The following is a 288,358-nucleotide window of genomic DNA, read 5'->3' on the forward strand; positions in this document are numbered from 1 at the left end:
CCCCAGGTGCTCGGGCGGGGCGTCTGCTCGCTGCCCTTCCCCCCCTTTTTGGCCTCCCTGCAGCATTTGATTTACCCCGACCTCCCTGTCTTGCTGCTCCAAACTCACCCCGCCTCCGCATTTCCTTAGCGCTCTCTTTCCACCTCCTTGTGTTGGAATTCAGCGAGGTGCTAGCTAACCTGTCCCACCTTCGCCTCCCTTCTGTCTGTCTGTCTTCCTCCTTCTGCCTCCCCCAGACTCTCTGCTTCAGCATATTTGTCATCCTCGCTCCCCTCCGCCTTCCCTTTCCCGCAGGCCAGAAGTCGAGAAGTGCTCTGATTTTGCCTCGTCTCTCCACCTCCCCCCTCTCTATTCTCCACCTGTCTCTTTTCTACATCCATGCTGCCCTCGGGGGCAACAGTCGTTTTGTGACACTAAGCGGCGTTGGTACAAGTATCGGGTCCAAATTTGCGAGACCGGACTCCTGTGTGTATCCTTTGTGTGTTCAGTCTTGGGCTATTGGCGAATTCAGAAACGGAGTTGCAGTGTGGTGAGCTGCCCTGGCCCACATTTAGAGAAATTGGAGACATCTCGTCTGAAGAAATAAGGCTTTGGAAGAGGGAGGAGGTGTGAATCATGCTATCTTTACAAATCTGAGAAACCAACCAGTGGAAAAGGGGATTTAACATGTTCTTCTAGGTCCCAGGGCCTGAACAAGACCCAGCGTGTGAAAACTATCTCAGCTTAACCCAAGTGGAAATTTCTAACGTGGACTTGTCTAACAATGCTACTTTATGAGTTTCTGAAGCAGCAGGGGTAGCAATTTATCAGGAACATTTTAAAGGGATGCCTGCAGTGGCTGTTTCTCCTGACACAAAGGGCTTTGCTTCTAAGAAAGTCAAGAGACTTTGGAAAGGAAGATGATGAGTTTTTATCTTCCAACGTTTTAGCTTTTAGTTGATCAATACCCAAGGAAGATAACAATAATTCAAAACCTTTAGTTGGGTCACAGATAGTGTGTGACTATGATGGAAGCTATAAATCTTTTCCCAAGGAAAATGCACATACACATCTACAACATTTTTAGGGCATTCACAGAGCTCTGAAGCCCATTCTCAGAACCCGTGAAGCTCAGGGTGAGAACTCTAACCTTGATAGATGGCTTCTGACGTGGAATTGACACTTAGTAGTTTAATAATTTCTTTATAAACTGGCAACTTGAGGGGTACCTGGGTGGCTTAGTCGGTTAAGCATCTGCCTTCGGCTCAGGTCATGATCGCGGGGTCCTGGGATTGAGTCCCACATCAGGCTCCCTGCTCAGCAGGGAGTCTGCTTCTCCCTTTCCTCTGACCATCCACCCTGCTCATGCTGTCTCTTTCTCTCTCTCTCAAATGAATAAATAAAAAAATCTTAAAAAAAATAAAAATAGGGGCTCCTGGGTGGCTCAGTTTCTTGGGCGTCTGCCTTCGGCTCAGGTTATGATCTCAGGGTCCTGGGATGGAGCCCCGTGTCCAGCTTTCTGTTCAGTGGGGAGCCTGTTTCTCTCTCTCCCTCTTCCTCTGTGCTCGCTCTCTCTCTCAAATAAATAAAACCTTAAAAAAATAAAAAATAAAAATAAACTGGCACATGAAATTTCCCTTCTTTCTGAACAGACTGAACAACTAAAAAATATATTTTGAAAGTCGAGAGATATCTATCTCAGTCTAGGAAGTAATGGAAATATATCATCTCTTTCCATTCATTTATTCACTCACTCATTCAGTAAATATTTATCAGATGCCTCCCGTGCCCAACACTGTTCCAACAGCTGGTGATACAACAGTGAACTGAACAGATAAGGTTCCTGCCCTCAGAGGATTTATGTTTTGTGAAAGAGTTGGCCAATAAATAGATACACAAATAATAGTAAGTATGTTGGATAATGGTAAGTGTTGTGGAGAAAATTAAATCAAGGTGTGAGGGGATGGACAGTGTTAGGGGATGGAGTGTAGTTTAATAGGATGATCAGGGAAGAGCTAACTGATAAAATGACTCAGAACCCAGAACTTCTGAGTGAAGGAGCAAAGCTTGTGGGTATCTGGAGAATCTTTCCAGACACAGGAAATAACAAATGCCCAAGTCCTGAGACAACGAGTGAAAATAAGAGAAGAGGTATGAGGAGTGAGTCCTGGGACACATCAACATGTTAGGGTCAAGGACATAAGGAGGATCCATCAATGGAGAAAGAGATCAAGGGGCACTGAGATAGGAGGAAAACAAAGACAGACTGATGTTCTGGAGCCCAACTACAAAATGTTCAAAAAAAGAGAAGGAGGCAGTAACCAACTGGATCAAAAGCTAGTGATCAAAGGTATGATGAGGACTGAGAATTGACCATTGGTTTCAGCACCAGGGGAATCACTGGTGACCTTAGCAAGAGTAGCAGAGAATGGAGAAAGCCTGAATGGAACACTTCAATAGAGAAAAATTGGAGCAACAAATAGAGACAAGTCATTCAAGAAGTTTTGCTATAAAGGGAAATAGCAAAACGAGACAAATTAGGAGGTATTACAGCGTGATTATATGCTGAGTGGAATGATCCAGCAGGGAGGACAAACTTGAAAGGCATGGGAGGGAAGAGACAACTGCGGAACAGTATCTTTGAGCAGAGGAGAGGTTGATCCTCGAGTAACAAAACTCCAGGGTACTCCAATCTAGGCCACGTGGGGCACCCACAGAAAACATTCTTCATGGAAGAGAAGCTGAAAGTCAAAAATTATAAGCTGCACCAGAAACAATCCATCAAAAGGGGCAGTTGCCAGTTATTTCTTTAAATGAGAGAAATTGTGCCCCACAAATAAGAGATAATAGAACAATTTGAGAATTTTTTAAAGATGTTTTATTATTTGTTAAAGATTTTATTTATTTATTTGAGTAGAGAGCACAAGACGGGGAGCAGCAGAGGGAGAGGGAGAAGCAAGCTCCCCACTGAGCAGGGAGCCTGATGAGGGGTCAATCCCAGGACCCTGAGATCATGACCTGAGCTGAAGGCAGGCACTTAACCGACTGAGCCACCCAGGCAGCCAAAGATTATTTTTTATTAGTTTTAAGTAATCTCTACACCCAATGTGCGGCTCGAACTTACAACCCCGAGATCAAGAGTCTCATGCTGCACCAACTGAGCCAGCCAGGTGCCCCAATCTGAAAGAGATTTTTTTTAAAAAAGATTTTTATTTATTTATGTATTTATTTGAGAGAGCGACAATGAGAAATGGAAAGAGAGCACATGAGAGGAGGGAGGGTCAGAGGGAGAAGCAGACTCACTGCCGAGCAGGGAGCCCGATGCGGGACTCGATCCCGGGACTCCAGGATCATGACCTGAGCCGAAGGCAGTCGCTTAACCAACTGAGCCACCCAGGCGCCCCTGAAAGAGATTTTTAAGAAAGTATTCTGGATTGTTCAAAGAGAAAAAGAAGTTGAAACCATAAAAAAAAAAAAAATGAAGAGCATTATGGAAAGAAAAGAGAGAAGGAAGAATACAACAAAATGAAACCACAGAGCCAATTATGTTTTTTACAAACTAAAAAATATTCACTTTGAAATTAAAAAGTCCAGTCCTCGGGCGCCTGGGTGGCTCAGTCGGTTGAGCGACTGCCTTCGGCTCAGGTCATGATCCTGGAGTCCCGGGATCGAGTCCCGCATCGGGCTCCCTGCTCAGCGGGGAGTCTGCTTCTCCCTCTGACCCTCTCCCCTCTCGTGCTCTCTATCTCTATCTCATTCTCTCTCTCAAATAAATAAATAAAATCTTTAAAAAAAATAAAAAGTCCAGTCCTCATGACAGCAGACACAGCAAATATCCTTGCTCCTGAAACCACTGTAGAAACGTAAAGATGGGACGCCTAGGTGGTTCGGGGGTTAAGCATCTGCCTTCAGCTCAGGTCATGATCCCAGAGTCCTGGGATCGAGTCCCGAGTCGGGGTCCTTGCTCAGCGGAGAACCTGCTTCTCCCTCTGCTTGCCGCTCCCCCTGCTTGTGCTGACTCTCACTTTCTCTCTCTCTGACAAATAAATTTAAAAAAAATCTTAAAAAAAAAAAAACCTAAAGATGGATGGAAATTAAGATGAACACACTAGGGCTTCAGCAAGGCTTAACTTCAAACTGAACACGTTTCTCTTCCTCATTCTTGAAGCACCCTCCACACACTTGTTTTTCTGTAGACTCCTTTGTTCCAGGAACTCGGTATCGATATTGACATCTCGCTGACCTCAATGTATACTTAGTAACGAGATTCTGATGGCAGGTGGCAGCGCTGGTCATGAGACCACCTTGAAGACATGACACTTGGCTAGCAGCACGTTCCAGATTCCCATGGACACCGCCCAGATCCTGTACTTTCTTATAAAACCCCTCAGCCTTTTACCCCAGGCATTAGCCTGCTGCAGCCCTCCTGTGCCTGGCAAAGTAATAAATTTTCTTCCTTCTTTCCATCCAAACTGTCTTCATGTTACATATTTTGGCTCCCGAGAACAGAGGCTGGTTTTCAACAACACTCCCACTGTAGAAATAAGGAAACTGAGATCTGTAGGGATCCCTGCCTAACTCAAAGCCACAAAGACATTCAGTTGCTGACCCTAAATTTAAACTTTTTTCTGACTCCAAATTTCATGGTTTTGCCCCTCTTTGCTGCACGGTGCCCCAGGATAGAGCGGGGCAGCCAAGACACATTGCTCAGAGAGATCATGTAAGCTTTGGAAGTATTATGGAAGATTTCTTAGGAGAAAAATCGATGATGAATTTAAGAATGAAGTTAAATTGCGTGAGATTACAGTGGGTCGGATCAGTTATCTCATTAACAAATCACTGAAACCTAGGAACAAAGATTTGAAAAGGGATGTTGACTTCAGCGGGGTGGAGGAGATTCAGATTGACTCGAGTTTAAGGAAGTAGAGGGTACCAGCAGAGGCTGTGTGGAAATGCTGACCACATGGACTGAGCAAGAAGGGCAGGCTGGAACAGAAACCAGTCTCAATACTCTTCCTGTGACAGCAAGATGTGGTTTGTAACCTGCTGACTTCATTGGAGCAAACCATGATTTTAATTCACGGCAAATGGAAGCTGCATTGTCTTCGATGGGCTATTTAGAGAGTATTTAACAAAATGCTGTTGTAGTTTTTTTTTTTTTCTGGTGAGAAGTCCTAACATATCACTTGTGTTATGCGGGGGGGTGGGAGGAGGGGGTGTCCTGAAGGAGGTCTTTAAGATGCTCAAGAAGGTTCAGGTGGGGCTGAGAGAGGATTTCTTATGTGCTTACAGGTGACACAAGGGACCACAGACCTGACTGGAGAAATTGGAGTCCTTCTAAAAAAAAAAAAATCTGTGGATAAATCCTGATGCTTCTCTAACCAAACCAAATTCCTGAGGACATAAAATGTCTTTAGACAAGGGGTTCTCAGTCTGAGGCTTCAGGATTTCAATGACCAAGCCCCCCCCTCTAGTGCAGGTGTTTGTAGGTATAGGAATTTTTCTGGAGACTTCCTCGAATGGATCTATGATTTTTTTTAAGTATAAAAAGTCATTGCATGCTTAAGCAGATGCCTTGAAAGATCTAAACCCATGGAGCCAGAGAGATGAGAAATAAAGCTCCATGATTATTGAATAAAATGGACTGAACTGTCCCCTCATTTGTCATATGCTGAGCAGACTTGGGTCACAGTATGGGAGATACCCTGAGGGAAGAGAAGGTCCATGCCATGAGGCACCACCCAGGTTCCCTAGAAACATACATTTATATCCGCTATCATTGATGATGAATGTCACCTTAACTATATATGTATGTATATTTGTATATAATGTATATATTTATATATACAAAAATATGTTACTTATATGTGCTGTATGAAAGTATATATACGCATGTGTATATATGTACAATTACACTGGTAAATATAAGTATATATTCTATGTAAATATGTATGTATATGTGACAGTGTATATATACAGATTATTAAATATATATAAATTATAATATAGAGATTATGTAATATAGATTATATATATAGAGAGAAAGAGATTATATACATACAGATTATATATATAATATATCCAGAAAAAAAATATATCCAGAACATGAAGATAATTTTTCAGCAATGTTTAAGGTCATACAATATCCTATCAAGTACTAAGTCTAATGAAAAATGTTTGGGGGCACCAGGGTGGCTCAGTCAGTTGAGCATCTGCCTTTGGCTCAGGTCATGGTCCCAGGGTTCTGGGATCGAGCCCCATGTCGGGCTCCCTGCTCAGTGGGAAGCCTGGTTCTCCCTCTCCTCCACTTGTGTTCTCTCTCTCTCTCAAATAAATAAATAAAATCTTTAAAGAAAAGAAAAATGTTTGGTATCCTCTTATCAGGTCCTAATGAATGAAAATCAATACACAAAAATGTCCCATATAAAAAGTTTTAGTGCTATTCATTTTAAGCCTGCAGGTTGACATTATTAAGATGCAGAGGGAGCGCCTGGGTGGCTCAGTTGGTTAAGTGCCTGCCTTTGGCTCAGGTCATGATCCCAGGGTCCTGGGATCAAGACCCACATCGGCTCCCAGCTCATCGGGGAGCCTGCTTCTCCCTCTCCCTTGGCCACTCCCTCTGCTTGTGCTCTCCCACTCTCTTTCTCAAATATATGAATAAAATCTTTTAAAAAATTGCAAGGTATTGGGGCACGTGGGTGACTCAGTTGGTTAAGCGTACATGAGCTTTGCTTAAGCTATCACAAGCGATAGCTTAAGGTTGGGAAATTAAGCCCTGCAGCAGTCTCCATGATCAGCTTGGGGTCTGCCTGAGATTTTCTCTCTCCCTCTCCCTCTACCCTCTTCCCACTCACCCTCACTCTACATAAATAAATAAAATCTTTTTTAAAAATGCAATGTATCTTCCAATTAGTTTGCAAGAGGTGCTGACTTACATCAGGGACTGTGGAAATTATTAGCCCCATTTCATCAAAAACTTTTGCTTAATTAGCAGATGGTACTGAATAATGAATATGTCCTGCCAACAATGTACTTTTTCCATTTGGAGGTTTTGTGTGTTTTTCACTTATGGCAACCATTAAAACTAATGTCAAAAATAAACTTAGAACCAGACCTGAAAAATCTCTGTATAACAGAGTGTAAACCAAGATTTGATCAGAGAATGTGGCGTATTTATTTCATTGTTCATCATATTTTTATGAGAACATTACTCAATGAGAAAAATAAATATTTTTCAAATATTCTTTATTCTCACCTCAGCCTTCCTTGACTTTTATTTTGTAGGTTTTATAATATAGAATATAAAGGCAAAATAATACATGTATATTATATATGAATAATACACCTACAAATAGTTGCTACCTAACCCCCAATTTTTTTTACTGGTAGAGATTGTTTAATTAGAAAAGACTAGAACCCACAAGCCCATGAGCCCACTGCTTTAAATCAGGCTTCTCAAATCCAGCTGCATATCAGACTCACACAGAAAGCGTGTTAAGCCCGGATTTCTTGCGTTCATTCCTAATCCAATTCTCTGAGAGGTGGGACCTGGATATATGATTTTTAAACAAATTTCCAAAGGGATGCTTTGGCATTGATCTGAGGAGAAGCATTACAGTGCCCAGTAGGTGATTGTCTATTAACTCAAACTTCAAGAGACAAACAGATCTAGTGAGTTTCCAGAACTTACTTGGGCAGGAATAATGATAACACAGCACAGGGAGTAACACAGTCGACTGGTCATCAGGAAGCTAAAACAGAACAAGTTTTAGTGCCGACTTATCAGTGAAACCTCTTAGCATGGAAACCTCTTTAGGGTCATAGCGTGGCCACATTTCTGTGCCTCAGCCCTCTCATGGGTAAAACGAGAGATGCAATGCCACCTACTTCTTAGGATTGTTAAGAGAATTAACTGAAATGATGTGTGTAAAATGCCCACAATGGCACCTGGCACGTAGTAAAATCTCGCTGTTACTGGTATCCTAATATTTATGTACCATCCTTTTTAGAATGGATTCGTGAAAAGAATGGTAATAAAAAATTATTATATCTGAGCATAAGCGCTTTGCCACAGTGTTTCAACATAATGTCCAAATATCCGAAAAGAAAAAAAACACTTTGGAATGACTAGAGATGTGGAAAGTCTCAACTAAATGAATTTAGTTGTGTAAAACATGACAGTCTGCTAGTGTAATAAATATCACCTATTTCTTCAAGTTACAAGTAATCCCCAAAGGAAACTGTGGATGTTGTCTCACAGAGATACCCATCTATCTACCACTAATGCTGTTTTCTGTGACAGGCCCAATCTTGATTTTATTTTATTTCTTTGTTTAGGGTCTGCCTCAGCTTCTGAGCTTCATCTCTGTCCTTGCAGATATCAAGATTTCAGCTACCTCCATTAAGAAGAGGGTTAGTTCTAAAATTCACTGAAATGCTGGGCTCAAACCTAGTCAAGACTCTTTCTACGTGTTGATTCCCCTTTTGAATTTCAGTTCATGCCAGAAAAAGAGCTCCCGCTTTTTTTTTTCCTGGAAAAATGCAAATCTGCAAAGCATCTGACTCTGCAGGTGATTCTTCATCTCATGATGAAGACCAGGGCGCCTTGAAAACCTTGGGGAGTTCCAAAGACACAAATGTAGGGATCCAAAGGGGTACATGCACCCCAATGTTTATAGCAGCAATGTCCACAATAGCCAAACTGTGGAAAGAGCCAAGATGTCCATCGACAGATGAACGGATGAAGAAGATGTGGTATATATATATATATATATATATATATGTGTGTATATATATATATATATATATATATATATAATGGAATATTATGCAGCCATCAAAAGGAATGAGATCTTGCCATTTGCAATGACGTGGATGGAACTGGAGGGTGTTATGCTGAGTGAAATAAGTCAATCAGAGAAAGACATGTATCCTATGACCTCACTGATATGAGGAGTTCTTAATCTCAGGAAACAAACTAAGTGTTGCTGGAGTGGTGGGGGGTGGGAGGGATGGGGTGTCTGGGTGATAGAGGGTATGTGCTATGGTGAGCGCTGTGAATTGTGCGACTGTTGAATCACAGATCTGTACTTCTGAAACAAATAACGCAACATATTTTAAGAAAAAAGAAAAAGAAGAAGATAACAGGAGAGGAAGAAAAGGGGAGTATGTCAGAGGGGGAGACGAACCATGAGAGATGATGGACTCTGAAAAACAAACTGAGGGTTCTAGAGGGGAGGGGGGTAGGGGGATGGGTTAGCCTGGTGATGGGTATTGAGGAGGGCACGTTCTGCATGGAGCACTGGGTGTTATGAACAAACAATGAATCATGGAACACTGCACCAAAAACTAATGATGTAATATATGGTGATTAACATAACAATAAAAAATTAAAAATAAAAAAAATAAAAAAATAAAAAATAAAAGAACAGTTAGGCTACCTAAAAAAAAAAAAAAAGAAGAAGAAGAAGAAGAAAAAGAAGAAGAAGATAGCAGGAGGGGAAGAATGAAGGGGGAAATCGGAGGGGGAGACGAACCATGAGAGACGATGGACTCTGAAAAACAAACTGAGGGTTCTAGAGGGGAGGGGGTGGGGGGATGGGTTAGCCTGGTGATGGGTATTAAAGAGGGCACGTTCTGCATGGAGCACTGGGTGTTATACGCAAACAGTGAATCATGGAACACTACATCAAAAACTAATGATGTAATGTACGGTGATTAACATAACAATAAAATTTTTTTTAAAAGTAATGATGTAGGGGCACCTGGGTGGCTCAGTTGGTTAAGCGGCTGCCTTCGGCTCAGGTCATGATCCCAGGGTCCTGGGATCGAGCCCCGCATCGGGCTCCCTGCTTGGCGGGGAGCCTGCTTCTCCCTCTCCCTCTGCCTGCCTCTCTGCCTACTTGTGCTCTCTCTGTGTCTCTCTGCCAAATAAATAAATAAATAAAATCTTTAAAAAAAAAAAAGTAATGATGTAATGTATGGTGATTAACATAACATAATAAAAAAGAAAAGAAAAGAAAAAAAAGAAAACCTTGGGCAGTTCTATTCAGGCAACAACCAACAAGAGGACTCAGGCCCCCTTCCACCTTCCACCACCCAGAATTCTCCTTCTCTAGTCCACATAAGTGCCTCATCTTGACCCCTTGCTAACTGACTTCTGTTTTTTGTATGGTCACTTGTTGGCACCTACGTACCTCCTTTGCTTTAGGCTGCATAACCCTTTGCTAAGCTGATGAGCCTGCCAACATTGGACGATCAGCCCTCGCCCTTAATAAGTCTGTGACATTTACCTCTACTTGATGGCCTGGACTCCCAAAAATCCCATCAGCATTGAACAGTGGGAAGCCCCATCTGTCCCTACTGTCTGATGCTAGGGATGGCTGGACATCTGCCCATGTCTAGCTTCTATCTGCACTGGGTTTTTCACATTGACCTTTCCTCTCTCTGACAGAAGCTTTCAGAGCATGTGGTGACTCCTGAAGGTCTCCTAGATCAGTAAGAGAAGCAAGATTTTTCTTCCCTTGGGGAGATCACCAGACAGGTGACTCATCTGTCACTCCTAATTAGCAGAAAGGGTCTGAATGTTGGAGAATACACAGAGAAAAAAGGATTGGCATTAACCAGACACCAGGGTTCATTAAAAAAACAAAAACATAAAAAACCCTGTTTTTCCAGAATGTAGCCTATTCATGATGTAGTGTTAGGAGAACAGAGAAAAAATGAAGTTAATCAGCAGTGGTAGCCTATCTTAGAAAGTCTTGAAGAGGGGCCACCATAGAGAGATTCGGGTTGCCCATGGAGACCTCCAGAAGAAACAGCATGTAGCCAAAGGCACCAAAAAAAAAAAAAAAAAAAAGCCCATCTTGGAAGGAGCTGATTACCAAGAACTAGGCATGGAATGTATTCTCTTTTTTAATTTTATTTATTTATTTGAGACAGACAGAGAGCGAGAGCTCCGAAGCAGGGGGGAGGGGCAGAGGGAGAGGGAGATGCAGATTCCGCGCTGAGCAGAGAGCCTGATACGGGGCTCTCGATCCCAGGACCCTGAGATCATGACCTGAGCCGAAGGCGGACACTTCACTGACTGAGCCACCCAGGCGCTCCTGGAATGTATTCTTTATAGCTTACAGAACTCTATCCAAGATCCCTTCTCTCTGATGCCACTGTAGACCCTCCAAACCAGAAGCTGCAAAGGGGCAGCCAGTATTTTGTGTGGCAAGCAAAATTTTAACAATTCTTTCTTTGAATGGGAATGCTTTTTATGGTGCAGGTTTCCTGCTCACCCTGTCTGACCATCCCTTTAAATCAGATCTTTTTACATATTCACAGGACTTTACTACCTGGCCTCTGAAGGCATTTGCACAGGATTGCTCAAGAATATTATCTAGAACACAGGAGATGAGAGGTTAATAATGCCCACCTTGGATTCTGGGTTTTAGAGCCTTGGGGGATGCCTGAGAGCTTCCTGGCCAGAGGGTCTGGGAGGACTCAGGGGGGAAGGCAAGCCTGAGTACTTGTAGACTGGGCAGGGTACTGCCCTTGTCAGAGCCTTATTCCTGGTCAGTACATTTATAGCTTGCTCATCTATCTGAGGTACTAGGCATCTAGGAACTTTTCTTGTCCAATTTTCATATTTTTCTGGGGAGGAACTCCCAAGAGAGAAATACTAAGAAATTGATTAAGGTCAACAGACTAGAATTTAGCCAAGGTATACTGTAACTATATTTCCAGAACCAGAATTCAGATCTCATGGTTCAAGATTGGGAACATAGTATTTGAAATTGTGAGTGCCCTGGAAAAATCATGACATAGGAACACCAGAGTAATATAGATCCCAGCCAGTGTGCACTGGGGGCAAAAGAAGGGAAGGAAGGAGTTAGAATTGCAAGTCCCATCTGGGAGAGAGAAACAAGTATTCAGGGTTGTGCTCGACTATAAAGTGGGATCTGGACTTCTTTCTCAGAGTCCACTGAACCATCTTAAATTTCCTCCATGTACCTGAAAACATACACAGTTGACGCTTGAACAACATGGGTTTGAACTGCGCAGGTCTACTTATACCTGAATTTTTTTTTCAGTACAGTATTGTAAATGTATTTTCTTTTCCTTGTGATTTTGTTTTTTTCCCCAAAGATTTATTTATTTATTTTAGAGGGAGAGAGAGTGGGGGTGAGGAGGGGCAGAGGGAGAGGGAAAGAGAGAGTCCCATGTAGACTCTGCACTGAGCAAAGAGCCTGACCCAGGGCTCCATTCCACAACCCTGAGATCACAACCTGAGCCAAAACCAAGAGTTAGATGCTTACTTAACCTACTGTGCCACCCAGGTGCCCCTTGTGATTTTCTTTTCTTTCTTTCTTTTTTAAAAAGATTTTATTTATTTATGAGAGAGAGAGAGGACAAGCAGGGAAAGGGGCAGAAGGAGAGGGAGAAGCAGGCTCCCCACTGAGCAGGGAGCCTCATGTGGGGCTCGATCCCAGGACCCTGGCACCATGACCTGAGCTGAAGGCAGATGCTTAACCGACTGAGCTACCCAGGAGCCCTGCACCTTGTGACATTCTTAATAACTTTTTCTTTTCTCTAGCTTACTTTATTGTAAGTACACAGTATATAACACATATACAAATAGGTGGTTAATCAACTATGTTATTGGTAAGGCTTCTAGTCAACAGTAGGCTATTAGTAGTTAGGATTTTAGGGAGCCAAAAGTTGTACGTGGATTTTCCACCGAGGGTGTGGGTGGGTCAGCACCTCCAACTCACATTATTCGAGGGTATATTTAAAGAGATATGGACTGGTGTAGACAACCTTCTTTGTGAGTCTGTGTGTCCCTACAGGGCCACTCCTAGAACCATCCACACACCCAAGTTTGAAAATTAAGAGACCCAGTGAAGACTTCTAAGTGAAAAAGTACTATTAATGAATTTTGCTATATTAATCTAGTAATAAATATCCACTGAATGAATTCTTGCAGGATTTACCATCTATATATCTTATAATTATTTGGTATTCAAGTAGAATTGGAACAGAGAATAAAAACAGTACATTTCTTTTTTTTTATAAAGATTTTATGTAATTTATTTGACAGAGAGAGACACAGCGAGAGAGGGAACACAAGCAGGGGGAGTGGGAGAGGGAGAAGCAGGCTTCCCTTGGAGCAGGGAGCCCAATGCGGGGCTCGATCCCAGGACCCTGGGACCATGACCTGAGCCAAAGGCAGACACTTAACGACTGAGCCACGCATGTGCCCCAAAACAGTACATTTCTGATTTACTAAAAAGAAAAACAGAAACATTTTCTGTAAGTGAAATAGTACATATGTATAAGGAAAAGACATACCTTTTTATAAAACAGCTCAAAAATAATTTGTGTTTTTGAGTCATTTTAAAATGTAACTGTTTAAAAGAATATAAATATGTAGTGATAAATATTCTGTAACTGTTTTATAAGAATGCTCATTACAACAGCGAAAGAAAGGACAGCCATCATTCCTGGTTTAGCTACATATTAATTAACTAATTTTCTCTTGGTATTACCTTTGCAATATTCACAAATTATAAGCTACCAAAGAGTATATAATGACAAGATTTTCTCCCAATCCAGTTTCTCTCCCTTGGCACAATCAATATTTTTGTCTTTTGGGTATCCTTCCATATATATTTTAAGCAAGTATGCATATATTAAATATACACATTCCCTCTTTTCACACAAATAGTAATATACTAACCATGGTGTTCCTCATTTAGCTTTTTTCACTTAACATTATATATAGTTAATCATTCCATAACACTCCATAAAGAGCTTTCTTATTTTTACACCTGCAAAGTATTCCCTCTGCATTTATTTAACTGTTCACCTACTAAAGGACATTTAGTGTGATTCTAATATTTTGCTGTAAAAATGCTATACTCAATAACCTTATATGAGGTTTTGCGAACATGAGAGTATCTGCAGGAATAAGCTTCTAGAAGTATAATCTATGAGATAAAGGGAAATGCATTTGTAATTTTGATAGAAATTGCTGCATTGTCCTCCAATGAGTTGTGCAAATGTGTATTCCCACCAACAGCGTATAGAATGCCAGTTTTCCACACTCTCATCAACATATTGTGTTATTAAACTTTGCTTGTTAGATAATTGAAAGAGTGATATCTCGGTGTGGTTTTTAATTTGCTTTTGTTTGCTTTGAATGAGGTTAAATATCTTTGCATTTTTAACAGACATTTACATTCCTTTTTGGAGATCTGTCTACTTGATAGCCTTGGCCTATTTTTCTATTAGGTTATAGGTCTTTTTCTTGTTGATTTATAGGAACTCTATTAGTGAAATTAACCCTTTATCTGTGTTATAAGTTGAAACACAACTTTCCCAGTTAGTTGCGTATTTTGACTGTGCTTATTGTGGTTTTTGCCAAGAAGACTTAAAGATTTTTTCCTCTTTTTTTTTTAATAAAGATTTTATCTATTTACTTGTTAGAGAGAGAGAGCACAAAATTAGGGGGAGATGCTGGCAGAGGGAGAAGCAGGCTCCCTGCTGAGCAAGGAGCCCCACGCAGGACCCGGTCCTGGAATTATGACCTGAGTGGAAGGCAACGCTTAACCAACTGAGCCATCCAGGCATCCTGAAGATTTTTCTCTTTAATTGACTGTGTCATGCTTAGGAAGGATGGGTTCATCTTATGCGTTAATGGTTTCTTTTTTTCCCTTTTACACTAATATATTTTATTCATTTGGAACTTATTCTGCATTAAAGTTCGAGGTATGGATTGAAATTTACTTCTTTCCAGATTTCTACCTTCGAATGAGATCCTACTTTTAATTATACTATAGTCTTATAAGTATTTGAGTTTATTTCTTGTGTTCCTAATTAGTTCCATCTGTCTGTCTATTCACGTGCCAGTTCCATAAAGTTTTAATCATTGTAGATTTAAAATATTTTAATATCTTTGCAGAGCTAAATCCCCTTATTTTTCTTCTTTTTCAGACTTTTTGGGGGGACTATTTCAGTTTATTTTTCCATATGAACTTTATAATGGGCTTGTCCAGTTTCATTCAGATGATGAGTAGGAAATCTTTTTCTTTTTCTATGAAGTGACCAACCCATATGAAAACATTATTGTGGGTCATATCAAAAGCAAAAAGTAACTTTATTTAGGTTTTTACAATAATGACAAATGTTCATTTTCATCCTCCTGAATTAAAGAAGGGTATCGATAAAATTTCCCTTACTAAATATAATAAATTAAGGAAACGTACTTCAAATCCACATTAAGGAAAGCCTAGATCAGTACTTCTCAACCAGGTCCTATGGTATGTGAATTATAGCTTAAAGCTGTTACAAAAAATCACAATGAAACAAAACAATGTTTTAAAATTCAGACCAGATATTGTTACTTAATCTCAAAAACAAAAACCACAATGTCCTCCCCTAAGTAATTATTAAGTCCTAAGATCTTGATTTAGCTAGAGATGCCTGTGGGATTTCCTGTAAGTCCACAGCAATATATGTCCTTGTTCATGAGGACCCTGTATGGCTGTACCCTAGGTGAGTCCTTTCTTTTATTATTATTTTTTTTAAAAAAGATTTTATTTATTTATTTGACACAGCGAGAGAAAGCACAAGTAGGCAGAGTGGCAGGCAGAGAGAGAGGGAGAGGCAGGCTCTCCACTGAGCAGGGAGCTGGATGTGGGGCTCAATCCCAGGACCTGGGGATCACGACCTGAGCTGAAGGCAGACGCCCAACCGACTGAGCCACCCAGGCGCCCCTATTATTATTATTTTAAAAAGATTTTATTGTATGAGAGAGAGAGAGCATGAGCAAGGGGAGGAGCAGAGGAAGAGGGAGAAGCGGTGCGGAGCCAGGCATGGGGCTTGATCCCACGACCCTGAGATCATGACCTGAGCCAAATCAAGAGTCAGACACTTAACTGAGTGTGCCACCCAGGTGCCCGATTCCTCTCTTTTAGATAATAAGTTTCAATAATTTCTGATTTTTATAGGAAACCTACCCCATTCGATAAATTAGTTAGACAAATTTATACTTAGTCGTTAGAAGTTACATCACTTGGCTTGTGATTTTGCTCAAGGGGGCAATGTAATTTAGCAATATGTTTAATTTCTGTGCACTTTTTTTGTTTTATTGTTTTTCATTTTCCCCTAATATTTTATTATGAAAAATTTCATGCAATGGAAAAGATCATTGTTCACATCAGTCTACCCCCTGGATTTTATCATTAACATTGTATTACATTTACCATTAACGTTGTATCACATTTACCATTAACATTGTATTACACTTGTTTTAGCACATATATATCCATTTATCCATCCCGCTCTCCTTTCATTCAGCCATCTTGTTTTTGACACATTTCAAAGTAAATTGCAGATATATGTCCTCTTGAAGACTTTAGCATTCATACCACTTGATAGTTATTTCTAGTTTTTTCTTTCAATGTGTATTTACATACCTTGAAATGCACAAATCTAGATCATTTATTTGCAGCATTTCGATAAGCATATACACTTGTGTAACCCAATCCCTGTCAAGGTATAGAACATGACCATTACATGAGAAAGTTCCCTCCTGCCCCTTCCCAGTCAATCATGCTTCACTCCCTCCTTCCCCAAAAGATGCCCAGTTTTTTGTTTTAGTTTCATTTTATATGTGTGTGTGCTAATAGTGAGGATAGATGAACAGAAAGCAGAATATGAGGACAAGCTGTGGGTATAGTACCGGTACATGAGAATCACATTTTTCTAGTATATATTTGTATCTGGTCAAATGATGGCTAATACTATCAATATTACCTTTCACTTAGTTGTAGTGACTTACAGTGAGGTATTTCCATTTTTTTAATCTTACAAATAATGTTGTGACGAACATTTACCCATAAATCTTTATATGCATGCATGATTATTAATAGGCATAATTAGTTAACATCTTCTAGCTGAACTGGCAGAACTTGGTTCTTTTAATGAGAGTTAAAAGCTTCTCCATGCTGTTTATTTCCAATTAAATACAATGTTTAATCAATATCTAGAAACCCACACAGCTTGCAACCCTCTGCCTGGAGAGGCAAAATCAGTCATTGGATGACATGGTCTTAAGTCCTCAGCGATTGGAGGTGGACAGGAGATGGGTTTTGCTCAAAGCCAACTGCTGAGCCCTTATAGGGGATATCTAGTGATTGTTTCAGCCAAATAGTGGTGTTTGACCCTTACTTTCTCAGAGGCTGAAATTGGGGTCCTAAAGGGAAATCTAGATATACTTACTTTTACCTTATTTGAAATGTGAAGTGAAACGTCTTTATAATCTAACCATTGAGACATAGGTATCAAAAAGAACCAGCAAGCTAGATTTCTAAACAAAGGTGCTCTCAGTTGGAGATATGCACATTACTTTTTTCTGCACCCTCTTTTGGGACAGGGCACTCTGATATTGACATACATTGCTCATAGCAATGGTCTTAATCTGTTACTCCCATCCTCTTTAAAGACAAAGAAATGTAACTTTTCATGTACAATCTAAAATAATACTGGAAAACTGCAGGTTTTTAAAAAATATTCCTGGGGCGCCTGGGTGGCTCAGATGGTTAAGCATCTGCCTTTGGCTCAGGTCTTGATCTCCAGGTCCTGGAATCGAGCCCCGCATTGGGCTCTCTGTTCAGTGGGGAATCTGCTTTTCCCTCTCCCTCTGCCTCTCTCCCTGCTTGTGCTCTCTCTCTCTCTCTGTCAAATGAATAAATAAAATCTTAAAAATATACATTCCTAATAGTTGCCTAATCTCTAGTATTGCCTCTAGGATTTCTATCAAAGAAACAACAAGTTTTATTAAAGAAATATGTATAATTGGAAAGGAGGGCTTGTAGCACTTTACATAAGACTGTGAATAAATCAATTATCCACGTCAAAGAATAGGGGTGGGATTCTCATAGTATTTACGGGGATGGGGAGACCAAAAGTCCTCCAAGCTAATTTTTGGCACCACTCCAATCTCCAAAGAGCTGGAAATGAGAAATGAGATGACATACACATGCAACAGTGACATTTAGACAACAGGAACTGGTTGGGAACCCTACTGGCAGATACTGGAATAAAGTGTCAGAAAATTGCTTGAATAGAACTATTTCGTTATCTGGTCATGCTGCATCTGGAGCTGGATGACGACAAGATACTATATTTGGTTCATTTGTCAGCAAAACTATAGGGCTGTGGATGCCTTTTCTTAATCTGCCAAAGTGGCCAAGCCAATGGAAATACAAAACAATTGTTTGGGAAGGGCAGTGCCTTCTTTTTCTGCACCAATCTTTTCTAATTGTTGGTAAGTTATGTTCATATTTTGAAAGAAGAACTTCATTTGATTTTGGATACTAACCCCTCCAGGCACTAAAATATAAACCCCAAAGAAAAGAAGGCCATCTTCCAATCTGCACCTTCAAAGGAGAGAATGGTAGGGAGCCAAAGATCCTCCTTTTCTTTGTCATTTGTTCTCTTCTCATCAGCACCATGCAGAATACGTAGACAGGATATTTAGCCTGTACTCTGGACCGGACAGCCTGGATGGGAAACTTTTCTTCCCAGTTCTTATAAGATTTCCCCTCAAAGGACCCCACATTTAGGATTCCTCAGGACCGACAAGTGCAAGATGGGCTACTGATTCTTAGATGGGGATTCGGCAGTGTTTATAATTACTTAGACTTGGAGATATGGCTGGGTCAGCCAAACCCTCTGAAGGGAGTTGGGAGGCAGAGTGGAAAATGAAAGCTTCTCCACTTAAGTACATCTACCCATCTTCAATATGCCTTTATTACCTCCCCAATTTACTTTTCCTAAGCCCTATCTCCAGCCACTGTTAGCATCTGAGCAATCATGATGAGGCTGAAGTTGGGTTTACAGCAAGAAGGCAGGGCTCTTTTGACCGAGGACACATTTCCAACATGCTATGAAAAAGTTCCAGCACAGATAAGGTCAGTGCCGAAGGAGGTTCGAGAAGGAGGTCCTTGTGTACATTGTGCAATGCTTCCAAAGGGCAGGGATCGTCCAGCTCCATGGTCTAGATTACTTGCCATGTTGTATCCTTGCTCATTCTATTATAGGAAGAGATACCTCTACCCAGAGACCCAGGTCTCCACCTTCCCAATCACCTTTCCACTGGCCCAGAAACTCTTAGCTTCACAGAGGACTGTTTTGCTGCTTTTAGCTGCTGCCTTCCTAAAATCAAAGTCTCTGTGCAAAGCAATGGAAGAAACTTGATTCTTGGTGGGAGGTGGTCATTTTATGTAGTTCATGATAACGACCATGTTTGGTCTTACAAGTTGCAGGGAGGGGGTGGGGGGATGGGTTAGCCTGGTGATGGGTATTAAAGAGGGCACGGTCTGCGTGGAGCACTGGGTGTTATGCACAAACAATGAATCATGGAACACTACATCAAAAACTAATGATGTAATGTATGGTGATTAACATAACAATAAAAAATTATTAAAAAAAAAGTTGCAGAGGAGGTGGGCGAGGGAACCCAGAGTGTGTTGAAAGGAAGATGGTGACATAAATAGTATATTTGGGGAGGCCAGGGAATGTCGGGTGCTTAAAACACTGTTTTTCAAACTTAATGTCTATACAAATTACGTGGGGATATTATGAAAATGTATTTTCTGATTCATAGTTTCAGGATGAGACCGTACTTGGAGTGGCACTCCCTGGCAGCCCCCAGGCCAGTGTAGAGGGTTGGGGTGTTAGGCAGAACTTAACAGGAGCTTCAGATGGAACCACAGCTAGAGCCAACTCCCCTCTGGACGAGCCGCGCCCGATACTAGACAGAAAGCATGACCCCTGGGATCCTTTTTACCTTGATCGCTCTGATTTAGGGTTCTGAGGTTTCCAACAAGGAGGTTCTTTTTTTTTTTTTGTAGGCTCCATGCCCAGCATGGGGCTGGAACTCACGACCCCGAGATCAAGAGTCCCATGCGCCACCAACTGAGCCAGCCAGGTGTCCCCCGCCCAACGACGGGGTTCTTAAACTTTTGGGGTCACAGGCCTCTGTGGGAACGAGGAAAGCTCTGTGTCCCCCAACCTCCCCGGTGCACACACATTCCTAATGGTGCACACCGCATTAGGCCCCGCGGGCCGGCCCGCAGCCCCGGGGCAGCACTCCCGCCCGCCTTCCCTCCTAGTCGAGCACCGGCGCCCTGGGCGGTTCTGCAGCTCTGCAGCTGGCCGGGCTCCGCGTCAGGCGCGGGCGGGGGCGTGCCAGGGGGCGTGTCCGGGGCGGGGCGGGGGCGGGCTCAAGGCGGGCTCTGGCCGCGCCCCTCGGCCGTGCGAGAGGCCGAGCTTGCTGCATTGCAGCCGCCGCGGCGCCGCTCGGCTCCTCACTCCCAACAATGGCGGCTCCGAGCCCGAGCGGCGGCGGCGGCGGCTCCGGGGGCGGCAGCGGCAGCGGCACCCCGGGCCCCGTGGGGCCCCCGGCGCCGGGCCACCCGGCCGTCAGCAGCATGCAGGGTAAGGAACGCGCCAGCGCCGCGACCCCGGTCCCCCCGGCGCGGCCGTCGGCGTTGTCGCGGCCTGTCCCCGCGGCCGCGGACACCCCCGGACCCGGCGGAGGAAGCCACCGGAGCCGCCCGCGCCGGCTCCCCGCCCTCCCTCGCGCTTCCCGCCGCGCGCCCGGCCCTGCCCCGGCCCCGGCCCGGGCCCCGCGTGCAGGCCCGGGGCCGCGGCCTCCGCCTCCGCCCGCGCCCGGCGGCTCGGCGCCGCCGGCCCTGCGCGCGGGGCCCACCTGGCCCGGGACCGCCCCCGCAGCCGCCCCCGCCGCCGCCGCTCACCTGGCGCCGCGTTTCCGGGCCCGCGCCCGCCTGGTCCCGGGGCCCGGCCGCGCAGGTAGGCGGCGGCGGCGGGGCGGCGGTGGCGTCCCAGCCCCAGCCCGGCGCCCCCCGGCGCTCCGCCGCCGCCGCCGCAGTGGGGCCCCGCTCAGGGCCATCTTGGCTCCCCGCGGGGCGCAGCTGGAGCCGGCCCGCCCGCCGAGCTGACCTCCCCTCCCGGCGCTCCTGCGGGACCCCGCGCCTCCAAACTTTCGCGGGGGTTCTGTGCGCCGGGAGGGCGAGGGGGGTGGGGGAGGGGGTGCTCAGGCCTGTGCCACCTGTAAGGTGGCGGTGTAGACAGCCGCGGGCCCGGGAGAGGCGGTTTGTCCGGGGCCGGGGGTGCCCGTGTTGGCATGGCAGGCACAAAATACCAGTACAGAAGCGAGAAGAGCGGATTCGGTTTACATGGAGAGGTGCAGGAAATAGAAAGGCAGGGGCCAAAGTGGTACTGTGTCGTGTCTGGACATCCGAGGCAGCTTCCTAATTAATGGCTTTCCCCACTGGGAATGCGCGTTTAGATCCGTATAGCTCCTGACAAGGGGGGGTGTTGTGAAAATACCAGGCCCCAGCCCATCGGGGGCCATTTCCTTAAGTTTCCTGTGGAATTTCGAGTAGTAATGTTATTTTTAAAACAGGGAATCTCAGAAATCTCTTGGCGACTTCAGCTAACTGCTTATGTTACATTATTAGAGGAATCCGTCGGGGTACCCTTGGTGGTCAGTGTCGCCATGGTTACTCTTTGATGAAAATCTTCCTAAAAGGCGCTTTGGTCTATCTTAACCGTGTGTCTAGGCGCGTCTGAACCGTGTTAGGTTCAACTGTCTATTTCGTGTTTATGAGAGTGTCTGTGATTCAGGAAGCAGAGACAGGATTTTATTCATTTTTATATCTCGGTTGCCCTCCCTATGAGATAATTTTAATACGCGTAAAAGAATGGTGATATATAGACAGGATGATGTCAGAGCTCAGAGGACACTTTCTGTGCAGGCTCTCATAATTAATTCAAATTGAATTAGTTATTGGATGCTACTGTGTTGCACAACATACTATACAGACGAAGTAAAATATGGATATCCTGATCTTACAGCTTTCCAGTCTAGTTGTTGCTGGTGGGGAAATGAAATAGCAAAATGACAACTTAGGATTGTATTGCTTATGCAAAATGGGTGACTTACAAAGCTTATAAAAATAATGCAAGTTTTTTTGGCAGGGAGCTCATGGGGGAGGGTAGGAAGGCTGATAGTTTGAAAAAGATGTATATAAATGTATTCATTTTTGTTGTTCAAAAAAATTTATTGAGCATCTGCCCAGTGCTGGTCATAGGGTGTAGTGCCAGGTATACAGAAAAGAGTGAACGGGGCAGTCGCATCCCTGGTGGAGCTTACCCTCCAGGTGGGATGGGGGAGGGAAGACAATCTGCAGGTAGATAATGGAGAAAAGTGTTACAAAGGTAACAAGCTGGGTTTGTGATGGAAGGTAATGGGGAAGGGTAGACTGCTTTGATGAGATGGTTTAAGAAGACCTGTCTGATGACGCTAATGCTAAAGGCAGAAGAAAACAGTGTGTATGAAGGCTCTAAAGTGGGAAAGAGCTTGGAGTGTTCCAGGAACGCAAAGGCCTTGTGGCTGGGCACTATTCTGACATTCTCCATTCTTTTCCGCCACCCCTTGAGTTTCGGTGCCTAGTAAACTAAACTTTCTAACAAGCCGAACCTATTTTCAAAGGAAGAAGGAGGACGTAAGACTTCTCTTTGAATTATTGATGAATTTTCTTTTACCACTACTATGTCTAGCCTTGACTGATTCAGGAACCTGCTAGTTATGTCTTGTTCTTGAACCTGTTTCGCTTCCTCAGAATGAAGAGAAACATTTGAAAGTCTTAGGATGTTGTCTAGCACAGTCCAGGTTATAGACCATGAGCTTAACAGCAATTTAGGATCTTTTTTGGTTGTTTTGTATGGTTAGAGCCTAACCTTTCATGCTTCATCTACCCTAGAGATCTTCAGTTTTAAATCAGACTTCAGAGCCTTAGAACGTTTGGTATATAGTACCCCCTTCCTCCAGTTTACTACTTGTCACCCAAAAACACTGCCTTTCTGAGAGGTGTTAATAACCCCCCCTGCCCCGCCCCAAACAGCTAGTTGTAGGACATAGGGAATACATTTCATCTAACAGACATTAGAGGTCCTTCTGTGTGATAAGCCCTGTCCTGGGCACTGGATAACCCTGTACACTTTTTTCATGTCTTGAGGTTTGTGGCCCAGGAATGGCCCAAGTTGGGAAGCATTGTTTTCTTAATATCATGTTTCAGAGCCAGAGCTCTAGAATACCGGATTTGAATCCCCTCATCCGGATTTAAGATTTTTGTGAGCTAGGGCAAGATACTTAACTTCTCCAAGCCTCAGTTTCTCATTTGGAATGTAGGAATAATGCTTACGTCACAGCTTCTTTGAGAATGCACGTAGAGCATGGGCCTGACATATAGTAAGGATGTGATACATGCCAGCCATCACCATTGTTAATAGCAACAATGCTGTTATTTGTAAGGGTGCCATTAATGGTCTCTTTCATTATTAGTAGAACATGTCCCTAACCCCTCACGATCCACTACAGTTTCTTCAGCTTCATTATTACTGGGTCCTACCCTTCTCACTAATCTGTTGATTTCCACTTTTCATTATTGAGCCTTTCCTTTAAGAATATTCCTGATGAGTTTTTATTCTACCTGGATCCAGGTAACTGCTCAGTCATGTACAAGCTCTGTGACTTGGGGCTATTACTCACCTTCTCTGAACTCTGAGTTTCTCATCAATTAAAATAGGGATACAACCTACCTGACAGGGCTGTTGTGAGGGTCACATTATTAGATTAAAGCACACGGAAGTGCTTGGAAAATTATAAACTCTAAGTATGTAAGGATTTTTTTTCTTAAGATTTTATTTATTTATTTATTTGACAGAGAGACACAGCTGAAGAGGGAACACAAGCAAAGGGAGTGGGAGAGGGAGAAGCAGGCTTCCCACGGAACAGGGAGTCAGCCCAATGTGGGGCTCGATCCCAGGACCCTGGCTGGGATCATGACCCGAGCTGAAGGCAGATGCTTAACGACTGAGCGAGCCACCCAGGCACCCCGGATGTAAGGATTGTTAATAGACATGGCTATGTACCTGCTTGAGTTACCAATCGCTTAAAATGTATAAAGATCTCATAAATACAAGAAGTTTATTTTAGAAGACTTAAAGTAGGGAAAAAATAAAACTTATATAAACTCAGCTGAGAAGTGTCAGTTTTTAAAACAATTTTTTATTTTTATTTATTTATTTATTTTTTAAATATTAGAGAGAGAGAGAGCGAGCACATGAGAGGGGGGAGGGTCAGAGGGAGAAGCTGACTCCCCGCGGAGCAGGGAGCCCGATGCAGGACTTGATCCAGGGACTCCAGGATCATGACCTGAGCCGAAGGCAGTCGCTCAACCAGCTGAGCCACCCAGGCGCCCCTAAGACAGTATTTTAAATGTGGTTAGAATAGTTAGAATCTACAATTGATTCTGAAAAACCTGGAGGCATTTGGAAAGTACTTGTTACAGGAAATAGTTATAAAGTATACATTGTAGGTACCTCTGATTCTCTTAATGAACTGTTCTAGGCAGGCAGTTTTTCCTTTTTTCTTCTTGGGTCTCAGATGTAGATTCTAACAACACTTATGGACTAGTCTAGTCCTTGCTTACTCACCTTCACCTGAACAATATATAAATATCAATTTAAGTAAAAAGATGATTGCTTGGTTCTCCTTAAAAAACACACTCACACGGGGCGACTGGGTGGCTCAGTCGGTTAGGCATCCAACTCTTGATTTCAGCTCAGGTCTTGATCTCAGGGTGATGAGTTCAAGCCCCATGTTGGGGGCCACGATGAAGTGTAGCCTACTTAAAGACAAAAACAGGGCACCTGGGTGGCTCAGTTGGTTAAGCGACTGCCTTCAGCTCAGGTCATGATCCTGGAGTCCTGGGATCAAGTCCCACGTCGGGCTCCTTGCTCAGCAGGGAGTCTGCTTCTCCCTCTGACCCTCTTCCCTCTCGTGCTCTCTATTTCTCATTCTCTCTCTCTCAAATAAATAAATAAAATCTTAAAAAAAAAGACAAAAACAAAACCAGAAACACACACACAGTACTGTACAGCATGGCACCTATCGTTAATAATACTATATTGCATATTTGAAAGTTGCTAAGAGTAAATCTTAAAGTTCTCATCACAAGAGTACAAGTTCTTTGTGTATGGTGATGGATGTTAACCAGACTTATTATGGTGATCATTTTGTGATATGTACAAATATCGAATCATTAAGTTGTACACCTGAAACTAATGTAATGGTGTATGTCAATTATACCTCAGTAGTAAAAAAAATTAAAAGAAACACAACACTTTCAGGTGTAATGTTGCATGTCTGTTAAGAAAAAAGATTTAAAATCAGCATACTTTTTTCCTCTCAATAATATTTAAATATATAAAATATGTGTGAAACATTCTATTTGTGATTGTATTAGACAGTTTTACCATTTAGTCTGTGGTTTCCAAGAACCATAGGAAGATGCCTTTATCTGGATTTTAAAGAACTGAATTGTGCAGACAGTGGATATAGTTCCAAACCCTAGAATTGCTTGCCTTTCCTTCCCAGCATGTGAGTACTATTCCTTTAGCATTTATGTGACATAACCTGATACAAAGTCCAGCTCAGCAAATTGGTCCTCCCTCAAAGCACATTGTATTTCTCTGTGTTCTCTTAAAAATGAGAGCAACCCTAGTATTAAAAGAGAAAAAGTACAAAACAATGCTTTCAAGATACTTATTTTCTCACCTTTTCCTCTCATGTACCTTCAAGTGAATGTGTACTAAACTCATTTTAAGATGGGATGTTAGTTAATCCTGTATTTTGAGTCCTGTTTTCTTTTCTGATAAATTTCCCTATTTTCCTTCCGTTTCTTTTACCTAATGTGAGAAGCTGGATTGATTTGGGCTCATAGAGTTTTCCCTGCTTCCTAGGGGTCAGGAGATCATAATCAGCTCCATCATACATAACGCAGATAAATCTCTGAAGTCTCCATCTCTTGGACATAGAATTTCAGCCCAAGTTACACAACCTGGGAAACCCTAATTCAGATTTAAAGTTAAGAAGGGAAACTAATAGTCAACACAGCTGTTTTTCACTGTCTTTGCCTAATTTGATGCCCATAAGCACCCTTTAGGGTAGGTGGGCATAGTGCCCTTTCATAGATTAGGGAACTAACTTTCAATAAGGTTATATGCTCTGGTGGAGGTGGGTTTTGACCCACCCATGTGACTGGTAGCCTTTCTTCTTCTTATTGCTCAATGACACAGGTTCACACAGGTTTTTTGAGCTCGAAGCCATTTCAGCCATTCAGGTCCGGGAGAAGAATTTTTGCCAGAAGTGATGCAGATTCAGGAATAGAAAGGGGAAATTATTTTAGGTTTCAGTCGGGGGTGGAAGCTCTAAGCAGCCAGCCATGTTTGGGTTGATTTTGGAGCCTTGTTGCTTCCTGATGTTCCTTTATGTTATAGAGTTCTAAACTTGCTGTCGAGGTGACAGTGGCATTTTGAATTAGGAGGCATTTTGATTGGAAATCTACAAGTAAGTAGAAGATTTTAATTAGGCAACGGCGCAGGAGGCCAGTATAGATTCACAAGGTAATAGAACTCTTTCAACACTATACATAATATGTAAAAGGAACCCATTTAGCATAAGAGTTAATAATTTATGTTGCCATCCTGACTACATTTGTCATCTGGGGCAAGTGACCGTCCTGCCAGTGGGCATGGGTTCGCTTCTACCCTTGTCCCCCACCCCGGGAGTCCAGAAAGTCTTCATGTGTTGTCTCTTCACACTCTTGGCAAGGTAGAGAATTAATGTGTACTTACAGAAAGGCTTCAAGGGCCAGGAGTTAAAAGATTGGCCTACCTTGTGGCCACACAGTGAAAGGGACCATTGGTTAGTAGTTAACTCAAGATGGGCCTCTTGAAAGCAGATAACATTCATATCATACACAGCTTGATTCCTGACAAGCACACCGTTCCCCACTACATGGAAAGGTGATCAAAGTAGGCACCAAGCAGCTTTTTCAAGGCATATTATGTTTCAGCTTACCAAAGATCACTCAAATAAAATTTATAAAAGGGAGAAACAAGAGAAGTGTTACCAGATATATCTGATATGCATTCATTGTCTGACTTTATCCTAAAAAAGAAGTGACATTAATTGGCTCCCCGCTGTGTGCTGGTATCTCTGAAATCTGGTTTAGGTTCCTGCCAGGGAAAGTATCCGCCTTCTTGGACACCAGAACGCCAGGCTGTGTCTGGGAAGGACTGCAGCAGAATGTAAAGCCTGGGGTGGGGATCCCCATGCTGTCTGGAGTCCCTCCCTTTTACCTCTCTCAGGGTGCCAGGGAATGAAAGGAGAGGGGCTGGTTTTGCGTGGGTGGAGCTGGTCTGATGGGGAAGGTGCCACAATCATTGCTCACCCGAGGGAGAGACCAGGAATGATCACTATGATAATTACCTGCATTATTCCAGGCTCTGTGTTGGACATCTTAGATATATTGCTTAATCGTCACAAAGCACTTTTAGGTATTGCTGTTTATTTTACAGATGAGAATATCGAGGCTCATGGAGGTTAGATACCGGCCCACAGTCACATAGTTAATCAGTTGCCCTCCCTGGGTGCACTCAGGATTCACTGAACAGGCTGGAGATGATAATATAGCATTTAGTTACATGGCCAAAGAGTAAATGAGGTAGTCATTGGCCAGAGGCAGGAAAAAGAAATGACTTATGAGGACTGACATGATCCCAAATTAAAAACAACTATAGAAAGGATTTGATCAGTATGTCAAATCATGAATGGTTCTGGATGATGCAAACAAGCTGGGATTAACTGAGTTAAGGTGGCTCCCCCTTAAGTTTGAGAATGGTGAAGCAAGGAAAGCAAAAGGAAACAATGCAGCAGGAATCAGATCTTGTGGAAACCACTCTAAGGACAGTGCACATAACAAATTTCAGACAAGCCGAGATAAATCCTTAGATGTAAATCCTTAGATGTTAGAGCTGTAATGATGTACGCTCAGTAACTTTGCAGTTGAGGCCACAGGCCACAATTTTGAGGTTGAATTTGGAAGGCAGCAAACAACTAGACTCTTCATGCTTGTGTCAGAAGGAAGACTTGGTAGCTTGCTCTATGGACATGGCCCAGTAAGGCGGCTCCGATTTTTTTTACACTAGTGTGGCTTCATTCTGTAGTTTATAGTCCATTGTCAGCAGTACCCAAATCTGGGATGTCCAGGAAGCTGGAAGGAACCTCTGAGGAAGTGGGAAACCACTTACACCCCTGCCCTACACTCTCTCTGGGTTTATACCATCAACCCAGAGAAGGGGACCGGGGGGAATGCACAACCCCATAGGGGCCATTACATGGGCAAAGTAGGTGCACACACACTGTCTCCAAATTCTAAGGTAAGATTACCTTTTTTTTTTTTTTTTTAAAGTAGGCTCCACACTCATGGAGCCCAACGCCAGTCCTGAACTCATGACCCTGAGATCGAGACCTGAGCTGGGATTAGGAGTCTGACACTTAACCGACTGAACCACATAGGTGTCCCATCCTGATACTATTTTTAATTTTATAGTTAAAGAAGGAAACTGGGTCTCAAGTGAAATGACTTGACTTTCACACTTGGAACTAGGACCCCGGGCTGACATTTCTCCTTTCATTTTTTACTTTCACAAAGACTGTTTGCCCTTTGTTTTTCTATACACTTAACGCACATCGTAAACAGCCTTCTATGCTAACGTAGACAAGCTCGCATTATCTGGCCAATACGGTAATGGTGGGTTTTGAGTCATGGCCAGTGAAGGGCTGTCACGATTGAGGTAAGAGTGTGAGAATGAGGAGGAATGTGGGAAAGCAGGTGGCCCAGGGAGAAGGAGGAGAGGAGAAAGCCTCACAGAGCTCCGTTTCTCTCATCGGCTTCCTCACACTGCCAAATGTATACTTCTGGATCCTTAATCTTGGGGTCTAAGATTTAATGCAAGTAAACTCACCTGGGGCCAGATAAAAGGAAAAAGACTCAAATTCGAAGCAGAGGATCTTGTAGAATTTAGACCCAGCGTACAGACACCAGGATAAAAAAGAAGGAGGCACCTGAAATATTCAAGATTAACTGGTTACTAGCAACAGATTCAACTGATACCTAAAGTGTTTGGATGGGAAGGCAGAATTTAGACAGAATTTCTGAGATACAGGAGACCTCAAAAATGGAACATGTATGTGAATGAATATTAATGGACTAATTATGGAATACCCACGACTGGCTTTGTATATAGCTGAGGGTCTGGAAGTTTTCCTCACTGTTTCTTTCCCGTTGTCTTTCTGTTCTTGTATAGGATTGCTGGCGGTCCCCTCAGCCCCTCCCTGCCCTTTGAGTATAAGGAGCTAGGGGAGGTCTAGACAGATTTAGCTAATAGCCTTTTATCTGATCTAATGGACAAGACTAAATGGAATTCCAAGGTGAGCCATTATGTTTGAGTTTGTTTAGCCTTCATTGCCTGTGAACTCTGGGTCTGTTAGCATGTTTTTTCTGAGTGAGAAATGATGCAGAGGCCTCAGAATCCGTTCACCTGGTCACTTTGTCCGTACTTAGATAAAAAGAGCAAGTCTTGTAGTGACGCTGTGAGAATTTCAGCCTCCTCGCTTTTTAGCTACCTGCATTGATTCTGTGCTTAAAGTGGGTTGAATCCGCATGTGTTAGAGCAGTAATTGTTGACATTCTAACATTGTCAGTTACATCTACCTTTACACATTTTTTCTATTTCTTAAAATTATCCTGTAACTTATTTTTATATAATTGTGCAGACAGATCCAGCTCATTCTTTTTCCTATACCTTTCAAGTTTATTTATCTTGCTCCCTTTCCCTATTCATATTGCTCTTCTGTTTGCCTCTCCTCCCACCATTTATTTTTTGCTACTTAATAGCAACCAGTGAGCTAAGAAGAAAAGAATGACTGTTAACTTAAACTTGTTTCAACCTTCCCTTCACTTCCTCTCCAGTTGTTGCAGGTGAATTTTCCCTTCTCTCTCCCCAGGGTAGAGGGAGGGAGGGTAGTGGGAGACCGGCTTCTGACCCCCGACCCCCGGGGCTGAAGCTCCACTTTGCTCTATCTCTGTGTATGTCTGTCTGCTTCCAGAGAGCCAGTTTCTTCTCCTGAACCTGTGGTCGCCTCATTTTGCCCAGTAGGAGGCTGGCTGGCATTTAGTTGCTTAGGCTTCTAAGACCTGTGGATCTCCGACTTTTTTTCTCTTTCTGAAGTCTCTTCCTGCTGTACATCTGGTGGGGTAGTAACTTGAGCTTGAGGGGTAGCTGTGTCCAGTTTTGCCCCCAGGACTTCTGCCCGTGAGGTCTCTCCATTGCCACTCCCTCCTGCTTTGTCATTTGTGTGATTAGGTAGTAAGCAGTGGGTTACCTTTGCGCAAAGTAGCTGCCTTAAGATTTTTCAGGTTTTGTACATTATAAGTGAGATCTTTATCTTAGGATCTTAAGCATTTTAGTAATTGGATGGAAAAGACAACTTAAACACATCCTTCCTTTAGTCCTGGCTCTTTTCCTCTAAGTTTTGATTGTGTTTGCATAAATACAAGCTTGAGTGATCCTCATTCTGAATTTCCCCATGTTGTTCCCTAAAGCATTAATAAACGCAGGCATAGATAGACTACTAAGAAAACCAAACCCGCTTAAACCGAGGGGCTGAGAGCATATTTTGAGAAGGTTTTGTCATAAACAGCCTATTTTACTGAGTGCATTTTACAAAAAAATTACATCCGTATGAATGTAGGCATAAGGTATAACCAGGTCCAGCTGGATTTGAGAAACGAGTTCAAGTTCCCGAGGAGAATTCACAGGTTTTCTTCCTGTAACTTGTAAGGTTCTATTCTGCTGTATCATTCCTAGGGACACAGTCTTCTTGTCAGGCCTCCTTTAGAAGAATGTCAGCTCCTCCTCAGTAGTTCACTGTCTTACGCTCGAAGTTACCGAATTGACTAGAAAATGTTGCTTCACAATTTATGAACTACTTTTGAAGCTTTTGAATCAAAGGTAGCAATTAATCATGAATAGTTCTAAGTCAGTAATTTCAGTTAATAAAAATAACTGGTAATATGTTATGAATTTGTAGATTGAAAAAATTCACAAGATTATTTTAAAAGTTACTCTTGACATCCAGGAGCTGGTAGCTATTCTATTTATCGGATAGATGTGAAAAATTAAGGTAATGGCAGAATTTAGAATTTAAACTTGTCTTCAGCTCCGCTTAATAAAGTAAAGGACTTCTAAGCCTGTATGTCACAGTTATTGTGATGGTGGGGTTATGTGATTTGAACTGTGCTTGAATTGGTTTTTTTCAGATGTAACATAAAAATGCAATGTCATGTTCTAATTTTGGTTTGTTTGATTTACAGTCAATGAACTGGAACTTATCTCTTTTACTTTAGGCTTTCAGATAAACTTCTGTGAAAAGGCACAAAGTAAGCTACAAATTTTATGATACTATGCTACTTATTTTTTTTCATATCCATCTTGGTATTGGGAATGTGTCCACTATTGTTTCAACTAACCAACCATGGCAATTTGACATTAAAAGAGCTTCCATTTCTCATTCTTTTTCCAAATAAAAACAAAATTGTGTTGTTATATTCTTGATTGTAAATTGTTCTTGTTTTCACTTGAAATTGAAATAGAAAGATACAGGCATCCAAATGTTTGTAAGTATAGAAAGACGTATATAGATATGCAGCTGTATTAGAAATTGAGATGTAGACAGGTGCAGAAAGCAGACTAGAGTTAGAAAGGTGTGCACAGGTGTAGGAAGATTTATTTATGTGATATAGTTATAAAAAGATATACATAGGTATTTGGACTTAATCATAATTTAGACTACAAGTTGAGGAAACTTAATATCGTGGTGCAAAAAGTATGTAACTACTCAGAGGTTTCATGCTTTTAAAATTGATTTTTTTTGATCCATACATTTAGAGCATTTTAACTTTTTTCTTTGAAACAAAATTTGTTTCTTCCTCCTGCCTCCCCCATCCCAATATAGACTAGTGTTCTATATTAGGATGCCAGTCATTATAGAATACAGAATAAGTTTTCTATTAAGAAAGCAAATTTTTAAGCTAAAACAAATTCATTTTAAAGTTAAATATCACTTGTAGAAATGCAGTTTCAAAAAGTCCTCATTCAGGGAGGCTACTCTCCAGTTAAACATAAAAAATCCCAAAATATAATGTAACTGGTTTCATCTTCTGCTTATTTATTCACAGAATGAGGAAGAATGGGGACCACTTTTTGATATACATCATTCTTTCCCCCACCAGCTTTATTGAGATATAATTGACATATAACATTTATGTTAATTTTAAGGTGTACAGTGTGATGGTTTGATACACTTATATATTGCAAAATGATTATCACAGTAGGGTTAGTTAACACCTCCCTCACCTCACATAATTAGTATTTCTTTTTGTGCTGAGACCATTTAAGATTTACTCTTTTTTTTACTTAAAATTTTTTATTGTTATGTTAATCACCATACATTACATCATTAGTTTTTGCTGTAGTGTTCCATGATTCTAAGATTTATTCTTTTAGGGGCGCCTGGGTGGCTCAGTCGGTTAAATGCATGCCTTCTGCCTTGGCTCAGGTCATGATCCCAGGGTCATGAGACCCACTGCAACCTCCCCTCCCCCCCTCCCCCCCCACCGTGCTGTTCTCGCTCAGAACACAACAGCAGAGCAAAGGTGCCCAGTACACCTGTCTTCCTACACCACCCCACCCTGGGTTCAGCTGCTAGTCAATCTATAGCATCAGCAGCTGAACACTCCAAACCAACCCAGGATCAACTCAAGTCCACTACACTGCGAGTCCCCTAACGGCAAGGACCTAACTTGTTTCTGGACCAATCATTTCCCTCTCTTTATGCATCAAGGTGTCCAAAAGGCGTTTCGTGAATGAATGTATCAAACTGTGTTGAATCCCAAAAGCTGGAAAACAGCCCTAAGGGCCAGCTCGCTGTACCCCCCGCCCCCCACACTGTGCTGTTCTCACTCAGAACACAACAGCAGAGCAAAGGTACCCAGTACACTGATCTTGGAAAAAAGTTAATGTATGTAAGCAACTGAAAACTTACAGTTTAGTACAAAAATAGATGCTGTCAACTTAGAGCTGGCCATACCAGGGATGGAGCCGTAGGGCCGGCTCCCTGCTCAGCAGGGAGTCTACTCCCTCTCACACTCTTTCTCAAATAAACAAATAAAATCTTAAAAAAAGATTTACTCTTTTAGCAATTTTCAAGTATATCATAGTGTTGTTAACAGTAGTCACTGTGCTGTACATTTTAGATCCCCCAATATAGATCATTCATTTTTTTTAAAGATTTTATTTATTTATTCATGAGAGACAGAGAGAGAGAGAGAGAGAGAGAGAGGCAGAGGGAGAAGCAGACTCAGGGAGCCCGATGTGGGACTTGATCCCAGGACCCTGGGATCATGACCTGAGACTAAGGCAGACGCTTAACCATCTGAGCCACCCAGGCGACCCCAATATAGCTCATTCTTAAGTTAGTTAGTTCAAAGGAAACAATGTTTTACCTAGAGAAAACATTTCTGCTGTTTTAAAATTTTCTGATGGAATCAAAATGTTTATAATTTCCATTGGTTGAACAATGTGACTTCTTTTGAAATGTAGCTAGTAAAAATTTATCTCTGGAATGGTTCACTCGTGATAGAGAGTAGGGCAGCTAAGCCCTAGGATAAATTTTTTTTAATTGGTTCATTATCATCCTTCTCTTACCTTTAAAAATATTATGCGATTTCCTGCCCATAATGAACCTACCTGTGTGATATACATCTATATGTAATGAAGTTACAACTTCTGTTTTATGCTGTTTTTAATTTTAATACACTTCAACAATTTTTAGTTTAAAAATATTTCTGTTCAATGTTTAATATAATTTTTACTTATATAGTGATAAAATCTAAGAAAAATGCTGACATTTTTAAAATTTAAAGCTGCATTCACATTGTTGTCCTTTTTTCTAACTTAGCCCAATTGTGGACACAAAACAAGAGAAATGTATTCATTTTATTAAGTTTAAAATTGTGTGTGCAGTGCCCGTGAAAGGCTCTGTAGCTAGATGAAAAGTGCTTCCATACCGTCTAGATGGTTCTGTGCCTTTTCCGTTGTTACAGAAACAGTAGATTGGCAGTGCCACCCACATGGAAGTGGGGAACGAGGAAGCCCATATATCCCCACTTTGATACTCACTTTTGGTTGTTTTCACGACCCCTTCACCCAGCCTTCTCATGTCTCCTTTTTTACTCTCCCCACTCCCACGTGGGAGGTTGGCCTCTTTGTTTTCCAGCTTTTGGGATTCAACACAGTTTGATACATTCATTCACGAAACGCCTTTTGGACACCTTGGTGCATAAAGAGAGGGAAATGATTGGTCCAGAAACAAGTTAGGTCCTTGCCGTTAGGGGACTCGCAGTGTAGTGGACCTGAGTTGATCCTGGGTTGGTTCGGAGTGTTCAGCTTCTGATGCTATGGATTGACTAGCAGCTGAACCCAGGGTGGGGTGGTGTAGGAAGACAGGTGTACTGGGCACCTTTGCTCTGCTGTTGTGTTCTGAGCGAGAACAGCACGGTGAGGGTGGGGGGTGGGGGTGGAGGGGAAGTTGCAGTGGGTCTCATGAGAGCTGCTTTCCTGATTGGAGAAAGTGGCTCAGAGATCCAACAATGGGCCTGCCCTACTTTGGAGTTAAGCAGAGCTGTCTGTGGCTGGGACCTCAGTGGAAGACTCCAGGGGAGCGGGCACGCATATCAGGGAGGGTTGGAGGAGGGATGTTGGTAGGTATGGCCAGCTCTAAGTTGACAGCATTTATTTTTGTACTAAACTGTAAGTTTTCAGTTGCTTATATACATTAACTTTTTTCCAAGATCGGTCGTGCCTTAAAAAATTAAAGTACGGCTTTGTAATGTTTGCAGTCAGTCTTACATTTGAAATATAGACATTCACTCAATATTAAAAGTGGTCATTGTCTCTTTAAAAATAAAGGGCTTGAAATCACTAAGGTAGTCTTTTCTCATCTAATAAGGCATACTGTGGTGCCAGAATCTTCTGTTTATTCTAAGGATGTTTCAAAATTATCAGAAGACCTTATATTTAATTCATTAAGAATATTTATATGTCATACAATAGTTGTAGGAGGGGATGGGGCTCAGAGAGCACAAAATTAGATATTGTTAAAAGTCAGTGAATGAGTACAACCGCTTCAAACGTTCAGTTCTCCACCATAAATCAGAAGGACTTATTGTAAGATGATTCTCATGACTAATGGAAGCTCTGAAGGATTAATTTTTCCCATTGTTTGACTTTCACATAGTTTTTGTTTTTTTATATTGTTGCATCACTATTCCAATTAGTTTATTACAATTGCCTGTTATAAGTTAGTGGAGTTTTATTGGAAATGTGTGTGTGGGTATTTACACACACAGTATGAGATTGCATATTTAATTTTGGAACCAGATTTTCATAGAAATTCAATAAAAATCCACTTTGCACCTCATAGTCTTTTTTTTTTTATCAATTATAGTTTGCATTTATTTGCTTTTTGGTTTTCTAAATATATTTGTTTAAGATAATATGCATTTAAGATAAGTAAATAAATGTTATAATTAAGACAACAGTGTTATATTTCTTTCAACACTGTTGGATTGTCACATCTTTCTGAAGTCTGAATGTAAGACTACGTTAGGGAAAAATATTCTTTTTGATTTAGAGTGCCTACATTTAGAAGGTTGATTAATTCATCATTTATCATTTGGAGATAATGATTTTGTACTTGTAAAGGTGTTTATGTGACTTCTGACCAAGTTTGGATGATCCTATCTCGATGGCTTTAATCAGCTAACCTAAACACAGTTCTTTAGGCTATGATTTGCTTTGCTTTGTAAAATCTATTTTTTTTTTTCTTTTTGATGGGGGGGGATATGCCTAGAAACACTTTTTGAGAAGTGCTTTTATAGATGTCAAATTTACCCTAGTGTATTAGCATTCTGATTTTTTTGTTTGGATGAGAATTATGACTTTTTAAGGAGCCCATGCCATAGGGTTGTTGAGTGTTAAGACAAGTTTGGGTAGAGTCTTGCAGCTTTTCTGTAGCCTTTACTCTTTTGGTAGCTTTGAAGACATTTCTTAGTGGCTTTTAAAAATTGTTTTACTTGGGAAAGTTTACTTAAACAACAGGATCTTTATTTAAAAAATTTTGTGCTCCAGAGCTGACTTTTATTCTTGAAGTCACTAATAGAAATTGGATTATAGGTAGTGATTGCTTTTGGTAACATTGCACATCAGAGTATTTGGAGAAAAAAATGGAGGTATCCTAATGACAGATTCTCATTTAATTGTGAAACTACTCTTTAAAAAAAAAAGATTTTATTTATTTATTTGAGAGAGACAGAGAAAGCATGAGTGGAGAGAGGGGCAGAGGGAGAGGAAGAAGCATACTTCCCGCTGAGCAGGAAGCCTGACTCAGGGCTCGATCCCAGGACCCTAACTGACTGAGCCACCCAGGTGCCCCGAGAAACTACTCTTTACAATAAGTATCCCTAATTGTCTTTAAGTTGATAATAATAAAAAGGAAGCCATAAAGAGGAGGAAGGATGTTTTGTGAATCTTTCCAGAACTTTGAGGAAGTCATTAATAAGTTTACTGACCTGATAAGAAGTGCCTATAAAAGATGATGTTTTTTGCTCAAGAGAATATTTTACTGTATTGGAGGTAGAGTGTGTAGAAAATCAGGAAGGAAGAAGTGGAGGGAGAGAGTCAAGCCATCCTGCATTTAAGCTAAGAGCTTAGAAAATTCAACTGATTACATTTCTGATTTTCCATTTTATGTTGCAAAAATCTATGCCCAATGGCCAAAATTTCATCATTTGGAACTTATAAAACTCAGCTAAGTTTTTAGCAATCATAAGAAACAGAATGCTGCTATGGGAGGCTAACAAGTTTTATTTAAATTTATATAGTTTACATAGAATTTAATATTTGTATTTTAAATTTATATGCTGAAGTTAGTTTAAAAATGAGACTTTTGTAGGATTTGCCATAAGCCAGACTAGCATCCAGAATATTCATCACTATCTTTGTGGACCATAATAAACTGCCAATGGAAAATCCATCTGCTTGGAAACAGTTTTTATACAAATTAAGCCCAAGAATTGTTGTAGTGGTATAGTCAGAGTCAAGGTTCACACAATCCCTTTATACCGTATATCATTCCAAGGGGAATGTTGCCTAATTGTCTTTGATCTTCAAAGTGATGGGAACATTAATTCCTCCTGAAGAATGGTTTTTGTTGCTAGGAGAAGGAAGGTTTTGAGGAATAGCTATTGTACCTTAAAAATCTTTTGAAGAAGCTTAATGTGTGGTATTTTTGAGCGAGAAAAAAGTGAGTGATAATCCCACAGTGCAGAAAGTGTCCCTTCACCAGCCCATTGAACTTGACTACTAGCAGTGTGGGCTGTTGGACAGAACTTTGTAGTTGGGCAGCTACAGGGCAGAAATGATGTGGAAGGTTTCCAGAGTGTATTCCCAGCTAAATCTCCAGTTAATCAAAGTGGTTTTTAATTTAGCTTATAAATTTAGGGTGATGGTTTTCAAACAAGGTGTAGCAAGTACTTGAGATTCTCATGTGCTTTCAATTTCCAGTGCTTTTACAAGTGCTTCCAGTGATTTTACAAGTGCTTTCAAAATCCAGACACAAGTGTCTAGATGAAAAGGTGTACTAGAAGAAACTTTTACAAGAAATTTTACACAACCCAGGTTGGTGTGGATCTTCTCATTAGGTAGAATTTGGTGAACATTAATCAGAAATGAAAATCAAGTATATATAAGGATGTTCTCTGCCCTGTAGAGAACCTTGTATAAGGTTAGATAAACAGAGGCACAAATGTAACATTTAACAATACTGCTAATGATAAGAGGCACTGGGGTCTTTAAAGATGAATTCGATCTAGAGCCTACTCTGAGGGAGCTTATGTTCTTTGAGAGACTGAACATGTAGAGACAGACTGACAGAAATGATAATAATAATAGGTAACCCATTTACTGTGTGCCAAACCCTGTTCTGAGCACGTTCTGTTAACTCCTTTAATTCCTATAACCTCATGAGGTAGGTATAGTAACTATTATAGAGGAGTAAACGGAAGCACAAAAAGGCTAATAAGTAAATCTTCCAAAGTCAGCCAGCTAATCAGTGACAGAACTGTGTGACCTTGCTCTGGTCACAGTCGACATGCTGTAAACCATCCTGTTTTCCTAATTCTTGAAAGAAAGCAGGGGTGCTCCTAGGATTGATTTTCTTTTTTCTTTTTTTTTTAAATTTTTTATTGTTAATCACCATACATTACATCATTAGTTTTTGATGTAGTGTTCCATGATTCATTGTTTGTGCATAACACCCAGGGCTCCATGCAGAACGTGCCCTCTTTAATACCCATCACCAGGCTAACCCATCCCCCCACCCCCTTCCCTCTAGAACCCTCAGTTTGTTTTTCAGAGTCCATTGTCTCTCATGGTTCTTCTCCCCCTCCGATTTACTCCCCTTCATTCTTCCCCTCCTACTATCTTCTTTTTTTTTCTTAACATATGTTGCATTATTTGTTTCAGAAGTACAGATCTGTGATTCAACAGTCTTGCATACTTCACAGCGCTCACCATAGCACATACCCTCCCCAATGACTATCACCCAGCCACTCCATCCCTCCCACCCCACCTCCACTCCAGCAACCCTGTTTGTTTCCTGAGATTAAGAATTCCTCATATCAGTGAGGTCATGTGATACATGTCTTTCTCTGATTGACTTATTTCACTCAGCATAACACCCTCCAGTTCCATCCACGTCGTTGCAAATGGCAAGCTCTCATTCCTTTTGATGGCTGCATAATATTCCATTGTATATATGTACCACATCTTCTTTACTGTAGGATTGATTTTCTGAACCAGATGGCTTTCGGGCGGCCTTCACTTGTAAATGGTCATGAGATCTGGACTCATCATGTGTATCATTTCTGATTTTCTGGCCCTGGAGAGTTTCATAGTGTTCTCTAATTAGCCTGGCTGAACGTTAAGTGGAAAGAAAGATTTCTTCTTCTGTCTCTGAATTTGGGACATAGGGGATCTATCACTAGGAGAAAACTGTTTAATTAAAAAATATGTATTATCCTGGCCTAGACAGACACAGAATGAATTGCTTCAGGATTCTCAAATGACTTTGTATGTCCAGGGAGCAGTTGACCAAGATGAGACACGAGAGTCAGGGAACCAGGTGGCGTAGCTGTGCACTGCGTGGGGATGGATTTGTGTACAGACTCTTAACAACTCACTGATGCTCTTGGCAAAAGATTTATGTGCCTCTGACTTTCTGTCCATTAAGGATGGAAGAAAGAACATTGTTTAATTTTTAAAAACTTGAGATGAAAGACGTTTTTAAGCCTACCCAACAATGGAATAGTATTCACAACCCCCCACGTACCTATTACGTCACAGCCGCGGTTACCACCATGTGGCCCCTCTTATTTCATGAGTTTTCCTCCCTCCACCTGCGTCTACTGAAGTGTCGTCAAGCTGACTCTGATTTTCATGATGTCATCCTCATCTGTGTCAGTCACAGTCTTCTCAGTGATAAGGACTCAAACGCATAACCTCAGACCATTGTCACTCTGGTAATAAATAAAACAGTATTATCAGGTAGGCTCTCGGTGTTCAGATCTCCTTAGTGCCGTATGGATGCCTGTTTACCCTTGATTTGTTCAAGTTAAGATCTCAACAAGGTCCACACATACTGCATTTGGTTGATATGTCTTCTGTTTCTTTCAACCTGTAGCGGTTCCCACTTCTCTCTTTTTTTCTCTTGTCATTTATTCCTTGAAAAAATTGGGTCATGCATTTTGTAGCATTTTGCATATTTTGGATTTGGCTGATTATATCCTTTTAGTAATTAGTGATTGACAGGTTCCTCTTTGCCCTGTAGCTCCTGTTAATTGGCAGTTAGAGATAGAGGCTTGATCACATAGAGATTCGGGGTTTTGGCAGGAACGCTTTAATAGGTGGTGCTGTGTATTTCCTGTTGCATCACATCAGGAGGCATATGATTTCTTATTGTAGCTCTTGTTAAGATTAATCACTGGTTTTAGGTGCTGTCAGTGAGAAAGGTCCCCATCAGCTATTCACCTGATGGTTTTGGCCATCATCAATCATTTTTGTCTAAATTATTTCGTTAGGGACTGGTTAACTCATACTGCCAAACATTTGTGGGCTCTGCAAATATTAGCTATACTCAGCCAAAAAAACAGCATTTGTGTTTGGGCCTACCATGGAATGCAGATTAAATGAAGCGTTAATCATCTCTGACTTGACTGCACCAGTGTTGAAGAAAATGAACGTATGTGTCTCTGGGCACACACATACACACAGACATTTATTGTGCTTTGAATTGAGACTGGAAATCATTCTATATACCCTGGAACATAAGTCAACCTCTTCTTTAATTGGGGTTCTTTTTCATTTTTTAAAATCTCTGAAGCTCTGAAGATCATTAAAAAACATGTCAAATGCTTATTCTTGACATTTTTTGGTGAAGTTGAAGAATCAGTGGGTATGTGAGACCAGTTCTGCCAAATTAGGATCCAATTCCAAACTGGAGTCTGGCTTTGTTTATTAATTTCTATTCAGTTCTTAGAATGCTCAGGTCCTCTAGGGCATTGCCTTCCCATTACTTGGGAGCCAGCATTAGTCATCAAAAGGCAGGTTGGTGAGAATAGAAGGAAGTAAGGGCTCTCATCCAGGATATAAAAAAACCTGGGGAACTACTTGGCCTTCCAGTGAACAATTGTCTTTTCAGTGATGGTATGGTCTTGTCCAACAGGTGTCATTCGTCACCCTTCAGTAGCAGCAGTGTCTTCCCCAGCTCTCATTTTTCACTATCCTGTGTAGTTACCCATCTTGTAACTAAATTATCGAAGTCTCCCCTTTATGATGTTCTACAACTGATTTGATCACGTCCGATTTATAAATAACCATGTGGAGAAATTGCCTCCAAAGGAAGCAGAAGGGATACAGTGTATCCTCTTTGAGTGCCATTTATTCTAACCTTTCAAAAACCCTCAAATCATAGGATACATTCATAGGCAACAAATAGTATTTGTGTTTGCTAAGAAATGAAAGTGTTACCTCTTAGTGTTTTTTTTTTAATTGAGAGGAATTATTCAGTGGTCCAAAGAAGCTCTTCAAATGCTAATAATGAGAGGAGTATAATAGTGTTGTAGTTGTTGTTTGTACGTATATAGTATTAGCTTTGTGTGCAAGATGCTTACTCATTTTCCACCTTTGTTATTTGCTTTGGTAGTAACACAGTTGGATTTGAATTTCAATTTAGATCACAGATTATTACTTAAAAATTAAAAAGTATATATAGTGTAATGCAGCATTGAAATGGAAAAGTCATTTGAGTATACAAAAGATTGTCACATGTCATGCAACCCAAGGCTATTAAAAACACCAAGTATCTGTGGTGCCTGGCAGGCTCAGTCAGTAGAGTAGGTGACTCTTGATCTCAGGGTTGTGAGTTCAACCCCATGTTGGGTATAGAGATTACTTTAAAAAAATCTTAAAAAATAAAAATAACCCCTGCCCCCCAAAAAACACCAGATACCTTTTTTTCCTTTAAATTTTTTTATTATGTTAATCACCATACATTACATCATTAGTTTTTGATGTAGTGTTCCATGATTCAAACACCAGATACCTTTTTGAAAGCCAGAACATGGCTGACTAATTTATGTGCCATGAAATTCTGTCAGGAGCATTTCTCTAGCTAAAGCTTCTGGCTAACTTCTTCAGAGAACTTAGTTAATTTCTAGTTACACATATTTTGATTAAGGAGAAAAAAAAGCAAAACTCGAGCTTGGATTACTCATTTATTCAAGAAATATTTGCATTCTTGTGATACGCTGTTCTGAGAAGTACTGAATCACTGGAGTGCTAGATCTAATTACCAATGGTCAGAAATCATCCAGATGAATATATAGGTTCTGCACATGCTATATTCAAATGTTGGCTGTGTTCCTGAAGAGAGAGGCTGTTGTATCGATAAAGGATGACTAATTAAAAATGATATAGTGTGTTTTCTTTTTTCTTTTTTTTTTTTTTTTGCCCCTCCTCTGCAGTTACTAAATTATTGCTGAGCTACTGCTGGTGTGTTAGAATTGGGGAAACTAACTTCGAAATAAGGCTTTACTTCTGCGTTAGGTAGCTCAAGCTACCAGAAGAAGGCTTATATTCCACTGCTTTGCAGCAATAAGTAGTGAGTGAGTTTGGGTGCAGGTTGTCTTTTCATCAGTACCTATAGTCAGTAAAAGTTAACCTTCTTGTCATTTAGGAGTGCCATTTAGTGGTAAAAGATTACCTGAAGGCTCTCCATATTATCTTAATTGAATGAAAATATATGCTCATATATGTATGAACATATGTATATATGTATATGAACAAAATTGATTTCTGCCTTTACCTTTCTGGATTTCTAAGGACATATGGTGGGAAAAAGAAAAAAGGGTATTACAGGTGAAATTTGATATGCTGGTATGAACTTTTTGCTTTGGGATAAGTGAATTGGGCAATAGGTTAAGGGAGTCAGGTGTTTCCTGGAGACCAGGGAGAAGTCAGCTTGGAATAAAAAGTTAGCTGTGATCATTGTGGAGCTAGATAGAAAGGAAAAGAAGTAAATAAGACCCTCTATCTGATTTCCCTGAGCTAGCCTAATGTGTTCATGTATGTTCATTCTTTTTTCTAAGAAGACCTTTCTTAAATCAACTGAATAAGTTGATAATATGTTATGTCCATTCAGTTTATAAATTGACTATTGATACATATATCAATAGTCACATGTCATGCAACCCAAGGCCATTAAAAACCAAGTAGAGAAAATATATTCATAAGCCATATTTTCCTACTTTAATTGAATTGTAATATTTTAAACCCGTTTTTAGGCTTGATTATAGATTTGGATAGCATAAAAAATCAACCACAAGTATTAATGGAAATATGAAAATACTTATTTCTTCAAACTGACTTAATATTCATCACTTCTCAGTGTTTCAAATGTTGACACTGCAGTGTTTTCTGACACCAAGCAGTACTCCAATTTTTTTATGTCAGCTGGGTGTCCCAACAATTCAGTTCCATTCTGACAGTACCTAGCTGTAGTTAGCATCAGATCCCCCAAGTTAAAGGGGTCAGCCCCACAAAACTGCTCCCACTTCAGATCCAGCTGCAAATGGGGTGCCCAGTTCTGCTGGGCCAATCGTGAATTAGAGGCTCCCATGATTCCACCCCCAGATTCAATTATTTGCTAGAATGGCTCACAGAACTTAGGAAAACACTTATTTTTATCAGTTTCTTATAAAAGAAACAACTCAGGAATAGTAAAAAAAATGGAAGAGATGCGTAGGGCAAGGTGTGGAGAGAGGGCGTAGAGCTTCCATGCCTTCTCTGGGTACATCATCCTCCTAGTACTTAGATTGTTCACCAACCTGGAAGCTCCTGGAACTTGTTGTTTTGCGGGGGAAAGGGGGGTTATGGAAGTTGCATTGTAGGCACAATTGTGTTGTAGGCACATTGGCCATTGGATGATGCAACTCAATTTCTAGCCCTTCTCCCCTCCTTGGAGGTTAGGGGGTGGGGCTAAAAGTTGCTCTTATCACTAGGTTGGTTTTTCTGGAGACCAGCCCCCTATCCTGAAATTATGTAGGTGTAGTGCCTGTGGGGGAGTCCCCCTGCCCTGTCACCTCATTAGCATAATCTCTGGTTTGGTGGAAAGGGGCTTGTTGTGAATAGCAAAAGACTCTTCTATCACTGGAATATTCCAGTGTTTTTAGGAGCTCTGTGCCAGGTACCTGGGACAAGTACCAACTATATTTTTTATTATATTACAGACACTGTAGCAAAACTACCTTGCACACAACAGACCCATAGCTTTGAATCTGTAAGCTTTCCACGAGGGTCAGTCTACACTTACACCTAGAAAGAAGAATGGGTACGTATCATTGAGGCATTGGATGGTTGATTTTCTGTTGTGAAAAGAATCAGTATGCCCCATCCCCTAGGACCATAGGGGTACCTTCACTATGATGCTAAATTACAGTTTTCTTTATCCTAACTTACTTGTTAGTGAAGTTCATATAGGACCGAGTCTGGAAGAGTTATTTAGGACTGGTGAGAATCCTCATTGGTATTTCAGGCAAACAGAGGAAGAAATTAATGTTTGATAAAAACCTGACTTTGTTTTGTGACTACTATTTTTCTAAGTAAACTCTTCAAAAAGGAGAAGTCCAATCTGGTTGTTTTAGTGGCTCCTCAATTTGAGTGCAACTGTGAATATGTTACCTGTCAGCTGAAATGTAGCTTGCCTTGGCCTGTGGCCTGGAGCTATTCGCTGGAGCTCAGGTCAGTGGCCTTTAGCCAAGAACAGACTTGTGTTTCCTCCCCTGTGTTGTACAAGTGTTCTTTCCTTCACATCATGGCACATACAAAAAGGTTTGAAGCACTGATTGACACAATACTGATGGCGTAGTTAGGAAATACGGTTAACGTGCTTGTTTCATTTATGGGGGGCCGGAAGTTACAATGGTAGTGATAGGATGTTGTGGGGTTTACCAAGCAGGAGGAATAAATGTGGCCTGAGACCAGTGGGCACTTTGGTTCCTTGTTAGAGTTCAAGCTATCTGTTCTGAGAATCTCTGCCGTGTGATGTGTGCCTCCACTGGACCGGTGAGGTGGGCTGGAAGCTAATGGCGTGGGCTCTGGGGCATTGGTGACAGCCAGAACAAGCCTTGTGACTTTCCTTGCCCCAGTTTTTATAAGTGTACGTGTTATGTGCCTTGTCCCACTAGAAAGATGGCTACCAAGAAGTATGAGTCCATCATGTGGATGATTTTCCAGAAATCCTAATATCTTGCTACTGGTACATGGTCAGATAGTAACTTGAAACTTTGGGGAGCTGATGAAGAGCTTAAATAGAATGTTGAGGGGTCTGATTGGGAGGCAGAGGTCACCACACGGCCTGTGTATATCACTGAAGAAAGGATCACTGACCATCCTGCACAGCAAGTTTTGTTGGGTTTGATCAACACAGCATTTATGTCTCACTTGTCCCCGTGGGGCCCCCGTTGATATGTTCAGAGATTTAAGGCTTAGTGTAAATGCCTTGTGGGTTTGGCCGTTTTAGGCATGACATGGACTTAAGTGTTCTGAGCACCCGGACAGGGTGCTGAGTACCTTTACCAACTCACTGTGCTTTAAACATTCCCCCTTCCTGGCTAGGACCCTCAGCACCCTAGCAGCAGCTGTGTATCTGTGGGAATGGCATTTGTGCAGGTGTGTAGCAGGTCAGGCCTGTTTGTTTTTTTTTTAAGATTTTATTTATTTATCTGATAGAGAAGGAGAGCAGGGGAGAAGCAGAGCAAAAGGGAGAAGCAGACTCTGTGCTGAGCATGGAGCCTGACACAGGGCTCGAACTCGGGATCCTGTGATCATGACCTGAGCAGAAACCAAGAGTCCGATGTTCAAACCAGCTGTGCCACCCAGGCACCCCCAGGTCAGGTCTGTTGTATGAAGAAAGAGTTGTGAAGGGCGGTGGTAGAAAAGAGAACTCTATGCGAGCTGGAGACAAATGAAGAACTCAGAATTATTAGCACATTCTTTCTCTTCTCCCCTGAACTGGGGGTGGACCCGTGCTGGCAGTAATGGGTGACATCTTTTGGGTATCCGTTGGAACCTTCTCAAGGTGGGTTTTTAACTGGAATTCCCACTCTCAGATTCCCGTGGAGGCTGTGCTTCCAAAATCATTGGTGCATGAAATTTGGAGGGAAGGAATTGTGTTGGATAAGCTTTTCCTGTTTTGCTGGAGATTAAAATATTGTTAACTTTAGCTGATACACCTTAAAAAAAAATCTCAAAAGATATCATTTTTGAAATATTACCAGGTTTTAGGGGTATGGAGATGTCCCGAGTTGTATGAGCAGAAATATGAAAGTGCCTGTATTTGTATTTTTTTTTTTTAAGACTTTTTTTATTTGACAGAGAGAGACACAGCAAGAGAGGGAACACAAGCAGGGGGAGTGGGAGAGGGAGAAGCAGGCTTCCCGCTGAGCAGGGAGCCCGATGCGGGGGGATCCATCCCAGGCTCGATCCCTGGGATCATGACCTGAGCCAAAGGCAGTCGCTTAATGACTGAGCCACCCAGGTGCCCCGCCTGTATTTGTATTTTTAAGGCCATTTTACTTGTTCTCTAGGCCTCAGTAAGTTTGGGTTTAAACAGATTGGTCTCTTAGAAAAATCTGTTTTGAGTATCAAGGAGGTTATAATTGAAACAGAAACAGTAAATGCTTAGTGTATAAAAACGGAAACACAGAAAAGTAAAAAAAAAAAAGTCATCTATAATTCTAGCACCTTCAACTAATCACCAGTTGTACTTTTTGGAGAATGACCTGTGTATATATTATAAATGGTTATATGCACATATGCTTCACTAAAATAATTTATCAGACACATTATTTACTGCTTGATTGAAAAAAAAAGACCCTTACTATTACTAATATTTCCTCACGTCAGTAGTCTTTTATGGTGTTTTTTTGGGTGGTAGTGTAGTATTCCAGGTATGGATGATTTTTCATGTAATTTAACATAAATATCACTGCTTTCAATAACTTTCTTTGCATAATCCTTAACTTCCTAAAGGTTGACTTCTTAGGAAATGGAATCACTGCAGTAATCATCAAGGACATTTTGAAATGTTTGCAAGATATTGTCCTCCAGAAAGTGGGGCAGTTTATATTCACAGCAATAATTTGTTCATTTATTTGCCTCTGTTCATTTGTTTACTGAACGGACATTAAGGATTTACACGTCAGGTGTAATTCTAGGCATGGAGGCTACCTGTAGAAACTCATAATCGTGACATTGTGCATCATTGAGGCAAAATTACTGGTGACCATAGAGGGGCATGTAATCAATGTCAGAGTTGATGGGTTAGTGGAATCCGAGAATGAAGAACCAGTATGAGTTTCTAATGTTAGGTTCGGAAGAATGTTAGGGCATATTGTGTGCTTCATTTCATGAAACTTGGTAAACTCTCCATTTTACTATGATGGAAGATGAGTTAAAAATTTTTTTTTCCTTGTTGGACAATCCCCTTTGGGAGTGAGTTGGGGGCTTTTCAGTGTTCACACTCTCTCTGAGGATTTTTGTTAACCAAACAAGGTCTCCTAGTCAAATGCAGTCTCCAGCAAGTAAAATGCTTCTTTTGCCTTTGCGGGGAGTCCACAGACTCTGCTAGAAATTATTACATCTTTGTGTCAGAGCAGTGCCCCTTCAGGCACTGACAGAGGAAGGGCAGAGTCTTGGTATTCCAGGTTACAAAAATCTTTCTACCCGAGGAGAGCTGTATGAATCATCTGCCAGAGGTGGGCAAGGCTGAAAGTGAATTGTTTCGGTTCTTTCTTTAGCAGCAGAGCCTCTGAGGCCCAAGCTTGTCAGGTGAGGAAAATGTTTAATGTTTAGGAAGCACTGGTGTCAGTGACCCCCCGCCCTGGTTCAGGACTTTGCCACTGTAAACCCAGACACAACTGATAATACAAGGTGGGAACCAATGGGTGACAGCTGACTGTCGTCCGCAGTAACACCTTTGCTCCTGCCAGCCCTGCTCTGAGGAGGGGACCATTAGTCCCATGTGGCAGGAATGGGGACGGCGGCAGAGAGGTGAAGTCACTTGCCCAAGAGTACATAGCTAATCCGCGCTGGAGCTGGGCCTCAAGACTAGGTAGCCTGGCTTTACCACTCCACAGTGGTTTTCCTAAGCTTCTAGTTGGACACCATTGGGATGTTGGCTTTGGGTAAGAACAGGGATTTTTATTAGCACAGGAGTTAAAAGGAATCTTCAGAGCAAGCTGAATTTCTTTCTTTCTTTGTTGCTCATATATTTTGTTGGCTTAAAAGGTATCAGACACATTCCAGTTTTTTCCTTTTTAGAGAATTTAATAATTTAATGAACTTTTCAATTAGATTTTAATACAGTTAATATCAGAGTAGTTACCATTTTTTCATAGTTACTGTTTACCAGCCATTGCATTTTTAAGGTGTGTGAATGCCCAGCACAGCGTCACACAGCAGGTCCTAAGGGACTATTTTTTTCTCTTGGTTTTACAGATGTGTCAGGTACTTGACCCCAGAAACACCCCTGTTTTATCTTTCTCAGTATTTTAGTGATAGTCATTTAGCATCTAGCAGAGGTAATTTTCTCCCCTATTCCTGCCATTTAGCCTCCTCCTACCATGTTCCTTTTTAATTTTGCTAGGATACCAGGCAAACAGTCTTTGTGCACAGGTCAGCTGCCTTCTCTGGCTTTTTGTCTGCACTACCTGGCACGACAGCTGGTGTGTAAGTGTGATCTTTCTGCACCTGTGGCTGTGCCAGTTATCAACCCCCCACCCCCGAATCCATCTTGCACACAAACGTGTTGAACTGGGTGCTGAAAGGGCCTGTTGGCATATTTTTGTTTGTTTGTTTCTTAAACTCAGAACAATCCAGTTTCCAAACTGCTTAGCTGCATGGATGAATGACCGTGTTTTCTTGATGGGAGTTCAGAGTTCTAAGTGAGATTTTTATAAATTTTTGGAACTTGTTCACTCTTATGTATCTAAGGCTGGAGGAGGAGATGGACAATATAGTATTAGCTGACAGGGTCCCATCTAATATTTGGATTGCCTGAGCCTGCAGTCTGGGAAGGAACTGACAGTCATCCGTTTCTTCCCATTCCAAGTCTCTCATCCTTCCTGTCTTATTCTCTTGAGCTTATCAAATAAGTTAGGGCACTCACCACTGTAGGAATTGTGGTAGGAAAGGGAATGGGGGCAAGTTCTTGTCCACCACTTTATTTCCTCATTTCTGAGATTGTTTGAATATAAAGTTGCTTAGTTGAAATTGTGTGTTCCTCATTTTATAACCAGTGATTGCAGATAATTTAACAAGTGACTTTGGGTACTCTGTTTTGAAAATGAGGTACTAAGAGTTAGAGCCAAGAGAGAAATGAGAATTTCAGGCAGTCTTTTTTCCCTCCGCCCCTGGTGGGATTCTCTGGTTCCTGGTAGGTCAGTCACTCATGTTTTTGAAGGTATTCTACGAGCGACTTGTACATTGTAGTGCCAGTTCTCACTTTTTCCTATGCTAGGTTCTAGGAAATCCCTTGTGGGGGCAGTGGGGCTTCCTTAAGAGGGACTGATTCTTACTGCTTTTTGATGCTTCCTCCCTAGCTCCTTTGGCTTCTGGGTAGTGATTTTAAAGAGCAGCTGTTTAATTTTTATGATTCTGTTTGTTAGTTGGCTGGTGGTTATGCTGGTCTCGCCCGGGCTCTGTAACGTGTCTGTGTTTAGCTAGTAGGTCTGGTGGAGACTAAGCCCAGACAGGATGGCCGGGACCTCTGGACCTCTTGCTGCATGTGGATTTCCATCATCAAGGAAGCTAGACTGAGCCGCTTCATCTTTAGACTTGGTCACTTTGCAAGAGGGTGAACGTGGAAGGCTTAGCTCTGGAAGTCCTACGACATCCTTTCTGCTATATTCTTGGGATCACAGTGAGTCCAAAGCCCAGTCTGATTCAAGAAGTACAGAAATAGACTCCACCTCTTGATGGGAGGAGCAGTAAAGTCACATTGTAAAGAGGTGATTCTTTGGTGGCTCTTTTGGTAACAATCTAGCACATAAAGCACAGTGATCCATTAACATTATATCAAAAAGGCCACCTTCTAGATGCATCTATTGCCCATCTTTCAGTCATCTTTATCGCCAGCGACAATAAGAAATTTTACTGTTGCTTTTTCATTTGGTGAAATCACTGGTTTCTACATATTGAAGATATGTAGATTGACTACAATAGTTTGGAGATGGTCTCCATTCTTACAGGTTGGGTGGGAAGATTCTGGTTCTCTGATTCTTACTGTAAGGATAGCAGAATCTTGCTTTCCTATGATATAAAAGAAAATAAGCCCACTAGGTTGTATGAGAGGGTAGTGCAGTGTTGGTAAAAAAAAAAAAAAATCTAATAATTCTAATTCAGTAAATGTTTGTTGAACTGCCATTTTGTTGTAGCTACCCGTTACAGGTGATTTGTAGAATTCAAAGATAAATCAAGATAGTTAGACATTTAGAACAGAAAATTGCTCACAATTTGATGATGGAACAGGCTCGAGAAGGATGAGAGAGGTGACCAGGCGGACCCCGTGTAAACATAGCATCTCTCCTGAGGACAGGCTGGTTTTGATGTTTTGGAAACTAGAGATAGTGCTTAGGAAATGGTACTTTTTCCTCATTTGTGGAAGGATAATCTAGGTTATCCCTAGATTGCAGAGAGTGGGCATCATCCATAGCTGATGGGTTGGTAGACTCTCAGCTGCCCTTGGATGGAAATTTTGGCCAAGGTTGAACTCAACTACTGGGTCAGCTTAGCTGATTGTGCAAAGTGATGTTAAAGATTTGTATTGCTTGAGAAGTTAATGGAGGGAGAATATTCAGGGCTCTTTGTCCTCTTGCTTAAGGCTAAATAAAGTTGAAAGATGTCTTCCTTCCACCGTTAGTATTCTGTGAGTCTGTGAGTTGCTCTCTGATCAGAATAAGAGCAAACACATTCCCAGGCCTTAGTGAGTCTGGATATTCTTGGATAAATCCTTGTTCTTCAGAATCATGGTTTGGAATCTTCTTCAAGATCCCACACTTGATACTGCTTCTCTCATGAGAAGCCTGAAGAAGAAGTTGGATATGGATGATATAGGAAAGGTTGTTTAAAATCTATGGATGTTTTCTTAAGACAGAGCTTTGAAACCAGAACCTTAAGGGGGGTGCAGAGAGGTTGACCCCCAGTCTTTGGAGTGGCAGCGTGGGGCATGAGGCTGCTGAGCCACTTCGCTCAGCCACTGAACCGACTGTGATTTTGATCCTCCCAGTGTGTTGAACAGGTGTCCTCATATTCTGTATGAGCCACGGCATAATAAAGCTGGGCGGTATTACCCTCAGGGACATAGCAGTGCCTTGGACGTATGATGGGATGACGACAGGTGCTGTTGTCCTTAAGAATCAGGGTCCTGGAATACAAACAGCAGAAATAGTCTAGCTAATTTGCCCCACATCGGAGTTATCTGGGGCTATCCATGTGAAATTTATTGTTAGACTGATCTAATCCACATTTGAAAGCATTTTCTGTATCGGGTGCTGAACTTAGTTTTTAAGTATACAAAGACAGTCTTCTCTCACAGGAAGCTCCTTCCGTATGAATAATTTAAGATGTTTAATCATGCCTGGTTTCTGTCCTGCTCTAGATAAAGAGGAGGCTCTGTTTATCTCTGCTGATGGGTTAGGAAATGATTATTTGGTGACAGTCTCACCAAAGGGGGAATTATGATCACAAATGTATAATCTCTTTTGATCAACATTTGTTGTACTAATACTTTAATCTCTGTTAGCCTCTAAAAATCTCCCCAGGCCGTTTGTAGTATCACTTCCTCCCTTATGCCCTTTATCCCCGTGGAAGTTGTTGCAGGCTTTTGAAAAAAATCCATATTGCTCTAATGTCGTATTTGCTTGTAGTTTTGGCTTTAAAAATAAGTGCGTGCATAGGGATGGGTTGGTTGCCTTTCGGGTTTAGGTTTTGTGGGACCTTGAGAAAGAGAAGTAAAGATGAGAAGGACGAGTCCTAATAATATTTCCTACTTAGAGAAAGCAAATGGGAGAAGAAGAAGTGCTGGGGGGGAGGGGGGGAAGAAAAAAAAAGCTCATCAACAGCCAGAGGTAGCCTCACTGAAGTATTGTAAAAGCTGTCTCTTTCTGCCTCTCCCTGAACCTCCTTCTTGACTGACTGGGGTCTTCCTTCTCCTCCTCAAGACTGCCTTGTGAGTTAGTCTCAAAATGAGCATCCTTTGGAGAGTGGGGAGACCTGCTGGAAGAGCCCACGTAACTTGACCTTACCCTACACCCCCTGGCACCAGTTTCAAGCACTGAGTCAGCTCTGCTTATGCCGTGAACTTTTATAGAATTATTTAGCACGTTTTTGTTGGTAGACGATCAGAATATATGCTTGGACAGTTCTCAAGATAGTTGCAGATGTGTTTGAAGTGTGGAGTGTGTCCACATCTAACTTATGTAAGCCACATTGTGTTGCATTTGTGTGCTTGTCCATTTATGCAGGAAATGTCCTTTAAAGGCCCCGTTTATTTTTGTTTAAATGTGAATGCAGTGCTGAAAAGAATGTGTGTGTGTTTATATAAATATTTATTTTCAAGGAAACAGTTCGAGCGAGTTTTAATTGCTGTAATAGAATTTATCTGCCTGCAGAGGTTAGCTACTGTCCCCTCAAATGGAGCTTTTGAAGAAAGGGCCAATTTTGGTGTTTTTCTCTGGATGGTTTTCACGATGATTCTGTGTTCTGTTATTGTCCTGCCTTTGATCCTAGTGTGTTTTCAGTTTTTCACCATATAGAGATTGTCGTGGTTTCAGACATACTACGTGACAGGTGGTGTTCAGCTTTTGATTTGGGGAGTTTGTGGGCATTGAGCTCATTCAGATGTATGATTACAAAGGTCCTGGGATTGGGCCCCACATTACCTTATTTTTATCTCCAGAAACCTTGCCCTATAAAGTAACATTCATAGGTTCCAGGAATTGGTTAGGACCTGGTGTCTTTGAGGGCTACCATTTTCACTTACATCTCACTTACAGTACACGTCCGCCCCATGCACAAAGTACGTTCACACTGCTCCGGCATCCCCCGGAGTGTCAGCTCCTTACGGTGTCAGCACGAACCCACATCTGATCTAGACACCATCTGCTCCACAGGCTCCAGTCTCATCAGAATCATCCATATCAGGTGTGGGCGAGATGGAGCCTGATCCATTCTGACACAGAATTCCTCTCCCTCTGCAGACCTGGAAACAAGACAGGTCGCTTGCTTCCAAACCACAGGGGTGGGTCAGGCTTTGGAACCCGGTTCTAGAGAGACTGGTTTAAAACGGGAAACACTGGAGGAAGAAAGGAGGCAGCCGACCCAAGCAGTTTCCAAATCCAGCAGGCAGATTCCATTAGGTTGCAAGGCCTGGGGACAGTCCTCTGCCTTTAAATATTTCCTGAAGACACATTTCTAAGAAGTAAAAGAGCCAGTTTCATGAAAAGTTTTTTCTTGTATTTTGCTGAACCTTTCATGAGAAAAACTTCTATCAGTTTACTTTTTTTTTTTTTACCAGCAATGTATTATACTAGTGATTCTTTTACCTGTCACGTTGATTAGCACATTATCATTGAAAAAAAAATTGGTGTATGTATAAAATGAGACCTAAGCTTTGCCAATTTCACATGAACAAAACCTTTTTTTTTTTTTTTTTAAGATTTTATTTATTTGAGAGAGAGAGTGTGTGGAGGGTGGGGAGGGGGGTTGGGAAGGGGCAGAGGGAGAGAGAGAATCCCAAGCAGACCCTTCACTGAGCATGGAGCCTGATTTGGGGCCCAATCCCAGGACCCTGAGATCATGACCTGAGCTGAAATCAAGAGTCAGCCACTTACTAGACTTAACAGACCAGGCACTCCTTGCATAAATAAAACTTTTAACTGTTTTTGGTGTTAGTGAGTGCCTTTCATAATTTTTTCTGTTTTGCTTTACTGTTCACACCCTTGCCAATTTTTCTATTTTTCTTGACTTGTATGATGTCTTTTTATATTTAGAGTTTCTCATTTTGTATTGGAAGGATTTTCCCCAGCTTTCATTTAAATTTTTTTAAGTTTTGTTGTGTTTTTTTTTTCTTTTGGTAATGTACAGAGTTTGCTTTTCAGTACAGCCAAATTTGCTGTAAAAAGAGTACCTTTTGCATGTATAGGTTGACTGTCCTTCCTCTGCTCGCTGTCAAATAAAACTTAATTTAAAACTCTTGTGAGGATGTGTATTAAAATTGATACAAATCTAATCTGGGGAAAGTTGGCCTCTTACAAAATAGGTTCTTATTATCGGGAAATGTTATGTCCCTTCACGTACTAAAGATTTTTAAGTTACTCAGGAGAATATTATCATTTTCCTCATAAAGATGCTACATATTTCTGGCTACATTTATTCTTTGTTACTATTATAAATGGGATTTTTTTCTATTATTATTTTCAAACAAATTTGTCTTGGCATAAATTAAAGTTATTTCTCTTTAATAATTTGATAACCAGGAGCCTTTACAATTCTCTGTAGAGGGGGCGCCTGGGTGGCTCAGTTGGTCAAGCGTCTGCCTTCAGCTCAGGTCATGATCCCAGGGCCCTTGAGATCCAGCCCCGCATCGGGCTCCCTGCTCAGCAGAGAGCCTGCTTCTCCCTCTCCCACTCCCTCTGCCTGCCCCTCTGCCTACTTGTGCTCTCTCTCTGTCAAATAAATAAAAATCTTTAAAAAATAAAATATATGTTTCGTACCTGAATGGGCAAGTTACATAGGAAATTCAGGTTGTAGTATGCTTACTTCTGAAAATGTGTCTGGTCTTCTTGGGAATTCACGTTATCCTGCAGACAGGCCCATCCCTGAGAGCTGATCCAGGGGCCACGGCCAGGAGCTCTGTGCTCTTGTCTACAGTCCTGCCCAACTGGTATGGCACAGTGAAACTTGCAGATCTCACTGAAAGCACCAGGCCGAACAGAATGAGCCCCTTTATACATCTTCCAAATCCACTGAGGTGGGAAAGTGGATTGCAGAGGAGTTGTTTGAGAAGGTAGATAAAGGCATAATAAACTATGAAGAGTATATGCTGGAAAAAGTATCCTTAATAGATCGGTGTGAAACTAAGATGTGCTACAAATGCTTAAAAACCCAACTATGTTGCAGAGTCTCCATACAGTACAATCCCCAAGAAATGATTTTTAAGATCTACTGACATAGTCATGGTCAATGAGTAAAGCATGTTACAAAACGTATTGTGGTCTGATTTTAATTGTAGAGAAAAAAATGTGTATCTCCATAAGGACAGTAGTTTCTAAGAGACAATGATTATTTTGGGATAATCGAACTTAGAAATGTAGGTAATATACATATATTTAAAAAACCCATATATTCTGTAGGTGTATATATAATATTTTGTATATTTTTGTTTTCTTTATCTTTTCTGAATTTTCCGGCTTTTCTGTACCAGACATATTTTGTTTGTATAATATAAAACAATGTTACCTCCCTATCCCAAAGAAATTGCTCCAAATAAGTGATTATTTGATATACCTGTGTTACCAACTTGAAGCTGACAGTGCCATGATGGTTTTGTGTTTTGTTTTTTTTAGCTCGTTATGGTTGTAGACTGCTTCTCGGATTCTTCACTCAGTTGTTCATATTATGTTTGAGGGAAAATCATTTTATTAAATGAAGGCGTTGAAGTGTAACCCTGGAAAGGTGGTAATGTTTTAGTATTTTCAGTGTATCTGTTGAGGTATATGATTTTTATAGTGGTATTTTCATTTGCAAAAGTGTTAGCATCTCTGAACAATATGAACTTGAAGCATTGTTTTGTATTGGAGCATAACAGGTGATTTGTGGTTAATAACTTTAGTTCATTTCTGTTTACATTTTCTTAATTCTGAGAAATTCTTTGTTGCCTTTCAAAATATGATATTAACTATATGTTAAAGCAAATTTTTCTGCTTTTTGGTGTGAATTTCTTATGCCCTCAGAATAGTATCTGTTTTATAGTACTTGAAACTTTTACTTTTTATTTGTTATTTCTTAGGTAAACGCAAAGCACTGAAGTTGAATTTTGCAAATCCACCTTTCAAATCTACAGCAAGGTTTACTCTGAATCCCAACCCTACAGGAGTTCAAAACCCACACATGTGAGTATTCCTGGTAATCAACTAAAAGGCTCAACTCAAGCAGAGGTTTCAAAGTTAATTGTATTTTATGAATTTTTCCAAGTCGAGGTGTTGGTATTTCCATTATCTTATGGGCCATTTGAAATATTACTATTTGAACTTAAATAGAAAGCTGTTGATTCTGTAGTCTGAAGTAGGTGAACACAATTTTCCTTGTTAAAGTTTACTTGAAGGGGAAAAGAGCAGAAGATCTAGATATATTGATATCTTTTCAGTTTTTCTCTCAATGAACTCTGAGAATGTTGTTTAAACCTTTCCTTCTGGATCTCCAGTTAAATTGTAAGTGGTATTTAGGAAACGTACCTCTCTCCTGTACATCTGCACAAATCATCCCCACTTACTGGGTGATCAAGTAGAGTCCCATTCTGGTTAAATAACATTCCTGTAAGATTTTCATGTCACAGTAAATTGAAAGAATGTGTATGTGTCAGGGTATAGGTGTCAGTGATTACTTTTAAAATTTGTTCCCTAAATATATATATATATATTTTTCCCCTAAATATTTTTTATTAAAATACAAAAATGATGTTTTAGCATCTCAGTGAAGGTCATTTAAAGTATTAGAAACATCTGTTAATTTAAAATAATACCATCAGAGTAATATTTATAGACCTTTGAATTGAAGTGATGTATTAAATAATGATGCCTCCCTCCTCCCCCCATAAGACCTATCAGGAGCATGAAGGGTCAAAGCCAGTGGCTTTGCATTTATACTCATAAAAATAATTTTTACGTAGTTCTGTTATCGAGAACAATAAAGCAAATGATGGAAGGTATGGTTAAAAAAAGCGGTCAGAATATATTATCTTATAGTTTTTAATTCCTCAACAATTTTTATTCAAGCCTTATTAGACTACAAATATATTCATGCTTCCCCAAAAGGGCACATTTATTTCTGGTTCCTTTCCTTTTGATATCTGGCATACATTGTATTTGCAAACAGTAACAGATTGGTAGAAGGTAGAGTGTTCTGCAGTAGGAATGCTGAAAATATATTGTGATTTTTAAAACAGTCTGTGGAAGGGAGCAATGTGGATGTGTGTGTATATGCTTTTAGGCTTTCACCTGTAACTTTAAAACAAATGAAAACTGGAGTAACAGTTCACTTGCCTGGGAATAGTGTCTTTTCATTTTATTAAATCATAAAATCATAATGAGATTTCTTGTCGGAGCTCAGCTTAGAGTCCTAGCCTTTTTACCTCCTTTGAAACATCGAGTGGGGGCTATGTTGAGGAAGGAAACTCTTAGTACCTCTTAATTAGTCAGAGCTCTGGCAGCAAGGAAACATTCTTAAAAGAACCTCCTTCCTCATTTCCTAGAATTTCTAGTGAAAGCTAGTACAAAACTAATTCTTGAACCCGGTCTATTTCTATTACCTTGATAGCTAGCTGAACCACTATTCGGAGTCTGAGAAAGAAAAGATACGTGGTTACTGCCAGACTTAACAGCTCTTTCTTTGTTTCTTTGTTTCTTTTTTTTTTTTAATCCCTTTTGGACACAAAGAAAGACAACCTGACTTTCATTTAGAATTGCAAAAACATTTACGTACTTAATACTCTCTTCCTTTGAGAGTTTCATGTATTAGGGAATTCATGGACAAGATCTTCCCCCCCACCCCCAAATAGTAAACTGAGTGGAAAAAAGCTTTCTTCCAAAGCTTGAGTCAATCAAATTTTTTTTTTTTAACCTAACCACTTTATAATATTCCTATAACCACCTAGGGTTCTTATCTTTTGTCTCTTCCCAGCACATGTTAAAAGTTTGAGAGGACATGGTAATAAGCATTTTTACTTTATGATAGAATCTTTAGGGGCGCCTGGGTGGCTCAGTCATTAAGCATCTGCCTTCGGCTCAGGTCATGATCCCAGGGTCCTGGGATCGAGCCCCGCATGGGGCTCCCTGCTCTGCGGGAGGCCTGCTTCTCCCTCTCCCACTCCCCCTGCTTGTGTTCCCTCTCTCGCTGTGTCTCTCTCTGTCAAATAAATAAATAAAATCTTTTTTTTTTAAAGAATCTTTAGATTTTGATTCTGGTATGTAAAAATTTTAGATCCAGACCTTGTTTGAATTTTATTATTGCACTGGTCTGTTGTTATGTAGATCAGGAACAGGTAACTACTAGCATTGATATTCGTCAAAGACAGTTGTTTCACTACTTAGGGCAGCATATCTCCTTGACCTCCCTACCCCCTTCCATAAGGGATCCTTTTGTGTTATTCCTTTGAGTTGTACTATCAGGTAGTAAAAACCACTGTCGGCCACTGTTTGGGGTGGGTAGTTTGCAATTAGAAAATATAACTTGCAGTATGTGGGGGTTTGAAAAAGATACTTCTGTGTCACTTACCTGTGTTTCCTTCTTCTAAAATGTCCTTGAATTTTAGTTACAGATATAAATAGAAAACTTGCTCATGAATTTAGGAAAAGATAAGATGAAATGTAAGCAACTAAATGAAGTTAAGATATGCTCCAGGAACTACTTTCACATCCATCTGGCATTTGATGTCTTCTGGGTGCAGATTCTGTAGAAGATTTAAAATTTTAAGACCGTGTCCTTATTTTCTGAGAACCAAGAGTTTAAATAAAATTCTAAGAAATAAAGTTGGGTATAGCAATTCAAGAAGTGAGGCATAAGGTGATACAGATTGAATGTCAAATGGATGGTGCAGGAGGGGGTAAGATCACTTTAGGATAAACAGCTTGGTGAAACACTTCACAGAGGAACAAGATTTGAATTAGATTTTGAAAGAGAAGGGAGAATGGCATTCTGGTGAGTGGATGTAGAAGATAAGTTTTGGGGACTATGTATAGATCTGTTTGATTACAGCAGTGATGTTACTTATAGATTACCTATTTCTATCACTGGAAACTTTTAGCATTTTTTTCTTTATTCTTGGTGTTCTGCAGTTATATGAAGATACATCTAGGTCTGGATCATCTTTCTGTACACTAGAATTTAGTTTCAAGATTCACGTATCTGTTTCTGAGAAAATTTTTGCTTTTCTTTTGATTGATTCCTTCATGTTTTTCCTAGTCTCCTGTTGTTTGGACATTGGACTTTTCTGAATTTCCTGGATCTGTGACTTTTTTCCATACTTTTTATCTTTGTGTTTTCTTTTTCTATAGATCTTTCTTTCTTTCTTTCTTTCTTTCTTTCTTTCTTTCTTTCTTTCTTTCTTTCCTCCCTTCCTCCCTCCCTCCCTCCCTCTCTCTCTTTCTCTCTCTCTCTTTCTTTCTTTTCTTTTCTTTTCTTCCTTCCTTCCTTCCTTCCTTCCTTCCTTCTTCCTTCCTTCCTCCCTCCCTCCCTCCCTCCCTTCCCTTCCCTTCCTTCCTTTCTAGAAAGAGAGAGAGTGCACATGACCGGGGTGGGGAGGGGGGCAGGGGAGGGGCAGAATGAGGTGGAGAGAGATAATCTTAAGCAGGCTCCACCTGCAGTGCAGAGTCTTATGTCTGGCTCAGTGTCATGACCCTGAGATTGTGACCTAAGCCGAAGTCAAGAGTTGGATGCTTAACTGACAGCCACTCAGGCGCCCCCCTTTATTTTCTGATCCTTCTATGAAATACTCTATTTTGGCAATTGATTTTAACTTCCAGGAGTTGATTGTGGCTTCTTCTTAGTATCTTATTCTTAATTTATGGATGTAAAATCTGGAATTTTGAAGATCTTTCTCTATCCACTAGGCAGTCCATTTCTTCAAGGGTCAGTTTTTCTTTAATCTTTGTCTTTCTTCTTTGTGTTAGTTGTTTTCCATGTGTCTTGTAATTCTTGGTTGTCTACTGATAGTTGAGGATGAGGAAATTAGAAGGCTGGTTGGTAGCTCTGGTATAGGTGGTCAGCTGGTGCACTTGACTACTTTTCTGTGAATGGTTTGAGAGCTGGCTGTTAGGTCAGGAATGTTCAAATGCCTGAATGAGTGGGGCCAACATTCACCCTAGGAGGACTTGTTCTCTCCAGATAATATGTTTATTTTCCTTAAAGATATGCCCTCTTTCTATTTTAGGGGGAAAGTGGAGAGAAAAGGAGGAACTGACTAGACCTTTCTTAGAGAAAGAATTTTAATGAACTCTTCTGCTTCTAGGTGTTCATACCTTCAACTTTGCATCCTCTCTACAGTTCTGTTGGGATCATTGTTTATTTCTCATCTCTGCTGCATGTTCCCCTCCTACCATGTGTTATGGGTAGTACTTTTCTCTATTACTGTTTCATTCTTTTTTTTTTTAAGGGAATTCTCTCCTTTTTTTTTTTTTTTAAAGTGATGGGCAGGGTTCAAATTTTAATGAAGATGAATTTTTTTTTGAAGATTTTATTTTTAATCTCTGCACCCAACGTGGGGCTCCAGCTCACAACCCCAAGATCAAGAGTTGCACGCTTCACTGACTGAGCCAGCCAGGCCCCCCTATTACTGTTGTTTTTTTATTGTTTTTAACTGCTTATTATGGTAAGTTGCAAATATATCCAGAACTAGAGAGTGATAGATGGATCTGTATGTATTTATCAATCAGTTTTAGAAGCTTCAGTAGTTAATTGGTTTTATCTGTTCCTCCACCCTCCTTATTTTTAACCAAACCTCAGACATGATTCCACCTATAACTATTTCGACATATATTTCCAAAAGATAAGGACTCCTTTTTAAAAACATAATCACAATACCATTATGATATCTAGTAGAATAATTCTTTAATATCATAATATAAGTAGGTTACTTTATCAAAATTTTTTTTATAGTTTGAAGCAGGATCTAAAGAAGGTCCTCCACTGCAAATGGCTAATAAGTCTTTGAGACAATGAAGTCCCTTCTCTTGGAGTTGATTAGTTTTTGCTTTGTCTACACATTTTTGTCTGCTTTCAGGCATTCAGAAATTTGCCAAAATCTCTGTTTTTTCTTTTTTTTTTTTTCCCATTGTTCTTTTCCTGTGAGTCCTTAGAGAGTGAGGAGACAACCTGAACAGGAAATGTAGGTTCTTAATTATCACTGATTAAAATTATAAGTATTTCCCACACATTAAAATAGAAAAAAGTGTTGTAGTAGAGACTCTTGAAGCTACTACCTGGATGTAGCAGATGTTAACATTTTGTCCTTTGGCTCTTTAAATGAAAGATTAAGCTGTAAACATAAAGAGTATATAAGGAAAAGCTAAAGGAAAAATGTATGGCTACCTTTTAATTTCTGTCAGGATTGAATTATAGGAGGTGCTATAGGTCTCTGATACCACAGGGGTATTGTTATAAATAGGGCAGACTTGTGCTACGGTCTTGTTCTGTATATAAATTTGACATGAACAGAAGTTAGGTATTCTACTGTTAGGTCTGTGCTTTCATCACACCCAGTAACTGTGTGAGTGCTGTCAGTGCACTGAATCGTTGAGAATGCATCAAGTACAATTGTTACCCTGAAAGAACAGCCCTTTCATCTTCTCAACATATCAGAATTGTACAAGAAGAAACACTAGCTTCAATGCTGACATGAGAAATAAATAATGATGAGGACAGATACATTTTGGGGCTTGAGCTAAACATTTTGAAACCGTATGTTCTAAGTTTAAAGGAATCTCTTTGTTGAGACCAAGAAGATGTCTGGGAGCTCATTTATCTTCATTACATTTGAGCACAAAAAGGCTCACTTGTGCTATCGAACATCTAGGAAGTAGTTTTAAAGAAGTTTTAAAGTCCCCAGTAATAACTAGTGGTGTTCTTAATTTCATGATAACTCTACCCAGTAGAGCTTTATTGTAAAGCATAGAATAGCAATTACAAACTATCTAGCCACTATTCCCAATGAAATTATGGATACCTTATCTTTTAAACTTTATTATTTTGAATTAACCATTTTAGTTAATACTGAAGTCCTGGTTTCTGTCTCAGCATCATCAGCATCATCTCTGTGACCTTGAGTGTGTCACTTAGCGCTTTGATGTCAATTCAGGTATTGAATTAGAAGTGACTTTCGTTATTTTATTTAATTTATTTTTTTGAAAGAGGGAGTTGGGAATGGGAGGGGAAGTGGCAGAGGAAGAGAGAGAGGTTTTTTTTTTTTAAAAGATTTTATTTATTTATTTGGCAGAGAGAGACACAGCAAGAGAGGGAACACAAGCAGGGGGAGTGGGAGAGGGAGAAGCAGGCTTCCCGTGGAGCAGGGAGCTGGATTCGGGGCTTGATCCCAGGACCCCGGGATCATGACCTGAGTGGAAGGCAGACACTTAATGACTGAGCCACCCAGCCGCCCCAAGAGAGAGATTTTTAAGCAGGCTCCATGCCCAATGCAAAGCCCAACTTGGGCTCGATCTCAAGACCCCGCGATTGTGACCTGAGCTGAAATCAAGAGTTGGATGCTTAACTGACTGAGTCACCCAGGCACCCTGTGACTTTCGTTCTTTTGGATGGTGAATTAGGGGAGCGAGAGAAAGCCAGGTTTGTACTACTTTCTTCAAATAAAATGTTATGGACAAGCCTCGTAGGCTAAGTGTTTCTGAGGAGGGAGAGAGCTCTGTAGTCTTAACTGCCCTCATTCCCTAAAGTAGCCCCTTAGGACACCTCTGGTTAATTCCTAAGTGTGAAAACCATGAGTCTACATGAGCTTAAAAGTTTTTTTCCCCATCTCTGAGATTTTTTGATGCAGTCGTAGTAATTTGGAATCTCTACACTTCTGTGGTAGAGCACTTTCACAAAATGGCAGTCATCGTAGAAATATTTATAGGTACAAAGTAGTACTCCAAAATTGAAAATACCAAATGTATGAAATTAAGGGGTCTTTTAACTTTTGGCTGATTTAGATTTACTGCTGTAAACTTTTTCTTTCTGACTCTCTGTTCTAAATATACACAACACAACATTTACCATTTTAACCACCATCTTAACCATTTCCAAGTGTACAGCTCATTGGCATTAAGTATATTTACATTACTGTACAACCGCCATTACCATCCACCTCCAGGACGCTTTCATTTTCTCCAACTCAAAGTGTATTCGTTAAACACTAACTTCGCCTCCCTCTTCCTGCTGGCCTTGGTTCTTTTTTTTTTTTTTTTTGTTTCTAATTTTCTGCTATTTTTTTTTATTTTTAATTTTTTTATTGTTATGTTAATCACCATATATTACATAATTTGTTTTGGTGTACTGTTCCATGATTCATTGTTTGTTCATAACACCCAGTGCTCCATGCAGAATGTGCCCTCCTCAATACCCATCACCAGGCTAACCCATCCCCCCAGCCCCTCCCCTCTAGAACCCTCAGTTTGTTTTTCAGAGTCCATCATCTCTCCTGGTTCGTCTCCCCCTCTGACTTACTCCCCTTCATTCTTCCTCTCCTGCTATCTTCTTCTTTTTCTTTTTTCTTAAAATATGTTGCGTTATTTGTTTCAGAAGTACAGATCTGTGATTCAACAGTCTTACACAATTCACAGTGCTCACCGTAGCACATACCTTCCCCAATGTCCATCACCCAGCCACCCCATCCCTCCCACCGCCCCCACCACTCCAGCAACACTCAGTTTGTTCCTGAGATTAAGAATTCCTCATATCAGTGAGGTCATATGATACATGTCTTTCTCTGATTGACTTATTTCACTAAGCATAACATCCTCCAGTTCCATCCATGTCGTTGCAAATGGCAAGCTCTCATTCCTTTTGATGGCTGCATAATATTCCATTGTGTATACCACATCTTCTTTATCCATTCATCTGTCGATGGACATCTTGGCTCTTTCCACAGTTTGGCTATTGTGGACATTGCTGCTATAAACATCGGGGTGCACGTACCCCTTCGGGTCCCTACATTTGTATCTTTGGGGTAAATACCCAGTAGTGCAATTGCTGGATCGAATGGTAGCTCTAGTTTCAACTGTTTGAGGAACCTCCATACTGTTTTCCAGAGGGGTTGCACCAGCTTGCATTCCCACCAACAGTGTAGGAGGGTTCCCCTTTCTCCACATCCCCGCCAACATCTGTCGTTCCCTGACTTGTTCATTTTAGCCATTCTGACTGGTGTGAGGTGGTATCTCATTGAGGTTTTGATTTGGATTTCCCTGATGCCGAGCGATGTTGAGCACTTTTTCATGTGCCTGTTGGCCATTTGGATGTCTTCTTTGGAAAAATGTCTGTTCATGTCTACTGCCCATTTCTTGATTGGATTATTTGTTCTTTGGGTGTTGAGTTTGATAAGTTCTTTATAAATTTTGGATATTAGGCCTTTATCTGATATGTCATTTGCAAATATTTTCTCCCATTCTGTCGGTTGTCTTTTGGTTTTGTGGACTGTTTCTTTTGCTGTGCAAAAGCTTTTTATCTTGATGAAATCCCAATAGTTCATTTTTGCCCTGGCTTCCTGTGCCTTTGGTGATGTTTCTAGGAAGAAGTTGCTGCGGCTGAGGTCGAAGAGGTTGCTGCCTGTGTTCTCCTTTAGGATTTGGATGGACTCCTGTCTCACGTTTAGGTCTTTCAACCATTTGGAGTCTATTTTTGTGTGTGGTGTAAGGAAATGGTCCAGTTTCATTCTTCTGCATGTGGCTGTCCAATTTTCCCAACACCATTTGTTGAAGAGACTGTCTTTTTTCCACTGGACATTCTTTCCTGCTTTGTCAAAGATGAGTTGACCATAGAGTTGAGGGTCCATTTCTGGGCTCTCGATTCTGTTCCATTGATCTATGTGTCTGTTTTTGTGTTGCTGGCCTTGGTTCTACTTCGTTTCCGAATCTGGTCATTCTAGGCACCTCATATAAGCAGAATTATACAGTATTTGTTCTTTTGTGTCTGGCTTATTTCACTCAACATAACGTCTTCACACTCTATCCATGTGTAGTATGTGTCACAATTTCCTTTTTAAGGCTGAATAGTATTGAATTTATATATGGCATCTTGTTTATCTGTTCATACGTTGATGGACATTGGGGCATTTCTACCTTTTGACTCTAGGGAATAATCCTGCTGAGTGAGATCATCTTCCAGAGCTTGCATTATTGTACTTCTTAAAGTTCAGAGGTATTTAATCTTTTCCTCAGTCCCACATCCTACCTTGTGCACCTGATGGTTGTGGTACGTCTCCTTAAGTTAGAGATTCACGGGAGACGGGATTCTCAACAGAGCATAGCGGTAATAGCTGTGGTTGAACTGAATCTCTGTGTGGGCCCCCACCTCCCAACCCCACCCCTGGAGATTCACTAGTATAATTCTCCTCAAGCTGGATGTTTATAGCTGAGATATTGGGTGTTTGTTCTGGAATATTTCAAGAAATTAATAATAAATGCTGTTTAGTTGCTTGTCTACTAAAAATGAATTTCGTTTTGGTGTTCTAAAGTGTCTTTGTTCTTGAGCCAGACACTCAGGCTGACCTTGAAAGGTGTCCCTGATTCTTTAACCTATAGAGCCGCAAAGCTCTGTTCTTTAAAGAAATCTGATTTCTTTGTTTTTCATGAGCTTTTCAACTGTTTCTGATCTGGCAGTAAGACTTTGAGTTCCGATTTAGTTCAGAATGCTGTAGAAGTCCTTTGCTTTTGTATTGTAGGCATATTTCTGGAAACCTCTCTTTTAATAAGGAGTTATACTATTTGAAGGAGACATTGTATCTTTTCAGAGTGTTCTTTTTTATTATCGTTTACAACTGAGTCAGTAAGATTACATTACTGTTCTCGTTCAAATTTGTTTTCCTCAGAGTTAATAATTTCCCCATTTAATGGTTCACTGTGAATCTTCTCTCAACATGAAACAGTAGGTGATCATTCAGTTCTTCCTTTTTTAAGAGTTGTCTATCCAGCCATAATCTTGCTGTAATCTGGAGTGGTTGCATATTAGGCTAGCTTCAAAGGCTGTTGGCATTGGTTTGTGAATGTCTGTATTACTCTCCTGATTTTGATTCCCTGGCTTGGGATTTCGTGTATGTATATATGTATGTCTTTCTGTCTTTCTTTTTCATTGGTTTTTAGTTTCCCTCCATTTTGAGGGATTGTCTTCTAATAGCTTCCCGAGATAAGTTTTCTTTCCTAGTAAGTAGGGTTTTGGGGTCTTTGCAAGTCTGAAAATGCCTTTATCTAACCTTCTTGATAGATTAGTAACTTTATTGGCCTTAGAATTTCAGGGTAGAAATTGTTCTTCAGAGTTTTGAAGGCTTTGCTCTAATGTTTTCAACCTTCCAGGGTTACTATTAAAAACTTATATGCCATTGTGATTCCTGAGCTCTGGAATGTGACCTGTTTTTTCCTTTGTGAATGACTGTAGGGTTGGGCTTTTTCCCCCATGTCTGAAATCTCACTTTCCTGCTTTGGTTTTATTGTTCTTTCTTTTCCCTTCTTCCTTTCTTCTTTCCTTCCACTGAGCTCTTAGTGTGGTCTCTATCAAACCACTATCTTTCATTCTAGAGTACACGATTTATTCTTCTCTTATTCTTTTCATTTTCTCTTTTCCAGAAGCTCTTCTACTAGAACCCTACTTCAGGCTTTGGATCTCTTAGTTTGAGCCCCTAGTTTTCTGAAAGCCCCTAGGTCCTTTCAGAAAAGGACCTTTTCTGTCCTTCAGCTTTGTATTTTCACTTCTTTGTTCTTGTCTTTTTTGATCCTTGTTTGTCTCTCTCTCTCTCTCTCTCTCTCTCTCTCTCTCTCACACACACACACACACACACACACACACACACACGTAAACGCACACACAAAATGAGGCAACAAAAAGTTGATTAGAAACTTTGTGATTTTATTGGGAGAACTCATGGTGAGGTGAAGGAGAGAGATCTGATTATTTCCTTTGGAAGATTCCCAGATGTCAGATCTGAAGGTCTTCTTCTCTTTTCTTGTGGGCAAATCTCTTTTTTTTTTTTCCTAGGGGAGGAAAAAGCGAGGAGGGGATTAGCCTGGGTTGCTGAGAGAAGGTATATATGTCAGGCTGCTAAAATTCTGCAGGAGATCTAAGCAAAGGAGGCTACGTATATCTCTGTTGTATAGGCTTTTACTTGATCCACCTTACTACATTTTCTTCTGGTAGTTTCTCTAAAATATACAGCCTTGTTTACCAGCTGAGGGAAAGGAGAGATCATCACCTGGTTGGGGGAATCCAGGAGTCTAATTGCACAATATGTAGATTTTAATATTGCCTTTGGATTTAACCCCATCCCTCATCCCTAACTGATGCTTCTCATTTTTGAACTTTTCTGGGTTTCTATAGTACAAATCAACTTACTTTTTTTGGTATCCTCTGTTTGCAGGCAATTTTTAGTTTTACTTTTTTTCTGCCTTGTTAAACGTTCATTTACTTTTGATCTTCCAAAAATGTGTTGCAACTTCTCACGTAGTGTGGTCTCTTCTAGTCTCTTTTACATTGTGAGTTTGGGTATTTTAAAAATCCCTTTGTGTTGTTTCACTGGTGTTTCAGGAGGGAGGGGAGACTGATGACTGTTTATCTGAAAATCTCTTCATTAATAGGCTTTTAAAATTTAAAATTAACATAGTAGGAAGGGGAAAACGAAGGGAGGGAAATCGGAGGGGGAGACGAACCATGAGAGACGATGGACTCTGAAAAACAAAATGAGGGTTCTAGAGCGGAGGGGGGTGGGGGGATGGGTTAGCCTGGTGATGGGTATTAAAGAGGGCACGTTCTGCATGGAGCACTGGGTGTTATACATAAACAATGAATCATGGAACACTACATCAAAAACTAATGATGGAATGTATGGTGATTAACATAACAATAAAAAATTTTAAAGAAAACTAATGATGTAATGTATGGTGATTAACATAACAATAAAAAATTTTTAAAAAACAAAATAAAATTAAGCTTCTTGATGTAATAAGAATTATGTCAAGCATTATATGCTTCTTTTACAACTAATCATCTAAATATTTGTTTATTAATTTAGGGATAAAAGAAATGAGCATGAATTAAGCTCATTTGAGGGACTGATTACAGATTCTGAACAAATCAGAAAGAAACAGGAAGTGTGATGATATTGTTCCCAAATATTTATATGTCTAGGGAAAGCACAAACACAGAATCACTGGAAAGAGTAACAAAACCATCCAGGAGTTAGGAAAAGATGAGCAAATGAAACCCAAAATAAGTAGAAGAAAGGAAATAATAAAGATAAGAGTGGAGAGCAATGAAATAGAAAATGAACAAATTCAAAAGTTGTTTCTTGGAAAGGTCAATAAAAGTGATGAACACCCCAACAGGACTGATGAAATTGAAAAGAGGAAGCTCAGGTTATCACTGTCAGGAATGAAAGAAGGACTATCGCTACAATAAAAGAGTAATAAGGAAATATGATAAATAATTTTATGCCAAAAATTCAGTAACCTGAATGATGGAGACAGATTCCTTAAAAGGTAGAAGTATCAAACCTGACCCAAGAAGAAATAGAAAATCTTGAATATCCCTATATCTGTTTAAAAATTGAATTTGCAATTAAAATCTTTCACACGAAGGAAACGTGAGGCCCCAGATGGTTTTCCTGGTAAATCTTACCAAACATTAAAATAAAAAGATTAAGCTTCCACAAATTTTTCAGGAATAAAGGAGTAGGGAATATTTTCCACCTCATTGTATGAGCCCAGCATAACCCTGATACCAAATTAGAGAAAGATATTATTAAAAAAGAATACCACAGACTCCTATCCCTCATGAACATACACTTGAAAATCCCCAACAAAATATTCACAAATGGAATCCATCAATATATAGAAAGGACAATACATCACAACAAAATGGGATTCACTGTAATTTTACACTGGAAAATTATCAATATAATTCACCACATTAATAAAATAAAGGAGAACAATTATGTAATCATTTCAGTAGATGCAGAAAAAGCATTTGACAACATTCAATATCCATTTGTGATAGAAATTCTCATTAAAGTAGGAAAAGGGGAATTTTTCAGCCTTTTAAAGGATGTTATGAAAAATCTATAGCTAATATACTTAGTGATGAAAGACTTAAAGCGTTCTCTGTGAAAACCAGTGCTATTCAATACTAGACCGGAGGCCCTACCCGGTGCAATAAAGTAAGAATAGTAATTGAAAGACAGAAAGATGGGAAAGAGAAGCAAACAGTCTTTTTTTTTTTTAAGATGATATGATTGTAAATACAGAAAATCCTAATTAGAGAACATTACGAGCATTATTGAGTGACTTTAGCAAGGTTGAAGGATATGTGATCATTGTTCCAAAATCCATTAAAAAAATACACTTGGAAAAGTGAAATTAAAAAAAATGATTGTAGTACCATGAAAAAGTATAAAATACTTGCAGATAAATTTAACGTCAGTTGTGTAAGGCTTTTCTAATGAAAACTTTAAATCATTGCTGAGAGAAATTAAAGACCTATATTTGGATCAGGATGCCATGCTTGTGGCTTGGAAGGTACGGTATTACTAGGATATCTGTTCTTCCCACATGGATCTACTGATTCACTGAGATCCCAAAGAAATTCCAGCAAACTTAAAAAAAACATGTAATTTGACACAATGATTCTAAAATTTATGTGGACATGCAAAACACCTAGAATAGCCAAAAGCAATTTTGTAAAAGAAAAACTAAACTGGAGGACATATACCTGATTTCCAGATTTACTATAAAGCTACAGTAATGGCTTTGTAGGAGGACATTAGGATACATAGATAGATCAGTGGAACAGAATAGGAAGTCCGATAGGCACGCACACACATAGTCAGTTGTTTTTTGATCGGGATGCGATGCCTGTACAGTTCAGGGGGAGAAAGGATAGACTTTTCATGGTGGTGGAACAACTGGAAATCGGTGTGGAACAGAATAAATATTGATTCCTGTTTCATATCATGTGCAAAAATTCATTTGAGATGGGGCATAGTCCTAAAAGCAAAAATTCTGTAATGTTTCTCAAAAAAAAAAAAAAAAAATCTGGATATATTTGTGATCGGGCATAGGCAAGTACTTCTTTTTTCTAAAATTTTAAAAAGATTTTATTTACTTATTAGGGAGAGAGAGCGTGTGCCCATGAGCCAGGGGAGGGGCAGAGGGAGAGGCAGACTCCCCACTGAGCAAGGAGCCCAAAGCCACCCCAAATCCAGGACCCTGGGATCATGACCTGAGCTGAAGGCAGACGCTTCACGGACTGAGCCACCCAGGCGCCCTGGGCAAATATTTCTTTGACAGGACAAAGAAAGACACTACCACTACAAATCAATAAATCAGATTTTACCAGAATTAGAAATTTCTGCTCTTCAGAAATTTCCTAAGAAAATAAGTAGCCAAGTTATAAACTGGGAGAAAAATATTCCTAGTTTATATATCTACAAAAGCCTTTAATGTATGTAATGAACTACAACACAAAACAAAGAACCCATTTAAAAATACAGGTTAGAGATTTAATGCATTTCACAAAGGAGGTTTAGGAGTAGATAATAAGTACATGAAAAATGTGCTTCACAACATTAGTAATTAGGGAAATGCAAATTCAAACCACAAGGAGATACTGTTTGCAAATGAAAAAACTCAGATTTCCCACCAGTGTAAGGGAAGAACCCAGATCAGTGTGTTTCTTCCCCGTGAGTCTCCTTTGCTTCTCTCACAGAACACTTCACTCTGACATTTCTGGTCGCCAGATGTGTGTGGGGTTTTCCCACAGCAGCAACCAAGTCTCCAGCACTAGCTGGGTGTCCTACAGTTTGCCTCAGTCTGACACTGTGCAGGGGCAGAATCAGATCCCATAGGTACAGGCTCAGTCCTACAAGACTACCCCACTCCCTACTTCAGCTGCCAGCCAAAGCCTCTATTGCCACCTGTGCTGGCAACTTGACTATAGATCAGAGGTTCCAACAATCCCCTTGGGTTCGATAACTTGCTGGAGTGGCTCACAGAACTCAGGGTAGCACTTAGTTTTACCAGTTTATCTGAGGACATGATAAAGGATACAGATGAACAGCCAGATGAAGAGATACATAGGGTGAGGCACGGAAGTGTCCCGAGCACCAGAACCTCTGTGGAGTTGGGGTGCATCACTCTCCTGTTGTGGGTGTGTCCACCAAGCTGAAAGCTCTTTGAACTCCTTACTGTTGGGATTTTATGGAGACTTTGTCATGTGGGTGTGATGAATCATTAATTCCACTACCAGCCCCTCTCCTCTCTCTGGAGGATGGGGCAGGGGTGGGAATGAAAATTCCAAACTTCTAATCCTGGCTTGGTCTTTATGGTGACTGGTCCCATCCAGGAGCCTTCCAGGGTTGTCTCTTTAGGTCGAGAGATGCAGCTAGTGTTCTTATCACTCAGGAAATTGCAAGGGTTTTAGGAACTCTGTGCCAGGAGCTGGGGGCAGAGACCAAGATATGTATTTTCTATTATCTGACATTATTACACACCCCTCAGAATGGATAAAGTTTGAAAGACCACACAGTATATTAACAAGTATGTGGTATAGCCAGAATTCTCATATATTATTGGGGAAGCAGACAATGGTACAACCACTTTAGAAAGATCTTTGATAGTCACTTATTTAAATTAAACATACACCTGCCCGATAACTCAGCAGTTCTACTTCTTGATGTTTACCCAAGATAGAAATGTCCTCAGAAAGACTTGTTGTATATGAATGTTCACGAAAACTTAATTCATAATAACCCTCAAACTAGAAACAACCCAGGTGTCCAATGAGGGAAGAATGGTTAAACAACTTGTGGCATATTATTCAGTGAAATACTTTTCAGCAATATGGATGCCTGTAATTACATTGGCAAATCTCCAGAAATGCTGAGCTGAAGTCAGGCATAAGAGAAAACTGCTTCATTTTATCTGTATGAAATACTAGACAAAACTAACCCATGGCGATCGAAATCAGAGCAGTATTTGTCCGTGGAGGGGACTGATAAGAATGGCTTGAGAGAACGTGCCAGGGTGATGTTCTACCTCCTGTTAGGGTGTGAGATACAAGGGTGTGTGCATTTGGTGACTCAGCCAACTGTATACTTACGATTTGTGCATCTCAGTATTTGAAAATGACACTTCAATTAAAAACAGAAAACAAAAAACACCAGAAGGGCACCTGGGTGGCTCAGTCGGTTAAGCATGTGACTCTTGATTTTGGCTCAGGTCATGATCTCAGGGTCGTGAGACTGAGCCCCACGTTGTGCTCCACGTTCAGCTGGGAGTCTGCTTTGGATCCTTTCTTCTCCCTCTGCTCCTCCCCCAGCTTGTGTGTGTGCTCTCGAAAGAAAGAAAAGAAAGAAAGAAAGGAAGAAAGAAAGAGAGAAAGAGAGAGAGAGAAAGAAAGAAAGAAAATCTTTGAAAATAAAAAGGCAGAAGAATAACAATAAAAATTATGTGTAAATCATACCATTTACTTTCATTGAATGGTACCTGTGGTTTTCTGTTCTTGTTCTTAAAGCACCCACATATTTCAACAATCACTCGATAAGTATACGAACACTGTTTTTAATGAATTCAGCTCTTAGGCCCATAGAACAATACTGTGACAAATTTTATTTCTGCCCACTTGGTTTCCCTTGTCATGACGTTTGAAACAAGCCTAGAGTGAAATTCCTAAGAAGTTATCAAATGTCATCTGAGGATTAATGTGTAGCGTCTGTGGAGTCACATTAGGCCCCTGAGTAGTTGGAGCCCCTAGAAGAAGTGTGGGGACATGTGAGGGGCGCCTGGCTGGCTCAGTTGGTAGAGCGTGCAGCTCCTGATCTTGGGGTTGTGAGTTCCAGTCCCACGCCGGGTGAGAGATTACTTAAAAAAAAAAAAAAAAAAAAAAAATCTTTAAAGAAAATAAAAAGAACGTTTACTAGTGTTTCTTTTCTTTTTTTTTTTCCTTCTTCCTTTGAAGATTTTATTTATTTGAGAAAGAGAATGAGAGAGAGCACAAGCAGGGGGGAGGGACAGAGGAAGAGGGAGAAGCAGACCCCCCGCTGAGCAGGGGACCCAACGTGGGGCGCAATCCCGGGATGACCGGAGCTGAGGGCAGACGCTTAACCAACTGAGCCACCCTGGCGCCCTTTTTCTTGTCTTTTTTTAATACAGAAAAGTTTAAAGAAGAAAACCAGAATGCCCCATAATCTTACCATCCAGATAGTTCATGTTGCCCTTTTAAAAATGAGTAATATATGCTTCTGGTAAGAGAATTCAATTGGAACAGAAAGTTATAGAGTAAAGTAAAAGCCTCTTGCCCTTCCTATTTTTCTCTAAAGATAAAACCCTATTAAGGGTAATATGTCCTTAGAGAAAAACTTGTTCAGATACCAAAATATATAATAATTGATATAAATCCTTGAAAATATTTATACAAAAAGCAGTTTAGTACACTACTTTGTAGCTTGATTTTTTCACTTCGTAGATTTTGAAGAAATTTCTAAATTAGCACATACCTTATTCATTTTCAGAAGTCAGTTGTATATATCTTTTCTTTTTTTTTTAAGATTTTATTTACTTATTTGACAGAGAGAGACACAGCGAGAGAGGGAACACAAGCAGGGGGAGTGGGAGAGGGAGAAGCAGGCTTCCCGCGGAGCAGGGAGCCCGATGCGGGGCTCGATCCCAGGACCCTGGGATCATGACCTGAGCCGAAGGCAGACGCTTAACGACTGAGCCACCCAGGCGCCCCTGTATATATCTTTTCATTACATTTATGTAGGTGTATTATATATTTAATGAGTTCCTTACTGATAACTATTTATTTTTAAAGATTTATTTATTTGGGAGAGAGAGCAGGAGTGCGGGGTGGGGGGGCAGAGGGAGAGAAACTCAAGCAGACTCCACACTGAGCACAGAGCTAATGCAGGGCTCAGTCTCAGGACCCTGAGATCATGACCTGAGCCAAAACCAAGAGTTGGATGTTTAAATGTGCACCCCAGGCGCCCCCCCCCGCCCCAGATTTTATTTTTAAGCAATCTCTACACTCAACCTGGGGCTCAAACTTACAACCCTGAGGTCAAGAGTTGCACAGTCCACCAACTGAGCCAGCCAGGTGCCCCATGAGATGTTACATTTCTTTGATTATATAATGTCTGATCCTTCCTAGACTGACAGGTTTTGGCCCTGCTGTCTTAGGAAGCAGCTGTATCTTCTCAACCTTGGCACTATTGACATTTTAGGCTGGGTAATTCTGTTATAGGAGACTTGGCCTGTGCATTGTAGGATGCTTACTGGTATCTGTAGACTCTACCCACTGGATAGATGCCAGTAGCACTCTCCTCCCCCAGCAGTAACAACTGAAATTGTCTCCAGACATTGCCACATGACCCCTGGATGTGCAAAATTGCCTGTGGCTGAGGACCACTGATACAGAGAAACCTTGCAGGTTCATACAAGTGGCAGCTAGAGCCTCTCTCCCCACCTAGGAGCTGCTGAAGTCAGATGTCAGTGGTCTGTTCCTCCGTGTCTTGGGTTTTGATTGGATGCAAAAAGAGAGGGCGCTTAGGGGATGCTTATAGGGGTATCTCAGGGAGTCCAGGGAGTGCATCGAAGCTTTGTGAGCAACTGACTTGATAGTGTCAGAAACCAAAGCAGCCCAGTACATATTCTATTATACATTCAGCAAGTGTTTGTTGAATGCCTGCCATCTGCTAGATACTGTGGTGGGCACTGGGTATGTCATGTTGAAAAAAAGAGATGCTATTTGCCACTTCATGGAACTTAAGGTTTAAAGGTGACACATTCAGGAAATATGCTATTGAAGGAAAAGGACCAGCCATGAGAGTATATAAAAGGGGTCTGATTGAGAATGGAGATGGTAAAGAGGTAGTGTCCTTGAAGGCTCCTGAACCCCGAGTAGGCTTTTACTAGACTTGGGGAAGGGACTGAGGAGTGTTCCAAGTGCAGGGAGTAGTAGGTATTTAGGGTTGCAAGATACCAAGGTGGGAAAGATTCAGCTTTTCATGGAACTGAAAAGACACCAATGTGATCAGAGAAGGAGAAGGAAAAGTGGATTTAGGGGTAGAGAAGTATTCATGGGCCAGGTAACGTGGGGCCTCATAGGTAAGGAGTTGGGATGGCACTCAAAGTGGGCGGGAAGCTGTGCAAGGATTATAAGCGGACGAGTGACACCATCTGATAACCTCCCATTGTGATAATTTTGACCGTTGTGCGGAGTATGTGTTGGAGGGAGGCAAGAAAGGAATTCAGGAGTCCTCATAAGGCTATGTGGTAGTGTCATAAGGCTATGTGGTAGTGTCATACGGCTATGTGGTGGTGTCATAAGGCTATGTGGTAGTGTCATAAGGCTATGTGGTGGTGTCATAAGGCTATGTGGTAGTGTCATAAGGCTATGTGGTGGTGTCATAAGGCTATGTGGTAGTGTCATAAGGCTATGTGGTAGTGTCATAAGGCTATGTGGTAGTGTCACTGGGTGATAACCATATTAGGTTGGTGACAGTGGCGGTAGAGGGAAATGGACATATCACAAAGGAATTTTGAAAATAGCATTAACAAAAATCAGTAGCAATTTGAACGTGGATGGTAAAGAGGGGAAGATGTTCCTGGCGACTTCCAGAATTCTGGGTTGAATGATGGGTCCGGTTGCCATCGCTGAAATGAGGACCACGGGGTGTGGAACATCTGCGGGTGAGAACACAGAAGTGCAAGAGGTCAGCTTGACATATATTAAGTTTGAGATGCCCGTGAAATATCCTCTTAGGTCAAGGAGATAATAGAGCGCACACTCTGGTGTTGGAAATATGATTCTGCTACCCAGAGGAGAGGGGAAAGTGTGGAGATTAAAGGTTGAGAATTGTCAGCACGTAGATGCTAACGTTGTCTGGGAAGAGTGTATCTTGATGAGGGAATTGGATCCAGGGCTGAGCCCTGAGGAAATCTAACATGTCGAGGTTGAATAGAAGAGGAGCTGTAGGCAAAGAAAACAAAGATGCTGGAGAGGTAGGAAGCAGATCGTTAGGTGTGATGTCAGAGACCAAGCATTGTTTCCAAGGGCAGGTGGGAAGGGGCTGTAGTCAGCTGTGTTACTGTTCTGAGAGTACTAGTAAGGTGGCTTTCTTGGAGCCTCCTCCTGAGATCGACTTTTAAGGACTCCGATTTCTTATATACTAGCAGGGAAAGGGTTTTAGCCACCAGTGGAGATTGGGGCCCAGACAGGGAAAGGATCTAAGGAAAACTTGTAACCTGTTGGTTGAGGGCAGCTTTCTTAACTTTCTCTATAAGAAGCATAGCCCAGAAAAACTGTTCTAACAGTAAGCTCTCAGTATAGCTGACGCACGTTGAGCTCGGAGGGACTGTGCTGTCTGGAGCAGCAGGATGCAAACACGAACGCTTGCCTCACACATTCTACTATTACTCTTTTCTTTGGTGGTAAAACATTGCTGTCTGCTTCCTAAATCAGTACTGCTTCAGAGCGCTGCAGATTCGTGTAATTAGTATCTCCTGTTCACTGAATACGAATATCAGAATGTGAAAATTTATATTTGGAGTGTTTGAGCAATTCTTCTGGGCATCTCTCTTTTTTCCAATTCTTCCCTTTGCCTCATCTTAAATCTGAGCAAAGATACTCATTTTGTTAGCAGTGCCAGGAAGCAGGCAGTTTCCATGGCAACTGACAGACCGGGTTTACTGTGGAAATTTCCGGAATTAACAGAGCTGCATTGCAGAAGGATGCATAAAGCAGTATTCATCTAGGGATCCTAACAGTACGGACACAGAAGAACAGTTGCAGTGATGTGCAGGGTATGTGTTCTGTTTATTTTCCTGTAAGGAGGATTACGAGTTATATATATAGATATATGCTGAGGAGAGCGTACAGCGGCTTGAGGCATTTTAGTGTGTGCTGGCTTGATAAAAATCAAGGAGGCTTAGGGGAAAAGGAGGAATAAATAATTTGGAGAGAAAGACATGTCTGATAGCATTGGGAGGAAATCAAGATTAAGATAAATGAAGAAGAATGTGGTAATGAAAGAAGGGGCGAAAACACACGTCAAGCTAATTAGATAATAGAAGGTTCTGGGCACAAGGAGATATTTATTTATCAAAGGAAGATCTGTAGGCAGTGGCAGGGTTGGGGAATCAAGTTCCCATGTGCAGGAGGAGGAAATGGGGTAAGGTCATTAGCTGTTACTTGCTGAAGGATACGTAGATGGGAGGGGTGGCTAAGGCTTCGAGCTAGTTGATTTACCTGTGAGGTGAGAGAGCCACGGATGGGTTATCAGACCCCTGCCTCCACTGCCTGTTGATTTGTGTGTGTTTTTGGGGGGGGGGTGTTGGGGATTAAGAAAAAGCCAGAAATGTATCTCGAGATTAATTCTAGATATAAAACTGTAAGATTTGGGTACATGACTGGCGTTTCTTATCTCTTATCCAGATTTAAGACTGGAGCATAATTGTAAATTTGAAAGAGGAAGGGTACAAAAAACGAATAGGTACAATACAGATCATTTTAACGATAGGTGTCACTTAGATCACGGACACAAACTACAGCTCAGGGGCCAAATGTGGCCTGCAGCTAGTTTTTGTAAATAAAGTTTTATTGGAACATAGCCACACCTGTTTGGGTGTGTAGTTGCTACAGAGACTGGAGCCTAAAATACTTACTATCTGTTTCTTTACAGAAAAAGTTTGGTGACTCGTGGTTTAGATGGTGTATTGGATTCCTGCAGCTACTGTAACAAATTATCACAGATCTGGTGGCTTAAAACAACAGAAATGTATTCTCTTGCAGTTTCAGAAACCAGAAGTCCAAAGTCAGGGTGTTGGCAGGGTGATGCTTCTTCCAAAGGCTCCAAGGACGATCCTTCCTTCCCTCCTCCAGCTCTAGTGTTCCTTGGCTTGTGGTAGCATGCCTCTTACCACAACCCCTGTCGCTTCCTCTGTCCTTGCCTGGCATTCTTCCCTGTCTCCCTGTGTCTCCCTGTGTCTCCCTGTGTCTCTGTCTTCTTTTTTTGTCTCTTACCGGGATGCTTGCCATTATATTTAGGGTCTGCCCAAATCCAGGATGACCTTTTCTCAAGATCCTTATCTTAATGATACCTGTAAAGATAAGGTCACCTTCTGAGATTGCAAATGGACAAATCTGTTGTTGGGGGCGGATGGATCCCAGTTTGGCCCAGTGCACGTGGTATTGAAGGACTGGGTTTTGGCTTCTCGGACCATATTCTGTGTCAAGAGTAGCTAGCTAGCTCCTGGCAAGTGTCCTTTGGAAATCTGTGGAGCATATGCTCTGCAGTAGACTTGGCCTGCTGGAGAGGATGTCACACTTGCTCTTCAAGGACAGAGTGGGACAGGCACAGTTAAAATCAGAGCAGACAGCCTCTGGGATGCAAACCCGGGTAGCAGGGTAGAGGTAGTCCTAGAACAGCACAGGAGAAAAAGTACCAAAGTCTTCGCGGGAAACTGAGCAAGGCCAGGGTCTGATGCTTCATACCAGTCTCTCCTTGGCTCCCACCCCCCAAACCAACACAGTGGATTTGGCATTCCATTGAAAGACAGTTGGCATCAACAGAATCAGAGTTCTGAGGAGTTAGACTTTTGTCCCGATTACGACAGTGGGGAGTGTTGGTGTGGTGCAGAGTAAGTAGACTTCGTGAGCTGCGGAGGAGTGCCAGTGTAGGACGTACGCGGCGGTCCACAGGGCTGTGAGTCTGAGCCTTGACTCTGGGTGCGGGGGTCTGTGTCGTGGTGGGAGGGGGCAGGAGGCGTCCGTGGTGTTCTCCTCCCATGAGTGGAGCGTCTTCGGACGCTGTGGTGACAGGAGTAGACGTCTGTCCTTGCTTCCCTGGGCTGCTTCCTTTAGCACACCTGGGCGTATTTGGGAATGTTTAAGAAGTGATACACACCCGCGGTGAAGAATATAGTAGAAGACAAGGGGTTCCAGCATGGATGCCGGACCTGCAGGGAAAACCCTCTTTATTCCGTCGTCTGAGGGACCCTGGCCTATTGCCCTTATCCTCACCTGTGTCCCTTAAAAGGAAACCTCTGAGTTAGACTCTGTGGAGATAACTATCAGAAGAGTTAAGCAAAATGGTTAGAAGTGGATCCACATTAGGGTTCACCAAGAATACGCAGTACCAGACTAGCCTAGTATACATTAAAACAAACAAAACGTGTTGCTGGGACTGTAGATCAGGAATTTGCCATGGACTGGGTGTTTCTTCATTTCAGCATCTGTGGGTCCCTAGGAGGAACATTAGGCCCAATCCAGGGTTTTCAGGCAGAGTTTCCTGAAGGACAAGACTAGATGAAATCTTTATTTCCTTTCTGATCGCATTCTGTTAGTCTCTGACAGTGTGTATTTTGGACACCAAATTGAAAGGTCCAGAAGCTGTGAGGATGAAAGTTTTCTTCTTTTTCCCTTTCACAGACTATTTTGCTCATTAACTACCACACATTTTGAATTGCATGCTTTAGCTTAGATAGCTTCGCAGAAAAATTCAAATTCAACTGCAGTTAGATTTTAACTTTGTATTTTTCTCTTGTCATCTAGAGTACACATAAGGAAATAGAACGAGTTAAGGTTTAAAGCATAGACTGGTATTAAATTAAGCTGGTTTGATCATAGTTCATCCAAGCTAAAACTTAAGCACTGTAAGAGGTTCAAAAATACCCTCAGTTTCAAGTAGGTATATTACATAAAATAGCATGTGTTCCTAAATGTGTCTGTTAATAAAGTTTATTTCTATAAAATCTTTTTTTCTCACTGACTTGTTTGGATAAATGTCTCCCCCCTCAGCCCAGAATAATAAAAGTAAGCTTCAGAATGTTTCATAGTTAGGTGTTTAAAAGACAATTCATGTAGCTTCACGTTGGGATTGAAAAGTAGTTAAGACTCTTGCTTCTTATTTGCTTCAGGGACTAAAGTTCTGACTTTGTAAAAGCAATTTCAGATTTATAGTGCAAAATGATGTAGGAGTAGCAGCATCTTGCTAAAATATTTATTAAGAAACAAGGATGAATATATGAAACACAGAAAATTAAGACAATTTGATCCTAAACTCTATATATAGGATCTCTGTAGGAATAAAGAAAAATTTATAGAGGGTTTCTCTTAATAGCATTTCTTTCTTTTTTTTTAAGATTTTATTTATTTTTATTTATTTGACACAGAGAGAGAGAGAGAGAGTGAGAGAGCACAAGCAGGGGGAGCGGCAGGCAGAGGGAGCGGGAGAAGCAGGCTCTCCGCGGAGCAAGGAGCCCGATGCGGGGCTCGATTCCAGGACCCTGGGATCATGACCTGAGCCGGAGGCAGCTGCTTAACCAACTGAGCCACCCAGGCTCCTCTCTTAATAGCATTTCTGCAGACTGCGGGAGGAAAGGTGGCCTCTTCTGAACAGGGGCTTTCAAATGTTTCAAAGACAGAGCGCCTTTGCCCCTTCCCTGCCCTCCCCGCTCACTGGTAACTACCGGAAAATAGCCATGGGGAGGGGTGGGAGGAGGGAGGCGAGATGGATGCAGGAACATTGTATTTGGGCAGGGTGATCATTCTGAGTAGTGTCGTGGGTGGACAGAGAAGGGTCGTAGTGGCGCAGTAGACAGGATTGTATTATATTTGCTACTGTCAGTTGAAGAGTACAGTATTTGAGAACAAGGAGATCAGGAGAGGAGAATTTGCCTTTGGAGCAGGGTGTGCTCTGATTGGTAATAGGCTGAGCCCTGAGGGCCTAGAACTACGGACATGGTTTGAACTAGAGACACATGATAGACCAATAAATCCCTTTCACACAAAAGAGGGAGAAAGACAATCTCTTTCTTTTTTCTCTTTCCTATCAATTTTATTGAGGTATAATTAACATACAATAAACTGGATAGTTGAAGTGTACAGTTTGCTAAATTTTGATGTACACACACCTGTGAAACCATCACTACAGGCAAGATCGTGAACATACCCATCACCCCGAAGATTCCTCCTACCCTGCTGTAGCTTTTCTATCTAGATGTTTGACTTGGTTCTTTTTTGCATAGTCCATGTTTGTTTAACGTATTCTCTCTGTCCTTTAGTTTCTCGAACACTCAGAATACAGTAATCAACACAGTTTCAATGTCGTTGTCTACTAATTCTAGCATCCCTGTCGTTTCTGAATCAGAACTGAGTGATTTTTCTCTTCAGTTTGGGTCGTGTTATTTTGCTTCTCTGCATACTGGGTGAGTTTTAGATTGCAGGTCAGACGTCGGGTGCTGGATGTTTTTGCATTCTTTTTTTTTTTTTAAGATTTTTATTTATTTATTTTTTTTGAGAGAGAGAGAACATGGGCAGGGGGAGGGGCAGAGGGAGAGGGGGAAGCAGACTCCTCACTAAGCAGGGAGCCTGACGTGTGGCTCGATCCCAGGACCCTGAGATCGTGACCTGAGCCAAAGGCAGAAGCTTAACTGACTGAGCCACCCAGGTGCCCCCGTTTTTGCATTCTTATAAATATTTTAAAGCTTTGCTCTTCAGTTAAGTTACTTGGAAATAGTTGGATCCTTCGGGTCTTGCATTTGAGCTTTGGTGGGTGTTCTGAGCCTGGGTATTTTCCCCTCTAATCCTTTTGGATGGTTCTTCCCCCAGGCTTGTGTAGGTTCGTTGTAAGGGTGTGCTGACCAAGGGTATTTGTGGGGTTCTCTTTCTCTGCAGCTCCCTCTCATCCGTACTCTGCCTCTCGGACTCTAGCGACCTTGGTCTCCTCAGGTGCCCAGATCCATCTCCTCAACACAGGAGTACTGCCAGGGTCCCCTGACCGCCATCACAGTCTGTGAGCCCTTCCAGACAGGAAGCCGGGGGCAGTTAGAGGGCTCACCTTGTGTATTTCCTGTCTGTCGGTGTTCACTGCCCCTTTGTTGTCTGTTGTCCAGTGTCTCCAAGACCGTCTCATGTTTTGTCTGTTTTCTGTGGCTGTTTCAGGTGAGAGTAAGTCTGCGTGCTGATGCTCTGCAGTAGCCCCGGCACGAGTGCCACACGGGTCCTCCTTGTGAGATAGGAGTAGGAGTTAGGGAGCTTGGGAGCCACATCTGCATGACTTTGAGAAAGAGCATCTCTGAATATGATATTTTGCAGCTTTCCTAATAGAGTAGAAGACATCACGGTATTTATAAAGAAAGGATTGGCAAGTCTCGAGGAGAGAGCAAATGTGGATAAATGGGCAACAGGACTGCTGATAGGGTGATAGAAGAGAAAAGACGCCGTTGTGGGAAAGCTGAAAATGCTGTGGTGAAATGAAGCCCACACTGCACGCGGAAGTGAACGTAAATGGTACTGCGTGGCAGCAGAGGAAAAGAATGGAATGGAGTGATGGATTTGAAAGCATATACACATTTCTGAATTTTTTAAAGAAGATTTTATTTCGGAGAGAGAGCGCGCTGCATGTGTGCGTGCGGGGCGGGGGCGGGTAAGGGGCAGAGGGAGAGAGAGAATCTCAAGCAGACTCTGGGCGCACGCCCGATGCGGGGCTCGATCTCATGACCCTGAGATCATGACCTGAGCCAAAATCAAGAGTCTGACGCTCAACCAACTGAGCCGCCCAGGCGCTCCCTGAATTTTTTACATGTATAAATACATAAATAGAATGGGGAAGTAGACAGCGCCCTGGAGAAATATTTACAATGCAGGACCAAGAGTTGATCTGTAGGTTAATAAATGCCTCCTGTCAGAAGGAGCAACAGCAAAACAGACTCTGGGTAAGGGGCTCAGGGTCGTTCCCTCAGGCAGTTAACCAACGAAGGGAAAAGCTTGTTCACCAGATGGCAAAAAATATCCGACTCTAAGGGTAAGAAATCGTAATGCAGCTTAAAAGAGTGATGTCACCCTTCTCACCTTTCAGGCTGGCATGAGGGAAAGGGTGCTGTGGCCAGGGCTCCATGGGCACTCGCTGGTGGTGCCGCTGACTCGGGGCTGACTGGCCGAGCCTCACAGCAGTAACCACGTGGACCAGGTCATGGCTAAAAGGTCAAAAACATACAAAGTGAAGTCTATCAAGCAATAGGTGTGAGATCTCATTTTGTATCCTCACCACATAGTACAGAAAGATACAAAGGGTGTACGCTAAATTGTTGAGAGTGGTTTGCTCTGCATTGTGATTGAGTTTTCCGTTTTTCCTTTATCTTTTACCTGTGTGGCATTAGGAGGGATTTAGGATGACATGGTCGGGTGGGAAAAAGAGGTTTGCGTACTTGTCCTGCTGCTGGATTGGCACAGCAGAACACTGGATTTAGCAGAGGGTGGCGGGTGGAGGGTGTGGCTAGAGCTAGCCCAGGTAACCTGGGCTGTGCCGAGTGTGATTCTTCGGAACACAGGTCGACGTACCTATGCGCAAAGCCCCGGGCCGCTGCATTAGACACTTCAGATAGAAATAAAGCTTTTCTTGGTGCCCAGGCTGATGAGTGCTCTGAACATTATGTCACAACTTCTTGTTTTTGGGGGGAATTGTCGGATTTCAGAAATTAATAAATCAGTCTGGGTCAGTGAAAGGATGATAGCTAAAACAGTGGTGACGAGTCAGTGTTTGCTAAGTAGTAACTAGACAAGTCGGTCGTTTCTACCTGGAGGATTGGCCATCAAAGAAGGTACACAGAGGACTTCTGTGCAAACACGTGGGCTCAGAAATTACAGTTTTTGGGTTTTCATGTAACAAGATAATTCCCTGATTTCAAAAAGTAATTTCTGTATATCGAATTGTGTTTTAATAAGGTCTGTATTGCATAGATTCGAACATTCTACCCATCATTTTGCATGTTTTGTAAGAAACACACCTATTCCACTTATTTGCAACGCCCATAGCATCTGTGTCCATTGTTTCTGTGTGTGTGTGTGTGTGTGTGTGTGTGTGTGTGTTGTTTGCCCTAAGTATGGAACTGCTGGTCTCTGGGAACACAAAAGATTAGGTATGGGATTTAGGTGAGCTGTAAGAAATCAGAGACACCAAGGCTAAGGATTTTATTCAGGAAGTGTTTTTGTCCTGTTTGTAACTGGCCTGTGGGTCTGAAGCGAGTCAGCATCATTGGTCATCAGCCACTAAACGCTCGTAGCACTTCCCAGTCATCGTGATGACCAGCCTGTGGCCTGTGGCCTCTTCCCTCCCTCCCCACCACTTCCAGATGCTGGATACCTCCTTCTATGACAGTCCCTGGGAAATAAAATAGTGTTAGGGGCTCTATTAACTGGAAAAAAGTCAGTTTGCATATAAACAACCTGAAGACAAATGATGGCTTAAATAAGAGTTTCTTTCTTTCTGGGGATGCGGTCTGCAGATAGGCAGGTCTAGGGGTGGTATAACGGCTTCACGGTCATCAGAGTCTAGAGAGCTTTAATTTCTTGCTCCCTCATTCTCAGTACATGAGTTCCCTTCTCAGGGGCCTTGAGGGTGGCTGGAACTCCAGGCGACAAGGAGAAGGGGGGAAAGAAAAAAAAAAAAGACCTTCCGACTGAGTCAGCTCCTTTTAAATACTCCATTTTATTACTGCTTCTAACTACAAGGAAGTTTGACTTCTTTGTCTGCTTGGGCCATCACAACAAAATACTACACATTGGGTGGCTTAAACATCAGAAATTTGTTTCCAGTGGTTCTGGAGGCTGGGAGGATCAGGGTGCTGACAAGGTGGGTTTCATTCTGAGGCTTCTTCTCTTGGCCTCCGTCTTGCTAGGTGCTCACGTGACCTTGGTATAAGTATGTGGGTGGGGGAGAGACTCCACTGGGAACAGCTGTGTGGTGTCCTTCTTACAAGGACGCTAATCCTACATCAGACCAGGGCTCCATCCTTATGACCTCATTTAACCGTAATTACCTCCTTATAGGCCCTGTCTGCAATTCAGTCACACCGGGGGTTAAGGCTTTGACATGAATTTTGGCGGGACGGGGGAGGGCTCAGGTGCAATTCATTCCATAGCAGTTGGGAAGTGTAGCGTGTTAGCTGGGTGTATTGCTGCCCCAGCAAAGGAAGACCCTATCAAGAAGAGGATGGGTGTTGGGTGGCAGCTGGCTCAGTTCCCCTGCTGGATCATCAGGTGCTTGAAGTTGGAACCCTATGGAGTATTCACTGAAAGCAGCTCAGGATAGTCTGTATAAGATTATCCACAGAGAACTGGGAAAGGGAGAGCGATTTAGAAGTTATTGCTGATAAAACACAGCCCCTCTTCTCAAGAAAGTGATATCCCAAGGAGAAGTCAGGAAACCTTTTTTCTCCTTAAGAGTGTAGCCAAAGGCAGTTTTAAATTGCCGCTGGTTTTTCCTTTTTCCCGGTCTTCTTCCTGAGTGTGTTTTCTGCTGTTCATATATTTTTTTTTTCCTCTAGGCCTGCTATTTAGTTTAGGACAGAACTTGTATCTTAGGACAGAAATCGCCATCAGCAGACTGCACATAATCTCCTTGTTGCCCTTGAGACTCTTGGTGAACTTTTTCTAGAAGTGGAATAAACCGGGACTTTGAAGCCACAGGTATAACTCAGGTCACCAAAAATATTTGTCTTTTGTGCTTCTGTGAAATTCTGCAACGGGGCTAAAGGGAGTTGGTTGTAGGCTATAGGTTCAGTTGCAGAGCTCTGAAACTCTTGGCTCCTGGAAGCTCTTAGGTCACATGGAAATCGTTCATTCTCTCCGAACTCTAGGAATTGCATGCTTGCATTTCGTTTTCTTACTATCCAATACTTTGTTAACATCTTCAAAAGTTTTGGGTTTTGGTTATATGGAAGTCTAGTTAAAAATGAAAAAGTCTCCTTTCCATTTGTGTTTGGCACCAATTGGGAGAGATGCAGGAGCCAGACATAGGGAGATTATAAGATTTATCATATTCTTTTTTTTTTTTTAAGAATTTATTTATTTATTTGAGAGAGAGCGAGCTCACCTGTGTGCTGGGGAGGGGAAGGGACAGAGCGGGGGGAGAGGGAGAGAATACCAAGCAGACTCCCCGCCTGAGGTGGAGCCTGAAGCAGGGCTCGATCTCATGACCTGAGATCATGACCTGAGCCTGAGCCGAAACCAAGAGTCAGATGCTTAACCAACTGAGCCACCTGGGCGCCCCAAGATTTAGCGTATTTTTTTTTAAAGACTTTATTTGTTTATTAGAGAGAGAGAGAGAGCATGAGCGGGTAGGAGAGGGAGAAGCAGGCTCTCCACCGAGCAGGGAGCCTGACGTGGGGCTCGATCCCAGGACCCCGGGATCATGACCTGACCCAAAGGCAGATGCTTAACCATCTGAGTCACCCAGGCTTTCTTGATAAAATTGGAAATGTAGCTCTGCGTTTGAGGCCAGAATAGTTCTTTGAGGCCAGAATAGTTCGCTAACTCCTCCTGGCCTCACATACATAATTAGACTTACCCATCCCTTGAGTGCAGCCTCTTATAAGGGACAGCCAGAGCATATGTACTGTCTCTGTAGGAAGGCTGGCTTTAAAAGGGAGGAATTGAACGGAGTGGGTTCAGTTTTTTCTTCCATATTCACTGGTCAGTCAGTAGGGCTCAGGTGAGAGGCCCGATCCCTCTCCATGGAAAGATGAAGCATGGGGTTGGGGGGGGGAGTGTTCCCTTAAACAATTGGGAGAGGTAAGCCCTAAAATCTTTAATTTTTTTTCAGTCATTCATGTGGCATCCCTTTACAAAGCCAGGGAATAGAGTCTTTGGAAAAGGAACGTGAACATACTAACCACAGGGGACACGGACCCAGCCTGTTTACGTTAATCAGCGAATCTGGTAGTAAGATGCAGCATGTCCATGAATTGATTTTCCAAATTTGATTCGAATCAATTAATAAAGTTTTTTGTGCTTGGGTTTTGTTAGGTTTTAATCCTTCGTGTTGGTGTCTGTAGATTTCACCAAAGTTTGTAATTGCCACTAAAGTTCTACTTACCATTATATGGGAGAAAATATTTTAATGGTGACATCAGTCTGTATCTGAACAGCTTCCTTGGTGGTAATGTCTGTCCCCAAATGCTACTCTTGGAAATACTGTGTTCAACAGAGGTGCCCTTTCAACCAGGTCTGTGATCTGTACGCATTAAAAAATATAGGTGTATAGCTAACTTTTTTACTGGAATGTGTATCATATGATAGTCTAATTACAAGTCCTGTTACAACAAAGACCACTCTAACTTGTTTTCATATTAAAGACTCCTAAATCTAGAGGAGAATGTCACCCATTTTCTTAGGGACTTTTCTGTGTACGTGGTTAGATATGGGGCTGGGGATTGTGCTCCTGTATGAGATTTGGGTGACATTGAGACTTGGAACCTTAGTCCCTTGCTTGTTTCCTGAATAGAGCCCAGCAGAGGGAATGGTGAGATGTCTGGGTTAAGAATTGCTCATGTGGAGCCCTTAATATACATTTCAGAAGGATGAACGTGAGAATAAATATAAGGTCATAGGCTGAACTTAGTTACTGTTGAGGCAGAGGCATTCGAGCTAACTTAACAGATTTGTGGAGTTGAGCTGAACTGATTTTCAGATAAATTAATAGTGAAATCTGGGAGTTTTTGACCCTGGCTAGTAGAAGTAGAACTTAAATACCGTTTGACACATTCACTCCGAGATCAAAAATTGCAGCCAAGGTCTTGGACACTCAGTACAGTTGCCTCAGTGATTGACTGCTCTAGTGTAATGGTGAACGGTCAGGTCAGGCTTCTAGGTGCGGCCACCACAGTGCCGCATCTCTGTCCAGTCCTTCTTTGGAAGCCGTCAGGGCTGGACTAACTCTTAAAGCAATAACTGTGAGTTCGGACTCAGTTTCACAGGAAAGATTGCCAGCCTGATATGAGTGGAGACTCCATGAACATGCCTTCATGATGGCATAACCATAGCATGTTTTTCTGTGGTTTTCTGTTAAATGAGAAGATGGACTCTGGGGAATAGCCACATTGTGCTGTTCATCTTTTGTTTTAGCAGCTTTATTGAGATATAATTCATGTATCATGTGGTTTACTCCTTAGACTCTACAATTCAGCTGCTTTTCCTATATTCAGAGTTGTGCGTCTATTTGCATCAGCCCAAGAAGGTAACTCGCATCCCTTAGCCGTCAACCTGTTCACTTGAAAAAAAAAAAGACCTCATCCAGAAATTACACAGTAGACTACAGTAAACCGAGCTATTAGTAGAGATATTCCATAATTCTAAAAATTATCTTACAGTAAAAGTTAATATTGTAACTGTTGTTATTCTGTGGTTTATATAATAGTGAAGTACCCCATGTCTCAGGAATGCTGGCAACAGATGCATTCAAACACAATGTATTCATGCGAGTGACATCCTTTGCCATATTCTGTTGGTTAGAAGCAAGTTGCAGGTGCAGGTCTTGTCCCCACTCAGAGAGAGGAGCTTACACAGTGCTGTGAAACCCAGGGAAGTGCAGTTCATGGGGAGCATCTCAGAGCCTGTCTGCCACGTCCCGTGAATTAGTGAATAATGTAAAAATGTTGCTTCCAATTTTTTTAAAAGATTTTATTTATTTATTTGAGAGAGAGCACACGTGCCAGGATGAGTGGGGGAAGGGGCAGAGGGAGAAGCCGACTCCCCACTGAGCGGGGAACCCGATGCAGGGACCCTGGGATCATGACCTGAGCCAAAGGCAGATGCTTAACTGACTGAGCCACCCAGGAGCCCCAAAATGTTGCTTCTAATTTGCACGTAATTTAAACTAACTTTTTTCAGCTACCCTCAGCAATTAGCCGGTGCTGTATATTTTACCAGTGATTAAACTGAGCCACAGAGATGGTGTTTACATGCCAGTGATCATAGAACAATAATTATTGCAAATGAATTCCTTTGTGTCAGGATATTTCTACGTCATGAAAAAGATTGCTAAGAAAATTAGTCACTAGGCTCGACTGGTGGAAGTATGTTGTAAACAGAAAAGAACTTGTGTGAAAAAAAGCTGGTATTATGACTTACTGTGATCTGGGAATCTGGCACTTGGAATGCTGGTTCACTACGTGGTTATTTAGACAAAGTGTATTAAGTCTTTGAACTATAACCCTGAATCATGGTTATTATTAATACTAGTATATACAGTAATTCTGGGGAAATGATTTTGAAATTCTGAATATTTTGAGAACCTTAAAAGTAGCTGCAAAAAACAGTTCTGCTAGCCTGAGAAAACATTTCTAAATTTCGGAAGAAGAAAAATAAATAACCAAGCATGTAAATTTTTCTTACTTGTATTACTGGATCAGATCTTAAAGAGTCTATTTAATATGAAATTGACAAAATGTAGATGATCGTCAGTGGAATCTTTTTCTCCGTGTATCTTGCACTCTCTTGTTTGAGACAGTTCATTTCTACACATTGGTGTCTGGGGAGCGGGAGGAAAGAGAGAGAAGAATGAGATTGTTTTTACATTTTTCATTGGATTTGCTTTTTTACAAAGCGTGGTTACAAGTTAATGCTTTGATCTCCAGGTTGGAATTTAATTTAATGAAAATCTGTTAACGAGATTTTTATCCACGAATCATTTGTTTTTCACCTTATCGCTCTATCTAGGCTGACGGGTTCAGTTTTGATTGGTATGTGACAGTTTTTCTCCTAGATCCAGCTGCCGTTCATTTAACTGTCCCCCTACCTCAGCGTGGCATTAGCAGGAACAGGGCAGTATGGTAAGGTGCTATTTCCCAGACTTTGCCAGAATCGCCTGGGGATCTTTAAAAATACTGTTTTTTGACTCCTGTTCCCAGATACTCTGATTTAATTGCTATGAGATGATACCTGGGCATCTGGATTTTAAGAACCTCGCCACGTAATTCTAACGTGCAGGAAAGTTCAGGAGCAGCTGTACTAAGGATGGAGGGCCTGGGGTCATTAATGTCGGGTAAGGTAGGATAAGAACTTTTTGGAAATGAGGTTCGTAGCTCCTGGGATTCTGCACTTGATAACGCAGTTTTGCAAAGTTTGAAAAAGAGCTTGTATTTGGAAATGAAAACTGGTCTACGTAATTAGTCTCTTCGATAACTGGAAACTTGGTTTTCTGAATCTTATTAAAGCTGTGTTTATTGACTTCCTAAGTTTAGGCCTTTCTTAATGAGTTCAGTGTGTAAAAAACCAAGACGATGTAAACAAAAAACTCCAGAAACCTGGAGGTCAGATTGTGTTAGCAACTTGAAAAGCAGATTTTCCCACGCATTCATCAGTGCTAGCTATAAGAAAAAAGTCAAAACCTATTTAAAATGTGGAAAAATTGCTTCCCAATATTTTAACAGAGAGAGACTGAGAACACACAGCATTGAATCATCAGGAAAACTGAAGATCTCCCCTGAGCAACACTGGGATTTCACAGCGGAGGACTTGAAAGACCTTGGAGAAATTGGACGAGGAGCTTATGGTTCTGTCAACAAAATGGTCCACAAACCAAGTGGGCAAATAATGGCAGTTAAAGTAGGTGAAGCCCATCCTTCTTTTTGGCGCTTTCCTCCATTAGGTGCAATTTCTTGGTGCAGTGATACCCCTGTTGTTCTGTTCTTGCTTGTGTTTGTAAAACTGTTTCTCCAAATCCTTTGGGGGCGTTTTGTAGGGAGGTTGTCTTGTTGGTGGCACGTTTGCTATTGCTCTGGACCGTGAGTGTATGAAGCACGCATGTTCTCTGCCCCTTTGCCGTGATGCATTAACGTGTTTTAAACTTCAGGCCCTTCCACTGCCAAGGTGAGTTCAGGCCGGGCGGCCGCACCCCTGGGAGCAGGGCAGTGCTGCACTGAGCCAGGCGGGGAGCTGGAAGAAGAGGCAGTACACTGGGTTGGGCAAGGTGCGGGGCTAGGGCTAACAGCAGTCTTACTGAAGGTTTCCCGGAAACCACGCACATGCTGTTGCCACTAACCTCAACCTTACTCGGTCCTGACCGGCTCGGCTCCTGTTTGTTTATGTCATCTCCACTCAGTACTGCCCTGTTCCCTGGTTTGAAAGTTGTATCGAAATGCATACCTTGTGATAATGCTGTCACCTTCTGTCCTTGCTGTGAGTGCCATGCCACTTAATATGTTCGTTTAAAAAAAAAAAGTCAAGAATGGCCAGAAATGGAGATTGGCCCGTAGACTGTACCTGGCAGGCTGATGTGGGTACCTGTTATGAACTGATTGGTCTCCACCCGACGCCTGTGGGCCCATGTAGTTGTAATGTGTTCACCTGTTTGTTTAGATGTTGAACAGATGTTTGCAGTGTGTAAAGAAAATCGACAATGTCGGGGGCGGCAGTTTAAAAAGAAAAAGGACAAATGAGATATATCCATTCCCTTATCAACTGAAAATCCTTAGGGGAACCAGTAATGCCTCTACACAATTGAGAATGGGTCTACAGACAGTGTGAGCTCATCAGCTTCCTGTCAGTGCCCTATTTGGAGAGTTTGTCGCAGTGACCTAGGGATAGGGGAGGAGCCTCAGTTTCGTAATTGACTTTTGGGAGGGGATTTGTATCACATTAATATGAAATGCTATCTGTGCTGAACTTTATTGTGAGCAAAATGTTACTCTGACTCTTTTTGCCTCCTTCATTGTTGAGCATTTCTGTTTGCTGGGTCATATGAAACTAATAAGAAATTAATGATGGGGGGAAAATTTTATGATTCTCCTTACGGGTTCTTAACCTTGTTTTTGGTCATAGTTCTTTTGCAATGTGCTGACACCCATGGACTTTTTTCTTAGGATTACGCATACATAGACAAGATTTTGCACAGAACTGGTGGACCTCTAAGGAAGCAGAGGCTAAGGCCTCTGCTTTGGATTATCTGTTGAAATAAAATAGTGTTTTTCTTGCAATGTGGAATGATTTCTCTCTTTTTATTTTATGCCACTGCAGTGTAAGTGGAAAGTTACTTTATTTAGATTTCTTTGGATGGGTGTTGTATTGCTCTTATGTACTGTCTGCACGTGACATCTGCTTTTCCTTGGCTAGGTCTTAAGGGAGAGCTAGCCTATATAACTAAAGTTCTAAACTTTTTTTTCAAGATACTAGGGAAAGAACTTTTAAATAATTATGTACTGCTTTTTTCACTCTGTGCTCTCTGCTTTACCATGTTGATCAACATCATAATCTGTTTTAGTAATCTGGATAGACTTGAGCCATGGTCAGTAGGTTTTTAAGATAAGGAAGGGGGACTTCATTGTGACTTGAAAAAATTTTTTCTTAATTTGATAACATTTGGAACTGTGTAATGCTTACTCGAGTTTTGCAGGAATTTAAGAGTGAATATAGGGAATTGCTGTCTGCCACTTGTAATTTGAACTCATTTTGAGAGCGCTGGTGGAATGCCTTTAAAATCCCAGCTCTTAAGAAGTACTTCTGAGGTGGACATGGGACCCACAGACTGGTAACTGTCACATCTGTACCTACCCGTTGACACTTTCAACCTTCGTTTGTGACCTTGAATTCTTGAGCAAGCATGTTAGTCTAGCATGGGGAGGGTGGTGATATGACATATCCACCAACTTGTCAGTGGGGCATAGCACTGGATTCCATGACATCATATAATACTTGAAGAGAGTTTTTCTCCCTTAATATACATTAGAGTTTGATACCAATTTGATGATTGATAGATGACATCTACTATTTTTATTTATTTATTTATTTTAAAGATTTTATTTATTTGAGAAGGAGAGAGAGCACAAGCAGCAGGGAAGGGCAGAGGGAGAGGGAGAAGCAGGCTCCCCACTGGAAAGGGAGCCCAGTGCAGGGCTCGATCCCAAGACCCTGGGACCATGACCCGAGCCAAAGGCAGAAGGTTAACCGACTGAATCACCCAGGCGCCCCTAGTTTTTAAATGTGTATCTTGTTGGTCTCTGAAAAAGCTTAGCCTTTTGTCACACCTGAGAGAGTTTGTTCCTTTATCATGAAGGCCCACGAACCAGAATGATAAGTACACACACAGGGGCAGTGTGTGGTTAAGGAGTTCTGTTTGACATTTTCCATGTAGACAGTTTGATGACTAAGCACCCGCCATGTTTAGCTTTGAGATAAGGACTATAGAGATTTAAAAGAGTGGGAGGCAGTAGTTCACACTCCTGTGAGTTTTCCATTGTTGTTGGTAAAATGAGAAATGCATTTGAAGTGCCTCTATACTAGTTTTTTTTTAAATTTTTTGTTGTTATGTTAATCACCACACATTACATCATTAGTTTTTGATGTAGTGTTATACTAGTGTTTTAATATGCGCTTTAACAGGGAAGGATTACTTGATTAGATATTAAGCTTATCTTGGAAGTACATTATCCCTAAGGTTTACTTGCAGTATTTGTACAGAAGTGAACTGTGCTTTTAGCCTGGTTTTTATTATTCTTTTTCTTCCTCATTTTTAGTTTTGAGGGAGCCCTTTCCCAAATTTATTTTGCCACATAGAAGAAATGCTTGAAAAGATGATTTGTTACCAGAAACAGTGATCTCCAAGACGTAATTTAAAAACCAGTTAAGATCTAATAAATCAGATTCAGCAAGATAACACACAGCATGTGTAAGAGTTGTACTTACAACAATTTCATGACCTTTGGCCTGAGGACAGTTCTTCAAGCTGCCAGTGAGGTTCTGCATTAGGCCCTAAGATGGGGAAAATTTTGAACCTTCAGTTTTAATTGCACACGCCTGGGGAAACAGGTCTTAACTCTTCTGCGAGTGGGAGGGAGTGTTATGACTGGTTTGTCTAACTGCTTGAATGAATCATGGGGCTGTGGAGGGCAAAGCCATTCCTGCCGTAGCATCTTCTGAAGCTCAGGAAGGACGACCTTGGTCTCTGGTTGGGAACATCAGGCTTCGCTCAGCATCCTCTGCAACTAACGTTTATTTAAGGTCCCATTTTGCATGACAGTGGAATAACCACTGAATGATGATTACGTTTCTGGGCCAGGGTCAGAGAAATTGGGATCTGGGAGAAACACCCAGCAGAGTCAGGTCCACAGATGATTTGCACGTCAGAGCAAATCTGGGGATGCAGGAGTAAAGTGTTAGGAAGAGTGGCTGCAGGCCGGAGCTCAGGCCTGTGGGCTGGAACGGAGCAGTAAGATGAACACAGCTTGCTGACAGAGGGAGGAATGAGCCTTCAGGACCTGACAGCATGTGCTTCACCTGACCCTGCCTACAGCATAAACCCTGTACCCACACTAGACTACCAGCTTCCCTGTTGTTTCCTAACAGACCGTGTACAGATTGACTCTTGAAGGTCTCCTTGTGTCTGTTTGTGGCCTTGTCGGCAGGGAGTAGACAAGAATGCAGAGGAGAGGGAATCTAAGGGGGTGATATTGATGCCCCTAAAGATGGAAGGCAGTGGGATTGTTACTTAGAGGGGTGACCCTGGAGTGAAGCTGTCACGTAACGGGCCAGTGGAACGGATGGTGGGCAGGTAGCTGGGGATGGGAAGGTGTCATGTTGAGGTTGTCACGGTTGATATTCACGGCTGAACTTCCAGTCTTCTACCTAAGAAGTCATCTGTGTTAATCAGGGAGACGGCCTGGCTATTTGAGGTTAGGTGCTTAGGTCAGCCTGAGTGACCGAAGTGAAGGGTTTCGGGTGTTTTCCCTTTCTTGCTCGTGGGCCTAATTGGTCTTATTCCTTCAACCCTCAGGGTGTTTTCTCTACTCTTGCAACTCTTCTGTTGCATTGATTTGAGTCCTGACTGATCCTAGGCTGATAACTTGACCTCGATTCCTGCATTCCTGCCTCTCTGTGGTATTTGCATCGTGCCTTCCGTGTCCTTTGGGAGTTGAAACGTAGGTCAACCCTCCTGCCTGGTGGGAAGCACCAGAGTCCTCCGCCTGCCCATATCAGCAGCCCCCCCCCAGCTCCGCCCTTGCCTGAGCAGTGTGGGGCTTCCATCTGCTCAGTAGAGAGGCCTCCTTGATGCGGACAGTGCTGCATGTGTGGGAACGCAGGGGTCAGCGAAGGACGGTTGCTCATTTTCCCTGCCACTGCAGACCCCTTGCCATTTCTACCAGAAGTTCCGTTACTGAATAATTCTGGTAGGAACTGTGAGCCTTCTTGCACGAAGTTCATTTTAGTCCTTAAACATTGGTCTTGCACACTGTTCTGAAAGCACTAGAATGATAGTTGACAGGAGTGGCCTTAAATTGGAAAAGCTCCTTTCTGTGAGTATAGAATGCTTTGTTAGGCAATCTCGTTGAGTTTTAGAAGCCCACAGTGCTAGTGTTTGATATTCCAGATCACTTGTGGGGTGCAGAAGTCGTGGCTGTCTGGTTTTGATTTGAGACTTGATTCCAGCACCTTCCACTCTTACTTGATTGGCTAGATCATGTGGCTTAATTAAGAAATCTGTGGTTGGTGGAACCGAAAGAAGCCATGGTGTGAAACCATACTGTTGGATGCTTCTTAAGGTTGCTTGAATGTTGCGGTGTTGCAGATGAAAAGCGTTAAGTGGAGCCCTTCTGGGAGCGGGCAGATCCAAAGGACGCAGCAGGGCTGTCCTTCCGTCAGCCTTGGTTTTGAACTCAGGTACCTTGTGTGGTTGGGGTTGGAACTCCTCATATACACATGTTTCTTTTGCTCCTAGGGGTTTTCACAGCATGGCTTCTTTCAGTTAACAGAATTGTATATAGACCCTAATAAATAATATAGACAAAATAGCACTTTTTTGGCCAATGTAAAGGGATAGGAGATGGTAACCCCGGCTGCCCATATTGGAAGCTCTTGGGACATGAACTCTGAGGAAAGCTCTGGGATCTGTATCTCAGCTGATGTAGTAATTTGGAGAAAAACCTTACCACACTTCACTCTAAATGAGGATCATCTCACCCCATACTTGATATACCTTCTCCACATTTTATGTCATTTTTGTTGTGGTGGTCTTATGGCCATGCCTCCAAAATTGGTTATACATCAGATTTCCTCTCGTATCGCACTTTAGTGTCACGGGTACTGAAGTAATGATCTGTTGTTTATGATCTTTAGGCCCTTGCAAAATGTTAGTGCTAAGATTGTGCCCTTAGTATGTGGATGATGTAATTAGTAAAGAGGAAGAAGATGATACCATCCTTAATCAAGACATATCCAGCTTGTCCCATCAACTTTGCCCTCAGGGCAGCTCTGCCCATGATGTAGTAAATACCCCATGTATTTTTGGAACTGATCTCCCAAATTCTCAGGTGATGGGTAACAGAGCCTGTGTAGAGCTAGGAATTAATTGGGCCTCAATACCCTCAGGAGAATAGGAGGTATTGTTGTTAATTAATTTGATTAAGATACAACTGAGAGTTCATTAAATTGATTCTAAAGACTTGGGTGATTTTGTGATTAAGAATTAGTATGCTTTCTTCCTGCCTTAGTAGAAACATGTTTTCATTTAAAACAATCGATTTAACAGACACTTGTTCCTTGTTACTCTTTGACATGAAAGCCAGTTTTGCATCTGTGATCAGCATTCCAAATAACTTGGCTTTTTTAAACTGTTTCGGCTAATGTTGCTCTCTGCTTTGACCTCATTAGTGATGGCATTGTGAGGCAGAGACAGTGGACATTTTTGTATGTGATCTATTTAGAAGGCTCTAGCAGCTGAGGATGAACCTGTGTAGCAGGGATAAATAAGTCTTCCTGCCTCTGTGGGATATGGAATCTTTGTTTGACCTTAGGAACGTAAGAATGCCCGAGATTTCCTGCAGCCCAGAGGAAGGGGTCATAGCACACTGAGGTGCTGCAGAGGTTTCTGGGGTTTTCCATCTTTGTATTAGAACTGACTTCTGGTTGTTTCTGCTGGGAAAACAGTGTATTTGCAGGGATCCACTGGGGCACTTGGGGATCTGAGTGTGATCCTCGCTCTCCTGTCCTCCACATCAGTGATCCATGTTGGCCTGAAGTCAGCTACTGACTGGCAGTACACTCCCCTTCATATCTTATTCACAGATACTAACCTTAGGAGGGTTTTTTAGCAAGGGATTCTTAAGGAACAGAGTGCACTCCTGGCTTGGCAGTGTTGGGTTTGTAGGTTCCAGGAATAGCACACATTTTCAAAATATTATCACAACTGTTTCATTTAAGATAATCCTTATTCTTTTCATGTTTTGATTTGATTTTTTTTAAAACATTTATTTATTTTAGAGGAGGGATGGACAGAGGGAGAGGGAAAGAGAGAATCTCAGACTCCCTGCTGAGCGTGGAGCTTGAGGTGGGGCTCGATCCCACGACCCTGAGACCGTGACCTGAGCCGAAATCAAGAGTTGGACACTTAACCAACTGAGCCACCCAGGCACCCCCTCACCTTTTGATTTTAAATGATATAGTTGCTGTGGAGAGGTGTTCCACCTAAGATCCCACGTGATCTGCTTGCTCACGTACCAGTTCAAAGATTTCTGCATGGGTGATATTTATCAACGTCTGCTTGGTACAAAAGGTCAACCCAGGGAGCTTTTGGTTTCATTCTTGTCCGGGGAGTGGTTGTTCTAGCTGTCATACCACTCTGGCAAGACATTTGGCAATTACTTGAAACATGGAATCCTAATGTTTTGGTAACCTTCGAAGATGATGGGTGCTTACGGGTAGGAATGAGCCACAATCATGGAGATGAGTTTTAGCTACCTGCCAGTGATTGCAGATCCCACACTGCTTTGCTGAAGAGTATATACCTTCTGGTGCTCCGATTTGGCTTGGTGGCAAGTTGAAAATGACACTTTGCCATGCTAAGGGTCAAAATCCTAATAGCTGGCATCATTTTATCTGATGTCAAATTATCTTAATCAATGCCTAGATAGTCTTTGAAGCCATCCACTGATTTCCTGTACGGTGATTGAACCTGTCACCTTGCTGAGTCTTGTCGTATCCATGCCCTAATTTCTCATCGGCGAACCCACTTCTCTTTTCACTTTGAGTACTCCAGGTAGCTGAAGAGGAACGTGTGTAGCAGGGCTATGAGTCACCGACCTTACTCCTACGACCTTGTTATACTGCCCTCTGGACATTCAGCTGAGTCCCACACAAACCTGACATGAATTTGTGAGAATTTAGACACCTTGTCTAGTGGGACTAGCAGTCGTGCCCTTCCGCATTAATTATCCCATTTCTTCTGTTTTCCCCACATCTCATCCCCCCCATATATTTTCTCCATTTCAAAATAAAAGCCAAACAAGAATATCAGAATAAGTAGATATTTTGTATGTTTCTTTGAGTGTGTTGCTGTTTTCAAGTCTGCCTTTCTAAAGTTCCTTCCTGGACTCCTCAGTTCTTGATTCCTGATCTGTTTGCAGATGACTTGTATCTTTTTTGCCTGGAATGATCCGATCCTAGGAACTAACATCTGTCACACACATTGTGGAGCTGCTGTTTTTAATCAAGAGCATCTATGACTTGTCATCAGTTTTGCCTTATTCTGAGTTTTTTGAGCATATGATGAGCTCTTTCCCCTTTTCTGAGCAGGAATGGGATCAGGTAACCCAGAGGGCCTTCCCCACACCCACATTGTCCAAGAGATAGAGCTTGTCATCTGTCTGACCTTTCCTTATACCTTGAGTTCCTTATACCTTTCCTTATACCTTAAAGAAGAACTCTGGGTTTTTGGTGAGGGTCAGAAGTTCTCACACCAGGACCCAGACAGACATGGACTGGGTCATTGCAAGGCAAGCCCTAGAGCTTTGGTGTATACCTGGCCTCTCCAGCAACTGAGGTATCTTTGAGGACTCTGACATGGAGATGTAAGGGTTAACTCTGAGTCAGAGTGAGTGGTGTGCACCACTAGCAGCTGGGTATTTAGTTAGCACCTAGAAAAATGTTCCTTGGTGATCTGCTTCTGAGGCCCTACCCTGTGGTCCTTCTTATTTTGCTTTCTCTACAGCGTGTCCCTTAGCCATTGTGTTGCAACCTTTCTTCCTTTTCTCTTTGCCACAGTTGGGCCGTCCTGGCCTTATCTCAGAACAGTGATTGGGTCATCATGACACTCTTCCCTTTTATTCCTTCTCATGTTTCTTCTGACCCCTGAAAATCCATTTAGGAAAGGAAGAGAAACAAAAAATGAACGAATGGTTTCTTTGAGAGTGTCTACTGCTTGTTTCCGTCCATCTCGTTTGCTTCTCCCCCCCCAGTCCTTCAGTGAATGTAGTTTTAATAATTCCCACAATCCTTTTCCATTAGAACAACGGGTCTTAATCTACTGGAAAGTTCTTCCTACATGTGTTAGTTTTATCCCTACCTATTCATCCCTGATGGGTACCAACAAGTTGTGTGGGGGAGGTTGGGTTGGCCGGGTGTAGAGATGATGTGCAAGAACCATCTCCGCGTGAATGTCCCAGTATATTTAGAGGCCATGTGGAACTACGCCACATTTAAATAGTTGTTCATTATCAGTAAAGGAGTATTTATGCTTTAAATTTAAATTGTTAAACATCGGGGCATTCCAAATGAAGGCCAACTATAAGCTGCCAACATTTAAATTTACCAGTGACTTCCAGATGCATGTTGTGCAGAGAGAAGGAAGGCAACCTTTCAACCAGGTCTTGGTATTTCTGTCTGCATGATTTGGACTGTTCTCAGAGTGGACATTGTTGTGTCTTGTGCACGAGGTAGGACAGGGCAAGAAGACAATTTCTAACTTAAATTTTTTAGCTTGTCCCATGGAACCTGTCCGCTTTCTATCACTGCAGCTTAATCTGTATGGAATTCCTAGTATCTGAGTTTGTGGCTGCTGCGGCCAATGGCATGAATTGGGTGGGCTGTCTTAGAAAAGTGAAGCTCTGTGGACTTTTAAATTTTTTTAATTTTCAAATTTTTAAATTTTTTTGAGAGGGAGAGATGGAGAACAGGTGGGAGGAGGGGTGGCAGAGGGAGAGGGAGAAGAGAGTCTTAGGCAGGTTCCACACCCTGTGTGGAGCCTGACACAGGGCTCGATCTCACGCCCCTGAGATCATGACCTGAGCCAAAACCAAGAGTTGGACGTTTAACCGACGGAGCCACCTAGGCGCCCTTGGGCTAATTTTTAATTTTTAATTGGCTAAGAACCATGTATATAACTCCAATAGTCATAAAAACAGAGAACTGGGTATTTATTCAGTTTGTCCTTTTTCTGTGTCTCTGGAAGACTTCATTGGAGTTATTTTGATGTTGCTGATCTGTAGCTACATGCGGTTTTTATTGGCATTTACCTGCTTTTGTTTGGAGTATGAAACGACCTTCAATACAAATTTGGACGACAAAAAATTTTTTTTCCTTCAAGTATATCAATTTCCTCACTGTGGAAAATAGCTTCTAATGTAGGGTAGTAATTCTTGTTTTGGTTTGAAGGGTTTTCTCTGTATTTTGTTCCAAATAAAGTAAATCTTGTGATAATTTGAAAATACTTTATTATTGGAAAAGCTGTGTGGATTGATTTTCAAAAAGTATAATTTGTCCCGAGAGCATGTAATAACTGGAGCTAGGTTAATGAAATAGTGACAAGTAAAAGAGCTCAATAGTCCCATAGTGAAAAAATTAGTGATTTTAATGAGTTCTGATATTTGGTTGAAAATGAAACTTTTTAAAAAAAACTTAAGGTTCGGGGCGCCTGGGTGGCTCAGTCATTAAGCGTCTGCCTTCGGCTCAGGTCATGATCCCAGGGTCCTGGGATCGAGCCCCGCATCGAGCTCCCTGCTCAGCGGGAAGCCTGCTTCTCCCTCTCCCACTCCCCCTGCTTGTGTTCCCTCTCTCGCTGTGTCTCTCTCTGTCAAATAAATAAAATCTTTAAAAACAAAAAAAAACCCTTAAGGTTCTTGAGATGATTTTCTTAAATATTTTGTGGTCTTGTATGAGCTTTTCAACCCCATTCTTTACGAGGAAGAAATAAAAAGGTTTTCCGAACTCAAATAAACATCAGTCTTATTTAACTTTTAAATTTATGATATAAATAAAAGTTTTCTTTGATTCAAGACATTTATCAGTACATTTGCTTTCCAAGCATTCTAATTATGAGAGATTTTTATGTATAATTGGTGTCACCTTTAGGCTTCCATTTTCCATTCTCCTCCCTCTATTAAGGAAGGCTTTTTTCTTCCTCCTTAATTTGGAGATCTAATTGGCTTTTATGAAATGATTCATGAATCAGGCAGGATCTCATCTAGCAAGGAGAGGGGAGCTCCCAAGGACAGTTTCATAAAGGGAAGGGAAGTTTGTTCTTGTTCATGTGTTCCAATTTGGGTGATTATTCTCCCTTAATATTAGAAAGTCCTGGCTGTACTTATTTCCAGTGATAAAAATCTTATCCATACACATTGTTTTGTTCCATTAGAGAAGCGTTCCTGGTCACGACTCTTACTATTAAGAATTCTTTCATTTGAGTCATTGATGATTGTTAAGTATTCTCCAACTTGAACTTTATTTTGAATTAATTGAGTTAAAATAACTAATTTGAAGTGACCACTGTTGTAGGCGTGGGCTTGTGGTTAATCCCCTTTCTGAGTCCTTTAGGCCTTTTGAATTAGTTTATTTTATTACGTGCTCACATATAATACATGTTGCAGTATAATCCTAAAACTTCTGTATAATGAAGAGTTAGGTCACTTGCTTAGCCGCAAACAATTCTGATGCCATACCAGCAGCTACTCCTCTACCTGCTCCCTGTCCCTTGGACCAGATGTTCAGAGAGCACGAAGAGATGATGATCCGTTGACCAGTGTCCAAGAGCGGAGTCCATTTCCTGGTAGACCAGTAGGCCATCCAGCAGCCCCGTGTTCTGTTTTGTACTACCGGTGGCATTAAAGAATAGTTTACAGATGAATAGATTTTACTGCTGTGCTGATGAGCTCAAAGGTTTGAGCTGTGCCAGGAACTCTGTCCATTCCGGTTCATGCTAATCTGGTCCAGGATTGAGAATTAGATACCGATCCCATGCTGAGACTTCAGTCAGGCCTCCAGGCCGTGCAGTAACATGCATCCTTTCAGTAGCTACTGCAGTATGTGTGGAAATTGTCCTCAAGAGTCAGTTATTGATGATAACGATCAAGGTTTTGGCTGTAATATGCTTTCCAGTAGTTGAAATACAAGCATTTGTACAAATGGAAATTTAGAAAACCGTATAACCAGTTTGGGGAAACAAATTAGGAAAGAGGACATCTTTTATAATAGTGTCCTGTGAGTGTGAGTTAGTGTATTTATACTTGCCCATATAGCCGTACAAGTGAAAATAGAAAAAAAATATTTTTAAACCTTTTAATAGTGAGAATTCTTTGGTTGGTGGAAATCTTCCCCAGAGTATCATTTTCTTTTTCTTCTCCATTTGTCTCTAGTTACCCGCTCTCTGTCTTTTAAATGTAGATATATGAAGTTAAGTTTTTATTAAAAAATTGCCTTCCCAAACTAGTATTTTCACAGCTATCCTTTTAGTGTTATTGTTTTAAAAACAGGAATAAATGTAATTAAAATGTTTACCAAAATTATCGATGTCATGGTTTTGAACTAATAACAAATTACATCTCTGGGCTATTTTGACTTTTTAAAAATACACTTTTTGAGCAAACATTATCCTGATGTTGATTTAAAAGAAAGCCCATTAATCTCCAAACTATGAAAATATAGAAATGAGAGAAAGGAGGCAATTTTTCTTAATTTTAGAAGTGTCAGTCTTATTTTGTCGTTATTTTTTGTTCTTCTTATGTATTTATCATTTCTTGTTTATCTGGGTAGTGATATTCAGTGTAAAAGTCTTAAATAAATCAGTGTATACAAAGACGGATGCTAGTTAGTAAATTTTATTTGATATGAAGTGCTGTAGCTAGCAGGCTATAAATTTTAAATAGCAAAATTAAATGTGTTTGTATTTGGAATATATGGAATTCCTCATTTAGTGGGGAGAGAGGAAAATGCAAGAACCTGCCTCTATTCCTTCTGCAACTGCTTATCATCATGTTACGTGGAATACATCTTTTGTATCTCTCTGTGCCTCTGGTTTCTCTTCTGTAAAATGGGCTCAAGAATTTAATTGTCTGCCTTCATCCCTTTCAAGAACATTGAGGACAGATACCTTGAAGTCTTTGGAAGACAAAATGCCACCTTGTGTAGTTTTTGGTATACTAACTTGCCTTGTAAGTATGTACTATGTGTTGTACACAGTGGCGCGGTGTGACATTGTGAACTTTTTTTATGGAAAAAAGTTGTTTGCATGCCTTGATGTGAAACTATAACTTCATTATTCATGTTTTACGTTTCCTGAACTTGATTCTTTCCTATCTCTCTCTCGTGCAGCGGGAACTGTCCCTCTGAACGTCTCCGTGTACCCTGCTGTTCCCGGGTGGGCAGTGGGCGGTGGGGGTACTGGTTTTTCGCGGCAGTCTTTTAGAAGTGTGCAGAGAAATTGTACAGGTGGGTTAGGGTTATACTGCAGGTCTGCCTTGTACAAAGAAGAGGGCCTCATCAGTGTAGGAACAGGCAAAGAGCCCTCCCTCGTCTGTAGGTTTTCTTCCACATGTTCCTACTGCCCTCCATTCTGACCCATGGGGTGGAGAGTCAGGTAGAACTTTTTGTTCTTAGCATATAGAAAATGTGGTGAAGGGGGAGAATTGCAGCGTAGGATTTGGGAGGCTGGGAATGCTGTCTGTGTGCTGCACCTACACTGATTCCCATTGTGACCTGTTCTGGATTATTTTCCATCTCTAACGAATGAGGATGCTAGGCGGTAAGGTTGCCAGGGAGCAAGGAGGGCTGTTCTTGCATTGAATACCTAGATTCCATACAATAAAGGTATCTGTGAAGCTGACTATGCGCATGAAAACTGTTTAAAGTATAGCTCCTGACGCTTTTCTTTATATTTGCATGTGAGGGTTAATTTTCACTGCTTAGGAACTTCGTTACATAACTTCCAACGTCATCCGTGGATGCTTGTGGTTAAAAAGCCCTGTGTCCTTTAAAGAATTCCTAAGTGCTATTTTGTTTAAAAAAAAAAAAATCCTAAGTGCTATTTTGTTTTTCTGTGATAAAAATTGTTCTTGTAAAGTCTAAGGAAGATGATAATTTTTATGTCTGGTTAGTATTTATGACGTTTGCTTAGAAATTTTTAGTCTTGTTGTGGTAGTGGTTTTTCTTAGGTTTCTAAAGTTGTTTTATGTTTTTGTGACATCTTTTGTCATTCTTTTCCAGAGAATTCGGTCAACAGTGGATGAAAAAGAACAAAAACAACTTCTTATGGATTTGGATGTAGTAATGCGGAGTAGTGATTGCCCGTACATTGTTCAGTTTTATGGTGCACTCTTCAGAGAGGTAGGAATAAACAATTTGGGGTTTTAGCTGACAAATAAATATCTCATTGGAATAAATAAGAGGATGGCAGGCTTAGATTCTAATCTTCAGCTAATTGTCATACATCAGCAATAAGCTGATTTCTCAATATTTTAGTATATAGGCTGTGAAAATCTACACATTCATTTCTGGCACTCATTGTTCCTTAGTTAAGGGGTGAATCTCATACTTTTCAAATATATATTTATGGGTGTCACTTGTGAATCCCACATTTCCTTTCTTCACTTGCAGTTTCTGTTCTTTAAGACCCCGACAGATCAGCTGACTTCTGAATGTTAACCCTTTGCCATAGATTGAGCTCTCTCTCTCTTGGCTTTGAACTCCCTCAGCGTTGCCCCCATCCCCTTTTAAAAACTTTTATTTATTTGTATCATCAGCTGTATCTGCATTTAAGGTAAGCATTTACTCGCCCTCAGTACAGCCCATGAGGAACTTCACAAGTACGGTAGACATTCTCTTAGCTAAACTTGTCTGGATTTCTGAGTAGAGACTGTATGGTCTCGGGATCACGTGTCTCCTTTTGGCCTCTGGTTATTCTGTGTCCTGATGTAGCTCGTCACTTCTGCCTCCAGCTGTCAGACCCGCATTCTCACTTCCAGTCATCCCACTGCCTGAAGCAGGGAAGGGAGTTAGGGCAGCGGCTAGAGCCGGAGCTGGGCCTGAATGAGACACTTGATGGTGTCAGGACCGTCCTCACACACTTGTGATACTTAGGTGAGGAGGACTTCAGCTGGATGAACCCCGAAGCGCTTTTAATACTCTTTATAAAATACCATTCTCACTCTGAAAATGTTAGGATTGTGGTGGTGGGGTCCTTATGAGCCGGTGAGAACCTCCCCCTCTTCTTTTTGGGACAGGATCACAAAATATGTATGTAGCTTTGGGGGTTTTGTTGTAGTTACTAACTTAAAAAATACTGGGTTGTAAGACAGGACTGACTGTCACACTGACTAGAAATATATGTACTTGTCATTGGAGACGACCTTTGAGGTTAGTCAATTAATTGCCCCACTCAGTCCCTACATTTTTATTTATTTGTTTTTCTGTGCTTCCTAATAGGTAACACTAGTAGGTGGAAGCGTCCATTGCTTTGTTGAGTCACTGATTAATCACTGTTAATTCTAGACTCCTGTAGTTTCTTTCTACTTCTGTCCTGGTACTTTTTATGACTCGAATCATTGTTTTTGTGACCAGATACACCGAATTTGTGAACAGCACCGGTAGTACCTTGCAACAGTATGCAGTCGTGTATTCAGGGCCATACCTGTATCCTGGACCGAAGTTTTCCATAATGCTGTGCTGTTTGTAAGATCGCAGATCTGGAACTTTCTTCACGTTGCACAAGAGTCTCCCTTCTTCCCCCAAACCATGAATTTAGTCTTTTTTTTTTTTTTTTTTTTTTAAGATTTTATTTATTTGACAGAGAGAGACACAGTGAGAGCAGGAACACAAGCAGGGGGAGTGGGAGAGGGAGAAGCAGGCTTCCTGCGGAGCAGGGAGCCCGATGCGGGGCTCGATCCCAGGACCCTGGGATCGTGACCTGAGCCGAAGGCAGACACCCAATGACTGAGCCACCCAGACACCCCGAATTTAGTCTTTATAATCACTAAATCCTCTGGCCGTGTTACTCTTCAGATCTTATGCAGAGCAGGGGATTGGACTAGAGTTTCTGTCCTAACTAGATTCCACAGTCAGCTTTTCCAGTGCTCTGATCCCTGCCCCTCGAGGCTCCTACTGGCTCTAACTGTATTTCACCTCCATAGAGCTCAGGGACGCCAACCTAGTTCTCATGTTCATTGTTTAATTGTCCCTTTAAGCAGCATTTAGGTGTATAACCCCAGCCTACACAGGGTAGAAGTCTGATTTTATGAAAAGAAGGCAGAGTAAGTGATACCCAGGATTGCAGAGTATTGGAAACAACACAGAAGGCTTGGAATAGTATCTGAACAGTGTCCTCATTGTTTCTTAGGAGAAGCTGGGTAAAATTCAGTGTTAATATCTCAGGGAGGTTGAAGGGAGCTGAGATATGCAGCCGTAAGCACAAACATCTGTTGAATGTTCTATAGTTTTCACGCATTTTCTCTTTGTAACAGTCTCAGGATGTTCGGGGGCATTATCCCCTTCTCCAAAGAGGAGGCCGAGGTTTGATGGGAGTCACATAGCCATTATGTGGCAGAGATGGGACTTCAGGGACAAAAATCTCACTGTTCTTTCTGTTATAGAACAAGTGGTCCAGGGATGAGGAACTTTCAGCTTCATTAAAAAAAATAATCTACTTTTTAACATTGCTACAGTTTTTGAGTATGATCAGATGAAGGCTGAGGAACTGTACAGTTAAGCTGTATAAAGTCACAAAATGCCCAGAGAGGCTGAACATGAACTCCCCCTCCCCCAGCCCACCCCAAGAAGTAATAAGTACTTTCTGAATTAAAAAAATGAAGTTTAGGGGCACCTGGGTGGCTCAGTTTAGCGTCGGCCTTCGGCTCAGGTCATGCATCGGGCTCCCTGCTCGGCGGGAAGCCTGCTTCTCCCTTTCCCACTCCCCCTGCTTGTGTTCCCTCTCTCGCTGTGTCTCTCTCTGTCAAATAAATAAAATCTTTAAAAAAATGAAGTTTAGAAGCAAAAAGTTCACCTTCAAAGAATGCATAGGCAGAGTGTGTTTCCTATGGTTACAAAGGATAAAAGTGTTAAACATTTAATAAGGGTTTAGAGAAACATTTTTCTTTTGAGATTGATCACTTTTAAAAGGATCTTTTTGGTGACATGACCTTCAGTTCTAATAATAGACCCACCATTCTGGGTTTATGAAAGGAAAGAGTAGAAGTGAACATATGCAGTCTGGACCATGCTTCCCTAGCCACTCCTGTAAGACAAATGGCCTTTAATTCCCGTCTCTGAGGAACCCTCCAGAACATTTCATTTTATAATTTGTATCCACATCAGTTCGTGGTCTGGTTCAGTCAGCCATCAATCAAGGAGCTTGTGAGATGTTTTCTTCTTCTGGCAGCTTCTCTGTAGAGATTAATCTTGCTGGTGAGTAATAATTGAGCCTCTGCAGGATCCATAGCTTTGCTCAGAGCAGTGACTGAATAATATTTAATACTGAAGCTGGAAACTTATTTTTTGCCATTGTCTCCAACCCTTTATACTTCTTTCTGAATGGAACTGAACTCAGATAAAAAGCTCAAAGTACAACTTGGATTTGATGTAGAAAAATTCTATGACACCTAATTGCACAGGTTTCTAAATTCCTTTTCAGACTTTGTAGACGGGAAAACAAAGAGCCTGACAGTACTGAATAATAAACATAACTCCTAGCCTATAGCTTGCATCAAGGTCCGCAACTTCCATTTATCTTATCAACACTGAAACCTGGAATCACTTGAAAAATGTCCTTTAATATATACATTTTCAGAACTTAAAAGCATGGAAGCCCTTACTTCAAGTATCTTTTGAGGTTGGAGAAATTCTAGTGAGGGAAATACTACTCTGAGTAACTTGTGATTATAGAAGGTCATTGGACTATGTAAGAGGCATTGATGTTAGCTGCGTTTAGTGTCCTCCTTCCCATCCCTGCTACTGCTCATGTTCTTTCCTTTCCTTCCCCCTTGCACAGCCTTATGGAGGTAAAATCAGCAGACGATAAAATGCACATATTTAAGGGGAACAGTTTCATATGTGTGAACAAGTGTTTGCACGTGAGGAATTATCACCGTAATCAAGATGGTGCACATTTCCATCACTCACACGTTTCCTTGTGCCTGTGGGTCATACACACTTCCCTTCTGCCGCTAGACATGAATGTGCGTTTTCTAGAATTTCGTGTAAATAGAATCATACGGTGTGTATGTTTTGTGTTCCTTACTCTGCAGAATTGTTTGCAAGTCCCGTTGTGGTGCGTGTCAACAGTTCAGTTACATTGCCGAGTAGTGGAAGTAGTCGTATCCCGTGGTGGGGTACACTCTAGTTGGTTTACTCCTTCACCCGCTGAGGGACTTCTGGATTTCTCTGGTTTCTGTCTGTTATAAATAATGCTGCTATGAGTGTTTGTGTACAAGTCTGTGAGCGGATGTGTGCTCTCACTTCCCTCGGGTAAATACCTGGCAGTGGAATGGCTGGATCATGTGGTAGGTGAATGTTTAACTGTTTAAAACTGTTTTCCAAAGTAGTTGTACTATTTTCAACCTTCACCATTAATGTTTGAGACTTCTCTTTCTTCCACATCTTTCCCAACACTTGGGATGGTCTTTTTATTTTTATTTTTATTTATTTATTTATTTTTAAGATTTTATTTATTTATTTGATAGAGACACAGCGAGAGAGGGAACACAAGCAGGGGGAGGGGGAGAGGGAGAAGCAGACTCCCTACTGAGCAGGGAGCCCGATGCGGGGCTCGATCCCAGGACCCTGGAATCGCTTAATGACTGAGCCACCCACGCGCCCCTGGGATGGTCTTTCAATTTTTAGCCATTGTAATTAGTGTAGACTAGAATCTCATTGTATTTTAAATTTGTTTCTTTTCTTTTTTTTTTAATTTTTAAATTTTGAAAAATTTATTCTATTTTTTTAAAAGATTTTATTTATTTGAGAGAGAGTATGCATGCATGAGTGGGGGTATGGGGATGGGGGCGGCACACTCCCTGCTAAGCAGGGAGCCTGAGATGGGGCTCCATCCCAGGACCCTGGGATCACGACCTGAGCTGAAGGCGGCAGACACTTAACGCAGCCACCCAGGTGCCCCAAGATTGATTTATTTGAGAGAGAGTGAGTGTGTGCACTCATGCAATAGTAAGCAGGGTGGGGGCAGGGTAGAGGGAGAGGGAGAGAAGCAGATTCCCACTCAGTGTGGAGCCCTACAAGGGGCTCGATCCCAGGATCCTGAGATCATGACCTGAGTCCAAATCAAGAGTTGGCTACTTACCCAACTGAGCCACCCAGGCACCCCTAAATTTGTGTTTCTTTAATGGCTAGTGATGTTGAAAGCTTTTCATGTGCTTGTTTACTAACCATATGTCTTCTCTGATGAAGTTCCTTTTCCAACTTCTGTCCATTTTTTAAAAAAACTTGTTTTCTGTTTCTTCTTGAGTTTTGGGAGTTTTTATGTTTATTTTTTAAAGATTTATTTATTTATTTGAGAGAGAGAGAGAGAGCATGCACGCACAGGGGGAAGGGGTGGAGGGAGAGGGAAAGAGAGTCCCAAGCAGACTCTGTGCTCAGCATGGAGCCTGACTTGGGGCTCGATCTCACAACCCTGAGATCATGGCCTCAGCCGAAACCAAGAGTCAGACACTTAACTGACTGAGCCACCCAGGTGCCCCTTGGGAATTTTTAAAACAAATCTATTCTGGATATAGGTTTATTATCAGATATATGATTGTAAATATTTGCTGCCGCGCCTATGGCTTATCCATTATACTCTTAACAGCATTTTTTTTTTTGGAAAGTGAAGGTTCCTAATGCTGTTGTAGGCCGGCTTGTTGGTTTTTTGTGTTTTTTTTTTTTAATGTATTGTGTTTTTGGTGTTGTAGCAAAGGAATCTTTGCTTAACTCAAAGTCATTCAGATTTTCTTTTATGTTTTCTTATCGCAGTTTTATAGTTTCAGATATCACGTTTATATTAATCATCCATTTGGGGTTAATTTTTATATGGTCGAAGGTATGGATTGATGTTTGCTTTTTTGCATGTGGATATCCTTTGCACTTTTGTCAGAAGTCAGTTGTCCCCATCTGTGTAGGTCTGTTTCTGGACTGTCTAGTCTTTTCCATTGATCTGTTTGTTCTGTATTTATACCAATTCCACACTGTCTTGATTCCTTTAGCTAGTCTTAATATCAGGTAGTACTGGTTTTTAAACTTGATTCCTTTTAAAGTTGTTTTGGCTCTTTAAGGTTTTCTCTTTGTTTTTTTTTTTTTTTTTTTTTTTAACACTGGGTATGGAGCCTAACGTGGAGCTTGGACTCACAACTGTGAGATCAAGACCTGAGCTGAGATCAACAGTCAGACACTTAACCGACTGAGACACCCAGGTGCCCCGTTTTATTCTGTTCCTCTATGAATTTTGGAATCTGCTTGTCAGTTTCTACAAAACACAATCCCTGGGATTTTGATTGGGATTATGCTGAATCTGTAGGTCAGTTGGAGGAGTATCGATATTTTAACAACATTCAGTCTAATGACTCATTAACATGGTATTTTACTTCATTAACATTTCTTTAATTTTTCTCAGCAATTTTTATAGCTTTCACTGTATAGGACTTTCTCTTTTTTTGTTGAATTTATCCTTGTTTTTAATATTTTTTGATGCTTTGCTAAATGATACTTTAAAGAAATTTGTCTCCTCTTGTTTTGTGACTAACATAAAGAAATACAATTGATTTTTGTTTATCTTGTGTACTGTAACCTTGTTAAACTCACGAGTTCTGGTAGTTTTTTGTAGATTCCATCACGTTTCAGATTATCATGTTGTCTGTGAATAAAGAGAGTTTTCTTCTTCTTTTCAATTTGGGTTCCATTTATTCATTTATGTCTTGCCTTATTGTGCTGGCTAGGTCCTCTAGTCCATAGATATAGTGACAGTGGACATCCTTGTCTTGTTTCTGATCTTAGGGAGAAAGCATTCAGGGTTTCACCAGGAAGGGTGATGTTAGCTATAGGTTTTTCATAGATGTTCTTTATCAAGTTGAAGAAGTGCTCTTCTATTCCTAATTTGCTGAGATTTTATTTTTTTTAAGATCAGGCATATATGTTAGAGTTTTTTCCCATTCTTGTTCTTTTTTTTCCCCATTCTTTTTCTACGTCTTTAAGGTGATTGTATGGTGTTAAAGAAATTCTTTTTTTCATATCGTAAGTTACACGGATTGCTTTTCGTATGTTAGACAACCTTGCATTTCTCGGATCAATCCACCAGATTATAATATATTACCTTCTTAATATATTGTTGGATTAAATTTGCTAAAATTTTATTTAGAAGTTCTTTTGTAAAATTTTTATTATTTATTTAAGTAGGCTCCACACCCAGTGTGGGGCTTGAACTCACAACCCTGAGATGAAGAGTTGTGAGCTCTACTGACTACACCAGCCAGGCATCCCTATTATGAAGTTTTATATCTGTTCTTGAGAGATACTGATCCGTAGTTTTCTTACAGTGTTTGTTTTTGGCTTTTTATCAGTGTAGCCGTTTGTATCAATGCTATAGCTGTACGGAATGATTTGGAAAATATTCCCTCGTTCGCAGTTTTCTGGGAGACTTTATATAGAATTGGTATTATTTCTTCTGTAAATGTTTGGTAGAATTCCCCAGTGGAGCCGTTTGAATTTGGAGTTTGCTTTGTGGGAGGATTTTTAACTACAAATTCAGTTTCTTTCAAAGATAGAATTCTATTCAAGTTATGTTTCTTCTGGAGTGAAATTTGGTAGTTTGTTTCTCCAAAGAAATTTGTCCCTTTCATCTAAATTGTCAAAGTAATTGGCAATTTAATGGGTAATTTGCATCTTTTCTATTTTTTCCTGATGGATCTGGCTAGAGATTTATCAGTTTTTTATCGATCTTTCAGTGAGCCAGCTTTCAGTTGTATTACTTTTCTATATGGTTTTTCTGTTTAAAAATTTTTTCATTCTGATCAATCTTCCTGTTTTCTGCATATTTTGGTTTAATTTGCTCATCTTTTTCTAGTTTCTTAAGGTAGCTCTTGCTTTTTTAAAATTGTGAAGTATTTCAAACATACAGAAACTTCTACGAGAATCACAGTGTACCCAACACCTCAGATGAGCACTTTGGCATTTTTACTCTTTATCTGTATTTAAATTATATAGTGGAAGACCTCGTCCTAATCCCCCTTTCACTTTACAGATCTAAACACTACCTTGAAGTTAATATTTCCCTCCACTTCTTCATTTAGGCTTTCCATATATGTATCTTTCCCTAAGTAATGCATAGTATTGCTTTCTATATTCTTAAAGTTTACATAAATGAAATTATCCTGTATGTATCCCCCATAGCATTTTTCATTCAGCAGAAATTTCAAGATTCATCCATATAAATATAGATTTTTAATATATAGGTTTGGTTAATTTATTATTTTATTTATTGATTTTTTAAAGTAGGCTGTATGCCCAGTGAACACACACACGACCTGGAGATCAAGAGTTGTTTGCTCTACCAACTGAGCTGGCCAGGCGCCCCTGATTTGGTTAATTTATCTTAACCGCTTTGTAGTATTCTGTAATTAAATATCTCTTTTTTAATGTTTCTTTAATAATACTAATATAGGTTGTTTCTAATTTTTGGCAGCTATAAAATGTAAAAATGAACTTCTTTTTGCATTTCTCCTTGGCAGCGTAGGTTTCAGATTCTGTATAGCCTATACCTAGAAATACAATTGCTAGGTTAAATGATATGAATTGTTTTCAACTTTATATTGTCAATTTCCTCTTCACAGTAGTTGTACTGACTTCTGTTCCTACCCGTAAAAATGAGGATTTCCATATCAGGAATTGTTTTCAGGTGTCAGCACTGAAAGCTGTTAGTGGTTTACTGAGTTTGTGGTTTACGTCGTTAAGGTTGTCCTGTGGTCCCAAGTTGGCTCGTAGAGTTCAACTGTAATGTCCACACAGAGGAAGAGAAGAGGGAAGAACCAAAAAGTCTGTTCTGGAATCATCAGCCAATTGTGTTGACATCTTGTTGGCTGCCCTTCTCTACATAGGAGACTGGGACATATATTTTCAGCTGGGCACATTGTATATAACAAAGAGGGGGTGGTTGTTGGGCAAGCCATAAACGTTTATTGACACAGATCTTATTGCTAACATTTGGGATTATTAAATGTTTCATTTTTGGCAGTCAGGTAAGTTTGAAGTGGTATCTTAACTTTTAAAACGACATTTCCCTGATTACTGGCAAGGTACAGAATTTTTTACATGTGTGTTCAGGTCTTCTTTTCTGTGAATTGCCTGTGGAATGGATATCCCTTTGCCATTATTCTGTTAAGTTTTGTCTTTGCCTAATTAATTTAGCATAGTGCTTTAGTATTCAGGGTACTAATTCTTTGTTTATATCCAAATAGATGCTTTTGTCTTATTTTTGAACTTTTGGTATGGTATCCTTTGTCATACAGAAATATCCATTATAATGGAGTTCAATTTAGCAGGTCTTATCCTTTGTGATGTATTCTTTTCATGTGTGATTTGTAGAAGAAATTTGTCTCCTACCTGAAGTCCTGAAGAACTGTTATAAAAGTGTTTTAAACTTTTGTTTTTCAAAAAGTCCATTTGGGATTTTTTTGTGTTTTTATTTGTTAATGATCTGAGGTAAATGACCTAATTTAACTCTTTTCTGTCTGGAAGGCCACTGGTTCCAGCAACATTCATTACATATTCCATGCTTTTGCAGCTGTCTGCTTTGCTACATCTATCATCCTTCCAATTTCCATGTGGGCATGAGCTTTTGAGTCTGTTCTATTGTATTTTTACTTCCCCCTCTGTATCATTCCGCTGCCTTTTATTATGACAGCTTTTTAAAAAGACTTTGTCTAGTAAACTAGCCTCTCTTCTTTAAAATTGTCTTGGCTATTCTTGGCTCTACTTTTTCTTTTTTAAAAAATATTTAATAAATTTATTTGAGAGAGAGTGCGTGCACATGACTGTGGGGTGGGGCAGTGGGAGAGGGAGAGAGAGGATCCCAAGCCGATTCCGCACTGAGCGTGCAGCCTGATGCAGGGCTCTGTCCCAGGACCCTGAGATCATGACCGGAGCCGAAATCAAGAGTCCGATGCTCAACTGACTAAGCCACCCAGGTGCCCCAGCTCTACTTTTCTAGAAGTTTTAGGATCAGGTTGTCCAGGTGCATGATAATTTTGATTAGAATCTACTTGAGTTCTTAAGCTAATTAAGGGGAATCTGACATTTTTATGATCTTGAGTCTTCACACTCGTCAGCATGCTTTGCCTCTCTCTTTGGTCGCTTGGTATGTCTTTAGTCACATCTACCACACGTTCGCATAAACGTTTTGCCTCTTTTGTTAGACACATTCCTAGGGGCTTTACAGCTTTCCTTTGTATTGTGAGTGGTATCTTTTTAAACAGTTTATTTTCTGAGTGGTTACTGTTGGCATATAAGCATGCCTTTGTTTTTATCTGGTTCTTGTCTCTAGGAACACTTGATCTTAGTGGTTCAGGTTTTCATCATCCTCCACCTTTCTTTTCGGTAAATCCATATTTATTAATTCCTGCTTTTGCATTGCAGTCGTGTGGGTGTCCCGTCGTCTTGTGCTTGGCCATGAAAGTAAGGTTGCTGTCCTGCTTTTTGAGGCAGCTCAGACCATCCTACCCCCCTTAAAGCAGCTCCCTGCTGCTGTTACCTATTCTCAGTTATGGTCAAAAGGAACTGCCACAAGAAATAAGGAGTTATATTAGGTTCTGTGCCTTATCAACCACAAAGATTTCTCTGGGGCTGATTGCTGCTCTGTTCCCCCCTCCCCCCGCCAAGTTCCAGTTTACTTCCTACCTTTATTTCCCCTGTTCTTTGTCTCTCTCCCTTGGCTGCCTTCCTGTTTTTCCATCCTTCCCCCTTCTCCCCTCATTTTCTTAACTGGCATTTTTCACACCTGCCGGACACTTTATTTTATACTTTATGTATGTTAACTCATTTGATTTTTGTTCTAGTCTATTGAGGCAGGTAGGACAACCCTGTTTCTGAGATGAGGGACTGAGGGGCCCAAGCTTACGTAAGTGGGGGAGCCTGGGTAATGAGTCAGGCCTTTTCAGACCCTAATATCGGTGGTCTTTCTGCTTTGTTATACTACTGAAACTAAGGTCCTTCCTTATTGTTTTTCTAAGGAGATGCATTAAATGTGCTATCTTTTGCTCTAATAAAAGAATTCTAGTGCATCTATTAAGATGGGGTCTTTAGAGTCAAATCAATTCAAGTGTTTATTTTGGGCGAAGGGTGTTACTCGAGTCTTTTGTGAGCGTCCATCTGCAAGAGCACCCAAAGGAAAGAGCCGCAAGAGGGAAGAAAGACTTAAATGAAGAAACTAGAAGTAGAAGTTCACTGTGCCAGATATGTTTTACACATAAGCCTTGTGTGAAGCCGTGCAGCTACATGCATGCGCTAGCAGGTGTCCGTCCTGTTGTCACAGCACGGTTACCTGTCTCCGTGTTCAGGCCAGCCTGCACTTCCAGCATGTAAGGGTAGCGCCCTTGCTTTGTAGGTGTTGATGGGAGCCAGGAGCTCAGTCAGCTGATTGTGTTCGCGGCTCTGCCACTGATTGGCGTCGTTGTCCTGGGCACACCGTCGTCCTTTCACGGGCATTCATCTCCTACGTGGTCAATCCACGTGGGAGATGAGTGGTCAGACATCTCCGAGGATACAGCTGGATCCATAAATTAGTAACAACACCCAAACTCGTTTGAGACCATTTTTGTCATCATCCTGATAGCTGTTTTTATGCTCGGAAGGTCCTTCATGGCCCCTGTTCCTGTGTTTACATCCTTTCAGATCATAATAACCACGGTGTCTGCTCATATTCTGTGTGTTCTCGAGCATTCCTGTCGCCAACCATGTAGTTTTCCAAGGAACAGAAGATTAGATAATCCCTTGAATGGTGCGCCATTCCCTCTTGGGACATCGTTCAGGGCTTTTGAGTTTTGTTTCTGGGTTTTTGTTTTTTTTTTTTGGAGTTTATGGACTATTTGTTTAATTAGATTTCCAGTCATGAGACGACTGTATCAAAGGGTATAAATACTTTGTTTTCTCTTGTTTTATTGTCAAATTGCCTTCCACCTGGTTTAAAACACACTATGATGCTGCCAACAGTGTTTGGATGATTCATTTAAAGTATAGACAGCATTCATTCATCTAGGGAATGTTTACCGAGGCCCTGCACTGGCAGAGTGTGTGTGTGTTAGGTAAGGGAGATGGATGACAAACATAACAAATATTTTCTATTAGAAGATTTCAGCACAGAGCAGGGGAGAGGATGCTGAGAGTTGGCATGGCCTGCATTTTAAATGTCAGCCACTGAGAAGGTGGCATTTATACAAGGATGGGAGGCAATGGGGTTGCTCTGTGTACTTTTTTCTTCCTTTTTTTTTTTTTTTTACTAATTTTAGAAGTTTATATAAAACCTCCAGATTATTGTAATTTACTTTCTTTGTTAATGACAATGAACAGTTTCCCACATTTTCTGTTTGTATTTAATTATGGCAAAATTTGATATTCTAACAAAAGCACAAAAGTTTCTATGTAAGACTGTCCCTGTCTTTACAGTTAAGAGTGGGGAAATTGGGAAATAAGTTTATGTTTACACAGGAGGAGACTGTTCTGCCCAGGGCTTTAATGAGGAACCAAGAATTACCTCCAGTGTAAGATTAAGAAAAAGAAGAAGATTGCTTTTTCTCTAATTGTATTTCTAGTTTAAGTAAAGGAAAACATGGTACTTAATACTAAGATGTAAAGGAATAACAGATATTTGTTATTTTATAGGGTGACTGTTGGATCTGTATGGAACTCATGTCTACCTCGTTTGATAAGTTTTACAAATATGTATATAGTGTATTAGATGATGTTATTCCAGAAGAAATTTTAGGCAAAATCACTTTAGCAGTAAGTACCTGGTTTTCAAATTGTTCATTCTGTATATACTTACATAAAGATGCTGCTGGAGTTTTGAATGCACCTATCTGAATGTCTTTCACAGAATGTTGTTGACCTTCCTGGAAAATCATTTGTAATAGGAAAAGAAACAAAATCACTTCTGTGGGGGTAGTTAATACAACAAGTCATAAGAACAGTTTTCAAAATATGTTCTATGTAAAAACTACAATATTCTGTTCTTTAAAATCACAATGGACCATAACAGACTGTGCTGTAAACAAAACCAGAAAAAGAAAGTTTCTGTTCCTTTTTAGCCCCGTTGCTGTACTTTTAAATAGGTTATATTCTCACCATTATTTCTAAATTACTCAGAATCACAGCATTCTCCTTGAAGTCCCTTCATTGAAACTCATAGACAAAATATCTTTCCTGTGTTTTAAGATTTGAGCTGTCTGCTCTAAAATACTGACATTTTTGACTAGCAATTTCAGTAACCAGCATTGCTATCAATTTGGCCAATTCACTTTTCTCAGAGTACCGGAAAGAAAAGAGGTGCTCTTTTACATGTGTGTTTGTAGTTTTGAAAGTGAATTTCTGATCGTTTTCTTTCTTGCTCTGAATCTTTTAGTTGACAAAGGTTGTTCACAAAATTCTTTTCAATGGAGTAGAATTAGGTTCTTAGAAAGCCCTAAAAATCTGAGCTAATGACATGATGTAGGTTAGTGGATGTGTAAACTAAGTTTTATAGGAAGTTGTAAGTTAGATATTCTGGTTGCACGTAATTTTCTGCCGCTTCCTTTCCTGCGTCCTCCACCTCCAGTATAGTCGGCCTGCTGATTGCCAGTTGATCCTATTTGGTCATTAAGAGTTAATGTAAAAATATATAGACAGTTTCTGGACTGCATTTTAGTTGTGAAGGGGGTGTGCGTGCGTGTGTGTGTGTGTAATAGGAATTTCAAAAATGAGATTAAAGTCATAATCTTAAGTTTCATGTTAATATTTTAATTTATTTAGCCAAATTGGTGCATAAATTTAAATATTTTATGAGCTAAATGTTACGTACCCCTTCGTATGATTTTATAAAAAGAAGCTGAGTTATTCTAGGAACTTGTTTATTCTTGGGAAGATATATGACATTTTATATTGATCAATTTTGTCATCTCTCTCTCCAGTATACCAGACCCAATATTATCTTGGAACTTTTACTATTCATAATAATTATAATGGAACAATAGTAGAATAATGAGAGTAGCTAATGGTTATTGAATGTTTATTTGCATCAGGCTAAGATCTTACGACATTTTAACTTCATAGTGACTCTCTGTGGTGAATAGTGTAACCCCCTTTTTACAGATGACAGATCTGGAGCTTTATACAGTTGTAGGTGGTAAATGATTTAAGCCCAGCAGCCCGATCCCAGAATCCTGCTCTTAAGCACTGTGATCACAGGATGATCGTGAAGTTGGAAAACATAGACAAAATTATTTTATTGTATATTGCAGTGTGTGTAATATAGATACACAGATAAATCATTGGTTATATATTTGCCCATGTTTCTAGACCTGGTGATCATCCTTTCTATTAAGCACAACATTTAAAATTACTTTGTGTTAAATCTCTTTTTGCTAATAACCCAGTGCACACAACAAGCCCAGCTACTTGAAACATGACAAGTTCTGCATTCCTGACACCCAGCAGCTTGATGGGGCAGAGACTTGACCATTTGATAGCAAGTGGTTGGCATGTTCTTTAGTTCCCTTTTGGTTTGAGGTTGTGGGAAATTTTAATTCAAGTCCCTGTTTCCTGTATTCCTGGAGAAATGCCTGATTTTCTGATCATGAGCAGTGATCAAACAATATTGTAAATTCTGCATAAATTGCCATAGTGGTTGAGCAGAGATACTTTGACTTGGCCAAAATTACTTTGAAGGCTAGCACTGCGCAAAGGTGAATGAATACGAGAAACCGAGGAAATTTGAAAAGACTTATTTAAATTAGAGTTGATAGTGGAACCAGACTGTGGACTCTCTCGTACTGAATATTTCCATTCTTGAGAAGTTTGAAGTTGCAAGAAATGTACAACTTTGTAATGACTTATTAAAAAATTATCAGTTATTGGGTTCTTTTTAGCTGTCAGGGAACAGCATGTAACAGTAACTAAGTTTTCAGATCTAAAATAATCAGCATCTTTAGTTAACATAAAAAGTGGACAGAATATTGGAATTATTAAGCTTAAAAGAATGCAAAGGGCTACTAGAGCTGTTACCTATGATGAGCTGTGTGCTATGTGATTAAAAGGATACTGATTGTTTACCCCATCTTTGCTTTTTCTCCCCAGACTGTGAAAGCACTAAACCACTTAAAAGAAAACTTGAAAATCATTCACAGAGGTGGGTATGAATTCCTTTTTATAGATTAGAAATTAATATTTTTCCTTAATAGGAAAACATTATTGAAAATTACAGTGTCTCTGTATAAGCTTTCCTGAAATAGCTGTTTTGTTTTATTTTTAAAGATTTTATTTATTTATTTGACAGAGAGAGACACAGCGAGAGAGGGAACACAAGCAGGGGCAGTGAGAGAGGGAGAAGCAGGCTCCCCACTGAGCAGGGAGCCCGGTGCAGGGCTTCATCCCAGGACCCTGGGATCATGACCTGAGCCGAAGGCAGACGCTTAATGACTGAGCCGCCCAGGCGCCCCTATTATTATTTTTTCTCTAAAACTTTTGTTATTGATTTAGGGTATTTTTTTTTTCCTTTGAGATTCTATAAATTTCAGCTTATTAGTTTATTGAGCTTAGGAATTGAAACAGATTTTGCTGCAAGTTTCTTCTTACTCTTAGTTGAAAAACAATTATTCATTTACTTGATAGATGATGTTTCTCTGTGTATTCAAATGGGCCCAAAGGTGGTCCTGGGGACATTCAAAGGATCTGGAGGATGGTACCTGGAGCATTTTAAAGGCATCCTACTGTCCCTTTCGGGTGTTTCTTCTTTACTATAGAGGATATTTTTGCAAATAGAGATGCTTTAATTATTGTACATTGAAATTCTTCTAAAGTGTTTGTATTTGTGAGAACAATGATCTTGGACTTGTTGGACACAGGTCCAAATATAATTTGATGTAGATTTATTGGAAGCTAGTGGGAATCATGAAATTAATTCAGCAGATAGTTTAAATAGTGGCTCTTTTTATTACTGTGCTAGACTCGGGGTAGTGCGATGGTGGCTTTGAAGAGGCACGTAAGTTCACTTTCCTCAGGAAACTTGTAGTGGAGAAACCCGACAGTGCACGACAGTGTGGGATTCAGCCTGACAATAAATAGAACAAAAAGTAGAAGGTTGTATTCAGAGAAGTGAAAAGCCTTACATTCCAGGAAACGTAGTTTCTAGTGGTTAAAGAAATTAATAATTGGTGCATTTATTTAAGTAATTTTAGTTTGGGGTTAACTCAAGACCACTGCAATTAGTTAACCTTGAACATCAGAATATTTCACTTAATTTTGCTTTGGCTTAATGCTTGCTAAAAATAATTTTTGATAGGCTTCTCATTTTCTCTTTTGACCTAAAATCACGTAGAGTTAGGTCCCTAAACAAAATTATTTTGTTCTTCTTGTAGTTCATTGCATTCTTGTTTTGGGATTTTTTCCTTCCTTTTTGATTGTGTTTTGCATTTGAGAGTAGTATCACCTTTAGAGCATTTAACCATTACTTTGGAGATACTTGTCAATTACAGGAAAGCACTAAGATGGTGACTGAGGAGATAACTGAATAAATGGAAAAGCTTCAAAAATAACCTTGGTTTTCCTATTAATAAATAAAATGATGAGTTTATAGCAGCCTTTTTAAAAAAAAGATTTTATTTATTTATTTGAGAGAGAGAGAGCACAAATGGGGGAAGGGGAAGAGGGAGAGGGACAAGCAGACAGCCCGCTGAGCAGACGCTTAACCGACTGAGCCACCCAGATGCCCCAATATAGCGGTCTTTTTATTAATTAGGATCAGTTAGCTTTTTTGCTACAGTTAAGAGTGCAAAAAATCCTGTTTATCCCGAGTTACAAAAAATCCTGGTAACTGCCTTAAACTTCAAGGAAATTCACTATCTGTCCTAACAAGCCCAAGGATAGAGTGGCTCCAGGCACAGTATGTTTAGGGCGCTTAAGCACCCTTCCTTTGGTTCTACCTTTCTTAATACGTTGGCTCCATCCTCAGGGTGGTAATGACCAAAGCAAGTCCCCAGTGTCACATGTAGACATGACAGCCTCCTGGAGAAGCACTCCCTCTTCCTACGTGGCTGTCTTAGGAGTTGGGACATCTTCCTTACATCGCTCTAATGTTTTCTCTTGTCTCATTCACCAGAATTGCTTCACGCCCTTACCCTAAACTGGTTCCTGGCAGGGACCATCAGGCGATCCTGATAGGCTTGGACCAGTCACACCTCGTTTTGGGGAGGTGTGGTTATGGCTACATGGAGGAGGGGATCCCTCCATAAAATCAAATGCAGGTTCTATTAGAAGGGATGGGGTTGGTGGGTAGGATGGATGCCTATCAAGATAGGCAGTCAGCATTGTCAGTGACGGCAGGAGACCTTCTCTGGATCTTTTGGTAGATCCCCTTCTGAGTTATAGACAGATGTTTTTATATCTTGTATTTGTATCCTTTTTATTCATTGAGCCATGACAGTGACAATGAAATGTAAAGAAGCATTGAGAATTCATGAGCAAAGGGGGAGAATTGATCGGACAGTGGATTAGTACATGGTGGCGGTGGGCTCATGGTCAGTGAGGAAGTGAAAATGAATCTCAAGGACGACTGGAAGAAAGGGTTGGTTGGGGGAAACTTGATGAAGTCCTCTAAGGTCAGAAAAAAATCTCTCAAGGAGAAATAGTTATTAAGTGGATGCATTTATTGAATACAAATAAAGTTCAGGTACTATAATAGGTGTTTTAATTTCCAGAATCCTATGAATTAGCAATTGTTTTCATTTTGTAGATGACAAAATTGTGGTTGCTGAGTCAAAGTTGAGTAGCTTGCCTCAGGTTACACTGTGAATTTTGGACCCAGATTTTGAACCTTTGCTTCTCTGATCCCAAAGCTGTGGTCTTTCCGATATACTGGATTGGATACTTTCCTAAGTTAGATAAAACTCGATTTTATCAACTAAATTGTGGGTGTATAATTGTATAGTTTGCATTTAGGTGGATAGTCTTTGACATACTCTAAAGTAACTTGGTGTACTCTTATAGATTAAATTCTTTCCTCATAATGTGACCAGTAAGTAATGAATTTGAAGCAAGTAATTGTTGAGTCTTTTTTTTTTTTAAGATTTATTTATTTATTTATTTATTTGTGTGAGAGAAAGAGAGCATGAGCAGAGGGGAGGAGCAGAGGGAAGAGGGGAAGCAGACTCCCAGCTGAGCAGGGAGCCCGACGTGGGGCTTGATCCCAGCACCCTGAGATCATGGCGTGAGTTGAAAGCAGATACTTAACCGACTGAGCCTCCCAGGCACCCCAGTATAGCAGTCTTTTGATGAAAATGAAGAAAGCATTATAGAATGCCTGCATTTATTGGGAAATATTTTTGATACTGAGGTTTTAAACATTGGCAGTCAGAGTACTGTTTCCTCATTTTTCCTCATCTTCTTATACATCTGAATTTTAAGGATTTGATCACTTGTCTAAGGTTTTTTGGTATTTTTGCTTAACGCACTTCAGAATGTAGCTCATTTGATCGATCACTTGTACATGAAATGACATCTGTCTCTCTCTCTCTCGCAGATATCAAACCTTCCAATATTCTTCTGGACAGGAGTGGAAATATTAAGCTCTGTGACTTTGGCATCAGTGGACAGCTGGTGGACTCCATTGCCAAGACAAGAGATGCCGGGTGTAGGCCATACATGGCAGTAAGTACAAAGGCCAGATCTTCCTGCTTGGTAGTCTTTGCCCGGAGAGCCCGTGCCCTTGGATGTTCTCCTTCTAAGGGGTGTGCCATTGGTCATACAGTTTCACCATACTAGAATATTTTCCTCTACCCTAAAAACCAAACTGAGGTTCTAGCTTCTCCACGAAACTATGATATTATCCCAGTGAACTCCTGTTTCATTGTCTTACTCTATTTCACTCATCCACTAGATGGTTGATTAGTTCTCAGAAGGCCTCCATGTTTCCAGCACCCCATATGCTCTCATGACTGTCATAGATAACATTGTAGGATCATGGATGCTATGGATCCTGTGTCCACATCATCCATTAACACATGGAAAATGTGGCATAAGCCACTCAGTGATGCTTCTCTTCCAGATGGAGAAGAATGGGAGACTGGAGTTCCCAGAGTTCCTAACAGAACTCAGTATGACTCAGAATCTGAAGCTATGTTCTGAATATTGTTGTTCCTTCCTTAGAGGTGGATGAAGCACACTGACAGATTCAGGGGTGGAGGTCTTGGGCATTTGCCAACCTAGAACCTGTTTCCCCTCAGGGAGACAGACTTACACTAGCCTTTGACACATGTCACACTTCTCTTGCCCCAGCATATGCACATATGCTGTGCCTAAAGGCTGGATTTTTATCTGTATCTGATTGGAAATTTAGTGTCTGTATTTTAAGCACTTCCCTTAGGTGTTGGCATCTTCTTTAATGTGTCCATGGTTCTTTGGGGACCAGCACGCTGCTCTTGAGTGGTGACACATAGGCTGTGCAGACTATGGAGACATTTCCGTCAGCAGCTTCGGCTGCAGTGTTTATGGACTTGTGTGTGCACAAAAAGAGACTTCCATTTAAAGTTTGGGCTTTGTGGATGTTGACTGGTGAGGCAGATTATTGGGAAAACTTGGAAGGTCTTGTATTCATTATATTAGGGGATAAATGGAACAACAATTTCAAAAGCAAGAAATAAAACATATTAAACACGGAGCATTTGGGAAGTCATACAATTTACGCATTTAGTAATGATGCCGTGAGAATTAACTAGAAGCTATTATTATACTTGTAGGGCTTGTCACAGTACTGAGGACTAAGTGTTTTTGCTGTGTGACACTGACTAAGAATTATGTTTGATTTATGCAGGGTTTTTTTTTTAAGATTTTATTTATTTACTTGAGACACACAGAGAGAGCGAGCGAGCATGAGCACACATAAGCAGGGGGAGGGGCAGAGGGAGAAGCAGACTCCACACTGAGCAGGGAGCCTGACGTGGGGCCCCATCCTAGGACCCTGAGGTCATGACCCAAGCCAAAGGCAGACCCTTACCTGACTGAGCCACCCAGGTGCCCCTGATTTATGCAGGTTTTAAAAATGTAACTGCAGCCCAGGTAGAGCTGAATGTTTGAATTCAGGTAACTTTTAAGAGAGAAGTAGACTTTCAATTTTTGTGTGGAAATAAGGTTTACAGGCGCAGGAGGGGCAGGGCTTTCCTTTCCCTGCTAAGCTTCTTCAGCCTTGGAGTCAGCAGGCTGATAATAAACTCTCTCTGTGCCTCTGATCTTTATTGGACTAAATGAAATGCTTCTTTCCGTTCTAGTCTTTCAAGGCCCCATAGATGGACAAGAGTGTGATTGGCATTCTTTTTATTACAAGCCTTGTGGTTACTTGACTCTTTGATGCACTTTGACCATAGGTCTCAGAAATGTATCTTGTCTTTTTATTTAAGATTTATTATTTGTCTTTAGTCTATAGGAATTATGATTTCTTTTTACACTATTTAACATAAAGATGTATAAAATGTAGAGTCGAAACACAAGTTTTTCCATAAACCAATTGTTAATGCTAACATTTTGGGGCCTCCGCACCTCCTTATCTATGTGTGTATATACAGATGTGTCTGTGTGTGTTCTGGGCCATTTGAAAGTAAGTTGCAGATATCATGAATTTCATTCCAAACGCTTCTGAGTGTATCTCCCATGGAAAAGAGTAATCTTCTGTATAACCACAATACCGTGACCACACCTAAAACAGAAACCTAAAGTAATGAACGAGAATTTCATGGCATCATCTGATACATTGTTCAGAAACAGATTTCCCAGGAATGTCCCACATTCTGGATTTATCTGATTATCGTTCCCTCATGAGGAGTTTCAGGCTATATATTTTTTCAGCATGGATACTTCGTAGACGATGGGCAATTCATATTGCATCACATTGCAAAGCACATCATGTTAGGTTAGTTCACTAATTGTAATGCTTATAGACGTGTTTTTTTTTTTCCTTTTAAGCAGTTGAGACATTTGTAAAACAGAAACTCATTTTCTCAATTTTTTTTCTTTGTTCCTCTTTTCCAATTGAGTAATTGATGATCTTTTCATTTTCAAAGGATTCCTTCATGCACTAGCCTCGCATGCTTCCCCTCTGCTGTCCTCCAACATGAAGTCACACCAGCTTCCCTATCTTTGAGCAGCATTTCCTCTAGTACCTCTCCTTCTGTGATAGAAGCCCATCTGTATTAGTTTGTAAGATAACTTAGTCTTAATTGGTAGTAGAAGTAGGAACTTGTTTCATAGCAGTACTTTCTGAAATATGTCAATTCATTTATCTTGGGCATTTCTCAAACCCTGATGTAATCTCCTCTTAAAATAGATACAGCCTATTAGGCATGAAAATCTAATCAAGATCTATCTCATAATAATTATAGATATATAATTTTCATTTTCCACTTGTATATAAAACTGAAACAGTGGTATTCACTTTTTTCTCTTTGGAAGACCATTCACCTTTTCAAAATGTCTGGTAAAGAAATTATTTACCAGTTCCTATAACACTTATTTTTGTTGGGAGGCTTCTATGACAAACCCCATTTCTTTGCTTGTTCTGAGTCTATCCAGATTTTCTAATTCTTCTGAGTCAGTTTTGGTAATTTGTGTGCTTTTAGGAATTTTTCCATTCCGTGTGACTTTGTCTTATAAGTGTGATGTCTGTGCTTCCTCAGGTAGTTTCTAGTTTCTCTTCGTGTCTCCAGTGAATGGGTCATACTTTCCAGTTTCTTTGCGTGCTTTGTATTTTTGTGTGGTAAGAAACTGGACATTTTGAATATGAAAATGTGGTGATTCTGGGAGGTGTCTGGGTGGCTTAGTCAGTTAAGCTTCCGACTCTTGGTTTCAGCTCAGGCCGTGATTTCAGGGTCGTGAGATCGAGCCCCTCATTGGGTTCTGTGCCAGTGGGGAGTCTCCTTGAAATTCTCTCTCCCTCTGCCTGCCCCCCCCGCCCCTGCTCTCGCGTGCTCTCACTCTTAAATAAATAAAATGTAATTTTGGAACTAAATTATTAATTCTGGAAATAAAATATGATGATTCTTTCCCTCTCCTCATGGTTTTTGTTTTGTTCCTTTCTGTGAGATGTAGTTATTTCTCTAGTGATTTTTTCCATATAGCCTTATTTTAAAGTCTGTATTCTTACTCCTATGTGGTCTCTGATGTGTTTTCTTAGCTTGTGTTCAGCTAGTATTTTGACAGTTTTGTCTTTTGTTTTCTTAGGGGTTTTTTTGGATACCAGGACACAAAAAGAAAAAAAATCCATTAAGAAAACAAAGGGGGGAAAAAAAACCCCCAAATATTCCAGTCTTTCCAGATTGGCTTTGTGCTTGGGTCCTCCTGCTTAGCCCAACCATTTACAAACCTGCCTTCACTTCTACTTCTTACTTGCCCTGAGTCTATAGATCAGCCAGAGGTTAAAGCTTAAGTTCTTCTCAGGTCTTTCTGAGTGTGTGTCCTGCCCTGGCCATGCACATGGCTTTCTGAATTTCTCAGTATACACAGGTGGTTTTGAATGGCTTAATTTTCCAAAGAGACTCTGCCGTCTACTTTTCCCGCCATACTTCTGGTGCTCTCATCTTTTGCCCCAGCCGTCTGCGGGTCATTCACTTACCTTACAGCATTTTCGAGGAATGTCCTCTGCTTTTCTGCCTTGAGTGAGTTCCAGGTTAGGCAGAACAGAGGCGGACACCACACCTAGTCTTCATTGCCCCGAGACAGGTTGGAACTGACAAACACAGTTCTGCTCTGTTTCCTCTTCCCTCTGAACCCAGTGCCCAGGGTCCGACCCTGAGAACACTGGCTGCCATCTTCAAGACTCCTGTTGAGCTGGAGTAGGGATTGGGACGGGGTCAAGTAAAAATGCTGCAGATGTTTCTTACCATTTTTAAGTTGGCTTGTTCTTGATTCATTGTTTGCTTGGCTGTTAGAAACTTTGGATTTTGTCCAGAATTCTGACAGAGTTGGTTATGTCTATAACAACTTTATTCTTCCCCTCTCCTCATGGTTTATTTTTTTGCTTTATTTTTTTCGTGTTTCTTTGGAGGGATGGTCCCTTGGAGATACTTGCTCTGCTGTTTTTGCTGTGGTCACTCTATATTTCATTTTTATTTTTTTAAAGATTTTATTTATTTGAGAGAGAGAGAGAGAGCCCAAGAGGGGGTAGGGTCAGAGGGAGAAGCAGACTCCCTGCTCAGCAGGGAGCCCGATGTGGGACTCGATCCTGGGACTCTGGGATCATGACCTGAGCCGAAGGCAGTCGCTTAACCAACTGAGCCACCCAGGCGCCCTAGATATCATTTTTAATGAAGGCAGTGTGGTTTCACACAAATCCTGTTCAAATAACTGGGAGATAGCATACAAAGTGGGTTTTTAAAAATTTTATTTCTGGATGACATGTTATGGGTATTTTATCAAGAAAGCTTTCTAGGGCCAGATAACTAAGTGGGAATCACTGTGTGTCAATCAAAGTGATATAGATACATCATGTATATTAGCACACTAATTAAAAATACCGAGAAAAATCTCAACAAAGAAACATCTTTTCTAATCTAGCATTCCCCAAGTATTTGTCAGTGGAACCCACTTCATTTTATGGCCTGCCTGTTAATAACTAGAAGAGATTCTAGTCTATGGAAAACAGTTTATTCAGTAGTGTTATAAATGACATAACTGTCTCAATTAGGCTTTTCATTTGGAAAAAGTAAGTTTTCTTCAGGGTAGTTAGTTATTGCTTTTACAGCTTCGTCAATCAGTTACATTCCAGTTCTTGCTTTAAAAATTGAAGACTTCAAGCCACAATGAGGTACCAACTCATACTCACTAGGATGGCTCGAATCAACAAGTGAGAAACCGCCATGTGTTGTTGGAGGTATGGAGACGTGGGAGCCCTCGCACACTGCTGGTGGGAGTGTGAGAGGATGCAGCCACTTGGGAAAAAGATGCTGGCAGTTCCTCAAACGTTTCAACGTGCAAGTACAATAGGACCCAGTAGATTGGACTCCCAGGTATATACCCAAGAGAAACGGAAGCACGTGTCCACACAGAAACTTGCACATGAGCGCATAGATGTATAAGAGCCAAAAGGTAGAAATAACTCGAACGTCCATCAGTGGATGAATGCGCAAACAAGATGTGGTCTGAGCGTACAAGGGAATATTACTCAGTGTTAAACCAAAACGAAGTACTGATCCATGCTCTGACATGGGTAAACCTTGAAGACATGATGCTAAGTGGAAGCAGCCAGCCATAGAAGATCACATACTCTGATTCCATTCATATGGAAGTCCAGAATAGTGGAACCTAGAGCGACAGAAAGTAGATTAGTAGGTCTGGTGGTGGGGGCGGTTGTAGTACAGTGAGGTGGTGATGGCCAAAAGTGTGGGGTGGGGTAAGGGTTCTAGAACTGACTGGTCATGGTTGCCCAGCTCTGGGAATATAGGAAGAGCCATTGAATTGAGTGCTTCCAGGGGGTGAATTGTATGGTGTGTGGATTATATCTCAGGAAAGCTGTTTAAAAAACAGCAACTAGAGGCCACCTTCTTTGAGTCAGTAGTGAGTCTGCGCTTGGGCACACAGTCCCGGAGAATTTTGACTTCACAGAAATCAAGCTTAGGAAACACTGTCCAGCAACATTGCCATCATCTTTGGAAATGCGGATTTGTGGTTGAGTAACCAGTACCCTTTCTTTGTTCAGCAGTTTGAATGCTTATTTCTGAATGTTAGAAAACAACAGCCCCACCCACCCCATCTTGGGTGTTAAGTCCATGATGATTTTCTTTCTTTTTTTTTTTTTAAGATTTTATCTATTTATTTGAGAGAGAGCTAGAGAACACAAAGGGGGGAGGGGCAGAGGGAGAAGCAGACTCCCTGCTGGGCAGGGAGCCCAACATGGGCTCCGTCCCAGGACCCTGGGATCATGACCTGAGCTGAAGGCAGATGCTTAACCGACTGAGCCACCCACATGCCCCAATGATGGTTTTCTTCTAAGAAGAGCTTTCTACTTTAATTTTGAATTTCTTTTTTTTTTAAGATTTCATTTATTTATTTGAGAGAGAGAGAGAGAGAGAGAGACAGCATGAGAGGGGAGAGGGTCAGAGGGAAAAGCAGGCTCCCCGCTGAGCCGGGAGCCCAATATGGGACTCGATCCCAGGACTCCGGGATCATGACCTGAGCCGAAGGCAGTCACTTAACCAACTGAGCCACCCAGGCGCCCTTATTTTGAATTTCTTAAAGATTACATTTTTTGCCTAGTAAAACATTTTGGAATAATTGAGGAAAGAGTCCAGATCTGATTTTTTTTCTCCCTTGAATGCATTCCCAAATGAGGCTCACGTGTCACTTTTTCTGTTTGTACTCATAACTTTGAGATGAACAGCTTATACCCAGTGGCTTGATATTTTCACTTCTGTTGACTTTGAAATCCCATTGCATTATGCCTGTTTTTAAAAAGGTTAAATGAAATAACTCTACATTTGAAGAACTCTGCTATTAAGAGTTTTATAAATGTGTTTCTTATTGGAAGATTATATCCCTGTTCAATACATAAAAGATAAAATACAGACTTTTAAAATGGAGAATTAATTACCCATCATTCTCATTCATAAAGGGAAAAAATTGGTGTGGGCATATGTCCTGCTACATTTTTATGTAAATTTAATCTTATTACACATATGCTTTTTATCTGCTCTGTAGGCATTTGCAGGCATGTTTCCAGGCTGATGCATCTTCATATAAAATGAGTTTAGCCACTAAAAGTTAACTGACTTTCTATTTTTGCCTGCTTGTGGATTTTTTTTTTTTTTTTAGTGTTTTGTTATTCTAAATATTGCTACAAAATTTTTAAGCTATGTTTTCACACAACTCTTTTCTATATTCCCTTGGCTATAAAAGGTTCATGCCTCTCGAGACCTTTGGGGAAACAATGTACGATTGAAAGGGTGTGTTTTTTTAAATAGGTGTCATTATGGGTTAGAGTGTTACAGTTTTATCTTTGTTGAGTTGATAGGCCAGAATGGGATTTGTGAAAAATTTCCTGGGATTTTTGTTATGTATTTTAAAATCATTGAGAAAATTAGATACTTTTGTATTTTTTCTTATATTTGGCCACTTTTATATATTAAACTTTGCCCATTTTTCTATGAGGATGCTAATGAGAATTTTAACCCTTTTCTTATTGGGTTACATATGTTTTCCCAGAAGGTGTCCTTTGTCTTGAAATTTTACATATTTTGTGGTTGACCTGAAGAAATAGAAAAATTCCATGTGGTGAGCTTATCAGTGTTAACTTTATGGTTTCTGGCTGTTAGCATGTCTTGAAAAATCTTTCTTATGCCAAGATTAGACATGGTTGCAGAGTCACATTGGAGTACCTAAGTTTAGGCTTTTGTTTTTTACATTTTAGGTCTTTAATCCTTCTGTGATTAGTGTTGGTGTGTTAGTAAGGGGGAAGAGTGTAACTTTTCTTCCCACAGATGGTTAACCGTTAAGAATTTTTTTAAACTTTTGTTTATTTTTATTTTTATTTATTTTTAAAGATTTTATTATTTGAGAGAGGGAGAGCATGAGCTGGAGGGAGAGGGAGAGAGAATATGAAGCAGACTCCTCGCTGAGCACGGAGCCTGACACGGGGCTCAATCCCGTGACCCTGAGATAAAGACCTGAGCCGAAACCAAGAGTCGGATGCTTAGCTGACTGAGCCCCCCACGGCCCCCCCTTTTTTTCTTAATTCAAGAATAATTAACATACAGTGATGTTAGTCTCAGGTATATAATATAATGACTCGACAATTCTATGCATTATTCAGTGCTCATGGCAACAAGTGCCCTGTTAATCCCCTTCACCTATAAAATAAAAATTTTATTTTTAATTATCTGTTTATTCAAACTCCATTGTGTAGAATCAGTACTCTTGTACTAAATTCTTGGATTTGGGACTGTTTCTGGACTGTGTTGTGTCATCTTTTTGTATGTTTCATATGAACAGTGTATCATTATTAAAAATAACTCAGCAGGCATCTAATTGGCATCTCATTAGACATATAAATTCCTTTGGTTATTGCATTTTTATGTTCTTGAGTCTTTCCAGTGAAGAATATGTTGTTTCTCTCTATTCTGCTGGTTATCTTAATGTTTCTTGTTAATTCTTCTTACAGGCTGTACACATTTTTAAATAAATTCTTTCAAATTTTGTCATTATTTCTGCATACTTGTTTATACCCACTGTGTGTACTTTTTCTTCTTTTTTTTTTGTTTTCAAGCCCAGCGTGGGGCTTGAACTCACGACCCTGAGATCAAGACCTGAGCTTAAATCAAGAGGCGGATGGTCAACCGACTGAACCACCCAGGCACCCCCTTTTTTCTCCTTTTATTCTTTTTGGACCCATCCTAGTGGGTTCTTTTGCTCCCATCACTGCATTTTAACTGCTGTCATCAGAGCGAACACCATCTTTTATGTTGCCGAAGCCTGTGGTGAGTTTTGAGTCATGATCTTCCCTGGTTTTCCTGTAATGTTTGAAATGCTATACTCATGAAGGACTTTTGTCACTTGGTTTTGTGACATACGCTCTTGGCTACCTTCCCGGCTGGACTTTCTCTCCTGGTTCTCTAGGACCTTCTCATCCTCCCGATCTCTTTACACTGGTGTGCCCCAGGGCTGAGTATTCAGTCTCTTTTTTTTTCCTCTTAACTACCCCCATTTTTTTTTAGAGTTCATCCAGTGCTAAGGATTAATAGTTTCTTTCTCTTTTGTTCAGCGAAGTGCAGCATCTGTCACTTAGTGGATGCTCAGGAATGGTGAATGCCGATGATTTCTTTCCTGCCCACACCTCGCCTATCAATTCCAAAGTCATGTATCTAGTTTCCTACTTTATAACCGTTCTTAGATCCCTTAGAAGTCTTAAATATAAGAAGTCCATTACTGAGTTCTTGGCCTCATCATATCACCTCTCTGCGCCCTATAAGATCTGGGGGCTGCCTCCTCCCCCACCCCCATTTGTCTATATTTCAGTAAATACCAGCTCCCTCTTTCCAGTTGCTCAGGACACAGACTTAGGAGTTTCGTTTCCTTCTACTTCCCATATTCTGCATCCTGTCCATAAGCAAAGGCTTGTCTGCTTTACTTTCAAGGCATGGAACCCACCCTCTTTTTTAAAAACCATGGATGTTCCTTGGCCCGGCCACTGGCATTCCTCACCTGCCTGATTGCTGCCATCTCCAGGATGGCCTCCGTGCTTAACCTTGCTCTACTACATAGTCTGTGCTCAACAGAGCAGACAGTTGTCCTTTCCAAGCAGTTGTCAGATGACACCCCCTCATCCCCACACCCTCATAGTGGGCCTACAGGCTCTGCACGATCTGGCCCTCAGCTGTCTTCCTAAATTGCCCTCATGTTACCTTCAGCCTCGTCTGCCCAGCTCACTGACCTCTCCGTCCCACATGTGTGTGGAAGCATAGTCCTCCCTCAGGGTCTTTTCCTTTCTCCTCTGAACTCTCTCCCCTGTGAATATTTTTAATTTGCCAGTTTTTCACTTCAGTCAGGTCTCAGAGCAGATGCTTCGCTAATCCTGCCTGGACCACCGCATCTGACGTGCTGCCCTCCCTTTCTTACTTCCTGGACCCTGCTCTGCTTCGTAACTCATCACCACCTGATTACTTGCTTTAGTATCTGTATCTCCCAAACGGATTTTGAGCCCTCTGAGGCCCGAGTGTTTGGGCCTTGCTGTGTTCTTGGGTGCTAAGACAGGTTTTTGTTGCTATTTTGAATGTAATGCGGTCTCTTTTCCTACAGTTGTTGATATACAGAAGAAAGCTATTTAGATTGATACGTTAATTTTATAACCAGCCAAATTACTCATCTACCTCATTTTTGAATAGGTTTCAGACGGTACTCAAGGTACCATTCTGCAAATAATTTTTGCCTTGGCCCTCTTCATATTTATTGATCTTTCTCATACATGTGTATGTATTTACTTTTCTCATATTTACTTCTGTTGCTTTGCCTAGAACATCTAGATGTTGAATGACAGTATTGATAGTAGGATTCTCGTGTTTTTTGGGGCTTGAAAGCAAATGCTTTTTTTCTGATTTAAGTCTGTGTGCGTTTCTGTGTGTATGTGTGTGTGTGTATGAGAGAGAGAAGATGAGAATGAATCAGGAACAGCTGTTAAAATTTTATTAAGTGCCTTTTTGGTATCAGTCAATCCATGAGGAAATGTTTCTTCCTGCATAGCTACTAATAGGATGATCATAGTAACATCTATTTCCTGTGGTTGAACCATTCCAGCATTCGAGAAATAATCTCTACCTGGCTCATAGTTTATATGTTTAATATATTTTTACATTTGGTATGTTAGTATCTATAATTTCTGCATGAAACTGTTTAAGTGAGATTGGTTTATAGTTTCATATAGTGAAGGTTTTATATGGGCTGTGCTAGCTTTAAAAATCAAATTGGGAAAATTTCCATCTTTATTTTATTCATACAGTAAAAAGTTAATGATTATCTCATGATCTCATGAGCAAAACATCTTTGACCTCCTCGAGCTCAAATAAGTTTCCCCAGACTTCAGAACAACTGTGGTAGCATAGTTTTCTGTTCTTTGAGATTGAAATCCATCTTAGCCAGGAGTCTTTGAGGTAATATAGAGAATTCTTCAAAACCTGTGAAATTTTACTATTTCCTCAGCATCAGCAAGCGTGTGGGTGTGTATGCATGTGTACATGTATACACATACATATTTTTGTTTTCTTAGTTTTAAGTGTTACCTGTAAGAGCTATTTACTGGAATGTTTTTTAATATCCAAATGTATGGTAGTTTAAACATTTGTCCACAAGTTCTTTATTACACCTACCTTTAAAAGGTGGAGACCAAGTACTGCCTGACGCATGGACTGAACTTAGTGAGTCATTTCTAATGAAGAACATATGGCAGAAAGGACATTGTGTCCCTCCTGAGAATAGGTCATAAAAAAGCATTGTACCTTCTGTCTTCTTTCTTCCTTGGATTGCTCACTTTGGGGAGAGCCAACTACCATGTTGTGAAGACACTTAAGCAACTTTATGAAAGACTCATTTGGTGAGGAACTAAGGCTTCCTGCCAGGAACTGTGTGAATGAGCTTGGTGACAAATCTCCAGAACCCAGTAAAGTCGTCAGCGCTACCCAACATCCTGACTGTGGTCATGAGATACCCTGAGTCAGAACCACCCATCAAAAATAGTCCCTGAATCCCGAATCCCGGAAACTGTGAGATAATAAACGTTTGTTGTTTTAAGCTACTGAGTTTTAGGATAATTCGTTACACATCATAGCGAACCACTACAAAGTATTTCATTGATTCTTTTTAATCTCTTGGCTTTTTACTTCCCCTCAAAGATTTGTAGCCTGTGCATTTCTGCCTTTTGGGACATACTGAGATTCTTTTTAGCATGATCAATGACCAGTTAAAAATGAAATATTGGAAAAGGCCTGTTCTGTATTATTAACTACATTTATTCCAAGAAAATTAAAGATTTGTTCAAAATCTGTTAACATTACAATTGTCAGTTTCTCCTTATTTCTTGGTTTTTATTTTACATATTTCAATACAGAGTAACTTGAGTTGTGTATTTATTTTTATATATACTTTTGGATATAAAATTGTTTTATCTTTTTTTGTTGTTGCTCCTATTTTTGTTAATGTTACATACCCTATTCTCTGAATTGATGTTTTCTTTTAACTTTATACTTTTTTTTTAAGATTGTATTTATTTATTTGACAGAGAGAGATAGCGAGAGAGGGAACACAAGCAGGGGGAGCAGTAGAGGGAGAGGGAGAAGCAGGCTTCCCGCCGAGCAGGGAGCCCGATGCGGGGCTCGATCCCAGGACCCCGGGACCGTGACCTGAGCTGAAGGCAGACGCCTAACGACTGAGCCACCCAGGCGCCCCTAAACTTTATACTTTTAAAAAGCTTTTTGTTTTTCAAACCTACACTTTGGATTTAGGTTTAAGATGTAGGGTCTTTAAATAATTTCGTGAATCTTAAGTATCTACTCCTCTCAAAGAATAATTTTCAAAATGTTAAAAATATTATGCCTACAAGTAAAGAAAGAACCTGTCAAAAGTACATTTAACTCGTTCATAAGAGCACTGGACAGGGAGGAAGGTGCGACTAGCTCAGGAAGATTTGTGTAATTCAGTATTTGTGGTCCCTGAGGAAAGAACGCTGGGATGGGGTGGCTCATTCAAATACAGTACTGCTCCTCATCTCCATGTCCAGAAAGAAGTAACTTCTGGGGTTACTGAACAGAAATCATTTGCATCGCCTATGGGCAAAAATATACCAGTAATCATGTAACTTAAGTTTCTGGCCCTAACGAATAATAAATATCAAGCAAAATGAAATGACACGTAAATAATCCTTGGGTAGGTTTGTTCGTGCTCCAATATGATCAAAAGGAAGTGAAATCCTCGTTTGACTTATTTACAGGAGTTGGGTAAGTTTTCTTACAGCACACATGTGCTAGAAATCCCAGCTCTTTGACATACACATACAGCAGTTTCAGAAGGACATGACCGCCAGAACCACAAATGGTAGGCACCCATTTTAAATGTACACTTTGGATTTTGACACATGTAGTTACTCATGTAATGACCTCATCAATCAAGAGATGACCATGTCTGTCACCAAAACAAGATCTTTGGTCCTGTTTTCTGTCAGTGTCAGTTGGATTTGCTTTTCCCAGAGTTTCATCTAAATGTCATCTTAGGCTATGTACTGGTTTGTGTCTTGCCTTCTTTCTCTCAGCATAATGTTTTGAAGAGCTAGCCATGCCATTCTGTGTGTGAGTTCATTCTTTTTATTGCTGAGACATTCTGCCTTGTACTGATAGACCACAATTTATTCATCCATTCACCTGTGGATAGCTTGGCATTACCAAGTTTCTCAGTACCTGCTGTTTCTTTGTTTATTGAGGTCGTTTGCTATCAGCAGTGTTTTGTAGTTTTCAGGGTAGGAACTCTTGAACTCTTAAATTTATTCCTAAGGAATTCATGTTTCTTGATGCTCCTGTTGTAACTGGAATTTAAAAATATATTTTCCAGTATTTTTCTTTTTTAAAAAAAAGATTTTATTTATTTATTTGAGAGAGAGCGAGCGGGGAAAGGAGCAGAGGGAGAGGGAGAAGCAGACTCCCCGCTGAGCGCAGAGCCCGACTCGGGGCTTGATCCCAGGACCCCGAGATCATGACCTGAGCTGAAATCAAGAGTCAGATGCTTAACTGACTGAGCCACCCAAGCACCCCTTCCAGTATTTTTCTGTTGTTGTAGAAAAGACAGACGATTTGCATATTTTGTTATTGTGCCCTGTGTCCTTGCTAGTTTCACCATTAACTTTAGTAGGGATTTTCTGTATAAATGGTTGCAGAAGTTCAGGTGTCTGTGAGTAAAATAGTGTTTGGTTTTTTTGTTTGTTTGTTTTCCTCCTTACTGTTTTGTACTGGCTCAGGACCTCCAATATAAAGCTGAGTAGAAGTTATACCTTGGGGGCGCCTGGGTGACTCAGTTGGTTAAGCGTCTGCCTTCGGCTCAGGTCATGATCCCGGGGTCCTGGGATCGAGCCCCACATCAGGCTCCTTGCTCAGCGGGGAGCCTGCTTCTCCCTCTCCCTCTCCCTCTGCGTGCCGCTCCCCCTGCTCATGCTTTCTCTCAGCTCTCAAATAAATAGATAAAATCTTAAAAAAAAAAAGAGAAGTTGTACCTTGTTCCACATTTAATTGGGAAGGGAGTGTTCTAGGTTTCACAGGTAAGTATGATGTTAGCTCTCGGTGATTTTTGGATGCCCTTTGTGAAATGAAGTTTCCTTCTTTTCTCTTGGTGTGCTAAGAACTGAATTTTGAATTTTGTCAGATGCCTACATTTATTGAGATGATGATATGGTATTTCTTCATTTTTATGTAAATATGGTGCATCACATTGTTTTTCAAGTTTTAAGTCAGTATTGTATTCCTGAGATAAACATCACTTGTTAGTGATTATTACCTCTTCACATGTTGTCAATTAGATTTTCTCATTATTTTTGTTAACAGTTTTTGTGTCTGTGTTTAAGAGGGTTATGAATTGTGTTGTAATGTCTTTTTTTTTTTGATGTAGTGTTCCATGATTCATTGTTTGTGCATAACACCCAGTGCTCCACGCAGAACGTGCCCTCTTTAATACCCGTCACCAGGCTAACCCATCCCCCCAACCCCCTCCCCTCTAGAACCCTCAGTTTGTTTTTCAGAGTCCATCATCTCTCATGGTTCATCCCCCCCTCCCGATCCCCCCCCAGATTTGTAATGTCTTTATTAATAAGGTTTCCGTAAGTGATTATATTGGCCTCATGCAACATTTTTGAAAGACATTTGTGTGAGACTGGTGTTGTTTCTCCTTTGCATGGTTCAAAGAGTTCACCAGAACCCATCTGGGTTTTGACTTTTCTTCATGGGAGGGTTTTTTTTTTTAATTTTTATTGTTATGTTAATCACCATACATTACATCATTAGTTCTTGACGTACTGTTCCATGATTCACTGTTTGTGCATAACACCCAGTGCTCCACGCAGAACGTGCCCTCTTTAATACCCATCAGCAGGCTAACCCATCCCCCTACCCTCCTCCCCTCTAGAACCCTCAGTTTGTTTTTCAGAGTCCATCGTCTCTCATGGTTCATCTCTCCCTCTGACTTACTCCCCTTCATTCTTCCTCTCCTGCTATCTTCTTCTTCTTCTTTTTTCTTAACATATGTTGCATTATTTGTTTCAGAAGTACAGATCTGTGATTCAACAGTCTTGCACAATTCACAGTGCTCACCATAGCACAAACCCTCCCCAATGTCTATCACCCAGCCACCCCATCCCTCCCACCCCCCACCACTCCAGCAACACTCAGTTTGTTCCTGAGATTAAGAATTCCTCCTATCAGTGAGGTCATATGATACATGTCTTTCTCTGATTGACTTATTTCACTCAGCATAACACCCTCCAGTTCCATCCACGTCGTTGCAAATGGCAAGATCTCATTCCTTTTGATGGCTGCATAATATTCCATCGTGTATATATACCACATCTTCTTTCCATTCATCTGTCGATGGACATCTTCGCTCTTTCCACAGTTTGGCTATTGTGGACATTGCTGCTGTAAACATTGGGGTGCACGTACCCCTTCGGATTCCTACATTTGTATCTTTGGGGTAAATACCCAGTGGTGCAATTGCTGGGTCGTATGGTAGCTCTATTTTCAACTGTTTGAGGAACCTCCATACTGTTTTCCAGAGTGGTTGCACCAGCTTGCATTTCATGGGAGGTTTTTAATAACAAATTCATTGAAAAAGTAGTTTTAAGTCTATTCACATTTCTGTAATATTTTTGATAGCTTTCATTTTCAAATAATGTGTCCATTTCCTCTATTTCTGGAAGAGCAGTAGTAATGTCCCCTCTTTTGTTCTGATTTTAGTCATTTGATTGTCTCTCCTTTTTGCTCAATCAGTGTAGCTGAAAGTTTGTCAGTTTTGTTTATCGTTCCAAAGAATCCCTTTGGGTTTTGTTGTCTTTTCTCTGTGGTTTTTGTTTGTTTGTTTTTGTCTATTTTACTTGTTCTTCTGTTTCCAATTCCTTAAAGTTGTAGAGTAAGATACTGATTGCGATCTGTCTTGTCTTATAGTATTTGTATTTGGTGCTATCAATTTCCCCCTGAATACTACTTTTGCTGCATTTCCCAACATTTGATGAGTTCTGTTTCATTTTCATTTAGTGCTAAGTTTTTTGTTGTTGTTGTTGTTTTTTCCTTGAGGCTTCCTCTGTGATCTGTGTGTTGCTTAGAAGGTGTCGTTTAATCTCCAAATATTTGGGGATTTCCCAGGTAACTCTCTGTTACTGATTTCTAATTTAGTGACTTTGTGATCTGAGAACATGCTTTGCATGTTTTCTCTTTTTAAAAATAAGGCATGTTTTATGGCCCCGAACATGGTCTATATCAGTGGATGTTCCATGAGAGCTTGAGAAAAATGTGTATCCTGCCGCTGTTGAACCGAGTATTTTCCTCTCTTGGTTGACTATCTGGGACTTTTTTATGTAATTCATATCTTATCTTAAATACATATTTTTACAACTAAAAACTAAGTAGCTTCCAGTGAATATTGATGCAGCCACAGTACTCATGTTCAAAACAAAAATATGTAAAATAGGTCTCCAAGCCAGTTGTTGCTGACAGGCAGAAATTATAACACAGTCAACTCTTGTACTTCTGGACATTTCTTCCAATAGCAGTGACTCTCAGCCTTTGCCCAGGACCGTTGTCAGCTCTGAGCTACTGGTTCTCTCTTTTCCTCTCCATCCCTTCCGCACTGTGTAAATAATGGTCCCTTATCTCAAAGAAATACAAAGAATGCTCCCAAATTACCAAAGATGATTTTTGCTGTTTGCATGATAGGATAATATATTTTGACAGTGCCTTAATTTGGTTAAAAATGACTAATAGATATCTTTAAAGATATGCATAGTGATGCATTTAGCTTTATGATGAAGAATGGGTAGAGTAATTATAATGAATTTAGCTCATGTTTGCTCTTGTATCTCAGATATATTGTGGTGTGGCCTTATTCAGTGAAACAGAGAAGACTTAGGTTTTTTTTGTTTTGTTTTTTGTTTTTTTCTGTTTACCACTACTTGCTTACTAATCTGACCCTGTAATTCTTTATTTTTTTCACTTTTCCAGTTTTCTTCCTTTTTTCCTTGTTCTCAGCTTCCGGTTTGTAAATGCTGGTGAGTCCTTAGGGGGAGAAATTAGAAGAGTTGCTTTGTGTTCCCTTTATGGAGGTGGTATTGGGTTGGGTTTTGTTGTTGGTGGTGGTTTTCAGTATAATGATGGCTTCCTGTTACTCCCAGTCTGACCCTAGACGTGGATTCTTCTAGGAGTAAGCTGGCATTTCGGCTCCCTGCCCAGCTGTTGCTTCCGTCCTGTTCCTTGAGAGTGTGCATAATGAATGACCATGGCTTCTCTTTCTGTTCCAGCCTGAAAGAATCGACCCGAGTGCATCACGACAAGGATATGATGTCCGCTCTGATGTCTGGAGTTTGGGGATCACATTGGTATGTTTGTCACGGTGGTGTAGCAGGAAATTTAGAATTGAAAGAAAATCTTATCAGCCTTCCATCCCTCATAAGAACTGCTCTTTTTTTTTTTTTCTCTCTTCTAGTCTTTGGCTTTATTTACCTATTTTTTTCTCTATGGTTATAATCATAGGGATTATGTCTTCTGGTTGTTGAATAAAAGTCTGTGTTTTACTGTAAAAATCAAGCCAGAGTTAATGGTTTCCCTCAAAGTTTTATGCAGCGCCTCGGGTCCTTCAATGTCGCTCTGGATCTCTTGGCCAGAGATACTAGGAGTCATCACCTGCATCAGGAACAGGGACAGGGGAGGGCGGCTCACCTGCAGTCAGGGCAGCGGTGCCTGGCTCCTCCCACCTCAGGGAAGAGCAGTATGTCCGGTAATACTCTGTACAGGGTGGGTATTAGGCAGACATGTTTACATGTATGAAAATAGTTTCTGCTTGGAATCTTCTGTACTCTGAATAGAATGAATGAGTGAGCTGAAAGTAATTCAGTTCTGGAGGAACACCGACTACCTAGGTGATAATTCTAATAAAAGTTCTACCTTAAACCAACACTGAGAAGAGTGAGAAAGCTACTTAATTTGCAACTAAGTTCAATGAAGTAAACTCTTCTTTCTCACCTGCAACTGGACTGAAGTTTTCCTTTTGTCTTAAAAGTATCTTTATTTGCTTATTACTTCCTATTACTAAATTTTGTTTTGAAATTTTAAATTTATTTTCTTGTGCTTGCTCTCTTATAGCTCAGTGGCATTTTTCTGACTTTGGACAGCTGCTTCTACATTGTGGGAATTTCCCATCACTAGATGGGGCTGTGTTCTGTTTGGGAGGCAGCCCAAACTTTTCCTTTCATTTCCTCCCATTTTTAATAAGGTCCCACGGCCCAGAGGTAACACAGGTTCTGAGCAGAGAATTTTTTTTGTAGCTTACTAAATAATCTCCATCTGTTCATTGGCATTATGTGGTCTTGAGGTCTTCCTGTAGATGAGAATCACATACCCTTGTTAGTGATCCTGGTGAGTCACATTCCCGGGCCTAATGAATTCTCTGTCCCGAGAGTTGAAGGCTAGTAACTCACCTCTGCAGAAGACTCCGTCCGGTTTCTCTCGTGACCTGATATGGGCAATACCTCCTGGAGTCTTTTCTCATTGTGAAGCCAACTGACCAAAGGAGAGACGTAATCCCTTCTTTAGTTAGGAGAGAACATGAAACTTGGGCATCTTTTAGGTCTGGTGACTGGTCCAAAGGCCTACAGCACGACCTGTAGCATCCCACTGAGGTACCTAACTGTGTGCATATAAAGGATATTCACGATTCAGAAACACCTGTCTATGCCCAAACCAGTTTCGTTTAAAGAGAGTATTTACTTCATCATAAAAAGAGAATTTTATTCTGTGAAAAGTTTAACAGGAACATTTTCAGCAACTTCTTTTAGTATACCTGGCTAAACTTTGTTTAAAAGCAAGGCATTCAGTACTTAAAATAGTTTCATAGTCTATTTTCCATATGGATGATCTTACAAAAATTAAGAAATGTGTGAAATTAATTTCTAAGTTCCAAAGTCCTTCACTTTCTATGGTGCATTTTACCGTTTCCTTCTCTTATTAACATCTATTCTCAAGAATGAATCTGATAAAGTTATTCCTAGTGTTGTGAATAACCAATAAGGTTTACTTCATCCCGAGCATTTGTATTTATATCAGAAAGAAACCTCAGCCAGAGGACTGAATTTCTGCGTGTGTGTGGCATGCCTGCCCGCCCCCCACAGGCATATGTGTGTGTGTGTCTGGGGATGGTGGCAAGCTGAAGGTGCCATCTTAGGGTGAAGAAGGACTTCCGGCCCCAGCCTCCCACTGGAGGATGCCCTTGTTGTTGCTTGGTAGCTTTCCTTTCACTGTATAAACCAGTAATTTAATACTCCACTAAATCAACACCACCCGATATCCCTGAGCTGAACAATCTCTGAGACAGTGTCCTCAGACAGCGCTGTCTCACAGATGTCTTCTCCCAGTGAGCTTGGGGGTCTCACCCTCCCCTAACAAGTCACCTGTCAGTACACCCAACATGGGGCTCATTTAGGCCATGCTGCAGATTTAGACCTATTTTTTGGAAAAAGCACAGTTTTTTTGTTTTCATTATCCTCAGAACAGAGCGAGAGAAAGATGAGAATACAGTCCACAAATATGTTTGACCTTTGGCGCATTGGGACGTACGTCCGTAAGATCCTACAGATCTGGTTTGGTGTGGTTTAGAGATACTGTCCCAAGCATCATTGTTGGGGTTCGGGGTTTGACCCAGACTTGATTTCTTCAGTTATAGTAATAATCTGCTTGTGGGTGAAATTGTTGTAACCACAGGATGGCTGGAGTACAGAATTTCTATGTTGCTTCCTTTGAGCTCCGGTTGGTCTTTTGTTGCTTGAAAGTTTGCTTACCTTCAAAATGATTTTGACCACTGTTCTGGACATGGCCTTCCATTCAGATAACTACAGATTGTGCACACTTCGCACCAGGAAAGTTCTAGAACCAGCCTTCCAGGATCCTTCATACAAAGGATTCAGAATTGAGGGCTACCCCCCATGCGCTTAGGCAGTGGCGACACTGTCTGGGTTTAAATCTGGTGTTTCCTTTTAGTCTCAGTCCTGGAACTCAGTTGATCTTATATTATCTTGATTTCTAAATACCCCTTCCACTTAGCCTTCATAACTGCGAAAATTTCACCTCACCCTCATCTGGGTTCGATTCAAGGCTTTACAAGAATTTTGCTTGGAATTCAGATTTCAGTGTGGGTGTTCCAGTGAGGAGCAGTAAATAATGCCCAGTATATTTTGTTTTTCCCTCTGTGTTCTCTTTAGTACGAGTTAGCCACAGGTCGGTTTCCTTATCCAAAGTGGAATAGTGTATTCGATCAACTCACACAAGTCGTGAAAGGGGACCCTCCACAGCTGAGTAACTCTGAGGAAAGGGAGTTCTCCCCAAGCTTCATCAATTTTGTCAACTTGTGGTGAGTACTTGATTTCTGAATTCCCGGAAACCATGTGGTGAGGACAGCGAGCCTTACTTAGCCATGTTGGTGCTTCGCACTGGGGAAGGGGAGCTTCTTCCCATCACTCTGCCTCCTAGCTGGGACTCTGGGTCACACCGGCCGCAAGGACGGTTCCAGCTGGCCTGGAGAGCATCACTCTCTCACTCTACGACTGGATACTGATGAAAAACAGATGGTGGTGGGGAGGTTGCTGCCTCCAGATTCCTACTGCCTTGTAGCAGAAATACAACCCAGGTGAGACTGGTCGTCTTAGTCTGATGTGGTTCTAACAGTGAAGTTGTACTGGAATCACCTGGAAGCTTTTCCTAAGTCAGGACCCTGCCGGGTCAGACTGCAAGTTGCAGGGCGGATCCCCGCTCTGATGTAGCCTGTAACACATGGGGTGCACGTGGTAGAGCCAGGCCCCGAGCTCAGCTGGTGGACAGTGTATTGGCTCTCTGAAACCTTATTCCGAGGGAGGTGTGAACCTGACCCCTGGTGGTGTTTGTTCACCTTTAGCGGGTGTGTGTGCACATACACACCCATGTGTGTAGAACGTAAAAATAAATACGTGCAGATACGGCAGGAATACAGTCGTGCTTTGTACTGTTCCAGTCTGTGTTTTAAATGAGACCTGTTTTGTTACCATTTGAATATCTTTGATAATTTATCCAACATGATTTAAAAATAAGATATGTTTTTGAGCAAAAAGCCTTCTTGAAAATGCTTTTCTTGCCAGGAGTGCTGTTTCTCACTCCTCTCTCTCGTCCCTTTAAGACTTAATATTTCATGGTCTAGCATTGCCCTCTTTTCAAATAATCAGGAAATATTAAAATAATTAGAAAATACAGTTAGAAAATATTTCATCTTCTGTAATTAAATTCTACTTTTGCATTGGTTTTCCAGAGGGGGGAGGAATACCTCAAGGTTTTCTAAGATGACTTAGATCGGCTGTTTTTCCTTTTTAAAAACAATCCACTTCTACCAGTTTGCACACAAATATGCAGTTTATAGAATTGCATGCGATCATTTTATATATTCCATTTTAATGAAACAATTCGTTTAAGTAATCTGTGTGAGTCATGGAGCAGAGTTTCTAAAATGATCACCTGTGAACCCTCCACTAGAGTTGCTTTCATCTTAATCCCCTGTTCTCCTTACTGGTTTTGTTGGATACATGTGTAGTACTTGTGTATTTTTTCTTTCTGTGTCCCTTGGTGCAAGTATACCCCTACAGATAATGGTTATAGACATCAGTGTCTCATTGTTTTCCCTGAGTAGGTCCATGCTTCCAGCTCATTCCAGATCATCGGGGCCGTAGTCGGAAGTCCATCTGTGTTTAGGACCTGCTCCTATCAGCTCTCCATACTTGTCTCTCCTCCCTTCCGCTGTCCTTGGGCATTTTCTGTCCTCTCTGACCTGGATCATTCAGGTTTCTGTTGGCTTTTCTCATAATCCAGTATCACTTTGTTCCAAACCACTCTTCTTCTTTTTGTCAGAGTTGTATTTTTTATGATACACATCTGATCGTGTTACTTTTTGTTTAAAACTGTCTAGAGCATGCATTTTTAACAGAGTGATATCATCACCCCAAAGGGGGCAAAAATTTGTTCCGGAGAGGCAGAAACTCTTGGATAACATGGAATATAAACAGATGTGCAGTGTTTAAATTTCCCAGGAAATTTAATGATAAAAGACTGGGGAGCTCTGGTCCAGAGGCTGCCCGTGGCCCTTAAAAAAAAAAAAAGGTCTCAATTAACCTGGCTTTCAAAACCCGTTATGATCTGGACCTGGTTTTTTGCGCTAGCCACATTTCTCAGTCCTCCCCTTGAGCTTTTTCGGCCAAACTGAGTTTCTGCAGTTGTGTAAGTTAAACATGTATGGAAGATACGGGAACATGTTCTCATGGCCTTTGGCTAGATTAAGATTTCTTCAACAGCACACAGAAAGCAACTAAGCATAAAAGAAGGGATTTCATTAAAATTAAGAATGTCTCTTGATTAGAAGACACCACTGAATGAAATGCCAACGATGCAGTGTCCTTGCCGTACAGACACTTGAAAAAGGATTTTCATTCAGAATATGTACAGTGCTCATGAGTACAAAACACTTATAAATATGAAAGTGACAACCAAAAATGGCCAAATACTTGAAAAGGTGCTTAAAAAGATGACATTCAGGTGCTCAGTAAGCATATAAAAGGGTGTTCATTTGGCATTATTAGACATCAGGGGAATGCAAATCAAAACTACAATGAGACATGATTACGATCAGCAGAAATGACTACAGTTTAAAAGACCAACGGGTACCAGGGCATCTGAAGCAACTGGAAGTCCCATACAGTGCTTGCAGGCCTATGAGTTGGCACAGCTTCTAGAGAAGCTGTGGCAGGATCTCCTAGAGCTGGTGCACGTGTTACCCTCCAGCAGTTCAAGTCCCAAGTATGTGCCCCGTGAAAGCGCAGACAGAGGCATGCGTAAGGACGCGCAGAACCACATATTCATGATCACCTCCAGCTGGAAAGAAGCGCCTCTGTCAACAGTAGAGTGGACAGTGAGCTCTAGCATTGTTCACACGGCGCTATATAGCATCGAACATGGGCTGTTGCTATGCTCGCAACAGGGGTAAATCTCAAGATGGCCTTGCGTGGTAGAAGGAAGACAGAAAACAGTATGCATGATTTCATTTACATGTATTTTAAAAAGCAGACAAGGTAATAGAGTCAGAATATTGTTCCTCTTATTTTTTTTCTGTACTTAGAATGTGTGTTCTTTGCTGAACATATGCTTCAATTCAAAGTTTGCTTAAGGAATAAAAAGGAGATGAGTGCTTAGGGACCAAAGTGACAATACCAGCGCACAGTTTATGTTCCTCCCTGCTTTAAACTTCCTATTTAAAGCATTAGTGGAATTTTTAAAAGTCTTTACTTGTTCTGAAAAAGGGCGGAAGTACTATCCTTGAGGAGTTCTTGTGAAATTGGGAAGATGAGGCTGAATTCAGGGATGGCCGACTGGTCTCGAGTTTTCCGTGTGCAGAGGGAAAACGCCACGGGCAGGAAATGAGAGTTGCACTGGAATTCCTCAGCTTGGCACAGAGCACCTGCGACAGGAGGCCCAGGCCATTAGGAAGCAGATCTTGATCCTAAAAAAGTCTTGAGGGAGTGTTTTCTGTAGTGGATCCCAGACACGGCTGGGACTCTGGCAGTATTCACTCCTGCCTTACACTTGGCTCAGGCTTTGCTGCAATGACCCCTGGTAAGGACCCTTGTGTTGGTTAGAGGCCGGAGAGCATGGCGGAAGCTGTGCTCACAGACCCAGGAAACATCCTTTGGCAAGGTGGTGATGCTCTAGGGATGGCTGTCCACTCCTTCTCCCAGTCACCGAGGCCTGTGACCAGGGTCAGCTCTTGATGGTCGGTCAGCATTGATGCCTGTGGGGCCTGGAGAAATAAAAGGAAGATGAGAATTGTTATCAGTCTGAAAAATTCGAACAAACATTCCCTTGTGAAATTTGCCACTGAAAAAGTCAGGGAAAAAAATTGGTGAGAATGGACTAATTTGAATTGAGGAAAAGTTTTCAAGTAGCGGACATGGTTCCTTAATCAAAAGGGGAGGCAGCTACATAGCATAGTGGGTGTTGCAGGGTTGACCAAATCTCTGACATAGGCAACACCCTTGAGTTTATCTTGCAGATGAAAGGAATAAAAAGATGAACAGGAGAAAAATGATGAGAGACCTGGAGAAAAAAAAATCCAGGAGATTCCACTTACCTGATAGAGAATTAAAATGAAAATTATCTTTACTTGAAGAAAAACTGGAGTCCTTAAATTAAAGTACCAGACCAAATTAACTAAAAGGAGAAAAAAAAAACCCACTGTATCTAGGGATGTTGTAAGATTTTGCTGTTGTTTTATGCATTTCAAAGATAAAGAAAACTTGACAAGCTTCTATTTAAAACAGGCACACATGTGGGGCGCCTGGGAGGCTCAGTCGTTAAGCGTCTGCCTTCGGCTCAGGTCATGGTCCCAGGGTCCTGGGATCGAGCCCCACATCGGGCTCCCTGCTCGGCGGGAAGCCTGCTTCTCCCTCTCCCACTCCCCCTGCTTGTGTTTCCCTCTCTCACTGTCTCTCTCTCTCTCTGTCAAAAAATAAATTAATTAAAAAAAATTAAAATAAAATAAAAATAAAACAGGCACACATAAATGTACACACCAGCGAAGAGCCATACCCGAAGAGTGGAGAAACAGCTGTGGAATGATGAGTGTGGACTGCAGATTATTAGAGTGGATTCAATCTTGGACATAATTGCACTGAAACTCCTAAAATGCTGGATAAACATTTTGTGCTCTCTTTTTATATGTATCAGCGTTGGTACAAGACTAAGGAGTCCACAGAGTTCTAAAACTCAGTGAAATCAGAAACCACAGGAAATAAGATATCCGATAAGGGGTGAATATCCAAAATATATAAAGAACTCACACAACTCAACACCAGAAACCCGCAGATAATTCAATTAAAAAATGGGCAGAGGACCCGCATAGACATTTTTCCAAAGAAGACATCCAGATGGCCAAGAGGCACGTGAAAAGGTGCTCAGCATCACTCATCATCAGGGAAATGCAAATCAAAACAGCAATGAGATATCACCGCCTACCTGTCGGAATGGCTAGAATTAAAAAGGCAAATAACAAGTGTTGGCAAAGAGATGGAGAAAAAGGAATCCTCCGTGCACTGTTGGTGGGAATGTAAATTGGTACAGCCCCTGGAAAACAGTACAGAAGTTCCTCAAAAAATTAAAATAGAAATACCATACAATTCAGTAGTTCTACTGGGTATTTAGCCAAAGAAAATGAAAACACTAAATCAAAAAAATATATGTATACCCCTGTGTTTATCACAACATCATTTACAGTAGCCGAGATACGGAAGCAATCTGTGTCCATCCATAGATGAATGGATAAGGATGTGGGGAGTGTGTGGGGGGGTGTGCACATGCACACATATGTGCAGTGGAATATTACTTGGCCACAAAAAGAAGAAAATCTTGCCATTTGTTACAACATGGGTGGACCTAGAGGATATTATGCTAAATGAAATAAGACAGAGAAGGACAAATGTCATGATTTCACTTATACGTGGAATCTAAAAAGCAAAACAAATGAATAAACAAAAAGCAGAAACAGACCCATAAACACCGAGAATTGATGGTTACCAGAGGGGAGGAAGGGGGGAGAGGTGAAATCTGGAGCGGAGTGGGAGGCCCAGGCTTCCAGCTGGAGAAGGAATAAGTCATGGACAGGAAAGGTTCAGCGTGGGGAACATAGTGATGTTGTCGGAGCATTGTGTGGTGACGGGGGGGGGGCATAGCGTAACGTATAGACTTGTTGAATCACTGTGTTGTATACCTGAAACCATTGTACCATTGTGTGTCAATGATGCTTCAATTAAAAAAGTGGCTTAAAAAAATAAATTAGGGGAGTAAGGATTGTAAGAGGCAGCTGATTGGAAAGACTCAAGTCAGTCGGCAGAAGCAAGACCAGATCCTTCAAGCTGGGACCCAAGAATTCCCAAAGATAAAGTCAAATGCAATATGAGTTGTTCAGAAGAAATTCCAACACTCATACAAGAAATGAGAATTAGTAGAAATGACTGATGGCAGGAATACATCTGAGGACTTCAGATACGAGAATAATGAAAAACAAGTTTTTTTATAATCTTAAAGGAAAAGAAGCTTGGACATACAAGCAAGAAACAGAAACTTAACAAAGCACCAAATTGAACATCCTGAAATAAAAAGCATACACTAAAAACTCAGCAGCTGGATTAAGCAGCAGATAGATTAGGTGTAATTGAAGGGAGATCAGTAAACTGAAAAGTGGGTCTGAAGCTGCCGCAGAACTTTTGGAGGTGATGGAAATGTTTCACAACCTGCTCTGCCCAGTGTGTTGGCCAGAGCACCTGAGATGTGGCCAAGGAAATACATTTTAACATTTCATTTCATTGGAATGAACCTGACAAGTCGCGACCTTATTGGACGCAGGGGTCTTAACTAGTTGGGGTTAATGTGATAACTGATGGCAGCAGGAATTCTGAAACAGAGGATAGTCAGTGTTAATAATAATTTGGTTGAACATTTCTACTCACATGGCATCATGAGTTTCTACATTGGCGCAGCTTTTTGCTCCAGTAAATGACATGGAAAAATCGAAAACCAAAACGTCGGGGCAGCTTTATGAAGTGGATACCAGTGTGGACGGCAGCTGGATGGAAGGATGTATAAAATGTTCTGGAGGTCTGCAGCTTTGGCCTTGCTCTCCCCAGGTCTAGAAGCAGGCAGTGGGAGCTGGGACATTACTTCCTGCAGGATCAGCGGTCGACAAGTGCCCTTTTCTGGACACGAATCCACAGGATCAGAGTCTGCTTAGAGTCAGGATCCAGGGAGTGAACGAAATACGCGAATCAGTCACTGCCTGGGCCACAGTGTGCTGCAGGGCTCCAGAGTGGCAGGCTCAGAGACAGTCGGAGGACTGGGTCTGTAATCATCCTAAAATCAGCAGAAGATAGGAGCTTCACAGACCCATTACGGGACCTTGTTCAGTGCTGGTGGACCCGAGCTAAGGAAGCTGGTGCTCGTCTCTCTGCCTGCTGCTTTAGTTCATTGCACTTAGCAGGCACTCGGAGAATCGTTGAACAGATGTACGCGTAAGCGCGCACACCCTGCAAACCAGAAATTCCAAAATGCATGGGGTCTAATGCTAAGAAAAGCAACTAACAAACAGAACACGAGTTTATGTTACATCAAGCTGAGTTTGTGGAATAGTCTAAAATACAGTTCAGAATAAAATAAGTGTATTTAGGGTGTCCAAGGAAATGAAGGTGGATGTTCTGTTAAAACTGAGGAAGAAGTAAAACCCCAATGAAACAAATAGTTGGATATGAAAACTAATTAGACGTTTTAGAAAGGAAAAAACATAGCTATTGTTACAGAGGATAGCAGATTTGTTGTACTCTAGACTAGAAACAATTGAGGACGGAACTGGGGAAGTTGGCAGAATGGGCCTGCGGGATTTCCCAACACGACACAGATTACACTGTAGCAAAGAGTAGTGAAGCACCAAGGAGAATAGAATGGGAACTTCTCGGATGAATGTAGTGGAAATGACAAGATGATTCTGGAAGTGGGGAAGCGATATTGGAGACACTAGTGAAAAGCATTTGAGAAGTGATCCAGGATATGTTCTCAGATTGAAATTAAAGTCTCTCTACCATGTAGGATAAACCAAGGTAAATTTATACCTAAATGCACTGAAGTAAAAGTACAGAACAATAATAAGGGATAAGTTAGCAGGAGGATAGAATGTCTGTGAGGGAGTGATTAATTAGACTGCCACCAGCTTGTTATTAGCAACAGTATTTGCCAGAAAACGAGTCATAGCTCCAGGGTATAGAGGAAATAGAATTGTTAACCTTGTCCTACAGTTTTATACTTGGGCATTCAGTTATCATTCAAAACAAGGAGGAAATACAGATTTTTTGGGGGGGCAATGGAAAGACGAGTTTACCATTCATAGATTGTTAGAAAAGATAGACTTGGCCAAGGGGGGAGGTGAACCCAACAGAAGGGGGCTGCAGGTTGGCTGCCTGGAAGGCAGAGAACAGCGTGCAGGAGGCCGATGAGGTGGTAGCGACCTTGCAGTCAGCCCTAGCGAGGTGAAGTTGGGCTGTAGCGCATTCTCAGCGGGGGCCTCGGCAGACCCCGGAGCAAGCCATGCCGCTGGGTGGCCCTCTGAGGTTGGCCTGACGTGGATGAGGATCTGGATTTCTCTACCCCTTTTTGGGGCAGTCACTAGCTCAGGCTGCCCCAGAGGGGCTGAGGTGGCTGTCTTCAGCCGAGATCACCCCTAAGAGGCTGGTAGCTGTCTGCTGGGGGACGCTCTGCATTCCGGAATTCTGTATAGCTACACGCTGTGCGGTACAGAAGGTGCGGGGTGTAGAACACGGCACCGGCTGTAGAAATTGGTGAACTATGTTGCCAGGAGTAACTTTTTAAAAAAAGATTTCTTTATTTGAGAGAGAGAGAGAGAGAAGGAAGAAAGAGAAAGAACAATTCGGGTGAGGGGCAGAAGGAGAGGGAGAATCTCAAGCAGACTCCCCACTGAGCGGAGAGCCTGACACAGGGCTCGATCTCACGACACTGAGATCACGACCTGAACCAAAATGAAAGAGTTGGATGCTTAACAGACTGAGCCACACAGGTGCCCCTAATTAACTTTTGATTGTAAAAAAATGAATCTAATTGACGTTGGAGGAGAGTGGTGATTAAGAAATGGCCCAGGACAAATTAAGGAAATAGAAACAACATGAAGATACTTCCCGGTAACATTAATTAGACAAGGTAGGATTCAAGGGGAAAATATCAGGGCAGAGGGTTCAATAAATCAGTATAGTCCTTAGTGAGGTTGCACGGTTGTCAGCTTTTGGCCCAGAGAACACAGGATTGAGAGACAGAATGCAAAACTTTTAAAAATATAAGGATACATTGATAAAATTTATATATAGTTTACTTCCCAGACTCTGGTTTCTCTTAGGTAGTTCTGTACAAATACTCGTGTGTATGTTTAGAAAACATGCACGCACACACACAATTTTATACTTACACATTCATATATTTAACTGTGTAGAACTCTGCCATGCAGCTGTGCTGTAAGTTACCCGATTTTCAGTAGTTACCTTGTTTCTGATTTTTCACTAATGCTTCTACACTGAATATCCTAAGGAAAAATCCTTAGATTATAGATTGTCTAATTTTTTGTGTTTTTTATGTTCGGTGGGTTGTTCTTGTTGTTACTCTTGTATCTGAAGGAAAAAAACTGCTTGATTCTTTGTAATATTTCATTTGTGAAAAGAAAAATACTTGGGTAACTGTGTCTCCGTTTTATTAATGGTATTTTTATGTTATTTTAGCCTTACCAAGGATGAATCCAAAAGGCCAAAGTATAAAGAACTTCTGGTGAGTATGAGACTTTGGGAATCTTATTTTATTTTATATTCTATTTTTTTTTTTTTACTTTTGGGAATTTTAGATATTTCCTCACTGCAAATTCTCTTAGCATGCCAGTTCACTAAGCAAATATTAGTTCTCTCCGTCCTAGACAAACAGCTTGACCTAATTGAGTAATTTAAAAAAAATGTTCGAAACAGATATATGGAAAGAGAGAATTGGAAGTATAACTTTCCTACCAATTTACTAGCTGGATTCTCACGGAAAATTTTGGCCTTGACATGTCATAAAAATTACCCCCAAGAGTTATAACACTCACTTTAAGGAGCCAGCTTCGACCGCACGGTCTGTGTATGCGTAACATACCCGTAAGACTTTTTTGGGCTTCTGCTTTCATGAAATGTGCTCACGCAAAGTTACATCACACAGCAAATTCCCGTGTCTTTGACAGTTCACCCATCCCCAGGACTTGGGCGTCATAAGCAGTCCTGGATGTGGCATCGGTCTCGGCAGTGAAGAAAATACTGATCTGATTATGTGGGGATCTTTTAGGGAAAGACCCCATTGTCTAGTGGCCAGGTTACGATGTGCTCCAACCTGTGGTTAGCGGCAGCAATGACTAAAGATACGCGGTCAGCATACTTAGAGAAGCCGTGAAAGAAAAGTACTGACGGAGATGGCATGTGAAGGGAGAGGGGGGCTTTACAGAGGACAGGGCAGAAGCTCATAGGATGAGATCCCATTGAGCCTCCTGGAGTGGGGTCTGAGGCACTGGCAGAGTCTTTTCTCTAAGATCCTTCTGCTGCACGTGGGGAAATGGGACGTGAAGTTGACGTCTGTGTCCCAAGAGGAATGGCGACTGGTATTCCTGCAGCTCTTCTTGGCTCTCAGATGGCGGCAGAGGCCCCAGCTCTGGTCTCTGCCTTAACAGATGCTCCCCGGTGTAGAGAATAGTTTCCTGACTTCACTGCCCGTACGGCTCTTCCAGATCAGGCATGCCCGCACCCAGCACCACGTCTCCATGAAGTATGGGCCATGCTTGCCTCTCTGAGCTGGTGCCACGATACTGTGCAGCCACGTGTGGTTGGAGCCTTCCGTTCTGTGCCCTGTCACGATCTGTGGCCTCTGACACGAACTTTGATGTTTTTCTTTTCTTTTTCTCTGTTCCATTTTCTTGCAGAAACATCCCTTTATTTTGATGTATGAAGAACGTACCGTAGAGGTCGCCTGCTATGTTTGTAAAATCCTGGATCAGATGCCAGCGACTCCCAGCTCTCCCATGTATGTCGACTGATCTCGCTGCTACGTCAGACTCGAGAAAAAAGGGCTGAGAGGAAGCAAGACGTAAAGAATTTTCATCCCGTATCACAGTGTTTTTATTGCTCGCCCAGACACCATGTGCAATAAGATTGGTGTTCGTTTCCATCATGTCTGTATACTCCCGTCACCTAGAACATGCATCCCCGTGACACCCGATTGATCACACAGTGTTAGTGCTGGTCAGAAAGACCTCATCCTGCTCTATTGTGATGAATTTAGTCATGAAATGTGGAAGTCAGTACGATCAATTTGTTGACTGTGATTAGATCACATCTTAAATTCATTTCTAGACTCGAAACCTGAAGACGCAGCTACTGGAGTGGTGTTTTGTCAGACTTCCAGATGCCGGAAGAACACGGTGATGGATGTACTATGTCTGAACAGAGAGACTCGGGCTTGAGTGAGAAGAGCTGGTGCAGCCGACAAGACACACGGCCCTCTGGAGCTGGGGGACAAAGGAGGAATTTACTTTCTTCACCAAGTGCAATAGATTTACTGATTTGATATTCTGTTGCTTTACCGTCACAGTCGATGTTCGGGGATCGATGTGCTCAGCCAAATTTCCTGTTTGAAATATCACGTTAAATTAGAATGAATTTATCTTTACCAAAAACCATGTTGCGTTCAAAGAAGTGGACAGTGAAATATTGAGACAGGACAGAATGTGTTCTTTTCTCCTTTACTGGTTCTTCTGCTCTTCATCGGGAAGACTCAGGAGTCTGCCACTTGTCAAAGAAGGTGCTGATCCTAAGAATCTTCATTCTCAAAATTCGGTGTGCTGCCAACTTGATGTTCCATCTGCCACAAACCACCCGGACTGAAACAAGAAAAACGTACTGAGGGCAAAGTGTACAGATGTTTCCATTTCTAGCATCTGATCTGGAACAACTCGTAGCAGCTATGTATCCCCCTCGGTCCCGGTCCCAAGCCTGATACTTTAGCCACCATAGCTCACTCACAGGGAGAAGCAGCTAGAAGCGATGTGCCTTGACTGATTACATAGAGGTTGCTTGTAGGCAGCACAAGACCAAACCCCAGTCTTTTGCTCTCACTGGCCCAGATCTTTGGTTTCTGAATCCCTGTCCCCTCCCGCCTGGTCTGTTGCCGCTCTGTGACTTTTGCTTAATCCAATATTTTGCCTTTTACCCCCTCCTATATCAAAATGCTTTTTAATTACCAGGGACGGTTAGCCCCACATCCCTCCTATGCTCCAACGTTTAAAGGCTCAGAAACGTGGGGCCCTGCCGATGTGGTAGGTGATGAAGAAGCATCTTCTAGAGACACATTTGACCAGATGAGGGTCCTTTAGAGAAGCTCATCACCTGTGAGAGTCTCTGGCAGATCACTGTTATTTTTTGGAATTGGAATTCTATTAAAAACAAAAAAAAACCCCCACAAAACCCCAAACACACCAAACCCCCAAACCGCCCCAGAATAGTTGTGAGGCCCCTGAAATCTGACCCCTGTTGCTGTGCTTCTTCCCTTCCTCATTAGCCAGGTTCCCCTTGGGCATCGCTGTGGCCGTGCTGGCCCCGAGCGTGCGGCTCTGTGTGGCAGTGCACGCACAGAGAGCAGGCCCGGGCCGAGGCCGGTGGTGCCATCCGAAGCAGGTGACGGCCACCGGTGCCGGGGGCCCCTCCCAAAACCGTCGAGGGAAAGCGGTGCTGATTCACGTTACATCCCTGTAAATTTCAGAATTCAGAAATGAATTATTGCTTCGGTCCACTCGCCTTGTTTCCCCAATTTCCCCCCACCCCGGCTTCCTAAACCTTAGACTTCCCAGTGTTCGGAAAGGAAGCGTTGCTGCGCGTCTTCCTTCGACCACACCAAGCCATCATCCTCCCTTGCTCCCGGGGACTCAGGAGGAAATCTCTTGCTCTGCTGTCCACTTCCCGTCTGGCTCCGCATAGGGTCACTTTGCCATCGGACACGTGGGGATAAAAGCAATTCTGACTGTCCAGGAGCTTCATCTGACCGTTCTCTTGTGTGGATGACCACATCGAAAGGCAATTTTAGTGTATTAATCATAGATTATTATAAACTATAAACTTAAGGGCAAGGAATTTATTACAGTGTATCTTTATTAAAACAAAAGGGTGTATAGTGTTCACAAACTGTGAAAATAGTGTAAGAACTGTACATTGTGAGCTCTGGTTATTTTTCTCTTGTACCATAGAAAAATGTATAAAAATTATCAAAAAGCTAATGTGCAGGGATATTGCCTTATTTGTCTGTACAAATGAAGCTCAGTAACATACCTGCTTCTTGGAGCTTGGGAATATTTTATCCTGTATTCTTGTTTGAATCCCTCCTCTATTTAAGATATATACATGGAATCGAAGTGTTTATGCAATAGTTCTATCCTTTTGCCTGCAGGTCAGTTGTAATAAATCTAGGATGTGATGATGACTTTGTAATTTGTTTTCCTGAAGTCAGACCCTGAGAGGGGAAAATCAAGTAAATTCCATTAAATTATCTGTGCATTTCACGTTGGGAGAAATTCTCTTCTTCTGGAAGTGTTTATGGCTCCGTTCATTCTCTCCTCCCATCTTGCGGTTGCTCTAGCTCTTAGCTTACTCATCTTGAAACCACAGGTGTATCCGTGAAGCCCCTGCTTTGCCGTCTGTCCGAGCAGGTGGGATGCGGTCTCTCCTTCAGGTTTGTTCCTTTGTTGGTTGCCCTCACCTGCCCTAGCTTTCTTGATGCTAAAGGAAAAGGGTACCGTTCTTCCACCTGTGACATGCTGGAGATTCCCCAGCCCATAGGAACCCAGGCTGCCTCGCCTGGTGGCTGCTCGCCAGCCCTGCCTTCTGCCCCAGGTGCTGTGGCTGCTGGGTGGGCACGAGACACCAGCTCCAATTGCCATCCCCACCACCCAGGAGAGAGGGATGAGGAGGAGAATTCTGGGTCAAAGACCCGTGGAGGTCAGACCTGGGAGGTTGTTGGGTGGGAGGACGGACGGAGCTGAGCAGAAAGCCACAAGAGGCCCGGAAGCCATGGGAGACAAGAGCTTCGAAGCTCCGGGGCTGAATTTATCTGTTACGCTACCACCTCCCGGTTGTTGACCAGATCCTGGCTCACTGATCACATGCAGTTCCGGCACCTTACCCTTTTCCTATGCCTGTTTCTAACCTGATCTGAGATGCAGGAGGTAATTGCTCCAGAACCAGCCGCGGTAAGTATCCAGCGTTCTCCAAGGGTTGGCTGTGGATACCCTGACCTCCCCAGCTCCACCTTAGCTGCTAGGGGAAGGGATAGCCTGCGGCGCTTCCGGACCCCAGCTGTGCAAGACACAGTATCGTGAGAAATAGGTAGACTCCGTGCTTCATGCTTCCTGGGACTCTACCTGTACTTTTCATCCCAGTTGATCCTGACTGTAGCCTCCCAAAGTCAGGTTGCAGTGTCCCGTTTTTCTAGAGAAAAAAACAGGGTTGGGAGAAGTAAACTTCTGTCTCTGTTAACAGTAGGGAGGGGAACTGAGATTCAAATCCAAGTCCATGACAGGTGCTGTAGGAAATACTGCATCAGACAGTGGAGTACAGTAGAGTTGAGCAGTAGGAGTGTCCAGCTACACCTGGACATCCTCTGTTCATAAACCTTACCAGGCCACCTTTGTGGTCTTGGGGATGAGTTGACATCAGAGGTTCTGGGGGCCACAGTGGGGCTTGGTGCACCAGCCCCATCCATAGCCTCTGTGCTCGTTACTTGGGATGTAAGGGATCGAGACGCTAAAACCTATTGGTCTTGAACTTGTTAACTCCTTTAAATACCTCATGAAGTGATTTGAGGGAAAAATCCAATAGCTAGTGACTCCTAGAGTACACTCCAAGAAACAGGTGTCATGGAAAGTTGGCGCGAGACTACACGTATAAAGAATACCGTTAGTGTGTGAGCCATCAGCCTCCGTAGATCTTCTAAATTGATGTATTTCTTTCAGATAAACGAGCGTCCAGGAATTCTTTCTGACAAACGGATATCCAGGAATTCTCATCTCAAACCTTGAAATCATTATAAGGTAACGCAATTTCGGCGTTAGCATTTTTATTTTGTTTTTCAGAGGACGTGCCAAAGTGTATCATACTTCTTAACTGTAAGATGCGACCCTGCTATCTAAAATTGTCAGTCTGTGTAGCACAGTGTGAAGTCACAATTGAGTCATGAGAATGTAGAAGGAATTAAATTTCTATCTGCATTTGAAATTCCTGTCTACATGGACATTTTGCTGAAGAACTGCAAAATGGGACTTCTGGTTTGCCTAGCTCTTCTACACAGATGTAATGTGAACACAAGTCTTTGAGGTAGACAGTCCCCCACGCAGGGTCCCGGTGTACAAGAACTTGGTAGTGAAACCATCTAGGTCTTTTGATGCTTGTCCATAGTCTACTCGTGAAACTGTGTGTTTCCTATTTGGCAATGTAAGAAACTAGAAGATGTGTTATAAAGTGGCTAGGTTTTGTTTTTGTTTTTGTTTTTTTAGGCCAAGATTTGTTACATGCATGTGATTCCTACCTATTTTATAGACTCTACATTTATTCCAGTCCCTGGAGCCATTGATAACATTTTTCATTTCTTCAGAAAAATGATTTTAGGCATATTGGTTAGAAGCATCATTACACAATTGTCCCTGCTCACTTTTAATCCCAAATGGCATTTCCCAGCTTAATTTCTTTACTTTCGAGATTGGATCCCAGTACACTTTTGCCTGTTTCTATAAAGTGAATCCAATTTCAAAGCATGGAGAGTTGTTTCAAGTGAGGGCAGAAGAAGCATTCAGAACGTGTTAGAATCAGCTTCCGTTCCTGAATATCTTACTTCCAGTTAGGAACCAAATGCTTTAGATTAGATCCCTTAATTTTCCCTAGTTCCTTTGTTTCTAGTCTGGTTGACATGACACACTCATTTCTCACCTTGAATTTCCTCCTGCTTGCTGGTCTTCCTCACGTTCCTCACCCCCTTCATCTGTCCCCACTACTGCTCTTCATCTTTCTAAAGTGCTGATTGAATTGCATCATTCTTCAGTTTAAAATTCTTTAGTAAGTCCTGGGGATGTGCAAGATGAAGGCCAAGCTTTTATGTCACTGGGTGTATAGTTTTATTTAATCTGAACACATGGGTGGGAACTCCTCTCCATGTTAAAGAGGAAGTGGGCTCGCTGCGATTGGTAACCTGTCCTAGTAACTAGGACTAGTAACCTGTGTGCCATCACAGAGCCAGTGAGGAGTCGGGAAGGGTCAGAAGTAGGGCATGAGTCTGAAAAGGTGGACAGGGTCTTAATCGTACCTGAAATTGCACATCATGCCAAGGATGAGCTTTTTCTCCTGTGTGTTGGAGAACCGTATGGGATTTTAAGTGACGAAACGGTTTGACTATACTTTAGAAAAAACATTCCAGGGGCGCCTGGGTGGCTCAGTCGGTTAAGTGTTTGGCTTCGACTCAGGTCATGATTTCGGGGTCCTGGGATCGAGCCCCGCATCGGGCTCTCTGCTCAGCGGGGAGCCTGCTTCTGCCTCTTCCTCTGTGTCCCCCCCCCCCGCAAATAAATGAATAAAATCTTAAAAAAAAGAAAGAAAAGAATGTTTCAGTGACGATGTAGGCTGGAAGTGGGGAGATTTGAAGGCCATTTAAGAAACTTGCAACATTGGGGCGCCTGAGTGGCTCAGTCAGTTAAGCATCTGACTCTTGATCTCAGCTCAGGTCCTGATCTCAAGATCATGAGTTCAAGCCCCGCACTGGGCTCCAGCTGAGCACGGAGCCTACAAAAAGAAGAAAAGAAAGAAAGGAAGGAATGGAGAGGAGGAGGGAGGAAGGAAGGGGGGAAGGGACTTGCAATATTCCAGGCAAAAGTTGGTGGAGGTAAAGTCGTGGGAATGGAGAAGAGAGGATGTAAGAGAAAATGTAGGAGGTGGAATTAGCTCCATGGGTTCCTGATCACATGTGTGGGGTAAAGAACGAGGTAGAGGAGCCAGGACAGATGTTGTTTTTTGGACAGATGTTGCGTTACAGATCTGTTGTGCCATGGACGACCTTTCATGGTTCGCCAGACCTGCTATCTGCCCTTCCATGCCTTCTCGTTGTCTAAGCTCGTTCCTTCTGTTGGAAACTCTTTTTTCCACTTGTCTTTTGAGGGCATCTAGTCATTCTTTAAGACCTGAGTTAAATGGCACCACCTCTGGGAGGACTTCCCAGTTCCATCCTCTGAGCTCAAACCTTCTTTCTTTCTTTCTTTCTTTCTTTCTCTCTTTCTTTCTTTCTTTCTTTCTTTCTTTCTTTCTTTCTTTCTTTCTTTCTTTCTTTCTTTCTTTCTTTCTTTCTTTCTCTCTTTCTCTCTTTCTCTCTTTCTCTCTTTCTCTTTCTCTCTTTCTCTTTCTCTCTCTCTCTCTTTCTCTCTCTCTCTCTTTCTCTCTCTCTCTTTCTCTCTCTCTCTCTTTCTTTCTCTCTCTCTCTCTTTCTCTCTCTCTTTCTCTCTCTCTCTCTCTCTCTTTCTCTCTCTCTCTCTCTTTCTCTCTCTCTCTCTCTTTCTCTCTCTCTTTCTCTCTCTCTTTCTCTCTCTCTCTCTCTCTTTCTCTCTTTCTCTCTCTCTTTCTCTCTCTCTTTCTCTCTCTCTTTCTCTCTCTCTCTTTCTTTCTTCCTTTCCTTTCCTTTCCTTTCTTTTCCTTTCCTTTCCTTTCCTTTCTTTTTTTTTTCTATATCTCCGTGCAGCTTTAGTCATGTGCAGGGATGGTTATCTCCTCCCTTACTTGGCTGTGAGTTACCTGAAGTCAGTCTCAGACTTCCTGTGACCCAGGGAGAGGGTCACCTTAGCCATCATACGGTGATAGTGCTCTTCTGTTAAACAAAAGCCATATAATCTCCATGTTCTCATGCTTGTTAAAGATCGCACTTCATTCTTTTGAGCCTCAATGATTTTTCCCCAGAACAATGCAGAATGAATCAGATTTCTTTATCCGTGGTATATTTCTGCTGAAAGCGAATAGGTGAATATAGATTTAGCTGACCACGTAGTCAATAGTTAGTAAGCAGAGTTTAGGCAGTGTGTATATAGAAGCAGGCACTTTCTGAGTGCAGAAAATACCAGTGCCTTCCGTCTCTGACCGGACGCTGCAGTAAGATGCCATTAACGGTGTTCCTGATGGATGTCTTCACATGGGGATCCCGCTTACTTGCTTCTCTAATACTCAGCCATCCTTGAAACCAGTCTTTAATTACTAGGATAAACACAGCTTGCTGGTGTTTAAGATTCTCGCCTCCATAATCCTGAGTGATATGGGCCTATTGTTTTCCTTTCTCGTAAGACTTTTTTTCTTTTTTTTAAATCAGATTATGTTTGCCTTGTAGGACGAATTGAAGTTTTTCCTCTCTTTTCTCTTGTCTGGAAGAGATCACCCCGATTTTATACATAAAATTGGGATAATGTATTCCTTGAAATCTTTTTAGAACTTTGCCTATAAAACTATCTTGGCTTGATGTTATCTTTGTGAGAGGATTTTTTTTTGCCTTTTTTTTTGTTTCTTTAAATTTTTATTGTTATGTTAATCACCATACATTACATCATTAGTTCTCGATGTAGTGTTCCATGATTCATTGTTTGTGCATAACACCTAGTGCTCCACGCAGAACGTGCCCTCTTTAATACCCATCACCAGGCCAGCCCATCCCCCACCCCCTCCCCTCTAGAACCCTCAGTTTGTTTTTCAGAGTCCATCATCTGTGAGAGGATTTTTAATCACTGTGAATTTCTTTAGAGGATGATTTATGAGAATTCTTTTTGCATCAGTTCCTGGAAGTTGATTTTCCTATGTTATCTATATTGTTACATTTGTTGGCATGTGATTATTATTACTGTTCCTTGATTATTATAATTTTTTTAAAGCCAATTAAGAAACTTGCAATATCGGGGCATCTGGGTGGCTCAGTCGGTTAAGCATCTGACTCTTGATCTCAGCTCAGGTCCTGATCTCAGGATCGTGAGTTCAAGTCCCGCACTGGGCTCCAGCTGGGCACGGAGCCTACAAAAAAAAAAAAAAAAAAAAAAAAAAAGGAAGGAAGGACGGGACTTGCAATATTCTAGACAGAAGTTGGGGGAGGTAAAGTAGCGGGAATGGGGCTTGATCTCACAACCCTGAGATCATGACCTGAGCCAAAATCAAGAGTCAGACACTTAACCAAATGAGCCACCCAGGTGCCCCTCTGCTCTGTTTTTGTTTTTGTTTTTTCTCTTATATTTAATACCTCTTATTTTCTACTCCTTCTTTTAGGTTTATAATGTTATTTCTCTCACTTCTTAATATGGACAGCAGACTCAGTGATTGTGAGACTTTATTCTTTTTAACATAAGCTCCGTTTTGTGCTCTGTACCTCCTAAGACCAACTACCAGCGAGCCCCATGCATTCTGATACATGGTAGTTTCATTATTGTTCTGTCTTAGGCTTTCTTTACATTTCCATGATGGTTTCCTGTTTTGCTCAAGGAGTTATTCAACACGCATATTTTAAAATTTCCACACATCTTTCCGTTACTGACTTGTATTTCAATTACATTGCAGTTACAGATAATGATATACGTGGCATGTATTTGAAATTTGACACTTTTTAGAGCCAGTAAGTGATTTCCTTTTTAATGTCACTCTTGACTTGAAAAAAATATGTATATTCTGTAATCAAGTGCGGAATTTTCTAGGTGCATTAGATCAAGCTTGTTTGCTTCATTGTTCAGGTCTTCTATGTGTATACTGACTTTTGTTTGTTTAGTAGCAGAGGAAATCCAAAGAAAATGGAAGGAAAGAAAGAATGAAGAGCAGAAATGAATGTGGGAGGATCCACAGACAAAATTCAGTGGAGAGAACCAGTAAGACAACATTGATTTCTCTGGAAAGGGCAATGAAAGGGTAAATCCCTGGCAAGATCACTGGATAGAGAAAGAAAAGGTGAAAATCAGTGTAGGACTGAATAGGGAGCTATAATTGTCACTGGGCTTGATGTGGAGACTAAACATATCATGATTAGTTCTGTATCCATTAAAGTCAACGAAACATAGTTTGAAAATCCTCAAAAACACCACCATACCGGATGCCTGGTTTTAGGGGTAGTTTGCCCAAACATTTATGGAACAGAGAATTACAAACTTTGCCACATCTTCCAGAGAATAGAGTAAGAGGGGGTCATTCTGCATTACCATTTTTTGAGGAACTGAATGGAGACATTAGGACGAAACTCAGGCATATACCAAAAACTCGATCTTCATGGTGTGGGCATTGCTTGTGGCGAGAGGTAAAATTGTGGCTCTAGGACAATAGGTGTTTAGGATAAAAATGAAAAAGTGAAATTAGAGTCCTCTAATTTTACACTGTACACAAACATCAATTCCAGATGGATCTAGAATACCAACAGACTGCAGAATTTTAAAGCTTTAGAAGACAATGGAAAATCATACCTTAATGACTCGGGGCATCCACGATATATAAAAACCCTTATGACTCAATCAGAAAAGTACAACCAACCCAATAAAAAAAATGTAAAGGCATTAGCAGGTGTCTGAATAGGAGACTGTCGACATATGCAAAGAAGCTTGATCGTAATTGGTATTCAGGAATGATAGATTAAAACCATAGTGAGATACCATTTCCAGCCTCTGTGGCCTTAGGAACATTTAATTTTAATTTTAATGTCCATAATTAATTTGGATAAAACCAAATGTTGGTGGGGATGAGGAACTCTGAGAATTCTCATTCACTGTTGTTAGGAGTATAAATTGACAAACACTTAGGGAAAAAAACTGCTGTAACCTAATAAATTTGAGTATATTGACAACTTCCAATCTAGCAGTCCCACCCTAAGCACACATTCCAGAGAAGCTCTGCCAGCATCCACCAGGAGAAATATCTAAGAATGTCTATATTGTTTATACTAACAAAACCCAGAAACCCTCAAATGTCCACCAGTAGCAGATATAAAACCGTGCATCTGTAGGTACCTACAGCCACAGCTAAATGTGATCTCTTATGATATATCTGTATGTAATAATAGGATATTATAAAGAATTGAAAGTGGAGGACTCCTCCATGTATCAACAGGATGGATCCCAAAAGCATAACATGAATATATGATGCAGATCGCAGAAGGTTCTATCAGCTGTGATTTACATAAAGTTCAAAACCGGACAAAATGGAGGAAAATATTATTTTAAGAACACATTCAGAGGTGGGAAAACTCTTAAGCAAACCAAAAGAATGATTAATTCAAAGCATCAGATACTGGTTTTTCTCTGGGCAGAGAGGCGGGGAGACAGACAGAGGGACCAATACCTCTAAGATAGTATTAATAGTTTCTTAAGCTGGATCACAGTGGGGACATTGGTGTTTGCTTTATTCTTTAGATGGCACATCTTTTTAAAATTTTATTATTATGTTAATCACCATACATTACATCATTAGTTCTTGATGGAGTGTTCCATGATTCACTGCTTGTGCATAACACCCAGTGCTCCACGCAGAACGTGCCCTCTTTAATACCCATCACCAGGCTAACCCATCCCCCCACCCCCCTCCCCTCTAGAACCCTCAGTTTGTTTCTCAGAGTCCATCATCTCTCATGGTTCGTCTCCCGCTCCGATTTTCCCCCCTTCATTCTTCCCCTCCTATCTTCTTCTTCTTTTTTTTTTCTTAACATATATTGCATTATTTGGTTCAGAGGTACAGAGCTGTGATTCAACAGTCTTGCACAATTCACAGCGCTCACCATAGCACATACCCTCCCCAATGTCTGTCACCCAGCCACCCCAACCCTCCCACCCCCCCACCACTCCAGCAACCCTCAGTGTGTTTCCTGAGATTAAGAATTCCTCATATCAATGAGATCATATGGTACTTTAGACGACACATCCTTTGTATACGCTTGTTTATCGGAAATATTTCACAACAAATTGTAAAAACCTACTAGGGGACAGGAACACAAAAGTTGTAGGGGAAGAACCTTCGCGATCCTGCTTGTGTTAGACAAAGCAGTTCGGGTGACATGCCCTCAGACAGCCGCAAAAGTAACCCATGACACCACCTTCCACTCTTGCCCGCTGAGTGACGGTCTCCTGGATCATGGAAAATCAGTCCAGCCCTCGGCCACCCCACGGCAGGGCCTGGTGTAACCAAAAAAAAAAAAAAAAAGAGTGGACCCATCATTCGTTCTTTGTCAGGACCGCACACAGAGAAATACTGAGATGAGGAAGCAGGGGGCAGTGGGAGCCATACTGAACAGAAGCATGGGAATGGAGTGTCCCCAAGTTAGAGGACACATAGTGTGCACATCGTGGGCAAGTCCGAGTCCAAGCGGGCAGGAGCGATGAGGTGGGGAGTAGCCACGCACAGAGCAAGCGCTCTTCTTCGTGCAGGAACAGAAACCCATGGCGTAGAGACAGGCGGTATAGAGTGAAATTGCTTTGACACCCCAGCCTGATGGCCCTATGGCTGCCACGGACCCCAAGCAACCTGCAGGGCCAGTGCCTACTGTAGGTCCTGCTTCTGAATGTCCTGCACCCCAGACCCCCACCGGGATCAATACACTACCAGCTTCGGGGCAGTGGGCTGAGTTCTCACTTCTTTCCACACTAAGCCCAGCTAACGAGCAAATCAGTCGTTCTTTCCAAGATACCAGAACCGCCCGGAAGGCTTCTGGCCGGCCGCCGTGCAGGACGCCCACTCCAGCCCATCTCTCCCTCCAACGACGGCCAAGACCTCCAGGCAGAATTCAAGAGGCAGCCTACCTGAGGACTCTGGAAAGCACGCAGGAGCAGGTGCATCGGGGAAAGATGTCGAAACTTGGAGACATGTCTATGCTTTGTCCAAACTCAGAGAAATGTATACCCAAATGAGTGAATTTTACTAACATAGAATATTAATTTCTAAGGAACAGCACGCGAGAGAGGGCAAAGACTGAGATGGGTTTCCCCAGGCTCCGCCACTTTCTGGTCACTTGATCTCAGTCACTTAATTGAACCCCAAATCAGAAACATTCTCCAGAACCGCCTGGAAGCAAGCAGAGCAAAGCAAGCTGATTTCGGTACACTGATCCAAAGGAACCAGCAGCAGATGATACTCCTTCCAGGCCTCCTGGCTTGAGGGGCCCCGTGAGGTGGCCGATAGTGTGGGGCCAAGGCTCTGGGGTCCCTGGGGCCCTTGGCTGGCTGCTGAAATCCTTTCTGACCTGAGGTGGGGAGCAGGGAGGCTCTTCGACTTTTTCCACAGGCAAGTAGACATTCATAACCTCTCCCGGTCAGGTGCCAACACCAAGAAAGCTTTTTTGGCCTTGTCTGTTCATCCATTCTTATTCCTGATGGACACAGCGGTTGAGAGTTCAGACGTTCATTACCCTCAGACCGCCTGGGTATGAATCCTGGATCATCGCTTACTGTTGCAACCTTGATCCGGTGTCTGTTTCCTCCTCTGTGAGGTGGGGATAAAAACATGATTGCCTCCTAATGTTTTGGTGAGGATTTAATGAGAGAATGCATCTAAAATGGTAGCCACGGTGTCTGAATGATGTCTATGGGCTCAATTAATAAGGGCCTGACATGCAAGCTGCATTCACCCCCGCTGACCACTTGGGGGAGCCATCTAGCCGAAAACCAAACCAGTTCCCAGAAAGGTTAAGGTTTCAGTTTCTGACAGAGGGAGAGTTAAGGGTCAATCTAGTTGTTCCATTACCCCCTTTTTCTTTTTCTTTTTCTTTCTTTCTTTCTTTTTTTTTTTTTTTGCATTTGGGCAAACAGGCTCAGAGAGGAGAAGTGATTTGCTCATAGCCAAGCAAGTAACCAGTAATCTGAAGGCTAGAGTTTGTTTTTTTCCCAAATCATTCACAAATCACTTGATAAACATCAAAGTTCATTACAAGCCTGTTTGCTTCCAAGCACGGTGAAATGTACTCCTCCTCCTCACATGTCTGTGGATGGTTTAAAATAATCTGTCTTCCCAAGCTCTTGGCTGATGAATTAGTGGCGCATGTTTTATTTTGTTGAGGTCTGTGCTTAAAAAGTACGAGCTTAATATGCTATTTAATATATATCCTGCCCTGATGTATACACAGTTCTTACAAAATACAGGTGATAGGCATTGCTTTGAAGAAACTTAACAAGAATAAGGACACACACATGCACACCCCTTGGATCATCTCATTCAGCTTCAGAACTCTACCCCCCTATAAATGGATAATTCTCAAATTTATATTTCCAACTTCAGTCTTTCCCCTGGACCCAGGCTCATTTATCTAACTTCTTACACAACATTTCCACTTGGAAGCCTGTGCGGCATCTCATGTCCTGTTATTTACAGTTGAGTGCCTTATCTTCTCCCGTACTTGTTTCTCCAACAGACTTTATTTGGGTGAAGGGCAACTCCGTGTCTCCGTTCGCTCCGCCAGAGCCTTTGAGTTGCCCCGATCGTTGTCCACATTCATAGGCAAATCCGTTGGCCCTGCCTTCCAGCCAAATCCGGATCCCATCTCTTGCCACCTCCGCTGCTCCCGTAACAGTCGCGGCCGGCATCATCTTCTCCCCGGTTCTTGCCTCGCATCCTCCGGACCTCCTGCCCTTGTCCTGCCATAGCACCATTCTTCGCAGAGCGGTGCTGCTGCTTGTCTCAGGACCCCCAGTTTGTCCCCTCTCACTCAGCCCTGAGGGCTGCCCCCCCCCCAGCGGTGTCCCCAGAGGTCTCTGACCATCCCTCCTTCCCCACCTGGCCCCTCAGCTTTAGCCACATGGACCTCCTTGCTGCTCGTGAGCCACCCGGGAACTCTCTCCCCTGCGCTCCTGTGTCACCTGCCTGCCCTGTGCTGACCCCCCCCCCATGCCTGCAGAGACCCCCACTCCCACTTCCTCCCCCGTCTACACCCTTGTCACCTTTAGCTCACTTCTCTTTCAAAGACTGCAGTGCCCTCCCATCCTACTTCCTCCCCTACTTCCGTAGTACCCACTACCCAACATTCTATGCATTCTACTCACTAATTTTGTCTAATGATTACCTCCCCCTTCTAGAATGTCAGCTTGGGGAGGGCAGGCGTCTTGTTCACTGCTGTGTGTCCAGCGCATAGAACGATGCTTAGCGTGCTGCAGGAATGAAAGCAAGTCGATATGGTTGCAGAGCAGAGGTCGGGGCGGGGGGGAGGGTGAAATCAGTAAAGGGGATCAGAGCTACAAACTTCCAGTTATGAAATAAATAAGTCACAGAGGTGAACAGCGTAGGGAATATCGTCAGTAAGATCGTAATACATTGCTTGGGGACCGATGCTGACTACAGTTATCACGGGGAGCGTGGAGAAACGTGTAGGATTGTCCAATCATTACGCCGTACATCTGAAACTAATAGAACATTGTAAATTGATTATAGTTTTAAAAAAACCGTATAGTGGGTGTGGGGCAAGGAGTGCTAGGAAAGGAGTGAAATGTTTTGGGCCTGCTTATCCCTGTTTGATTTTGGGCAAGTGACAGAATCCCTCTTGGAGCGAGAAGTCAGCTAGCCCAGTTACTGATTTTGCATATGAGGATGCAGGGGTGTCTTTTTGCTCCAAAATGTTGACGTTCTGAGCTCAGACCCTGCAAACGGTGATGCATTGCCCTCAGATACCGCATGTGGGATCGTCATTATGAGGCGGGACGGAGTGCCTGAGGCTGAGTCAGAGGTCACAAGGCGGACAGCCATGTGGCATGCAGGAAGTGTGTGCAGGTGGGGGAAGGCAGGCCGGGTGATAACAGAAGAGTTCCTGGGGCGGGGTGTGATGGGGAACACGTCTAAGAAGATAGGTTGAGGGCGTGTTTGCAAGGACTTGTCTCCAGGCCCAAGTCCAAACCCCTTAGTCTGGAATTTCATGGGTGGGGCACAAACAGTTTTAAGCAGGAAAGGACCCAAATCGGAGCTTAGAAAAATTAATTTATGCAGGATAGAGTAGAGGAAGGGGAGTTCAGGGGTCAGGGGCCAGTGAGGAGGCTGTTAGGGATTTTTATTCCTCAGATGGTAAGGGTGGGGGCCAATATGGCGCCAGTAGCCCTAGAATTGGGAGAACAGATTTGAGAGATGTTGTGAGGGGGAATGGAACGAGTCTTGGAACTAGAACGTTGGAGGAGAAGAGGCAGAAGAGAAAACTCACTTAGGTATGCAGACCAGCCATGGAAGGAAGAAAGGGGAAGGTGGAGAAGAAACCAGGTTGTGCAGGAGGGAAAGAGGTTCATGGACTGTCTTAGTGCGGGCAGCTTGGACAAAAACCCTTAGACTGGAAGGCTTAGACAACAAGCACTTACTTCTCACGGTTCTGGAGGCTGGAAAGTTCAAGATAAGGCAGATCTGGCTCCTGGTGAGAGCTTGCTTCCTGGCTTGTAGGCAGCCGTCTTCTTGCTGTGTCGACACAGGGCAGAGAGAAAGAGAGATTGTGTCTCTTTCTCTTCCCCTAATCCCACCATGAAAACCCAGCCTCACAGTTTGATCTAACCTGTTACCTCCCAAAGGCCCCCCCTCCAAATACCAGCACACTGGGGCTTTTGGGTGGATGCAAAACAGTCTATACTATTGACTCTCAGCATTTTATAGGAGAGGAGACTCAGGGTTGAGGTCCCTTTTTGAGTATTCCCACGTGACACAAGATCAATGGATCAATAATGTTCAAGAGAACATTCTTTTCTACATGGGAAGACCTGTGGTTGTTTGAAGGCAAGAGAAAAGGAACCAGGGCAGTCAGGAGAAGATGGAATATAATAGGTAAGGAGCAAAATTGGCGAGGTTCTGCTTTATGAGGAAAGAGGTCTCCCACTCATGGAGCCTACAGGAAATGCAGGCAGACTGGAGAAAGAGAAAACATTTGGAGGCAGACTAGGGAAAAATAAAGGAGCTGATTGCTAGGTGCTAATTCCCAGTGAACAAGGAGGCACAGTTATCTGGCAGGAGTGGGATAAGACGCAGAAGTGGGATTGGGGCTTACCAGAAAGGGGAGATGTTGGGCACAAAACAGTCATTCCAGAGGATATGCACCTATTGCTCAGAGGTCTTCCATGACCAACAAGTTTGAAATGGCCCCTCATCTCTGCCATGATCATGCCTTTACCCTGCTTTCTTTGCTGGCTTGTATTTTTTACTCTGTGACATCATCTTATGTATTTATTTGAATACTCATCTAGATCTTCCTCTTTAGAATAGAAATAACGGGGAATCTAATATGTGAATGACAGCAACAGCAAAGTCACTGGGAGAGCCAAGCCTGGGGGCCAACACTTGGACCCCATGGGACTTTCAAGCCATTGATCTTACCATCTTTTCACCATCCCTTACTCCTCTCATGGTCTTGCTTCCTTCATGTTCTGCTTAATATTCACAGCTGATCATTTAAATCATGTCCCCTTGGTAGACAGGATCAGTCACCCCAGCCAGGTTAGTAACTCCCTACTTCACCTGTTGATTCAGAGGCATGAGGGTCTCAAAGTGGCCAAGTGGTAGTCTTAACTTCCAGGTCAGTGGAATCATTGTTGTATTTCATGGTTGGGAGCATTCCTTCCTTTGGAACTAAGACCTATAGACCAGCAGATCGGGGGGACGAGAAACAAAACCTTTGCTATCGTAGAAACAGGGTTAAGGGTGAGTGCTGCTGTGTCCATTTCCACTCCTTGATTCCTGGACCCATGAATCTTGGCTATGAGAGAAACAGCACCATATATTGGGTGTGGATTTGGGGCATGTACAGACTCCTGAGAACCTTGCCTCAACCCTGCAAGGAATTGCAACCTAACTGCTGCCGTAACAGGCTTCAAAAGGGGAATCCTCCATTATATCAAGTCAGCAGCTTCAGGATAAAGAATAATATGGAAAGATCAGCAAATTCCATGAGCATGGGCTCATTGCTGCGCTTCATTTGGTGTGAAATGAGTTCCTTGATCAGAAGCAATGCTGCATGGAACGCCACGATGGTGGGTAAGGCTTTCTGTAAGTCCACGGATAGTGGTTTTGATAGAAGCACTGTGGGAAGGCAAACACATATCTATAGCAAGTGTCTGTTACAGTGAGAACAGATTGTTTCCCCTTCCATGAGGGAAGGGGTCCAATGGGGTCAACCTGATGAATGACTAACCCCAGGGAATGGTGCATATTCAGGGACTCAGGTTTGGTCTCTGCTGCTGGCCGATTGGGGCACCTGGCAATGATTGTAGCTGTGTTGGCCTTGGTGAATAGAAGTGTCCGTTGCTGAGCACATGCATTACTTCCATCCCTGTCACCATGCCCACTTTGCTCATGGATCCATCGGGCAATAACAAGAATGGTTGAAGAAAGAGACTGACTGGTATCCATGGAACAGATCATCTCATCCACCAGGTTATTAAAAAGGCTTTGGCCAAGGTCACCTTTTGATGAGCAGTCATATAAGATACAATATATGTATGCATGCATGTGTGTATTTACTTACTTATTGACTCATTTATCCATTCAGAAAAGTCTATCTGCATACCTCTTCCTCAGACATCCTTATCATTGAATTTCTGATTATGGTCCTTCCAAGTCCCTAGACACCCAGCCAAACCATTGGTCACAGCTCACGAATCAGTATAGACTCCTACCTCTGGCCACTTCTCCTTCTAAGAAAAATGACCAGTCTGATGCATTGCCCAAAGTTCTGACCCCCGGGAGGATTTTTCTTCACCACCGTCTTTCAGGGATGTCCCAGGAAGTGGCGCTCCAGTTGTCTACTTCTGAATGGTGCCTGTATATAAGGCAAAATAATCTGCAAACCATGCCTGAGTTTTCTCTTTCTTAGTCAGCTGATTATAGGGAGTCCCTCTCACACCTCCCCTAACCCTCACCCCCATAAGGCTACAGGTGCTATCTAGAGAAGGTAATGTAGCAGGAATGGAGACCATGGGCATTTGGGCTACTTCTTCCTGTGACTTACTCACAGCACTTCCACTTGATGGTGGAGTGCTGCTGTGCTGGGTTGAGGAAGGTGACCCCAGACCTCTGGGTTTCATCCCCCTACAATGGAACTTCTGAAACAAGGAGCTATGTGGAAGGGTGGGAACTGCAGGCAATCTGCTCCTCCCAAGGGGAAACGGCATCCTCACAATGAGAGCTGGGGAAGAGGGACCCCTGTCTTCTTGGCCACATATTCCCAGAGTAGAACTTCTTTTACACTGAGCTGGATGGGGTGGGCATGTAAAGAGTAGGTTGTGGCTCAAACACACAGACCCTCTCACTGTCTTACTGTCTTACTGAGCTTTAGATTTTCTTGAATAAATGTCTCTCCCTTTGTGGTATACCTTTAGGACAGTTTCTAGAGACTTTAGATGATTGTTTTTATAATTTTCACCAGTTATGGTGGTTTCACTGGGGAGAGTGCTATGGTTGGAACGTGTGTCCCCCCCTCCCTCCAAATCCACATGTTGAATTCTAACTCCCGAAGGTGATGGTATTAGGACATGGGGCTTTTGGGGGGAATTAGACAGAGCCCACATGGTTGGGATTGGTGCCCAGTCATCTCTAGAGGGATCCCTAACCCCTTCCACCATATGAGGATACCATGAGAAGTCTGCAACCTCATAGGGGGCCCTCACCCAACCACACTGGCACCACAATCTTAGACTTCCAGCCTCCAGAACTGTGAGCAATAAATTTCTGTTGTTCAAAAACTACCCCGGTCTGTAGTCTTGTTAGAGCAGCCTGAACAGACTTAAGACAGGTTATATGGAGCTTCTCAAACTGCCATTCTGAAGCGCTTTTTGAACACTGTTGTGTTCATGTGTCGATCTTGTGTCTGGGAATCCTGCTGAACCATCCCATCCATCCATTCATTCATTTATTCATCTGTTCAGTGCACATTTATTAGTTTGATTACTCTGAGTGTTCTGTGTAAATGAGCATAACCTCGTCAAATAATAGCAACTCCTACTTTTTTCAGTCTTCTGTTTCTTTTTTATCTTATTGAATTAGATGAGACCTATCAAACCATGGCAAACAGTAGTGATGAGAGCACACACTTGCTTTGTTCTCTACCTTCTAAAGAGTCTCCAGTATGTATTTTGTTGGCTATAGTTTTCTTTTTTTTAAATTTTCTTATTGTTATGTTAATCACCATATATTACAGCATTAGTTCTTGATGTAGCGTTCCATGATTCATTGTTTGTGCATAACACCCAGTGCTCCACGCAGAATGTGCCCTCTTTAATACCCATCACCAGGCTAACCCAGCCCCCTACCCTCCTCCCCTCTAGAACCCTCAGTTTGTTTTTCAGAGTCTATCATCTCTCATGGTTCGTCTCCCCGTCCGACTTACTCCCCTTCATTCTTCCGCTCCTGCTATCTTCTTCTTTTTCTTTTTTCTTAACATATGTTGCATTATTTGTTTCAGAAGTACAGATCTGTGATTCAACAGTCTTGCACAATTCACAGCGCTCACCATAGCACATACCCTACCCAATGTCTATCACCCAGGTTGGCTATAGTTTTCGAAAGGTAAACTTTATCAATTTGAGAGCCTCTTTATTTTTTTTATTTTTTATTGTTATGTTAATCACTATACATTACATCATTAGTTTTTGATGTAGTGTTGCATGTTTCATTGTTTGTGCATAACACCCAGTGCTCCACGCAGAACGTGCCCTCTTTAATACCCATCACCAGGCAACCCATCCCCCCACCCCCCTCCCCTCTAGAACCCTCAGTTTCTTTTTCAGTGTCCATCGTCTTGAGAGCCTCTTTATATCCCCGTTTTTGGAATGTTTGTAATGAGAATGTGTGACACATATAACATGCTTTTCCATTATCTGTTAAGATCATCATCTGAGTTTTCCATGTTAATTTTTGTGAATTAGATTGATAGTTGTTCTGATGTTGACTCATCCTTCAATACCTGGGATAAACTCTGATTATGATGAATTATTTTGAAATATATGTAGGATTCTGTTGGTCAATATTTCATTTAGGATTTTCATCTCTTCATAAGTGAAACTGGCCTATAATTTTCTTTTCTTATATGGTCCCTGTTTGATTTTGGTATCAAGGTTATATTTTTTCCCCTCCTAAAAAAAACCTTTTTGTTGGGGAGGTAACTAATATAACATGAAGAATAATTATTACTTGAAGGTTTGGTAGCACTCACCTTTCAATCCTTCTGGGCCTGGCTTTTGTGTCTGGGGGTGAGGCTAGAGAGAAGGTTTTTTTCTTATTTTCTTAATTACTTAAGCATTATTGGTCTAAATAAATTTTCCAATCTTTCATATTAAAATTTTTGCATTTTATACTTTTTAAACAGTTCACCCATTGCTTCTGAGTTTTGAAATTCGTTGGTGTCTGCTCATAATATTATTTTATAGTTACTAGAATATGTTCTATGTCTGTAGTTACTTCTCTTTTTCTGTTTTCTTTTATGTTTATTTGCACCTTCTTTTTCCCCTTAAACACTTTTTCTAAAATTCTGTTTTTTTTTAAAGATTTTATTTATTTATTTATTTGGAAGAGAGAGAGAGAGAGAGAGCACAAGCAGGGGGAATGGCAGGCCAAGGGAGAAGCAGGCTCCCTGCAGGGAGCCTGATGCAGGACTCGATCCCAGGACCCAGGGATCATGACCTGAGCTGAAGGCAGACGCCTAACCAACTGAGCCACCTAGGCGTCCCTAAAGTTCTTTTATTAGCCTTTGGTATGAATTAACTTTTGTTAACTATCTATATGTTTTTGGTCCTACTTTGTTGACCCTTGTCTTTATGATTTCTGTAAATTTTTCCTCCATGATCCATCATCAACACCAGTGAGTCCATTAGACTCTTTCATACATGGACAACTTTTAAGATAAGCTCCCTCTGTTGAAGAGAACCACAGATGTTCTAGAACATCGCCTCGTAAGAGTACTTAGAGATCATCTATTCCCCTGAAGGCAAATATTCAATGGGATTCTTTTGAATACATTTTTACCACATTCACCTTTCCTCCTCTGGGGCTGGATGCATCCCCAGAACCCCCAGCCCGGTTCTCTGAGCAGACTTTACCAGTGGAGTGTGGACATAATCAGAGAGAACCCTGCAGGTGAGGACTCCTTGCCATCATGATTCCTCTTCCTGCTTAAAGTGAGCTTCATGGATCAATAGCACTGAAATCAACTGTGAGTTTGTTGGAAACACAGAATCTTGGGCCCCACCACAGGATTCTGATTCCAAATTTGAACCTGTGTTTTATCAACAACCTCAGGGGAATAATTTGCACATTCAAGTTTTTTTTAAGGATTTTATTTATTCATTTGAGACACAGAGATACAGAGAGAGAGCATGAGCAGGAGGAGAGGCAGAGGGAGAGGGAGAAGCAGGCTCCCCCTGAGCCAGGATTCCAACGTGGGACTCGATCCCAGGAACCTGGAATCATGACCGGAGCTGAAGGCAGACGCCCAGCTATCTGAGCCACCCAGGCGCCCGCACATTCAGGTTTGAGGAGCAGTTGGTCTTACCCCTTCATTTCGCAGGTGAGAACATGAAGATCTTCAGAGGTAAAGTAATGTAGCCCAGGCATGCCCAAGGAAGGGGTTTTTATAGCAAAATTTGGGGGCAGAGAGAGTGCGTGAGAGAAGGAAAGCCAGTTAGGAAAAGTGGGCAAGGACAGGGAGGGGAGCAATCTTCATCCACACACAGCTCATCTACGGCCAACTGTGGGCATGCTGAGTGGCCAGGACATGTTGGATTTGCAACAGTACAAGTGTGTCCCAGTGTTCTTGGTATCACACTTGAATGGCTGTCAGAAAACACACTCAGATTTCAGTAAACCTCAAGTTCTTCTTCTAGCAGTGAGCCTAGCAGTGAAAAAGCCAGAACATGGGAGCATCTGTTAATGTGGTTCTTGAGGTACCCAGGTGTCCCAGCCATGGGACCAGCTGTCCCTGTGTAGCATTTCCCCCAGACCTCCCACTGTCTGCAGGCCCCGGCCCGCGCTGTGTAGAGCCTGTGGACTCGAGGACACGCTCATAAATCTGCAGTGACCCTACCTTGTCTGAGCATGGAGCTCCTTTCCAGGAACATCAGGGATTATTTATTGCAGCCCATAGAATTCTCTGTAAGGTTTCACCCACAGATGCAGGAGATGCATGTTCTATTTCTGTTTGACATCCCATGTCAGGAGTGAGCCCAGGAAGAGGCGTAAGTAATTCAGCCTTATATACAGAGGGTGAAGTTATGTGCTTATATATCAACACCAGGCACTGGAAGTCCTTGGAAATCAGGAGAGTATAATTTTAGAATGAACGTAATGAAAACGTTAAGAGGAGATCCATTTTTCTCCTCTACCCTAAGATGTGCTAAGAAATAATTGGTAGAATTTTTCAAGTGTGGATGAGTGCCTTATGCTGGAGTTACCCCCTTGAGGAGGATGCCGAGTGGGGAGAGAAGAGCTGGTCTCACAGTCCTGACCTCTGTGCACCTCCCAGACCAGGATTTCCAGCTGCTGTCACACATTCCCCCCCAGAATGCCCTGCCTCGGTAGCACCTGGCATTCACCACGTCTGAAATGGAACTCATCATATTCCTCCTTCGTTCCTCCTCCTCTGTCTCATATCCAGGTTATTGGCACCATTACTTCCCTATTGCTCAGGCTCTAAGAACTGGCCATCTTCACCTTCCCTTCCCCTCCTTCCTCCCGTCTGAAGAGTGGCTGGTTCCCATCAGTTCTGCCTCCCAAGAGGTTCTCGAATCCATCCTCTTTCCATTCCAAACACAACGGACCTCCAAAGGTCCTCCCTCTAGTCTCTGTCCACTGTCCCCAGGTACATCTTCTGAAAGTACCTGATGGAGCATATCTCTGCCTCCTCAGAGAACTCCCCTCTCTCTGGTCTGATAAAGGACACACTTCAGAGCACTGAACACAAGTCTTCCCTGCAAGCTGGCCCCATCTCCCACTTTTACTTCCTTTGCTTTGGTCACCCCAGCCCGTCTGCTCTTCTTCAAACTCTCACATTTTAATACCTCTGGGCATCCTATTTCTAAGGTCTGGAATGCCCTTCCCTTTCCCTGTATATTAAGAAAACTATTACTTTAACAATTTTATTCTTGCCCCCTCAGCTCCCTGGGGATATGGGCTCCTCCACACTTTGGTGAAATCCCGGGTGGCCAACAGAGTCAGCCAGCTCATTCTTAAGAATTAAAAGGTCCTCTGGTCATTTTTAGCCTCAAGAATATTTTTATTTTAGTAATTAATATATCTAGCCCAGTGCAGTGTTTGAGAAAAAAAAAAAAGGCCTCCAATTTATTCAAGGTTAAAATTTCTGTCCCCTCTCCCATCCCAGCCATGCCTATTATGGAAGGGGTGTGTGTGTGTGTGTGTGTGTGTGTGTGTGTGTGTGTGTGTGAAAGAGCATGCATGTGAGTGTGTCTGCGTTGGGTAGGGAGTGAGTGGGAAACACTCCTCTTCCTTCTGCCCTGCCCAGCATACTGGCTGAAGTTTCTAGAAGACTCTCCAGGTCTGAATGGGGGAGGGAGGAGAGATGGCAGCCGGAAAGGTCTAGCATGACTAGTATTCATGTAATCGAGTGTTGATATTTCCAACTGTAACAAGTTAGTAGATGAGCAAAGCAGACTTATTTTCTTGGAGTTCATCTGTGGGTTCTTTGGGTCTGTACTGGGAATATTCAAGTATGCTTCTTGTGGCACATCTGATATGTTTACTCCCAGAGACCACTCACATTTCCTTCCTCTGCTGTTAGGAATTGAGGCTTAACTACCCACCTCTGGCTGAGGTCTTCATGCCTCTGTAGGCAGGTCTCTTGGACAGTATTTAGGTGGTCCTATGAAAGTCCCCTCTCTCCTGTGGCCCACGACTGATCCTATATGGACACACTCATGCACCTCTGCCCCTGACATGGGTGGAAATGTCTACCTCTTTGGAGTCAAGCTGCAGCTGTCTTTTAGAGGACTTACCTTAGCCACAGTCCCCACCCCTCCCTTTGGTATGCCCTGCAACCTGCTTTATTCATGTATGCTCTCTCTGCCTCTGTAGAGGCTTTCTTTTGGGATCTTGCCCTGAACTAGGCATTTTCAAATTTTAGCAAGGATTCTTTTTTTCTTAAATAAACAACAAAATCTTGTGCAAAGTTGAATATGTAAAACCCTTGAAAGCAAAGCTGCTTTGGTTGAAGGCCAGGAAGGGCAGTTGGTGGCCCTTTATCCCCTCATGTCCACGATGTGGAACCTCAAAGCTCTGCAGAATGTCATTTGAAAAGCCCTACCCTGGACCATGGAGTCCGTCTGAAACCTCACCCTACCCCCACTTGCTGATTCTGGCCCGACAGTCTGCAACCATGTGTACAACCAGGTAGACCTTTGGGTCTGCGGTGTCCCTTCCCCTGCCCTTGGCCCTGCCCAGCAGCACACAGTGCTGTCTTTCCTCTGCCGAGTGGACAAATAGCCCTGTGTACCTGGGTCTGTGGCCTTGTGGCTGAAGTGGCCCAGGAAGGACTTGCAGGGAGACACTTTTACAAAATGCTTCACAGCTATTCATGTTTCCTCTAGCATTTCACAGAACTATTGGGTTTTATTGTAACTTCAGTCCCTGTCTAATGAATTCAAACAAATGAGGCAAATATGAATTAAATACTCACATGAAGTGGAAACAGTTCAGGAGGAGGGCCCTTGGTCTGTATATACAATAGTCCCCATCTTCTTGTTCCCTAAATATTTGCAGTTCTGCATGCCAAAGGGTGAGCACATGAATGAAGAATGTGAGCTTGTGTTTAAGACGTTTTGAGCCCAGGCCAACTCGAGGCCCTGCCTTTGGTTTGGGCTCGAGCAGTGGGTATTTGTTTATTCTGCACTTTACTTGTGCCTCCGTCTTCCTGAGGGCCTGTCTTAGGAATAAAGATTGCTCTTTTGCTTGGTCTGACATCGTATGTGCCCCTTCTGAGGGCTGGAGGCTAGCTCAGTGGTCCTTCCTATACTCATCTTCCTCCCAATTTGGCTTAGAGGCTGTGGGAATGCAAAATTGTTTTCCACTTTGGAAAACAGTTTAGCAGTTTCTCATGAGCAGTCACAGGTATTTACCCAAGTGAAAAGAAGATGTCTCTTCAAGGACCTGTACTCAGATGTCCACAGCAGCTTTATTTGTAATAGCCAAAAAATACAAATAATCCAAGTGTTCTCATGTGAACAGATGACCAAATTGCGTTCTCTCCATGCAATGGAATACCACTCAGCAGTAAAAATGAACAAGCTTCAGAAATATGCAAGGACATGGATGAATCTAAAAACCATTATGCTAAGCAAAGAAGCCAGACACACAAAAAACTCAACTGAATGTTGTGTGATTCCACTTTACATGCATTTGCCTCCTTGAAAAAAGGCAAAACTATAGTGACAGAAGCAAGCAGATGATTGTCAAGCATATGGGGAGGGGTGGGGGAGAGGGCTGGCTGCAAAGGGGCATGAGGGATCATTTCAGGATGACGTTTTGTAATTTTAGCTTTTACGTGTAGGTCTGTGGCCCGTTGTGAGGTAAATTTTGTGTGTGGTGTGAGGTGAGGATCAAGGTGGGTTTTTGTTTTTCGTTTTTTGGCATATGTATATCCAGTTTTTCCAGCACCGTTTGTTGAAAAGATTCCAATCACTTCCCCATCAAATTCCTTTTGCACCTGTATCAAAAATCAATTGGCCATATTATGTATATATATGTTGGTGGATTGTAATTATTTTTAAAATCACAGAATTTAAGTTTGTAATTTTAAAAATCTGAGTTTCTCTCTAGTTGTAGACCCTGCCCTTTCTGTCATGGATTCCTACTGGTGATAATAGTGAAAATAACTTATTGAGCAATTCCCATTGACCTGGCACCATTCTGAATCTTCTGCATATAGCAACTAATATCCTCACAACTATCCTGTGAATTGTTTTTTATTTGTCTCCATCTTATAGAGGAGGAAACTCACACTCCGTAACATGAAATAATTTGCGGAAGCTAAAGTAGCCGAGCAAGGATTTGACTCCAAGTGCTCAGGCTCTCATGCATTGCTTAAATTCCACACTAGATCTGCCTCTCTGTCTCTTTCCAGCTCCTGGCATATAATAAGTGCTCAACAAATATTCATCAAATCAACATAATTATAACACTGTATTTTGATTGTTTACCTGTTTATCACTACAAACTGTTGGTGTGCCTGGGGCAGGTGGATGTACCGTTTATTAATTCTAAAATATTCAGCAAGGCTTACTATTATGTTAAACATTGTGCCAAATGGGAGAAATATGAAGATTAACAAATAGACAATAATGAAACAGATGAACAAGTACGTTGGCTTTATTTAACTGGTAGATTTTTGTTCCCCAAAGGGCTGACTTCACATGCAAAAACTGCCCATATGATTTCGATCCTGAGTGGGAATCCCATTGCTTGCTTGCTGCGTCTTCAACCTGACCTTTTGTCTGATCGCTCACAGCACAGGGCTAATAAAACCTGCCCCGTGTACCTCTTCAGTAATGCTGCCCATGAAAGAATTCAGGAAAATATACAGAGCTAAGCAGATATCAGAGGCTATTCCCTTGACTTTAAACTTGTTGCAGGTGGTGTGAGGCCAAGTGTGTGATCTGCTTATACGTATGGTTTGCAGCCACTGTCTGGGAGTGGTTAGGGTGGCAGAGAGCAAATCTTGGGTTGGTGTGGAAGGAGCCCCAAGGGCTGAAGAGGAATCTGGCCTGGAAAATGATCAGTTGATTCCGTGCTGGCTACCAGGACCATGACAGTCCTTCTGCACACCCTGGTTTGTGGCCTGAATATAATTCCTTCCCACAGGTTGAAGTACTAGATGAAGACATGTGTTTGCACAGATGGTGCAGCAGTGGATGAAGCTGGGCAAAGAAAAGCCTCCAAAGGAGACTGATTGAGAGAATACTGGACAGAGGCTCTAAAGTCCTTTGGTTTGGGAGATGAGCGTTAACTCTGTCAATACAGTAGGCTATTGACTTATCTCTGGATTAGAAAAAAAAATGCATCTTAAGCCAAGAACACTCAGTGCGGAAAGGATAGTCTCTTTAAACAAGTGGTGTTGGGAAAACTGGACAGCAACATGCATAAACGTGAAATTGGACTTGTATCACTCATACCACTCTCACATCACTCAGAAAAATGGACTCAGAATAGATTAAAGACTTAAACTTAAGACCTGATAGCGTAAAAACTCCTACAAGCAAACAAGCTCCTTGACATTGATCTTGGCCATTAGGTTTTTGGATGTGACACCAAAAGCATAAGCAACAAAAGGAAAAATGAACAAGCAGGACTACATTAAACTAAAAAGCTTCTGCAAGAGCAAAAGAAACAAGCAACAAAATGAAATCTGCGGAATGGTAGAAAATATTTGCAAGCCATATATTGGATAAGGGGTTAATATCTGAAACATATAACTCATTCAGCTCAATAACAAGAAAGCAAATAATCCAATTAAAAATGGGCAAGGGGCTGAATAGATATTTTTCCAAAGAACGCACCCAAATGACCCAACAGGCACATGAACAAACGCTCAGCGTCACTCATCATCAGGGAAATGCAAATCAAAACCACAATGAGATATCACCTCACACCTGTCAGAATGGCTATCGTCAAAAAGACAAGAAACAAGTGTTGGTGAGGATGTAGAGAAACGGGAACCCCGTGCCCTGTTGGTGGGAATGCAAATTGATGCAGCTACTATGGAAAAAAAATATGGGGATTGCTCAAAAAATAAAACTATAACTACTACATGACCCAGAAATCCCACTTTTGGGTGTATATTCAAAGAAAATAAAAACAGGATTTTGAGAAGATGTCTGCACTCCCATGTTTATTGCAGCATTATTTTACAATAGCAAAGACCTGGAAACCACCTGCATCTGTTCATGGATGAATGGATAAAGGAGGTGCATATACAATAGAATAATCTTATTCAGCCATGCAAAAGAAGGAGATCCTGCCATTTGCAGCAGCATGGGTGACCTTGGGGGCATTTTGATAAGTGAGATAAATCAGACCAAGGGGGACCAGTGCTGTGTGCATTGTCCAGTAATATGTGGAATCTAAAAAAGTTGAACTCATAGCAGCTGAGAGTAGAATGGTGGTTGCCGGGGGTGAATTGGGAGGTGTTGGTCAAAGGGACAAACTTGCAGGCAGAAGATGAGTAAGTTCTGGCAATGTAGTGTACAGCTTAATGATTATAGTCATCATCAATATTGTATTATATACCTCAAAATTGCCAAGAGACTAGATTAAATGTTCACACCACAAAGAAAGTACTTGTGTGTTGTGATAGAGATGTTAGCTGGCAGATGGTGGTAATCCCATTGCAATACATAAATGTATCAAATCAATATATAAATGTATCAAATCAATATATAAATGTATCAAATCAAAACATAAATATATCAAATCAGTACATAAATGTATCGAATCAATACATAAATGTATCAAATCAAAACATAAATGTGTCGACTCCACACATAAATGCATCAGATCAATACATAAATATATCAAATTGATACATAAATGTATCAAATCAATACATTGTATACCTAAAATTACACAATGCTATGTCAATAGCACTCTCAATTAAAAGTATTCATGTTAATTCCATAAATGCTTATTGAATGATCAGGATGTGCCTGGCATTGTACTGAGTACTGCAGGGACCATAAAGATGGACAAGACCCCAACCATATCCTCATGGAACAGACGTGCCCCTGGGTAACGGAGGCGCAGAGGAACAGGACTTCTAAAGAACTGTAACCCACTGAAGTTTATCCTTCACTCAGTTTTGGTTTCACCTTGATCTTGATTTAAGCCTTGAGCTCTTGATTTCCACAAGAAAACCACACACTATGCGTCAGGATCAGTAGGCCTGTTTGATGCTTTACTGAGGGTTTGTGAAGGCACGCTGGAGGGAGGATATTCTTCAGCACTTAGAGTTCCCCCAAAACATTCCCTTTTTAAAAAATTTTTTATTGTTATGTTAATCACCATACATTACATCATTAGTTTTTGATGTAGTGTTCCATGATTCATTGTTTGTGCATAACACCCAGTGCTCCACGCAGAACGTGCCCTCTTTAATACCCATCACCAGGCTGACCCATCCCCCCACCCCCCTCCCCTCTAGAACCCTCGGTTTGTTTTTCAGAGTCCATCATCTCTCCTGGTTCATCTCCCCCTCTGACTTACTCCCCTTCATTCTTCCCCTCCTGCTATCTTCTTCTTTTTCTTTATTCCTAAAATATGTTGCGTTATTTGTTTCAGAAGTACAGATCTGTGATTCAACAGTCTTGCACAATTCACAGCACTCACCATAGCACATACCCTCCCCAATGTCTATCACCCAGCCACCCCCTCCCTCCCACCCCCGACCACTCCAGCAACGCTCAGTTTAAAACATTCCTGTTTGACAACATCCCTCCCAGGCTCTGCTGGAGGCCCGCCCACCCTTTCTTTTCTCCTTGGGGAGATTCCTTCTGTACCACTGCGACCCTGGGCTCCCCACAGGCCCGGGAGGAGGCTCCGGTCTCCTGCAGCACATTCATCAATACCAAATGTCTTCTTTACCGAGAATGAATTCTGAGAGCAGTGCTTTCAAAATGATGCACATATATAGGATTTATGAGTTATTTTCTTATTGAGATAAAATACACAGAGCATGAAATTCCCCCTTTCAATCATTTTAAAGGGGACGATGCAGTGGCTTTTAGTATCTTCACAATGTTTGGCGACCACTATTGCTACATAATTCCAGAATATCTTCATCATCCATCCCCCCCCAAAAGAAAACCTGTAACCAATAAGCCATCATTCCCCATTTCCTCCTCTACGACTTACTCCTCTTCCCACTTAACCAGACATTGGGAAAATCCTTCCAGTTCTAAGGACTCCATCTTTTAAGGGACTGCAGTATGATTTTATAATATGCCTGTTTCTGCAGTTAGCCAGCCATCTCCCTGACACAGGGCACTGCCCTGGGGAAACATGTTCCCATGGCCCTGCTGCGATTTGATTTTAAAGGCTGAGTCACAAAGCAAAAGTGCTATTACTCTTCAACGTAACAGCTATCAGCATATTACTCCCCAAAAAGGTTTGTACCTTTTTTTTTTTTTTTTGGAGTCTCAGACGACATTTTATTCTCTGTTGAAAATGACATTGCACACCCTTTGTTCATATAATGTCACCCACGTGTAGGTGTTTTTGTGAAACCTCCTTTTTTCACCTGAGCAGCACTTGTCTTATTTATTTATTTATTTATTTGAGGGGGAGAAAGCACAGAGGGAGAGTGAGATGAAGAAGCAGACTCCCAGCTGAGCAAAGAGCTCAGTGTGGGGCTCGATCCCAGGACCCTGGGATCATGACCTGAGCCGAAGGCAGACACTTGACCAACTGAGCCACCCAGGCACCCCTTGAGCTGGATTTTAAAGGCAGTGGTGGGGCAGAAGCATCCAGGCAGGAGAGAGGGTTTGAGGGAAGCCAGGCAGGGCGATCGTGAGGCGCGCACGCAGGGACCAGCAATCGGTCCCCCAGGGGGAGGCATGTGGACGATGGGGGAAAGCTCTAATACATCGTTCAGGGCACGTGGGCATGGCTCTTTTGGAAAGGGCTCTCATCCGGGAGGACGTCGTCTTGTCTCTTTTTTCAGGCCTGGCAAAGGAAATGGTTTTTCAGGGAGAGCAGAGACACCCCTCGACACTGCCTAAGTCCAGTGTTTTGTGGGAGGGACTTCCACTGGGCTGTCCTCTGCTCTTGCCTTTCTCAATAAACAAGCAACCTAAGTCTGCTCTCACACCCATTGCAGAGGGCTGTGGCCTCGATGGGGTTATTAAGGGACGTAACTTTTAGACTATATTAGAGATTACTTTACAAAGTCAGAAAAAAATGCACAGTCCTACCAACATTATATTACAGTGGCTAAAAATATCCCATGGCCATTGGTTGGCTCAGACCAATAGATGTCCCACAGACTAATTTAACCGTTGGCAGGAGGCCATGCAGCCTCCAGACAGGATCAGAATCAAGCTGGGGGCTGCTAAATATAGAAATATAAATTTGGGTTTGTTTAGAATCATTTGAAAACTGAAAGAACACATAAGCCAGTATGCAAGCATGGTAGAATATTGCAAAGGCTTAGCTCTTGTGGTTTCTCGTCATCACCTTGCCCCTGGGTCTGCCTGCAGTCCCGCCCTTGATGTTGGGTTTTCAATGGGAATATTAGACAGGTCTTCTGTGTCCGAGAGTCGCTGCAGACTTGCGAAGTCACCTGGGTGGGAAGGAGGTTTCCCTTCCAGATATACCATTCTCAGAGGCTTACTGATTGCAGGCATGACTGCAGCCATCCTTCCATCCCTCAGGCTCCTTAACGCCGTGTCTTTGCCCCTGGGCGTCTGTGGCTTCTCTTTGAATTTCATCCAGGGCCAGGAGAACAAGGAGTCCCCTAGGGCATGGTTGCATGGGGGAAAAGGGAACAAAGAAAAAAACATCTTTCTTTGTAATTGTTGTGCCCTGCGTGTCCCTCTTGTTCAATGTTTGTTGCGAGAAGATACCTCAAAGCACAAACCTGCTTCCCCTGAGGAGCTTTGGGTAGGCAGGGATTCAAGCGAATGATGAACAGGGACGAAAGGAGAGTGGGGAGGCTCACTCATGTTGCTATTGGGGACATCACTCCTCATATCCCCCAGGAAACCAGCAGAGTCGAGTTAAAGGGCTCTTGGGCACACGTCGGGACAACTGACCAGTTTAACCAGTCCAAAGTGCTTGTCAGGTGGCTTGCCATGACCCTACAAATCTGTCCTCTGCTACCTGCTCACGTGATTCGTGACTACTCTGCTCTTAGCAGCCCCGTTGCTGTCCTTTGGACATGCTAGAACCTTCCAACTTTGAAGCCCTTGCCTTCCCATCCTGCCTGGGATGCTCTTCCATCAAGGATTTTCATGGACTTCCTCTCCCTTCTTTTAGGGGTTAGTTCAAATACCATCCACCGAGAAAAGCCGTAATACTGAAGCCACATCTAAAGCAGCTTTTTTTTTTTTTTTTTAAATAATTGTATCCCCTCTGTCTGCTTTACCTCTGATGGAACTTTTTATTACCTATTATACATCATATCGACCTTTGCTTATTATCTGTCTCCTCCACTCAAATGCACACTGCATAAAGGGACTCCAGTGTCTATGCTGGATGAATAAACGAGTCATGGTTGTGTTCATTCCCTATACCTGGATAAAACTGGACTGCAAATTATACCTTTGCATGGAAATCCCAACAGGAATTCCCAGACTCGTTCTTTCAATACGTGATTTATTCCTCCTGCGGTATTGTAACCACACTTGCAGATGTGTAATTACAGGCTGAGAGTTAAACACCAGGTCTGAAGCCGGGTAGTGTGGACCACGAGAGGAAGGGCACCCGGAGAAAGAGACCCTTGACCTGGGGATGGAGAAAACAGCGTGTACCCTGTAGTTTCTCATTGCTGGGACACACACGCCCCCCTTTCTGAATGTGGGATGAGTCTCAGCATGGAGGACTTCTCACGATCGCTTCTAGCCAGGCGACAGTACTGACATAGAGTCATTGCCTGCCCACCGGAGCATTCCGCTGTTGCTCGTGAAGGCGCAGCTGGACAGTTTAAGAGCCGTTTCGAGAAAGGACTATGGCTTGATCGTCCTCTGCAAACCTCCATTGACACCTGGCTCCACCAAGAAAGCGGCGACATCGAACATTGCAGAATGCATGTCCGTGGCCACAAGCAAATCTTCCACAAGACCACCGAGGAAGAGATCCCATGTCACCAACACTCCCGAGGGCGTGGAGGACGGACTATGTGAAGGAACGTGGACACTGGAGACTCGGAGTTGAAAAGAGATTCCCCCGGGCCAGACTTTCCACATGAAGGGGCTTTAGAAATAGCAAGATCAGTTCATTTAGCACGTAGTTTCCTTTTCACATAGGAGTGGGAGCAATAAATGCTTTAGTCCTCCATCTACATATACATAAGCCTTAAAGGAATTCTTTATTTTTTTCTTAAAGATTTATTTATTTGAGTGGTGCCTGGGTGGCTCAGTCAATGAGGCGACTGCCTTCGGCTCAGGTCACGATCCCGGGGTCCTGGGATGGAGCCCTGCATCAGGCTCCCTGCTTGGCCAGAAGCCTGCTTCTCCCTCTCCCACTCCCCCTGCTTGTGTTCCCTCTCTCTGTGTCAAAAAAAAAAAAATTATTTATTTGAGAGCGAGCGAGCAGGGGGAGTGGCAGTGGGAGAGGGAGAGAGAAAATCCCAAGGCGACTCCCCGCAGAGCACAGAATCCAACACGGGGCTCGATCCCACGACCCTGAGATCATGACCTGAGCAGAAACCAAGAGTGGGGCACTTCACTGACTGAGCCACCCACGTGCCCCGAGAACTCTTTCCAGCGAGTATAAACCAGCACTTCTGAACGTTAAGAGAACATAGTGTCAGCCTTTCATGGACAGGGTTGTTGTTTTTTTTTTTTCCTCAACGTCAGGTACAGTAAATGGGCATCTGAGAATGAGTGAGATCCTGGATTTGACACAGTACCGGCAAATGAGCGTGGAGATCGGAGCGGAGAACAGCACAGGTGACAGGGACAGGTGGTGAGGGGCACCCGGTGTGGTGGGAGGTGGCGGGGTGGGGGCGGGTAGCCAGGCTTGGAAGGGACCGTGCCTCTGAGGACCTCTGGGGCTGTTCCCTGCTGCATCGGTGCAAATCCCGTTTAGCTGTCCCTCCAGGTCATTCGGTGTTTGCAAGCAGTAAACGAAATCACCCAAATTTGTTTTCTCATGAAAATGTCAGCTTGAGTGCTTAGAGTGAGTTAATTCTTTTCTTGGGGCCCGGAACAACAACAAAAAAAGTCCTTTTTATTTTGTTGCCCTGGGGACAAAAGAGGCTTTCTGTTCCTGTTCCATGTTTCCGGTTTGCTGGGATTCTTCAGATGTGCTTACATGGAGGGCTGAGATGAATTTCCAGGTGGAAGAAATGAGATGCTGACATGTTTGGTCTGAGCCAGACCTGTCACCCCAACCTGCTGGGGCCTCAGAGGGACGGGGCTCTTGGCTTTCCCTGTGCCTGTTCCCCAGGTGAGACCTGCCACCCCCAAACGCTTCTTTCTTGCAAGACATTTTAATAGGATGGGGCATAAAAGGGAGATGGCAACATAATTCTTGTTAATGAATGTCTTGTTTGGTTACCTTCCATTAATTATTCACTAAGCCAAGACAGCTGTCAGACCTTGTTTGGGCTCAAGCCTGAAAACAACTTGTAGCTCTTGTTGGAGGGCTTGGTTTGCTGCTGCTTCCTCCCTCCCCGCGCCTGTTTCCCCCTCCTTCCCCTCCCCCCTCCCCAACCTCCTTACATTCTTTTTTCCCAAGACTAGAGCAGAGAGACCAATATTTAGTTGTCTGGCTCCTGAGAGAATCGTCAGCTATTACAGCTGGAAAGGAGGTCAGAAATCACAGAAACAGGGTTTTCAAACTGCTCTGAGGAGTCTGAGAATTGGGCAGGACTTTGGCCCCACCCGGTCTGATTCAGGTTGATTCTCTTCTCCATGCCCCGTGGGCCATCTTTGAATCCCGGTGTGTAAGGAAGACAAGGATTTGAGTCTTGGGAAGGTCTGAAAACGGCCGATGCACATCAGGCCTCTCATTTACAGAGGAGGGCACTGAGGTCCAGAGAGGGAGAGCAGTTTGCCTGGGGCTGCCCAGCTTCTCCGTAAGGGAGTTTGGACCGGGAGCCTTGCCCTTCTTCTGCCGCTTGGCTCTGAGTAGAGCGGGGAACTGCCCTGAGAAGCAGCAAGAAGGTGGGAACGAGGGTGTTTCCATCTCTCTGGTATGCGAGGCAGGATGGGTGTCTCGAAACACCTCTTGGGCCACAGAAAATGGTATTTCCCTGTGGTCCCAGAGAATAGCAGTGCACACGTGGCCAGGCCCGTGGTCTCCCTTACAATTGGATGAGGACACGGAGTGTCCGGAGTCCGCGGTGTGGGACTGAGCCACTAACCAGTTTCACTGTAAAGAAAGGGTTTTTTTTCTCTCTTTTTCTTGTTTATTATCATTTTGGGGGTGGGTTTCAGCAGGGGGAGCGTTCTGGAAATATGCACGAATTCTACCATATTTCCAAGTAGTGTGAATTTAATATTCAGGCTGGAGTCTTACTTAGGTCGATTGACCTAGAGAAAGTTTTTTAAAATAAATTTTTAGATGTAAATTAAACTGTTCTGTTTATTCTTTAAAGCATTTCCTTTGCGGTTGGAATTAAAACAGTACAGTTATCTTGGGGGATAATATAGGATAGTATTGTGATAAGAGGCTGGAAACCTAGCTCTGCTCTTATGCTGTGTGACATTGGGCAAGTCACTTACCCTCTCTGTGCCTCGGATCACCGTCTCTGTAAAATAGGGACGGTAACTATACCTTCCATATGGGGGCGCTGTGTGGATCACGTGCGTTGCTATAGAAAGCCTTCACAACAGGGCCCAGCGCGGGATGTATCGTGATTCATGGACCTGAGCATTGGTGTCTGTGAACAATTCTAAAAAATTCTTTTTTTTTTTTTTAAAGATTTTATTTATTTATTTGACAGAGAGAGACACAGTGAGAGAGGGAACATAGCAGGGGGAGTGGGAGAGGGAGAAGCAGGCTTCCTGCTGAGCAGGGAGCCCGATGCGGGGCTCGATCCCAGGACCCTGGGATCATGACCTGAGCCGAAGGCAGACGCTTAACGACTGAGCCACCCAGGCGCCCCCAACAATTCTAGAAAATTCTTGCTCTACATTGCTTTAAATATGATCTCTTCCCCATTCTATTCAACCTTCTCAGGACTCACAGCACGTCTTTTATTTTCCCATCTCTGTCTCTGGAGGGTCTCCTGGATGACTTCTTTGGTTCTACGCTTCAGTTCCCTGAGATTCTGATGCTCTCCGTCGCGATGCTCTGTAATCCATTCGTGATGGAGACAAGCAGCTGTGCACAGTCACTCATCCTCTGCTTCTTCCGTATCAGTTGTATTGTAGATGGACACACGGCCCTTCAGCCGGACGGCCCTTCCCGCGCTCCTTTGTGGTTGCGTGTGGCCGTGGGACTAAGTCTTCCGTAGAGTGAGTGGAGGTGGTGGGCACCACTCAACGCACAATGTGTCTCTCCCGTACTTTTTCTCCCTCTCCGCAGCTGGGATGTTGTTCAAAGAATTGTCTGCGGAACACAGCGGGTGCAAAAAGTGTCCCCGCTTTGCAATGGGATTAGTTAAAAAATAGAAAAGCGTTCAGATATTTATAGCAATTCAGCCCTCTCACAATACCCGAGCATTCTGGTAATTCTTCTTTATCTTCTTCCCCCTCTTTCTCCTTCACTTCCTCCTTCCTCTTTCTTCCTTCCTCCTTTCTCCTCTTCCTTCCTCTTTCTTCCTTCTTCCTTCTCCTCCTTCCTTCTCCTTCTTCCTCCTTCCTCTTTCTTCCTTCTTCCTTCTCCTCCTTCCTCCTTCTTCCTCCTCCTCTTTCCTTCTTCCTCCTCCTCTTTCCTCTTCCTTCTTCTCCTCCCTCCTCCTTCCTCCTCCTCCAACTCCCCCTCCTCCCTCTCCTTCTTTTTATTTTTTATTTTTTGTATTTTAAAAAAGTAACGGTCCAGAAAGAATCGAGGGGGAAGAAAACTGTCCTGTCACCTGTGCCTGTGGCCGGATGAGGGTGATGGCCTAGGGGGTGGGCTGAGCAACAAGATGGAAGGAACCTGTGTCCTTGAATGACCCCCAGGGGCAGAACTGCCTGCCAACCTGGAGTGCTCACTCCAGACCATTACACGAGAGGGAAATGAAGCACCGTCTCTTTTAACCCACAGAACTTTGTCAGATCCCTTCCTGTGACCTTCAAGCCTTACCCCATGGCATGTCCATCATGTTTTAAATTCCAATTATTATACATTTACTTCTAAAAATCATGTTTGGTTCTTTCTCAAATCTCTTTCATTGTTGTTGTTGTTGTTGTTGTTTAATAGATTCTCATTCCTTGATCATATTTACAAGCCTCTGTTGTTTTTAAATCATACATTTGTTAAAATAAAGTCTTGTTTAAGCACCAAGATAGAACAGATATAAACTTTCAAACAGAGGTGACAAATTGCCATATGCAGATATTCATCAGGAATTTCTGAGAACTTGTTCTCCAACATTTAGAGTCTTTCAGTGACTTTGAGAATATAAAAGGATTAAGAGAGCAGAGGAGAGAAAAGATTTCAGGGAGAAGAGACCTCTTTAGGGAAATTGATATTGAGCGCTTTGTCCTCTCTCCCCACCCAAGTGGTCCAGCGTCAGAGTTGGTGGAGGGCAGAGCCCTTTGGGGACAGCTGATGTCTGGGTAGATTCTGTCTCATTAGTTAAAAACCGGTTGCAAATATCTTGCTTCTGTTTCTCCTTTAATTGGCGGAGATGGGAAATCATAGAAGTTGCACACGTTCGTTTCTCAGGGCTTCCCTAACAGAGTACAACAGACCGGTGCCTTGAAATGACAGAAATATATTGTGTCACAGCTCTGGAGGCCAGGGGTCCAAATTCAGGGCATCGGCAGGGCTGTGCTCCCTCTGAAGCCTCAAGCAAAGGATCTTCCTTGTCTCTTCCAGCTTTGGGTGGCCCCAGGCTTGCCTTGACATGGGGTGGTATCACTCCAAGCTCTGCCCGCGTCTTCACACGGCGGTCTTCCCTCTGTGTCTGTGCCTTCCTATGTTGTTCTCTGTGTGAGTCCATGTCCACACTCCCCACTTCTTATACTGACCCCAGTCATCCTGGATTAAGGGCTCACCCTACTCCAGACCGACCTCATCTTCACCGGTTACCCCTCTGACAACCCCATTTCTAGATAAGGTCACCTTCAGTGGTCCTGGGGATTAAGACTTCAAGATATCTCTTTTTTGGGGGGGGCGCAATTCATCCATAACATAGGGAGACATGGTAAAGGATGTGGGGAGTCACAAAACGGACGGGAAATTCATCTCTCAGCTTCTGCTTCCTGTAATCCCTGCTTCTGTCTGCCTCAGTTGGTCTAGGTCCTGAAGACTGCCTCCCACTCCCTCACCCCGATGACACGTCCCTGGTCTCCAGGGGCAATGCTGCTCGCCTCCCCACCCAGCCCCACACCTTGGCTGGGCACGCAGACAAAGTCACGGCCCTGACCCTCCTTCCACTCCCAACAGGACACATATCCTGCTTCTTTGGCTTCCTTCCCAGCACAGAGTGAACCCTCACATGTCCAGAAGGCTTACCCTTGAGTGCCCTTCCTCCCTGACCTCCCCGATCAAACCATCTGCCGGTTGCTGGGTCCCAGCCATCTGCTCAAGGCCCGCTTCCATGTCTCAGAGCTTGTGAGCCCTGAGGACACCGCAGGGATGGGAGTGTTCTCACGGTGGATCCTGGGACCATCAGGACTTTCCATCACGGCTGGTATGGCAATGATACGTGTTCACCAAAAGCCCAGGGACCCAGTGCTTGTGGAGGGGATCGATGGAACTGTTGGAGGACCATTTCATGTTAGAAAATCTCCATGTGGAATGTCTGAGGTTCCACTGGGGACCAGAGTTTAGATGTCCTGCCTGATAAATCCTTTGTGTGTCTATAAAGTCACTGGTAGAAGGTGTTCCCAGTGTATTAGAGAAAAACTATGTCAAGCTTTTAGCTCAGGTTAACCCCTGGCATGAGGATTAACTTCCTTCCATGGTATTTCTCAGAGAAGATGCCTCCCAGAGGAGGAAAGACATATATTAGGATGGCGAGAGCTTTGGACCAAGTGTTGGGGAGACCTCCCTTCATTTTGGGTTTCTTGTCTGCAATATGAAAAGATGAGCCTATTCACAGAATCTTTTTAGCCCTAACATTCCGATTATTTAAAAAAAATCAAAACTATTATCTTTTATTTTTAAAGCGTAAGTAACAGTTTTTAACAGCACTATAAAATCAAAACATTTTAAAGTGTATTACACCTCAAACCTTTTAAATATCTGCACCTCAATTCAATATTTACACCCTTCTGTTGCCAGCAAAACTCCAGTGACTTTTTATTTCTGCCCTAATATTCCAAATCCAGGAGAGAAACACATCTACAAATTAGTTACGGAAAATTAAAACAAAACAAAACTATATGAACCTGGAAAACTTAAAACCCTCAAACTTGATAACATTCACATTTTTGTTTCTTTCCACCCCCCAGACACACAGGCAGTCTGACAATTGTTTCATCTGGACACGTTGTCCAGATATATTTTGACCCATCCCTCTTGTGGAGCAATTCAGCCAAAACTCCCCCCCAGAAAAGCAATTCTGAATCAAACCAACTTTGTTAATGCCTCAAAGGAGAAAGAAGCATTTCTGAATGCTGCAAAAAGCGTTCGGACCTGAGACTGACCTTCCCTTTTGCCCTAGTGAATTTAGGATTAAAATCTGGGAAAAGGTCTTCGAAGACTGTGCACCACTGTGGGTCTATATGGATAGGGCCATTCAAAGTAGTTTTTGTAACACGAGTTTCAGGGCATTTGGAGGTCTCTCAAAATCAATTCTGTGCCTTAAAAAAAAATTTATACTACCGAAGATACAATAGATGTGTGCAGAGACTAGTAATCTGGCCAGGAACTTGCACAGCCAATTTAGGACCCGGGGGTCCGGTGGTAACGGGGAGGCAGGTGGGGTTGGCTGGTTGCTGTGGATGTTCAATGCATTTGGCATCCATTTCTCTTCCTCCCCCTGCCGATGGGCAGCCGGAAGTTCCTTTGGGAAACCCTGCCTTTGTTCAGAGCTCCAGGGCTGAGCCCCGTTTGGGGTTAGCCCGTCGAGGAAGCCCCGCCCCCTCACTCACCAGTTGGCCAATAGCTTTCCTCTGGCCGCAGGGACTGGTTCAAGAGGGCTCAGGTGGTGCAAACACCTGTCCGTCCGAGGGGCGAGGCCCTCTGTGGATGTGAACGAGGCAGCACGAAATAAAGGCCTCCCAAGTCACTCTTCGCCTGTGTATGCTTGTTAGGAGAGGGAAAGAGACGTTCACCTTCCAGCTTCCCCACCTCCCACACTTGCCAAGGAATGTGGTCCGGGATGGAGGAATTTCCACAGCTGTGCGCAGGGCGGTGCTCCGAGGGCCAGGCGTCCGCTGGGGTAGTTAGCCCATGTGGAAGACTTGGCCTTTGCAAGCCGGTCAAGGAAACTTAGAAAAAAAATAATAATGAAAGGGATGAAGGCGAGAATGGTGGGCAAAAACAAAAAAAGGGAACAGGATTTGGACGATTTCTCCTGGAGGAGAGGATTCTAAAAGCAGACGACTCACTTAGTAGCTTGGTTTTGGGGAAGACCCTCTCTCTTCCTGGGTTACCATTTGCTCCTCTGGGACATGAAACCAATTGACTGTAGGATCCATATGGTGGCTTCGAGCCCTAAATGCTGCGATTCTAGGCATCACTTTTACATGTCAGAAAAAAGTTGATGCATAAGGAGGTGTGGTGGTGGTTTTCCAATTCCACTGCAGCGAGAGAAGAAAGTAGGAGAGCTGGGGTGAAGCGTCTTGACCTTGAGAGCTGTTTTGACCATAGGAGAGCGCAGTGGAGATGAGGAAATCTCACTTCCTGGAAATGGATAAAGAAATAATACATGGTTATTTTTCTGGGATGGGATAATCCTCAGAAGCCACTCCCTAAAAAGATGAATTTGAATGGCATGACGATTAACATGTTGAAATCTAACTACTGTGTTCTAAGCTCTTAAAAAAAGGTTCTTGCACACCAACAGGGAGGTCTGGGGTGATTCTGACTTGTTGGCTCTGCATTTTCAGCTGCTTGAATCCCTCGTAAAGAGGAGGTGCCCTCTAAGCCAAGCAGTGGGGTTTCTGACGGCGAGATGGGCAAAGAGTAAAATTTGGGAGAATCGGAGTGTTGTTGTTGTTTTTAAATTAAAACAATGCTCTAAGTTTAAAGGGTGGCAGGGAGTATCATGACCCCCCCTCAAGATGTGCAACACCTAGTCTCAGGAACGTGTGACTATATTACTTCCCATGGCTGAAGAGATTTTGCAGCTGGGATTGACGATTTTGAGCTCCATTTATTACGGAGTGCTCGGATATGCCTGATGTAATCACAAGGGCTTAAGGATGGAAGAAGAGGGAGAGGCAGGAAGAGGGAGGCAGGAGGGCCAGGAAAGATGCAACAACAGAAACAGGTTGGGGATGTTATAACTGCCGCAAGGGGCCTTAGCCGAAGACTTCAGAACCTTCTAGAACCTGGAGAGGGCAAGGACACAAGATTCTCCCTTAGAGCCCCTGGAGGTGGCGGGGCCCTGCTGACGCTTTTATTTTGGTCCTGGGAAACCCATTTTGGACTTCTGACTTCTGCATCTGTAAGATAGTCCATTCTGATTGTCTTGAGCCCCTGGACCCGGTAGTAATTTGTTAAAACATTAATGAGAAGCTACTACACAGAGGAGAAGGCAGAATGGATTGATGCAGAAGAAAAATCGCTTTGGGAAGAGAAGTACTAGTAGCAGGAGTAGAGACATCATTCCTGCAAGAAGAATAGCCCTGACAGGCTAACAGTGCTTTCACGGGGCTGTGTTGGGTGGCCTGGGGGTTAACATCAGGTGGCAGGCTCCAAGGAACAGGACCCGGATTTGGGTCAGATAGAGCTGCCGAGAGTGATGTCTGGGGCCCGATGCATTTGCATGGCGTAAATGGCATTCCTGGTCACCGTGAACCTCTTTCTTTTTAATAATTGCTCCGCTCCTACTCCGCCTAAAACAGAAAAGAGCACCGAACTCACACGCAGCCTGTGTCTCCCTCCCGAGCCCGGAGCAGCGGGGCGGATTTGGCTGGGCCTGGAGAGACAAGGGTCCTCCCCTTGAAGAATCCACTGGCAGATGCGGGACATAGTGCACATTTGGGTTTGGGCTTCCAAGTTCAAGTCGCTGTACCCGGGGGGACCCAGTTTTCCCCTGGCCATCGGCCTTCCTCACTCGGACCTTCCACCTGGGCTTGGGCTCGGGCTGTCGGCTCTCCGCGTCACAGGGGACAGTGTCCTTCCTGCCCCTCTCCATGCTGGGGGTGGTCCTCCGCTGTGATGGCTCCTTCCTCCCTGGATGCCCCTTCCACTCCTGGGCCTGGCCTCCCGGATTGCCCCCTGTGCTCCATGCAGGTCTCTCCCGAGAGCCCCAATTACCGCTTGCCTGTCTCTGGGTCATGTTTTGATGGTGAAAGGGTGGACTCTTTGCTTTCCACAGTGGCAGCTAGCCAATCCATTTCCTCCTCGCTGTCACCGTGGTTGCTTAGGTGCTGGGCTGATTCCACAGGGCTGGGGAGAAATACAATCCGGCTTCACTGCTTCCTGCCAAAGTGGGTAAGACTGTGGCCCATGGTGCCTGCCCCCGAGGAGATGGGTATTTAAGTAGCCTTGCACGCCTCCGAGCAGAGGTTCAGTGCCCGCGGCAGAGTAGAATCATCTAAGGGACTTAAGTACTAATTCGCAGGCTTCAGGCCAGTACATCAATTTCCCTCCCCCCTCCCCCTTCCCTCCCTCCTTTTTTGGGGGGATGCTGGGTATTTCTATTCAGTTACTCATTCATTAAACAGCATCGAATTAACAATTACTTATCGAGCTCCATCTGAGTGCCATGCACTGTTCAGGGCACTGGGGACACAGTGATGACAAGACAGACCAGCCCCCCCTCCCGGTAAATTCTAGTTGAGGGGTGAGGACAGACAGTAAATAAGCAATGCAATAAAATAAATTACCAGAGTAACCTCAGGTAGTAAAACATGCTATGGATGAAAGTGGGGGATGAGACGGAGAGAGACTGAGGGTCTTTCGGGACCTTAATATAGATGCTTCTGGAAGGCTCGCCGAGGAGGCGACAACGGCGCTGATACTCAGAGGACTAGAGGTAACCATGCTGAACTGTCCGGGGCAGGTGTTCGAGGCCAAGGGGACCGCAAGGCCAGCCGTCCCTGGGTAGCAAACCCATTTGGCGTTTTCCAGGAACAGAAAACAAGGCCACTGTGGCTGGAGGGATAAACTGGGTGCACAAAACTCAACCAGAGCGGGGGTGGGGGTGGGGGAGGATGGAAATAGAGTGATCTCGGTAGGGTGTAGCCTTGCCGGGAGAATGTGGTTTGCTTTCGCGGCCGCGATTTACTAACCTGGAAAAGCAGGCATCCTGCCCGCCATCCACGAACCTACTCGCGCATCCTGAAGCCACTGGGTCCCTCTCACGTCCCCCCCGCCCCACCAACCTCCTCCTGTCTCCCAGGATCCCTGTGCAGGCGGGACACATAGCATGCTCCATTCTGCTTTTCCCCAGCGCCTGGAGAAGCCCGAGCCTTCTCTCCCCTGCAGGAGGGATCTGGACTGTGGAGGGGGCGGGGGGGGGGGGGGGGCTGCTTCAGGACTTCCTGCGCGCCCTCCAGGAGGGTGTCATGAGGAACCAGTAGGGTGCCACCAGGCATCCGACCCCCAGGGCATGCTCAGCGAAGGTTGGTCTCCACTCCCCGCCAACAAAGGGCGGGCAGAGACAAGACACTGTCCCATCCCCACCTGGCTTTTGAATGAGAGTTAACAGAATTCGGTCTTGACGCCATGAATCGAGCGAGAAATAATGTGCGAGTATGAGGACTTTCAAACCTGGGGCCTGGCTTCTGCTCATGCTGAGAAAATGGAAAATCCTATCCTTATCAGACACCCAGAATAGCTCGCTCCTCCCAGCTCGGCTCTCAGAGTTAATCTCGGCCCCAAGGTGGGCCTCTTCCTTCAGGGGCTCTCTGCGCTTCCTTATCAGACGGAGAGCATTGCCCCACTCCACTGGCCAACCTCAGCGGCCCTTCCCCTGAGCCAGGTGATGCACTTGTAACCTGGAAGCCCCGAGAAGGGCGATGCAGGTGTCCATGGTTATTTAACACACACAGGTCCAGCGCTGGATTCTGCATTCTGCTTCCTGCCGTGAATAATGCTCTCCAGCGCACCCTCCTTTCCCAACAAGGAGGAACGTGCGGGGTGCAAACAATCGAGTGTTTTCCTGCCTCTAGGTGGATTGCAAGAAGTTAAAATTATCGGGGGGGGGAGGGGAAGAGGTGCCCAGAGTGGTGTGGTTCTGACAGCCCGCTCGGGCGCATTGCGGTCCCTGCAAAGCACCTGCCAGGCACCTCCTCCCTGGCCCAGCGCTGAGATGAGATGTGTCCCACGTACCCGCCGTTTTGTTCTCGCTACTCTGTTGCAAATGCCTCTTGCGTGTGGCCATTTGCCCATACAGATGCCGGCCACCACCTGTGGTCACATACTCGAGGTGTAACTTGTTCCGCAGGGGAGTGAACAGAAATGAGGTGGAGTGGGTTCAGCCCCGGACATAGAATCTGAACACCCCGTTTGCGAGTCGGGGCGTGCCACTGTCTAGCCCCGTTCCTTCTGCATCTTTGAACGGGAGAGAGGACCTGACCGACCTCACAGCAGAATCCAGGCCGTGCTGAACATCACGATCCCCGAACGGCCTTCATCCTTTTGTCTTCATGTAGAAAGTCATTTACACCGAAGTAGAATTGAGATGGTTGGATCATCTCAGCTGCATTTGGGAAAAAAAAAAAAAATGCATTTGGGGACATACTTACACTAAACATTCATTCTCCATTTATCTGACATTCAAATTGAACTGGGCATCATGTGTTTACATTTGCTAAGCCTGGCAACCCTTACCGGAGAAGAAATTCACTGCATGTTTGTTTATATTTATTAAACTGAAGGATGGCCATGTCCACTCGTGCTGGGTCTCCATTTAGAGGCAGCGTCTGAGTGTTTCCTGGGAGTTCTCAGGAAGACTGAGCTATATCTGCAGCAGGGCCAAATCTCGATATGAAACCAGAACAATTCAATCACTTCTTTGCAGTCGAGATGTTCGCACTGGCTAGACAAAATATCAAGATGTTTGGCAGGATTGCTCAATAGCTTTTGAGTTCGCCCTGTGCCTGGACAGTATCTACAAACTCAGTTCTCTGATCTCTGCTGACCCTGTGGTCCCTTCTTCCCTCCTTTTCCAACGAAGCCCGGGACATGCTACTAGAATGTTCAAGGATTCAGCTGAAGTCTGGACGTGCTTTGCATTTCGTTCATTTTTGGCCCGAGGCTCGCATGTATGTACAGTTGTTTTACTTCAGTCTGCTGATAAAGCTCAGACTCCTGCAGACTCCTTTTGCTTCATTTCTGTTGTGCAGGAAACCCAGCAAGAAAAGTCAAGATTTTTTTGTTCTCCCCCGGAGCACAATGAACTGACATAAATCCTGTTCGTGTAATAACACTCTGACCCCGTTAGGAAGATGGATGGAGAACAGTGACTTCAAACAGCACGGGAAGCCCCTCACAGCTTAGAGCTTCTTCTGGGAAAAGGATTCATCAGTCATTCATTCGTTCATTCATTCAACCAGTTTTATGGACCCCCTCTGCCGCCTAGGAGAGAGTTGGGGGGACGAAGCAGCTGGAAACACCACCTCTCCAGTCACTTGGCCTGGGTTCTGTTCTTGGTTCTGTTGCCCATTAGGTGTGTGGCCTTGGGAATTTTCTCTTCTCTGCACCTCCATTTCTTTCCTCTGTAAGATGGGATGAATGATAGTGTTGACCTGCAGAGAGTCCTTGTGAGGGTGAATGGGAATTCGTGCAACAGCTTGAGAACCACGTCTGACATTCAGTAAGTGCTTCATCAGTGTTAGCTGTGGATGCGTAGCTGGATGCGTAGCTGTGGAGATAATTTGATCTCAGAATGGGTGGGCTCCTGTCCCCAGAAGTAAAATTCGGAGTTATTGTTTGACAAACCCGATTCCAAGTCATGGCAGGGGAGCCTCATCCTGGGTCTCAGAATGACCCGTGATCTTGGTCCCCTTGGCTAGCAGTTGGTTGGTCTGGGGATGGCCCTGACCCAGAGTTCTGGCTAATGAGATACAACTGGATACCTTCTTGCTGAGACCTCTGGAAAATCTTTGGCTTTCCTGATTAGGAGACAAACAGTTGGCCTGGAACACCGTTAGGGGGATGGCTGGAGGGGCAACAACCATTTGGTGACCCTGAGGTTACAACATGAGGACGAAGGCCAAGGTGCTAAGGTGGATGAAAAAACAGAGATAGAAAGAACCCAGGTCTCTCGAAGGGTGTATTTAAGTAACTCCCCCAGGTCACCTACCTCCAGACTCCCTACTACGTGAGGAAAATTATTTCTCAAACTGCTGTGATCACCTTTTTATCGCTCACAGCTAAGTGGATTTTTCACTGATGGGGCCAAAAAGGCAAAAATGTAGTCTCTTTCTTCCCAGAATCCTAGCCAGATGAAGGAAAAAACACAGTGGATCCCGGTACAATAAAATAACCTAGCAGAGTAACCAAAGTGCTTTGTGCACACAGAAAAGGAACATTTAGCGGGGGATGGGGTATCTCACTGGATTGTAAAGACAGAGGTCTGCCCCCTCTGAAGTAGACTCGACCCCAATGCACAGACCTGCCATCCATCACCCGGTTCCCAACCAGAATGCATTCCATAGAAAGGAGAGTTTCCCCACCTTAAGGACCGATGACGACCCTATGATCTGTGCTTCCAGAGTCAGTGCTGAAATGGCTGGTGTCTCCCTCTTGGCCCCAGCTCCCAGGCTATTGAGCCTCACTCTGTGGCCTGGATCTTGCTGCTCTGCTCTTTTTCCACTTACACTGAAAACCTGCCTCAGTTGCTGACTCTTTGTGACCTAATAAGAGATATATATTTGGTCTCTGCCCCCTGGACACAGAGCTCCTAAAACTCTGGCAATTTCCAGAGTGATAGGGTAACTAGGGAGCATCTTTTGCTCTAACATTTGGTCTTTGACCCTGGTTCCTGACACAGAGCTCCTAAACCCCTTGGAATGTCCTGGGAGAGTCTTTTGTTTTAAGGAGGTAACTCCTGGGGGGCTCCTGGATGCCTCCAGGAGAGGGCCTGGTCACCAGAAAGACCAAGCCATGATTAGAAGCTTGGGACTTTCATCCCCACCCTCATCATCCCTGGAGGGAAAAGCCAGTGCTGATTGAGTCAATAACCAATCCTGCCTACACGATGAAGCCTCCATTTAAAAAAAAAATCCCTGAACTCCAGGCTCCAGAGAGCCCGTGGTTGGTGAATGCATCCACGTGCTGCACCCCAACAGCATGAGACAGAAGCTCCTGCCCTCAGGACCCTTTCACACCTCACCCTTTTCTTCTGGCTGTTTCCCTGAGTTGTGTGAGCTGCTCTAGCAAATTATCAGACTTGAGGACAGGGTCAAGGGAATGCTGATTATACAGCCCGTTGGTCATTAAGTACAGGTGATGGTCCGGGACGTAGGCCAGCATCCAAGGTTTTACAGGACCATGCCCTTGACCCGTGGGGTCCACGCTCACTCTGGATAGTTAGTCTCAGGAATGAGTTGACTTGCTGGGCACCCAGTTGGTGTCTGGAGAGTGGGAGACTGGGTTGGTGTGGGGAAATCTCCCAGGTGTTTGGTTTGGGGTCGGAAGTGTTGTGAGTAGAGAAGATAAACAACATGATTGTTTGTACCATCTGTTTCTCCTGCCTACCTCCGGCCCACCGTCCTTTCTGCGAGAGCTATCTGTATCTCGTTTGGGTTAAAGACGAAGACACAGGATTGGTAGAGAGGAAGGGGATGGGCTGGGGCCCGAGGACAGCACTGCAAGCATCCTAGAGGCAAAGGTGAGCAGAGAAGTTGGTTAGAGAGGGTGGGCTGAGGAGGAGAGGGTGACAGGCATGTGGAGGGGCTGGTGGAGGACAGGTTTGGTCTAGGAATGGCCCTGACCCAGAGTGCCAGCAGGGAGTTCAGCAACAGCATGCCTGGCATCAGGGTGCCCCATGAGGTCCTGAAATGAGAGAGTGATGATTTGGGCAGTTGGGGGTAGGCTGGCTGGAAATATGTAGTATTGATTAAAAAATCAAGGGAAACAGTTGAAGATTTGCAGTTTTTTTGTAACGATTTTATTTATTTATTTATTTATTTATTTATTTATTTATTTATTTATTTATTTGAGACAGACACACACAGAGAGAGAGAGAGAGCAAATTAGGGAGGAGGATCAAGGGAGAGGGAGAAGCAGACCCCCACTGAGCAAGGAGCCCAATGTGGGGCTCGATCGCAGGACCCTGAGGTCGTGACCTGCGTTGAAGGCAGACACTTAACTGACTGAGCCACCCAGGCACCCCCCAGACTTGCAGTTATTAAACAAAAGAAGAATATTCCAGGAAAAATGTCAGGCATAATTGGCCACTTCAAGGTCGATGTGGACGCTGGACACCTGACTGAATTACTTCGGGGTTGCATTTCAACATAAGCTTTGCCGACAGAATTCACCAGTAAGTTTCTGCTAAAAGCAATTGACTGGAAAGCATAAGCCTCAGTCAGGAGATGTCTTAGCTACACAATTTACTTATTTTTCACTCAACCAGGAAGCAGTTTCTGTCTGAGAGACAACCTATGGGAAGATTTCCCCTTGCTGCCCTGACCTGTCTCTCTAGTAAGAGAAAATTGACTCAAATGGGAAAGTTAGAGGTATGGTATTGTACAGCAGTTCCTATGAAAATGTTTAATCTTTTCTTAAAGAGTTAGCTGTGTATCTGGTATGTGTATTAACTCAGTTAAACACCTGAGAACTTCTATGGGGTTGGTACTACCGTTAGCCCCATTTTGCAGATGAGGGGGACTAAGGCTCAGAGAGGTGACAGGTCACAGGGTAGGGGAGTGTCCTTGGCTATTAAATGGCAAGGCAGCATTTGAATCCATGCTACACAATCTGTGATTTTAAGCATGATACTATGCTGCCTCTCATATTTTAAGCGAAATGGCCAGAGAGGATGACCAGGTCCCTAGGGTGTCCGGCAGACACTTTGGGGTCTGGAGTCAATGGAACACCAAAAGGGGAAAATGTCCATGCTCTCCATCCTGTTATTACTGGTGCGATGCTGGGTTGCAACTTGGAATTTTGGGGCAGCATGAGCCCTACTGATGAGCAGAGACTGGGGAGCCTGGTGGGGTGATCACATCCCAGGGTGAGCGATTGCCCCCTAGGCACTGATGGAGCCTCTAGAGAACTGTATAGCTTTCCCTAAAAACAAAACAAAACAAAAACTGACCAAACAGTTGGGGGGAAAGGCCTAAATCCAAAAGGGATATCACATGAAATTTATGAGAGTTTTCTAAAATAGTAAAAAGCCATGTTAAGATCTGATGGACCCTGAAACTTTTTTTTTTTTTTTTGAGAGAGAGAGAGAAAGTGTGTGCACTCACGGGTGGGGGGAGGGGAGAGGGATAAAGAGAGGGAAACAAAGCTCAAGCAGACTCCCCGCTGAGCACAGAGCCCCAGGCAGGGCTTGATCCCACCACCCTGAGATCATGACCTGAGCCAAAATCAAGAGTCGGACACTTAACCATCTGAGCCACCCAGGCGCCCCTCAAGTGCATCTTTAGCAGGCAAAATTCCTTTGTGTCTCTATGGTCAACGATCACTCGCTGTACTTACAGAGGGGTAAAATAGCTCAGTGACCATGCATGGCACAGATCCTTGTAGAGACAAGGAAGAGAACGGGTGTCCTTAGTGTTTGATTGAAAGGACACTCACAAAACTCATTTGCTTATTTCAAAGTTCTTTCACAATTTTTCCTGACAGTTGAATGTATGTGCTGAATCAGAATGTGGGTTTCAGGCAGGAATCAAACAACTATATTCTTAGTGATTGAAGATTATGATGAAAAACGAGTTGGCTGTAATTAGTGGGATCACATGGCCAGCGGGAGAGGAAAAAGCGCGTCGTGTTAAAGCAGGCTTCTGCTAGCAGGTGTGTGCGTGGGAGCGAACAGGTTAGTGCTGATAGCCAGGGAATCGTGGGGAGGTGCATTCGGTGTCAGCAGGGGCAGAAGAGTGTCTCAGTTGTCCACCCGGGGGCCCATGAGATGTCAGTTTTGATATGAGCGTGCCAGAAATCCTACACTTTTCGTAAGTGATTTGGGATTGGCCTTGAGGAAAATTGGCAGAGGAAGAAAAAGAAAAAAGAAAACACTTATTAGAACAAGTTAGATGTTGGGTTGCTAAACCGGAACTGATTTTGGTCTGATGTTCCTACATTTTCATTCTTTAATAGGGGAAGCCCAAATGGTGCTTTTATGCTCCCGAGCCTCACCAGGTGTGTAGAGCCATGCACCTCCATCTTTAGTCACTACCCTTAAGTCATGGATCAAAGTGCCATAAAGCAGTCACACCTCCCATCCCCATGAGCACCTAAGGCACAGCCTGTAGAAGAAGTTCTCGACCTAAATGTCCCCCGTGTCTGTGGTTATAATCGTAACCATTTCCCCCTTTAACCTTTCCTTTATACTTTTAATTTTGGAACAAGTTTTAGGTTGCATAGCAATTGTAAAAATACAGAGAGTTTCTGTATGCCTCTCACCCAGTTTCTTGCATTACTGTGGTGAATTTGTCAAAACTAAGAAACCTTACTCTTGGGGCACCTGGGTGGTTCAGTCAGTTGAGCATCCAACTCTTGATCTCAGTTCAGGTCTTGATTTCAGGGTTGGGAGTTCAAGTCCCATGTTGGGCTCCACACGCAGTGTGGACCCTACTTAAAAAAAAAAAAAAAAAGAAAGAAAGAAACCTTACTGTTAACTAAACTTGAGTCGTTATATGGATTTCCACTCTTTTTCCATTAATGTTCCTTATTTCAGGATCTCTTCCTATTCATGGTACCACATTGCAGTGAGTTTTCGTGTCTCCCGTGAAACCTGTGGTCTCTGATAATTCTGTGCTCTGTGATAATTTCTCATTCATTTCTTGTTTTTAATGGCCTTGAGAGTTTGGAAGAGTACTGGCTGGGTATCCTGCAGAATTTCTCCCAATTGGGGTACCTGATGCCCCTGGGAATGTGAACCCTCATCACTTGATGGACATGTATTTGCAAGTTCCTCCACTGTAATGTCTCTGTTTTCCCTTTCTCTTCTCTATTCTTTGGAATTAAATCACTAAAGCGATTTGTAATTCCTACCACCATTCTCTAGAAGGGTTTGGACATTCTTTTTTTCTTTTTTCCAGGAAAGTTCTAAAGAATCCTTTCAAAAAACCCCTCTGGGCCTAAACTCTTTTTGGAGATAAAAAAAAATTTTTTTTTAAAGTTTATTTAAGTGATCTCTACACCCGGGATGCCTGGGTGGCTCAGTTGTTTAAGTGGCTGCCTTCAGCTCAGGTCATGATCCCAGGGTCCTGAGATCAAGTCCTGCATCGGGCTCCCTGCTCAGTGGGACGCCTGCTTCTCCCTCTGCCCATTGCTCACTCTCTCTGACAAATAGATAAATAAAATCTTAAAAAAAATAAGTAATCTCTACACCCAACGTGGGGCTTGAACTCACGACCCCAAGATCAAGAGCTGTGCACTCCACCGACTGAGCCAGCCAGGCACCCCTGGAGATACATTTTTAAGAAACTTTTCCAAAACTTTTTCTGATTATTTGTCTGTAACGGTCTCCTACATCTTCTATTGTCAGAATTTGGGGTAATGCAAAAAAGGAAAATGATCCATTTCATTGTGATTTTGAGATTTGTTAGATAGTGTTTTGCCTTGCATTTTCTACTCTTGTATATTTGGTACCTTTTCTCCCCCCTGATTTCTAACACAGATGTGCATTTTCTTTTCAGGAGTAGGCATGCTTATTTCTGTTGTTTCATTGGTGGAGGAAATGGTAGGGCACTCCAGATTTGTGAAGTCTCATGCGTGAAAGCCCGGAAATGGGAATCAGCAGGTATGTATCTGGAAGCAGTGAGCTAGAGGCTTTACTGGAGCAAAGAATGTGTGAGCCCAGGAGCAGATCCTCGGCTACTTAGAGCTGGTCTAGATGATGGTGAGCCACTAACACTTAAGACTAAGTGTATCCTCACTTCTCTTAGAAGCTCTTTTTGGCAGGTATTTTAGTCTGAGACTGGAGATGGATCGTAGCACCCGGGGAGAGGAAGCAAGACTGTGCTTCCTACCCCCAGCGCCTACCACCCAAATGATTTTCTGCTAACCATTGTCAGACAGTTCTTGGGTATGCCGCCCCCAGGGGACTTGCCACCAGCTTGAGGATTAGTGCCATTTTGCACACATTTTGCACTCTGCTGGGAATGCCTATTCTTGGAACTTCAAGGCAGAAAAAATTATCGGCTGTCACATTTGTGGGGGACCTCTGGTTCAGAACTATCCCCCTCGCCCCTTGTTTTAAGGCTATGAAAACTGAGTTTAAGCAAGACAAAATAAACTTTCCAAATGCCCAGAAGATCCCAATTTCTTTACTCTTGGTGGAGTGTTCTTGACATATGCCACACTAAACTTCCTTCTGACGGAGCAGATCTAGAGGCCATACAGATGGTCAGAGACAAGCTTAAACACAGGAACTCCAGGGAGATTCCCCTAGCCTGGGTGTCTCTGCTCTCTTCATGGTGGATATATGGTTGCCCGGGGACCTGTCCTGGTCCAACGGCTCATAAAGGGATTGACCCGAGAATCTCCCTCCACTGCACTTGACAAATCCCCATGGAAAACAAACGCATATTTGGAAGAGTTGCTTTATCTCTTTCATCTCCTTCTGAAGTAATCCTGAACTTTTAGCTTGAGGCCAAGGGCTGGGCTCCTTGCCAGTCCGTATACACACTGTCCATCTGCAGGGATATACCAGAATGCAGGCTCAATGGAGAGTCTCTCTTTTGGCTGCCGTGTAGCTGTCTCTGACTGTGTATCTTGAAGCAAGATCCACATTCTTGGCAGGTCAGCTGTGAAACGTGTTTGACGTTGGTGGAAAAGAGCCGTTCTTGGATCCAGGGGTCTTACTGCTGTGTCTGTCTGCGCTCCTGAGGAGCAGGCCTGATTATGGCCCTTTTGCAGAGCCAAGTGTTGGAGAGTCTGTTCAGCTCTCTCTTGGACGCTGACGGAATGGAGCAGGCTGACTCCTGGCTCAGAAAGGTCCCTCTCCTCTCCTTTGGGCAGAACACAAACAGCCCGGCCGATGACGAGTCAAATGGGGATGTTCGCTGCCCGTTTGAATTCACTCTTCACAAGAAGGCTTATTATGGGAAACACAAAGCAAATTGAGGTTATGCTCTCCTGGTATGGGATAAAAATTCAATGAGGGGAAGACTATTTGGTCCCCTGTTGACCTCTAAGACCCAGGGGCATGTTGATTGGTTTTTACCACATTCCATCTGTTTGTGGAATCAGACTGTAGCGTAATAGATTTTAGACCCCAAATTCTGGGCTCCTGACATGAAGCCCGAACTAGACGTGGGTTTTCCCTCCAGCACCAACTGCTTGAATGACTTCTGATGGCCCATTTGGAGTCCTCTTAAACTTCTGTTCCCAAGGTAAATAAATTATCTTTGAGGGGAAGCATCCTGTTAATAGACATGCAAACCCAGAGTAAACAAGCAAAGGTAAAAAGATGTAGTCCTCTGAGAATGTGCTCTGTGCTTTGTAAAATCTTTTCCAAGTGGCCCTTTGGTGGCTTTCTAAAATGATGCTTCTCGTCCTCCTGCAGTCCTTGCTAAGACACATTGACTGATGGGGGTCACTGCTGTGCCCCAGGTATGCAAGACAGGGCAGAGGCTGCATTGCATAAATAAAATCCAGGTCCTTACGCAAGATATGGGCCAATTCTAATGAGGAAAGTGGAAGGCACTCAGTTAAGCACATGCTTCTCTTGTTCGACGTTCAGTGTAATTCAGACTAGCTGTACCAAACAAATCGGCTCTAAATGCCATCCTCATTCTATACCCAGCAGCTACATGTACAAGATAAAATAATCTAGCTTCTGTGGCTTCCAGAAGAAATGAGGGTGAGGGTGGGGCAGGGTGGGTAGAGAACGCAAGAAAATGCAGAGAACTGACGGTTTGTCCCATGCCGACATTCAGCCAAGCTCTGTGGATGTTTTCATCTGCTATGAAAGGAGGGGAAATTTCCCTTGCTCAGGGAACTTATCTAGCAGCTTACTTATTCAACCCATTTAAACAGGAAAAAAAAATTCAGCAAGGTTTTAAAAGGTTTTATTTTGACCCTAAGGACATCTTATTGCTAGTTGTATTTTTTGTGCTTCTCCTAAGTCCGTGAGTTCAAATCTGCACAGAGGTATATTTTCATGTTCGCATCTTTGAGCCTCCTTTGATCTCTTCGTGACTTCATAGGTAAATTCAAACAGGTATAAAATCTTTCAAATTAGAGGTGAGCTAGATCCTTATCCTGTTTCAAAATTCTGTCACCCCTGCCATCCCAATGGAAAAATGCAACTATGAGAGAGAGAGACTTCAGGGAAAAGTGTTAAAATAGCTTTTAAAAAACACAAATGAAAACAAAAGTTACTTAATACGAATTTTGGAATGTTTAGAAAACACAAGATGGAAGTTAAACAAATTAAGCTACCATTTCACCATCTTGACTTCAACATTTTGGTGTATACAATTTCAGGAGATAGGTAAGCAATGCCTGCTTAGAAGTCATTGTTACATAGTTTATTATATGCTTTTTCTTTTCTTAATGTTTTCTGCCATAATAGCTGAATGGGTAAACATTATTCCATCATATAGGTACACTATAACTTACTGAATTGATGCTCTATTGTTGGAAATTTAGGTTGTTTCCAGTAACTCGCCATTATTACCAGGGCTGTGATACCATGATGACCATCACTGTAGCCATATATTTGTACACGATCATGATTATTTCCTGATGATAAATTCCTGGAAGTTGGGGTTGCTGCACCAAAAGGTATGTAAAAATTCTAAAACACATAAACATATTGTCTGATTGCCTACAGTCTGTGTAGATTTATCTTCCGGCCCCCAACCTGTGAGAAGGCTGATTTCCCCCTATTTTTGTCAAAAACTGGTGAATTTTTAATTTTTTGCTAATTTGCTGTGTAACAAATACTCTATGGTTTCAGTAAGCACTTACTTGATAAGTAATGGGGACACATTTTTTTGTGTTTACTGTTAATTTAACTCACAGGTTTTAAGTTACTTTTTCATCTTTTTCAATTTTTTGTTTTTTTTTTAACCATTTTGTGAATAGCTAATTTATTGAATCTCCTTACTAGTTGAATCATTCTTTAGCCATTGCTTTTAGATTTTCTGGGAAGATAATTATGGAATCTTTAAATTATGGTAATTTTTGTTTCTCCTTTCCAGTATTTATACTTTTTTTTTTTTTTTCTGAGTACATTGACTAGAACTTCTCTTTGTCCTTTCCTTTAAGTCCTGGAGGATTTCTTGAGCTGGTTTTAATTCCCTGCTTACTTTTCTTCAGCATGTAATATGTTGCTCATTACTCCATTGTGTTTTTAAATGTGATGTTTATATCTTTTATTGCCAAGTATTTTTTCCTGGTTTGAGATTTTTTTCTCTGTTTCTCCTCTGGTTTTATACATGCAGTGTGCTCTTGAATCTCACTGAGATGAACATACTAGAGGTTTTCCTGAAGTTTTCTTATTTCCTAAAATAACGCATGCTTTTAACTTATCAGATTTCAATATAGAAGAGAACTGATAAGTTCTCTATAAAAATATAGATATTTTTGCTATATTTAGGGATTTTTCTTTGTTCATTCTTAGAGTGAGCACTCTTCATGCATTTCCAAAATGAAGAGTGAAGATAGTCTTTGTCCAACATAGAGTGGGTGTTTGTTCAAACACTTAACATGTTAGTCCAGATGCTGGAAGCCACCTGCCTTCATTACCAGGCCCTTTGTGTTCACTGGAAGTTGTGGGGTCAGTGTGTTTCTAATACTTGCTTGTTTTATCAGAGAAGCTGGTTAATGCTTTCATTGACTGCCTCATGGTTTGCCCACTGTCTTAGTTGCTGTAACTCAGACTTAGGGGCCATTCGTGGTGATTCTTTTACTTCTAGCATCTCTTTTTTTGGCCTGTCTCTTAAATGTCAATGCTCCATGGACTTTACCTTTAGTCTCCTTTTTCCTCATTCTCCACCCTCTTCATTGTCTCTATTGCCCCCATACTCAGCTTCAACTACCTCCTGTATGCTTATGACTACCCAAATCTATATCTCCAGCCCAGACATCTCTCTTGAATATAAAACTCAACATCTTGTGGATGTTCCTCAGGTGATTCACACAGAACATGCACAAAAATGATTTTATAACAGGAGACTCCTGGGATGTACAAATAGTCTTCATCCTGTCTGGAAGTCACAGTGACAACAGCAACAGAACATTGGGGAGCTCAGGTGCCACCTGCACGCTTATGTTCCTACCGGAGAGTCAGTCATTTTCTCTCACACTTGGTTATGTCACCAGCACTTATCATGCAAAACAATGAAATATGAGCAATGAAATATGAGCGAGAAGGGTTGTTGATGCTATGAAAACCCTATTAAGAAACTTTACAAAGAATCTGATAACTTCGGTTCATTTAAAAATGCTGCTGAATTAGATATGACTTGGTTAGCCATAAATCCAGGGACTTTGGCTTTGACCATGTTGGAGTAATGAGTACCAGGTTCACCCTTCCACAAAAACAATGAAAAATCAAGGCAAAATATAGCAAGCAATGGTTTTCAGACATTGGAAATCCGGTAGCAGAGGACAGGGATCATGAGAGGGGAAACAGAGGAGGTGAGCCCTGTAAATTCCCAGCAGTGAATCCCCCTGAGTCTCAGGTGAGGGCTCAGCAGCTCAGATATGTGAAGCAACACCCCCAAAGCTGGAGAAGGAACCACCAGATGGATTGGAGGAAACGATGCCTATGTTTTGCCTTTGAGGGCGGTGTTAGACCTACTAAGGTTGAAGCTGAGAGAGACCAAGGAGAGTCGTCAACAGGATATGGGTGAGGAAGTAAGTCATGGAGGACTCGTCTTTGGGCAGAGTGGATATTCTGGGTGTCCCATGTTTTGTTTTTTTGTTTTTGATGTTGTTTTTTAAGTAGATTTTTAATTGGAGAAAAACATACATAAGAAATGTGTACACACTATAATGTGCTCATTGAGTTTTCACTAACACTGTAAACCAGGTCAAGAAATAGAAAGCTCCCAGAAGCTCCTTTCTTGCTGCCCCCTGTCATTGAGCCCCTCCCAGCCCCCTCTCCCCATGACCCCTCATTTTCCTCTGCTGGGCCCCTTTACAGTCTTCTCTAGGCTGCTGATGCTGCTTCTCTGGTTGATACTGACCAGCCAGTTATGAGCTCTGTGTGGCGTGGCAGATGTCCAAATGCTGGCTGTCTTGGGGGTGTTGCTTGAAGCCTTTGGAATGCCCTGTAGGGCCTCCCCTACTGCCCATTTCCCTGACACAGGCATTCTGGCTCTGGACTGACGTCCATTCTTCATCAGCTCCATTACTAAAGTCCGCTCGCCTGGCAGGCAGCCTTCTTGGTGGGGTACCGGAAAGATGGCCCAAGCCCAGCTGCGTTCCACAGTGTCCCCTCAACCCATGGGAAACATGTGTCCTGGACATGCCCAGCAGTGGGCTAAGGCCTGCTCTGTGCTCCCTCTCCTGCATTTGCCTCTGGATCTCTTTTATCCTGTCCAGATAGACACATGTGCAGCTTAGCAAATCTGTTAAGAATGGGGATCCCCAGTTGGAGAATGCCACAGTGGATCCCCTTCCTGTGGGCCCTCATCATCACCGTAGGAGATTGTCCTGGATTCTCTCCCCTTCTTGTTTAGCATGACACCTATACCTACCTCTCTCCCCTTTCTCTTCTCATTCTTTTTTTTAAAGTGGGTAGGGGTGGAGAGTCTCTGGGGAGCAAGGCCAATGTTTTAAGGGTATCAGAGGCTTCTTTTAATCAGGCACAGTGGGGCATGTAGACCCAGAAATGACTGTCATCAAGTAGGAAGTTTATTATGCTCACAGATTCCCTAGAAACAGGGGACATGGCACACAGGGCCACATGGGGAGCCCCAGAGTCAGTCTGGAGCCAGAGGGGGAAGAGGGAGCTGTGGGCAGGAGCCTCTCTTGTGGTTTCTGTGGGAAGGAATAGGCAAGGCAGGGTGAGCAGGCTCAGGATTGGCCAGTTTGAATAGTTTCAGCTGCCTCTGGGGCATAGGGGCTGTCCCTAGTTGTCTGGTACCTGGCCCTGGGGTGATTAGGGCAGGTGGACATGGCCCATAGTGTGAGACTCTAAAAGAGGGAGCAGTTGGGAGTGTGGCCTCTGGGTTGGTTGGTTTGCATTTGAATGATAATCTCAGGTGCACTGTGTTTGCAGTCACAAGGAACTGAGTCCCTCCGTGGCCAGCAAAGCTGCAAGATGACAAAGCAATCAGAATACAAAAAAATCAAAGACAAGGTTAATACAGCCAGTTTGTCCCATAACAAGCTCTGAGGGAGGTTTCTGGTTGTTTTGGGTTCTTTTTGGAATGTATGATATTTTCTACTTCTTTGACTCCAGTTTGGGGTCCTGGCTGTTAATTCTGAGACAACAGGAAATAGCCCACCTAACATCCCATTACATGATCATCAGCGAAAAACACATATATTTCATATTACCTAACTTTTACATTGGAACTGAAGGAATTATAAATGAAAGTAGCAGATGTCAAAACGGACTTTTGATTGGGGTCCCGCAGCTGAATTCTTGGGTTGCAAGCAGCAGTACCAGGCATCGGATTAAAACAAACAAACAAAAATAACTTGTTGATTGAATTTGGAGTAGCTCAGGTAGAAGGAAAGGTACCACCAGGCTTCTGAAAGCACAGAGAGCCATTGTTGGCATAGATCTGCTCCAGCATTTTCAATATCCAGGAGTCAGAGTCCAACGAGGGGAATCCTTGTCTGGAGATTGGAAGATGGGGAGGATCTTGAGCCATTCTTATCAAGACTACATCATCAAGGGAAGGGCTGACTCCCCAGAGGAAAACAAGGTGCACTAGAAGAAGAAGTTGGCACCACTTCTGGGTAGGCAAAAGCAAGAGGTGTTCACTACAGGTAGTCGGGTGAACCTCAAGATCACAGATCTGGCTTCAGAAAAGCCACGTTTGAAATCTCTGCCACGTATTATTTTGGTCGTAATTTCTGCGGGCTCCTGTTTTTCTCAACTGTCAGGGAGGGAAATAGTAGCTACCTTGCCACACTGTTGAAACAGGTAACTAGAAGTGCTATAAAAATGACACCTTGCTGGCTGATTCATGGGCTACTAGCACCAGCTGTGAGATTCTGTCTGCTCCTGGATCTCCATTATTCTATAGGTGAGGTGCATCTTTGTCACGCTGTTTTAGGGCTTCCCGGTTAACACACACACTGACTTGACAGTCAAGCATAAAAATTTTAAAAGGCCCATATAAGAAAGGCCAGTATGTTCTGATGTAGTAAGTGCTTAGGCCCCCCCAGATCCCCAAATGGAGTGAACTTGATACACGGTTGTCAATCTCTGCATCACCAGCTCTAAGTGACTGTAAAAAATCTTATTTACCCAGATCCCCTATTTATCTTGAAATGGACAGGAATTGAATCAAGAGGACTTCATGCTTCTCTGCATGCAGAATGCATGCCAGACAGATCTTATCTGACCTGTTACCGCCCCCGTGCACAGCCCTGAGCGGCTCCGGAATCTGTGTTGACAATATTCCAACGTGTTCAGCTGATGTGCCAAAACCTATTGAAAACCCTCGGCCTGGACTGTGCTAGCACCACCCTTTAAAGTCCTTGAAATCCAGGCCCATCTTGGGAGGAAAGAGGCCTAGGAGGCGCCTCATTTTTCTTTTTTTTTTTCTGTAAAGAAGAGTGGAATTTAATCTTTATTTACAGGACACTGCGAGAGAGGAGATTCTACATAGAAATAAGAAACCCACTGAGGAGGCGCTTCATACAGGTTGTACAGTTTGGAACTGGTCAAGTAGAGTTTTGTTGTAAAAAGTGCTACAATAACAAAACACATTTAAAAAGAGTTCTTAGTAGAGAAACAGTAAGACAAACTTCTACCAAACAGAGTACACAACAAACAACTTTCTGCCTCAGCTGTACAATCTAAAAGTTAAAAGTCCCGGGAGTACCATCCTGAACTTGGAACATATAGCCTTCAGAGGTAGTTTCTGGCACAACATTCTGATCTTCCTCTTCCTCCACAGAAAAATACTTCTCAATCAAGTTTAATGAACCTTTGTACACGGACTCATTTTCATGGTTTTGTAGAGCTTCAATTTTGTCCAAACCTCCACATTCTTCAATCATGATACTAAGTTTCTCAGTTTCACCTAGTTTCTCAGCAGCCTGAAAGATGTTTGAAATGGCATCCAGAATAACCAGAATAATTTTGGTGTCTTTTGCAGTTAAGAGGTTCATCAATGGTTCTATTATGCCACAATGAACGAGGTATACAATCTGTTCAACTGTCCCACCACTTGTATAGTTGGTCACAGCCCAGACAGCTTCCTTTTGTGTCTTAAAGTCTGCCTTAGAGAGAACACCAACGAGGAATGGGACTAATCCATGATTCACAACTTGCTGTATCGGGTCCTGGCGACCAGCTGTGATGTTTGACATTGTCCATGTAGCTTCCTTCTGAATATTAGTTTTGGGGTTCGTTAGGAGGCTGGGAAAAACAGCAAATGCTCCTGCATCTATTACAACCTGAGTCTGTTCATCTGTCCCAGTAACGATATTTCCTATGGCTCTTAGTGCAGGAGTCACAATGGGCAATTCAGTAGCTCCTAGAAGCTTCACAAGCTGAGGCACACCTCCTGTTTTCACAACCATTTCAGTCCGTTCATTTGGACCATCAGTAGGTAGGAAATGGCCCAGCAGGTATCTGTCAATACTTCTGGATCATCATGATGCAGGAGACGAACTAAGGTAGGAAGAATCTGCTCAACAGCATCTAGTGGGGGTGCAGGATTCTTGTTGCGACAAAGGTTTGAAAGTGTCCAAGTAAGGTTACGTAAGTAACCACATGCTAAAGATGACATATCAGGAATTGCAAGGAGAGCCAATAGTGGGTCAACTGCACCATACTGGATAACCAAGTCTCGAAAAACTGAACCATCACCTGCAATGTTTCCTAGAGCCCATACAGCTTGTTCACTGATGTGGGCATGGGAAGATGCCAACAGAGAAATGAATGCCGCGATAGCACTTCCATCTACCGCAGCCTTGGTCTGTTCTGATGTCCCAGAGGCAATGTTAGTGAGAGCCCAAGCAGATTCAAACTGAATGGGACTACAGTCAGTTCTGCCCAAGAAGGACACAAATTTTGGAATCAAACCAGCCTGGATTATGTTGTCTATGGGGGGCTGTTTTTCCCTAGAAAGCAGTTTCCTAGCAGCTTGAGTAGCCTGGAGCTGGCTTTCCAAATTGTTGCTTATTTATGCCTTTGACAATGTCATCAACAGACCAATTTACAGTGCCCTGGTTGTTGTGGTTTTCCTGTAGTGGAGAGGTAGCATCATCAGGAAACAAGCTTACGTTTCTCCTTTTCAGCATCTGGTCATCCTTCTTAGCTTTCCTCAGCTCCACATTAACTTCTATTCGGCGCCGCCTCATTTCTGTACAGTCTTTCCCCTTGTTCTTGAATCTGTTAAGGCGAGCAGCTGGTGAATTAGCATTCTCGTTGGTGGACATGGTTATGAGACAAAGGGAGAAAGCTACACAGCCGGCTCAGGCTTCCACAGGAGGCGGTCCGGGGTGCGCAGGCTGCAGGACAGCTGCCCTCAAAACGTCCACCACGGATCACCCCAAAGACGGTGTGGCCGCGCCTCATTTTTCTTAACAAGAGACATGGCAGGAGCCTCCCTGGATCCAGAGAAAGCTTTGGGCATTGTGATGACATCCCCCTTTGCTAGTAGACAGGAAGAGTACATGTTGCTAGGCTTCAGCTTTACCTCTGAGCTGTGGGATCTCCTGCCACACAGGCTGAACGTGTGCGAGCCTTTGCATGAAAGTCTGAGGAGCCTCTGGTGAGAAAGAAAATTGATCCTGAGGGAATGCAAGGGTCGGGCACACTCTTTGTGGCCTCGATTCTCGGTTGTTCGAGGAATGGGGTGATTCTGAGAACAGGATTTCTTGGCCCACTCTCCCCATGGTTGGGGTATGGGGGGCGAGGTGTGGGTTTCTAATGGTTGTTGTGGTTATAAAATAAACCTTCGCTACCGAAAATCAAGTCATAAGTCAGGACACAAACAACATCGCTTCGCTGTTGGTGTGAAACAAAGCAACGCAGCAGGGAAAGAAGTGGGTTCGATTATCCACCGCCACCTGACAAAGCCTATTCCAAAACTCAGTGGTTTCACGCAACCACCATTTTTTTAGATCTCAGGGTTTATGTGGGTCTTGAGGCTGGGCAGGGCTTGGCTGGGAGTGGCATGCATCTATTAGACCGCGTGCAGATGTTGATCTGATGCTCACCTGGCCCAAGATGGCTTCACTCACATCCCTGGCATGTCGGCAGGGGTGGCTGGATGGTTTGGCTCAGGCGAGTCCCCACTCTTTCTCTGGGGCTTCTCTGTGTGGTCTCTCCAACAGCATGGTCATGCTGTAACATGGCAGCTCAGGGCCCCGAGAGACCATGGCAGAAGCTGCTAGTCCTGTCACGGGCCAGAATGGCATTACATTCACATCGTCCAGCCCACATTCAAGGGGAGGGTTAGAAGGAGGGTCAAAGGATGTATAGTCCTGTTTAACCTGCCATTTGAGGCATTCTGCCCCCTTCTGCAAGGGAATTTGGGGCAGCTCCTGCCCAGTGTGGGCTCCGGGGAAAGCACCTGTCACCTGTTTGTGTGGTGTAGCCAGTGCCCTGATGAGGAAGCTGGCCTATGTGCGATGCAGCAGGTGGAGATGGGGTCCTCCCATGCAGCCCCCGCACCCCCTGCTGGGAGGGGAAGAAGATGAACCAGCAGGTGCTAGCTGATGACTTGGGCACATCACATGGCAGACACCCCTTGGTGACCCCCAGAAGTACTTGGCAGTGTGGCATGGTGGGGGTCCCCTGCAGGGATCTTGAGGTACAAAAGCAGACAAGGGTGGTAGAATCGGATATTACTGTAAATGATACAACGCATGGATGCATCCTTCCCCCATCTTACACGCACAGTGTGGGCAGATATACTTTGTGGAAAAGTCCATTACATGTATCAAAAACTCATCCCAGCTTGGTGGTTTCTTCAGTGTCTACCCCTTGGAGGGCAGCAAGGCAGCAGGAATGGCCCAGCACACCCCAGTCCACCTCTACAGTGACGTCCCTTGAATGTAATGGAACCCTAGTGAACACTACGGCCCTCTGTTGAGGGGCTCACCAGTATTTCCTGTGGCAACTTCCTGTCCACTCCATGAGTTGTCATGTTCATGCCCTCAATTTAACAGATGGGGTGAGGCTGAGAACTCACACAGCTCAGGCAGCTCATCTGACTCCCAAAAGCCGTCTCTCCCCAGAAGCCTGTCCAGGGACCTGCACATGATCACCCTAAGAGGCATGCACCACCCATCTTTCCTCCTCCACCAGGATGTCTTCAGCTGAGTTCACAGAGCCTGGTTTTCTTTAGTAAAGTGTTCTGTGTGGCTCTTGGATGAAGATGGTGCAAGACAAAGACTTGGTGCTTCCCAGGCTGGATGGTCCCGCTGGGTTTTAGCAGGTCTCCCCCATGGTGAGATTGCACAACAGGAGATGAGAGGAGGATCTTCTGGTTTCAAAACTTTTCTGTTACCTTCAACAACCTCACCCAAGCTCTCCCATGGGGGGACTTCCAGGAAACAATATTGATTTTTCTGGCTGTTGACCAAGTCTCGGATTGTAGGTACTGCCGCATGTGGGACTCGTGGCGCAAGGGAGTCAACGTCCAGATTCCGTCCAGTGTCTTTGCCCGGCAGAGGCTCCACCATCACTGTGTAGGGCATCCAGCCTCCATTTGGAGACCATGCCCCCTTCGTCCATGGTGGGCGTCTGCTGGGAAGCACAAGGAGTCATGGATAATGTCAACGAGAACAATGCTTTTCTCCATTTTTTTTTAAAAACTGTCGGACCTATGATGCGACATCCATTGCCATTTTTGCAATGCTGATTACTGAAGCCAGTCTCAAAGTCCATCTCAAGAAGCAGTTTCAGTTGTGCTATTGTGTGTTCAGGCTTTGCTATTTTGGCAGAAATCGATTCTGAGGACTCCAACCTGAGGCAGGTTTGAGCTCAAATTATCGCCTGGCCTTGTGGAATCAGTGACTACTGGATGTTAACCAGGCATCTGACAGCTGGGGACAGGGAAAGGGCTCATCAGACTTCCCTCCTATTTCCCTCCCTCTGGCCCTTCCTCTCTTCCTGGTCTTCTCACCTCTCCATGCATCTCATAGCTCCCAGAAAAATAAGACTCGGCAAAAGTTTAGGGTCCTAAAATTAGAATGCGCTCGTCTCTCATGTTCTCTAAGCAGACAGACGTGAGCCCCTCTATCTGCCCAACCGTTAGCTGATGATTCTTGCTGGTGCATGGCCATGAGCATTTCATCCCTCTGCTTCAGTCTTCCTGATTGCATATGGCAGACGATCCATATTTCTTAATGTGCACTCAAGGTCGTCCATATGCCTGCTCCAGCTTACCTGTCCAGGTTCGCCTTCTCCAAAAATACTTTCTACAGATGTGCCTCAGTAGTATCAGTTCCTCTGTTTATATTACAGTGCCCTTCCCCGCCACTTTTAATTTTCAAAAGATAACCCATTTCTCAAAGCCATGCACAAATTTCTGTCCTCTTGCGGCACCTGGGTAGCTCAGTCGGTTGAGCATCTGTCTTCGGCTCGGGTCATGATTTCTGGGTCCTGGGATTGAGCCCTGCATTGGGCTCCTTGCTCAGCAGGGAGTCTGCTTCTCTCTCCCTCTGCTGCCGCTCCCGGCCCTTGCTCGTGCACTCTCTCTCTCTCAAATAAATAAAAAAAGAAATCTTTAAAAAAAACCCCAAATTTCTGTCTTGTTAGGGAATCCTTCTTTGAATTTCACAGCCCGCATCAATCTTGCCTTTCTCTGTTCTCACAGCATTTTTAAAGTACTTTTCTTATAGCTCTTATGTCGTAGGGGCTTGGTAATGTTTGTTGAGTAGTGAATCAGTTATTTGTGTATATTATCTACATAATTACTGAAGTTCAGGGACTATGGTCTTGCTTGTCTTTGGGACCTTTCCTTAAAACCAGTAGATGCTCAATAATTCTGTGGAATTAAATGACGGTCGTTACCACACATATTTCTTTCTTTCTGAAATTGCCTTATATTATCTTGAAAAATGTTAATAATCTTCTATTTCGATCAAGACTTATATTTTACTATTCAAAAGTAGACCATTCTTAGTTCATATACTGTATTTGCTGAAGAGATGGTCCATTAATCGCAGGCACAGATTGTTTATTTTTAATGTGAGCATGGCATTTACCACCACTTGGTGGCAGTGTACCCCAATTCCAAGACCTTGCCAAAGAGCATACTGGACCCTGATAAGTGCTAAAATTACAAACCAGAAGCCAAGAAGTGACAGTAACAGCCCATATCTAGATTCTATTTTAGTGACAGAGATTCTAGTTCAGTCAACGTCTTTGGGTATGTCACTATTCCCCTAATGAGCATGTATTACTTTTCCTTTACTTATGGATGAAGAGTAGAGATACAAGATTCTTATGAAGCAAAGCCAAAGAAAATTCGTCATTAACAGCAACAGCACTACCACCACACTTTCCTTTCTTAAGGGCTTCTTTTCGTTAGAAAAATTAAAAGTTTTGTTAAAACTGTTTAATTAAGGGGCGTGTGGGTGGCTCAGTCGTTAAGCGTCTGCCTTCGGCTCAGGTCATGATCCCAGGGTCCTGGGATTGAGCCCTGCAATGGGCTCCCTGCTCTGTGGGAAGCCTGCTTCTCCCTCTCCCACTCTCCCTGCCGTGTTCCCTCTCTCGCTGTGTCTCTCTCTGTCAAATAAATAAATAAAATCTTTAAAAAAAGATGTTTAATTAATTAATTAAAGTAGGCTCCACACTCAGTGTGGGGCTCAAACTCACGACCCTGAGATCAAGAGTCGGAGGCTCTACTGACTGAGCCAGCCAGGCGCCCCATTATTAAGAATGTGTTAAATGTTTAAGATAAGGTGTTCATATATGACTAGACAGGTTTAACTCATCAATGAGATTTTTAAATCTGTGCATAAGGAGGAGTTCTTTGTAAAATTTTATATTCATCCAGAAAGTAATTCAATACAATTCTGAAAGAGACAAGAGACACTTCTACGTCTGAGAACATCTAAACCCACAAGTCCAGGAAACATCATCTGGGAGTATCACCTGCAGGGGCAGTTTGGTAGGATTTGGGAGGAAATGGGTTGACTTTGGACTCTGGTCACCTTCTTTAAAGGCATGTGTTTGGCCCTGTATGTGGCTCCTTTAGTTATGTAACTAAGATTGTAACCAGAAAAGATGAAGCTGTGTTTTGCATTTGAAGGGAGTTGGAGATACCAAGAGAGAAGCAGCAAGACTAGGGATCTGAAGAATCAAGCAGACATGGAGGGAGAACTGGGAGGTGGCAGAGAGCATGTGCTCTGTGTCCCCTTTCATGGGAGACACTTGCTCCTGCAGGGGTGGGCAAGCAGAGCTGCTTAATGGCATCTTTATTTGCAAGCCCAACTTCTGAGCCAGGGTTAATGGGAAGTCAGAAAGCAGTGAGGATGCTGGAAGTGGAGGTGATTTATTTTTATTTTATTTTATTTTGATTTAAAAATAATTAACATATAGTATATTATTAGTTTCAGAGGTAGAGTTTAGTGATCCATCAGTTGCATATAACACCCAGTGCTCATTCCATCACATGCCCTCCTTCATGCCCATCCCCCAGTTACCCCCTCCCCTCCAGCAACCCTCAGTTTTCCCTAGAGTTAAGAGTCTCTTATGGTTTGTCTCCCTCTCTGATTTCATCTTATGGAAGTGGAGGTGATTTAAGTTTTGCAAGGTTACCAAGGACCTCACTTCTTTGCTTAATAGGAAGAGAATAGGACTATATGTTTGATATGTGGGGGACCCTGATGGCAGGAAACACTCTGGATGGCTTTATTGATAATTAAGATTTATAATTTTATATATGATTTATATATTATACGTTTATATATGATTTATATATTATATGCTATATATTATATGTTATAATTTTAATACATTTGTATTTAATATATCTTGTAATTTTATTTATAATTAAGATTTATTATAATTAAGATTTATTTATAATTTTATATATTTATAATTTTAATATATTTTATAATTTTATTTTATTTATAATTTAATTATAATTAAGAGGGTAGGGAAAGATGGGATTTTACAGGATAACTTTTCCTAAGATCAGGATGTATAATTTACAAAACCTGTTCTGAGTTTAGCCTCATTTAGTTAAAATCCTTCTGACTAACAGATCTTGCACTGAAAAGTAGAATAACAAACAACACAAACTCGTATGGAACTACTAATACTCTTACCAGACTTTTATGGGTCATATTACATTGTCATTTCACTGAGTCCTTCCATTACCCGTAAGTGACAATTGTGACCATCTCTCTTGTAAAGATAAATTACTCAAGGCTCAAGGAAGTTAAAGAACTTGGTGAAGGTTAGACAGCTAGTCAGTTGTAGAGCTGGGACTCAATTCCTAGTTTCCAGTCCATCTTGATTTCCTCAAGGCAATCAGCCTTTGGGGACAAATGGGCCACAGAAGGAGGGGAGCAAAGGTTTGTTGGCGGGCCCACCACACTGCACGAGTCCAGCAGGAGTAGATGACTACAGGGCACGCTCTATTCTTTTTTCTTAATTTTTAAAATTTAAATTCAATTAGCCAACATATAGTACATATAGTACATCCTTAGTTTCAGACGCAGTGTTCAATAACTCATCAGTTGCGTGTAACACCCAGTGCTCATCACATCACGGGGCATGCTCTATTCTGAAAATGGTGCCCCTGGAGTGGTGCGGCACAATGGGGCACTTTGTTTGACTGCCTTCTGATGTAGAAGAGGTAATCCAATCTGTTCCCATTTTTGGATGTTATAAGTTATATCACTAGAACCATAGTAAATGAAGATGCCCACCTCTCTGGAGTACTGAGGTGTTTTGTTGACCAGCGTCTTGACTTCATCGACCTGCCTGGGTCCTGGAAGCTTGCCTGTTTGAGCTTCTCTTGGCCAGAGTCTATAGTGACATTCTTTATTATATGCCAAGCATTTTCTGTATATTGTTACATTCAATCATTACAATGAATTTTTATTTAAATCTTCATTTTATAAATGAGGGAATGAGAATCCCAAGAGACTAACAGGCTACTCAATGACAGAACTAGGCCTTGAACCCAGGGCACATGATTCCACAGCTCATCTTTAATCAATAATCTTTGCTGTGTTGGTTAGCAATACAACCTTATATATGGAGATGGACATGATATTGTTGGAAAGGACTTACTAGCTCTAGGGACACTGTCCATCTGGCTTAGGAAGTCTAGCTTAGAAAAATTTTCAACCATACTAAACTGGATAAAAATCCATTCCTTACCAGCTGTGTGATCTTGGGCAAATTATTTAATTCTTCTGTGCCTGTTTTCTCACCTATAAAGTAGGGATACTAATAGCAGCTACCTCTTAGTAATAGTATGGGGCATAAATGAGATAATGCATGTGAAATGCTGTAAAATCCTGGCATATAGTGAGTGCTTACTAAATGCTCGCTATCATTATCAGCTACAGCAGCAGCAGCATTATTATTTGGTGAACACTATTCCCATTTCAGCTACTGCATTCAAGAGGAAGCAAGAAGAAAAGTGAGAGTGAAAAGCCAATACAACTAAGACATAATAGCAGTGTCTTTTGAGATTTGACATGTAAACTATGAGGCTTCAAGAAACAATAATAGTTGAAGATCCTAAAGATCCCCAGAGCATTCCAAACACTGTATGTAGGGGAAGCTGCCTTTTGAATTCAATTGTAGAACTTCCTGAGCATTCTAGAACTAACCTCTTCACCACCGCTGCACCTAGGTGAGGCGATGTGGGATTCTCAGGTGTTCCTCACCTCATGGGCATCAGCTCTTGGGAAGTCCACATGTATTCCCACTTCAACATTTACATTGTTATGTAAAGTAAGATCTTTATCAGAGAGGGTAGTATCAGCAAGAGAAAGCTACCTTCAAGATTGGGAACTCATCCATCCACCCATCCATCCATTTATTCATTTATTGAGTTTTTTTTTAGCACATTTCTAGGCACCACCAATAGAAAGATTACAAAATAGCCCCTGTCCTTAAGGAAATCACAGAGGAAGAGGGGAGATAAATGTTACTGAATAACTATCAATTTTATGCAGTATCAGTATATGTGCTGAGAAAGATGATGGAACAAAGTGGGCAGAATGCCAGGTTTTCTACTGGGCTTTGAGAAATTGAATCCCAGAAAGTGTATGCACTAAAGCCCTGGCCTATTTGGGTGTGCTGCAACTCTGGCCTTCACCCCACAAGGACCCCTTATCTGTTCTCTCCAGAGGACAGGCTGTTCTTCTACCCATAGGCTGGGGCAGGGATAACCATGCTCTCTGCCAAGAGGTCTACTATTAATACTTTCCTTTTGGTTGTCTAAGCAGGACCACATTTAGTCTTTTCCAGATCTTGGAGTTCTTGGAAGGGGTCACCCGGGTTAATTTGAAAGTCTGGGCAGCAGGGCTGGGCAGGAGAGAAATCAGGGGGCCAACCGAGGGCTCTTTTGTGGCTTCTAGAGGCAGTAGCATTAGGTCTCATTCATATTCATATTCATATTCATATCCATTAGGTCTCATTCATATTCATATTCATATTCATATCCATTAGGTCTCATTCATATTCTCTCTTAGGCTAAATGGAGGCATGACTCCTTCAACAGACGTGAGAGTTCATGTGGGAACCCCTGGACACCTTGGAGGTTCGGAGGGGAATCTAGTTCAGAGGGGAAAGTGCAAACTTCTACTATGAGAAGTCTTCCACACTCTTGCTTTGGTGCATTTTTCCATTCTTTTCTCCCATCAGCTCTTCACATGGACCATCCACACTAGCTGTATAGACTTCCATGGGTTCCCAAGCAGGCTTCATTCTCTATTGCTCTTTCCCTTCATCTTGGAATATACTTCTTAAAACTTGCACCTGGTGGACTTCCTGTTGACTTTGGAGGCTCAGTTTAGATGCCAAAATGTAAGCTCATTCATGGATTCCTGGTATCTTCCCTGTGCTTCCTGATCAGAACAGATAGGTTTTTTTTTTTTTTCTGAACCTAACTTAGAATTTTTTAGTTGCACAGTTCAGTGGTATTAAGCACATTCTCATTGTTGTACAGCCATCACCACCATCCACCTCCAGAGCTTTTTTCATCCTGCAAGACTGAAACTGTCCCCATTACACAAGAACTCCTCATTCCCCTCTGCCCCAGCCCTTGGAACCACCACTCTACTTTCTATTTCTGTGAATGTGACTATTTTAGGTACAGTAGTCTTTGTATGAATGGAATCAAGCAATGTTTTTCCTTTTGTGACTTTTGGTGACTGGCTGCTTTTCACTCAGCCTACTGTCCTCAAGTTTCATCCATGTTGGAGGAGGTGTCAGGATTTCCTTCCTTTTTAAGGCAGAGTACTGTTCTGTTATATGTATATACCACAGTTTTCTTATTCGTTGATCTGTTGGTGCACATTTGAGTTGCTTCCACTTTTTGGTTATTGTAGATAATGCTGCTATTGAGTGCAAATTTTTACTGCCTTGTTTGGTAGCTACGTTTTCTCCTGAAAGAAATATGAACCAGCCAGAAAAAGGGGATTATAGCTTATAATATGAAGAGAGAGGGAAATTTACTCTCCAGGGTCAGGGACTGGCTCTCTTCTTCTAGAAACCCACACAATCCCTCACGTGGTGAGTCCAGATACCCCAGAATGTTCTCATTCCTCAGCCATGGTGGTTCTTGCTTCACAGACTTAGCTGTGTCCCTTTGTGACTGGAGGCTGCTTGCGGTAACACTCAAGCAACTTAAGCATTTGCTACAAAATTATAGTACAAGAGATCAATTGGAGAGTCTTCGGAATTTGTGGTGGTGGAATTCAACCTCTGTGATGAAATGCACCAAGCAAGAATGCAATGGATTCTGGGAAATGAGCAGGTGCTAGAGCAGTGGTGAGAATATCTCCCATCAGGGAGCCCCATGGTCAGGTGATCTGTTTCCTTCAGTCTTACCTTTTCTATTCTTGTGTTCACTTACCATATCTCTTTTTGGGAGTCTGTTGTATACTGTAAAAGGCACTGTGAAGATTATTGAAGAGTATAACGACTTCATCTTTCAAAGCTTTATATTATGAGGAAAGAGCAGTACTGCCTATAGAGGAAAATGGTGGCCAGAGCAGATGTGATTGAGTCCAAACTATTCAAATTCAGTGGCTTTGGTATACTTCAGCGGGAGGGGTCTTTACCTTGGATACAATCTGGGAAAGCTGCTTGAAGAAGGGAACATGTTTTATTTGGATTCTAAGGAATGCCTTTCTCAGTCTGTACTGGGATGTTTCCTTGTTAAAGACACTTCGATGATTTCTCAGCCAAGAAGAGAAAAAAATAAATGGTAACATGACTCACCAAGGAACTGCTGGTACAAATGGGGTATGGCAGTTGACATTCACTGTCTTGACTTTGAAGTTTGAGACTTTTTTTTTTAAGATTTTTTTTTTTTTAAAGTAATCTCTACCCCCAGTGTGGTATTCAAACTCACGGCCCCGAGATCAAGAGTCACATGTTCTTCTGACTGAGCCAGCCAGGGACCCCTAAAATTTGAGACTTTCTGAGTCCTTTTAGGTTTAGGATTTTATTTTCCCAGAGTTTTTGGAGGGTAGGAACCAAGCTGCAAACTTACAGTTCAGTTGAGAAGAAACAGTTATGGAAAAAGGCTGGCGACATTTCTCTTTCTCTTCATCAAGTTTATATCAGAGTATTTCTTTTTACCAGATTCTCATCTTTGAATTTTAATCCAGTAATCTTACAGGGATTTAAGAAACTAAGGGGCTGGTGCTCTGGCAAAGATGTGGCTGAAGAACTTGCAGGCAAAGCTACACTTGTATAAAAAGGGGAGAAGGAGTGAGAAAAACACTCTAAACACACAATATGTGTGGGGAGGTTAGCAGTGTGGTTGGGGAATGGTCAGTTAAAGATGTAACAGAAATGAAAAGGAAGTTCATTGATACGAATTTGCTCACAAATGCCCTGGGACATAGTTTAGAATAAAAACAAGAGAATTCTCAGGTCTTATTCTCTTTCTTATGATAAGGAATTGATTGGTCTAATCTGGAAGCAGAGATAATTGAGGCAAGAGTGCTTGGCGGAAGAATCCTCAGGTTAATTACTAAGGAGTTTAGAAAAATACCGAGGCTAGGGTAGAATGAAGTGCAAGAGAGACTGTGTGCCTGTCTCCAAACACATTTCCCTTCTCTTAGGCACAGTGAAGTCACAGTGCTCAGCTCAGCTCCTCACACAGTAGAGGCAGTCGAAGTTTGATTAAGGAATTTATTCCTTCCCTTATTTATTCATTCAACAAATATTTATTGAGCACGTCTAGGCGGTAGGTAACTTTTGAGGCTCTGGGAATATATATACATATATATCAGAGAATATAGTTGTTCCTGTCTTCTATAAGGAAATCATTCTTGATGAAGTCAGTCAATAAACAAATGCAATACAATGCAAATCAGATGGTTGTGTGGTCTAGATAAAGACAGGAATGTGAGGAGATTGCATTAGTTTTCTTGGGATTGCTGTAACGAAGTATCACAGACTGAGTGGCTTGAACAACAGAAATCTATCCTCTCATAATTCTGGAGGTTAGAAGTCCAAGATCCAGGGGTGGCAGTGCCACGGTCCCTGTAGGGAAGGATCTGTTCCAGGCGTTTCTCCTAGCTTCTCTTCGTTCTGTGGCTCGTGGCAACATAACTCCAGTCTCCACATGGTGCTCTCCCTGTGTCTCTGAATCCAAAGTTCTCCTCTTTATAAGGACATCAGTCATATTGTCTATTGGATTAGGGCCCACCCTGATGACCTCATCTTAACTTGATCATCTGCTAAGACCCTATTTCCAAATAAGGTCACATTCACTGGGGGTTAGGACTTAATGTATTTTTGGGAGACAAAATTCAACCCATAACAAAGGTTAAGTAGTTGGTGAGCTGATGTTTTATATGGATGGTTAGGTGAGACATGATAAGGTGACATTTGACTATGGGCCTGAAGAAACTGAGGCAATGACCCATGCCGATATTCACTTTCCAGGCAGAGACCAGAATGGGAGAATGTTCCTCATCTTCCAGGAACAACAGTAAGCCCATGTGATGGAAGCCAGCTGAGAGACAGAGAAACAATGTGAGATCCAAGAAATTATGGGGTTTTCCCTGTAAGTAAACTGGAGAGTCACTGGGGGATTGGAGTAGCAATGTATCATACTGGGTGCACATCTTGGAAGAATCCTTCCAACAGTTCTGTTGCAAATAGACAGAGGGGGTGAGGTTCGAGGCAGGGGGGCCATTGCAGGGGAGAACTGATGACAGCCTGAGCCAGAGCTGGAGTGTTAGAAGCAGTGGTCAGATTCGAGACATGTCTTCAAGGAAGAGCCAATGGGATTATGGAGGTAATAGGATATGGGGTGTGAGAACAAGAAGAGGCTGAAAGATGATGCTTAGGCTTTTGGCTCATGCAACTGAAAGGATGGATTTGCCATTTGTTGAAGTGGGGAGAAGAGGTATTACTAAGATAGAAATAAGAGTTTAAGATGTGTTGAGTTTGAGATAATTTGGGCTATCCAAGTAGAGATGGGGGGTAGGTGTTCAGAGATATGAATCTAGAGTTCAGGAAGTTGTCAAATATGATGGTATATAATGCCATGGTTTGAGATTAAATCAGCCAGGGAACAAACAGAGCTAGAGGAGAGGAAAGGTTCCAGGATGGACCCTTGGGTCCTCCAGCATTTAGAGCAGAACAAGTAGAGGAGAGAAACATGCATGGCCACCAGAGCAGGAGGAAAACCAGGGAAAGTGGATTCCATGAAGTTAAGTGAAGAGTGTTTGGGGATGGGGTGGTGGGATCTGTGGCCAGCATGACAGCCACTGGGAACTGACCATGGGATTTGGTAATGTGGGAGTCACTAGGGACTATCATATGGGCATGCTAGGGAGTAAATGAAATGAAAGCCAGATTATACTGGGTTCAACTGGGCCTGGGAGAGGGATTGTCCATACTTAGTGTCTCCAATTCCTTCAAGAATTTATCTTTATGGTAAGTGGAGAAATTGCTATAACTGATGGTGAATATAGGGTCAAGGGAGAGATTCTTTTTTTAAAAAAATGGAAGGTAATATAGCATTTTATATTCTGATGGAGACAATGGCAGTAGAGAGGGAAAAAATAATGATGGGGAGAGATGGCAGAATTGTTGAAGTTATTGCTTTGAACAGGTGAGAAGTTGTGGGATCCAGTATCAAGATTAGCTGTATTGGGGAATACAGATAATTTGTTCATTATTAACAGGAAGACAGGTGAAGAAAGGAGGTTTAAATGGGTACAGACATAAGTTGCTTGGCAGAGGGGGTGGTAAGAATGTATAGAAGGATTCTTTTTTTTTTTTTTTTTGGTGGTTGTTTCTTTTGTTAGACAGATTAGGAGCAGGGTATAGCAGAGAACGAAAGGGAGATGTTTAAGATTTGAAGACGGGGTGATGATGTGAAAGGGTTTCCTAGGTACACAGGAGCATGACTGGATTAGGGAAGTATGGTGAATGGCTGAGCAGCACCAAGCACCCATCTGAAATAGGTGGCCATGAATTGAAGGTGAGTCTGGTGATCATGATGGGCTGTTCTCCTACAGCCATGTTCAGGTGCACAGATAAGAGGGGAAGAGGGGAAAAAGGAGGGGGGGCGGGAAGAGTGCAATTAGCAAAGAGAAAAGAAGAAAAGGAGTTGAGGTCATATGCAAGTACATGATTATACTGGTGGACTGTAGGATCTAAGCCAGGTAAAGGGGGAAGTAAGGACAAGAATAGAGTGAGGGACAGAGAGAGTTCACGGGATGAATGGACTGAGGTCCTGGTGGGGGGCACAGGATTGTTGGAGTTGGGGGATAATTGGAAAGAACGAGCTGGGAAATAGGTGGCAATCATGAGGGAGTCATCAGGTCAATGGGAAGTGGGTAACAGTCATGAGAGAGTCAATCCCCTTAGCATTGTGGAGGGTGGGTGCAATTATAGGTAATAACCAGGTCTATAGCCATAAAGTGGGTGGCTGGGAAAAGGCAGACGACAGTGTAAGTGGAGGCAAGGAGAACAGGGATATGAGAAACCAGGGTTTTGGAAGGACCACACACTTAGATGGTGTAAGTCTGGATGACTGAAGCATGGAGGGGCTGCCCAATGGTAAAATCTGAAGGCATGAGCTTTGCAGTTAAGGGTGTTGGGGAGGAGAGTGGGACAATGGCTTGGGAAGAGCCTGGGGGAGCAGGAAGGGCATAAGCCCACCTTCAAGTCCCGTGGCATGAGCAGCATGAAAGAGAACATAGTCAACACTTTGGAGCCCCACAGGGAAAGCTGTGCCCTCGGGGGTGAGCCAGGTTTTAGTTATAGCAAGAAGGGGATGGGAATGTTCAGAAGGTTCGGAATGTAGGGAGTTTGCTAGCATTGGGTGAGTATAGGGAGGTGGGGAAGCGTGAGAGATGGGGTTGGGCTCAGAGAGGTCCAGAGGGGCGGTGTGATGAGGGATGAAGAAGCCCTGGAGAACCTTGGGCTTCCTGCAGTGACCAACTTCAATGGAGAGACAGGCCAGCATGCAGTCTAGGGCCAACTGTGGTAATGAGTCCACTGGAGTAGTAGCATGGGGCCATCATGGGTGGGCTTTTCTCAGGAACATGTGTGGTGGCTGGGGGGACTCTGGACCCCTGCTTCATTCTGCTTCTGGTATTTTGCCACCTGGAGGGATTCAAATTACAGCTTGGACTCTGGGGCCCTCCTACATGTCTGCTGCTGGCTGTTTTAGGGCCACAAAAGGAGCTTGCCAGCACACCCCCAAAGTTCTGCAGATATGACATGGAATAGCCTCAAAGTAGAGGAGAGCCTCCTTTTTGGAGGTTGGTTTAAAATGAGATGGTTTGTTGAAAAGTAATGACTGGCTAGATGGGGAGGTAAGCTCATAGTCATTATGTATCGGGCCTAATGTTTGGTTATTGCCATTCGTAAATGGGCTTTGAGATTTTATTCCATTATCTAAGTAGATTCTAATTATCCAAATAGATGCACGGGTTTTGTTTTTTTTTTTTTTTTTTGCATGATTGAAGATAAAAGTTCATTTGTCCCTAATGATAAACAAAAAGAATGTTTTCTCAGCTGAATAAAAGGTTAAACTGCTATTCGTTGTGTTTTGTCTTCAAACCTTGATAGAAGAAACTTTCTTACCATTTATAGCTATGTAAAAAAAGGTAGAGTTTTGGGTTAGTATAGTTTATGAAAGAAATTTCAACACATTTGTGATTTGAATAGAAAAAGCAAAAGAACCAGAGTCTGCTCCATAGAAGGGCTGAAATATCTCTTCTAGGCTTTTAGTTTTCTTCTTTTTTTAAATGACTTCAGAGGAGAGATTCACTGCTAAATCTAGACTAACAAAGGGAAGGGATTATGAGAAAATAATTTTTGAAATGGGACTTTTTAGGGTGGGAAGCATTTATGATGGTGTCTGGGAATTATATGGGGAGAATGGTGGTTAGTATGATTTTAATAGAGAGATAGAAATGGAAAGTTTTACCAAGCCTCTTACAAACAAATTTTAGACTATCATTATTATTTTTTCTTAACAGAAAAGCTGTGCGTGGAAGGTTTGCCAGCAAATTGGTAGATCTACCTGACTTGGACAAGGCATCACAAATGCCTAGAAATTCTGGATAAATTCTTATAAAAGATATTTGGTAATCCCTAATCAAGTTAAAAGAAAGAGGAGGAAGTCATAAGATGAGAGAAATTAAGAGAAAAATCTAGGCCAGAACAATAAGTAGGAGCGGTGAGGCCCAGTGAGCCCCACGTACAGGCCCTGGGCCAAGGGCTGGCATATTGCCCGTGTGGCGCGGGTGGGATGAGCAGGACCCACTGAAGGGGGGCTGGAGCGGATCTTCCTGCATAGAGCCCAGAGCCTTCAGGGGCTACTCCTTCGGAAAAACCTCTCTAGCTACTCTCTAGGGAAGCAGCAAGGAAGTTACACTTGGAGGTCAAACCCCAGGCTTGCACAACCATGCAATTAGAAGTGATAGAAGATTACTTGGTGTGAGAAGACTAAGCCAAGAAATTAACAGAAAAACTCTTCTAGAAGGAACGGAACCTCCAAAGTTATAGCAAAAGCAAACCCAATACTGCTTCATAGGGGTGGTTTCACAATTCATGGCGTAGTGTCCACAGGGGAGATGAAGAACAGTACACTGTGAGGGAGAGTCTGCATATGCTTTAAAAAAAAAATCCTCCTCACTCTCTAGGTGATATCATACAATATTATTTAAATACTCCCTTCCATATTTATGTCATCAGCCTGGACCTTTCTCTCCTCTTCAGTCTGGATGGTCCTCAAGTCCAGATTACCTTCAAGACAGCTGCACTAAGGCATCTGAGAAGAACTTTGAGTGACACGTGTGTGGCAGCTAGCCCCCAAAATGGCACCGAAGATCCGGGTTTCTGCCATTTGCAGCCTGAGCGGTCCCTCCCATGTCCCACTAGGGGCTGAGTAGTGTGATAGATGGAGTATGGCAGGAGTGACATTATTTCACATTTGAGACTAGGTTGTAAAAACACCGTGGCTTCCATTTGGGTTCCTCTTGCTGTCTCTCACCCTCTCTTGGGTCTCGTGCTCTGGAGGAAGCCAGCTGCCATGTCTTCACACTCAGGCAGCTCATGTAGTGAAGCACTGAGACTTCATGAACAATGGCCAGCATGAACTTCCCAGGCTTGTGATGGAGTGACCCTGAGAGCATATTCTCCAGCCTCAGTTGTGCCTCCAGCCCTGGTCAAAGCTTAACTGCAATCTCATGAGCCATCCTGAGGCAGAACCAACCATGTAAGCCAAGCTCTGATTCCCAGCCCTCAGACACTGAGAGATAATAAGGGTTTGTTGTTCAAGCTGCTACATTTGGGTGCAATTTGTTAGGCAGCATTGGATAATGAATACAGTGCATCCAAAACCAACTCCCTGTCTTTCCCCAAACCTTGTCCTCCTATAGTCTTTCCTGTGTCTGTAAATGATAACTCCGTCCTTTCAACAACTCAGGCCAAAACCTTTGGAGTCATCTTTGAATGATGAGAGGTAGAGAGTTGTCCCTGTGTTTCTCACATCCCACATCTGATTTTTCAGCAAATCCCTGTTGGCTCTATCTTTAAAATATATGCATAATCTGACTCCTCCTTACCCCCTCCCTAGATACTATCCTGGTCCAAGCCATGATCCTGTCTTGACTGGGTTATTGCAGTAGCTCCTATAGGTCTCCCTGATTCTGACCTTGTCCAGTTTTGGTCTCTCCACAACAAAGCAGCCAGTTATCTTTTAACATTATAGATCAGATATGTTACTCCTCTGACCAAATCCCTCTGATGGCTTCCAGTATCACTTAAGATAAAGGCCAAATTCCTTCCAGAGACTCTGGTGGTAGTTTTGGCCTTCCTCTGACCTCACCTTTGACTGTCCCTCTGGCTCCCTTTCCTCCAGCCACACTGGTATCATTATTTTTACTCCCAATAGGCAAGGAATAGTCCCGTCTTAGGTCCTGCTTTATTTTCTCCCTAGCTTTACCATCATCTGACATACTATGTATTTCACATATCTTATATATTGTCTCTGTCCTTCCACTAGAGTGTGAGTCCCATGAAGACAGGGAATTTTGTTGGTTCTGTTCACTGATGCATTCCAAGTCCCAAGAGCAATGCCTGGCACCTAGTAGGCACTTAAATATTTTTTGAAAAATAGTTGAAATATTATTTGGAAAATGGGAGGCAAAATACTATATTTGGGAAACAGGAAATTTGAAAGAGAGTATAAAATAAAAAATGTTTAAAACTATTAAAAGTGAAAGGAGTGAGAAGCATAAAAAAAACAAGGCATTCTTCAAATCAGTCAGATTTGAAAAACAACTGATTTCACTTAAGAAATGAAGAATACAGCAACTTAAAAAAACAAACAAACATAAGGAATCAGTTAGATTTAGAAGACATATCTGAGGAAACCACGCAGGATGGGGCATAGACATATGATGAGATTAAAATATAAAAAAGAAGTTAAAACTTGGAATGAGAAGGCCTGGCATGTGTTTAATAGCTATCCTGAAGGGAAAAAATAGTGACAGTGGAGGAGAGGTGGTATTTAAAAAAACAATGGTGGAGACTTTCCCAGATTTGAAAAGCAAAACAAAATATAAATCTTCAGATTAAAATAATATATGGAGTCCCAAGCAGGATTAAAAAATAATTTATATGTAGACACATGAGGGTAAAACTAAAACATTGCAAAGGAGAAAAATTCTAACTATAGTCAGAGAATGAAAGGGTAATCTCAAAGGAGCAAGTATGAGATTGACAGCAGACTTTTCATAAGTAACGATATATGTCAGAATATAATGTAATTACACCTGCAGTCCGCTAATGGAAAAAACCACCATCATAGAATTCTATACCCAGCTAAAAGTATCATTCAAGACTGAGGGCCAAATGAGAACATTTTCAAAAGAACCCTCATGGACCATTGCCTGAAATAACCACTAAAATGTGTTCATCAGTAAGGAGAAAATTGAACACAGAAGACTGGAGAGGCACTGGAGTTACAATGGAAAGAATGAAATTGGTGAACATTTTTATAACTGTAAACGTTCACTTATAAGCAAGACATTAATTTGGAGGAGAGGGTTAAAATTAAAGAGAAATCAAAATACTGAACAAGATGGCACATGGGAGGAGGGAGATCAGAACTGAATTGTTTCTTCACCTGAAGGATAGAGATTTTGATTGGATTTTTTTAAAATGTCAAGTATGCATTTTAAGTATCCAAAAGAATGAAATATAAGGTATAATTTTCAATCTAGTAAAGGGAAAAGGAGAATGAAAAACACTAACCCATTTAATAAAAGTCAGGAGAGAAGAAAAAAGATGGAAAATTAAGAGAAAAAAAAAAAAAAACATGTACCAGGAAAACATTGAACAAAAGGAAATTTGGTTACTGATATTCTTAGACAATATTAATTGTAAGGCAAAATGTGTTGATGGAGATAAAGAAGATCATACTGAATGATAAGTGAAAAAATTCACAAGTAAGATACAGCAATCCTAGTCTAATGATCTAGACTCAAATACATAAGGAAAAAAATGGACAGAAGTACAAAGAAAAACTAACAAATTCACAATTACAGTAAGAGATATTAAATATCTCTATCAGACACTAATGAAAAAGAAGACAAAATATTAGGAAGGCTGTACTAGATATGAAAAACATGATGAACAAAGATGACTTAATGTTTAAGTCATGATTAACAAAGATGACTTAATGTCAAAATACGTATTCCTGGACAAAACCTTCCCCATTTTTTTTTAAAGCACACAGAACCTTTATGTTTACTGACTACATACACCACATAATTGATAACATACAGAGTATATTCCTTGACCACAGTGCACAGTTTTTAAAAAGTAAAAATATAAATCCCTTGTTCTTTGGAAACTAAATAAATACATTTACAAGAAGTGGTTAAAGAAGAGATTGTATTGAAAATTCTGAAATAATTAGTCACATAATAATGACTGCAACATTTGCCAAAACGTGAAATTCAGATGTATATAATGGGAAAAAACATGAAAGATTGAAAAATGAATGAATGAGGGGCACCTGGGTGGCTCAGTCTTTAAGCGTCTGCCTTCAGCTCAGGTCATGATCCCAGGGTCCTGGGATCGAGCCCCGCATCAGGCTCCCTGAAGCCTGCTTCTCTCTCTCTCTCTCACTCCCCCTGCTTGTGTTCCCTCTCTCGCTGTGTCTCTCTCTGTCAAATAAATATAAAATCTTTAAAAAAAAGCAAAATGAATGAATGAATCACTCAAGTCATAAAGTTAGCAAAACAGAAAACCAAAAGAAACCATCTTGACAAAGGTAGTGGAAGCGTTGCTGCACCCTTCCTTACATAAAGTTTGGATTTTGAAGCAGGAAAAATGCTTTGAAAGTGGTAATGGGGTAAAGGAAGACTCCTACTCTATTTTTTAGGTCTTGTTACCTGTGGATTTAGGGACAGAAAAACCAACTTGAGAGAGTTGGTTAAATACATCAGTATCATCTGGGGTGGCACCAAGGTTCAAGTTCTCCTCTCTGCTTAGGTACTTCAAGAAACAAGTCTTTCCAGGGCTCACGGTTACTGATTAAACCTTTCTAACTGAGCAAGGCAGGCCAGAATTTAAGAAAAAAATCTCTAGATGAAGGGAGTTCAGTTATATTACATTTGTCAATGTCAATTATGTTTCTTCTATCTTCCCACCCCTAAAACGCCCTCTGGGCTTGATCCCCACAGGAACCAGCAGGGACAGGCTTATTTTCCCTCAATACCTGAGTGTGTTTGCTGTGGCTTCATTAAGAGACCTTATATGTGCTACCCCATCTTTGATCCCAAGTTTATTCTTATAGAAACTCAGATGACTCAGGCAGGATCTACCTGCAGAGTTTTCAGGTGATAACTTTCCCAAGTGCTCACAAACTCGGTGTTTTACAAGTGCATTTGCTCCTTGCAGACTTTTGGCTGCACTATAAGCCTTGGGCTGAGAAAGAATAGTTGACTCTGGTTATCAAAGCTTTGTCTAAATAAACTGGGACCTCACTATATCTCTCTTGGCTATAGAGCTAGGTATATGGACAATCCATCTTGGATGCTCTCCAATGTGGGGATAGTTATTGAAGTGTAAAAAAAGACCTCCTTATAAGGAAGTTTTACCTAGAAGGAAGAGCCTCCAGCACTGGCTTAGCAAATAGCATTAGAGTGTATCTCCAGGGTACCAGAGCCAAATATGATTCTCCCTGCCCTCCACCAAAGGCCCAGCCTGGTTTTTATAGGCCAGACATAAATCTGAGAAAGTGTTTATAAAATAGACTGGGTCTATCTGGAAGTTTTAAAAAACAACTTTTATAGGTTAATTCTTAGGAAATCGATTTGAGGCTATTTAGAGACATTGCTTTGCAGGGAATGGGATCCATCTCCTCTTATCTTGCACTGTCCACTTGAGGTGTGTTGTTCATTCAACAAAACAGCACAGTTAATTTTAGGGAGGCCTGCTTTATTGTGCCAGCATGAAAGGACGGGGGGACCCTTATGAAGTATTTATTAGTGGACCTCAAATCTCAATGCTTTCTTTTCCTACCTTGTTACGCCATTTCAAATCTGCATTTGCGCTTGGTAGTCCAGTTCCCCGTTGTAACAGGGATGGCTGGAATCGATCTTAGAACTCGTGTGCTGGTGGTGACTTTAAAGCATATTTCACTAAACTTGCCAATTTTATAGATGAGGAGACTGACGCCCAGAAGGAACTGACTCTCTTAGCAGATACCACTGTGTGCAAAGCACCAACACATGGCCCTGGTGGGACACAAACATACAAGGGTCAATGTTCTTGTCCTCAGGAGCATTATCTATGATAAAGGAGGTAAAACAATTTATAAATAACTAATGTGTGATGTGATAGGAGCTGTAAATGAGGGAAAAGACCAAAGGCATTGTGCTGGAATTTGGGTGTTAGCACTTCGTTGGGGGAGAGTGCAAACTGATAATGATCATCGGGTTCTTGGCACGTAAGGGCAGTCGGGGTGAATTGGTAGGGTTTGTGCCCAGTGCTGATGGGAATTAAAGGTAGGCCTACTGGGATGGGAACTTCCCTGGCATGGAAAGGAAGCAGTAGGCCATCTAGTTTATCAAGACAGTAAACTACAGTAGGGAAAGAGTGGTACGTAAGGTAGGAGGCATGGGTTGGGGCAAGATGACAGAGACCCTTGGAAGTTGGAGTGAGCAGTGTGACTTCATACAGTAGACAGTGGTCCAATGTGTCCACTGCTTCCAAGGGGTGAAGAGAATGACAGAGAGATATTGGGGCAGGGGCCCGATTTCAGGGGGTTGGGCAGTGGGTGCTTGAAGAGAATATAGAGACAGACTCTGGAAAGTTCTTATGAGTAGTTTGCTAGTAAGGAAAAAATTAAGTTAGGTAGGTAGTTTGTGCGTAGGTGGGGGAGAATAAGGTCTACAGGGAACACTTATATGTAAAAAGGAAAAAAATTAGTTGCAAGGAAAGCCCAGATTTTCAGATGGCTGGAACCCTGATGAAAGTGGGTGCTAAACTTCTGGATGTGTTTTTTTTGTCCACGGAATTAGTATGGCAAGCATTTCCTAAAACCTAAAAACCTGAAAGTGCTATTTCATCTTCTTATGTCATCACTAATGATCTTGGGTTTGGAAATCTGGACCCAATCTGACCCTTACAGCATGGGGAGTTGCCCCCAGGATAAGTGGGGCTCTTGGGTTGATGAGCAGACCAGGGTGGGCTCACAGCTCTGTAACTCACACATCACTGGGGACCCCAAGGTTGTACCTTGTAATGGCAGGCACTCACAGGATCTGCAAAACACAGCAAATAGCCATTTGGATTATCCCAACTCCACAGGCCAGATCAAAGGAGATTAATTTGACGCGTTGCCCCCTTGACTCAAGCATTTGGCAAATGTCTCATTCTTTTAGAGATGATTTTGAGTTTTGTAGAATTAAGACCCTTTTTTTTTTTTCTCTCCAAGCATATTTCTCTCAGTTTTCAAAAGGTTGGGTACTTGTGGGAAATTTAATCCACATGTTTATGATTCATTTTGACTCCACTCCTTTCAAATTTATCTTTGGAGCATGAGTTGGTACTTGAGAAGCCTTTTAAAGTTCAGGACTTTTAGAACCAGATAGTTATTTTGCTAGCTGTGTCTTGAAAACACATTCAAAAATTTTCGTTAGGATCAAAACCTGGAGTCTGGAGGGGCGTCTGAATGCAGCGAACCCTCAAGGCCATGGCAGTGTATTTTCCACAGCAAATCCGTAGGCAAAGGATGGGGAAAGTAGACAAGGAGCCGTTTCCTTAGTGGTGAAGAAGGGGTATCTGTGTTTATAGGAGTGTCATCCGGGTTGCTTCAAATATTGACCAAGACAGCATGCCTGGGAAGCATCATGGCATCTGTGTCCTCCCTAGTAGGCCCTGCTTCTTTTTCAAGATTCTTATGCATAGATCTTTAAGGTGCTGGGACATTCCAGATCACTGCAACCCCCTCATTTTATAGATGAAATTGAAGCTCAGCGAGGTTCAATGTTTTTGCCCCAGATCTCACACATTTGAAGTTGAGATCCTCTGCAGGCTTCCATGATGCCCGTTTCATCCGAAAGAGAAGAATATTTGATGAAAATCAAGGGCACATGGTGGGGACTTGGGATTGGGTCTGGGCAGGGGGTGGTGCCGTTTTGGGAGCGTGAGAAAGAGGTTGAACCCTTACTTCTGCATGGCGTACCCTCTTTGAGTGTCTGTCTCTTTTAGATTGTCGGTTTGGGGTTGCATCTCCTCTTTGGAAGAGGGGTGTGTGAAAGAACTCTGAAGGGAATGGGCTTTCAAAGTCTGTTGCCAGAGTAGTGTCACATAGAACATTCTGATGCGAAGCCCTATTTCTACAGCATTATTTAGCAAAGAGTCTTAGAGCAGGCTGATTACTCCATACACAGATGCCTTTGATGCTCAGATGGATACATATTTCCTGTTCCAGAACATGAATGCCTATTGGATGAGTCAGTGGGTGACCATTCTAAGTATGTTGGATCCACTCAGTCACAGCAGGGGAAATCTATTGACCTTGGATACAAACTTTGGCCCAGAAAAATGACACTTCGTTATTTAGTTGTAAAAAATGTGGGAAATAGATGCCTATCAGCAAAGGTCTTGGTCTTTGCTCCGCAAGGAAATTCGTGGTGAAATTTATGAAGGTTTTTTATCAGAGTGAGGTCAACAGAACATATTCACACACAGGCCATTTAAAATAGCATTTATTTGTTTAGTAAATGATTATAAAAGTACTATATGTTCATGGTGGAAAACTCGAAAAATGCCAAAAGTATAAAGAAGAAAAAATAAATTACTTTTAATTCCATTACCAATGCTAGAGAAACCAATGTTAACATTAATGTTTGAGAGTTTCCCGGTTTTTTTAGTGGATGTATAGATTCTTTTATTTATTTGTTTATTCATTTTTGTACAAAAGGTACTCTTTTTCCCTGTTGTATACTGTTTTGTTTTTTAATTGTAAAGGTCAAGAGGAGATAAATGTTTCATAAGCATCTAAGACCAATAGCCAGGATTTAGTTGGGTCTCAGGCCCCATATGAGATCCAAAGCATCTGTAGGATCCCAAACAGCTGAAGTTCATGGATCTTTTCTCCATGTTGTTCCCTTTACCCTCTGCATACTTTTCTTCCCACGACTGATTACCAATGTCCATTTTTCCCTACCTGCTTGCATCTTCTCACACATGGTTTCTCATTTCTTGTAGATTTGGTTGGCTTTGGCTCACACACGGGGCCTACCTTTGGGGCCTTTTTCTCTGCATACCATTTATATGACATTTCCAACTATTCAGAGAGAGAATCTGATTTATTCGGCTAATAACACTTATCTTTACTTGAGTATAGTTTGGCACACAGGCTCTACCATAAATTGCTGTCGAGCTGGGTCAGTTACTTCTCTGATCTATTCAGGGATGGGCAGATGAGGAGGGGATTCAGGTAACATTTAGAAAATAATATCGAAGGGCAATTAAATCACCCCAAACCCTGCTCTTCGGTCACACACGCTGTTTATGTTTTTATGATTTTTCCTTTACATCATTTTTCTATGATAGGTGCATTTATACACATGCGTGTTTGCATGGGAGAGTATATATTTTTAAAATGTGATCACATCTCTCTTTCCTAGCTATATTCTGAAGATTTTCTTATGCATTTAGCTATTTCCAAAACCCGATTTGTAGAGGTGTACAATGGTTCATTTTATGGGCATACCAGTATTTGATTTCACAATCCTACTATTACTGGGCATTTTATGGTGTCTGCAGTGGGAGGAGGGACCACTCCTGCATCCCATTAAGACAAAGTTTCTTATCATTGGAGGTCATGGGCGGCTGCTAGGAGGGCAAAAAATGGCTCATATCTACTGTAGGCTCTTCCGGTAGATAATTTAGTTTTGTGAAGATAAGGATACTTGCATTCTGTCTGTTTGTCTTAGTCTCTCTCTCTCTTTTTTTTTCAAATTTATTTTTTTAGACCATTTGGGATTTCTTTTGATGTAGGGCATAAGGAAAGACTTTAACCTTTACATTTTTTCCCCTAAAAATTTAATCTAGTGCCCCAGACCATTTTATTCATTTACTATCCCTTATTTCTCAACTGATTTAGAATATCATGTAATTGAATCCCTTGATTCTCAGATGCAATTGACTATGAGAGTCCCCTCTCATTTAAAACTGGAGCAATTTAAAATTCTTGAGTCGCATCCTGATATCAGAAATATTACAATCCAGAAAGAGAGTACCAAACTGTCCCATCCACCTAGCTGTTTCTGGGTTTTCTATTCTCTGGCACTGACCTATTTTGGAGCATATCACTATTTCAATAGTTATGAGTTAAAATTTGTTTGGCACCTAGCATATTTATAATTTTTAATATTTTACTTAAGTACAGTTATAATTCTATTAATTTTTTTTGCCCAGTCTTGTCCATTTGTGATTCTGTGTGATCTTCCAAGTGAATTCCCTCCAATACCATTCTTCAAAGAATTACATTAAATTTGCTGTTAGCATTGCCATAAATTTGAAAGAACTTGTCTGTTGACACTATCAAATCCTTTGATAACTTTGATTTTTTTTATCCTGCTTATTATTAATTCTAATAGATTTTCAGCTGGTTCTCTTTAGTTTTCCACATGTGCACTGATTTGATATTGAATATATTATTATTGTTGTGTCTGTTCTTAATGGAAATCCTTCTGGTGTTTTACCCATTCTGTAGGATACTGTCTATTGGTCCAAGATAGGTCATATTGTCATTTTAAGTAAATATCTTAGTTTTTCTAAGAGTTTGAAACAGAATTAAATGTTGAAAAATAGTTTGATGTCCACTTCCCTCTATCAAGGACATACTATATATATTTTTTCCCCTTTTTAACTGACCAGATTTTAAACATATAGATACTTTAATTTCATTATAAACTCTACTTTGCCTTTGTGTATTATATTGGTCAGCATTTACCATTACGCATCCATGTTCATAAGAGAGATTTAATCTATAGTATTTTTGGTTTTTCCTTTTTCTTTTTGTCCTCTTAGATCATCTCTGCTATAGAGGGTTGAATTATTGAGACGCCTTATTTTGTGGCACATTTTTGTCATTGGTCTGTGGCAGTTGTCACTACGTATTTATTTATCTGTCTGCCTGTTTATTTCCATCTACCCCCATCCCCTATTCTCCTTCCCTTCTCTCCCCCTCCCTCAATGAACAAACATTGTGACTTTTTTTTTTACATGTTTTAAAGATTTTATTTATTTATTTGAGAGACAGAGCGTGCATGCATGAATGGAGGAAGGAGCAGAGGGAGAGGGAGAAGCAGACTCCAGGCTGAGCAGGGAGCCCGATGTGGGACTCGATTCCAGGACTCTGGGATCATGACCTGAGCCGAAGGCAGATGCTTACCTGACTGAGCCACCCAGGTGCCCCAAGCATTGTGACATTTTAAAAGGGCACTTATTTGACTGGGTCCTTTGAAAATGTGCATTGCCATCATGCGGTATGTCTTATTAATTTATTTCGTTATAGACCTCATGCTCTTTTTAACTTTTTATTATTTTTATTATTTTTTTATTCTTTTATTTTTCTTAGCACTGCACACTTTTTTTTTTTTTTTTTTACTTTTTAAACTAAGCCCCCTGGGCTTAGGACCCACCCATGTTACTGTGTTTCTGACAGCTACCCAGCACTTCCATATGTCACGCAGGGAATTTCTTTGACTGCAGATATTGGTTTTTTGTTTGTTTGTTTGTTTAAAGATTTTATTTATTTATTTGACAGAGAGAGACACAGTGAGAAAGGGAACACAAGCAGGGGGAGTGGGAGAGGGAGAAGCAGGCTTCCCGTGGAGCGGGGAGCTGATGCGGGGCTCGATCCCGGGACCCTGGGATCCTGACCTGAGCTGAAGGCAGACGCTTAACAACTGAGCCACTCGGGCGCCCCGACTGCAGATTTTGTAACATGGAGATGCCCACTCCATTAAAGTAAATTTTGCAACATACCATGCTTTATTTTTTAATATTTTGGAACAGAGTCCAAGCTCCTTGAACATTTACAAAGCTTGAAATTTCACTTCATCCATAACACTGTTTGCACCTGATGTCACTTGGGGACTCGTTGTTAAACACACACATACCCTCTTCCATCCTTATTGGTTTGTTTAAATTTTTTGGCCTCTTACTGGGAAGTTTTTAATAGAAATTTAATAGAATTTAATAGAAAAATTTTTTGAAATTTAATAGAAGTTTTTTGAGAAAATATGACTTTTCAAATTTAATAGCATATAGTTCTTAATAATATTTCTTATAAATGCTAAATAGTCTTTTTCACAATTATGGTTACATTGATTTTTATGTTCCTGATGCTTCATATTTGTGTTGTTACTCTTGTTTGTTTGTTTGTTTGTTTATTTATTTATTTATTTTTTTACTCTTGTTTTTTTTAAAAATCAGGCTTCTACTCCTTATTTCTGGTATAGAAGTTATATATGCCTATTGAACAAGTGGGCTTGAATGATTTTCTTTTTGGGCAATTAACCTTGTCCAGAACTGGGTCTGTGCTATTATTTTTAAAAAAGAAGCAAGTTTTTTTATTGATTGGTTTACAGTCTTTTTAGTTTTCTAAATAAATTTTTATTATTTTTAAAAATTTTTTTATTGTTATGTTAAATCACCATACATTACATCATTAGTTTTTGATGTAGTGTTCCATGATTCATTGTTTGTGCATAACACCCAGTGCTCCATGCAGAACGTGCCCTCTTTAATACCCATCACCGGGCTAGCCCATCCCCCCACCCCCCTCCCCTCTAGAACCCTCAGTTTGTTTTCCAGAGTCCATAGTGTCTCATGGTTCATCTCCCCCTCCGATTTCCCCCCCTTCATCCTTCCCCTCCTGCTATCTTCTTCTTTTTTTTTTTCTTAACTGATACTGCATTATTTGTTTCAGAGGTACAGATCTGTGATTCAACAGTCTTGCACAATTCACAGCGCTCACCATAGCACATACCCTTCCCAATGTCTAAATACATTTTTAAAAATAATTTTATATTTGTCTCTTTCTTCCACTTGCATTTTTTAGATTTATCATCTTGGGCTCTTTCAGCTTCCTGAATTGGATAGTTCACATACTTTCAGTCTTTCTTGCTTTGAATGCCATTGCTTCATCTGCATTTTTCTGCCCTCTGCTGTAAGAAAAGCACATCCAGATAGGGGCCACTTCTTCATCCCAAGTCCCTGAACCGAGTCAACATGGAGTACCACAGCCAAAGTGTCAAGAATGTATAATGTGAGTGGGAAACAAACCTTTGCTGTGGCCTCTGAGATTTTGGCATCATTCGTGAATGCAGCATCATTTAGGGACAAATATGTACATGTCCCGTTTTATCCATCTGAGGGTCTAATTACGATCCCAGGTGCACCTGGGTGGCTCAGTCATTAAGCGACTGCCTTGGGCTCGGGTCAGGATCCCAGGGTCCTGGGATCGAGCCCCACATGGGGCTCCCTGCTCCGCAGGGAGTTTGCTTCTCCCTCTCCCTCTGCCTGCCACTCCCCCTGCTTATGCTCTCTCTGTCTCTCTCTCTGTCAAATAAATAAATAAAATCTTAAAAAATAAAGATCTCGAACAGACATAGCCCCCTCTCTTGTTTCACTTAGGGGAGGTGGAAAATGTCTGTAGCAGGTACTGTTAAGCCACAGTTTACATAAGATTCAAGAGTAGCCGATAGTTTTCTTCATATAGAATCTGCATACTTCTTGTTAGGCTTTTGCAAAATATTTTGCATGTTTTGTTATTGTGAATATAAGCCTTTTTGTTATGTTATGTAACACACGTAGGTGGTATATGGGAAATCTACAGTTTTTTTAAAGATTTTATTTGTTTATTTGAGAGAGAGAGAGAGAGAACAAGTGGGGGGAGGGGCAGAGGGAGAAGCAGACTCCCCGCTGAGCAGGGAGCCTGATGCGGGACTCAATCCCAGGACCCTGGGATCATGACCTGAGCCGAGGGCAGATGCTCAACCGACTGAGCCACCCAGGCACCCTATAATCATATTTCTAATAATAATTTTGCTTCTTTGTAAAGATTATAATGACTTTCCATCTTATATCTCATTTAATTGGCCAGATTTCCATAAAAATGTTAAATAATAATGGTGAGAGCAAGCATTCTTGCCTTTCTTCTGATTCTGATAGGAAAGCCTCCAGGGTTTGACTCTTAAGGTCTGACTTATTGAAGACATATTATCTTTGTCATGTCAAGAAGATCATTTCCTGTCTCTACTTTTGAGTTTTTATTCTGAATATGTGCTGCATTTTATTTATTTTATTTTTTTAAATTTTTATTGTTATGTTAATCACCATACATTACATCATTAGTTTTTGATGTAGTGTTCCATGATTCATTGTTTGTGCATAATACCCAGTGCTCCATGCAGAACGTGCCCTCTTTAATACCCATCACCGGGCTAGCCCATCCCCCCACCCCCCTCCCCTCTAGAACCCTCAGTTTGTTTTTCAGAGTCCATCGTCTCTCATGGTTCGTCTCCCCCTCCGACTTACTCCCCTTCATTCTTCCCCTCCTGCTATCTTCTTCTTTTTCTTTTTTCTTAACATATGTTGCATTATTTGTTTCAGAGGTACAGATCTGTGATTCAAAAGTCTTTATGTGCTGCATTTTAAATAATGCCTGCTTACTGTGATTGCACATCTATCTTTGATGTATTTTGTTAATTGCTTTCCTAATATTAAAATACTTCAGCATTTTGGGGTTCCTGGGTGGCTCAGTCCCGTGAAGCATCTGACTCTTGATCTCAGCTCAGGTGTTGATCTCAGGGCCATGAGTTCAAGCCTCCCATTGGGCTCTATGCTGGGCAAGGAACCTACTTAAAAAATATATATATTCAGTCTTCCTTAATAACCTAGTTGATTTGGATGGATGATCTTTTAATATACAATTTCATTCAGTTGGCTGCTACTTTATTTAGCATCTTGAAATTTGGGTTCATAATGGGTTTGGTATATTGTCCTTTTCTGTGGGCTCTATCTTTGTGAGGTGCTGGTATCAAGACGATCCTTACTTGCAGTGAACATTTAAAATTTTATTTTATTTTATTTTTTCATTATTCAGGAATAGTTTATATTGCCTGAGGATTACCTGTTCCTTGAAAGTTTCAACTGACTTCATACTAAAACTCTCTGGGTGAACATCTCTTCGGGAGGTGATGTTTTAGTAAGTTCCTTGGTTTCTTTGATGGGTTTATTTTCCAGATCAGGTTTTGTGCTTCTAGAATCCATTCTGTGGTGATTCCTCCAGACCCGGATTTGTTTCGGATCTGAGTCCATCCCTTGATGGAGCATTCCATCCCCTGATCAGAGTATGCCTTTAACCGAATTCTGCTTCTAGAATCAGTATTTGCCTTTAGTCCCAGAGGGCTGGGCATTTACTCGGTTGCTTTGGCTCATTAATACTTATTTTCAGGTATGCTAGGATTTGAGTTGAGACTTTTGTCTTCACTGTAACATACATCACTGTGGGAGACAGACATGGAGACTCACAGGCTCCTGGCATTTGGAACTTGCTGGTATTCACCAAAAAGAACCTGGAAATTGTGAGCAGCCAGATTGGCTTGGGTTCATATGTTCTCCGAATTCCTCTTGCTGTACGTGAATGGCATTGGGAGAAGGGTACTCTGGTTGCCTCGAAAAGGGGGCTCCTCATGCAATGAAGAGAAAGAGCTACCATTGCCATGAGACTTGAGTACCCAAGTGTCTTCATTTCCTTGGGTTGCCATGCACAGTACCACATACTGGGTGGCCAGAACAACAGATCTTTCTTGTCTCACGGTTCTGGAGACTAGACGTCTGTAGTCAAGGTATTGGCAGGGGAGGCTGTGTTCCAGGCCGTTCTCCCAGCTTTTGGTTGTTTTTCTGTTCTTTGGCTCAGAGCTGGATCACTTCCTAACTTAATCTTCACACGATATTTTTCCTTGTGGCTCTTCACTTTGTCTTCCTTGCTTGCGTGTCTGTCTGTGTCCAAATTTCTCCTTTTATGAGGACACCAGTCATACTGGATTAGGGCCCATCCTAATGACTTCATGTGAACTTGATAACCTCTGTAGGGCCCTTTTTCCAAGTAAGGTCAAATGCTGAGGTACTAGGGCTTCGGACTTCGACATATTCTTTTTTTGGGGGGTGGCAGACACAATTCAACCCATCACGCCGAGTAAGACTGCCAGTAGAAGGAAGGTCAGAAGGGCTTTGGATTCATCATATTTGGATTCATCACATTTGGATTCATCATACAGCAAACGAGAGTGGGTACACCACCAGCTGTCTTTCTGAATCCACTCCATCAGCCTTCTTAGTTGGTTTTTCAGGTTCTCTTGACAGACTGTTCCAATCTTCCCAACAATATTAAGCTCCGGGGGCAGGGGGAGGATTTGGGGCTTTGGCCATTTTTTGTGTGTCTTTAGCAGTATTTTCTGGGATGAGGAGAGGGGTCATATCAGACCCTGCCAGTTAGAAGCTGAAAGTTGTAAACCAAAAGTTGTTCTGTCTTGGGGCTCCATCTTTCTGTCTTTACTTCTCTCCTGTCTGCAGGACAGTGGATGGTCCTCCCAGACCATACCTCTGGCAGCACCAGCCCTGCCCCCCATGCTGGGGGAGCAGGGAACAGGTCTCGGATGCAGGGCACCCTCTACGCAGACTGCCAACAGAGAGATTTCTCTGGGGGTTAGAGCTTCTCTGCACACTTCTGGTGTCATACCGATGGTCTCTGTGTCTCCTCTTCAGGGATCCCCAGCTGTCTTGATTGCTCACAACTCTATTATCTTCTGAAGGCTCACAGCCTATAAAATAGCTGTTTGGGACCAACGCCGTGCAATAAAGAATCACCCTCGGCTCGCACAGTTTGCCTTCTCTCTCACGAGCTAAATAATGTGACATTTCGAATTTGGAATTTTCAAGTGTAGCTTACATTTTTGGCTTTGCTAATTTTATCAAGGTCTTCCTGGGATGCTTGTCAGTTTCCAAAGCCCTCCGATATGATCTCATCTTATTCTCGCCACAAGCCGCTTTTCTGCTCATTTTTCACGGCGATAACTCACAGAAGTTACTGGAGGCACAGGGGCGACTTGGCCGAAGCCACAGAGAGAGCCAGAGCGCCAGCACTGTGATTCTCAGCCCGGTTCCTTTCCATTAGGTCACTCTGCTCCCCTGTTACCTCACCATCAGGCCAAGTCTCGGCTCTCACTCAAGAGCTCAAAATACCACCACCTCCTCCCTGGAGCCCTCTCAGGTTAAGCAGATGGGAATAAAGGAACAGCTCTTCATTATATTACTTATCTGAGTAGATCAGTGGCTGGCAAGTTGCTGGCCCATGGCCTGGCTTTTCTAGTCTAAGAATGGTTTTATTATTATTATTTTTAAAGATTTTACTTATTTATTTGAGAGAGAGAGAGAGAGAGAGCATGAGAGGGGGGAGGGTCAGAGGGAGAAGCAGACTCCCCGCCGAGCAGGGAGCCTGACGCCGGGCTCGATCCCGAGACTCCAGGATCATGACCTGAGCCGAAGGCAGTCGCTTAACCGAATGAGCCACCCAGGCGCCTTCTAGTCTAAGAACGGTTTTCACATTTTTTAAAAAAGATTTTATTTATTTATTTGAGAGAGAGAGAGAGCACGAGCAGGGGGAGGAGCCTGATGCGGAGTGCGATCCCAGGACTCCAGGATCATGACCTGAGCTGAAGGCAGACACCCAACTGACTGAGCCACCCAGGCACCCAAGCCTTTTACATTTTTAAAAAGATTGTCAAAAAATGAAGGAAGAAGAGGAAGGAGATGGTACAGAGACCCATGTGTGGCCCACACAGTCTCAACTCTTTACTTCCTGACCCTTTACAGGTAAAGTTCACCAGCTCCTGGTGTAGATAACTGCCTCTCCTTTTATCCACTTTAAAAATTCACTTACCCTCCATTCGTATTTATGACACCAATTTTGGTCGATTATGTATTTATTTGTTGGTTGTGAACATTCAAAGTTTCTCTTGCTGTCCGTCTTATTTTTCTCCCCGCTTCTGTCAGACACTGAGGAGCAGACACAGTGTGGAAGGAAGCACCTGTTACAATTTATTCGCAAAGAAAGTGAGGGCCTTGGCATCAAATACGTTACTTCATACTGTAGACCCAATGAATACTATGTATACTAGGTACTCTTGCAGCTCAAGGGAGGAGAATTCTTGAGGACTGCTCAGTGAGCCCATGAGGACAGGGAATGTGTTCTTGTTTACAGCTCTCCCCAGCCTGAATTAACTGAGAAAGCTTTTGGGTCAGAAATGGGACTTTTGCTGAGATATGAAGAAGGGATAAAAATTGAGTAAACACCTAAAGGAATGGAGATTGTACTTTGGGCAGGTGAACTGATATAATAAGAAATAGCCCAGCGTGTGTCTTCTTCATGGTATTTCTTACCAGTGAAATGAATTAACAGTTGGTAATCTTGATTTTTAATGATTTTTAGAGAAGTTTGAGGTTCATGACAAAATGGAGCAGAAAAGACAGAGATTTCTCACATACACATGCATCATCACCTCCCTGTTGCCAACATGCCCCATCCAACTGGTACGTTTCTTTTTTTTTCTTAAAGATTTTTTTTATTTATTTGTCAGAGAGAGAGAGAGAGAGCACAAGCAGGGGGAGTTGCAGGCAGAGGGAGAAACAGGCTCCCCGATGAGCAAGGAGCCCGATGCAGGACTCGATCCCAGGACCCCAGGATCATGACCTGAGCCAAAGGCAGATGCCTAACTGACTGAGCCACCCCGGCATCCCAAGACTGGTACCCTTCTTTACAACTAATGAACCTACATTGATACATCATCATCCAGAGTCTCTAGTTTATATTAGGGGTCACTGTTGGTGTTGTACATTTTACAGGTTTAGACAAATGTTCTACCATTATAGTATCATACTAAGAATTTTAATTTTTGATCTAGCAAGAAACAGTAAGCCCCTGCATGCAGGGACTTTGGCTTGTCCCCTGCCTATCCCCACTGCTCAGCATGGTGCCTGCAATGTAACAGGGACTTGATCACTATTTGTTGAAAGGAATGATGGTCTGTAAGGCTAGGAAAGCAGATTAGGGTATGAGAGTGGGCCATCTTCAATGCCAAGCTAAGTACCTGGACATTTATCCTGTCTATCAATCAGGGGTCCACAAACTATAGCCTGGGGGCCAAATCCACGTATTGTCTATCTGTGCTTTCTGGCTCCAATTGCAGAAGAGCAACAATGGAGATGGTGAAGTCCATCCCCCTATATGGATAGTTTGCCAGCATGGGCTGATGGTGGTGGAGAAAGGGATGGGGAAACATACTGCTTTCATGAAGGCAGTGCTGGGTTTCTAGGGGTCCGGAGGGCTGGCATGATGAATCTATCAAGGCCCCAAGTCCAGGTGCCTCCCCAGCCCAGGGAGGGGTTCCCTGGGCACCCCTGTCTTGGCCAAGAACCCTCCTGGTCACCTTCGGAGAGTCAGTCCATTCTCAGGAAACATCACGAGCTTTGCTCACATCTAAATAGCTCCTTCACATTCTGTGCATTGGTTGCATTTTACAATTTTCTGAGAGATATCTAGCAAATAATTGCCTCGGGGATTCCCCAGCCTTCTTTATTGCTCATAACTCTCTCATCTCTGAAGGTTAGCAGTTTACAAAATGGAGACTTTGGCCAACGTTGCATAACAAAGAATTGCATTTGCCTCCTGGCTTGTCTCCCTCCTCTCTGGCTAGTGGAGGAATATGGTGTTTGGAATTTTGAATCCTTGTGTTTAGGTACATTTTGGCTTTTTCCAATTTTATCAGTGAGTGATCATGCAGGCAGCTTCTTGGGAACTTTTCTGGTTATTCATGAATGCACTGTTTAAACTCTGAGAATTTTAGGCCATAAGGGTGCAATTCAAAAGATGCTCCAAAGAGTAGAGTTTCCAGAAAAAGTAGGTTAGACCCAGGGAGGTTACAGGCCGGTGTGTGATGTTTTGTATGACTCTCCCAGCTCAGCTGTGCCTGATACTCTAGAAACATTCCTTATTTATGTTCTTCTTACTTTATTCTCATTAGATGGTGTTCTTCTTTAGACATATTAATAACTCTTGGGACTCCAATATTGCCCAGCTATAACTTCATTAAGTTTTTATGTTCCAGCATAGTTTAAGATGATTTCAGGGCCTTCGTTGAACAACAGGGTCATAATATTTGGGGTAAAAGGTACAGGTGTGTTCATTACTCAATAGACCAAGCGTTGGAGCAAGCAATTTCATGGGATGGCATCTACGATCTCACGAAGGTGTCTAAACCACATGAAAGCTTGCTCTTTCTACCGGTAATACAGAGAATTTTCACAGCTGGAGCCTTGTCTCCTCTCATTCTGCCCCCCTCACCTCACTAAAACTGTGTGGATTACATAATAATCTTCCCCCAAATATGGGCCTTCTAAAATTTGAATATTTACTCCCATGGGACTTTTTCTTATACTTGAGGATTCCAATTTGAGTGGCGATGGGTAACAGGGTATTTGAGCTGGGTAGGACCTAGGATGTGGACACCACTGGGGAGGAAAGTCATCTCCTTTTGTCTTTCAGACTCCCCATCCTTCTGACCCAACTGAGCTGGGAGTAAATCTACCTTGACTCGTGTACATAGGGGTTGAGGATTCCCTCTGGGAATATAGAGAGGGACATTAATCCCACTGAGTTTTAGGGATAGAAAGACACTTGGCGGATGGAATTGGGCCCAGAATGAGCCAAAATTGCAGGGGGAAAAAACCCACCTGAGTCTCTGAAAGGGAAATAACCCTAAGGCAATAGGGATCTAAGTAAGGCCTTAGCAGCAAAAGGATAGTGCCAAGTTCTGGGAAAATCCACGCCCAATGCCACAATCTCCCATCCTCAGCTGTCCTGATACTGGCAAAATGAAATAAATTACAAAGCATAAAGTTAGGTTGTTTTGTTTATGTATTTTTGTGCACCTCTGATTAGTACTGTGCATACTTCAACCAGGCCATACTTTTTTTTTTTAATGTAATATACTGTATCATTCTATTTTATGTTAAAGACAGAAAATGAAGGTGGGTTATTGAGATTTAGAATAACAAATATAGGGGCGCCTGGGTGGCTCAGTTGGTTAAGTGTCTGCCTTCAGCTCAGGTCATGATCTCGGGGTCCTGGGATTGAGCCCCACATTGGGCTCCCTACTCATCCGGGAGTCTGCTTCTCCCTCCCCCGTCTCAAATAAATAAATAAAATCTTAAAAAAAAAGAATAACAAATATATATTTGGTTTTTGTCCCTGCCACAGAACACCTTAGAACCCTTAGAATTGCTTAAGTGATGAGTGATAAAGGTGTCTTTTGTGACGTTAATGAGGTCACTTTTGGACAGCCCCCAGGTCACCTAAGGATGGGGGCTGGTTGCCAGGGGAACCAACCAAGTGATTATAAGATTGGAATTTTCAATTCCCCTCCTCTTGACCCCCTGGCCAATGATTTAATCAATTGTGCCTATGTAATGAAGCTTCCTTAAAAACCCCAAAGGATGGGGGACATAAAACCTCCAGGCTGGTGAACACGTGGAGATTGGGGGAGGATGGTGCCCCCAAAGGGGGTGCGAGGAAGCTCCGTGTCTTTTCCCATACCTGCCCTCTGTGATCCTTTTATCATAAACTGGTGATCCAGTGAGTAAATGGGTTTCTTGAGTTCTATGAGCCATTCTAGCAAATGAATTGAATCAGAGAAGGAAGTTGTGGGAACCTCTGATTTAAGCCAATCCGGCAAGATTTAGGGAGGCTAATGCATAGCAAAGACTGAGTTCCCTGCCAGCCAAACAGATGGGGGACAAAAGCACCATGATTTAGGTGAGTAAACAAAATGAGATCTCAGTTCTCACCAGTTGATGAGGTCAGGGATGTTTCATTGACGGAAGGATTTTGAGTGGTTACCAAGGAAACACATGATCAGACGGAGTAAAGGTTTCTGCATTGCAGCCTTGGGAAGGGCTGAGGAAGGTGAGTCCAGATAAAGGTCAGGCTCTGAGCCGGAGCTGGTAGGTGGGAGAGGGGATGATGACGCAGTGTAAGCCAGAGAGTGAGCCCGGCCAGAGGGTTGTTCCAACATGCGCTGACATGACAATATGGCTGGAACTCATAATTCTGCAGAGTGAATAAGTAAGCATTAAGCAAAGTATCTTCTTTTTCTTTTTCTTTTTTAAGATTTTATTTATTTATTTGAGAGAGAATGAGAGAGAGAGAGAGAGAGAGAGAGCACATGAGAGGGGGGAGGGGCAGAGGGAGAAGCGGACTCCCCGCTGAGCAGGGAGCCCGATGCGGGACTCGATCCTGGGACTCCAGGATCATGACCTGAGCCGAAGGCAGTCGCTTAACAAACTGAGCCACCCAGGCGCCCCAGCGTATCTTCTTTTTCAAGCAACTAGCATTTTCTGCATCCCTGGGACACAGTAGAGTGTTGATGTTTGAAAAAAGGGACGTGTACATAAAATAAAGTCCTACTGGCAAGGCCCATTACCTTTTTTTTTTTAAGATTTTATTTATTTATTTGAGAAAGAGAGAGAGAGCAGGACAGAGGGGGAGAGGAAGAGGGAGAGGGAGAGGGAGAGGGAGAAGCAAACTCCCCACTGAGCAGGGAGCCTGATGTGGGACTTGATCCCAGGACTCCGGGATCATGACCTGAGCCAAAGGCAGGCACTTAACCAACTGAGCCACCCAGGCGCCCGGGAATGGCCCATTATCGTGTGACTTTCTTATTGTGTCTTTAATGTAAAACAGAATAATGTAGTTGATTACATGAAAACACAGAGTGTAGCCAGGTCAAAGTATGCACCACTGTTCAGATGGGCAACAAGAACAATCTGAATTTCTTTATACTTGGTAATGGATCTCATTTCTCTGGTCCCTTTTCTTCCTCAGTGTCTGGAAAAGAAACTCCTTTTTTGCTTTTCCTTTTTTGCATGGTTATCCCCCACCCCCACCCATGTCTCTTGCCTTCATTAGCCTCCCATAACAAGGTAATATTGACAAATCAATGTACATATGTCATATTTTCCCTGTACACATATAATTCAAAACCGATTATATATCTACAAATAAACACACACATATATTGGGGTGTTGGATTTTTTAAAAATTGGTATACTATTGCACACTTTTCTGCATCTTGATTTTTTTTCCCCATTCGGTTATGCCTTATGGAACTCCCTCCGAGTCAAGGGGATGACTCTGATTTATGATTTGTGTTAGTAGCGTAAATATTCCATGTTGTAGATGTAGTAACAGTATACGTGGCCATTTTTCTATTGAGCTGCATTCACTTTGCTCCTAGTTTTTTCCTTCAAACATTGCTACAATAAACATTCCTGTGCGTATCGTCTTACAAAGTAATAAATCAAAGTAGTTTCCTGGTTGGGGTGGGGGAAGGGGTTGGGGGTAGTCCAGATACGGACTCAGCTGGAGCTCTTAAGAATCTCTCTTAATTTAGTTGATTTAAACTGAGTCTAAAATAAGCCAGAATTTAGGGTTCCCCATTCTCGTATCAACCCATTTTCACCAGCTGAGTGATACTCACCATTATTAGGAAACTGCTCATTCCTTTGTTCCTTTATTTTGCCAATCTATCTATCTGCTTGGCCATTCATCCATCCATCCCTCCAGCATCCAAACATTAGTTGAACATGTATTATGTACCTAACACCATTTTAGGAAAAATAGATGATACAGAAGATATATATTTGTGAAGGGGCTATAATATAGGGTAAGAATGTATAATATATATGTAGGAGTAGTTGTCCAACAGCAGAGGACCTAGATTATAACTGAAACATCAGAGACCTGCTGGCCAAATCCAGCTCATGGCCATCATGTTGGTTCTTCCCAGCAAAACCAAACCAAACCAAACCCAACCAAAACAGAAAAACAAAACCAAAAAAACCCAACATTTAAAATCCAGTGTATCGCCCCTAAAAAAATATGAAATTTTTGGCTTCTCTCCAAAGACCATGGGAAGGTTGGTTCAAGCTGTGTCTACCTGCCAGTCCCATCAAACAAAACTTGGCTAAAGCGGGGTGGTGCTTGCCCCCTTCAGACAGGAAGCTCACTCTTGTTCATCACGGTCCTCACCATTCCCTAATGTCACCCTCCCAGGTGAGCTGTCTGTGGCCAATTATCATTGCGCCAGGGTGCTCGATTTTTTTTTTCTTTCGGTGGAGAAATACACTGCCCGCATCTGTGTTAAAACCGGGAATGCCAATGAGCTGAATGTTTCAGGAAAACAGCAGAGATCACACAGAGCCAAGACAAAGTGAGGAGTCATCCTGGGTGTTTCCTACACAAACAGAAGGATCTGCACTTGCAGGCTGTGGTCGCTGGCAGCCCGTCCCTCCCCCACTTAGGTGACCCCGTGTCACTGCCAGATAGACACAGTACCTCAAGCTGCACCAGAGGAGAACAAATTAGGAGCCAGCTCTAAGGAAGGGAGGGAAGAAAAAGAAAGGGGGAAAAAAAAAACAGAAAGGAAAAAAAAAATACGAGGAGAGTGGGTGCTGCTATTCAGAGAAACTTCTTTGCTTCTGCAAAGGCAGAGTCGTGGAAGGCTCACGGTCTCTGATTTCTATACGGTTTTTGGCACATCGTTTTAATCAAAAGAAGAAAAGGAAATAGTGCAAAGCCTTCAAACCCTAAACACAATGAACTGGCAACGGGAGATGCTGTTAAGTCATTCCAATAATATGCCAGGCTCAGAATAACAACATCTGTTCCTGCGGGGCAGTTAGCAGAGGATTAAAAACAAGAAAGAAACCTTAGAGTTGAACGCGAATTAGATTTACTCACTGTCGACTTGGAGCTTCGATCTGCGTGGTAGTTACCATCAGCATCGCTGTGCCCAAATGCAGGCTGCACGGGGCTGGGCACGGTCATGGGTGAGTTGGAGAGAAATGCCCCCCTGACCTGCATGATTCGTAATCTGTGCACAGAAACACTCTAGTGCATTAAAGAATGCCGTGGGCTTTCCTGGCAGGAGGTCATAGAAACCTGAAAGATTCCCTCTGCTTTATATAAGAGAGGTTCTGAACACCCTGTGGACTCACTGCATTTGCTCTGGGCATCGGTGCAACAGAGAGCTCTAAAGCTCCTCTCACTCTAGTTCATCGAGAGAAGCCTTCAATTAGGTATTAGTCATGAATATCTAATTTCCCTCAAACCCTAGGGCACATCTTTTTGCTTCAAGAAATCTAGGCTTGCAGAAGTGGCAAATAAGTATAAGATCTTTCAGTGACCAGCTCCTTGCTCCCGCATCCTCCCTCCCACCCCCTGTAGCTTACATTTCCGAGATTTGAACCCAGGACATGTCAACTTCTGGGCCAATCTATATTTTGGGCATCATCTCCTTTGCAAATCCTGTAGTATATTTCATTCACAGGTCCGCCCCTGCCCCCGACCTGTGTAACCCTGGCACATTCTTCAAGGATTACTCAAGGATCATCTCTCCCAGGATGCTTGTCCCACTCAGGCTCAGGTGAAGTGTCCGCCCTGCGTCTTTCCGTGGGTTGGGTGTTTGCCTCTGTCAATGCACTTAATACACCGCAGTGTAGACAGGAAATTCTTGCACCATCTCACTATGGTGAGATGTGTTTAATCGAATGACTGCAATCATTTGTTTGGCTTTGCTTGGCTTTGTCTGGTTTGTTTTCCTTCCTCATATTTGTCTCATGGGGCATATAATGAAGAACTAGTCTTCGTCTCCATCCTCAGTGGACAAGGGAGAAAAGTGTGTCCCCAAATCATCACATTGTAGTGGGCATTCTATTGCTAGATGCAGTTGGAAGCAAAACATGTTGAAAATAAACTTGTTTCCCTGGTTGTTCATGAAGTTTGCCAGTTTCTTCTGACTCGTTGGTGATTCCGTTTCTCCAGTTTCCTGTAATATGGGAAACCTTTTAGCTGCCAAGGTCTGCATTTCTGAATCACTCTTTCAAATGTCCTCAAACTCTCCTACCTGAGATACTGGAGATTTCTGCCCATTTTTCTACTCCCGGTGGAAAAATGTGTTTCTTCTGTAGATGACATGGTCAAGGGTCTAAATCCAGACTAGTCAATCTCACCTTCGGAACACCTTTCTTGTCTTGAATAGTGTTAAGCAAGCCTAGATTTGAATCGTGGCTCTAGTGCTAGTTAATTAGGTGACCTTAGGTGAAGGTACGTAATCTCTATGCCTCAGTTTCCTCTTTGTAAGATGGAGATAATCCTACACAATTCACAATTCAGGATTGTTGCAATTATTAAGATAAAGCAGATTGGTAGCATAATATTTATTGCATGGGGAGCGTTTAATAAATGTTAGCTTTTAAAAAAGATTTTATTCATTTTTTTGAAGGAGAGAGAGAGAAAGAGTGAGGGGAGCGGCAGAGGGGGAGGGAGAGGGTTAAGCAAACTCCATGCTGAGCATGGAGCCCGATGAATGGCTCGATTCCAGGGCCCTGAGATCATGACCTGAGCCGAAATCAAGAGCGGGATGCTTAACTGACTGAGCCACCCAGGCGCCCCTAAATGTTAGCTTTTTAATGACTGTCTCGTCCTCTCATCCCAGCATTCAGGCTAAACAGTGGTTTTATTATGGGTATAATCATACTAAAATACTTCATGTGTAAGAGCAAGTTATTGCTATTCACCCCGCCCACCCCCCCAGGGTGGTTAATTTTAGCCAGTGAAGCGTCCTAATCAGATTCAATGCTAAGTTTGTGCAAATGGTATGAGGCATACTTGGACGTAATTTTAGATCGATGAAATTTGTAGCATTTCAGCTATGTGATTCATGAGAAGTCGTGGAACAGTCTGCCTACCTTGCGTGAGAAAGGTAGAGGGAACCAACCAACCCTGAAGTCTGTGTCCACTGCAGCAGTAAAAGTGGGAGCTCACCAGCCTCACCTCACCTCTCCACTTCAAGGCCCCTACCCCCACCTCCTCTGCTGGGAGCACCTGCCAAACGCACGCTTCTGCAATTCTAAGACTTGATCAGAACTGGTATGGAGGTTGTGGGGGGAATGGGAAGGTCGTCTCACTTATCCCCACCCACCAGACTTCATAACAAGGATCCGACTTCGCCTGGATGCCAGACCAGCTTAGATGGGTTTTCTTGACCAGTCTCCTCATACCTTGCCCACGCTTTGCTAATTCTTTTCTTTCTCAACAGTTCTTCCTTGACTCTTGGGTCAAAACTTGGCTTATATAGGAAGTGTTCTTCATGTGCTCTGTGAACAGTAAAGTCTTATACTGATGGTTGTTACCTTTTATACATTTAATAATTTACAAAAGCCTCACTAAAGATATTACAGATAAGTCACTGACTTTAAAATAAATAATACTACTTACACCGTATACTGGTTGAAGAAAACACCAAGATTCTCTGTGGTGTTTATTGATTTATTTTTGAAAATATTTTATTTATTTATTTATTTGACAGAGAGAGACACAGCGAGAGAGGCAACACAAGCAGAGGGAGTGGGGGAGGGAGAAGCAGGCTCCCGGCTGAGCAGGGACCCCCCCCTCGGATGCAGGGCCCGATCCCAGGACTCTGGCATCACGACCTGAGCCAAAGGCAGATGCCTAATGACTGAGCGACCCACGTGCCCCTCTCTGTTGTGTTTAAAACTATTTCTATTTTAACTGAAGTTGGAAGAAATGAGATTTTTCCCCCAACCTCAACAGGACCTGACAAGTTTTTTATACTGGCTGAATTAAGTCTATCATTTAATGATTCAATGTAATTTTCTATCTCAAACAGTTAAGTGAATGTTATGGACTCAGGGATAATACAAATGTAACAAGCAACCACTGCAATTATAGTAGAATTTGACAGGAATACTGTTTGTAAACGAATTACTGAATTTTAGGATGACAAGACACAGAATAAAGCATACATATGGCAAGAAAACATTCAAAGGAACTGGCTTAATGTTTAAATTCTCCCTAAGTTCAAGGTAAATGTCTTGCAAATACTGTTATATATGTAACAAGATAAAATGGCTTGGTACATCATATTTTCAAAGCCTTGTGCTAATAGCTCAGCTTTTCTTGGTCTTCTGTATTACAAACTTAGAGACCTTTTAATCTTCTCTGGTGCTAAGTTAAGTAATTTGTATCCCATTATTTTACCCTCTGTATTTTATAATCACCAAGTGCATTGTACAATGTTGTTCTCTGTTGACACATCCCTCTTCTTTCCCACTCACCTCTCCCACCCTGAACAAGACTTCCCAAAGCATCCTGTTCTGCAAGTCAAAATTGAAAGCACTGACTGTTTCTGGTTTCTGGCCAGCTCATGGAATCCTCATAGCCACACAACCCGGGGTGGGGCATTATTTAAAATTATCCACATTTCAAAGCTGGGGTTGCTGAGGTTTGGAGAAGTCAGATGTCCTGCCAGATATAACAGCGCCAATCAGTGACTTGCATTCCGAATTTCCCCCATACAAATTGCACATTAGCCACACAGCCCTCTGGGGATTGCAGGCCAAGTGTGGTCCTCCACTTTTCTCTGAACCCTAGATTTCTCCTTTCTACCACGCTGAAGTAAGGAAACAGGGAAGGACGCATTGTGGAATGGAAATTTTCACCAGGAGCTAGGTAGGATCTACTGATATCCCAGGGCGGATACATGCCATTAAGTATGGGGAAACATGCATGTTGAAATTACGAGCACCTGATGTAGTAAGTCACCTGTGAAATCAAGGCACCTAGTTAAAGACTAGTTTATGTCAAGGGGGCCCCGGTGAGCCAGTATCCCAGTGGTGCCATAAGACCCCAGGGGAGTTTTCTTTCTGAGACTCTTTATTTTACGTCCTGCTTCCTCTTCCAGTTTCTACTCTATTTCAAGACATTCCCTTTCTCTCCCTCTTTCCTTATGTTTCTGAAGCCTGTGGCTGTTCTAGCATCTTTGTCTTTGAGAGCTAGCGGGCCGGGAATTTTGTTTTCCAAGTGTCTAGTATTTTTGCTCTTCATCACAAATTCTTCCAGGACTCTTAACACAATGTTTTAAAATAGCCTTCAGGATTCCTGGGGGTTATTAACTTACAGTGTGACGGTTCACTTATCCTGGAACCCCCATGCCTACATTTTTTCCCCCAAAGTTCTATTTTCAAACATTAAATAGCTATGCGATGAGCATCTCTCCTATGATATGTCTGTCGTTGGGGCAAGCAGGGAAGGGAGTGCGGTGGGGTAACTGAGTTTAAAATGAGAAAATGAGTTTGATGCCCTTTTTGTGTGTGGTACAAAAATAAATAGCAACATTTACAATTTTTGTCATTTTAAGGGGATCGTTCAGTGGCATTAAATTCATTTACATTGGTGTGCAACCATCACCACCCTCCTTCTCCAGAGTGGATGGTGTTTCAAAATGGCCTGGCCCCTTGAGACAGTTACGTGGTTGAATTAGGGAAAATGTTTGTATCCGTCAGCCCACAGTGCCGTGACACAATACCGTAGACTGGGTGTATTAAACAACCGAAATCCATTTCTCACACTTCTGGAGTCTGAGAAGTAGCAGATCAAGGTGCAGGAAGGTAGGCTTCATTCTGAAAATTCTCTTGGCCTGTAGGCACCTGCCAGCTTGCGTGTGATCACGTGACCTCTTTGTGGGTGCACAGGGAGAGAAAGCAAGCTCTTGGGAGTCTCTCTCTCTCTCTCTTTTTATTTAAAGATTTTATCTATTTACCTGACAGAGAGAGAGAGAGAGAGATAGAAAATAAGCAGGAGGAGTGGTAGGCAAAGGGAGAGGGAGAAGCAGGCTCCCTGCTGAGCAGGGATCCTGATGCAGGACTCAATCCCAGGATCCTGGGATCATAATCTGAGCTGAAGGCAGATGCTTAACCAACTGAGCCACCCAGGCGCCTGGAAATCTCTTCTTATGGGGGCACTGCTCCCATTGTGCAGGTGCTGCTCTTATGACTACATCTAACCCCTAGGTACCTCCTAAAAGCCCCATCTCCAAATACTGTCACATTGGGTTATTCACCTTATTGGGTAGTTCACCTTATGAATTTTGGGGGAGACACAAACATTCAGTCCGTAACGGTGATTTATCTGATGATAATAAAGGGTTCAGTAGAAAGCGCTGGGATCGGCAGGGTCCTAATGACTTTGCTCAAAAATCATTAGAGAGCTAGAGAAGGGGCTGGTCTGTGGGGAAGAAGATAAACTACCAGGGTTTGGAAATAGCTGAGGTGCCCAGGGAGCCCTTCAGTCCACTCTGGTCATTTGGAGACACAAGGGAAAAATAAAGAGCCCAGTGCCCTGAGAGCTCTGTGCTGGTGGATGGTCACCGATGACGTGACCACGTGCAGGCTACTGCAGCATTTCATCACACAGATACTGAAAATACATTGACCCACGGAAGAGCAGAGAATCAACTGAGAACATGTGCTTAGGAGTTGCATTGGAATTTTGCAAGCATGAATTTAAGAAGAAACACAGAGCACTTTTTTAAAAAAATTTTTTTATTGTTATGTTAATCACCATATATTACATCATTAGTTTTTGGTGCAGTGTTCCATGATTCATTGTTTGTTCATAACACCCAGTGCTCCGTGCAGAACGTGCCCTCCTCAATACCCATCACCAGGCTAACCCATCCCCCTACCCTCCTCCCCTCTAGAACCCTCAGTTTGTTTTTCAGAGTCCATCATCTCTCATGATTCGTCTCCCCCTCTGACATACTCCCCTTTTCTTCCTCTCCTGTTATCTTCTTCTTTTTCTTTTTTCTTAAAATATGTTGCGTTATTTGTTTCAGAAGTACAGATCTGTGATTCAACAGTCTTGCACAATTCACAGCGCTCACCGTAGCACGTACCCTCCCCAATGTCTATCACCCAGCCACCCCCTCCCTCCCACCCCCCACCACTCCAGTAACACTCAGTTTGTTTCCTGAGATTAAGAATTCCTCATATCAGTGAGGTCATGTGATACATAAAACACAGAGCACTTTTTATACTTTGTAGATTTGCATTCTCTTTTCCTTATAGTTTTAAAATTTGCTATTATTTAGTATAATCATGTACTCAGAATTAACACTTGTTTGGGCATATATGCTCAATCATTTCTATTTATTTATATTTTTGGTAGCGATTTTCATGCATTATTTTATATTTAAGACATGTGCATAGGCACGTAATTCCAAAGGAACAAAAGAATATGCAGCAAAATGTCTCCTTCCCACCCTGATTTCCCTGATATGCAGAGACAACTACAATTTCTAGCTTTTTGTGTGTCCCTCTGTGTGTGTGTGTGTGTGTGTGTGTGTGTGTGTTGTGTATGGAGGGGTTTTGTTTTGTTTTGTTTGTTTTTACACAAATAGCAACTTACTATGCATATGCTTCTAATCTTGCTGGTTTCACTTGCAGTATCTTTCATATCAGTACATATCATAACAATCATAGAGCTGCCTCAGTTTCTAAAATAGCGTTATAATATTCCATTGTATATATGAACCAGAATTTGTTGTATTGGTCTCTTTTATTTGTTTGCGGTATGCCCTCACCAAGAATTATTTCCTTCCTTAAAAAAAGAGAAAAGAATTATGTCCTTCCTTGAATAGAGGAAGGATTTTGTTTTGCTTCCTGCTTTATCTTCGACAGTTAGAACAGGACTGATACATCGTAGGCTTTCAACAAATATTCATTCTATGGAATGTCAATTGACTGCATCATTTCATACCTAAGCAAGTTGGATTGCTGGGACTCTGGATATGTGTAATTGTAATTTTGTTGATCATGGCCATATTGCCCTCCATGGAGGTCATGATTTACTCTACCACCACCTGCGGTGGTTGGAATTTACCTGTTTCCTCACACCTGTGTGTGAGGTCCCCAAGCCAACATCCGTGCCTGCCAACACGGAGTGCAGCCAAAATTTATTTTTGCCTCTCTGATACAGGGGAAGCGTATCGTGGTTTTATATTTTTGCATTTTCATTATTCAAGGTCAAGTTACACACATTTTGTCTGTGGTTTGTGTGTGTTGTTTATGAAGGGAACGATCCCTTTGTGATACATGTGAAGAAGTATTTTCCCCAGTATGTCATATGTCTTTTGAGTTTGTTTATGGTATTCTTCCATTCAGAATTTCTCATTTTTTTTTAGAACTTTTCATTTTGATGGCAAATTTATCCATTTTTCTTTCAAGGCTTTCTGGCTTTTGGGAGGGAGGTGATCACAATTAGAAAAGTCTTTCTCACTCCAGGATTATTTAAAATTTTTTTCTCATGTCTTCAGCTGTCTCGTTCTAGTTTTTTAACGTGTAAATCTGTGATCACCTAAAATTTAATTTGGTGTTAGGGAAGTAGAGATACTTCTTTTCTTTGAGATTGGCTATGGATACAATTTGGTGAAGAGCCCATTTTCTTCCTCCCTGATTTGCTGTGTTATATTTATCACTTATGAAACTCACGTACATTTTTGGTTGGTTTGTGGACTCCCCAATCGTTTCCTTTGATCTGCCTGTCTATTCAAGCATGAGTCCACATAGTTGCAATTATTGTGGATTTATTTTTTTCGCTGTGGCAGTCCTGGTTCCTATTCTTTTGTTCCCAAGTGTCCTAACTATCATTGCAGGTTTATTTTTCTATATGTATTTTAGAATACATTTTTCTAGTGTTATCAAAACCGTTTGTGACATTTGTTGCATTTATTACAGATTAATTTAGGGACATGTGAAATCTTTATAATATTGAGCATTCCTAGTCAGTAATTTTCCATTTATAAAGTTTTTTAAAAACTTTATCAGTTTCACTTATAATTTTTCTTGATATAGGTCTTGCCTATTTTAAGGCTTTTATTTTTTTTATTTTTAAGTAAACGCTATGCCCAACGTGGGGCTCCAACTCACAACTCTGAGATCAAGAGTCACGCGCTCCCCACAACTGAGCCAACCAGGCATCCCTAGATCTTGCATATTTTAAATTACACCTATTTCTAGCTCTTGTATCCTTTTCATCACTACTACAAGTGAAATAAGTTTTCAATTATGTTTTCTACTTTCTTGTGGTAAATACACAAAAAGCTATTATTTATGTTAACTTTTTATCTAACCAGTTTATTTATTTATTTATTTATTTATTTTTTATTAGTACTTTGTGTTTTCTCTCTCTCTTTTTTTTATGTTTTTTTTTAAATTTTTTATTGTTATGTTAATCACCATATATTACATAATTTGTTTTGGTGTAGTGTTCCATGATTCATTGTTTGTTCATAACACCCAGTGCTCCATGCAGAATGTGCCCTCCTCAATACCCATCACCAGGCTAACCCATCCCACCACCCCTATTTATTTATTTTAATTATACTTCAATTTATTTTTTTACTTTCTTTTTTATTATGTTAATCACCATACATCATTAGTTTTTTACTAACCCGTTTATTTTTTTTATTAGTAATAGTTTTGCAAAGTAGAAATGTAAATCAAAACCACAATGAGCTATCACCTTACGCCTGTCATCATGGCTAAAGCCAAAAACACAAGAAATAACAGGTGTTGACGAGGATGTGGAGAAAAAGGAAGCCCCATGCACAGTTGGTGGGAATGCAAACTGGTACAGCCACTGTGGAAAACAGTATGGAGGTTCCTCAAAGAATTAAAAATAGAATTACCATATGATCTAGTAATTCCACTACCGAGTATTTACCCCCCAAAAACCAAAAACACGCACATTTGAAAAGATACATGCAGGGGTGCCTGGGTGGCTCAGGCGGTTAAGCATCTGCCTTCGGCACAGGTCATGATCCCGGAGTGGGGAACCTATTTCTCCTTCTCCCTCTTCCTGCTGCTCCCCCTGCTTGTGCGCTCTCTTGTCAGATAAATAAATAAATAAAATCTTAAAAAAGGAAAAGAAAAGAAAAGATATATGCATCCCTATTATTGCAGCATTATTTACAATAGCCAAAGTAAGGAAGCCGCCTAAGTGTCCATCCATAGATGAACGGACAAAGAAGAGGTGGTATATCTATCTATATATATAACAATGGATGTTATTTAACTACAAAAAAGGATGAAATCTTGCCATTTGCAATGACATGGATGGAGCCAGAGAGTGTTATGCTAAGTGAAATAAATCAGTCAGGGAAAGACAAATACCATATGATTTCACTCAAATGAGGAATTTAAGAAACAAAACAAATGAATGAACCAAAAAAAGAGAAAACGAACAAACAAAAAACCCAGGCTCTTAATTAGAGAGAACAAACTGGTGGTTGCTGGGGGGAGATAGTGGGGGGAGTGGTGAAATAAAAGGGATAAATAGTACATTTATTGAGATGAGAACTGAGCAATGTATAGAACTGTTGAATCGTTATAGTGGACACCTGAAACTAATATTACACTGTAGGTTAATTATACTTCAATTAAAAAATAGCTTTGGAGATTATTCTTTTATGCTCTTTAGGCATACAATCACATCATTTGCAAGTAATGATAGAGTTGCTTCCTTCTTTCCAGGTTTCATGCTATACTTTTGTATATATGTGTCTAGATCCATAACACAGCCATTTCCATGTCTGCCTATTTCTATCCCCTTCTAAGTATCTTTGGAGAGGATCACATAATTTTTCACTATGAGCTATTATAAAGTGAAATATGTTAATAATTTCCTAATATCAAATTATTCTTTGATAATTTCGGATTGTGATACCTGATATTGAACTCGGGCATTGATCTCTTTTTTTTTTTTAAATTTTTTATTGTTATGTTAATCACCATATATTACATCATTAGTTTTTGGTGCAGTGTTCCATGATTCATTGTTTGTGCATAACACCCAGTGCTCCATGCAGAACGTGCCCTCCTCAATACCCATCACCAGGCTAACCCATCCCCCCACCCCCCTCCCCTCTAGAACCCTCAGTTTGCTTTTCAGAGTCCATCATCTCTCATGGTTCGTCTCCCCCTCTGACATACTCCCCTTTTCTTCCTCTCCTGTTATCTTCTTCTTTTTCTTTTTTCTTAAAATATGTTCCGTTATTTGTTTCAGAAGTACAGATCTGTGATTCAACAGTCTTGCACAATTCACAGTGCTCACCGTAGCACATACCCTCCCCAATGTCTATCACCCAGCCACCCCATCCCTCCCACCCCCAACCACTCCAGCAACACTCAGTTTGTTTCCTGAGATTAAGAATTCCTCATATCAGCGAGGTCATATGATACATGTCTTTCTCTGATTGACTTATTTCACTGAGCATAACACCCTCCAGTTCCATCCACGTCGTTGCAAATGGCAAGATCTCATTCCTTTTGATGGCTGCATAATATTCCATTGTGTATATATACCACATCTTCTTTATCCATTCATCTGTCGATGGGCATCTTGGCTCTTTCCACAGTTTGGCTATGGTGGACATTGCTGCTATAAACATTGGGGTACAGGTACCCCTTCGGGTCCCTACATTTGTATCTTTGGGGTAAATACCCAGTAGTGCAATTGCTGAATCGAACGGTAGCTCTAATTTCAACTGTTTCAGGAACCTCCATACTGTTTTCCAGAGGGGTTGCACCAGCTTGCATTCCCACCAACAGTGTAGGAGGCTTCCCCTTTCTCCACATCCCCGCCAACATCTGTCGTTCCCTGACTTGTTAATTTTAGCCATTCTGACGGGTGTGAGGTGGTATCTCATTGAGGTTTTGATTTGGATTTCCCTGATGCCAAGCGATGTTGAGCACTTTTTCATGTGCCTGTTGGCCATTTGGATGTCTTCTTTGGAGAAATGTCTGTTCATGTCTTCTGCCCATTTCTTGATTGGATTATTTGTTCTTTGGCTGTTGAGTTTGATAAGTTCTTTATAGATTTTGGATACTAGCCCTTTATCTGATATGTCATTTGCAAATATTTTCTCCCATTCTGTCGGTTGTCTTTTGGTTTTGTGGACTGTTTCTTTTGCTGTGCAAAAGCTCTTTATCTTGATGAAATCCCAATAGTTCATTTTTGCCCTGGCTTCCCGTGCCTTTGGCGATGTTTCTAGGAAGAAGTTGCTGCGGCTAAGGTCGAAAAGGTTGCTACCTGTGTTCTCCTTTAAGATTTTGATGGACTCCTGTCTCACGTGTAGGTCTTTCAACCATTTGGAGTCTATTTTTGTGTGTGGTGTAAGGAAATGGTCCAGTTTCATTCTTCTGCATGTGGCTGTCCAATTTTCCCAACACCATTTGTTGAAGAGACTGTCTCTTTTCCATTGGACATTCTTTCCTGCTTTGTCAAAGATAAGTTGACCATAGAGTTGAGGGTCCATTTCTGGGCTCTCGATTCTGTTCCATTGATCGATGTGTCTGTTTTTGTGCCAGTACCATACTGTCTTGATGATGACAGCTTTGTAATAGAGCTGGAAGTCCGGAATTGTGATGCCGCCAGCTTTGCTTTTCTTTTTCAGTATTCCTCTGGCTATTCTGGGTCTCTTCTGGTTCCATACAAATTTTAGGATTATTTGTTCCATTTCTTTGAAAAAAGTGGATGGTATTTTGATGGGGATTGCATTGAATGTATAGATTGCTCTAGGTAACATTGACATCTTCACAATGTTGATTCTCCCAATCCATGAGCATGGAACGTTTTTCCATTTCTTTGTGTCTTCTTCAATTTCTTTCATGAGTATTTTATAGTTTTCTGAGTACAGATCCTTTGCCTCTTTGGTTAGATTCATTCCTAGGTATCTAATGGTTTTGGGTGCAATTGTAAATGGGATAGACTCCTTGATTTGTCTCTCTTCTGTCTTGTTGTTGGTGTATAGGAATGCCACTGATTTCTGTGCATTGATTTTATATCCTGCTACTTGACTGAATTCCTGTATGAGTTCTAGCAGTTTTGGGGTGGAGTCTTTTGGGTTTTCCACATAAAGTATCATATCATCTGCAAAGAGTGAGAGTTTGACTTCCTCTTTGCCGATTTGGATGCCTTGGATTTCTTTTTGTTGTCTGATTGCTGTGGCTAGGACTTCTAATACTATGTTGAATAGCAGTGGTGAGAGTGGACATCCCTGCCGCGTTCCTGACCTTAGCGGAAAAGCTCTCAGCCTTTCCCCATTGAGAATGATATTCGCTGTAGGTTTTTCATAGATGGCTTTTATGATATTGAGGTATGTCCCCTCTATCCCTATACTCTGAAGAGTTTTGATCAAGAAAGGATGCTGTACTTTGTCAAATGCTTTTTCTGCATCTATTGAGAGGATCATATGATTCTTGTTCTTTCTTTTGTTAATGTATTGTATCACGTTGATTGATTTGCGGATGTTGAACCAGCCTTGCAGCCCAGGGATAAATCCCACTTGGTCGTGGTGAATAATCCTTTTAATGTACTGTTGGATCCTATTGGCTAGTATTTTGGTGAGAATTTTTGCATCCATGTTCATCAAGGATATTGGTCTGTAATTCTCTTTTTTGATGGGGTCTTTGGTTTTGGGATCAAGGTAATGCTGGCCTCATAAAATGAGTTTGGAAGTTTCCCTTCCATTTCTATTTTTTGGAACAGTTTCAGGAGAATAGGTATTAATTCTTCTTGAAATGTCTGATAGAATTCCCCTGGGAAGCCATCTGGCCCTGGGCTTTTGTTTCTTGGGAGATTTTGGATGACTGTTTCAATTTCCTTAGTGGTTATAGGTCTGTTCAGGTTTTCTATTTCTTCCTGGTTCAATTTTGGTAGTTGATACATCTCTAGGAATGCACCCATTTCTTCCAGGTTATCTAATTTGCTGGCATAGAGTTGCTCATAATATGTTCTTATAATTGTTTGTATTTCTTTGGTGTTGGTTGTGATCTCTCCTCTTTCATTCATGATTTTGTTGATTTGGGTCATTTCTCTTTTCTTTTTGATCAGTCTGGCCAGGGGTTTATCAATCTTGTTAATTCTTTCAAAGAACCAGCTCCTAGTTTCGTTGATCTGTTCTACTGTTCTTTTGGTTTCTAGTTCATTGATTTCTGCTCTGATCTTTATGATTTCTCTTCTCCTGCTGGGTTTAGGCTTTCTTTGCTGTTCTTTCTCCAGCTCCTTTAGGTGTAGGGTTAGGTTGTGTATTTGAGACCTTTCTTGTTTCTTGAGAAAGGCTTGTATTGCTATATACTTTCCTCTCAGGACTGCCTTTGCTGTATCCCAAAGATTTTGAACAGTTGTGTTTTCATTTTCATTGGTTTCCATGAATTTTTTTAATTCTTCTTTAATTTCTTGGTTGACCCATTCATTCTTTAGTAGGATGCTCTTTAGCCTCCATGTATTTGAGTTCTTTCCGACTTTCCTCTTGTGGTTGAGTTCTAGTTTCAAAGCATTGTGGTCTGAAAATATGCAGGGAATGATCCCAATCTTTTGGTACCGATTGAGACCTGATTTGTGACCTAGGATGTGATCAATTCTGGAGAATGTTCCATGGGCACTAGAGAAGAATGTGTATTCCTTTGCTTTGGGATGGAATGTTCTGAATATGTCTGTGAAGTCCATTTGGTCCAGTGTGTCATTTAAAGTCTTTATTTCCTTGTTGATCTTTTGCTTAGATGATCTGTCCATTTCAGTCAGGGGGGTGTTAAAGTCCCCCACTATTATTGTATTGTTGTCAATGTGTTTCTTTGCTTTTGTTATTAATTGCCTTATATAATTGGCTGCTCCCATGTTCGGGGCATAGATATTTACAATTGTTAGATCTTCTTGTTGGATAGACCCTTTAAGTAGGATATAGTGTCCTTCCTCATCTCTTATTACAGTCTTTGTTTTAAAATCTAGTTTGTCTGATATAAGGATTGCCACCCCAGCTTTCTTTTGGTGTCCATTAGCATGGTAAATGGTTTTCCACCCCCTCACTTTCAATCTGGGGGTGTCTTTGGGTCTAAAATGAGTCTCTTGCAGACAGCATATTGATGGGTCTTGTTTTTTAATCCAATCTGATAGCCTGTGTCTTTTGATTGGGGTATTTAGCCCATTTACATTCAGGGTAACTATTGAAAGGTATGAATTTAGTGCCATTGTATTACCTGTAAGGTGACTGTTAACTGTCTGTTGTCTGTGCTCGTTTCTGCTCTTTGCTGCTTTTAGGTTCTCTCTTTGCTTAGAGGACCCCTCTCAATATTTCTTGGAGGGCTGGTTTCGTGTTTGCAAATTCCTTTAGTTTTTGTTTGTTCTGGAAGCTTTTTATCTCTCCTTCTATTTTCAGTGATAGCCTAGCTGGATATAGTATTCTTGGCTGCATATTTTTCTCGTTTAGTGCTCTGAAGATATCTTGCCAGTCCTTTCTGGCCTTCCAGGTCTCTGTGGATAGGTCTGTTGCCAATCTAATGTTTCTACCATTGTAGGTTACATATCTCTTCTCCCGAGCTGCCTTCAGGATTTTCTCTTTGTCTCTGAGACTCGTAAGTTTTACTATTAGATGTCGGGGTGTTGACCTATTATTATTGATTTTGAGAGGGGTTCTCTGTGCCTCCTGGATTTTAATGCCTGTTTCCTTCCTCACATTAGGGAAGTTCTCTGCTATAATTTGCTCCAATATACCTTCTGCCCCTCTCTCTCTCTCTTCTTCTTCTGGGATCCCAATTATTCTAATGTTGTTTCGTCTTATCATATCACTTATCTCTCGAATTCTGCCCTCGTGATCCTGTAGTTGTTTCTCTCTCTTTTTCTCAGCCTCTTTATTTTCCATCATTTGGTCTTCTATATCGCTGATTCTCTCTTCTGCCTCATTTATCCTAGCAGTTAGTACCCCCATTTTTGATTGCACCTCATCAATAGCCTTTTTGATTTCGATTTGGTTAGATTTTAGTTCTTTTATTTCTCCAGAAAGGGTTTCTCTAATAACTTCCACGCTTTTTTCAAGCCCAGCTAGTATCTTTAAAGTCATGATTCTGAACTCTAGGTCCGACATCGTACTAATGTCCGTATTGAGTAGGTCCCTGGCTGACGGTACTACCTCTTGTTCTTTTTGCTGAGGTGATTTCTTTCGTCTTGTCATTTTGTCCAGAGGAGAATAGATGAATGAGAGAACAAAAGGCTAACAGGTTTACAACGTCCCCAGCAAATATACTGTATACAAATCAGAAAAGACCTGAAACCAGGGGAAAAGAAAGGGAAAGAAAGAAAAAAGAAAGAGAAAAAGAAAAAAAAAAGATAAAAAAGATAAAAACAAAAACAAAACAATTCAAAAAAGGCAGAATATGATCAAATATGATCAGGCTAGTGCATAGATCAGTGCCACACTAGATTTTGGGCGTATTTTGGTCTGTTAGAAAAAAAGTGCCTCCTAAAATTTTAAAGGAAGAAAGACATATATGTACAAAATAAGGGTTGATACAATGAAGGGATGGAAGATGACTGTAAAGATGAAAATTATAAAAGATTTTATAAAAGGACTTGGTAAGATAAGTTGTTTTTGTAAAAAGAAAGAAGATTTAAGAAAAAAAAAAGGAAAAAGGGAGAGAATGTGATCAGGCAGGAGACTAGAACAAAGCCATACACTAGTGATTTAGGGTATATTTTGATCTGTTAGAAGAAACTGTACCTCAAAATTTTAAAGAGAGAACAACTTATATATATATGCCAAAAATAAGGGTAACTACTATGAAGGGATAAAATATGACTCTAAAAATGAAAAATAAAAAATGTTTTGTTTTTTTTTTAAAAAAGGGATTTATAAGATGTTGGTTGAAAAAGGGAAAAAGAAAAATAAAAAAAAACAGTCAACAAAAATTAACTTTGATGAAATAATGAATCATGGTAAAAAAAAAAAAAAAAAAGCCACGAATCTATGTGCAGTATTCCCCTAGCGCTGGAGGTCTCCTATTCTTGATCGATCAACTTGGTCTTGGCTTGCTGGCTGTTTGTGTTGATCTTCTGGGGGAGGGGCCTGTTGCTGTGGTTTCCAAATGTCTTTGCCGGAGGCGGAATTGCCCCGCCCTTGTCGGTCCGGGCTAAGGAAGCTGCTCCGGTTTGCTCTCAGGAGCTTTTGTTCCCTGCAAGCTCTCCGTACAGCTTTGGAGGACCAGGGCAGAAATGGTGGCCTCCCAATCTCCACTCGGAGGAACTGAGAACTCGGGGCCCCTCTCCTCAGTGTGCCCCCAGAGAAAAGCAGTCACTTCCGTGTCCCCGGTCTCCGGCCGCACTCCGTGCTCACCCGGCCTGTGATCGAGCATTTCTATCTCTGGCACCCGACCTCGCGCGGAGTCTCCAAACCCAGCAGATCCCTGCAGTGCGCTCCCGCACCGCTCCTCCCCGGGAAGGAAGGGGAGTCTCCCCGGATCTGCTGCTTGTTGGGTCCCTGCTGGGAGAGCCGTGCCCCGACTGGGCCACAGATCACAGTTTATGGCCACCCCGAGCTGAGAGCCCGCGACTCTGCTCCGTATCTGCAGCCGGCTTCCCTGCTCTGATACCTGGGAGCTCTGGCGCACTCAGGCACCCCCGGTCTCTCTGTGACCCCAAGGGTCCTGAGACCACACTGTCCCGGGAGGATTCCACCCCCCGCTTAGCCACTGCAGCGACGTCCCTCCACCGAGCCAACTTCTAAAAGGTCCGATTTTGTGCTCCGCGGCTCTAGCACTTGCCAGAAGCGGCCGGCGGAGGCCCCTCCCCCGCCGTCTATCCTCCCGAATATCGCCTCGGATTCACTTCTCCGCACGCCCTACCTTCCAGAAAGTGGTCGCTTCTCTGTTCAGAGAGTTGTTGCTACTCTCCTGTTCGATCTCCTGTTGAGTTCGTAGGTGTTCAGAATGGTTTGATCCCTATTCAGCTGAATTCCTGAGACCAGACGAAATCTAGGTCTCCTACTCCTCCGCCATCTTGCTCCGCCCTCGGGCATTGATCTCTTTAAGATACTATCGTGTTCTAACATTTTATGTAAGATTTTCATGCCAGTATTCACAAATGAAATTTATCTACCTTTGTGGTGTTTATTTCTCAAACATCCAGCTTCATAAAACTGATTGGGGAGCACCTGGGTGGCTCAGTGGTTAAGCGTCTGCCTTCAGCTCAGGTCATGATCCCAGGGTCCTGGGATCGAGCCCCGCATCGGGCTCCCTGCTTGGCGGGAAGCCTGCTTCTCCCTCTCCCACTCCCCCTGCTTGTGTTCCTGCTCTTGCTAACTCTCTCTCTCTGTCAAATAAATAAATAAAATCCTTAAAAAAACCCAAAAAACTAATTGGAAGCTTTCTTTTTTGTTGTCTCAAACAATGAAAATGGCATTGGAATTCAACTTTAGAGGATGAACACAATTAGATTGTGAATTTATCTGGGGTCTTTATTATGAAGGGCAGGGGCTGTTTCTTAACTGTGTCCATTTCCCACTATAATTGTTCCATTTTGATTTTATGGGTTTTTTTTTTCATTTTTTTGTGATTTTATCTGTTTTTTCGAAAGTGATCTTTTGAAAGGGCGGAATCAGATCCCATCAGTTGGGAAGTGGCTCAGTTCCACATCACATGGCTTCAGGTCTTGAAGTCCAAGGTCAGATCAGAGTTCACTTACCTGGCTTCCTAGGTGTTCTCAGTCTGTCCCTGTCTCTCCAGATTCACCTCTTGCTGCCATTGCCATCAACCCATTTCTGCTTCAATGTGCACTTTGGACACAAGTGTCCTCACTCTCTTCTAGGGTCACATTTGGTAATTCATAGTTCCTATTCAAACTTCATTTAATCTACCCTCTCAAATATGTTTGTGTCGTGTCAACCAAAGTACAACCGTTTCTCATTCTTTTTATTTTATCTGTGTTTGTGTTTATTTCTCCCCATTTAATTTCGCATCTTTTGTATATTTATGTAGTTTTTTTCCTCTGCTTAGGGTCGCTTACAGTTCTGGTTTCCTTTACTTTTTAAGGGATTGCCTCTTGAATTTGTCTATTAGTTTTACCATTTTTCCCTTATTTTGTTCTTCTACCGTATCCCTTCCCGTCTTGCTAATTCTTTTTCTCCGCTTTTCTTAATTTTGTTGTTAGTATTGTTATTATTTTATCTCCCCCAAACTTCTTTTTTTAAATTTTTTAAGAGATTTTATTTATTTATTCATGAGAGACAGAGGGAGGGAGAGAGCGAGAGAGAGAGAGAGAGAGAGAAGCAGAAGGAGAAGCAGGCTCTCAAGGAGCAGGGAGCCCGATGCGGGACTCGATCCCAGGACCCTGGGATCATGACCTGAGCCGAAGGCAGACACTTAACCATCTGAGCCACCCAGGCGCCCTTCTTTTTTTTGTTTTTAAAGATTTTATTTATTTATTTAATTGACACACAGAGAGAGAGAGACAGCGTGAGAGGGAACACAATCAGGGGGAGAGTGAGAAGCAGGCTTCCCGCCGAGCAGGGAGCCGGATGTGGGGCTCAATCCCAGGACTCTGGGATCATGACCCGAGCTGAAGGCTCAACCAACTGAGCCACCCAGGTGCCCCTCCCCCAAACTTCTTGAGTTGAATCCTAAATATATTTCATTTCTTTCTATCTTTTCTTCTCCTTTTTTTTTTTTTTTTTTAGAGAGCACGGGTTGGGGAGGGAAGGGGCAGAGGGAGAGGGAGAGAGAGAGTCTTAAGCAGACTCCACGCACAGAGCTTGATACAGGGCTCGATCTCACGATCTTGAGATCCTGATCTGAGCCAAAATCAAGAGTCAGATGCTTAACCAACTGAACCACCCAAGCACCCCGTGTTCTTTATTTTTCATCAACATAAGAAGGTGGAGGTTGTGGATCTTGCTCTGAGCGCTGTTGAAGCTGTGACCCATGGGTTTTGATAGTGTCTTCATCACTGTTAACATCTGTGATCTGTGCTTCCATCTTTGATGACTCTTAGATGAGAAATCAGGTGTTATGACTTGCTCTCTAGTGAAAAAGATGCTGTTGATACATCACATCCCATATTAGTTTTCTGTGCTAAGTGCTACATCACCACAAACTTAGTGACTTAACACAACAGGTACTGTTATCTCTCAGCCTGTGTGGCTCAGGAGTTCAGACCTTGACCCCCGTTTGGGTCTTATGAGGCCACAGTCACCTGGTTAGCTGGTAGAGAGCTCACCTCAGACACTATACAACAGCTTTTGCTTCTTCAAGGTCAGCTGGAGGGATCTCTCTGACTTTAGAATGCTGTAGTCCCTCTTAAGAATTTTTCACTTTAGGGGCGCCTGGGTGGCTCAGATGGTTGGGCGTCTGCCTTCGGCTCAGGTCATGATCCCAGAGTCCTGGGATCGAGTCCCGCATCGGGCTCCCTGCTCCTTGGGAGCCTGCTTCTCCCTCTGCCTCTCTCTCGCTCTCTCTCTCTCTGTGTCTCTCATGAATAAATAAATAAAATCTTTAAAAAAAAAAAAGAATTTTTCACTTTAATGAGTCAGAACCACCCCAGGTAATTTCCCTTTTGACTAAATCAAAACTAACTAATCTGGGATTTTAATTATATTTGCAAAACCCCTTCACCTTTTCTATAAAATTTAATTTAACAAAACCTCAACGTGGGAGTGGCTTCCCATGTCCTTGGCCATATTCTGTTGGTTGGAGTGGTCTCTGGTTCCACCAGCACTCAAGGGGAGGGAGTTGTGCAAAGGCACTAGTCATGGGAGGTCCCTTTAGGGTGTGCCCAGCACATACCCCCTCAGCCTTCCTCTGTGTTTAACCGCAGGACAGGTGTGCACGTCGGCAGCTTTCCATCTCAGCTCCCAGCTGCAATGTTCCCCTTCTCCGCCTGAAGGTAACTTCTCCAGTGGCCCAGGGCATGTAGGTCAGCTGGCAATACCACGTAGAATGTTCTCTGGAGCTGCCTGCAACGGATAAGGGACAGGGGTCAGTGAACAAATACTCCACCTTCCTCTTCTCTAGGTGGGAAAGTTCCGAGGTGCGTTCTTCATGATCCTGTAGAGGGTCCCCAGCAAAATTGAGATCCGGTATTTCCCTAATTTCCCACACAATTTTTGTCTCACTTTCCTTACTTCCTCGCATTTGTCTTGTCTCCCAAATGAATGATGTGCGTCAAAGTTTTTCTCTCAGATTCTGCTTTTGGGGAAACCCTGACCAAAACGTGTGGTTTGGTAGTATGTTTATTGTGTTTTCTTTCCTCGCACAGAAGTCTGAGGATGTAAGTGCTATTTCAGAACATTTTGCAGTTTGATGAGGAATTCAACGTGAGCTCCTTTAGGGTGAGTGTTTGTGAGCATTTCCAAATATCTGTTTTCTGTTTCCACGTTATGGAACTGGATGTTTGACAATTAGGTCTATCTTAGCTTTTTATTGTTGCTGTTATATTATGCATATCCTTAGTAATTATTTTTGTTGATTTAATATTGTGCTGAACTGAGGGAGGTAAATTAAAATCTTTTACTAAACGTATTTTTTCCTTTTATTTGTAGTAGGTTCAGCTTTATGATTTTTAAAAAAGATTTTATTGATTTATTTGAGAGAGAGAGAGTGTGTGTGAGAGAGAGAGCACCAGCGAGGGTTGGTGGGGAAGGGGCAGGGGGAGAGAGAGAAGCAGATTCCCTGCTGAGCAGGAGCCTGACCCGGGGCTCAATTCCAGGACCTTGGGATCATGACCTGAGCTGAAAGGCAGATGCTTAACGGAGTCACCCAGGTGCCCCAGCTTTATGATTTCAATGCTCTCTTTTTGATGCATAGTTATTAATTACTGGGAGAGCTTACTGTGGAGTTATTCTTTGTAAATATGAAGTGGCCTCCTTTGTCTTCTTCAATATTTTTTTTGTCTTCAAGTCAAACTTGCTTGGTTTAGAAATTATTTTGTATATATTGCTCGATAGCATTTGCTCATTTTTTATTTTCAAACTTTTTTTATTATTATTATGTTATGTTAATCACCATACATTACATCATTAGTTTTTGATGTAGTGTTCCATGATTCATTGTTTATGCATAACACCCAGTGCTCCACACAGAATGTGCCCTCTTTAATACCCATCACCAGGCTAACCCATCCCCCACCCGCCTCCCCTCTAGAACCCTCAGTTTGTTTTTCAGAGTCCATCGTCTCTCATGGTTCGTCTCCCCCTCCGATTTTCCCCCCTTCATTTTTCCCCTCCTGCTATCTTCTTTTTAAAACTTTTTTATTGTTATGTTAATCACCATATATCATTAGTTTTTAATGTAGTGTTCCATGATTCATTGTTTGTGCATAACACCCAGTGCTCCACGCAGAACGTGCTTCTTTTTTTTTTTTTTTTTAAGAGAGAGAGAGCACATGTGCTCCCTAGTGGTGAGGAGGGGAGGGGTGGAGAAAGAAAATCCTCAGCAGGCTCCACACCCAACATGGAGCCCCACACAGGGCTCCATCCCACCACCCTGAGATCATGACCCAAGCTGAAATCTCAAGTGGGAGGCTTAATTGACTGAGCTCCCAGGCACCCTTATTTTCAGCTATTTTTAGTCACTCTGTTTTAGGTCTGACCCTTGTATACAGTGGAGTATATAATTGAATTTTGCTCTTTGCTGTAAACTGAGTCTTTTTCTTGAGAGGGACTGTTTATTTATTTACTTACATGATATGCATAGTTGGTTTTATTTATTATATAAAATCTATTTTTATTTCTGCTGTTTCTTTTGTTTAATTGGTGAATTCTTTTGTTTATTTGGAGTCAAAATATTGTTCCCTTCAAAAACTGCTTTTTTTTCTTTAACTTTTTTTTAACTGTTATGTTAATCACCATACATTATATCATTAGTTTTTGATGTAGTGTTCCATGATTCATTGTTTGTGCATAACACCTGGTGCTCCACGCAGAATGTGCCCTCTTTAATACCCATCACCAGGCTAACCCAACCCCCACCCCCTCCCCTCTAGAACCCTCAATTTGTTTTTCAGAGTCCACAGTTTCTCATGGTTCATCTCCCACTCTGATTTCCCCCCCTTCATTCTTCCTCTCCTGCTATCTTCTTTTTTTTTCCTTACCATATACTGCATTATTAGTTTCAGAGGTACAGATCTGTGATTCTACAGTCTTGCACAATTCACAGTGCTCACCATAGCACACATCCTCCCCAATGACTATCACCCAGCCACACCATCCCTCCCACCCCACCCCCACTCCAGCAACCCTCAGTTTGTTTCCTGAGATTAAGAATTCCTCATATCAGTGAGGTCATATGATACATGTCTTTCTCTGATTGACTTATTTCACTCAGCATAACACCCTCCAGTTCCATCCACGTTGTTGCAAATGGCAAGATCTCATTCCTTTTGATGGCTGCATAATATTCCATTGTGTATATATACCACCTCTTCTTTATCCATTCATCTGTCGATGGACATCTTGACTCTTTCCACAGTTTGGCTATTGTGGACATTGCTGCTATAAACATTGGGGTGCACGTACCCCTTCGGATCCCTACATTTGTATCTTTGGGGTAAATACCCAGTAGTGCAATTGCTGGATCATATGGCAGCTCTATTTTCAACTGTTTGAGGAACCTCCATACTGTTTTCCAGAGTGGTTGCACCAGCTTGCATTCCCACCAACAGTGTAGGAGGGTTCCCCTTTCTCCGCATCCCCGCCAACATCTGTCGTTTCCTGACTTGTTAATTTTAGCCATTCTGACTGGTGTGAGGTGGTATCTCATTGAGGTTTTCATTTGGATTTCCCTGATGCTGAGCAATGTTGAGCACTTTTTCATGTGTCTCTTGGCCATTTGGATGTCTTCTTTGGAAAAATGTCTGTTCATGTCTTCTGCTCATTTCTTGATTGGATCATTTGTTCTTTGGGTGTTGAGTTTGATAAGTTCTTTATAGATTTTGGATACTAGCCCTTTATCTCATTCTTTTTTTTTTTTTTTTAATTTTTTAATTTTTTATTGTTATGTTAATCACCATATATTACATCATTAGTTTTTTGGTGCAGTGTTCCATGATTCATTGTTTGTTCATAACACCCAGTGCTCCATGCAGAACGTGCCCTCCTCAATACCCATCACCAGGCTAACCCATCCCCCTCCCCCCTCCCCTCTAGAACCCTCAGTTTGTTTTTCAGAGTCCATCATCTCTCATGGTTCGTCTCCCCCTCTGACATACTCCCCTTTTCTTCCTCTCCTGTTATCTTCTTCTTTTTTTTTCTCTTAAAATATGTTGCGTTATTTGTTTCAGAAGTACAGATCTGTGATTCAACAGTCTTGCACAATTCACAGCGCTCACCGTAGCACATACCCTCCCCAATGTCTATCACCCAGCCACCCCCTCCCTCCCACCCCCAACCACTCCAGTAACACTCAGTTTGTTTCCTGAGATTAAGAATTCCTCATATCAGTGAGGTCATGTGATACATGTCTTTCTCTGATTGACTTATTTCACTCAGCATAACACCCTCCAGTTCCATCCACGTCGTTGCAAATGGCAAGATCTCATTCCTTTTGATGGCTGCATAATATTCCATTGTGTATATATACCACCTCTTCTTTATCCATTCATCTGTCGATGGGCATCTTGGCTCTTTCCACAGTTTGGCTATTGTGGACATTGCTGCTATAAACATTGGGGTACACGTACCCCTTCGGGACCCTACATTTGTATCTTTGTGGTAAATACCCAGGAGTGCAATTGCTGGATCGAACGGTAGCTCTAATTTCAACTGTTTGAGGAACCTCCACACTGTTTTCCAGAGGGGTTGCACCAGCTTGCATTCCCACCAACAGTGTAGGAGGGTTCCCCTTTCTCCACATCCCCGCCAACATCTGCCGTTCCCTGACTTGTTAATTTTAGCCATTCTGACGGGTGTGAGGTGGTATCTCATTGAGGTTTTGATTTGGATTTCCCTGATGCCGAGCGATGTTGAGCACTTTTTCATGTGCCTGTTGGCCATTTGGATGTCTTCTTTGGAGAAATGTCTGTTCATGTCTTCTGCCCATTTCTTGATTGGATTATTTGTTCTTTGGGTGTTGAGTTTGATAAGTTCTTTATAGATTTTGGATACTAGCCCTTTATCTGATATGTCGTTTGCAAATATTTTCTCCCATTCTGTCGGTTGTCTTTTGGTTTTGTGGACTGTTTCTTTTGCTGTGCAAAAGCTTTTTATCTTGATGAAATCCCAATAGTTCATTTTTGCCCTGGCTTCCCGTGCCTTTGGCGATGTTTCTAGGAAAAAGTTGCTGCGGCTAAGGTCGAAAAGGTTGCTACCTGTGTTCTCCTTTAGGATTTGGATGGACTCCTTTCTCACGTTTAGGTCTTTCAACCATTTGGAGTCTATTTTTGTGTGTGGTGTAAGGAAATGGTCCAGTTTCATTCTTCTGCACGTGGCTGTCCAATTTTCCCAACACCATTTGTTGAAGAGACTGTCTTTTTGCCATTGGACATTCTTTCCTGCTTTGTCAAAAATAAGTTGACCATAGAGTTGAGGGTCCATTTCTGGGCTCTCGATTCTAGCCCTTTATCTGATATGTCATTTGCAAATATTTTCTCCCATTCTGTCGGTTGTCTTTTGGTTTTGTGGACTGTTTCTTTTGCTGTGCAGATGCTTTTTATCTTGATGAGGTCCCAATAGTTCAGTTTTGCCCTTGCTTCCCTTGCCTTTGGCGATGTCTCTAGGAAGAAGTTGCTACGGCTGAGGTCAAAGAGGTTGCTGCCTGTGTTCTCCTTTAGGATGTTGATGGACTCCTGTCTCACGTTTAGGTCTTTCAACTATTTGGAGTCTATTTTTGTGTGTGGTGTAAGAAAATGGTTCAGTTTCATTCTTCTGCATATGGCTGTCCAATTTTCCCAACACCATTTGTTGAAGAGACTGTCTTTTTTCCATTGGACATTCTTTCCTGCTTTGTCGAAGATCAGTTGACCATAGAGTTGAGGATCCATTTCTGGGCTCTCTGTTCTGTTCCATTGATCTATGTGTCTGTTTTTGTGCCAGTACCATACTGTCTTGATGATGACAGCTTTGTAATAGAGCTGGAAGTCCGGAATTGTGATGCCGCCAGCTTTGCTTTTCTTTTTCAACATTCCTCTGGCTATTCGGGGTCTTTTCTGGTTCCGTAAAAATTTTAGGATTATTTGTTCCATTTCTTTGAAAAAAGTGGATGGTATTTTGACGGGGATTGCATTGAATGTGGAGATTGCTCTAGGTAGCATTGACATCTTCACAATATTTGTTCTTCCAATCCATGAGCGTGGAACGTTTTTACATTTCTTTGTGTCTTCCTCAATTTCTTTCATGAGTATTTTATAGTTTTCTGAGTACAGATCCTTTGCCTCTTTGGTTAGATTTATTTCTAGGTATCTCATGGTTTTGGGTGCAATTGTAAATGGGATCGACTTGTTGTTGGTGTATAGGAATGCCACTGATTTCTGTGCATTGATTTTATATCCTGCCACTTGACTGAATTCCTGTATGAGTTCTAGCAGTTTTGGGGTGGAGTCTTTTGGGTTTCCACATAAAGTATCCTATCATCTGCAAACAGTGAGAGTTTCACTTCTTCTTTGCCAATTCGGATGCCTTTGGTTTCTTTTTGTTGTCTGATTGCTGTGGCTAGGACTTCTAATACTATGTTGAATAGCAGTGGTGATAGTGGACATCCCTGCTGCGTTCCTGACCTTAAGGGGAAAGCTCTCAGTTTTTCCCCATTGAGAATGATATTCGCTGTAGGTTTTTCATAGATGGCTTTTATGATATTGAGGCATGTACCCTCTATCCCTACACTCTGAAGAGTTTTGATCAAGAAAGGATGCTGTACTTTGTCAGATGCTTTTTCTGCATCTATTGAGAGGATCATATGATTCTTGTTCTTTCTTTTGTTAATGTATTGTATCACGTTGACTGATTTGCAGATGTTGAACCAAACTTGCAGCCCAGGGATAAATCCCACTTGGTCGTGGTGAAGAATCCTTTAAATGTACTGTTGGATCCTATTGGCTAGTATTTTGGTGAGCATTTTTGCATCCATGTTCATCAAGGATATTGGTCTGTAATTCTCCTTTTTGATGGGGGTCTTTGGTTTGGGGATCAAGGTAATGGTGGCCTCATAAAACGAGTTTGGAAGTTTTCCTTCCATTTCTATTTTTTGGAACAGTTTCAGGGAATAGGTATTAATTCTTCTTGAAATGTTTGGTAGAATTCCCCTGGGAAGCCATCTGGCCCTGGGCTTTTGTTTGTTGGGAGATTTTGGATGACTGCTTCAATTTCCTTAGTGGTTATAGGTCTGTTCAGGTTTTCTATTTCTTCCTGGTTCACTTTTGGTAGTTGATACCTCTCTAGGAATGCATCCATTTCTTCCAGGTTATCTAATTTGCTGGCATAGAGTTGCTCATAATATGTTCTTATAATTGTTTGTATTTCTTTGGTGTTGGTTGTGATCTCTCCTCTTTTATTCATGATTTTGTTGATTTGGGTCATTTCTCTTTTCTTTTTGATAAGTCTGGGCAGGGATTTATCAATCTTGGTAATTCTTTCAAAGAACCAGCTCCAAGTTTCTTTGATCTGTTCTACTGTTCTTTTGGTTTCTAGTTCATTGATTTCTGCTCTGATCTTTATTCTTTCTCTTCTCCTGCTGGGTTTAGGCTTTATTTGCTGTTCTTTCTCTAGTTCCTTTAGGTATAGGGTTAGGTTGTGTATTTGAGACCTTTCCTGTTTCTTGAGAAAGGCTTGTATTGCTATATACTTTCCTCTCAGGACTGCCTTTGCTGCATCCCAAAGATTTTGAACAGTTGTGTTTTCATTTTCATTGGTTTCCATGAATTTTTTTAATTCTTCTTTAATTTCCTGGTTGACCTATTCATTCCTTAGTAGGATGCTCTTTAGGCTCCATGTATTTGAGTTCTTTCCAATTTTCCTCTTGTGATTGAGTTCCAGTTTCAAAGCATTGTGGTCTGAAAATATGCAGGGAATACCCCAATCTTTTGGTACCAGTTGAGACCTTATTTGTGACGTAGGATGTGATCTATTCTGGAGAATGTTCCATGGGCCCTAGAGAAGAATGTGTATTCCGTTGCTTTGGGATGGAATGTTCTGAATATGTCTGTGAAGTCCATTTGGTCCAATGTATCATTTAAAGTCTTTATTTCCCTGTTGGTCTTTTGCTTAGATGATCTGTCCATTTCAGTCAGGGGTGTTAATGTCCCCTACTATTATTGTATTTCTGTCAATGTGTTTCTTCGCTTTTGTTATTAATTGCCTTATATAATTAGCTGCTCCCATGTTAGGGGCATAGATATTTACAATTGTTAGATCTTCTTGTTGGATAGACCCTTTAAGTAGGATATAGTGTCCTTCTTCATTCTTATTACAGTCTTTGGTTTAAAATCTAATTTGTCTGATATAAGGATTGCCACCCCAGCTTTCTTTTGGTGTCCATTAGCATGGTCAATGGTTTTCCACCCCCTCACTTTCAATCTGGGGGTGTCTTTGGGTGTAAAATGAGTCTCTTGCAGACAGCATATCGATGGGTCTTGTTTTTTAATCCAATCTGATAGCCTGTGTCTTGTGATTGGGGCATTTAGCCCATTTACATTCAGGGTAACTATTGAAAGATATGAATTTAGTGGAATTGTATTGCCTGTAAGGTGACTGTGACTGTATATTGTCTGTGTTCCTTTTCTGGTCTATGCTGCTTTTAGGCTCTCTCTTTGCTTAGAGGACCCCTTTCAATATTTCTTGGAGGGTTGGTTTTGTGTTTGCAAATTCCTTTAGTTTTTGTTTGTCCTGGAAGCTTTCTATCTCTCCTATTTTCAATGACAGCCTAGCTGGATATACTATTCTTGGCTGCATATTTTTCTCGTTTAGTGCTCTGAAGATATCATGCCAGTCCTTTCTGGTCTTCTAGGTCTCTGTGGATAGGTCTGTTGGCAATCTAATGTTTCTCCCATTATAGGTTACATATCTCTTGTACCGAGCTGCTTTCAGGATTTTCTCTTTTTCTCTGAGACTCGTAAGTTTTAATATTAGATGTCAGGGTGTTGACCTATTTTTATTGATTTTGAGAAGAGTTCTCTGTGCCTCCTGGATTTTGATGCCTGTTTCCTTCCCCACATTAGGGAAGTTCTCTGCTATAATTTGCTCCAATATACCTTCTGCCCCTCTCTCTCTTTCTTCTTCTTCTGGAATCCCAATTATTCTAATGTTGTTTTGTCTTATGGTATTGTTTATCTCTCGAATTCTGCCCTCGTGATCCAGTAGTTGTTTATCTCTCTTTTTCTCAGCTTCTTTATTTTCCATCATTTGGTCTTCTATATCACTGATTCTCTCTTCTGCCTCATTTATCCTAGCAGTTAGTGCCCCCATTTTTTATTGCACCTCATTCATAGCCGTTTTGATTTCAACTTGGTTAGATTTTAGTTCTTTTATTTCTCCAGACAGGGTTTCTCTAATAACTTCCATGCTTTTTTCAAGCCCAGGTAGTATCTTTAAAATCATGATTCTGAAGTGTAGGTCCAACATTGTACTAATGTCCGTATTGAGTAGGTCCCTGGCAGACGGTACTACCTCTTGTTTTTTTTGTTAAGGTGATTTTTTCTGTCTTGTCGTTTTGTCCAGAGGAGAATAGATGAATGAGAGAACAAAATGCTAAGAGGGTAACAATGTCCCCAGGAAATATACTGTATACAAATCAGAAAAGACCTGAAACCAGGGGAAAAGAAAGAAAAAAGAAAGAGGGGAAAAAAAGAAAAAGAAATGATAAAAAAAAGAAGAAAATAAAACAAAAAAACCCAGAATATGATCAAATATGATCAGGCTGGTGCATAGATCAGTGCCACACACTAGATTTTGGGTGTATTTTGGTCTGTTAGAAGAAGGTGCCTCCCAAAACTTTAAGGCCAGATAGACTTAGATATGTACAAAATAAGGGTTGATACGATGAAGGGATGGAATATGACTGTAAAGATGAAAATTATAAAACATTTTATAAAAGGAATTGATAAGAAGTTGTTTGAAAAAAGAAAGAAGAGGATTTAATAAAAAAGAAAGAAAAAAAAGGGGGGAGAGAATGTGATCAGGCAGATACTAGAACAAAGCCATACAGTAGAGATTTAGGGTATATTTTGATCTGTTAGAAGAAACTGTATCTCAACATTTTAAAGAGAGAACAACTTATATATATATATATATGCCAAAAATAAGCGTAACTACTATGAAGGGATAGAATATGACTCTAAAATAAAAATTAAAATGTTTTTTTAAAAAAGCGATTGAGAAGATGTTGGTTGAAAAAGGGAGAAAGAAAAATTTAAAAAAAAGTTAAAAAAATTAACTTTGAAAGACTAAAGAATCATGGTAAAAAAGCCGTGGATTCTATGTGCAGTATTCCCCTAGCGCTGGAGTTCTCCCGTTCTCCTTGATCGGTAAACTTGGTCTTGGCTTGCTGGCTGTTCGTGCTGATCTTCTGGGGGCGGGGCCTGTTGCCGTGGTTCCCAAATGTCTTTGCCCGAGGCGGAATTGCCCCGCCCTTGTCGTCCGGGCTAAGCAAGCTGCTCGGGTTTGGTCTCAGGAGCTTTTGTTCCCTGCAAGCTTTCCGTACATCATTGGAGGACGGGAGTGAAAATGGTGGCCTCCCAATCTCCACCCGGAGGAGCTGAGAACTTGGGGCCCCGCCCCTCAGTGCGCCCCCAGAGAAAAGCAGTCACTCCCGTCTCCCCGGTCTCTGGCCGCTCTCCGTGCTCACCCGGCCTGTGACCGAGTGTTTCTGTGTCTGGCACCCGACCCCGTGTGGAGTCTCCAAACCCAGCAGATCCCCGCGGTGCGCTCCCGCGCCGCTCCTCCCGGGGGAGGAAGGGGGGTCTCCCCGGCTCTGCCGCTTGTTGGGTCCCTGCTGGAGGAGCAGTGGCCCGACTGGGCCGCGGATCACAGTTTATGGCAACCCCGAGCTGAGAGCCCGCGCCTCGGCTCCGTCTCTGCAGCCGGCTTCCCCGCTCCGATCCCTGGGAGCTCTGCCGCACTCAGGCACCCCTGGTCTTTCTGTGACCCCGAGGGTCCTGAGACCACACTGTCCCGCGAGGGTTCCACCCCCCGCTTAGCCACTGGAGCGACGGCCCTCAGCGGAGCCGACTTGTAAAAGTTCTGATTTTGTGCTCCGCGGCTCTAGCACTTGCCAGAAGCGGCCGACGGAGGCCCCCTCCCCCACCGTCTATCCTCCCGAATATCGCCTCGGATTCCCTTCTCTGCAGGTCCTACCTTCCAGAAAGTGGTCCCTTTTCTGTTCAGAGTTGTTGCTATTCTTTTCTTAGATCTCCTGTTGAGTTCGTAGGTGTTCAGAATGGTTTGATCCCTTTCCAGCTGAATTCCTGAGACCAGATGAAATCCAGGTCTCCTACTCCTCTGCCATCTTGCTCCGCCCCTCTCAAAAACTGAAATTTGGATAACTTACCCTAATCTCTATTATATTTTAACTACAGAGTATTTATCACTTGAAGCTATGTTGTAAATAAGTTATGAAGGAGCAAACATCCATATACACATTCATAAACATACATATATAACCAATGTGGTTAGAGCACATTTTACAGATTTTTGTTTTTACCTCATTCATTTTGCTTAATTTCAAACTTTCCCTTTCAGTTTTACAAAAAGAGGACCACAATTCACACAATGAAGCTTGTTGCAAGTGAACACCATTTTGGGATACAAAACAGATCTTTACAGGTTTCTTCATTGCCCTAACTCAAGGGTTAGGCAGACTAAACAATTTCTTTCATTAACTGAAAGATTGATTCAGGCACGTCCGAAGATCTCAAACAGATCGCTGATCCATGCCAAGCAGTGGACATTATGGTGGAGCAAACGCACAGCGGCCCATTATAGCATAACTGATATATTGTAGTGGACTGCCAACCAAGGAAGTATAAAATGAGACAGGAACGGTGATGGGGGTCTCCAGGGCACACACTGAGAGCAAGGGAGAGAGAGAGAGACAAAGGGGACTCCTTGGGGAGCTTTTTTCTCTTTTAAATCTTGCTTTTTGAAATTTTTTTGCATGTGTATGTGAGTGTATGCCTTCCTTCTGATCATTCAAATCCATTTCTCTGTGGTTCTTCTACTGCTTGTTTTTAGAACCCAACTTTACATTACGTTTTTCATTCATTATTTCTTTACAGAGTAGCTTTTGACGCCTGTTGACGAAAGGGATCATAGGTCGTCACGTCATCGGCCGTTCTTTTTCCCTAGTACTCGGTTGGAGTGGCTTGCGCACTCCTTCACCGGTATCTGCCGCTTGGCTATCCGCAGTTTCGCTTTCTTCGGTTTCGGTTCCTGCCCACCGGAAACAGATGATCCTCCTCCTGACGAATCTGCAGACGGTCAATAGGAGCCTAACGCTGTGTCAGGACGCCTGTGTCGTTCGCCTGACGTCATCTCGTCAGGAAGGCCTCCTGCGTCCTCACGGGAAGCGGGGTGAGTACGGTCCAGTGAGGTATTTTCAGAGCGACCACAGGCATGTAATTTTTATTACCGTCTTGTTCTGAGCATTCTATTTTATTCTTGCTCTTGGTGATCTCTTACTGTGCCTGGTTTATAAAGCAGGTGTGTATGTGGAGGAAAAGACCTAGTCTGTGCGGGGCCGGGTGGTTTCAGGCGTCCGTCCCCTGGGCCGTTTGGGAACATATTCCCCCTGGGTAAGCGGGCAGTGCTGTGTTATTTTTCTTAGTTCTCCCAATAGTTAGCTATATAATGTAAATAAAATCTTTATACCTTTTTTTAAAGTTTTTTTTAAGATTTCTTAGAGAGAGAGAGAGAGAGAGAGAGAGAGAGAGAGCACAAGCAGGGGGAGGGGCAGAGGGAGAAGCAGGCTCCCCGCTGAGCCGGGAGCCCCATGCGGGACTCGATCCCAGGACCCTGGGATCATGACCTCCCCCGAAGGCCGACTCTTAACTGGCTGAGTCACCCAGGCGCCCCTAAAGGTTTTTATTGCAATTCTGGTTAGTTCATATAGGGTGTTATATTACTTTCAGGTGTACAATATAGTGATTCAGCACATGCATGCATCAGCTGGTGCTCATCTAAGCTTCTTACATCTCACCTGTTTTTATCAGCTGTAGGTGGGGGAGCTCCTTGTTCACTGCTCTATCCTGGTGTTTGACATTTATTAAACAAATGTTTGTTGCTAACTTGTATTTCTTCTTCTCAGCTACAGTTCACACTCGTGGCCTTGCCTAGTGCTTTCCTTGATTAAAATACCATATCGTATTTTTCTTTCCTGTCTAATTTATTTGTTACAAATTGTTTTCCTAGTTTTTATTAACTCTTAATTTTTGGTAATTCCTGCTTCCCAGAAGTTTCAGTGTTTTCATAATCCACTCATATTTCTTAATTTCTTCCAAAGTTTCTTCTTTTAATTTTGTGCTTAGTTGTCCCGCACCTTGAGACCAGATGAGTACTCTGATATTTTTTTCTGGTTGTTTGAAGGTTTCCGTATGACTCTACCACTTGAAGAATTTATTTAGAGTTACTCTTTGCCATTACAACTCTAAATTTTCTACTGTTTTGTTATTTGAAAACTTACTCCTTAGTGATAGCTCTGATGAGAGTGTGGAGTGATCCATCTTCAAAATTCATTTTATATTTCCCAAAATATCTGTGACCAATTCAATTTCTGCACTAATAAGAAAAAAACCACGTGGTTAGGATAAAATTGTGTGACAAATTATATAGAACATCAAACTAGCTTCATCTAGCAACATTTTAGAATCTCCTGATAAAAACCTAAAACACAGGTTATATTGGACGTTAACCCCAAAATGATTTTCAACATTTGCTGTGAAGAGAGAATGAAAATAAACCAGAGTCCAAATTAACTCAACAACCTTCACAGATGGTTTTAAGCTAATACTTTTCTTGAAAACAACTGAAGCTAAGAGGGTAATTAATAATTATACTCCTTGATCTTCTTACTATAGCTTTAATCAGCATTTGGTTTTAGTTATAACATGTCAGAGATGAGACTCAAATGACTTTTTTGAACCAAATATTTTAACTAGAGGAGTGTTCCATTTAGTGCTGCCACTCAGTATCACAAAATTGCCATATTTTAAAACATCTCAAAATTTTCTTATAAAACTGCCTTAAGGGCTGGCAATACGTTCCTTTTGCTGCCCTCAGGATACTTCGAGGGAGGATATACGTTCTGGCAACAGCCTAAAGAAATTTGAACTAAAGTTTCGGGAATGTGTTTGGGGGAATCACCTGATAAATAAAAAAATGAGACTATAGGGGTGCCTGCGTGACTCAGTAGGTTAGGTGTCTGACTCTTGATCTCAGCTCAGGTCACGATCTCAGGGTCGTGAGTCAAGCCATGCATTGGGTTCTGTGCTGGGTGTGGGGCCTACTTAAAAAAAATGAGACTATTGTTCTATCACTTACAATATTGTGGGCAGTTTCAAGTAACATAAAAATCCACTTACAATGGCTTAAAGGAAACGGATTCCTTTTTTCTGACGTATTAAGAAGTTTCCGGCTGCTGGCATGGATTTCAGCTGCTCCATGATGTCAGTGCTGGTATTGGCTGCAATTCTTTTGTTGGTCTTTTACTCAGGGACTGCTACCCCAGGGTCACAGGATGGCTGTGCTGTCCTCAGGCATCACTCCTATGTTTGAGGCCAGAAGAAAGCATAAGAGCAAGGAGCTAAGCCAGCGTGTTCCTCATTTAACAGGAAAACCAATGATTGCTCTGGTTTCACTGGTCACACTGCCATCCCATCTGCAAGAATGCTGGGAAAGCGGGAGATAGGCTTGTCACAACTGAATCAGACCATTTGTGACCCATACATGGCCTGAATAGGAACACATTACCTTCCATAACAAAATAGGGGTTCTGATGACAGGGATGAAATGCGAATGGGCCAGGCCACCAACTGTGTCCGTTGCAAATATGAGTGGTGGTAGATTGTCTATGCAGACAGTTCCAAAAAAAAATTGCAAAGTAAACGG

At 42.3% G+C, this 288,358-nt stretch overlaps 1 protein-coding gene, 2 long non-coding RNA genes and 1 pseudogene across 6 annotated transcripts; 2 read left to right on the forward strand and 2 right to left on the reverse strand.

The window, feature by feature from the left end:
• Positions 1 to 20,313: 20,313 nt before the first annotated feature.
• Positions 20,314 to 155,694, forward strand: MAP2K4 (mitogen-activated protein kinase kinase 4). 4 transcript variants are annotated; one of them, XM_027626619.2, is made up of 12 exons: positions 20,321 to 20,472; positions 31,380 to 31,412; positions 55,778 to 55,880; positions 89,940 to 90,114; positions 103,750 to 103,869; positions 116,389 to 116,508; positions 118,837 to 118,888; positions 122,276 to 122,403; positions 139,766 to 139,843; positions 142,718 to 142,866; positions 151,850 to 151,895; positions 153,067 to 155,694. In XM_027626619.2, the coding sequence occupies exons 1-12, from the start codon at positions 20,355 to 20,357 to the stop codon at positions 153,178 to 153,180; spliced, it is 1,236 nt and encodes a 411-aa protein (XP_027482420.1). In that variant the 5' UTR covers positions 20,321 to 20,354; the 3' UTR covers positions 153,181 to 155,694. The 4 variants fall into 4 exon arrangements, with proteins under 4 accessions (XP_027482422.1, XP_027482420.1, XP_027482421.1 ...); XM_027626621.2 differs by lacking the exon at positions 116,389 to 116,508 and having other exon boundaries at positions 20,314 to 20,472; XM_027626620.2 differs by lacking the exon at positions 31,380 to 31,412 and having other exon boundaries at positions 20,323 to 20,472.
• A 36,472-nt stretch (positions 155,695 to 192,166) lies between these two features.
• LOC113939683 lies at positions 192,167 to 199,811 on the reverse strand. The gene is made up of 4 exons (XR_003525321.2): positions 199,714 to 199,811; positions 195,347 to 195,478; positions 193,471 to 193,765; positions 192,167 to 193,350 (listed from the first exon to the last, which is right to left on the reverse strand). It is a non-coding gene; the product is annotated as an uncharacterized LOC113939683 (long non-coding RNA).
• Positions 199,812 to 212,988: 13,177 nt separating this feature from the next.
• On the reverse strand, positions 212,989 to 214,738 carry LOC113939680 (annotated as a pseudogene).
• A 9,512-nt stretch (positions 214,739 to 224,250) lies between these two features.
• On the forward strand, positions 224,251 to 230,088 carry LOC113939682. The gene is made up of 3 exons (XR_003525320.1): positions 224,251 to 224,312; positions 226,410 to 226,530; positions 229,970 to 230,088. It is a non-coding gene; the product is annotated as an uncharacterized LOC113939682 (long non-coding RNA).
• The last annotated feature ends 58,270 nt before the right edge of the window (positions 230,089 to 288,358 follow it).

The sequence above is a fragment of the Zalophus californianus genome, chromosome 16, assembly GCF_009762305.2.
Source record: "Zalophus californianus isolate mZalCal1 chromosome 16, mZalCal1.pri.v2, whole genome shotgun sequence".
Taxonomy (NCBI): Eukaryota; Metazoa; Chordata; class Mammalia; order Carnivora; family Otariidae; genus Zalophus; species Zalophus californianus.

Bases quoted from the DNA above. Each gene is read 5' to 3' on its own strand.
- MAP2K4 (XM_027626619.2), top strand. From the start codon at position 20,355: ATGGCGGCTCCGAGCCCGAGCGGCGGCGGCGGCGGCTCCGGGGGCGGC. The intron at 31,413-55,777 runs GTAAGCTACAAA...GTTATTTCTTAG, and splicing joins CTTCTGTGAAAAGGCACAAA to GTAAACGCAAAGCACTGAAG. The intron at 122,404-139,765 runs GTAAGTACAAAG...TTTCTGTTCCAG, and splicing joins GGTGTAGGCCATACATGGCA to CCTGAAAGAATCGACCCGAG.